Source organism: Pecten maximus, chromosome 8, assembly GCF_902652985.1.
Source record: "Pecten maximus chromosome 8, xPecMax1.1, whole genome shotgun sequence".
NCBI classification, from domain to species: domain Eukaryota; kingdom Metazoa; phylum Mollusca; class Bivalvia; order Pectinida; family Pectinidae; genus Pecten; species Pecten maximus.
The window spans coordinates 22510761-22799118 of NC_047022.1; the positions used below are offsets into that span (position 1 = coordinate 22510761).

The 288358-nt window shown below is 35.8% G+C and overlaps 12 protein-coding genes and 2 long non-coding RNA genes across 26 annotated transcripts; 6 read left to right on the plus strand and 8 right to left on the minus strand.

Moving 5' to 3' along the window:
- Positions 1-16410: 16410 nt before the first annotated feature.
- Positions 16411-40133, minus strand: LOC117332074. The gene is made up of 2 exons (XM_033890962.1): positions 39764-40133; positions 16411-18315 (listed from the first exon to the last, which is right to left on the minus strand). Exon 2 carries the CDS (start codon positions 18221-18223, stop codon positions 16751-16753), a length of 1473 nt encoding a protein of 490 aa, XP_033746853.1. The 5' UTR covers positions 18224-18315; positions 39764-40133; the 3' UTR covers positions 16411-16750.
- A 1124-nt stretch (positions 40134-41257) lies between these two features.
- LOC117332207 (uncharacterized transmembrane protein DDB_G0289901-like) lies at positions 41258-44626 on the minus strand. Its single transcript, XM_033891091.1, has 5 exons — positions 44513-44626; positions 43156-43356; positions 42728-42976; positions 42026-42311; positions 41258-41835 (listed from the first exon to the last, which is right to left on the minus strand). Exons 1-5 carry the CDS (start codon positions 44624-44626, stop codon positions 41258-41260), a joined length of 1428 nt encoding a protein of 475 aa, XP_033746982.1.
- A 1388-nt stretch (positions 44627-46014) lies between these two features.
- On the minus strand, positions 46015-61185 carry LOC117332801 (developmentally-regulated GTP-binding protein 1-like). Of its 2 annotated transcripts, XM_033891838.1 has the most exons (10): positions 61074-61185; positions 57353-57518; positions 54464-54594; positions 52510-52579; positions 52112-52281; positions 50904-51089; positions 50020-50132; positions 49271-49393; positions 48553-48648; positions 46015-46871 (listed from the first exon to the last, which is right to left on the minus strand). In XM_033891838.1, the coding sequence occupies exons 1-10, from the start codon at positions 61110-61112 to the stop codon at positions 46865-46867; spliced, it is 1101 nt and encodes a 366-aa protein (XP_033747729.1). In that variant the 5' UTR covers positions 61113-61185; the 3' UTR covers positions 46015-46864. The 2 variants fall into 2 exon arrangements, with proteins under 2 accessions (XP_033747729.1, XP_033747730.1); XM_033891839.1 differs by lacking the exon at positions 46015-46871 and having other exon boundaries at positions 48549-48648.
- Positions 61186-61415: 230 nt separating this feature from the next.
- Positions 61416-94147, plus strand: LOC117332802 (ataxin-2 homolog). 8 transcript variants are annotated; one of them, XM_033891840.1, is made up of 25 exons: positions 61416-61633; positions 67710-67851; positions 68665-68738; positions 68918-69063; positions 69550-69703; positions 71851-72085; positions 72900-72936; positions 74196-74381; positions 74806-74963; positions 75439-75625; positions 76009-76233; positions 76758-76874; positions 77255-77814; positions 78099-78233; positions 78942-79344; positions 80877-80882; positions 82719-82825; positions 83904-84052; positions 84298-84415; positions 84789-84897; positions 85063-85307; positions 85550-85712; positions 86099-86500; positions 88182-88421; positions 88769-94147. In XM_033891840.1, the coding sequence occupies exons 2-25, from the start codon at positions 67741-67743 to the stop codon at positions 88996-88998; spliced, it is 4497 nt and encodes a 1498-aa protein (XP_033747731.1). In that variant the 5' UTR covers positions 61416-61633; positions 67710-67740; the 3' UTR covers positions 88999-94147. The 8 variants fall into 8 exon arrangements, with proteins under 8 accessions (XP_033747731.1, XP_033747735.1, XP_033747736.1 ...); XM_033891844.1 differs by having other exon boundaries at positions 84310-84415; XM_033891845.1 differs by having other exon boundaries at positions 78957-79344.
- Positions 94148-97431: 3284 nt separating this feature from the next.
- Positions 97432-125226, minus strand: LOC117332805 (ankyrin repeat domain-containing protein 13D-like). Of its 2 annotated transcripts, XM_033891848.1 has the most exons (15): positions 125028-125226; positions 117737-117872; positions 117017-117141; positions 115532-115577; positions 114244-114297; positions 113684-113773; positions 113059-113242; positions 112483-112549; positions 110942-111100; positions 110265-110544; positions 109245-109412; positions 108152-108258; positions 104583-104594; positions 101215-101303; positions 97432-100672 (listed from the first exon to the last, which is right to left on the minus strand). In XM_033891848.1, exons 1-15 carry the CDS (start codon positions 125121-125123, stop codon positions 100438-100440), a joined length of 1848 nt encoding a protein of 615 aa, XP_033747739.1. In that variant the 5' UTR covers positions 125124-125226; the 3' UTR covers positions 97432-100437. The 2 variants fall into 2 exon arrangements, with proteins under 2 accessions (XP_033747739.1, XP_033747740.1); XM_033891849.1 differs by lacking the exon at positions 104583-104594 and having other exon boundaries at positions 125028-125224.
- Positions 125227-125537: 311 nt separating this feature from the next.
- Positions 125538-226410, plus strand: LOC117332806 (ARF GTPase-activating protein GIT2-like). 3 transcript variants are annotated; one of them, XM_033891850.1, is made up of 21 exons: positions 125538-125706; positions 155617-155750; positions 156122-156234; positions 157052-157151; positions 164704-164790; positions 167850-167980; positions 171924-172018; positions 183039-183084; positions 183360-183411; positions 183819-183891; positions 184074-184171; positions 184585-184702; positions 201727-201899; positions 205874-205942; positions 213870-214028; positions 216087-216404; positions 216699-216767; positions 217923-218032; positions 218507-218686; positions 218929-218992; positions 219452-226410. In XM_033891850.1, exons 1-21 carry the CDS (start codon positions 125649-125651, stop codon positions 219647-219649), a joined length of 2445 nt encoding a protein of 814 aa, XP_033747741.1. In that variant the 5' UTR covers positions 125538-125648; the 3' UTR covers positions 219650-226410. The 3 variants fall into 3 exon arrangements, with proteins under 3 accessions (XP_033747741.1, XP_033747743.1, XP_033747744.1); XM_033891852.1 differs by having other exon boundaries at positions 205874-205933; XM_033891853.1 differs by lacking the exon at positions 205874-205942.
- Positions 189750-193500, minus strand: LOC117332807. Its single transcript, XM_033891854.1, has 2 exons — positions 192537-193500; positions 189750-191379 (listed from the first exon to the last, which is right to left on the minus strand). The coding sequence occupies exons 1-2, from the start codon at positions 193218-193220 to the stop codon at positions 190651-190653; spliced, it is 1413 nt and encodes a 470-aa protein (XP_033747745.1). The 5' UTR covers positions 193221-193500; the 3' UTR covers positions 189750-190650.
- A 2072-nt stretch (positions 226411-228482) lies between the features above and the next one.
- Positions 228483-239602, minus strand: LOC117332808 (RING finger and transmembrane domain-containing protein 2-like). 2 transcript variants are annotated; one of them, XM_033891855.1, is made up of 10 exons: positions 239505-239602; positions 238400-239132; positions 238022-238107; positions 237726-237835; positions 237174-237318; positions 236309-236449; positions 235319-235384; positions 233843-233944; positions 228633-232979; positions 228483-228527 (listed from the first exon to the last, which is right to left on the minus strand). In XM_033891855.1, exons 2-9 carry the CDS (start codon positions 238974-238976, stop codon positions 232845-232847), a joined length of 1362 nt encoding a protein of 453 aa, XP_033747746.1. In that variant the 5' UTR covers positions 238977-239132; positions 239505-239602; the 3' UTR covers positions 228483-228527; positions 228633-232844. The 2 variants fall into 2 exon arrangements, with proteins under 2 accessions (XP_033747746.1, XP_033747747.1); XM_033891856.1 differs by lacking the exon at positions 228483-228527 and having other exon boundaries at positions 229284-229328; positions 229463-232979.
- A 13176-nt stretch (positions 239603-252778) lies between these two features.
- On the minus strand, positions 252779-255320 carry LOC117332208 (glycine-rich cell wall structural protein-like). Its single transcript, XM_033891092.1, has 5 exons — positions 255284-255320; positions 254757-254852; positions 254373-254384; positions 253308-253985; positions 252779-252792 (listed from the first exon to the last, which is right to left on the minus strand). The coding sequence occupies exons 1-5, from the start codon at positions 255318-255320 to the stop codon at positions 252779-252781; spliced, it is 837 nt and encodes a 278-aa protein (XP_033746983.1).
- Positions 255321-266277: 10957 nt separating this feature from the next.
- Positions 266278-268799, minus strand: LOC117333710 (glycine-rich cell wall structural protein 1-like). The gene is made up of 4 exons (XM_033893132.1): positions 268633-268799; positions 267787-267853; positions 266771-267235; positions 266278-266361 (listed from the first exon to the last, which is right to left on the minus strand). Exons 2-4 carry the CDS (start codon positions 267839-267841, stop codon positions 266354-266356), a joined length of 528 nt encoding a protein of 175 aa, XP_033749023.1. The 5' UTR covers positions 267842-267853; positions 268633-268799; the 3' UTR covers positions 266278-266353.
- Positions 268800-272649: 3850 nt separating this feature from the next.
- On the plus strand, positions 272650-274421 carry LOC117332810. Its single transcript, XR_004533788.1, has 3 exons — positions 272650-272743; positions 273815-273882; positions 274310-274421. It is a non-coding gene; the product is annotated as an uncharacterized LOC117332810 (long non-coding RNA).
- A 734-nt stretch (positions 274422-275155) lies between these two features.
- On the plus strand, positions 275156-275695 carry LOC117332209 (glycine-rich protein 23-like). The gene is made up of 2 exons (XM_033891093.1): positions 275156-275447; positions 275688-275695. The coding sequence occupies exons 1-2, from the start codon at positions 275156-275158 to the stop codon at positions 275693-275695; spliced, it is 300 nt and encodes a 99-aa protein (XP_033746984.1).
- An 8322-nt stretch (positions 275696-284017) lies between these two features.
- On the plus strand, positions 284018-285680 carry LOC117332811. The gene is made up of 3 exons (XR_004533789.1): positions 284018-284111; positions 285068-285135; positions 285569-285680. It is a non-coding gene; the product is annotated as an uncharacterized LOC117332811 (long non-coding RNA).
- Positions 285681-286040: 360 nt separating this feature from the next.
- On the plus strand, positions 286041-286890 carry LOC117332210 (glycine-rich cell wall structural protein-like). Its single transcript, XM_033891094.1, has 3 exons — positions 286041-286049; positions 286303-286650; positions 286883-286890. The coding sequence occupies exons 2-3, from the start codon at positions 286326-286328 to the stop codon at positions 286888-286890; spliced, it is 333 nt and encodes a 110-aa protein (XP_033746985.1). The 5' UTR covers positions 286041-286049; positions 286303-286325.
- Positions 286891-288358: the final 1468 nt, after the last annotated feature.

Genomic DNA, 288358 nt, shown 5'->3' on the forward strand with positions numbered 1-288358 from the left:
TATTGTCTAATAAGAGCATTTTTGATGTTTTAAATACCTCCCTATATGCCGTATTTGTGTGATATCATTCACGACCGCCATTTGCAATTCAAGGTCAAAATTAAAACAGCGTTTATACATATAATAACGTCAAAGCTGGTTAAACCAATGCTCCTATTTTGTGCTTTAGACACTTGTGAGCAAAACGACATGGCAAGTTTGTGTAATATATGGGATACAAATGAGTTAATTATGCCCCCCTGAAACATGCATTTTTCTTACGTTTTGTTGAAATTTACAAACAGCTTAACAAATTACATGTCAACAGCAAGTCCCACGGTTTGCCATGATACATACTAAAAGTTCATCATGTTACTTCTGGGACATTGCACCATAATAGGGATTTAAAGACCTGTAAAATATCAATGTTTTGACTGGATTTGCTGTTTAGATGCCCCTTAAATGTGTCTCCATACCTTAACCAATGCCTTGTTGGAAAGTTCTACTAGAATTTGCTAAGCTTAGAAACTTTCAATGATCAGTATTGTGCTGTTTTCGTGTAGCATCTGAGATTTATCATTACGATATCTCGTTACTTTCATTCTAATAGCTACAAATATCTGATTGAAGAACAATTATTGTATACATCTTGATCATATCAATACCGTAGTGTGTACTTTAACGATAGTGACGGTAATGTGTTTTTCCTACCAGGTACCAATTAAATTTTATGTTTATTTTGACGAATGAGTTTAGCGTTAATGACCTAACCAAGACAACCTTTCGTCTAACACAGCATTAAACACAGTGTTGATAGATGACTACGGATTACAAATTTGTAAAAAAAAAAAAGATATATATATATATATATCATATAATTGATCAGGAAAACTACATTCAATATCAATCTGAAACAGAAAAAAAGTCGTAGTAATTACAAAATGGGCGGTTTTATTTCCCGTCAAGTCACGTGTCCTTGACTGATCTTGATGTGCTGAAACAATAGAAGAATTACAATATTGGTTTTACCTTGGACTTCAATGTTCCATTCTGATGGTACGTTGAAGTTTGCCTGGGATTGCTGTTCTAGGTACACTTGGGGATCTATCAATTCGACTTGGGTGACCTGTTGTGTATTCTGGTCAACTAACGACTGATAGTTAGTATTAGACTCAATCTGCTGCTGATTGGACGTGGTTTCTGGTCTTTTCTGACCGCTGTTAGTATCGAAAGATAAATCCTGTTTCAACACAGCAGTATCCAGGCTCTCGACTTGAGTTGGGAGATAGCGTTGTCTCTGCGGTTCATATTGTTCGGAATTAGAGGTACTCTGTAGGTTATACTCACTAAGTTGTTTAGTGAAATCATAAGGCAAATATGGATTCCTTTGCCGTCCATTATTTTGATAAACTCCACTTTGTACTCCGTTTTGTTGGTTTTGATTTATTTTATTACCATTCAATTGAACTTGTCCTACCTGTTGTCTGCCATATTGCTGCTGTTGAAGAAGCAGAAGGAGTAGTTGCTGTTGTTGCTCTTTTTGCTGTTGTTGTTGTTTTTGCTGTTGTTGTTGTTTTTGCTGCTGTTGTTGTTTTTGCTGTTGTTGCTGTCTTTGATGTTGTTGTTGCTGTTGTTGTTTTTGCTGCTGTTGTTGTTTTTGCTGTTGTTGCTTTCTTTGATGTTGTTGTTGCTGTTGTTGCTTTCTTTGATGTTGTTGTTGCTGTTGTTTTTGCTGTTGTTGCTGTCTTTGATGTTGTTCTTGCTGTTGATGTTGTTTTTGCTGTTGTTGTTTTTGCTGTTGTTGCTGTCTTTGATGTTGTTCTTGCTGTTGATGTTGTTTTTGCTGTTGTTGTTGTGTTTGCTGCTGTTGTTGTTTTTGCTGTTGTTGCTGTCTTTGATGTTGTTCTTGCTGTTGTTGTTGTTTTTGCTGCTGTTGTTGTTTTTGCTGTTGTTGCTGTCTTTGATGTTGTTCTTGCTGTTGTTGTTGTTTTTGCTGTTGTTGTTGTTTTTGCTGCTGTTGTTGTTTTTGCTGTTGTTGCTGTCTTTGATGTTGTTTTTGCTGTTGTTGTTGCTTTTGCTGTTGTTGATGTCTTTGATGTTGTTCTTGCTGTTGTTGTTTTTGCTGCTGTTGTTGTTTTGCTGTTGTTGCTGTCTTTGATGTTGTTTTTGCTGCTGTTGTTGTTGTTCTTGCTGTTGTTGTTTTTGCTGCTGTTGTTGTTTTTGCTGTTGTTGCTGTCTTTGATGTTGTTTTTGCTGCTGTTGTTGTTTTTGCTGTTGTTGCTGTCTTTGATGTTGTTTTTGCTGCTGTTGTTGTTTTTGCTGCTGTTGTTGTTTTTGCTGTTGTTGCTGTCTTTGATGTTTTTCTTGCTGTTGATGTTGTTTTTGCTGTTGTTGTTTTTGCTGTTGTTGTTGTTTTTGCTGTTGTTGTTGCCTTTGATGTTGCTGTTGTTGCTGTTGTGTTCCTTTATTGTAGTAAGTCCAGTTGATATCTCCTGGCAGTAATTGCTGGCTCTGCGGTTTCCAGACTGCTGGTGGTTTAGCAGTGGTCGACCGAATCATTCCAGAAGGTAGGTTGGAATTAGCTTGATGCCGGCTAATAATCTTAGATAATTCGTATGCAGTCTTAATATTATTATGAAGTCTTTGGTCTTTGGTCACGGAAGGCATTTGATTATTGACACGAGCATCTGGTTTGTTAGCGAAAGATTTCATAGAATCACTAGATGTTTTAGGTAATTGTTTAACTCGCTCTACGTATTTCATTTCTATATTCACAGGTTTTTCCTGTTGATTTATAACAATATCATGATATTCTGAATTCTGGCTCTGCTGTTTCCAGACTGTTGGTGGTTTTGCAGTGGTCGACCGAATCATTCCAGAAGGTAGGTTGGAATTAGCTTGATGCCGGCTAATAATCTGAGATAATTCGTATGCAGTGTTAATATTATTATAAAGTCTTTGGTCTTTGGTCACGGAAGGCATTTGATTATTGACACGAGCATCTGGTTTGTTAGCGAAAGATTTCATAGAATCACTAGATGTTTTAGGTAATTGTTTAACTCGCTCTACGTATTTCATTTCTAGATTCACAGGTTTTTCCTGTTGATTTATAACAATATCACGATATTCTGAATTCTGGCTCTGCTGTTTCCAGACTGTTGGTGGTTTTGCAGTGGTCGACCGAATCATTTCAGAAGGTAGGTTGGAATTAGCTTGATGCCGGCTAATAATCTGAGATAATTCGTATGCAGTCTTAATATTATTATAAAGTCTTTGGTCTTTGGTCACGGAAGGCATTTGATTATCGACACGAGCATCTGGTTTGTTAGCGAAAGATTTCATAGAATCACTAGATGTTTTAGGTAATTGTTTAACTCGCTCTACGTATTTCATTTCCAGATTCACAGGTTTTTCCAGTTGATTTATAACAATATCATGATATTCTGAGTTGCCACTGTTCCCTCTGTAACCTTGCCAACCGTTGCCCTGAACGTTTTGTCCTTTGTTAGATGGCATGCTTTCACTTATAATTTCCGAAATACTATTACTTTTGCTAACTAGTGAATCCATGTTTGTCTCAAGGTCCAATACATCCAGATTGACCTTCGGTTCTATATCATTCACATGAACTAACGATGTTGATTGTTTCGGTTCTGACTGCATTTTTTCAGCCTTTTCCAGCATTAGTTGTTCTAAGGTATACGGATCCATGAATTCAACTGTTCTCTGTTTGATTACGAAATCACCATGAGTTTTCGCTGATTGAGAGGCATCTTTTATTCCAAAACTTTTGCTGCCTTTTGTATTCGGTTGATGGATTGAATTAGATATCTTTCCATCTTTCAATGATGTAGTATACCCACTTGTTGTTTTCAGAGGAGAACGTGAACTAGATACAACTCTTTGATTACTGAGACCACGTAAAACCTTTACAACATCTTTATTATCAAAACGAATATTTTGGCTTCCTGTTGGTTTTGGTTTTCTTTTTCTCGCGAGCTGTTCTTTGGTACGAAACACATTTGTTTTGAGCAGTTGTTTTGACGATTTGTTCGGAGATTTGGCCGATTTTAACTTACTTTGTGATGTTTTAAAATATTTCCCAAATCTATTTCCAGTTTTAAGAAAACTCAAACCTGGCGAAAATGTGGAGAGTTTTGTCGGAATCTGAAAGTTATTTAATCCTCTTCGAGGTGACCTTTGATTTGATACCTTTGTTGGGTAGTTCTTCAAACGCATAATCAGATCCCAAAACACTTTATCAGTATTGGACTTAGCCGTTGATAATTGATCGGTTTGTCTGGTAGATTGGTACATCATGGGAGTTTGAAATACTCCGGTATTCGATAGGCCATTGACACGATTCAATTTTGGGCTTTGGGTGCTCCCGTGCATACACGTACAGATGACGGCTATAACAGAAATTAGTTTATGTAACTTCAAGGTTATACACGATTGAAACAAATATAATTTAATTATAAAACACTATCAATTACTTGTCTCTATTGTTACAATTGTACATTTTAAAATATTTTTTTTAAGTATAAGGAAAGGTTTTTTACTGGTTTATTGTTTTCTAAGCTTTATCAATGTTCATATTCGTATAATACTTACTGATTGTTTTCAGTGCAGATGTTTTAATTTGTTACCTCAAATTAACTGAACTAGAAAGTATACATATATAAATCAATATTTAAAACCGATATTTCAAAACATTATGATTTATAAGACAATTTCGTAATGTTTAAAGATAACTCAAATGATAAAAAAAAACGTTCGATTACATTAGAGGGAAATACAAAATGATTAACTATAGAACAATAGTTTAATAGAATAATAATTAGGTAACAAAACAACAAATTATTAGTATATAATAACGTACCTTGATGGAGTAAAAACAAATGTACAAAGTAAGCTGTCATACCGGCCATGGTGTTTCGGCTTCAACTACATAATAAGTATAATGTTTCTCCACGAGCTCTCTATCACAGAATGTTATTCAGAAGACGGTAGCAGGGGTTTTAGTTAAGCTATACGGAGCTGCTGATATGGTGACGCCCTATCTAGTATATGTCGATACGTCATCCTGTCAAATCACATGTACATTTCAGGTACATAAATTAAGTCATAACATGCTTTGTTAATCTACATCGGGCGATCATTATTGGTGTCAATTGGGTGAGCTTTCAGTTTAAAACATAAGTAAATACATGTCATGTTTTCTTTCAATTTCATGTAAGAAAAACGACATAATTTGCACAGATTAAAAAAAAAATTAATCCAAATATGTTTAGAGATGTCAGTTTTATTCGGCATCGTTAGCTTTTCAATATTTTCAAAATATTGATTTTCATCCTGTTAGATATCTCCAAAGACCTCATTCTATTCGGAATCTGATTTTAACCAGTGAAATGAACTGTGAAAATTAGCTCAATGGGATCGTATTCCGTAACTTATTTTCCATGATAAGAAATAATCTCGGTGATCAGCTAACTTAACAATGTTGAAGACTCGGTCATTCTGATAAATAAACATAACGGCCATCATAATATGTTATTATTAATATTGATAACAAGTTGCAACATGAACGGTATCTTAACAGAACATTTCCATAAAGTGCGTGTTCGTGATGTAACGGCCTTTTTAAATAATAGCCTTAGTACTGATAATAATCTATAATTAACTTATTTTATTTTTTGCATCGATATGATTATGCAATCAATTAAATGTATTAGATGTATTAGATGTTTGTATCAAGATTTACGTTCCTACGTTTACCTATATATCATATGTTTATCAGAAAAAATCTAAAAAAAAAAAAAAAAAAGAAGAAGAAAAACAAACTCGATAACTCGATATACAATGTATAGCATTTTGACACGATAGATTGCCAAATCTTGGTCATCAAACCTTGACGAAGCTACCGAAAATACATAACAAGACATGTATTTGTTAATTAATGATTATAAAAGTGTAGCTTCTGTTTATACAATTCATTCATTGCCTCATTGACTGACATGATTTAGAAAATCTTATTCTACTCCATTCACGATAACTTCACGTTAATCTCACGGTAGCATCACAGCGGAATGTTAGTTTCTACATTTGTGTTATAGCTTTATAATCTTTTTAGCAATCGAGTTCATTTCTTATTCATATGAATATGCTACACGCGAGCAAATTGTATCGGTAGCCTTATATCAGCACTTTTCATGTTAGAAACCTTTTCACCTTATTATGATTTCCCTTATTGCAGTCTTTAATGTTGTTTTCTACTGTAACAACAACAGCGATATCTACATAATAACAAACTCAGACCCACAAAACGTGTTCCAGTAGAGTAAGCGTCTTCTGCTTCATCAACAGCATCCACCATACAAATCTAGGTCACAGCGACATCCGCCATACAAATCTAGGTCAAATCCGGCTTCAGTTAAAACGAGAACTACGGTGGTGACAACGGAACCACAAGGAATTCCAATAAGTATATAACTCGTCTTATCGTACATGGAAATAGAATATTTCGAAAAATGATCATGATATACAAACTGTAGACTACAAAACTTCCTCATGGTCTTCATCAACTTTCATTCCATGATTCGCTAAAATTTGAATGCGCCATAAACGTTCGACATTGATACCTCGACTTATTACTTAAAACAATCTGACAATTATGCCTGACATACATTTTGAGTTGATCAACTTCATGACAGAAATATCACCTGTGTGGAAACTAAAGATACTGCATAATGAAATGTCCTTCCTTGTATCGAAAACAAGTGAAGGAAATATTGAGGATAATGTTAATTTGATACACGAAACACTTCAATAAATAGCTTTACCTGAAATAATTGTATAAAAAGAAGTAACTAGTACTTTATAATATGAATGAATAATGTACAAAGTCCATACCATATAACGCTTTTAAAACTGCATCGTACAGCTGTGTCGTCCTTCAGCGTTTGTAGAATGTTGATACTGTAAAATTGGTAATATTCACAGTAGATTTAATTTCGCTATATTTGCGGTCATTAAACATTATGCGAAAATAAGTACCCAACTAATATTAATATATACACACAGATGTATAGAAATGAATGTATAAAAGACGTGGTTGCACGAAATGTATTAACTGCGAACTATTCCGACTGGGAAAACTATATAGTATTGTAAATGTGTTTACCTCCTGATGGAAGAATGTTTGATTTCTCGATTTGGATAGGTAACCTATTAGGAAGGGGTTATTTCCGCCATAGATGTACCTTTTTAGCACATCTTCCATAAATACCACCTACATAGAACAAATACGTTTGGGGGGATTTTTGCGACCGAATGACCTTCACGTATTTAGCGTAAATTTTCCTCTCGCGTAGATTTAAATCCCTATGCTCCCAAAGAAATATATATACATGTATATTTTTACATTTTGTTCACTTTACTGATTTGAGACGGATTATTGCCTAGCAAATTATCGTGAATAAAAAACAGGAGAAAATGTGTATTCATGAAAATATACCGGGAATTCCCAAAAAATAGTTTCTATCCAAATTAGTCCCACAATGCAATGGGCGATGTGTAAACAACGGCAATATGTGTAGTTTATGTGTAGTACGTTGTTGTAGCCTCGTTCTAAGCTCCGTTACAAATCTCGCGATAAAAATAAATGGATTTCCCGGTAAAGCGTCCAGTCCAATAGTCATTGCAATAAGCATCTTGGGTTGCCATTAATACATGTGTGGAACTAGCTATAGAACTCTAGGTTATTTGGGAGTATGCAGCTTTAACGCTTATATTATCACATTCAGAGATTTGATTTAGTAATCAATACATTGTAAGCCAAATAATGGTTATGGAATTGTATCAAACATCTGTTTCGTTTTTCTAGGACTCGTCGGTGATTCCAGGGACATCATACATCTTTTTCGTTCTTCTAGGTTCCTTCAGTGTTTCCAGGGACACCACACATCTATTCCGTTTTACTAGGACTCGTCAGTGATTCCAGGGATACCATACATCTGTTTTGTTATTCTAGGACTCGTCAGTGATTCCAGGGACACCACACATCTATTCCGTTTTACTAGGACTCGTCAGTGATTCCAGGGACACCATACATCTGTTTTGTTATTCTAGGACTCGTCGTTGATTCCAGGGACACCATACATCTGTTTTGCTATTCTAGGACTCGTCGTTGATTCCAGGGACACCATACATCTGTTTTGTTATTCTAGGACTCGTCAGTGATTCCAGGGACACCATACATCTGTTTTGTTATTCTAGGACTCGTCGGTGATTCCAGGGACACCATACATCTGTTTTGTTATTCTAGGACTCGTCAGTGAGTTTTGTGGACAAAAGTGGTGAAATAAATTAAAGGAAGTTGGAAGGTAAAAACGTTCACAAAACACATTTATATAATGAGCGGGTATAACCCGATCAAATGTTTGGATATTGGATATTTTTGAAGGTGGAATGCCTGTGTATATCCTGAACTGGTGTCACAACTAAAGAAATTAGAATAGGCATGTAGGATAACGACACATCTTGGTGACTATAGCTATACTAACAGAACTTATCAACAATATGTCTCAAAGGATTTCACACAAGCAAATAGTACCTATGTTTGCTTGCTTGTTTTCTGCTGGGTTTATCGCCCCGTTAACAGAGGTAGTAGCTGGTGACTACTCCACTGAACAACCTATGGGAGGCCCATTGCATGCCACCAGAGCAATAAGGGAATGGTGTCTCGACCAAATATATATGATATTGCATATGTGCTTTAAATTATTCAGAGATATAACAATGCCATCACGATCCAGCTTGAAGTGACTTATTTGCATGAAATATATGCGAACATGCATGAACCACCTTTAAAATATTTTGATAATGGTAGGTATGACTGATGTATCTTAATCGTGAAATTATGTCAAACGTTTAACTTACCTTTATGACAAACAGATGATTGCCTCAGCATACTGCATTATTAAATCAAATGATTTGACAGCGAACTTGAATAATGTTTGCATATATTTCACACAGCTTCAGCTTTGTACTGGAGACTAATCCTAGTTATTTGTTTTCGCTTGATACTAAGTACATTGTATCATGGTTTACCTAGTTGCACCTTCTGTGTTTTGTTTCCAATCACAACATTGTGCATGCAACATATAACAATAGGGATAATCAGATTTAATAACACGTCAAAACTTCAGTACGCAAACCAACGTTTACATCTTCGAATGATTAAACCCAGGCGTTAATTAAATTAATGTTAATCAATTGAGTGTTGCATTATTGCTGATTCATTAAACATGTGTTATGTGTTGTGATAGGATTGAAAGCATTTAACAAGGGAATGTTAACAAGATATAGATCCGACATGTATCTTATTACTGTCACATATAAGTCACTTGATAGCAATAACTATGACATTAATCTTAGCTTACACGTAGTTTAGCCTGAATCCCAATGATCATACCGCGCGATACTATACCACACTTCAATTCACTACTGTACTGCGTAGCATCCCACTGTATTCACACTGCCATCAATCTACCTCCTCGTAGTTTATTCCTATCTTTAACATTTGCAACCACAAACATTTTTTTCTGTACGTCTGTTAAATTACTGGGTGTTGAAATTGTTCTTAGCTTTCTGTTATAACAAAACATGGGTGTCCATTTTCTGTACGAGTTGGCGTCCCCAAAAAATGCATGTAGCCGTTGTCAAGACCGCATATTGCTAATGTACAAACATATTTACATGTCGTGCTGTGAACGAAGGCTTAAATCTAGCTGTCAATAAAGGTAGTTCTGCGCCAAAATTAGTACACGTACAGTATTCTTTTTGAAAGAAATCATTGCTGTTCTCTTTATGTTAGAAGACTAAGAGGTATACCCAGGGTAGAAGCGTGGCTATTGGCCTTTTTAAAGATTACAAATGGTACCAGTCCACAGTATATGCCAAATCTTAGGAATCTTAAAATTTCAACTTATAATTTCAGTCGATACTTCGCTGCTTCTGTGTCGCAGGTCAAGACAACAACACCGTAGGTCTACCAAGAAATAATTTCAATTCGTAGTTGTAAAAGCATCGTTGCCTGTGAATACTATTATCCTTTTCTTTGTGCTTTAGTTTGCTTATAATGCCAGTCTAATTTGATTTTTAGTTTTAGTTCTTAATGCTGCATTTTTTTTTTTTTTTTTTTTGGTTAAACTTTTTCCTGGCAATTCTTTCTGCTATATTCGCATATATGTATATATATATTTTTATTTAAGTTTTTGCCATATTGGCAAACATATATTCGACAACTTGTGATATTTTGTTGTGTTTTATTGATTTTAGTTCTGTTATATAAATGCTCGAAAGCATTGTTCTACTGAGCTTAGTTATTTCAAACACGACTCTAAATAAAAAGCATTGTATTTTCCATTTGAACATGCTGAAAAATATTTAAAAAAACTTTCATTGATGATGTTCGTAACCTCGCCACGAGGTCCCATTTCAGCAATATATTTGAGCAGCTTTTAGTATGATTTATAATGATATATCTCTAGATTAAAAGGCGTCTGTGTTTATTCATAGCCATTAGAAATTGGAATTGACAAGTAGTAATGTGTATTTTGGTAGTTTGAGGATGCACATATGTATGTAACTGTTGCGGGGAACTATTACATGAGTGGGTGGCTACGGTTATGTTGCTATGGTTATCTGGCTACGGTTATATGGCTATGTGGCTACGGTTATGTAGCCACGGCTATATGATTATGGTTATGTGGTTACGGTTATGTGGCTACGGTTATGTGACTAAGGCTATGAGGTTAAGGTTATGTGGCTACGGTTATGTAGCCACGGCTATATGAATATGGTTATGTGGCCACGGTTATGTGGCCACGGTTATGCGACTAAGGCTATGTGGTTAAGGTTATGTGGCTACGGTTATGGGGCTACTGTTATGTGACTAAGGCTATGTGGTTAAGGTTATGTGGCTACGGTTATAGGGCTACTGTTATGTGACTAAGGCTATGTGGTTAAGGCTATGTGGCTACGGTTATGTTGCTATGGTTATGTGGCTACGGTTATATGGCTATGTGGCTACGGTTATGTAGCCACGGCTATATGAATATGGTTATGTGGTTACGGTTATGTGGCTACGGTTATGTGACTAAGGCTATGTGGTTAAGGTTATGTGGCTACGGTTATGGGGCTACGGTTATATGGGTATGGTTATGTGGTTACGGTTATATGGCTACTGTTATGTGACTATGGTTATGCATGGGTGACAACATTTGTGATGAAAACAAAATTTATCGGTTCAAAAGCATAGATATAGGTGTTGGATTATAATGCATGACCACATTACAAGATCAATATGTGAGAATGATTGTATCTTTATAAGTCGTAATCTCATCACAGACTCATAGTCCGATGACATAACCACGGGTACTACCTGACCGAGTAACGAACATTTTCAAAGACAATTGTTAAAAGGATCCAATGTGTTGTAGTATGTGACAGCTAGATTGAAGACCTCGTCACAGCATGACATCAAGATATTTTTATTTTACCCATCGCGCGAGTACTTACCAATCTGCACCATGAGTATGGTGACAATACACAACACTTATTAATCTGTGTTTCTTTATTTTACTTATTGTCAAGTTGTCATCTTATCTTTGCTTATTCGAAAGTAAATACGACGTATTTGATTTTCTTTTTTTTCTTTATTTGTTTATTTATTTATTTATTTTTTATCTTTTTCCGAAAATTAGATTTCTTTTCCCCTTCAAATGTTAAGAAAACCCCGAGAACTTGTACAGTACTAGATAATAAATGTTAACGGTTTAGTCCCTCACATATATTTCTCATTGCTTCATATCTAGTCCCCTACCGGTAAAACTGGAGGAACTATAGGTTTCCTCTCCGCCCGTCCTGTTTGTACTAACGACAAAGAATCTCAACGCTCTAGCGACTTCATTCCTGAGGGCAGTTTTAACTTTACTTCACACAATGATAAAGGACCATATATGTCGGACAAACATGGGTTTTGGATCAAGAAGGTCACTGTTACTATTTTCAGCGGGGGCCGGTAGGGGAACATGTATTGCTTTAGAAATACTTAGTATGCTTGTTTATACCATGACCTCATTTCTGATTTCTCCAACACTACATTATCTCATGGTTATTTCACATGATACCACTTGAGAGACTTGATGGATGAGCAATACACTTTTACCGCTGATAGTGAAGAGTTCGATGATAAATAGGCGTCATTTTGACTTTATTACAATTAACTGATATATCAAAATAGATTTCAGAACCTTATTGTATACAACGCACAGGTTCTTTTTTCAGTACATAATTTAATATTTTACCCGTTTACACTAAAAAGTCTAACATTCCAAACTGCAGTGTATTACAAGGTCATACTGTAGTTAGCATTTAAGCCTTAATCGGTAATCATTAATTAGATACAATAAAGAATATAAAGATCATCAGTAGTCATTAATTTAATACGAATTTAATTCAAATTATCTGTAAGAATTCATTAATTCGATACCAATACTGTATTTGAAAATGAACAAAATTAGAACTGTTAGCAAATGACTAATTATTACCCTCGCTAACCCCATGACCCTGGCAACCAAATGACATCTATTGCTTTAGAAAATAGCACCAATGTGTTTGATATCACTCAAAACACTTGAATACCAATTTTCAGCTTAATGAGACAATACCTCAACTTTACCAAACAGAAGCCTCCATTTATAATGTCTCCATAGCTATATTTGTGGAAACACCCCATGTTTAAAATGATAGGCATTGATAAGGTACACCTCTGGAGCTAGTTTGAATAAAATTGATCTAAGGACTGATGAGATATTAGCAAGTGCACAAAATCTGTTTATACTAGGTTGGTTACCATTGCAACCGAAATTTGCCCAAACAAGAGGTCGATGGGGTCTGTATCGCTCACATGAATATTTCAATAATGACGGCAAATCACTCTTAAGTTAGATGACAATAAAAACATGTTGATGGTGACCAGTTACCATGGCAACTAAATTTCAAATGAAAACAACAGTGGCATGCAGATCTACGCATAATCTTATAAAAATCTGAAGTTAAGTTGAAATAAGTCAACACGTTTAGGAGGAGTTGTGCGTACTATAGAAACCTGTTAATGGTGACGGTATCAGTTACCATGGCATTAATGAAAATATGATCCTTGACATTCCTATGAAGTTTCGTTGAAATCAGTTCACAGGTTTCGGACGAGTTGTCCGGACAATAAAAACCTGTTAATAGTGGCCAGTTACCATGGCGAAAAAAATAACGGAAAAAAACAGCTGCTTATACATCTACACATGGTTCCTAACATTCCTGTGAAGTTTTGTGAAAATTGGTCCAAAATTTTAGGAGGAGTTGTCCGGGCTACATACACGTACAATGTACGTATATACAACTTTATAGAAAAACACCATAAGACATAATATTAATGTATTTATTAATAATGTTATCTAATTACGAAATTACGTTGAAAATTATGATCCGCATGTATGTTTGTGATTGTCACGTGTTGTTTAAAAACTAACAATTTCCTTAATACAAAAAACAAAAACAAAAATTTATGAGATGAGCCAAAGCCATTTTAATCAAAGTGATCGACGAGCTAAAGTTTAAAACGTATGTCGTTTCTTAATTTTTATTATCTAGTAATAAGGATTATTGCAAATAAAAACGATATTAAGTCATACATATGTATCTATGCGTTGCTAGCCCCGGTTAGATGACATACGTTTACAATGACACTCATTCTACGACAGTTAGGTGATAGAACGCTGTCGACAATGGTATCCGAACAACCAAATTTTTATAAACAGTAAACAAAGCTGTAGCCATGACTGATGAATAGATAGGCAATTTCATTTGAATATGCACTAGATACACTGCAAATTATAACTGCGTGGTATCCATGAGCAGCAAACGAGAAAATGTTTCTGTGTTTTTCGTAATTTGATTTGATTTTAAATTTATTGCAAGGAGTGATGACCACGTATTAACTTATCGCTAATTATTATGTCAACATTAATTTCATTGAAAGGCAACTTGTATATGTTGATGCTATAGTCGACATGACATTATAGTGTACAATGTTCAACTTCACATATAATGTACTATAACAATGATGACCATGCTGTGGCGAAAACCACATGTTTACGTTGATGTGAACATTCCATGAATAACAATTGGAGGTAAAGATGACTTTGGATTGTGGTCTCCCTAATTTATATAATTGGGGACTTGGATAAACATAGCTTACACCTTCAGAATCAACAGAAAACGAAATATCGTTTCTCAACTTTTGGCTATTCATTGTAATGAATATACATATATCTAGACTTATAAATATCCATTATGTTAACAATTAGTAAATCAAAAAATTGCATTTGATGACATAGTGCGTATGTCATGATAGTACGTTACAATAAGTATTTTAACCACTGTAGTAAAAAAATAACAATTTTACATTGGTATGGACATAATTAGTATGATTTTAACGGGTTGTCTCCCTTTAATGTAAATATTGGTGATACAAAACAAGTAAAAGCACAATGCTGTCATCTGATGGTGTTATTGTAATGTTAATCCATATTTTGTTGTTTTGATAGTATTGTATCTAAATAATAATAAATTTAATACACAAATACATGTAGGTCATTAGATCAGTGAAAAATAAATATGTATTAGCAACCAGATATTTCTTTATATTTTGAACTGTGTACCATGCAAATTATCGGAACTACCATTTATCTTATATGAAATAACTGAAAATTCCTCATCAAAAACTCTTGACATACCAAATAAAAACACCCGTCCATATACATACATGAAGACACTGGATATCGATTAAAGCGGTAATTTTGTTCAATGTCCATGAAGGTAACAGTTATGTGATTTGATGTACATACAATTCTAGACTATATTAAGTAAACTTAAATCTATTTGATTTTTAAATTACACTATAGCATTATCAAAATACAACGACTTAATTCATCAATCAGATATAATGATATAACGGTAGTATCTTCTTTATATATACTACATACTATATAGCATATGTGGCTGTGACGTCATGGGTTTAGTTCTTCATTTAAAATGTCAATGTTAACACTATGATACAGTATGATACATTCGTGGATACCTTCTTTTGTTCAAGAAGCTTATATAGTTACTTTCACGTGTGATACACCTATTTCACCTAAAGTAAACTATTACCTATGGTTCCACATTGAAAGTTAATGTTATACAGTGTATCATTATCATAAATACACAACAGGATGTTATCGACATGTAACAGCAACACAGAGGATTGCATTTCACATAGAATTCAGATCTACTCCTGGATATTCTAACATATCCCTGACTGTAATAGAGTTTAATTGGTATCCTTCCTGTTATATAAAACGCCTCCCGTTGTTTTTGTGTATTGCAACTGATATCAACATTTACAACGAATACCAAGAATTAAGTCCATGGGTTTGTAGCAATTACAACACTAATACCAAGAATTACAACCAATACCAAGAATAAAGTACATGGCTTTGTAGCAATTACAACTAATACCAAGAATTAAGTCCATGGCTTTGTAGCAATAACAACTAATACCAAGAATTAAATACATGGCTTTGTAGCAATTACAACTAATACCAAGAATTAAGTCCATGGCATTGTAGCAATTACAACTAATACCAAGAATTAAGTCTATGGCTTTGTAGCAATTACAACAAATACCAAGAATTAAGTCCAGGGCTTGTAGCATTTACAACTAATACAAAGAATTAAGTCCGTGGCTTTCTAGCAATTACAACTAATACCAAGAATTAAGTCCATGGATTTGTAGCAATTACAACTAATACCAAGAATTAAATCCATGACTTTTTAGCAATTACAACTAATACCAAGAATTAAGTCCATGGCTTTGTAGCAATTATAACTAATACCAAGAATTAAGTCCATGGCTTTGTAGCAATTACAACTAATACCAAGAATTAAGTCCATGGCTTTGTAGCAATTACAACTAATATCAAGAATTAAGTCCATGGCTTTGTAGCAATTACAACTAATACCAAGAATTAAGTCCATGGCTTTGTAGCAATTATAACTAATACCAAGAATTAAGTCCATGGCTTTGTAGCAATTACAACTAATACCAAGAATTAAGTCCATGGCTTTGTAGCAATTACAACTAATACCAAGAATTAAGTCCATGGCTTTGTAGCAATTACAACTAATACCAAGAATTAAGTCCATGGCTTTGTAGCAATTACAACTAATACCAAGAATTAAGTCCATGGTTTTGTAGCAATTACAACTAATACCAAGAATTAAATACATGGCTTTGTAGCAATTACAACTAATACCAAGAATTAAGTCCATGGCAATGTAGCAATTACAACCAATACCAAGAATTAAGTCCATGGCATTGTAGCAATTACAACCAATACCAAGAATTAAGTCCATGGCTTTGTAGCAATTACAACTAATACCAAGAATTAAGTCCATGGCTTTGTAGCAATTACAACTAATACCAAGAATTAAGTCCATGGCTTTGTAGCAATTACAACTAATACCAAGTATTAAGTCCATGGCTTTGTAGAAATTACAACTAATACCAAGAATTAAGTCCATGGCTTTGTAGCAATTACAACTAATACCGAGAATTAAGTCCATGGCTTGGAATCACACTATTGATTAACTACAGTATATCAGTCTACCGTTTCTGTCTATCGAGAGACAGTTCTGTCCCGCCTTTCTGTAACGTTGAGGGTTTGATCCTAGCGAATGATTCATACGCAGAGTGATCAACAACGTCGGCCTGTTGCATTGTTCGCTTTACCCAAGTCCGATCGTCAAGCGACAGACTGGTCTTACTTGTCCAGCGGTAAGGATTGCTACCGTACATTGCTGGTCTCTTGCTTTCTTTAGAGTGGGTGGTCGGCCCATATTTGTCTTTAGGCAAGTCTAATCCAGGTTCTGATACACCTCGTTTGAAATTAGTTTCTAAATCAGATTTTGCTTTGGAACGATCTTGCCGAATCACTGCGAGTTTACGTTGTCGAGAGTCGGCCGCCTCAATGAATACCTTCCGTTCCATTTTCTCTCTTTTTTCTTCCAGATTCTGTTTAACGATCATTGGGGTAAATGCACGCGCTGTTTGTTGCTCCCTGAGTTTTCGTAATCTTTTTTCTCTTTTCCGCGCATGATTTAGAACAGGTAATGTTCTCTTGTCGTCTAATATAGATTGATGACTACTTTTACTCATAAAGGATTTGCTTGTTCTCTTGGATGAGTAATCGGCTGTGGATGCAGAACCACTCTCCTCGTCTCTTGAGGTTTTTGGTGATGTGCTTTGCTGTATAGAAAGGGTATCTAGATACTCCAGTCTCTTTTTAATCAACATGGCAGCTTTTTCTGCTTTATTTTCCTGTGATGGAGCTGTTGTTGGGGCAACGACTCGTCCATGAATTCGTTCCCGCACATCCGGTGGTGAAAGTGTCGACCAAGACCGTTTCAGTTTGGCATATGGTCGTTCAGAATGCCGGCCAAAAAACCCGCCACCATAATGTACAACGTTCTTGGTCATTTTGAGGTAACCTAGCTTTGACAATGATGCACTCAGATCGGGGAGCTTGTCTATAGATCGCACAATAGCTTTCTTTACATCATCACTGTACGTTGTGCTATTTATAGGAGTTGATTGATCAGCACCTTTCATCTGGTTAAATATAGTATTGCCTATTCGTAGAGCTGTAGAATACGTCACACTAGGGTCTTTACCTCGTACATCAGTTAACTCATTTGAACCCAATAACACTCGAGATTCCAAACGCTGTTTTCGTTTTAGTTTCTGAAACTGTAACGCTTTCAAATTTTTTCCTTTTTCAATTTCACTGCTTTTATCCATTGTTTGACAGTTTTCATCATTGTTTGGAGATTTCATCTCATCCGGGTTCTTTATACTTCCTTTAGTACTCCCCACTTTAACTCGCACCAGGGCACCTCTGTTTTTATGCTGAAAGTCCCAAAGTGTCTCGCGTCTCTTAAGTCCTTCATCTCGTGGATTATCGATGATATATCTCCTCAACTTACCGATATGTGTCTTGGAATTATCTAGATTTCCAACATTGGCGATATTGAAAGCTTTTTCTATTTTCGGCAGAAGGGGTCCGTTTACCGTCGCCATTTTGCTTATTCAACTAGTGCTATTGCCTCAAGCACATGCTACCGGTAAATGTTATTGCAGTCGGCACACAAGGTCGTTCAATGGAAGGAAACCTGAAATAACAAGACAAGAATCATCTTTATATGTATGCATAATACAAATATTGATCGGGCAATTTTTCAACGAACCACACAAGTTGTAGACACCTTTTTTGTGTACTTATGGGAGCGGAAAGAATGAATAAAAATAACCTTCGCTGTAGTGTATTGTAACTCTTGTTCTGCATTGACATTTAATGTCAAAAGATTTCATTATCATATAACAATTAAGGTCCACAGAGTGTTAGGAACGGATTCTATATTTACTTCAAACTGTTGCATTTGATAGGGAATAGAAAAACTCATTTCTACAAGGGTGTGTAGTCTTACGCTGTTTCGTGCTAGCAAGTTTGAATAAATCTTTGTTCCCTTGAAAAAATTACATTAACGTTATAGGAATAAACCGGTTTGTCGGTATCAAAGCTAGGCATATTATCTTGTGTTGAAGGCAGTAATAAAACATATTTTATCGCTGTATAATGAACAGTTTCATGATTATTATGAAAAAAAATGTTTAAAAATTCCGGCCAACAAAGAGCAGTAATTGAGAAAAAAACAATGCAATCAAATGATAACGTATACAATTAAAACTGACATCCGTTTTGACTTCTGGCCTCCCGTGGGGATAAAGTTGTCATTACAAAAAGTGTGTATGGTAAGCTGGGAAGTTTTGTGGCCAGTTCAGCCCCCAGCATAGGGGAAATGCTGAGAGAGATTCTTATATCTATATCTCTTGTTTTTTCTTTATGATCGACTCTTGTCAATACTGATTTTAATGGTTTAACAAAAACTTCCTGGGACAACCAACGGGGTTTAAAAAAACGGTAACAACATTAAATGTTAAACAACATAAAAATCCAAAACCCAAAAAGGGGAATATAATAAAGCTTAAAAAATTCTTCCTGACAGTCATAACTTTGGAAGGAAATCACGTTACAATTGCACCGTAAATTGGGGTCATTTCGGTAGAAGACTCCAGCTACGTACCAAAAATGTTAACACAATGTATCCATCCAGAATATTCATGCTTGAAATATTAAACCACTTTAACATTATATACGCTTTATCGAACCTTATCGAAGCACAGGCATACTTATAATGACGGGCCTTTGGTTGGGAATATGCACCTAGTCCCTATGAATCGAAATACTTTAGCCTCTCATAACATTTTTCATTCATATACATGTTGACTTTCCCGAGATCTTGAGTATATCAATATATATATATATATTTATACAGTGATATGAATTTAAGTTCATTTCAAAATATGTCAAAGAACATATTTTAAAATGCATTCGCAATCGCTTTTGTGTGTTCTTCTTCAATAGACCGGTCTGCTCTACGAATTTATGATCTACTCTAGTATGGGGTCTTATATCGATCAAAATGCGTGTGAACTTTGACACCTATACTGTAATGTAAACATACTTGCCAATCAAATCCTCAGTACACTTCAAACAAGTGTCACTCTCTCACCGTGATACAAGTGACAGCACACCACTTACATTTATCATAGCCAGTGGTATTGCCTAGTATACCCCCCCCCCCCCCCTGTTCAAACTTTGTCCGAAATCTAAATGCTATATTTAGAAATCTAATCAACGTCCAATAAAATATCATACCATATTGATTGATTATGGTGATGAACTAACATAATATACTTTTGAACAATATAGTATTGCTATTAAGAGGTTTTTTAAAGTTAGTTTTCGTCCTTTGAAATTCAGATACATTGTATAATGACTGGCCATAACCAGCTGATGGGAATATTGTCTGCAATTGTCTGCTCTAATTAAATATAGCGAATATTTATATGCTTACAAGGTGGTTTTGCGAGAAATATAAAACCCACGAACTAGTGCCGACAAGAACAACCGTGAAATATTAGCTCTGTGCAATCTAACAGCTACACAGTATAACGTTATACTGGTAAACAATAAAAGGCATGATTTGATGAGAAAAGTCACAATGCTAACATATAACTGATTGAATACTAAATGCGTTTTTTTTCAAAGCAACATTTACAACGGTATTGACAAGAAATTGTTATCTGTTCTGATTTTCCATCTTCTTCTTCACTGATATAAACATGGCAGATATACAGTTATTTCTATTTGGTAAAGAGGACATTAAGCTAATCGTAATGCAGCTCACGCCTGAATACATATGCTCGACGCTTCTTTACCAAGGATAGTTAGCTTTCCTCAACTTTCAGATACAACAGAAAAGCGACACCTCATTTTATCAGTAACTGGGACATGAGAGAGGGAGGGACTGATTTCCTACAGAAGATCAGCGATACAAAGACAGCAGTTATGCTTGTTCATGTGCATGATCGACATAGAATCAACCACCTGATAATGGACAAGATTATGGGAGTATGTGACGTTTCATTTGAATATCGGATCCATTAAGACATATGTCAGGTTAGTGAGTGATTGGACGTTCCTCTTATTCATTTGCTTCGTCTATATATTTTGGTCTTAAATTCGTCCAGATTTTCGGAATTGACGAAACCCAAAGCTAATCGGGATTACGGTCTCTATTGCAAGATTGCCAAATATAACAAGTTTGGATGAGATAATTAATTTAGTAAATAACTTTTAAATCCATTCCTGAAAAGATTGAAAGAAAAGATGTTGAAATATAAACAAAATAATAATTCGAGTTTAACCTTGCTACCGAATTTAAGAAATATTCGCACGACAGAACACGACGATGCAGAAAAATGGCGAAGAGAAGTCTGACATGTAAAAGAAATCGCAATTCTAACTCAAAATCGTTCATAGAGATTGATATGAAGAAGAAAAAAGAAGGTATTTCGAAGTGAAACAAGTTATATCAACTCATGTTAGTCACGCTTGTTAGTATAGATAGAAGCGCGTGAGGAGGAAAGCGGAGTACCCGGAAAAAAACCCACGTGGTCGGGCAGGTGACCCCATACCTCTTCAGGCCCAATCGGGGAATCGAATCCCGGTCGTCTAGCAAGAGTGTTACCATTGTGTCACCCGACCACCATTTCTAGAAATATAATGACGAGTCATTTATTCACAGATGCTCGGATAATATTTCTGTGAAATTATATGAGATCGGGTAGTTTTTCGATCCCGGGTCAGTTTTTCACATTACAACTACATCTCCGATAAAAAGTGAACGATTTGGCAATCGTATGTATCTCTATTTTACTTATCAACAATGGACAAATTATTTTATCGTCATCAATTTGTTTTATTTGTTTTAAAACTGGATGAATATCTAAAAAAAAAACTTTTTTAAATCAGTTAAAGAATGATATAGTTTATATAGTGTGGCCATTTAAATGTTATCGAAATTGTATATACATATCACATCGATTAATACTACGTTTTATACAGTTACATGAGGCCAGTATTTGAATCTCTCCTGCTCGCTTAGAGTGTAATAAATATATAATTAATTAGACTGTGATTTTGTGGTCAGGGCCTTTTTTAAGCATTGCTATAAAATGGAGTTACATAGTTAGATCTCTCCTGCTCGCTTAGAGTGTAATGAATATACAAAAATGTATAATTAGACTGTGATTTTGTGGTCAGGGTGTCTATTTAAGCATTGCTATAAAATGGAGTTACATAGTTAAATCTCTTCTGCTCGCTTAGAGTGTAATGAATATACAAAAATGTATAATTAGACTGTGATTTTGTGGTCAGGGTGTCTATTTAAGCATTGCTATAAAATGGAGTTACATAGTTAAATCTCTTCTGCTCGCTTAGAGTGTAATGAATATACAAAAATGTATAATTAGACTGTGATTTTGTGGTCAGGGTGTCTATTTAAGCATTGCTATAAAATGGAGTTACATAATTAAATCTCTCCTGCTCGCTTAGAGTGTAAAAAATATATAATTGGACTGTGATTTTGTGGTCAAGGTGTCTATTTAACTATTGATATAAAATGGAGTTACATAGTTAAATCTCTCCTGCTCGCTTAGAGTGTAATGAATATACAAAAATGTATAATTAGACTGTGATTTTGTGGTCAGGGTGTCTATTTAAGCATTGCTATAAAATGGAGTTACATAATTAAATCTCTCCTGCTCGCTTAGAGTGTAAAAAATATATAATTGGACTGTGATTTTGTGGTCAAGGTGTCTATTTAACTATTGATATAAAATGGAGTTACATAGTTAAATCTCTCCTGCTCGCTTAGAGTGTAATGAATATACAAAAATGTATAATTAGACTGTGATTTTGTGGTCAGGGTGTCTATTTAAGCATTGCTATAAAATGGAGTTACATAATTAAATCTCTCCTGCTCGCTTAGAGTGTAAAAAATATATAATTGGACTGTGATTTTGTGGTCAGGGCGTCTATTTAACCATTGATATACATGGAGTTTATTATCCTGTGAAAACCATTTTATAATCTAACTCGTAATGCTTTATACAAATATCAATTAGAACAGGCACATCGATCTGTAGTTTATTTGAAATGAATACATACAGTCACCTGACTCGTAATTCACTAATAAAACTGTCAGTTAAAACAGACGGGCACTTATATATATTATCATATATTGGCATTTCACAAACAAAAGTACATTGTATTGAACAATAAATTATCAATACAAAGCCAAGCAATCATATACTAATACACGAGCACCATTACAGATTATATAATAAATTCTGTTTATGTTAAATATTCGAATGTAAATATCAGTTTAATAGCTATGACATAACACCTAACTCAAACCCTTACATAGAATTGAGAAGAGACGGGTGATAATTACAGGCGATCATTACTGAATAAAACACTGAGCATAAAATGGAGTGGTATATGATATAGCGATTATAAATAAATATTTACCATTGTATGGCACTGCCACTATATAACCCTACCAATTCAGTTGCGAGTTCACCAGCTTATGAACTGCCAACTGAAATTTGAATTTGAAAATTAAAAAAAAAAAATCGCACGACAAATAAAAAATCGCAGATGGTAAATATAAGCATTGAACGGCTTTCAGTTGGCATTCATAGTCAATATGAATGCCAACAGAAAGCCGTTCAATGCTTAGATAACCCCGAGAGCTGGCATATGACACCGTACTCAACAATGGGCATAAATTGAGTGGCATATTATGGTCATAAATGACCGCTTGGAGAATGGCATATAATAAGACATTATCATAACTGTGTGCATGTATAAACACTCGAGGAATAATATGATACTGCAATACAGGTTTAACATAGAAATGAATTGAGTACCACAAGAGGCAGCATATCAAATATAAAACCGTGGTCAAAATATATATGAGGAGTAATATGGTATAGAACACATACTATAAGGAATCAATATATACATAACTGATTAGTCATGACAAAAATAGATATCATACAGGATTCCTCACTGAGATAATAACCGAATCAGTATCACATGATTCCAGGAGACTTACCATTCAATGTCGTGCCACCATATGGAATAATAATACATAACTTATGTACTGGTACAGCCATGGGAATTAGCCTGCCAGTTTTATTATCCCAGCAGAGGTATTTGTCCTTCTGACCTTTACCCCGGCCCAGGCTGTAGGGATCATTCAGGCCGTGGTTGGGGTAAAACAATGTACATGTACTCCCAGTATGGAGTGCAGTGCAGTAAAGTGTTAATCAATTCCCTGGACAGGTACTAAAACTGGACTCAGGTAATTACAGGTGAGTTCTCTGAGTGCAAGTACATCCTGTCTGGTGATCAAACACATAGTCTCATCGTATATATATGATACCCGTGTGTCCGTGCTGTTAGCTATCGGGACATCGTGTACAGGGTAGGCTTCTATCAATGAGCAGGTGTAGTGTGTCATATTTGCCAAACATATGGCTAAAACGTCACGAGCTAATGACAAAACATATTTCTTCCTTTGATTATAATTCAATATAGAATCATAGTATTAAAATCTTTGGCAGGTAAATATGATTGAAACTTTTGATCCGTGTTGACTACCTAATGTCAGCATGGACACATCTAAGCAGGTTCATCACACAATGATAATATACTGTAAAGAAAATTAAACGATCCTCTGTCAACGAATCATTCATACACATAGCAGGCACATGTGGTTCGTTCAGAGCTTGCCAATATTGTGTATAAGAATACTGCAAACTAGCCAAAATGTACAGAGGAACCAGTATTCCACACTATCTACGACACACCGTTACCTACATAAGGGTTTACCCTATAGCGTCTACAGGGTACTAATGATATCACATACAGATCAGAAGGCATCGCCCCAAAGGGTGCCACAAATGACCAATAGCGCACAGGGGATTGACATATGTCATCAGTACCCTAACTTCGGGGATCGTCAACATCTAAACATGGTACACTCAGGATACCAGTAATGTTTAGTGGGTAGATACCTGTTATATACAGAGGTCACTAATACCTCATTATGGTACACTCAGGATACCAGTAATGTTAGTGGGTAGATACCTGTGATATGCAGAGGTCACTAATACCTCATTGTGGTACACTCAGGATACCAGTAATGTTTAGTGGGTAGATACTTGTTATATACAGAGGTCACTAACACCTCATTGTGGTACACTCAGGATACCAGTAATGTTTAGTGGGTAGATACTTGTTATATACAGAGGTCACTAATACCTCATTGTGGTACACTCAGGATACCAGTAATGTTTAGTGGGTAGATACCTGTTATATACAGAGGTCACTAATACCTCATTGTGGTACACTCAGGATACCAGTAATGTTTAGTGGGTAGATACCTGTTATATACAGAGGTCACTAATACCTCATTGTGGTACACTCAGGATACCAGTAATGTTTAGTGGTTAGATACCTGTTATATACAGAGGTCACTTTTACCTCATTGTATAGAGATCATCAACATCCAAACATGGTACTCCGGATACCAGTAATGTTTCGAGTGTGGGGTGGACAGATACCCGTTATGTAGTGGTCGCCAGCATCCCAGCAACGAACAAAGGATGACACTACTACACCTACAACGTACCCCTTATATCCCATAATGTATAGAGAGTACCACCAATACCTTACCGTAGGGCGGAGTTTAAATGTTCACTATGAGCTATAGAGGACACCACCTGACAATGTACTGTAGACGCCGATACTCTGTAAATTACCCTTGCAATCAATTATCTGAAAGATATTATACTCTCTAAAATATGAAAGTAGAACGAATATTTATCAATATACAGAAATCATCAATACCCTACCACTCGAAAAACAACGCATACATATCCTGAATGTGTAAAGAATATCAGTAAAGGCGCAATGATGGCCTTTTTCTAGTAAAGCACAGCTGAGAGCACCATGATTTGATGGAAAACCAGCAGAGAAAAACTTATTTCTGACTGAACATCGATAAAACGATAATAAGACCATGCGTTCCAGAAGGTAAGAGTCTTCTGTTTCAGTATCATGTAAATAAAGTAAGATAATAGAACAACTTACGACACTGGCACCCATAAACATATTTTGGTGCAATTCGTACTGAAAAATTCCCCAAAATATAACTGCGATTAATTAAGCTTCTGCTATCTGCTTTCTAAAGCAAACATCGCAGGTTGTGTAATTCGTTATTGCACTACTCTGTTTAATTTAAGGCCATGTTCTTAATTTTAGTGCGCTAAAATAAACACGTTTACAGTATTCATATATGTATAAAGCATATATGCACGCACCTAACACGTGGGCGTACTGTGCGGGTGCCAAATATTAAACCATGCCCTTGTTCTTGTAACTATTGACTGTACAATCAAATTACCCCGACCCGTGCCATTGTCTCGTCAGGTAGGTGTCGACAGTCTGTGTTTATACAGAACTGATCAGGCGTTTTATATAACTACTAGAGGATATATCGAGCCAATAAAGGTTTTAGGACACACGTGTGTAACAATTTTTAATTGATCATAATTAGAAAGATAGATTTTTTGTTTTAATTTTTAAACCGTTTTAGTGCATTACCCCCGCAATAAGATGTGGTATGAACCATTTCATTTAAGTTCAGCCACGTTATGAGTACATATTTATTGCGGCCGAAATTAACGTGTTGTGACATTGGCATATCGGTATTATTTTCGACATAATATACTGTAATTACTTGTTATTCACTCACGTTTCCTTTGTAAAGTCCTGTTCGGTGCATTGCACCAAACAACATTTTAAAGGTTCCTTTTAAACATACAAAACATACAAACAATCTTAGTGGGAGATGAAAACAGAAACACACCAACAAAGAAAAAAATAGTTTCATTTCAAAAGTCTCGTTAAATTCTGGCAATGCTTTGATTCCGACTTTACGATTGGTGCCGATTTTCATTTTTCTTATCTAATTTGACAAAAAATATATGTCATCCAGATCCGGAAGTATTAGCCATTATTGAACCACCTGTGGCACCGGTCACCTCCGGAAATACCACTAACTTTCCGATATATTTCTATATATTCCAATATATTTAATTGGTCATGTAGTAATAGGGGTAAATTGTAAAGACACAAGTACATTATTGTATAATACAAACGATCACATTCAGACATAGAACAGTTACATGACTTCAGTCGATAAACAGTGAACCTAGAGTGAACCGTCTACTGTCGAAGTAGTCTGGTTTAACAGCTATACACATTATGCGATAACAGTTTAATTATTATCATTTCAGGGCTGCCGTGCCGACCTCATTTACAAAACAATAGTTGCTAGTGTATCAAACCTACATTGTGCTTTTAATCGTAAACAATCGCTGAACATTAAACGACACGTACATTCGGGCATTGTCTGAACCACTGTATACAAACCTACCAGACAATGATATGTAGATTGCCTGGATCACTGGATTTCTATAAAACCTATGCAATGGACATTTAAACGAATAAATGATAAAAAAATGATATACATTATAATTGTATAATTAAAAAGATTTGTATATATGTATAACTGTTCCTGTTTACGTTGTCGTATATTTTTTATGTTATAAAAGAATACAAAAATGGTTTGTTGTTTTGACTATAAGAGATGACAACAATACTAGTAAACATATTGTATTATCAGATACACATTCTTTTGTATATAATCATACCCTTGACATGCTTGTAAATATTCTGATACGGGGTACTAACAATAAACAAAAGCAACTGCTCTTTTGTATAGTATGCAGCAACACGCATACCGTTGGAATGATAACTTACAACTTAAAAAAAACAGTCTTGTTGGTCCGTATTGAAAACCAGAGTACCAGAAGAAGACGCAGGGCAGGTGACCTTATATCTCTTTTACCTCCTGGAAATCGAACCCCAGCTGCCTTCTTGATAAGCTGAGTAGGATAACCAATGCGCGACCCGACATTCAGTTATTACAATACTAAATACACACAGTAATTACAATATTAAATACACACAGTAATTACAATACTAAATACACACAGTAATTGCAATACTAAATACACACAGTAATGACAATACTAAATACATCCAGTAATTACAATACTAAATACAGTAATTACAATACTAAATACACACAGTAATTACAATACCTAATATCAAGTACATCAAGTTTTTAATTCATATTTATATCATTGACGGGGTCAAAATTCAAACTGAATTAATTAAGAACATGGCCTTAATGTGATAGGGGAACAGAATAATATAGCTATTGATATCCGCTACACTGGAATTTAGTTAAACAAAATTAAAAATCAGTTAAAATAGATGTATACTGTTAAACGAATCTATGCAGAATGGTCGATAATTAAGAGGGAGTGAGTAGTTGGCTCTCTCCCCCAAAACCACTAGCGAAATGAAAAAACTGTGCTTTGGCACTGAACTGAAATATGCTGTCTAGACAATGAAAAACTGACAGAGTACAAAGGAAAGGCTCTACTGAAAACAAACCCCATCTAATTACAAGAATGGATATTTGCTTCATGGACATATCGTCCTGTTTGATTAAAGCCTACATAATTCGATGTTTAAATAAAACATTATGTAATAATTCAATCGTACAGGTCAAATAAAACTGGCCTTTAAGTATGATTGGAAAGTTAAATACAATCTCCCTCGACAAATAGAAATAATATTTCAACACATCTGTATTTGACAGCAATGTCTACAATAAGCAGCTTTATAATGTACAGCGTATATATTAAATAAAACATCTGATGTATATTTATAAACAGTAAAATTCATGGGAGAAACATATTGTATTTTATATTTACATAACAAGACCAACACACAAATAAATAAACCCTGTGTATTGTATTTGTCGATATACGCATACCATCGAGTGTGTCTTATTAGCGGTAGTTTGCTGACCTCATTATTTACATCAAAGGAAGCGCTACTTTGGTCTATTAAAAGTATCCGATGTGAAATTCATATACACTATATACTATTGATAAAATCAGTGATGTAATGAACACAAAATATCGTATTCTTAAAAAGTTCAAAAGAGCTTAATTCTTTTAACTTTTAGGATTGAAAAAAAAACAGGTAGGAAATAATCATAAACTTATCCTTCTGTTTTTCTGTGTTTGTTCTTGTTTTGTCTTTTAATGTATTGTTTGACTATTGTTGACACTTGTTATTCGTGTATTGATTTGATTTGTATCCAATATGGTATGACAATGGATGAATGTGTTGAACGTGTGTCTAATGTGTCTAATGCCATGTTTAATGTATAAATATGTTAGAGTGTTGAAGCCCCCCCCCCCCCCCCCCCCCCCCCCCCAAAAAAAAAACACCCCACCTTATCCTTCTGGAATATCTGTCATTCTCAAAGTACATTTTCAAAGACCATCAACTAAATCTCTGTTTTGATAAGTTGTCCTTCTTTTTGCGATATTGTTGTACATTAGCTGTTGGAAGTCTGATGCATTTGGTATAAGTATACCATTTCCGTGACTGATTGAGTGAAATACGGAAATTGTACACAACGAAATCATCAAAGTCACTGAAAGGATTAAACTAAGTTACAGTGAATATCAAAATTCTATATTCGATTTTAAAATGCCTGATATTCTTAAATGACTAATACAAAAAAGAAAAGTACCACAAAGAATGATATTGATGACTCAGCCATAGAAAGTCCAGATCGCATCAATCTGCTTTCATGATAATACAATTTTCTACCTGATAATAGGACAACCTACCAAATGGTAGCTGGTTTCTTACGCTTTTAGTTCTAACAAACATTTCAACCGGAAAGTTACTGAAGCATGAAAGCTAAGTCCAGTGAGATACATTCATTATACAATATAAAGTTAACCTCGTGACATTACAACATGCGAACATGTCAGTGTATGAGTAATAACTAACGCTAGCAGAAGGTGATTATAATGTATTGACGTCGGTTGACACTTTGAAGAATATACTAAAGGGAAAATATGCCAAACAAGAAATATCTTTAAAAAAGATAAACGGCATAGTTTTAATGCTGGTGGTTATAATTTAAAACTGCTGGTGAAATAAATTAACGAACTAATTAATAAATGCGCATTTTCAGCACGGATAACAAAATTATATCAGTTTGAATCATTTTTGGTGATAATAAAACTGCATTTGAATCAGGAATATGATTTTATTAATTTGTCATTTGAATAGATACATTCAATCTTAATTTTGTTTCGTCTTTAACTGCATTTCTGCATTTTGCATTTACCGCTACATTGACCAATCACATACTTCATCTTGACCAGTAACGCCACCTGTCGCGTCATATCCGGGGCCAAAGGAAAATTAAACGGCTATTACGAAAAACTAAACATGAAAGAGAGTGCAGAGACAGAAAATAGAAAATATGGAGATGTAAAAAGGTGTCAAATATGGAGATGTAAAAAGGTGTCAGAAAACGTTTAAAGCAAACTATGATGGATGGTTTCAATGCTTATTGATATGCCTTGTGGTTTCGTTATCACCTAGATTTGTATGGTGGATGTCGTTGAGGACGCTTACTCTTTCGTAGCTCCTAGTCTTTTTTCTTTGTACTTTTCTAGAGTCTCTATGTAAACATATATTTTTGTTCAAATTTCGCGGTTTTATCAATTTTATTTTGAAAGTATGGTTTCGCAATTATATCGATATTCTTTATTGCTTTTGAGTTCAAGCACCATCGACAACATAAGTATCATGAAAGTAACATATTTTTTATAACAGTTTCCAATATTTAAAAAAAAACTCATTTACTGTATCAGCGCATATATACTAATGTGTTTTACGTTTAGTTTAATTTGATCGAGATAATTGTTATCGTTATTCTTGTTTTAGAGAATAAATACATTGATAACCTAGATATTATAATATGTGGGGTGATTATACTCCTAATATTAACACGTATAATAGTCTATACCAAGTAGGCATACGTGCAAACATGTAGTCTTTTAGATTTGTATTTCAATCTTGATGTACTTTTAAATGTAAATCTAAATCGTGTATACTTGGTAAAATGGAACTCTATCTTCTGGTATTTAAAAGTTGAGCATACGGACGATAGCTGCCTGCCGCGGACTGGCTGTCCCGTTCACGAACAACAATAAAGCTATCTTATTTTCCTAAACAAGACCGGAGAACACCTATTGTTCCTTCTATAGCCCTAAGCCTCACTGATAGCTTAAAAGTATTCTGAAATTATTATTTGTATGCAATATTTTCCGTAGAAATTCAACTTGGAAAAAATAGTGATAACTGGATAACAAGTTTTATAAATTTGGAGTATTTGATCGTTTTCTTTGCCTGAAGTTTAACGTTGTCTTTTTATGATCTAGCTTGACAGTGTTCGTATAAATCGCGTCAAGATAACAAAGCTTTCAATACACTGATTATAAACCTCTTTGGTAAAAAATCAATAATTGATACTATAATAAGCGGTGTTATTTCGGCATGAAATTTTAAAGTGCGTTGTTGATAATTTCACGAAAGATGATAAAAACAACAAAAATTATGTTTTATGTTGCATACACACGATATCAAAAATTAATTTTGACTACATCTAACTGAAATATATTATATCCTGACACACACAAGAAGGCAACACTTACTTGGAATATATCAATCATGCTGTGTGCTCTTGGTCAAAGATGGGCAGGGAGAAAATACAAACCAAGCTCTCCAGTGCTACGTTAAAAAATATCTATAAATATTTATCTACCAACAGCCTACCACATAAGCCGACACGAAAATGGCATTATAAAGCTACCCCTCGAAACGAGTGTGTGACAAAGAGTAACGGTAAGGTAACAGGACGAATTCCAGATGTTAGAAAAAAATTAAATGCAAATTATCAACTTACATGTTCTTGGTAGTTCCCCTGCGATGACGATATAACAATAATAAGATCTGATTGGTTCCTTTATGTATATCATTTCGTCTAGATACGTATACACTGGTACCCTTCAACAGTAACTCTCTCGCGAGTCCCTGACTGCCGAATACTCCACGTGTAATGTAAAAGTTACAGTTAATGTATAAACTTTAAAAAGGCTTTACTTAGATGTCCACAAGATAAACTCTGACATTTGAATGAGTAAATTAGTAAAGCTTTGAATACAGGTGTATACCAACATGTACATAACATCTATATGTGTACCGCTCTTTCAATTGTTAAGAAAGGTTAATTTTCTCAATAAAACTTCTCTGTATATCAACATTTCTATAAGGAGGGCCGTTACTAACTAGGCACTTACATGTACCAGGCATATTGTACAATGGGGAACGTTAAGCCGTTTTGATAGACAGGAGACGCTAACAGGTATAATGACGTGTTATTGCATGGTAAGGGGTGTCTGTCGTATTCAGCGATATATATTCGACCTCAGTGACCTTGTGAATGTTGGATAGGTAGCATGTACAAACCGTTAATATAGGAGGGAAATTTACTGTACAATATAACATACAATACTTGTGTTGTTTAATCATGAAAAATACACAATGCAAGGTTTGCGTTGGAGGTGTTTTAATTGTGAAAATTATAATAGATATAAATAATGAAACCTTTCTCGTCCCAATAAATTAACAGTGTGTAAACTTTGCTTATTTTGGAAAAGACATTACTTAAACACATGAGCATGTACATCAAATAGTCATCAGGGATTCGAACCCAGGAACTGTAACCGTCCTACCAATATTGATTATCTTATTTCTTACCCGTCACTTTAAAATTGAAGAAATTTAAATAGTGATTTTTCACCTTTCATCAGTTAAATATGTTTACGTCACACTCAGAAATATTTAACCTTATTTCTGTTACAGTTCAAATGTTGTGATATTCGATATGGTATTATGACAACCCGGTTACGTCACATTTGTCAGTAAGAATGAGATTTTACATCATTAACACCGTTTCACGATTCACAGATCGACTTTATTCAAAGATATCTGAGTGAAATATTATATGCCCCTTAAAGGTACGGAGGACATTTAGATGACAAAGAAAGGTCACATTTCCTTTTAAAAAGTAGAGGTATGTATGTTATTTAAAACCGAATTGATTTGGCTGAATAGGTAATTTACTCTAGTGACAGCGCAGAGATTGCCGTATAAGTAGATGTCGTGCTGCGAAAGTTATGATGAATTAGATCAAATCTGAAAGTTTTCTCAAAGGTCATGTTTGCATTTATTCGATTGGTTCATTAGGAAAATGTTCTTGTAATTAGTTGTTAATTCATCATACAACACATTACGGAGGCGACATAAGGATGCGTTCTTTCCAATATAGATTAATTCATTAAATAGTTTGTCGTGGACATGCTAGACTGCCGCATGTTAAATATATAACAAAATACAAACAAGAATCGTAAGATTTCTACCATACACAAAATTGAATTTAAATGGTTGTGCACCTGATTTTTTAAAGGATATTGTAGAGATTAAACTAAATTCTTATAATTTCAGAAATGAAAAGACCCTCAAGATGCCTAAAGTCAAAACACCACTGGATATGGTAAGAAGTCATTCCGTTTTGAGGCCGCCCGGGTGTGGAACTGTGGCCAACCTGTACATGTGTTTTATTTTTGCTTCTTTATTTGTTTTTACTTTATTTACTTAGCAGCAGCATATTTTCCTAACCAAACTTTTAACAGTATGATTATAACCATAGCAATTCTATTTCAACCGCCTTCATTGTTTTTTTGTTTTAATTCACACTAATTAGTGTATATTATGTCAATGTTTACCCTTTGTTATATTAGCATTGTATGTACATTAGACTCTCATAGTGCTTTAACCTGATCCGTTAGTAATACGTGTGTGATATGCAGGTGTTCAATATTATTTTCATATTATGAAACTTATGAAATTTATATTAGAATCTTTTATAACACTATACTTATTCTGTGATAATTAACTAAATTGTACTTAATATGCTGCTTTGTTCGTTGTATCTTGTATGCTTGCTTGTAACTCGTTTGCTTTTATATGCCCTCTGTGATTTGTGTATTGCTACATTCTTAATGTAGCTGTTTGTATTTTAGTATCGTTTCTTCTGTGAGTCCTGTATGCTACATGTATATCTGAACTACATACTATTGCATTTCTTAGTACTATGTTTATACTTGTTATTTTATCTCATGTTTGTCGCAAGAATAGCGGTACAGCGCTAATGTTATTGTTTTAAATATGCAACGTTAAATAAAAATTCTTGTATCTTGTATCTTGGATATAACTGATTCCTCAATTGTTGTTTATCAAATAAAGTTTACAAATGTTTACATCGTTTAGATGAACTTAACAGGTAAAACACGGTTAAAGTATATAGATTCACAGAAAGACGTTTGAAAAAGTACAATGATAATAAAACCATATGCACTTGTATCATGAACAATTTATATATAGTCGTCACTGTATACGACGGGTTGGTATGAAAGCAACAAACTTATATACATGTATATTATATTCTACTGAAATCTATAAAAACTATTTCCTATAGTTAATGCCCATTTTTAGTCAGGAATCTGTCATTCAAATTTAGACTTGGTGGTTTATAGTCTTGTACATCACTAGACACGGAAACTAAATAAAAAAAAAAAAAAAAAGATGGTGCAATGGTATGTGTCTATGACGTTTGATAAAGATTCCGTTACGTCTGCCGTGTCAAATATTCAACCTTATAAATATTAAAATATCCAATGTTGCCTCTAAGGTAGGTGGACTGGAAACAAGCGAAGAAATCACTGGTGCATTAATGCAGGATATCACCGTACATAATGCACATGAAGTTTATACATTCTAAACACGGTTCATTAAAACGAATTTATAAATGATAAATCTTTCTTCTGCGGTCGCGTTTTATACGTTAATGACCGACAGTGCTGAATTAATTACGTAAACATTTTTGGTCATTAATTAGCCAAAACTGAGCAATTACGCGAGAAGTGATGGAAACGGCGCTTTTCTTATATAATAGTATAACATGAAATTAATCGCTTGTCCATCATGCAAATACCCTCATTACATAATCCTCAAATAAATGGAAGTTATTAAACATCAGAAACAGATGTTTAGGAGTTATAACCGCTTGAGAAATTGTTTTTAGATTAATCTAGTGACAATATTTAAAAAAAAAATGAACGAAAAGACATATATCTATGGTATATAGTCACACTGTTGATTTTGAGACATAAATATTTCAACCGAATCAGGGAAGCCATTCGAATGTTTACATACATTTTAAAGAATTACAGTTAAAACACCATTAGTATACATTAATACTTACCTTTGGTGCAACCGACAGCGTAATAGTCGTGGCTGTTGGGTGGAATAGTGAACGAGCAATTAAATTGTTATTTTATAGATTAAACAAAGTAAGAAATCACACCTGCAAAACCGATCGATATACATACATTTAAATTAATGTTTAGTCTCTTGTATACAAAATAGACCGCTTGTGTGTAACGTTATACGACAGAGGACCTTGACAAAAGAGGGGCATCCAGTGGAAAAAACATAAGGCATCACATGTATACACATCTACGTAAACATATATGTTAATGTCAATTCAATACAGCTGGAGGCAATTCAAATTTTCTGAAATTGAATATTTAGTTTTAAAAGGACAAGATCGTGAGTAATCATATTGAAGGAAACAAGACTGTGTATCATATATGTCCGGGCATCAGGTGTGATACATCCAGTTTGGAATCCAGTTTGTTACTTTTAAAGCATGAATAGTACTGATGAAGAAAACTAAAATAAATGTATCATGTATAGCTAGAAGGAAAAGTAATCATGTGATAAGAATGAAATTGTCACAACAACAACGTATTATTGGTGATAAAAACAGCAGCTATAAAGTAGAAAAAACACGTATACCATAGCAATTAAGAAAAACCCAAAATAAGGAAAAATTTCTTTATGCCCAACAAATAGATAAATAAATAATAAAAATAAATAACTAAAAACAACAAATAGAAATTAAAAGAAAAAAAATCCCGAAAGAGGAAGCGGTTCGTGCCCCTATTCTGGTATTTGGAGATATACATCAGTGCTACCTCGTGGCAATGTTCTGCCATGGCTTACTATCTATATAACAATAGCTATTCCTACATGTGAGGTCTTCACTTATTAGGAAATCTTGATAGGGGGTTGATCGTCCTCATAGTTGTTTACAATAGCGTGGTGTTTCTATAAATATATTTAGCAGTGTTGTTTTTCCTCAATGTCTACAGACTTACAATGGTAGGTATCTTTTTGTGCTGGTAGCCTTTACACCAGAGACTTGTATATGAGATATACAAGTCTCTGCATACACACTGTACACCTACCTACGTATCTCCAACCATTGAATAAACATTTAATATAAAATCTCAAACAACATTGTTCATTATCGAGAAATGTATCTGGAATTTAACGACAAATAAACAATTCAAATAAATAAACACCATTGCGGTGTGGCACCGTATTGTTCATGGGCTATTTACACAGAGACGCCTGATTGGTAAAGGTAGATTAGCGTAATTCAACCCGACAAACTGACACTTGTGTGACGTAGGACGTTAAAACAGACGCAACAATAACTTAACCTAGCGCGTAAATTCACGATGAGATTAGCAATTGACTGATAGGATTAAAGATTCTCAGTAAAACAATTGTGTAATGATAATCTGTAGTGGAAAGATGATTTCTGTTTACGGGTTTTAAGCAAGATAACGTGGAAAATAATTCTAAGATATTGCGAGTGCGGTAAGTCGAGAAAAGAAAGCATTGCTGCAGAAAAACTCAGTGAACCTAATCCAGCCCGAAAACGTCTTTTTGCATTAAAACAAAAACTTGAAATATTCTCATACAGGTAAAAGGTACAGACATAAACGACAAACAAATTCATCCAGTGCTTGCTGAAGGATTTTGACTAATTACTGCAATTAATGACTTAAATCCATACGATTGAATCCATGTATGAGTATATAATCCTGCTAATTTGTAAGCAATGCCATAAGTCAAATAGCTTCCGGTAATTTCTTAATCCGTATCACAACAATGAACAGGCTGTTGTGTTGTTATTTCTGCGAAACATCTCCGCCTACAATGTACGTCAACATTTCACAGCACAATATCCTGGTATGTACAGTAAAACGTTGTTTCATTCGCAGTTCGATAATTTGATTTTAGTCATGATACCAGAAACACAAGCTAGGTAAGCAGGAACCATTTATAATTATATCACACCATCACACCAGTTAATATACGTTAGGAATATTTGATGTTCACTGTTGACCATGAATATCTAATAGTATGATGCTGTTACCTAAATATTATCTTTAACCTATTCTAAACAGTATGACCTTTGACCTTTAACCTTGACTGGTGAGCATCAAACCATACCCAGGTGCAACTTCGCTAGCCAAGGGTGTTCAATACGATACTCTCCTATTCAGTGAATAGGAGAGTATCGTATTGAACATCCTTGGCTAGCGAAGTTGACCCAGGTGTAGAACTAAATGGTGCAGTGTAAATATGAACGAACTCTTAAGGTTAATGAAATATGTCATATGTAACTATTTTACTTTATACGAGATCAAGTACGACCTCTGACCTTTAATCTTTAATTTCATTTTGTGAACTGTTGCATGAACGTAATTTGTCTTAGGGTTTTTTGAGATATCTTGCACAAAGAATGTTTTTCCTTTAAAAGTGGTCGAGTACGTCCTTTGAACTTTAACCTTGAGTAACAACCACCGAAATTTAATCATGTGTGGAAATTAAGTTTATATTTTGTGGTGTGAATATGATCTAAATCTATCCATGATTAATGTGATATCCTTTTTTTTTTTATGTTTTTCAGAAGGATGGACGGAATCACGCACGTGTGGACACGCTAGGTCATTAATTTATACCCCTTTACTGCTCGGGGAAAACAGGACTACATGCATCAGTACATTTTTTCTCCACTATGATTGGCTTAAATGCCATTGTCGTAGTAATTTTATTACTTGTTATTTTCAATAACTATTTTAAAGAGGCTTGCCCGCAGAGAGATCAGAAAAATTGGCTAATAGAACAAGATTTTTTTACACATGACAGATTGTTGGAATTGTTGAGTTTTTCATTTTATTTTCCTTATAAAACGCTGAAAAGTGATATTTAAACCTCATTTTTAAATATTATTTATTTAATCGCAACCCGCAATAAGTCTAATTTGATTGACACATCAAAGAAACAAGCACGTGCACAGTGCAACACAGTGATAACTTCAAAGGCAGCGGCGATTTACAAAGAAGATTTGCCGTTATATTCCATACATTTCCCTCTCAGGTTGAGTTTTAAAACGTCTTTTAAATACATATTCTGTAATTGTTTTCAAGAAATAAAGTCGGAAAGCCTCTAATTTTGTCACATAGAAACGTGTACTTAAGTTTATTTAGTGATCGGAGATGTGCCGTTTACCGGTCCGTCTGCGGGTAAGCCTCTTTAACTGAAATAACATTAAAGCTCTATTGCTCTCCATGCTTCAATTTTTGATTAAAGCTAAATCCTTAAAATCTTAAAAATAAAAGAAGACTAACTAGAAAATTAATATATAATTCAATACAGAGAGAATTAGTTTCTATATAAAATGGTCGTGAAATAAACAGGTGTTGTCAATGTCAATCTGTTGGAGAGAAAAGCATTACAACTATTTCACCCAAACCATATTCACGAAAATAAGGAGACCAAAAGTTTACAAGCACTGTTAATTAAACACAGCTTAAGGCAAGGTTAATCAAGTACCATCATATCTTAATTACTTAATGATTTATCATTCTAATGAGATCAGTCGACTAATCTACATTACAAACGTCTAATGTGGAACCATCTTCTTAATCTTCTGTGTCATCATCTCTGTTATTGATTAATATGATAAATACTCAATTAATCGCTAATTAATACGTCATTGATTTAATAACTTAATTATGTATGCCATTATAAGTACGTGTTCTTGTATATAATATACAGTGACGTCCAATAACTGAACATTTTCTCATTTGATTCATTTTTATTAAGAGAAGTTTTCCTATTTGTTTGCACTTTTTCGGCATTATTTTTGACATCACTAGAGCATGGTAAAAGGCGCCTTTTCTCTTTTCCAGTATTTTACAGCTCATGACGAATTATTTCGTAAACAAATGTATTTTATAATTTCACATGACATTGAGCTGGAATGACACTATGAGTAATTCGAAGTTGAGGAAAGGTAATATTTTATCAGACAGAATCATGTATCATCATATAATTGTAACTCGCAACAAAATAAAAACTTAGCATGAAATTTAATTGTAAAAAAAAACTATTATCATAGAGTTCAATCAGGCATTGGGACTGACGTTAATTGAAAACAATATCGTCTCATGTATTGAAACAAATCAAATTGCATTTTCACATTTTTTTTATGTTATACTTCACATCACGATCCGATATCCACGTAAAGTCTTTTTTTAATCAAACAGATATGTATTGTTACGCCTGATAGATTACATAAAAAAGAGAGAATCTGACAAATATAAGAAAGCATTGTCTCTTTGTAGTTTATATCGTCCCCTGACAATACAATATGATTCATGTTTCACCAATGATTAAGAAAGCATTGTCTCTTTGCGGTTTATATCGTCCTCTGACAATACGATATGATTCATGTTTCACCAATGATCCTATCAGAAACAAAACAGGCTTTTAAAGTCACATTTTAATGCACTCAAAATGTTAAATTCCGTCCTTAATATGGTCGAGGTTGTGATCATTTTTAATATTCAAAGGATGAGCTCGCAACTATTGTGCTCTTGGCAAATAATGGCGTGTATATGACGCTTTAATACAAACTTGTTAATTTGCCGTGACTTGATTAACAATCGGTAATAGTGTTATAATCCTCACAGATGAATCACTTTAATAAAACCACATGAAACAAAAAACATGTCTTAGTCATTTAAGAGACGTGCATTCATTTTTTTCACTCAAACTATGTTTTTGAATTAAAACACATTTACCTTTAGTAAGGACCCATTTCGCCGTGTGAATTATTCCAATCCAGACGGTACCAGCCGAGGTTATCCGGTCCTATTTAGGTACAGCGAGTGTCTAGCTCTCTCGAATCCGCCTGTTAAAGGTCACCTTACCGGAATATTTTAGTCACGTTTCACCAGAAAACATCCGTATACATGTTTTATAATCGGATTTCTACAACTTCGTACAAAAAGTCCCAATTCGGCCTCGTCTGTCCCAAGATAGCCTTTTCGTGGCCACCCTTTGGTTTCCGGTAATCCCCTAACAATTGGTCCTGGCAGTTATTTTTTAATATCTTATACAATGTTTCCAATTAGTTATAGCAAGTCGAGCGTCTGTGCACATCAGTTCCCCTCATTTACACTATCGGGGCTTCCAAAGTTAATCAGATCGAAATGTTTACATTCGATCGTGTTGTTTGATCAATAACAGCTCAGACTCGAGTGGACATTTTACGTCTGAGTAGATCATAGTACTGTATTACATATTTACAGCCCAAACACCTTAAATACGTGGTGTAGATGTCAGAATAGATTAAACTCGCCGATAAATGAATGTATTTCTTCACACAAAACAGATAAAAACCCCATAGAACACCTTAAAATGTGGAATATAAAACTTATATTAAAACCTCTCCAGAAATCACGTTACTTCTAAATATTGTCCGAGAATAACAGGATGTATATTGCTGGATACAAAGTGCTTGATGGACGTATTGATGGCCGAAAGAAAAATGCCCAAATCTAATTAAAATCTAGAAGGTCATTCTCACTACGTTACACGTTCATGTAACGTAGTGAGAACATGTAACGTAGTGAGAATGACCATCTAGATTTTAATGTAACGTAGTGAGAATGACCATCTAGATTTTAATTAGATTGGAAAAATGCCGTACCAGTGTTTTTTTAATATGAACTAGATTTGTTTGCTGTTTTCCCGTCGCCTCGTCGGCCCATTTGACACCAGAAAATAAAAGTAAATAAAAGAGTATTATTAACAGGGAACTACCAGAATAAAAATACAGTGTATTTGTAATCGTGTTTGATTTGTGACATCATAATATCATGTCAATAATAACAGGACTACATCACGTTTGGATCAAGCGCTTGTCGGATATTATAAAAGGATATATATTAATTTCATTTTATAAATGCCTTGGTATTCTTCATAAAATTATTTATCATTAGTATTCCTTTTGAAGTAATAACAAACTCGTAACACATTTCACTACAGCTTACAAATCGTAGGCGCCGTTTACCGTATTGGGGATAATATGTCAGTCTTGATTGGTGGAAACCTTGGATTGGTTGCCTCTCCTTCCTTCAAATAGAAGGTTTCATCTTCTCTACCAATGTTTCCGACCCACCATCATTACATCCAATAGGTTTCCATTCTTTCACCAATATTTCCGACCCACCATCATTACTTCAAATAGATTTGCCCTCCTTCACCAATATTTCCAACCCTTCATCCTTACTTCAGATAGGTTTGCCCTCCTTCACCAATATTTCCGACCCACCATCATTACTTCCAATAGATTTGCCCTTCTTCACCAATATTTCCGACCCACCATCATTAGTTCCAAGAGGTTTGCCCTCCTTCACCAATATTTCTGACCCACCATCCTTACTTCCAATAGATTTGCCCTCCTTCACCAATATATCCGACCCTTCGTTCTTACTTTCAATAGATTTGCCCTCCTTTACCAATATTTCCGACCCACCATCATTACATCCAATAGGTTTGCCCTCCTTCACCAATATATCCGACCCACCATCATTACTTCCAATAGGTTTGCCCTCCTTCACCAATATATCCGACCCTTCGTTCTTACTTTCAATAGATTTGCCCTCCTTTACCAATATTTCCGACCCACCATCATTACATCCAATAGGTTTGCCCTCCTTCACCAATATATCCGACCCACCATCATTACTTCCAATAGGTTTGCCCTCCTTCACCAATATATCCGACCCTTCGTTCTTACTTTCAATAGATTTGCCCTCCTTTACCAATATTTCTGACCCACCATCATTAGTTCGATAGGTTTGCCCTCCTTCACCAATATTTCCGACCCACCATCATTAGTTCGATAGGTTTGCCCTCCTTCACCAATATTTCCGACCCACCATCATTAGTTCGATAGGTTTGCCCTCCTTCACCAATATTTCCGACCCACCATCATTAGTTCGATAGGTTTGCCCTCCTTCACCAATGTTTCCGACCCACCAATGTGTCCATCCTACCCTCCTGGCTTCCAAGCGAAGGTTTGCCCTCCTTCACCAATATTTCTGACCCACCATCCTTACTTCCAATAGGTTTGCCCTTCTCCACCAATATTTCCGACCCACCATCCTTACTTCCAATAGGTTTGCCCTCCTTCACCAATATTTCCGACCCACCATCATTACTTCCAATAGGTTTGCCCTCCTTCACCAATATTTCCGACCCACCATCATTACTTCCAATAGGTTTGCCCTTCTCCACCAATATTTCCGACCCACCATCATTACTTCCAATAGGTTTGCCCTCCTTCACCAATGTTTCCGACCCACCAATGTGTCCATCCTACCCTCCTGGCTTCCAAGCGAAGGTTTGCCCTCCTTCACCAATATTTCCGACCCACCATCCTTACTTCCAATAGGTTTGCCCTTCTCCACCAATATTTCCGACCCACCATCATTACTTCCAATAGGTTTGCCCTCCTTCACCAATGTTTCCGACCCACCATCCTTACTTCCAATAGGTTTGCCCTCCTTCACCAATGTTTCCGACCCACCAATGTGTCCATCCTACCCTCCTGGCTTCCAAGCGAAGGTTTGCCCTCCTTCACCAATATTTCCGACCCGCCATCATTAGTTCGATAGGTTTGCCCTCCTTCACCAATATTTCCGACCCACCATCCTTACTTCCAATAGGATTGCCCTTCTCCAATATTTCCGACCCACCAATGTGTCCATCCTACCCTCCTGGCTTCCAAGCGAAGGTTTGCCCTCCTTCACCAATATTTCTGACCCACCATCCTTACTTCCAATAGGTTTGCCCTTCTCCACCAATATTTCCGACCCACCATCCTTACTTCCAATAGGTTTGCCCTCCTTCACCAATATTTCCGACCCACCATCATTACTTCCAATAGGTTTGCCCTCCTTCACCAATATTTCCGACCCACCATCATTACTTCCAATAGGTTTGCCCTTCTCCACCAATATTTCCGACCCACCATCATTACTTCAAATAGATTTGCCCTCCTTCACCAATATTTCCGACCCTTCATCCTTACTTCAGATAGGTTTGCCCTCCTTCACCAATATTTCCGACCCACCATCCTTACTTCCAATAGGTTTGCCCTCCTTCACCAATGTTTCCGACCCACCAATGTGTCCATCCTACCCTCCTGGCTTCCAAGCGAAGGTTTGCCCTCCTTCACCAATATTTCCGACCCACCATCCTTACTTCCAATAGGTTTGCCCTTCTCCACCAATATTTCCGACCCACCATCATTACTTCCAATAGGTTTGCCCTCCTTCACCAATATTTCCGACCCACCATCCTTACTTCCAATAGGTTTGCCCTCCTTCACCAATGTTTCCGACCCACCAATGTGTCCATCCTACCCTCCTGGCTTCCAAGAGAAGGTTTCCCCTTCTACACCAATACTTCCATTCTGCTGTCATGTCTTCTAACAGAAGGTGTATCCACCCTCCCCGCCAATGTTTCCATCCCACTCTCTTACTTTCCACAGCTTCCCCTCTGACAACTGTTTTCGTCCTTCTTTCCTGTCTTCCAATCAGTTTCTCCTCCCCTTCCATATAAGCCTTGTTTATTTGCTCATCGCCAGTCGGCGTCCATTTCTACTAACATACTACTGTTCCCCACAACCAAAGCATTGATATCGATGATTCTTCATGGTGTTCACAAAAGAAATAATTTTAGCTTTCTTGTCATTCCCCCTTTAATAATCTCTAAAATGTGGTAATATTGTATCCGCATTTCATATAGATCTTCCAATACTCTTCTAATCATAATGGGTACTGACAAACTTTAAACAATCTGGAAGTAAATATCGAAGGAGGAACAAAACAGTTTGTTTTTAACAAAGACAAAATTAAATCAGTGTTTGGTCAGTGAAGTTTAAGAGCTGGCTTTAAAAGAATCTATCGTGGGGCTGGAGGAAGTTTTTCCACTCGGATATGATCGAGTGAAGAATTCAGCGATTCTGGTTTCAGAGTGGGAAATTGGGAAGGAAAGTAGATGACCATGCCTGGAGTGATGGTATCTGTAAGATTTTGCTAAGGTGACATCGTTGTTGACGATCTTACGAAGCATGGCCAAACATGCAATTACGCAAGTGGGCGCAATTTTAAATTGTCCAGCATTTCAGACTCTCTAGAGGTACGGTGATTGTATTTGTACTAAGAAGCACATACCGTGCAGTCCTGCCCTGTGTCGCTCTATATTGCCCGTCATGCTCGTTAGATCAACATACCTTCCGGAGTATATAGAAGACATCTCCCGGCTTTGGAATACGACTAGTGATATCGACCATTGGCTTCTTATTGCTGAATATGACGGAACTGCAGTTTGTTATTCCTCTTGTGCGTAAATACACGTCCTCTCCTAGTCCTAGTGGTACTTGCTCTCCCAGTTACCTGACAAAACGTGACGGTTCCAACCATTTAAGGAAAGTAAGGTCATCTGCAAAGTCATGATTAGTAGTATATTTAGATTACCCTTTTCCATGAATGTAGACTGGCTTCTTCATTGTCAAGTTCATAACCACTCATAGCCCTGTTGCTGACAATATGACCACTCATAGCCCTGTTGCTGACAATATGACCACTCATAGCCCTGTTGCTGACAATATGACACCAAATATTTTCAAAACAGACAATTTAACCCATTATCATGACACTTGGTCTCTTAGTTAATGACCAAAAGTTGTTCAAAGATTTTGACATATTTGACTCCTGTGACCTTGAAAGTAGGTAAAGGTAATTCATTCTTTGTAACGTTCATCTCGACATGCTACTAGCCCAATATCACCTCCCTGGGATGCTTAGTTAATGCGAATAAGTTCTTAAAAGATTTAAACATATTTGACATCTGTGACCTTGAAACTAGATCAAGGTCATTAATTTCAACAAACTATATAGGCCTTTATCCCAGCATACTACTGGCTCAATAGCATGACCCTGGGCCTCTGGGTTTTTGAGAAGTCATCAAAAGATTTAAACACATTTGACCTATGTGACCTTGAATGTAGGTCAACATCGTTCATTTTAGCAAATTTGGTAGCCCTTCACCCCAGCATGCTACACACCGAATATCAAGTCCCTGGGCATGTATACCAATTATACATGTACAGAATGAATAGAATCATCAACCTTTATCTCAACTTCTTCCATTGCTTGTGTCCTTTGTCCCATCCTTCAAATGTCTAGTTCCTATGACTAAGGAAGGCTGCAGCACACATTTGTCACACTTGTCTCCAATAATGAAGGTGCAAGATTGTGTCTATTGTTTTTGTTTCTCCTTTTCATCTCATCCATCCCTTATTTCTTTTCTTCCCTTTCCTCTATTTCTTCTTTACCTTTTACCCCTGCAAGTGTCTTCTAGATGTCAGTCATCAGATGACCATGGTAGTGCTGTGGACACTGCTGTGGACACTGATAAGTCATCATGCGATGATCAACACTAGTTTTTTTTTCAAAATGTCTCCCTGTCATTCTGGAGGCACTGTGGTCTAGTAGTACGACTCATGGCTACATTACTGAAGGGTCTTTAGTTCAAGTCCCAGCTGGGGGGTTGTGTTGTATCTATGAACATGACTCTTTACTCTCTTAGCTTCCAGTCGACTCAGGAGTATGTGTTAGGGCAGTGCAAGAAATGCTGTATGTAAGGTGTTAATGCCAAATGGCTAAGCTCCGGCTGTATGCTCCCCAGGGAGTTGAGAAAGACACTGGCTGGTTGGTAAAGGCACAATAACCATGGTTAATAATTTGTGAAGCCCTTTGAGACCACCATGTTGCTGTAGTATATAAAACTCCAAATTAATATTATAATTATTATTCTGTATAGGAAGTGTTTTAATAGGAAAATTTACATGGACATCCCCACATGGTATATCCTTACTTAGTAATTTGGACCAGATGCATCAATGTATAGAACCAGGTTGTTTTTTTTTAAAGAATCAAATCTTTTCTATAATACAAAAGATAAAATGAACACAATATAAAATTAATGCATTTTAATGGGGGCAATATTCACTTTTCAAAGCAACAGATCCTGTTTCTTCAAATTCATGTCAGTAAATTAAAGAACCAATACACCAAACATGTCCTTCTCATAAGGTGTGGTATATCCTCGCCTTTCACCGATATTTAACAAAAATCACATAAATCCAACTCATAATTTTAAAACAAATTTGCATAAGTCTCCCGTTCTACATAGGTATCTAGAGCGAATTCCCATGGTTCAATCCGGATATAAACATTTCTGCAACACCTTGATGAAAAAATCCGGGTGAATTTACAAATACCTATAGTTCTTCTATCTCTAAGAAAATATTCCTGTAAATTCACATGAATTCACAGATTTGATATGAACCTACTGCAAAAGTACGATTTTAGAGGTAATCTGATTTTAGCGTTTTTCATGCCGAAGTCATTCAGCTAACTTCTGATTGTGCTAATTACACTGTCTTTATACTATTTTCTTTCACCAGTATTGTTGTTGTACTAATTCCTCATAAATCTATTCTAATTCTATTAAGCATTGAAATTAGAGTGCCCTAAAATATGTACATTTACTATATTTCCATGTAGAAAAGAACCATTTTATATAGGAATTTTAGGATTTTTAAATAAATCCATTCTCTTCTTATTGTAGAAATTCCATTTGATTCACATAGGAGAGGTAACTTCAGTGTTGACAAAAGTACATAGCTAGGGTCAGTAATAACTATGACAACCATCACAAGTCCTTGGCGATCTTCATTCTCAAGGAAATTCCCATTAATGTTAACAGATGCTGAGTATTTCTCCATGAGAACCAGTCAATAACTTAGCAAACAGGAAGGCAGCTCATACTCTGAAAATAACAAATAAACAATTTAAACTAAAGTGGGGAAATTCCCAATGAACCAACGCCTATTCAGTGTAGTTTAGGAAAAAGTTCGTCTTCTAGGTTTCAGGAGGATACCACATGGTATGCAGGGCACTCTTAAAAAGAAGAAAAATCAAGGTATAAAAGATGAGCAGCAACTCCAGAGTCCAGGTTTGAAATTTGTAAATCTTCAATGTGATTGATTGCGTACCTTGAATTTGTATTCAATTTCAGTTTTTCCCCTATATTAAACAGCATTTAATTTTGCAGTGTTATTTTCATGCCTTCGTTTATAGAATTCGAGGAAAAATAGGCTGGTCCTGGTTTGTCATTTATACAAACTTCACATGACTTTTTACTTTTGCCATTTTACCTGATCAAGTATTCTACACTGGGATATTTGGCTGATATGACACCAAACATGAAAATGGCAAAACTTATAAATGTTAAATGTAAACTTTATTTAATTTACAACAATTGCGAAACATGTTAAACCAACTTATATTTATCATTCTTAATAGCCGGATGGAACTGCATGAGGAGTCACTGTGGGAAGAGGCAAGAGTACCCACAGAAAACCCACATTGTTCAGCAGGTGACCCACACCTTTTTCATGTCGGATCAGGAAATTGAACCCCTAAGTGAAAGACTTGTACACTGTGCCATCTGACTAACCTCAAATCCAATGTATCCATTTGCATGTAAACGGTTTTTAAAGTATTATTGTGTATGCAATGTACATATTATCGGTTTTTAAGTATTATTGTGTATATATGTGAATGTACATTTTATTTCTTTGGTGATAAGCAAGTATGTGTATTGTATCATTGTTTGCATTAATCTCAAAACAACTTGTGTTTGTAAAAATATTCAGAACTGGAAATCTTGTCTGCATTGGTCAACTCATGGTAATCCTACCTTGAAAAAGCATGAAAATGACACTGTCAAACTCTCATTATTATATTTCAAAATGTATGTACGTCATATGTACTGCAATAAGCTTAAGAGCCTAACACACAACCATTGACTAAATTTGGATGTGCAGATATCACAGAAACTGCAAAAACTATCATTTTTATTCCAGTATTGAATATGTTAATGATAACATTTTCATTGTATACCTTAACATGTCAAAATTCTATGAGTTCACAACAAGTGATATCTTGTAAATATCTTAGTTTAATTGTGTGTTTGTTTTTGTTTAACATCCAGCCAGGGTCATTTAAGGACATGTCAGGTTTTGGAGGTGGAGGATAGCCGGAGTACCCGAAGAAAAACTACTGCCCTACACTCAGTACCTTGCAACTGCCCCACGTAGGTTTCCAACTCGCTAAAGGACAGCCTCCCCTGATTTAAGATGCATGCATGAGGTGTATGTGTGTGTTTTGGAAGACAGTGGTATGTTTGTGTGTGTCTCCTTGTGATAGCACAGAGCTGATACCAATTTTATAGTAGTACCTCTCCGAAGTATACTAAAACACCCCGCAGAACACCCCACCCGGTCACATTATACTGACAACAGGCGAAAACCTAAAATGCTATCTACCTGCAGTATGGCTGAAATTGGCACCCCTCCTTTTGATTATTGAAGGATAAATAAACAGAGGAAGGAATGAGAGCGGCCAATATAATCTGCCAGGAATCAATAACACAATATCAAACTTACTTTTTCACAATTTGGACCACATCTTCGTCACTTAAAACATGATCCTTGCCAACTTTCTGGGGCTGATGTTTCACTGATGATCCCCAAACCAACGCACTGAAAAAACCAACATATATATAGAATATGGCCAGGTTCACAGGGACTTAGCACAATATGTCAACGCCATGGTCCATGTATTTGTATAATAAATACTTTGGGGATGGAAAACTGTGCCAAATATGAGTCTAATGTCTGTAAGGGTAAGCAGTGGTGTAACAGGTGATTTAGTCAGGCTGTTACACAGAGATTTGTATCATTCTAATCAATGGATGTAAATAGAAAAAGCAGTAAATTACTAGCATGGCTGTGAGAATTATGAAAATTCAGATTTTTACAAGAGACATGGTTTGACTTATTACAAGGCATGAGCTGATTACTAGGTAAATACAGTATTTGACTAAAGACTTTACAAGAATCTTGTTATTAAAAGGCAGAACTGAATTTTTATTTAAGTCAAGCATATTCTTCAAGTTTGAGATAACTAAGTTTGACTACATGTATTCCTATAATAAATTTCCAATGTGTGGATTCAAAAACTTTAAGATTTTTTTTCAATCTAAACAGCACGATCATCTTTTTCAAATTTCAGAATAATTCATAAATGATAATAAACTGGATGAAAGATAACAGAGTTACTTCCCTTCCCTGCCAGAACTAGTTGGCAGGGGAGATAACTTACTATTTGAATTCTTTTAGTAAACTTCTGTGGAGTTTGTTGGCGAAATCTTCTATTGAACTCTTGCCATCTTTTAAAACAACTGGTGAAGTGTAATCTGGAAGCTGTCCTTTAGGTTTTGTGTATCTGTGGGGAAAACAGAATAGACAAAGCTAAATTGTATGTGGATAATCATCAGGGGCGGGTTCGTTTGTGTGGACATAGCGGTTTGTCTGTTTTTAAATGTAATACTTTAGTCAAAGAGCTTGATATAATGTTAATAGAAGCCTTGAAAGTCTTTGTTAAGGCTCCTCTGAAAACAACAAGATCACCAGGTCCCTCCTTAACTCATAAACAAATAACTATGGTCCAACTGGCCCAACCAATTAACGAAAACGGCCCAGGTTTACATAGAAAGTATTCATGATGCTTTTTACCTGAATGTCGGAAACATTTAATTATCTTGGAAATATAAAGCATTTAATATAAAGCATTATAGATACTTTTCTACAACTGAAAAAAACCTTGAAAAAATGTGCCGGAATGATAAACAAATGTGCAGGAATTATCTGAACAATAACATTTATACTTTACATCAGCATACCAGTTCGAAGATAAGAAGAAAATAATTATCAATTTCTGCAAGTGGTGGGTTGCTAGTTGTCAGGAAATAACTCAATATTTTCCAATGTGAATAACTTTTTATGATGGTGATGTTACTGTTTTTGCTTGCTCAATAAGTTACCTCATGACAGTTTATAAAGTGTACTCACATTCGAACAAGGCCAAGGTAGTTCCACATCTTCTCCAGGAGGTCGTCAAAGTTCCACTTGTGATGTGCTGATATGGGCACGCAGTGAGGTATTTTGTAAATTATTTCTAACTCCTAACACAAAGAAACGCCATCAATAAATACAAAATCAATTTTAGAAAGGGATTTGTACATTTCTATATGCAAATACAAAAAGTAGTTGTACTAATTGTTTACTCTCATAAAATCAATATAGGTCAAGACTTTCATTAGTAAAAAAAAACAAAACAAAAAAACAGTTAAATTGCAAATTACGTAGGAATCTTCAGACAGTTTCACATCTCTTTTAATTCAAAGATAATAATAATAGAAGATAACATTCAGCTCTATCTAATCCAGGGTCCATTAAAGTTCAGCATGCCTATTATTTCAGTAAAAACTTTTTTCGGTATTTCATGAGATCAACAATCAACAAGCTCTTTATACACAAACAAGAGGCCCACAGGGCCTGTATCGCTCACATGGTTGGATTTGACCAAACATCAAAATATGTTCATGTTCAATTTGTTAATAGCTTTATTTGTTAATGTCTAACAACACTCTATATAGTTGTGGGGAATATCATTTTTTCCCAGAAAAACTGGATCATTACAATGGAATGTCATGATCCATTTATCATATTGACTACTTGATTCTGGTACAACTGGTGCCATTAAATGGGACACTCTATACAAGTGAAATGTCATTCAGTATCCACTATATTCTATGCAACTCGGAAGCCTTAAATGAGATTGTTACGGAGCATTCTGGTGAAGGTTGCGCTTTGTTTATCACAATGGCTGGTTCTGGCACAAATGAAATTAACACTACAAAGAGTTCTACAAAGTGACAACTTTATCTATTTACCTCGATGGATATCTGGTCTATCTTGTTGAGCAGGTATATACAGGGAATGTAAACCCGGTTCCCTTCTATCACATCAATGAGCTCCTCGGATGTGGAATCAACTCGGAGGACAATGTCAGCATTGTGGATCTTATATTCATTCAAAATCGTCTTTACTAAATCCAAGTCCAATTCTGATTGTGTCACCTGTAACAAATACTTCAAACTGAGTTTTTTTATCAAAATTCTTAAACCTTGACCCATATTCATGAAATCATTCTCATGCTCAAACGTGAAACCTGTGCTCAACCCCATTTTCTTTAAACTCGCTATAAAATAACAAACAGCAGTTTATAGAGAGAAACCCAAAAAATATCTCACTGGAAGTCCAACAGCTCCTTTAACCCTTTCACCCCTACTGACCATATTGGACTTAAACTTATGAAAGAATGGCAGAGTCCACGTTAGTTTCTTAGGGTTGAAAGGGTTAAATCATTGTAAAAATTTAAATTTCGATATCAGACTTATCACCTAAAGCATACAAGTCTGAGCACAAAATGAATATTTGAGCACGAGTATGATTTCATGAAAACAAGCACTGGTATTTATTTATTCAACTCGCTTTTCAACTCCAGATTGCCTATCCTCAGTAAACTATAACACAAATATTCATTTCTACAAATGCTTTGACATGAACTTTATTTCATTATCCGATTCAAATATTAACTTTTATTTAAGACATGCAATATAATAAACAACTGTAGAACAGCCAACACAGTAAAGTTCAATGTTTGCTGGAAGCAGACTAATAGAATCTTTTACCCCCTTGGGGGTGAGACAGGGGATCTCAACCCGAGGGGGAGATTCTTAAGCTGCGAAACACGAGGCTTGCCAAGTGTTTGGCAGCTTAATTATGTTACCTGGGGCTAACCTACCAATGTTTGCTGGAAGCAGACAAACTTATCTTGGCTTGCTGTGTGACTACCAATGTTTGCTGGAAGCAGACAAACTTATCTTGGCTTGCTGTGTGACCTACCAGTGTTTTCTGTAAGCAGACAAACTTATCTTGGCTTGCTGTTTGACCTACCAATGTTTGCTGGAAGCAGACAATTTTATCTTGGCCTGCTGTGTGACCTACCAGTGTTTTCTGTAAGCAGACAAACTTATCTTGGCCTGCTGTGTGACCTACGGAAGTAGACAAACTTATCTTGGCTTGCTCTGTGACCTACCAATGTTTGCATGTTGATTCCTCCCTTCTCCTTCCTTTTGAACCCAATTTGTGGTGGATCTTTGTTGAGCCGGATACCAAATCCTTCCAATTCCTTTTCTATAAGGTTTTTATGCTGTAGTGGTTTCAGCACATCAAGCACGATAAAAATTAATCCTGCTGTTCTTGCGACTGAAAAAAAAATAAAAAATAGAATTATGAATTCAATCTTCATCCCACATCGATGGCGATGACAGCAGTACTGTAACTCCAGGCTCCAAGAACTTAATATTTGAAAAGTAAAAAAATCTAAAAATTACAAATGATCAAAATCAACAAAATTAATGTAGAAAATGTTAAATATTGCATTGAGTGAAACTAAACCTTGCATTAAATAAGGTAAATTTTTCATGAACTTGCCTGCTATGACCTGTTTTCCTCTACCCTTGCCATCTTTAGCACCTTCAATAATACCAGGCAAATCCAGCAACTGAAAAAGAAAAATATTAATTCAAGATAATCCTGATATTTAATTTAAGGGTTTGGTTTGGTGTTTGGTATTGCTTTACGTCCTATCAACAGCTACAGTTTACTACAGTTTACTACAGCTTACTACAGTTTACTACAGTTTACTACAGCTTACTACAGTTTACTACAGTTTACTACAGCTTACTACAGTTTACTACAGTTTACTACAGTTTACTACAGCTTACTACAGTTTACTACAGTTTACTACAGTTTACTACAGCTTACTACAGTTTACTACAGCTTACTACAGTTTACTACAGCTTACTACAGTTTACTACAGCTTACTACAGCTTACTACAGTTTACTACAGCTTACTACAGCTTACTACAGTTTACTACAGTTTACTACAGCTTACTACAGCTTACTACAGCTTACTACAGTTTACTACAGCTTACTACAGCTTACTACAGTTTACTACAGTTTACTACAGCTTACTACAGTTTACTACAGTTTACTACAGCTTACTACAGCTTACAGCTTACTACAGCTTACTACAGTTTACTACAGCTTACTACAGCTTACAGCTTAACTACAGTTTACAGTTTACTACAGCTTACTACAGTTTACTACAGTTTACTACAGCTTACTACAGTTTACTACAGCTTACTACAGTTTACTACAGCTTACTACAGTTTACTACAGCTTACTACAGTTTACTACAGCTTACTACAGTTTACTACAGCTTACTTTCACACACCCCTTCTAATCAGTGCATGGATAATTAACTGATTTTGTGCTTGTAAGTTGAAGGATGGATTTAATGTAGTTGGAAAGCAGAAAACTATGCAGTGGAGTCTTTATTTCTTATACATATTGTTTATAAAGTGACATTACTATGATAATTATTCTCATAGTAATATTTTCAGAGCATGTATTTTAATTTTCTAATAAATGGTGCTTTCTTCTTGAGATTTTAACGAATGCTAACCAGATGGCTACACTTGTGCTGTAGCTATAGACATTTGTTGACTAATATACATCAGATGAATTGCATCACCATTTTAATCATAAGATCATAGCTGCACTTAAACATTGTGACGTTTTTAAGACATGTCAACTTTGTATCTATAGAATAATAGGACCTGTTACACTTTTAAACCATGTACACACTCGATCATCATGTGCTATTGGTAAATTAAGTCAGAATCTTGAAAACACTCAAACATCTAGTCAATATTGCATTTGAATAAAACATTCCAGTGACCTTAGAGTAGCGAAAACGCTAGAACCTTTGGATTACCACAATGTGTATGAATGAAACATTCCTCTGACTGAACGGGCTTGTATTTAGTTTTCAGAGTTTTCACCACAACAGCTACTGCAAAATGCACCAGAAGCAAACAACTTGTTTTCAGCCAGTATGCCTAATTATTTGGAGAAGAGTATCAGAAGACTTTATATAACCAAGTGTCTAACATTCTACTTTCTATAAATTTACAGAAGGAGGGAAGACAAGATAAAGAACAGAAAGACAGATGGACGGACACAATCGAAACTACAGTCTCCCATTAAGGGGACTTATTATCAGGAGCTTTCTGAGAAACTGAATGAAATGCAGCTTTGAAGTGGAAGTTTCCCCAGCTCTCCTAATTTTCAAAGTCACTGAACCATAAAATCTGGATTCTTCAAATGACAGGTGATAAGTTGCCCACTATCTCATCTATAAAATATATATACCAAGTTTGGTTAAAGTCGGAATCCGAATTTCTGAGTAAAAGGCCTAAACGCAAAACTTTAAAGTGAAATATTAAGTCATCACTGCTGCTGGAACAGTGACATTCTAGTTTACTTTTCTAGCTGTTTATCACAAGCAAAACAAAAACTGTTTTGGTGCAGGTGACCTTACCTGTACTTTTGCTCCTTTGTACCTGATGACCCCAGGTACTGTTGTAAGTGTGGTGAACTCATAGGCAGCCACTTCTGAATACACTCCAGCCAGGTTACTTAGTAGGGTGGACTTACCTACGGATGGGAACCCTGTAACATAATTATCGTACATTGTAAACCCATGGACGGGAACCCTGTAATATAATCATCGTACATTGTAAACCAATGGAAGGTAACCCTGTAATATAATCATCGTACATTGTAAACCCATGGACGGGAACCCTGTAATACAATCATCATACATTGTAAACCCACAGACATGAACCGTGTAATATAATCATCGTACATTGTAAACCCATGGACGGTAACCCTGTAATATAATCATCGTACATTGTAAACCCACGGACATGAACCCTGTAATATATCATCAACGTACATTGTAAACCCACGGACGAGAACCCTGTAATATAATCATCGTACATTGTAAACCCACAGACATGAACCCTGTAATATAATCATCGTACATTGTAAACCCACGGACGGGAACCCTGTAATATAATCATCATACATTGTAAACCCACGGACATGAACCCTGTAATATAATCATCATACATTGTAAACCCATGGACATGAACCCTGTAATATAATCATCGTACATTGTAAACCCATGGACGGGAACCCTGTAATACAATCATCGTACATTGTAAACCCACAGACATGAACCGTGTAATATAATCATCGTACATTGTAAACCCATGGACGGTAACCCTGTAATATAATCATCGTACATTGTAAACCCACGGACATGAACCCTGTAATATATCATCAACGTACATTGTAAACCCACGGACGAGAACCCTGTAATATAATCATCGTACATTGTAAACCCACAGACATGAACCCTGTAATATAATCATCGTACATTGTAAACCCACGGATGGGAACCCTGTAATATAATCATCATACATTGTAAACCCACGGACATGAACCCTGTAATATAATCATCGTACATTGTAAACCCACAGACGCGTACGGGAACCCTGTAATATAATCATCATACATTGTAAACCCATGGACATGAACCCTGTAATATAATCATCGTACATTGTAAACCCACGGACGGGAACCCTGTAACATAATCATCGTACATTGTAAACCCACGGACATGAACCCTGTAATATAATCACCGTACATTGTAAACCCACTGACATGAACCCTGTAATATAATCATCATACATTGTAAACCCATGGACGGTAACCCTGTAATATAATCATCATACATTGTAAACCCACGGACGGGAACCCTGTAATATAATCATCGTACATTGTAAACCCACGGACGGAAAACCTGTAACATAATCATCGTACATTGTAAACCCATGGACGGGAACCCTGTAATATAATCATTGTACATTGTAAACCCACGGACATGAACCCTGTAATATAATCATCATACATTGTAAACCCATGGACGGTAACCCTGTAATATAATCATCATACATTGTAAACCCACGGACGGGAACCCTGTAATATAATCATCGTACATTGTAAACCCACGGACGGAAAACCTGTAACATAATCATCGTACATTGTAAACCCATGGACGGGAACCCTGTAATATAATCATTGTACATTGTAAACCCACGGACATGAACCCTGTAATATAATCATCATACATTGTAAACCCACGGACATGAACCCTGTAATATAATCATCGTACATTGTAAACCCACGGACATGAACCCTGTAATATAATCACCGTACATTGTAAACCCACGGACATGAACCCTGTAATATAATCATCGTACATTGTAAACCCACGGACATGAACCCTGTAATATAATCACCGTACATTGTAAACCCACGGACATGAACCCTGTAATATAATCATCATACATTGTAAACCCACTGACATGAACCCTGTAATATAATCATCGTACATTGTAAACCCACGGACATGAACCCTGTAATATAATCATCGTACATTGTAAACCCACGGACGGGAACCCTGTAATATAATCATCGTACATTGTAAACCCACGGACATGAACCCTGTAATATAATCACCGTACATTGTAAACCCACGGACATGAACCCTGTAATATAATCATCGTACATTGTAAACCCACGGACATGAACCCTGTAATATATTATCATCGTACATTGAAGTTACAGAGTAGGCATACCAAGAGACAGGACGGCTGTGATGGCCATTTGCAGCTTTTTTTTTGTTTGATGTTTCAGACAAGTCCTTTACCATTTCCATAATTGTATGCATCATAACACTAAGAGTTATAATGGGAACACAAAATTTGAGTGAGTTCTATAGGAAATGCATTGGTCAATGATTCAAAATCTGAGCCCCCAAAACCACTGCACAAACCACATGCTTTTCCATAATGCTTTTTCAGCAGAACATGTACCATATTTATCCTGCAATAAGCCCTGTCTGGTAATAAGCTCACCCATCACTGCTTTTCCAAGTTGTTTTCAGCAAAATATGTACCTTATTTAACCTAAAATAAGCCCCAGTCTGGTAATTAGCTCATCCATTGCTATCTATTATAGTTCAGTAGAAATGCAATTTCTACAATTTCACAGCCCTGTAGTAAGCCCCTTCTATACTTTGAGTCATAGACTGTGTGTTTTTCCCAGGGCTTATTCCAGAATAAATATGGTATATGAGATATTCCCAAAGACAAGGTAATGTAAAAGAGTACAAGTCACCTTACTATCTCTGGCTGGTAGGAACTTTCCATTTACCCTAGCATGGAGAAGTAGGGAGTTCGCTAAAGACAGGTTACTAGTTTGAGATCCAGTGAGGCAGAAGATTTAATTTTGCTGCTTCCATTTAGATAAATACCTTTCGGTACCTTGAACCTTTGATGCCTAGGTAGGCTGACTTTACCTACAAATCCTATCCTGGCGTCTCCAGTCTTTGCCACGTCAAACCCTTCGCCTGCACCCCCACCGCCACCTTTAGGCTCAATTAGCTCTCGTCGGAGTTTGGCCAGTCGTGCCTTCAGCAAACCTAAATGGCCCATGGTAGCTTTATTTCTTTGGGTCCGATTCATCTGTAATAGAGAAATATCAATATGTATGTATCACCATGTGTGGTTTGTCTGTCCATCAAAATATTTCTTTAATCTTTTTTACCAGCCAACACTTCAGGGGAGAAAACTCCCTCTAAAAATCAGGCTCCAATATTAAATAACTCTGCCACAAAGTGCAGAGGACTAGTAAAAAGTATAGTTAGCTTAGTGTAGCAGCATAAGTCAGTTTACAGGCTTGTGGCTTTAACTACATTGACAGGAATTAATTAGCTATATCTGTTAAAGGCCCAATTGGACACCAAATGACAAAATTAGCTGTGTCAGAGTCAAAGTGTACAGTTTAGATAACGATCCTTTAGGTTACAACAATATCCATCGTAATGCAGAGTTATCTGCTCTTATAAGCAGGTATTGATTGTTATTTCAGATTGCCCGTTATAAAACCGTTCTAAGATAGATAGCCTACTCTGGGCTTGTACTATGCATTCGCATAATATCAAAATGCGAATACAAACCCTCATATGCAAAAAATAAATCAGGTAGAATAGCAAACTCTGTGAATACTGCTAGCATTCATACTGCCTAGCATGTTGTCAATCTATACCTAGGTATTTACACTGCAGTCCCTTTCGTATTTGAGGCTTTCATGTGTTTGAATATAATATGTATAAGTTGCAAGATCAGCTTAAAGCATTTTACAATCGTTTATTTTACTGCTAAAATGGTGATGCTTGATGCAGAAGTTGACAAGAGTCAAAAACATTCTATGGCAGTTGAGGCCAAGGCTGATGGGAATTGTCTATATAATACTGTTTCTATATGTTTACAAGTGAATAGTATGCATCATTGATGCATTATACAGCAGTTGGTTCGATATTGATCAGTTTTTTCAGTCATTAGGTGATGCAGTCTGTCATAAAGCAACCTGTCATTCAATGGTCTTCCAAGGAGTTTTTTTTTTTTTTTTTTTTTTTTAATCATCTCCCAGAAGTTAATTTTACCGGGAAATACCGTTAATCACTATTTTGCTATTTTGTGATGAAATGAGGCGATTAATTATCTATTTCACTTTTGTGCCTGCTACCACAAGCGCAGGTACTTTGTTCCATAGTTGATACATCTTCGGCTACGTCAAATGTTTTTGGTCCATTTTCTCATCTTCAATTCATTGTCACATGTCAACAGGATAGCATGCCTTGATATTTAACAATTCTTAATCAAGGGATTTTGACAGAAATTTAAAGTAAATCGAAGCTCATCCCCACTTCTAACTTTTCAAGTATTACATCTTGTTGATATAGCTGAGGGGGCCCCGGTGGCCGAGTGGTTAAGGTGTCCCGACACTTTATCACTAGCCCTCCACCACTGGGTTGCGAGTTTCGAAACCTACGTGGGACAGTTGCCAGGTACTGACCATAGGCCGGTGGTTTTTCTCCGGGTACTCCGGCTTTCCTCCACCTCCAAAACCTGGCACGTCCTTAAATGACCCTGGCTGTTAATAGGACGTTAAACAAAAACAAACCAAACCAAAGATATAGCCGAGTAGAGGGGCTTATATTTTTTTTCTGACTGTGCGCTAAGGAGTAGAATTTTTTGTAGTCTGTGAACATGAATTCTCTATGATATAGCATTTCCCTTTTGTCCAATATATAAGATAAGATAATTATATATATAATCCACATAATTTTTTATATGATGTACCTCATTACTAATTAAGGTATCTGCAGGCTGGGGGAGACTGCCAACTTGCGTGAAATATGCCAGTTGGAGTATTGATTTGTTATTTAAAATAGCAAAACTTGCTTAAACATTATATTTTGCAATATATCATTGAATGGTGCATCAATTAACAAGGTAAATAATATTTTACTAAAAAATGTTTACTGAAAGCTTTGTCTACATAGAAACTTATTGTTACTCTACCGGAAGATTTGCATCAATTTTTGGTACTTTCTAAACGTGCAAATATCTTTTTATTTCTGCATATCTTTGATGTTTCATGACTAAATTAATGAGACTTAATTTAATTAGATTTTTTTTTTTTTAAAGTTAACTTTAGAGTGATTTTGGCTATTTTCAGTAACAAAACTATACCTCAGTTGGCGTATAATAGGCGAGTTTGTATTTTTATACCTCAGTTGGCGTATAATAGGCGAGTTTGTATTTTAAACGCAAGTTATTGGTTTTCCCAAACTTGATCCAAGTATGATGTTATGTCGCTTACACATATGTAAAAGGAACGGGCTTGTATAAGTCAGTGTTAAATACGGTCTCTGACACTCAGCCGACGGAGCATGCTTCATTGGCTCAGGAGGTAGAGTTGTGGCTCATCATACAAGAGATGGCTTATCATGCCAGTCACCCATGTTCGATTCCTGTCAGCCACTCGGCTAGTCCGAGTTTTCTCTGGCCCTGTCACCATGTCTGGTGTAGGGCCAGAGCGCACTACTATATGAAAACGTGGAATTATCCGACACCGTTTGGTGTCGCTAAGAATCTGGTGTAAATACAATAAAATCGGGAGTGACATAACACCTACCATACATATATGGATAAAATTATTAAATGAGATATTTATTTACCCCAGAACACCCATTTAGTCCCATCTAGGTGTTTTATTCCGTCTGTATAGACCCTCGCTTTACGCTAATCAAAATTTCGTACTGTTGACCCGCCATTTTGTAAGTGACAGTACGACTAACCACCCGAATCGGAACGCAATGGACCGAAAAGACCACATATGATTTTTATTGTTTTTTTCTTCTTGCATAGTTTAAATTTAGAAAACTAAGCTTATTATTTCCCAAAACCTGTTATATTAAATTCAAAAATTCATTATTTATAAATTATAAGGGGTCAAATATATACAAATAAATGTTGTATTTTTTCGTTTTCGCTCCATCGCGCACTGATTAGGGTAATTAGGCCAACCGCGACCTACATAGTTAACAATATGGCATTGAGTCAAGTATGAAATTTTTACTAGTGTAAAGCGAGGGTCTATACGGACGGAATAAAACACCTAGATGGGACTAAATGGGTGTTCTGGGGTAAAAAATATCTCATTTATCCATATATGTAAGGTAGGTGTTATGTCACTCCCGATTTTATTGTATTTACACCAGATTCTTAGCGACACCAAACGGTGTCGGCTAATTCTACATTTTCATATAGTAGTGCGCTCTGGCCCTACACCTGACATGGTGACAGGGCCATAGAAAACTCGGGCTACCACTCGGCAGGAATGTGAACATTTTCCCTATTCTTTCGAATTCACACAATCATTTATGATTAGTGTTTACTTGCATTAATTGGTGTTAACATAATTTTCTTTACTGCATGAAAGTGTTCGATAGACGTTGTGTAGATGACAATATGACAAGGCGCCATGGTAAATATTTAATTAAGTAGAATATCTAAAAACAAAAATATAGGGTGAAGAATCCTTAACCTGTTGGGACCCTGTGAAAGGGTTTTAATGTTTCACGCAGGTAAACTAACTTAATCATCGATGTGACAGATTTTTCTGTTTCTGTTATGTATTCAATCTATTCAATTTAACCCACTGACAATTACCTCGGCCTCAATCTCTGCGATCCTTTCCAAGATACCCATCTTGTCTTCTTTCACCAAAAACGTGCAACTTCGGCGAGGAGTTGGCTCCCAAAATGACCCGGAAGTACTTCTCCATAAGAAAACCGGAAATAAATACATCAATGCAAGTTTTCGCAATTCTTTTAATTATTTCATTATTTGTCAACAAAAATTAAATCATCACTATTTCTTTGGTGACTACATATAATATTCTAATGACGCACACAAGGAATAAACATAGCCTAAAAACAGCAATATTTATGCAAATTTAGCAGCGACAAAGGTCAGACATGTGATGCGCATGCCAATATCCTGGCATTTTCAGCATTTTCCGATGTTGTGCTGCAGCCGTTCAAATTATACGTATTCACTGTTGTCTAGAAATATTTTCATAATGACCTTTCGCATAGTGTACAGAATTATTGTCGTGTCGTGAACATAGCTTTGTAAATACTGTATTATATAGCTTATATTCGATAGAGCTTTCGAGGACCAATAACGTTGTCTTTTCGTATCGACTTGTCTAGTAGGTGAAGGTAAAGGTGAGTCTGTCGTCCATGTTTTCATGTTTTGCTTCATTAGCATTGTCATACTCCACGATTTCATAGTCGTTATCCATTTTCGTGCATAAAGTTTCAGGTGAAAGTTAACATAATCCATAACTATACATATTAAGTGTTTGTAAATAACAATTGCATGTTCATTTTATTATGCATTTTTATCACTAAACATATAATTATCAAAGTTTGTATTTTTTGTACTGCAGCAAGATTTTATAAGAGATGGTAGCTAGCATGGTGTCCAAATTTAAACCGAAATCCAAAGGGCTGTGACTATATTATCTAAATAGAAGTGAACGTGAAAGTTACACTCAATGTTGTATAATGGACATGTAAATGTCAGTGTGTGATATTTGAAAATTATCATCCTTTATTTACATTTTAAATGGGTCATTGTGACCAACATTTTCTTTCCAACAATGCAAATGTGTTTACCCATTTTGTATGCTGTACATATCCAAAAAGGATGGTTGACAGCCATAACCAAGATCCAGATTGACATTGATTTACAAAATGCATAGTTGGCATATATTTGAATAAAAACACTTGACCCATATAATGTCTGATTATTATCCCTCCATATTGCAGCAGTTGTAATAATCAGTAAAATATTCTACTGTAATCTCTTCATTGTTGTGGGTCACTCACCTGTCACTTTTTACACTGCTGGGTCAAAAGTCTTTCTGCACAATCTAACTCTGCTATATAAATTCTTAATATCTACTGTATTTAAGCATTTTTTTCAAAGAATTTTCCTGAATTTGTCAATGGACCTGATTGTAAAAGTTTGTACGCTGAAAGATATTGGTTTCAAGTTCATTTTCATAATAATTCCATTGCCGTTTATATGAAAATTTAAAAGTTATTTACTGCATGAATTTTCGCAACATCATGGATGATGACAGGGCCACTGGTAATTTAATTTGTTGCTAATTTTAATTTCTTTTAACATATAGGGTATCGTACATCAGTATTTTACATGAGGAATTTCTATATAGTTCTTTATCAACACACCAATCTAAGTAAAATTAGACTTGTAATTTCCACTCCTCTAGTCTACCAGGGATCACCACGATTTCAAAATGATGGTTGGAGGAAAATTTTTTGACAATTTTTTCTGAACATGTACTTTTTTCGATGTTGTGCAGTATCGCGGTGCGACGTTTCGAGAAACATCATCAAGTAGGACATTAAGAATAGAGATTTAATTATGTTGTTTTATTTAGTTCTAAATAAATATGCATTTTAATTATTTGCTCACTCTATGCCATATATATCTTGTAAATTAAAACAAAATAACAGCTTATACCCATTACTTGAAAAAACTACAAACATACATTCCTCATTTTGACAATCATACAATTTATTTTCACAAAACCATTTCAATCTAAATTCCAACTCGCTTTTCTTTAATATAACATTGAATAAAAACAATCTCAAATAGCATCTTTTACTGTTATGAATATGATAAACATGAACATCAAGATCATAATGCATTTTCAAGTATTATAAGTTAAAACATTTCAATTATTGATTTAATAAATTGCACTATAATATTATCAGTGAATATCACTTCAATAAACTAACTTAATCATATTAAGTATATTATATCTATGATACAGCATCTACAAATCAAACTAAATAGCAACTTTTACTGAACATAATATAAGAATATATAAAGTATTTAAAGCAATGCACAAGCCACAATATAATATCAATTCAACACAGTCACTATAATTTTCTCCTCAGTCCTGAAAATAGCATGTTGTTCGGATTGTGTTCCAAAAAAGGAGCTGAGGCTCTTCTCTTCATGGTGACATTGTAGTGAAGTTTTCAAAAATGTATCCATGCTTCTCAAACATCGGCTTAGGTATTGATATTATCAGTCTGATTATCCCAGCTGAATATTAATTCTTGTGAAAAAAAAAGAATCTTGTTGGACCGTTGGTTTTTCCGATGTTGATGATGGTAACATTTTCTCTGATGTGCCGATCGCCTGAAACCATACAATCACATCTCCTGTTCGCATGGTCAGAACAGTACACCTACCATTAATTAATTATTACCATCGATGGGTAGGGTTGTAACGATACTTTCCCTCACGATACGATACACATCTCGATACAGGACCCACGATACGATATGTATCTCGATACAGGACCCACAATACGATATGTATCTCGATACATAAAATGATTTCACAAAATTACAAAACAATAAGATAATTTTTGCTTTCCAGAATTTAATGTTTAAATTTGTTTAGATCTTTAAATATGTTTGTTTACTGTTTCTTTCCCGTCAACTGTTTCGTATGGGAATCCAAATTGTCGCCAAACGGGCGACTTCAATGTTGCAGGTGGTGAGGCAAGTTTCCTCCTCTCGGCCATGTTGCTTTTTGTAGTAGGTTTAGAGAGCGCGCAAAGGGCGACAACTCGTTTATAGTAAGTAATTTAAGGTATCGCGATACTAAGTTTACGTATCGTGTATCGTATCTCGGTTATGTACGAAGACATTTATCGTAGTATCAATATATCGTTACAGCCCTATCGATAGGTGTGATCAAGAGATCAGTCGACTGTATCAAAACATTACGGTGAGGCACCTTACCAAGATCGCAATTCGTCAATTAGGCCTAGTTCACCTGTAAAAACGGGCCATAGGTAATGAGTATCGGACGCTATAGAAACAGATCAGTTTTCCGCTTGAAATCAATACAAAATAGGGGTGTTAGGTAACAATTACATGCGTGGCGAATCGAGTGAATTTGGTTGTGTAAGCGTGGCGGTACCCAGCTAAGGGTGGTGGGCCGCCACGTTAAAACAGGCAATGGTGATCACTGTCTACGATACTCTACGATATACTTCAATACAAGATCTAACGATGCCCCATAGGAGGTCATCTCAGCATGACCTTTGAGCTCAGCCAATCAATGCGCCGCCTATGAAATTGTCGGTGTGATTTCATTCTTCGGAAGTATAAATACTTACACGACGTTTCCTAGATATTCCGATAGTCAATAGCAACGGTAATTAACAACATGGCTTCACCCACTCCGGCTCACCAAGAAACCTGTAAACAAATTTATAATTTAACAAACGTATGCTGTCAATTTGGTTTTTCCTTCATTTTGCGAGAGATAGACAGTGAAAGCAACAGCGTCGTGAAAAAAATAAGTTTGAAAGGGAATATCATAATGTGTACCGTAACGATTTTCGAAGTCCAGCTGGCAACACAATCCGTCCTGTCGATGAGATATTGTTTAATTGTATTTGTTCTTCTTTCAATGTAACATCCAGAGAATTACCACAGTCGTACATACTAAGGGGACACAATCGAAGGCTCATATAAGTCTTTGTCATTGGTTGATTAATGACGTCATTGACCAGTTTTCATCGGCTTATATTTGAAGCTCAAAGGTCATGCTGAGATGATCTCCTTCGGGGTATCGCTAGATCTCGTATTGTAGAGGAGTGTAAATTACAAGTCTAATTTTAATTAGATTGTCAACACACTTAACATAAATAAAATACAACCATGAGTGAAGTGAGGGCGAGCGATTGAAAAATATTGAAAATACAAAGAAATTGTAAAAAAATTAAATTTTGCGGAAAAACTTCTGACCCGAAAGTGTTGATATTATTTTTCACAAGTCATACTGCTAATCTCAATGAGCCTTTTCAAGATTAGTCAATTTGACATCATTGCTGAAATGTAATGTGCAGGACGTTTTTTTACTAGACAACCCAGTTAACCTATTTTTAAGGGGGTTTCGGCCAAAAGTTTGACAAAAGCTATCAATAAAACATGTTTTTCATATACTGTACAAGGCCAGTAATAAGACACTGCTCAGCAATAAGCTCCCTCCCCTTTCTATGAAGTCTTTTGGAACCAGGCCTACATTCGGTAATAAGCCCCCCTATCTGATTTTATGTTCTTGTCCCGAAAATCTTCTATAAAGTTTATCTGGATGTGGGTAAAGTAAACAAAAGTTAAAATATAAAATTGTAATTTCATTACTGTAATTGTAAAGTATAAAGGTTAACATTACTATCAACTTCAGCTACATATACTGCATTTGCTTTTGCCCAATTAACCGACTATCAGATCAATAGACCTAGCGATAGGTGGTGATTGAAAAGCTCAAATACCTGGCTAGTTCATTCATTCATTAATTAGTGGCAAAGATGAATAGATCCGTTGGTGAACGGTGACAGTAATAGGTCAATTACCTAATATTCAGGTAAGTTGGGGTGGTGAACGTTGTGTACGCCATATCTAAACACAATAAACACAATATTGCAAGCCCTTAGACACCTCGAGTGAGTTTTGAAACTTGGAGGACACGCTTATGGCTTTTCGTAATTTGGTACAGAAATCTGAATTCTGAAACAAATCATCATGCCTTCTGTACAATGAAAACACACTGTCTTGGTCAGTTTAGATGATGCCAGTATCAAAATACGAAACTCATGACTAATAAAATCTATGCAAACTATTATATCATGTGATCAATAGAGTTTTAATTCCCTTCCACTGTGAATTTTTACTATGACTTAGATGAACTCTGTAATATGCACTTCCAATCAAAGTGAAATTATGCACTTTGTTACTGACTGGTATTATTGTTCATGCCTATCTATTTTATAGAAAAAAATGGAAAACTGGTTAAATGACTACTGTATGCAGAGTGTGCGAAAATCTGTTATATTCTGGTGATATGTGTACTGCATTGTAACTTCGCTGGTGCACTTCCATAATATATATGCACTCGTTTTTTCTAATTAAATGAAATGGTAAAAAACGTCGCTAAAAATACCAATGGTTCAGCATAGATTAAGATTAGGTTAATTTCGTCAACTTTTATAAAGTGTCAATATAAACGTGTTGACCCTAGCCAGAGAATTTTTTTGAGCAAGAGGGTTAATTTACTGGCTGTTGGCCACACAACAAATGAAACCCTTGACAGAGAGGAACTCTGCTAATAAGATGTTGTAATGGGTTACAAATAACACTTGTCACTCAGAATGTTCAGATTATTATTTTTTTTTTTTAGCTGATAAAAGGTCCCAATTCTAGTTGATGTCATTTCACATACCGTAGTTAGATTTCACTAATTTTTACCTTGCTCCTGAAATGTATTTTGTAATTTTTTGTTTGTCAAAATGAGACAAAAAGACTATCCCAATTGATTGAAAAAAAGTCCTGAAAGGATTGACTGGCATTTTATTCCCAGTTAATTAAAAAGTTCAGTAAAGAAAATAGCGCTAATTTTCAAATCCTCATTTTCACTTCAAGCGTTACTGAATTTAGTAATAGTGGATTCTTGAAGTACAATTAGCCTGATTAATATTTATAACTGATTCACTACAATAAAAATGAAGCCTTTTTGTTGCCCAAGATATACATTTTAAATAGGAATGATTAAGAATGCAGGCATGGGTCAAGACAGGATTTAGGGTGATATTTATCAGTACAGTTTTTACTATCTAAATGAAAAACTTTGGGCTTCAATGGTCTAAACAGGGCTTTTCAAGCTGATTTTCTACATAGTTAGCAAAGCAAATCTAATTCACCTAGTAAAACATTTATGACACTGTTTTTCGTTTTTTATTTAAAATAATCTGGTTGCATAAAAATAATTGTAAATGAGGTTATCCTGCCTAATTATTGCCAAAATAATTGTTGAAAAAACGCTTTCCTGGGGAAAATGAACCAGTCATTTTGAGATTGTTTGCTACCTTATAGCGGATTTTTAAGGCCAGGGGAATTCAGATCAATTTGGGAAATTTACCCATAAACAGTGAAGAAATGGGGGCTAGCTGATTTACCCTTGGCAGGACGCTTTAAACACTGAAATAATCACGAAATTCATATCAATGTTGTTGTTGCAACACCAATACATATTAAAAACAAACTACATGTACTTCCATTAAGTTTCAATATTTTGTATATCTACAACTTGATATATTGATCTTCATATTTATATTGCTAGTGTTAATCATGCATTTTCTAGTGTGCACACCATGCATACCTAATTATTCATAATTGCTCATTACAGAGAATTTGTACAGAGATCCTATACTATTACAATGGATCCCGATAGTTCCAGTGACAGTAACAGGGACACGCCCAAGGACCTGGGTGAAGTCATTACTCGCACAGACACCCCGGGACCCATGCCAACCTACCATTACCCTCGGGTAGGTACTCATTCAAGATTAGAAAAACTTAACAAATGTTGTGTTTGGCATTACAACATGAAATATTTGGAGCTATTATTACCACAAACATGGGTGTAAAAACAGCAATAAGCAAAATGCAAAGCATGCTACTAGTCTAGATAGAAAAAAGCTTGTCAAAAGAAATAAACCTTGACCTGTATTTGTTGATAAAATGCATTTTATTCATGTATCAAAATTTAAAAAGAAAGAACACAAATGTGATATACAGTATACTCAACAAAGTAACTGGTTCTTGAATACACTTGACAATTTTCGTTTAAGATTTTCAGCAAAGTTCATGTAAGGATAGATAGATGGAAGTATGATAATATACATTGAAGCATTATACAAAGATTTAGAACGAGTCAGAATTTTTTTTTTTTTTTAATTGAATAACTTAAAATTTAACAAAAGATTATTTTGATGAGATTTGTTGACTTTGTAAAAATTCTGTTATGGATTTAAAGTGGATCAGTAATGGTAAAAAAAGAAGACCCCAGAAAACCTATTATTTTGATGAGATTTGTTGACTTTGTAAAAATTCTGTTATGGATTTAAAGTGGATCAGTAATGGTAAAAAAAGAAGACCCCAGAAAACCTATTATTTTGATGAGAATTGTTGACTTTGTAAAAATTCTGTTATGGATTTAAAGTGGATCAGTAATGGTGGGAAAAAAATATCCCAGAAAACCTGCTTTTTGTAAGTTTAGTAATAAATATAATTAAAATAGGCATGTTAAGGTAGAATATCTTTTCCCTCCCTCATTAGTTGTATAAATCTTTTGTTTGCAGGACACACTTTTTGAACTTCAGTTTTGTCCTTTATCTAAGAAGAGGCCATCTTGTTTGTCAGAAGAATTCAACACGTATGTATTTCACTCTGAACATTTGCATGGCAAGAAAGAAAAAGTGGAGTCTGTATTTATAAGTTATGTTGCTTTGTATCTGTCATAAAATTATTCTTTATTCTTGTTTGAATCTATCAGTCATAAAATTATTCTTTTTTGAATCTATGGTATCATTATATTTTGGTTATCTTTGACAGCCTTGATGGATTATGGGACCCTGACAGGTGGTCAAGGTCGTTCGACACATCACGAAACAACTCGCCAATCACTGTGGGTGATCGTGACAAGAAACGTATGGAGATACAGATTGAGAGAGACTATCTGATGAGGAGACGACCATCCGGTTGGTTTACTAAATTAATCACCTTAAGAAGCTTTATCAATAACACAACTCAGCTAGGGTCTTTCAGACTCTTTATCATAATGAGAGTTGCATTATCAATTTGTTCCTAACTCAGGAAATTATATATATTTGTATTAAAAGTTTTTCAGATTCTTTTTCTGGGCTATGGACTTTTGGGCAATAATGAGCCTCCTTTTCCAATAGAAGTAACCTTGTGTTATGTATAATTCCATAGTTATTGCATTTCACTTCTGAAGGAAAGGTTTCATTGCAAATTGAAGAAAAAGAAATGAAAATGCTTTGTGAACATTTTAATAATGTTTATGCTACAGATGCATTTTACTTAAAATCTACATATTGCTCAGCCAAGAAAAAGTGAAAAATGGACTGAATTGTTGGTTTCTGAATGATATGAATTGGTTTTTGTATGTTTCAATATCAATTAATTCTGTTTTGGAATGACAGGGGTTGTGAATGTTTTGTTAGCAGATCCAAAGGAACGACTAAAAGAGGAAAAAGATGGGATTGTTTTGAGTCCACAGCGAAGAAGTTTTGGTACTGGCTGTCATGTGTCACAGCCAACTTTGACACGCCAGATCAGTTGTCCCTCTGACTTCAAGGACGGAAGTGATCGTGACAGGTAAAAAGACCCATCCCTTATTAACTGGTCTGTATATCTGATATTTCAGATGTGATCGCTCTAAAATGTTCTCATCCCAATTGTGATGAATTTTATGTACAGGTTCACAAACATCTCTTTGAATGTAACTTGTTGTCATCATCCTATATGCTTTCTTTAACTTCTGATTGTCATGAATATTGTTGCCATTACTGTTATAGCAAATTTCTGACTACTAAAATCACAAGTATGAATATTGTCTGAAATGTCATGCTTCCCAAAAAAAAAACCCAGGCAAATCCTCATCACTACATACACATTAGTGATGGAATTTATCTTATTTATTTAACTCAAATAACTTGATATTGACCCTTATTTAAAAATTGTAAATTCCTTAAATGAATTCCAGCATGTTGGATTACTATTATACTAGTGTATTTGATTAAAAGTGGTTCATTGTTAATTGGCATTTACTCTCAAACCATAGCTTAAGACACAGAAAGAAATTTCAAAGTAGTTAGGAGAAAAAATAGGAAAAAAAATATGGTATTTATTATGAAATTATCCACAATATATAGTACTTAAAATGCACCATAAAAAGATAATGTTACAAGATTTCTGCAGTCCATAATCAGCTGGATTACTGACTAATGTCTTCACTGTCCTAAATACCTACTCAACAAATAGTACAGAGTACTGTAAATCACTTATATTTCGCGAGTACTTAATTTCGCGAACTCACCTAATTTGACTTATTCGCGAATACATAATTTCGCGAATTCTGATCTCATAATGACTTTAAATTCGCGAATGACGTTAACAGATCGGCGATTTTTTCCATGTTGGTAGCCATTTTGTTTATGAGAGTCATGTGACAGTACAAGAAAAGTCATGTGATTCATTCATGTGATATCGGTGTCTGGCCGTACTGAATTGTATTTACCGTACCTGTATACATGCTAAATGGTGCCTGGAAGATGACGGGACTACAATAGGTTGTGAGTTAACGTACATGTACATTGTAATTAACGTACGTGTGTATACACTGATACCGATGAACAGTTCTCGGGACAGTCTATTGTGAATGATTTATACTCCAGGTGATTAGTTGCTCTGAATGTTTGAATTAAATAAATAATTTGTTTGATTTCAACTTTGTTATGGTAAATATCTTTTTGAGAATCAAGCGATGTGAAGTGCTATGTATACATGTAACCTTACATAACTTACAACAGCGTGGGTAATAACGTACGACGTATTCCGGGTGACCATCCGGGATCCTCGGGACCGTAATTTTTAAACTGAAATTAACTTCGTTTTACATGTAGTTAATGAAGTCGGAGTTCAACCACAATATCAGTGTTCAGTGGTTTTTTTTTGTGTGTGTGAAATTTTGGTGTTTTGTAATATAAAAACACACTCTGATATAAGTATATAATTTATCATTCTATCAGTATTTTAACGGCGATGTTTGCTCACCAACTAAAGATTACGGTAGATTCAAAATGGACGCCACTTAGTATTCTTGTCATCCTTATACAAATATTCGCGAGGGATTTGAATTCGCGTTTGACTCTCCTCGCGAATTAACGCGAAAGTAAATCCCACGTGAAATATAAGTGATTTACAGTATCTATAATTATTCTTATAAACTGATGGCAACATTGATCATCCATAGGTTTACTACATCTGATTATAAACCAATTATCGATTATGATTTTCAACCAATTGCACATCGGTAACTACAGAGCTCTCATTTCCAAATATGGCAATGAATTGCTGGTTGATTTTGAGATAATGAAGATATTTTCTTGTATGCTGGGAATTGTAAACCTAAGTTTTAAAATTTAAAAAAATCAAAGAATTATGCATACTTGTGTATTTCTATCACTGTTAAATATAGAAATTTAGACAAAATGTTGCTAAAAAATTTTGTCTGGTGTAAGGTTTGTTCAGTCCAAAGAAAGAAATATACGTTGTCACAAAAATAAATGCCTGGTACGTTCTTGTAGATTCCCTTGAAAAATCCAGCTTCAGATGCTTATATATTTATAATAAGATTTAAATTAGAACATGAATGATTGCAGATAATTCATTTCTGCAATATATGTATCAATGCTTTTAATTGTTCATAATTGTAAATACACTTTTATATTAAATTTGTGTAGAGGACCAAGGAGAATCGGAAGTGGACGAATTCAACTTGATCGTGACCGGGGAGAGGTGACACGTGAACGGGGAGGAGAGCGCGACTTTCGTGCCATCAGAGATAGATTTGACCGTGATGACAGAGATAGAGACCGGGACCGACGTTATGATCGTGAGTGGGAGAGAGAAGGTCGGGACAGCCGTGATCCTCGGGACCGGGGATTCAGGAGGGAATACGAAGATAGAGACAACCGGGTAAGATATAGATCATTATAGGTATTCAATTCTGATCATGTTTAACTACGTCTATGTGACGAAATGGTAACTATATATTATCAGTTTATATGTTGTTTTGCTTAAAAAAATAAGATATTCATCTTCGCGGAGCCCCACTCAATTTGCACTCTTCTCCTTCTAGAATATATCTTCCGGTCACTCGATTTGTAGCTCTTCTGCTTCTTGGAAGATCTTCTACCTCTTCCGTCTCAAAGCTGGAAGATGTATCTTCCAAGATGGCGGCGACCATGTTTTAAGTGTGCGAGTGATGAGTTTCACTAGAGAAGGATTTATGACGCATACATGCACGTGTTTGTATCATAGTGTCTGAGAAAATCTTTTTTTTTTATTTTGGGTTATATTCTCCCGGTTTACTCGATTTACATATAACGGAATGCGATCTTCTTTAGGATTCTCTTCTGAGAAGAGTGCAAATTGAGTGGAGCTCAGGGACCTGGTGTATATTATATGCCTTTGGCTGGAACAAGAATGTACTGAAGAACGGACTGGGTGTTCATAGAGCGTCAAACAAATTTTTGATAAACCAGACACTGTCTGTCAGGTTTTAAGGAACTCTGGATCCTACACTAAAGAAGGATCAAGGGGTGAAATAATTTAAGAATTTGATTCCCTGTTTCTATGGTTACTTTCATTTCTTGGGTGGCCATTAGGTCCATAGTCTTATTTATAATATATATCCTCTTCAACTTTTTAATGATGCTGTTGCTGCACCATGTTTTCTTTTTAGAACAAAATATATACCTATAACAGTTTATTTTCCTATTTTTTGCAGAGGGACTTTGGAAATCGGCATTTTTCCTCAAGAGATAGTAAGTTTGTAATCATTCTCCCCAAAAGTACAATTGTCGTTTACAGAAATGACTTGAATAGCTGATAAATTGGCTGTCAGCATGAAATGTTTTATAAATGTACCTACAAAACACAAAATTATTAGGGAGGGGGTGGGGGGCTATAGTTTTACGTTGTCATTTCATTCCTCTGTTCTGCGGCTCTTTATCTAGTCTGGGCTCTATCTACAACACTACTTGTCACTGTAACTTCATACTTGGGGCTTAGGTTTACCTAGGTGATGTGTTGTGTCATGTACCAAAAGTAAGTAAATCTTATTTACATTTTGACCTTTGACATATATCAAAGAAAAAGTTTGTCTGGGTTCTATCTCTTAAAATACCTCTCACTGGACCTTTATACTTGGGTCATGGGTTCAATTAGTTTAGGTGGTATATGTATCAAATGTAGGTTACTCTGACCTTTAACCTACATCAGATGACAGCTCTTCTTGTCACTGGAACTTCCCTACTAGAGGTGTACGAGGGCTGATTGATAAGTTGTGAGCCTCATATTGAAGGATTTGAATTTTGCCAGACATATTGGGTTTTTTTTGCAGCATTATCCCCTTCAGTATCTATACACTTTTGCCAGCGATGTTTAAGGGCATCAATGCCACTTTTATAGAACTGCTTTTCTTGGCTGTTCAGACAGTCATTCACTGCATGTTAGGGTTAGGGTTAGGATGATTGAAATAGCTGTTTTCGAATTTGGAAATAGATGAAAGTCTGATAGAGCGAGATCAGGTGAATAAGGCTGATGCTCAATCAATTTAAAACCACAATCGTGAATGGCAGCCATGGCAATGACAGACTCTTTCACCCTAACCCTAACTGATTTTGTCCATTTTGCAAAAGCTGCTTGTCTTGTTTACTTGGAGTGCTACCTCATTGATATAATTAAACTATTCAAACGAGACCAGTCCTTGGGTACACTGCCTCATATAGTCAGAGAATAGTAGGACTTAAAAAGATCATCAATACCACAAAATTCAATATGAAGGCAGTGAGTCTAGAGTAGTCACTGTAATTATCTGTGCATTCTTGACATTTCACAACGGTGGATGACTATAGTTCACTGAATTGTCTTCTTTCTTTTGTAAAGTATGTGCCCAGAGTATCTGATCGGAACAGGGGCCAATCTGGTCTTCAAAAGATCTCAATAATTTTTAAGTTTGAATTGTAAATATGCAATGATATTGACGTGTTTATCTGAGTTATAAGAGACCGTCATTTTACAGTGCGACGGAAAGACTACCATCATGAGGATGAGCCTGAATGGTTTACAGAAGGTCCTGTTAGTCAGCAGGATACCATTGAGCTCAGGGGATTTGAGCGGGAAAAAGAAAAGGAGACTCGGCACCAGATAAAGGAGATCGATGAAGAGGAAGATGCAGATGGAAGTGCCCATGAACAAAAGACTAGTGGTGGGTAGATAACCAGGGCCGCAGTTGATTATCACAGTCCAGATAATTTTGGTAATAGGACTAGAGTTGTATGTTTATGAAATAAGGACAGACCTATTGATCAGTTTTTGCTTTCAGGTGAACCATGACAGAATTTCAAGATCTGTATTAACATAGATCCATAGAAATGGTCAGATTTATGCTTAAAATTTTATGTTTAAAAAAGTGATGAACTGCATTTTGGAAAAGGCACATCGCCTGAATTGTGACACTCGAATGTTATAGGAAATGTTAAATGGAAGGCTTTTAATTGTTGCAGAATCTAATTTGATATAAAAAGATATATCATTGATAATCATTATCCAGGCCTGATCAACTTTATTGCAAAAAGGAAACAATTACTTTCACGGTTTTTGGAATAAATATGTTAATTTTTTTACCCCAGTGGCTGATGTGGCTGACAGAAATGGGAGCTTGGAAACAAATGAACCAAGTTCCCCTGAGGAGTCCAACCATTCTGACAGCATGCGAACTACCAGTCCTCATAGCAACATCTTTGACTTCAATGAGTTCTTCAAGATTGATAACCTGCCTGGTTTGAATGTATGTTTTGATTTTGTAACAAATTTTCTGAAAAAAAAAGAATAATAATGATTTGAAAATAAAACTGAGTTTAAATGAAGTTGGTATGCAAAGTAAGGTAAAAAGAGAGCATATGATTTTGATGTAAAATCAATGAAAAAAGAAAAAAATGTTTTAGTTGTTTTTGCATGTGTGTGACAAAGTACAAAAGTCCTTGATTCAATGTGTAGTAGTAAACAACAAATAATTTATAACTAAGAGTGGTTCATTGCTCATTAACTAAGAGTACAATATATTGCACTGTATAGAAAATTCCTCAACTGATGCAATATAACTCACCGTTGTTGACGTCATTTTTAGTCTTCAACTACTATCGACGCATCTACTGTAATGACTGGTGTTGGATATGACAAAAAATCATTACAATACCCACCCTCTACTTAGTTGTCCACAGCTGTTTCCCATATGTTTTTCTATGACTGATATTTCATTGTAGCAAGAGGGTCCTATTGCCAGTGCTGACATTCCTGTGGTACAGAGTAGATTCAGTCAGTGGTTTGGAGCAAAACCTGGTGGCAGTCTGAACGGTAGCAGGCACAACAGTCGACACAACAGTCGACACAATAGCAGGCACAATAGTAGACGCTCCTCCCTGAATGATGATTTCGGTTACATAGTTAACGGTAAGGACTTATTCTGGTTTCTTTTTTTTCCAAGATTAGATTTAGTATTTCAAGCTTGAGTGGTGTGGAAAAAAAACTGCTGAAAACATAAATTGCTTCAGTATCACTTTGAATTTTAAAGTTTATTTGAGTAAGATACATTGATCAGACTCCAGGATTTTGAAACAGTTTTAAACTTCATAGTTTGCTTAGCCAATCACATATGGCATCAATTTCTAAAACTTGGGACAATTTAAGACTTATATCATTTTGTGATCCTGGGGCCAGATTCCCAACAATCATCAGAGAATTTTCTACATGAAGCATACCACATTTTTTTCATAGAAAGGTACACTCAGTCACTCAACAATATCAACATAAAAAATATCTGCTTTTATTTACAGATCTCCTTGGTGGTACACGAAGCCCCAATATTTCCTCCCCTTCACCCGACCAACCAATTTTTGACCAGTCTGTGTTTTCACCAGCTAACAGCACCTTTGCAGATAAACCACAACATCATAGCATCGACTTTACTGGACTACAGAACAAGGATGCCATTGCTCCAATGCTGAGCACTATATTCCAGAATAACCATGAGAAACATCAAATAGGAAGCAGTAAGTTTGGTAAAATACTTTGATTAATTAACAATCTTGGTGTAATTTAAATGATATTAGATAACGCTGTTCTTAAATTTACAAAATTTATATTTTAGTTTGTCCTTTTATTAAACAACAAAATAAAATATATATCTTAAATAACACTTAACTTAGAAATACATTAACACTGTTTTAATTGCCTGTCACATTAGATACTTTGTCATGTTAAAGTTCCTTGTTTGTGCAAGAGGACTGCTGACTAAAGTTTCTGTATACCTTTATCACCCAATGACAAATTGCAGTGCTCTATCATTGCATAATTGTGACCTTGACATGGAGGTTAAAGGTTAAAGAGTTCAATAATTTTGGGACAATATAGTTGAAAACTTAACCATTATGTTCTGGTCAAAGGACAAATGAGTGTAAAATATTCAATGCCACAAAAGCAAATCTCTAGTTTTCTCGGATGCTAAAATCTAAAACTATTAAGGAACATCTATAAACATGATACATTGCAATATTGTGAGGATTGAAATTCGTCTCTTCTTCAGCGAGCAGTAACTTCAGCACCCAAGATGCAGAGATCCAGCTAAAGGCATTGCTATTTGGGAAAAAGGACTCAACTCCCAGTAGTGGTACCGCTAGTCCGGGCATGAATTCCCCTCTAAGTGAGCATCCTTATTTTGTAACAAAAATACCATACACTGCTTCAAAGTTCACATGTACTTGAATTGTCTCCTTGAAAAAATTGGTGACTGCGTTCCCAAAATGACTTTCAGACAATATCAAAGGGGACGTCCTGGCTTTCTAATAAGAGGTTGAAGCTATATCATAGAAGGTGATTCCAATATTTACAGATATTAGTTACTGCCAAATTGATGATACAGTCATTGTCTTTAGCTGAAGTTGAGTGTTATAAGTCCAAGGATTGTGATAATAGCTATTGCAGAGATTTTGAGTTAAAGGCTTATTACACATCAGCAAAACATATTGTTACACATATTAAAAACATATTGAAACCAACAATATCCTCTAATTTTGCTTTCAGATGTACCAGGACGAGCAAAGACTGTGGCAGAACTGGAGGCTGACATGAACCAGCGGTCTAGTCGGTTACCAGCTCGCTGCTTCACACCACCTCAGCAGCCAGTCCCACCCCCAGATAACGGAATGCCACAGAATTTCCAGCGGCAGCAGCCACCAACACCACAACATCAGATGCCGCCACAATACCAGTCACCGCCTGAACATCAGCATGCGCCACTGTACCAGTCACCTCCCCATCAGCCAATGGCGCCACATCACCAGCTACCCCACCAAATGAATCTGCAGGAAATGTCACCACAGGAGATGCAACAAATGCACCAACACATGCAGCAGCAGCAGCAACAGATGTCACATCCGATGCAGCCTCAGCCATTGACACCTCAGCAGATTCATGCCCATCTGGCACAACAGCAGCCACCGCCCCAGGTTTCCATCCATCAGAGTCCCCACTCTACACCTCGTGGAAGTCAGGATGAGGGTGATCTCACTGCATTCAACAAACTGTTGAGTCTGATGAAGGCTGGAGCAGCAGCTGCTGTGGAATCGCCTCCAAAGATGGTGGTGTGTATCTTGATCTCGGTTCTTCTTGCCTGGTATCACTTCAAAAGATATTATGCCATTTTGCAGGACTAGTCAATTACAATATCTGACCAATAATGTTTTAAACAACTGGATTGGTATAGAATGAAGATAATGTCATTTTCATCAAAGTGATAAAAGAATTTTGGATTAAGTGCCTTATAGTCAATATTTATCACTTGTACAAGGTTTAAAAAACATTTCTACATTTCAATTGGTATGTGTAATGTGTTAGTAAGAGTTGAAATGACCATTAAATGCTACAGGTTGGGAGACCAGGACAAGCGGTATCTCCACCGCCACACATGGCACAGCCTCCAACTCCGATGTCACACCCTCCCATGCCACCAATGACCAACTCCCAAGCTGCTGCTGCAGCTGCTCAGAATGAGTTTTTCCAGGTGAGAGTTATAATGTCTCCCTAGCAATAGTTGTTGGAAACAAGTTGCGTTTATGCTATTTGTCTGGATTTGCCACAGACAATAATAACTTATGATTTTTTCAAATGAGTCCAGAACACCATTTCCAAAACTTTCCTAATATAAGAGATATAGTGGGTACTCAAAATTTGAGTGAGTCACACAGGAAAAGAATGGGTGAAGGACTCAAATATCCAGTCCCAAAAATCATTAACTGTTCACCTTTTGGAGTGGGCATCTCCATATTTTGTTTTACATTTTGTTAGGAGAGAATTAATTGGTTTTCATTATACTAAAAATAGACTTTCAATTTCTGAACATTGAATTGCTTTTCCTTTAATATTAAGACTGACATGTCTGTAATATCCTAAAAATAATGGGCATACATTTGTAGTGAAGTAATGAATTTCAACCAAAATTTATTATGAATTTCATTGAAGTAGCGCTCCAGTTATGGGCCACTAACCACTGTTTTGAAAATATTTACAGGCAGTCTGTATCTCGTATACAAAATTTCAATTTTCATAAGCATATAGCCCATGGCCCCTTTTCAATTCCAGAAACTCTGTCACATGCTCTGCTAATGTTTGATTTTGTTCAATTGGTTGAGTTCATTTGGGGGGAAAATAATCTCAAATTGCAGACCTTACCAGAGATACTAATACACATACCATGTTTGTGATTATGAAGGCTGGTCACTTCCAGGCGTTGCAGAGGAACAAGGAACAGCAGCTTCAGATCCGACACCAGACTATGAACCAGATGAGGATACAACAAAAACCCATTGCACCTCAACAACTCCAGACTGCCCCCACTCAGATGTCCCAGCCACAGGGTAACCAGAATGGCAATGCCCCTCCAGTCAATGACCCCATCATCAATTTTATCAAGCAGAACCCCACCATCATCACCAAGCCAGCTTCACCAACCCCTCCTCCCCAGGGCACTCCCCAGCCACCGCAGAGTGTATCCTCCATGATGGGGATGATGCAGACCACATCCACACCACGAGCCCCGTCCCCATCGGCTGGGCTGATGGGACAGAACCTGCTATCACAGCCTCCCTCATCACCACGTATCGCTTCACCCATCAGTAAGTAGGCTTATTGTTGCATGCTGCACCATCCACTCACCCTTACTGCATGCTTTGGTCACAGGGAATCATGAGAGAGGGAGATTTCAAAATTGTCATCATCATAGTATAAGAAATAGAAAGACAAAGTAGGGCTGTTGAATAAAATTTGTCTTCTGAGTCAGAAGCATAAATACTTTCGCTAGTGTTTAATGTAGATAAACAGTCAAGGTAAAATGTTAAATAATAATTTCACTCCTGCAGTTTTATTCATAAAAATCTTGCTTTAAAGAAAATAAGCATATCTTCTGGACAATTACAATGAAACTTTCCTATTATGAACAGACTTGATACAAATTTCTGCTTATTACAAAGTAAGTAAAAAAATCTCCAAATTTGGTCCAAACTTATCTTAAAATCCTAAAAACAAATCCTCAAAACAAATTTGAGATACAATGAACTATTTCTGCTGGTCCGGTTGAATTTGTTGTAAATAAATTTTACTGTTTATTGTTCCAAAAGACTGGTTTTGTCTGAATGTCAATGCCTTACTTTACCAGAAATAATATTTCAAGCCAAAAATATTCTAGTCGCACGTTATGTCATTAAAGTTAGGTTTAAATGAATGGTATATTTGAAGATGTGGTGGTATTTTAGACACTGTAAAATGTGTGCGTATGTATGGTATGGTGTGCTGTTAGTCCTGGTGGTTATAGTAGCTTGGTAACCCTGCACTCATTCTCAACATACAACAGAGGTCTGGCATCACATAGTATAGAACAGTTTGCATGGGGGATATTCTGGAAAACCATGGCGACAAGGGCTGTTTTTCTTAATCTAGTCCAGAATGACCTTGAATGAAAGAATGAAACAGTGCGCCGGCTAAGAATGTCTAAAGAATCAGAAAAGTTCTTAACGACCATGGACTTGGTGAATAAAGGGAAACAGCCCTGGGGTCTATAGAGCAGGGATAGAAGTTTAGTATTTAATTAATATGCTTAGTGACAGTGAAGTACTGTGATTCATACAGAAGCCTAGCTGTTCATGCATAAATTTTGAGTTTGTAGCCTACTGTATATATGAACTAACTATTAAGTTCAAAATGATTTTGTTTAGAGTATTTGCTATTTTGTATGAAATCCAAGATTGCACACAACCTTTTTGACCCACCCAGTATTTTCTTTCAGTTTGATTAATGTGTTTTTGTTGAGCATTTGTAACAATTCAGTTTTGTTCAATGTATTTGCTGTGGTTTTAATTTTGTTAATTTTTTTTTCAATTTCCAAGTCACGAACTTCTGGTTCCTTGATTTATTCAGTTCTGTGTATTTTATTGTCAAATTACAATTTTCGATTAAGTTCGTCTGTTGTTGTTAAATAAAAGCTTGTTTTGATGTAGTTAAGATTCTAAGATTAATTTCTGTGCAAATTTTGTATAAATTCCACAAATACTAAATGTGTTGTGCCTTTGTGGTGTACATATATATGTATTACATTTTATTGTTGTATTTTGTGTGGTATAGTGGTTGTAATAATCTGCCCTCATTATTTCAGCATCATGTGAGTATGCTTTACATTTAGTTTGTTAATGCATGTGACCTGGAAACTCCAATTCCATTGTTGAAAGTTTTAATATTATTGTTGACGAACTATGTAACTAATAAATGTATCTCAATGTGATGCCGACACTTGACACAGTCGTCAGGTGAACATAGATAGCATCAGGATACTTCACAGGAAATACTGGAAAGTGGATTTTCATGTGATGTGCACTCTGTTTTTATTTGCTTCATGCTTAACTCTTTGTCAGTATAGAAATCACACGTGTTCTTAGTTAATTCTTTAATAATTACTGGACTACTGAACAGTACAGTTGGAAAAGATGTTGAAGTATTGTTATATACTTTAGATTGTAATGATTGAATCTAAATGATTTTACTAAGTTATAAAATAAAGAGTTCAAGAAAAACAATAACTTTTGCACATGTTTTAAGCTTCATTTTACTGTTAAAAAAATAATAACACAGAGCTGGAATTGTATAAGAGTGTCTTCAAAATTCAAGGGTTCTGCTGTCAATATGCCTATCCTTTGTAATATGTTTGAACAAAATTGAAGACTGGTAGTTAGCTGTTTGACTTAAGACAGGAAAACCTGACCAATCACAAGGCTGGTATCCCTTCTTCAAGGATTAATAAAGGAGATGTGTATCCTCCCAAATCAAAACCCACTGATTTTAATTTTATCCATTGGCATTGTTCCTTTTATCTTATCGAAGATATCACTGGTAGGCATGATTCCATAAGTCAGTTGTATTATCTCAAGGTGATTTTGATTTTGTCAGGAAAAAATCTAGGGGTAAAGAGAAGACAGTTATAATAAGAGCAGAGCTCTTGAATTTCGAAGATTGGAAAATATGTTCATTATAATGTTTCAAGCTGCCAGAGATTAAACTATTTTGTATGCTTGATACAGGTAGCTAGGTTATATTTAGCTGGGAGGGAATTGTTTAAGAATTGACACAGAACACATGCTGGTATACAACACATTGGCCTACTAACTGCATGGCTGATCCCTGAGCTTTATGTGACAAATCATGCAGCTTGTAACTGATATATATACTGGGGCATGTGGGGCAGACCTCTATAGTTCCCACTGTTGTAGAGGATCTACAAGTGTACACCTTTATATGTTGCTGCTAGCCTTCTCAATATAGATGCCTATGTATCAAATTAACCTCATCCATTCAAGCTTGTGTGACTGGTATATTTATTCATCTCAATTGTGAATGTTCCATATTATGTACAGAACGGTTCTAATACACATACTTCTTGTATCATTATGTTAGATAAATTCATATAACAGTTTATAAATTATTTGGTTTTACGAGGAGGTTTTCACGTTAAGGAATTGCAAAAAGTATGAAAGGATTTGACAGGATTTGCAAAGACTTTGTCAATCGAGGAATTATAAATGGTATGAATAGATGGGAATTTTAGACTGTCAATCGAGGAATTATAAATTGTATGAATAGACGGGAATTTTAGACAGATTTTAAGAAGAGATTCTTAAATCAAGGAATTCATTAAATAGAAAGGAATAGGAATAAAACAATAACCCAATCAAATCAAAGCTAAGGCAAAGAGCCAGCTGTAGGTTTACTGTCATTATTTTGAATATATCAATCAGTGGCATAGAATTCCCCAACAAAATTCAGCCCTACCAACCCACCTGATCTTTGTGTGAAGAAGCTTGCGTATGATAAAAAATTGTTGCAAATTGTAGAACAAAGAACAGTTAAAAATCTGGAAGAGTGACAAAGAAATGCTTAATATATTTTATTGCAGGAAATGAAGAAAAGTTGACAAAATATATATCTTGTGTTGGTGGTGTTTCAGTGTTTGGCCAGCAGCCTCCCATGCATCTGAGTGCACCATCCCCCATCAACCCCTCACAAATGGGTCAGTCCTCATCCATCACTGTTCCTGCGGGCACAACTCTCACAGTAAGTATCTAGTCTGAATCATGTCCCATGTTCAGTCATAACATTTGTCAATGTACCTTGTTTGATTGCTCTCTCCGAATTCATGTAGATTACCACATACTGTCAGAAATCATGTAGATTACCACATACTATCAGAAATCATGTAGATTACCACATACTATCAGAAATCATGTACATTACCACGTACTATCAGATATCATGTAGATTACCACATACTATCAGAAATCATGTAGATTACCATGTACTATCAGAAATCATGTAGATTACCATGTACTATCAGAAATCATGTAGATTACCATGTACTATCAGAAATCAGGTAGATTACCACATACTGTCAGAAATCAGGTAGATTACCACATACTATCAGAAATCATGTAGATTACCACGTACTATCAGAAATCATGTAGATTACCACATGCTATCAGAAATCATGTAGATTACCACGTACTATCAGAAATCATGTAGATTACCACGTACTATCAGAAATCATCTAGATTACCATGTACTATCAGAAATCATGTAGATTGCCACATACTTTCAGAAATCATGTAGATTACCACATACTGTCAGAAATCATGTAGTTTAACGCATGCTATCAGAAATCATGTAGATTACCACATACTATCAGAAATCAGGTAGATTACCACATACTGTCAGAAATCATGTAGATTACCACGTACTATCAGAAATCATGTAGATTACCACGTACTATCAGAAATCATGTAGATTACCACGTACTATCAGAAATCATGTAGATTACCACGTACTATCAGAAATCATGTAGATTACCACGTACTATCAGAAATCATGTAGATTACCACGTACTATCAGAAATCATGTAGATTACCATGTACTATCAGAAATCATGTAGATTACCATGTACTATCAGAAATCATGTAGATTACCACATACTATCAAGTGCAAGAGTGTAATCATAAGGCTGTGTAAAAGTCAAATAGCATTTTGTAAGTTTAATGTTTGCTTGAAATTTTTGATACATTGACTTGATAAACATATAATGACTTGACCCTTGTTATATATTGATCTGTGTACTGAGATGTATAAACTTGTGTTACAGTCGACAGCGACAATCCGGCCACCTGTTGTACCACGTGTACCAAGTCCACAAGAGCTGATTGCACACACTCAGGCAATCATGCAGACTGCACTTTTAAAGAAACAACTGGAAGATCAGCGAGAACGCTTCATTAGAAAACAACAAGACAGGTTAGTTGAAGACCTTAATATCAATTTATTTTTAAGTAAAAATATAAAAAATTTGTTAACTTAAGCAATCGCCTATTTAATACTATCAAATTGTACGACAAGTGATTCTGATTTTGTAGCTTTTGTTAGTGGGGAGGTAATCCTGCACTCTCCAATCAGAGTTACTAGTATATTTATATGATTAACAGAAATTTGATTATGAACACAATTGAAAATATGTGTTGAGGCGCTAGCGCATTGTGTAGTGTGTCTTACAGGGCCAAATCTCCCAACCCGATGGTATCCATGAAGCCTGCAGGATCTAATGTTACCCAGACACCTACCATGTCCTTAGCAACATCCCCGGCCTGCCAGACTCCAAAGGTATCTACATATGGGATAACATATATCATCGTCAATCAGACGGTGGGCGGTTCAATTCACCTGTGCTTGGTAGTTAGCTTTCAGTCTGCATTGTTCATTGTTACCTAATAATTATGGCATGGAAATATATCCTGGCAGAACAGGCTAGTTTTGTGAAGATTGTAGATATTATGATAGTGAGCACCACAAATCAGGATCGTTCTGGGAATGTTTTTATGAAATGTAATTGTACTAATTATTTATTGATAAAAAAATACTTTTCATTTCAAAATTGTCACTATCCTCTCTCTGCCGATTCAGCTTTTTTTCAAATTATAGTTTTGCCAAAATTAAAATGAAATTTAATTAAAATGATTGGTTTTGTATTTAACAGCCATCAGTGAGTGCAGCCTTCACTCCGACATCAGTGATGAAGAAAATGCATTCTGATAAAGCATCGGAAAAAGAGAAACAGCGGCAAGATAATGTTGAAGGCGAAAATGGTAAGTTAAACTTATTTGACAATTTTGAAATAATATATATTTCAGTGGCTTGTTAAAAAAGAAAACCTTGATAAATCCTGTTTAAAACAGAAACTTTTGTAAGATTGTCATTTATAATTACACAATTTCCTGGTTTTATATCGATGAATTATCTGCATGTTTCAGATAATGGTGGCCCAATAAAGCAGCTTATACCGCTGGACACCAGCCATAGTGCTGTAGATAATTTAGAATTAATTCAGAAAATGAACATTGAGCAACAAGCCAAAGAGAACATGCCAGCTACTATAATGACAAGTATGACAACCCACTGTCAGCCTTCGTCGATGCCTTCATCACAGTTCAGCAACCAGGACTTGAACATTTCTGGGATCAACTCGATTGCAGCGTCGCTGGCTGGTCACCAAGATGTAGGTATCACCCACCTTTGTAGCTAATTGTTTACACCATAAATCTTTAGATGATTTTGAACATTGATCCTTGTCGGCCAATTCTAAATTCTGCAAGATGAGATCTCAAATTTTTAATACAACTGAAAAATAAACACTTCACACAACTGATTTACAGTCTGGAAGCTTGACTGAAGAGCTGAGCAAGTTATAGTTTGATGCACTTTTGGGTTTTTAAGTCATTGTAACATCTTTATTTACAGTCGGTAATCTTGGCTGAACAATTGAGTCAGTTGTCATCGCCCACATCAGTCCAACAGAAGCAGCAGCAGGCACGTGCCCTGATAGGTCAAGGGGGATTCCAGAATTCTCCTGGTCAGCCCGTCGCGGGACCTGTAGCTACTCCAGGCCGACCTATTGTGAAAGGTAGGCACTATGCATGGCCTTGCACTGCAGCACTTCACCATTAGTGTTAGGAATATATAGGGTTTCTGTCAGGACTGTTCAGAACAATTGTGCTGTATGTATAATAATGTTGAAAATATTTTGTTCATTTACATAATTTATATCCTATTCAAAAGTACATATAATACTAACATGAGTGAAAGTATTCAGTATAAATACTGAAAACTTCACTCAATGTTTAACTTCGAACAGTTATGACACCTTGGACATTGCAAAAAATGAGATTGTGTGTTTGAAGTTTATTTGTTTTATGAGTGTCCACACTTTGGCTGCAAATAGTGTTGAGATATCTGTCTTGTAGCTGATCAATGATAGGGGACTTGCACAGCTTGTTTTCTTTTCCCCAGGCATCACCATCACCAGTTCTAGTGCTGCCAGCAGTGCAATGACTCCTCCTGTGGGGAGGCCCATGATTGGGGTTCCTCAGATGTCTACTCCCCAGCTTCAGAGCAAATCCGCTGAGGGCACTCCCATATCACTGCAGACCCCCTCACAACCCCATCTGCACCGGGCCATCACTGGAGTGGCCAATCCCACATCTGTCCCACAAGTACAGACCCCTGTAGTTCCCCAGCAGAAACAGTTCAGTGTGTCTCCTAGCCCCCTCACCAGGCCCATCCCCCCTATGGGGGCTCAGTATGGCATTCCAATCACAGGCCGGATACCAGTACAACAGGCCATGTCACCTAACCCTCTCCTCATGCAACAGATGATACAGAGTGGGATTTCACCCACAGCCGCAGCAAGAGGTACAGCGGGCACCTGTTTTACAGTAGTCAATATGTTAAATTTAGCTAGGGGCAAATTCATGTGTAGACAGAATATGTTTATTGTTCAGTAGAATCAACTGTAGGTAATAGTTACCATAACTGAATGTAATATAATATATATAAAGCTAGAATCATCCTATCCTGTTTAATGCACGTCACCTTTTTCATTCCCAATATAGTGCTTTTGCATTGCTAAATCTTTGTAGCTGGAGCATTGAATTGAGAACAATAGGCCTTGTGATTTTGCATTTTGCCTGTTAACATCAGTTAACTTCACAGAAAACTTTATTGTAGCTGTAGCATTCAATTGAGAGAAGAAAAAAAATGAACCTTGTGATTTTGCATTTTGCTATCAGGTATAGTCTGACCAGAATGACCTCTTGTGCAACTAGGAATATTCAAAGTAGGCAATCCTGTTTATGCATAGGTATATCAACCTATTAATTGATTTTTCAGTGCATTAAGTACATATAACGTATGTCTGCATGTTGTGGTAGAACTTGTCCATAATCATGTTAGTAGTAAAATCTGTTTAATTGGATATTGCATATTGTTTTCAAATTATTCACAAAATAAAAGCAATTTGGAGATACAGCAGCAAACAGTCGATCCCAGTTATTATAATATCCCAGTTATTATAATATCCCACTTATTGTAATATCCCAGTTATTATAATATCCCGCTTATTGTAATAATTTTTCCATGTACCAAATTTTCTCCATATAAGTTGAGTAAGTAAAAATATCCCGTTCATTGTGCTATGGTCCAACTTGAATCCTTGTTATTATAATATTTTTTTCTGGTCTGGATTATTTTTGTAAGCTGTAACTCAAGGTAAGTGACAGTGTTTTCCCCCTGGACAAGTCGATAGCATCCCAAATTATCACCAGAGGTCTCCTTGCCAGGGTCTGGCCGGAGATTTCACAGTACAATAGATCTAGAGGTCAAGCCACCCTACCTGTGCTGTGGTGACTCGGGTCGTAACTGACGGCTAGTAAACAAGGCTAATAAGTCATGTTAGAATATGGACTCTGTTTAATTGAGATGTTAGATTTAAAACAACATGGTTCTGGAAATGGTTCTTATGTAAAAGCAACTGTGGTGAATAATTTGTCGGACCAATTTATTTTGAATAAAAGATACTGAGTTAAATTTATATACAAAAACTTTTAATTTTGTGTACTGACATCAAAATAGGCTATATTCACTGAAATATGAGTTTTTGTTTGGACTTGTAAAACTGATGTTGCACGACTGCAGGTCATGTGACTGTCACATTATGAGCATCTCTTGGCATTTGGCAAATTGTTACTGACATTTGCATGAAGAAGGTAAAAAAAATAATGTTTTGATTTGAAAATATGATAAATGGTATATTCTTCCAATTAAATATTGATCATCACCTATATAACCAGAATTATCAATCAGTATGCTAATCAAAGTTCAACATGACATGTCATTTTGGTCAGACTATACTAATGTATTAAAATATGTTTCTGTTCATTGTGCAATCCTTTCCATTTAAAAGATTAAGTGTTTCTTTAACCTTTCCAGTAAAAAGATTTGATGTATTTCTTTAATCTTTCCAGTGAGAAGATTAAGTGACTTGCTTTAATCTTTCTTAGTTGAAAGATTGAGTGTATTAATTTAATCTTTGTAGTTAACGCGTTGAACCAGCTGAACCAGATAAATCACATGAACCACTTGGCCATGCAGCAGCAGCAACCGAGGATCATGGACCCTCGCCTGCAAGGGATGAGGGGGGTTTACCCTACAGTCCCAAACCTCACTCCTCGTAGCTCCGTCATTCCAACAAGTCTCGGTGTGCCTGTCCGCTCACCAATGGGAGTCAACGTGCCCATTGGAAGGGCTGTATCTCCACACCCGCCAACACAAAAACGTGAGTTTTGTAATTTGTCTAGCTATCCACCAGCTGGTGTTTGTCAGAAAGGAGGACTTATGAAATATTTTTTTGTTCATAGATTATATTTATGGAACATTGTATTTTCCATGTAAATTGTGATGGTTTTTGTCAGTCCAAGTGCCATCACCTGGCTTGCTAGATTTTAAAATTGGTGCTCACATCTCTTTTAAATTCAAATTATAAAGTAAGAAAATATATTTGGTGCTTTTTGGCGATTTTGCTTGTCAGGGAAAATCGCATGAGTGATGCCATGTTGTTTTGATAAGATGATTTAATCTTTTATCTGCCAATCTTACTAACTTCCTGTTTCCCCCCTGGTGCAGTTTTAAACGGACCTGTGTCTCCAGGAATTCCCATCCACACATCCATACCAACCAGTCTACTCAACGGAAACAACAACATTACCAAACAAGACCCAAACCTTGCCAAGTGGTTTGGTACAGATGTCCTCAAACAACAGATGACATCACTACCCCCTTTACCAGCTTCAGGTCAGAGGATGATGACCTTGGAGGAGATTGAACGTTGCCAGCAACAAGCAGTCATTAATTGAACACTTGTGACAATTGAAACTGTTTTTGACAGATAGACAATGCCAACATTCTCTGCTGTAAATATTCCTGTAGAATCTGATACGTTTTAGTGTCGTTTACATGTGGTTTGTATGATTAGTGATTATGTGTGGATAATTTTTTGTTTCTGTTTCATCATAACCACACTTTCAATTACTGTAAGAGATTCCAGTTTTTGGTCTCTGTGGCAAAAATAGACTTGAAAAAATTGTTTGATCTCGTGTATCCATATACTTAATTGCTAGGTAAGTCCTGGTGTTACCCAACATGTGGAGTTTTTGTCCTACCTCTATTGCAGATATCAACTTTGTGAGACTTTATGAAAAAAACTAATATTATTATATTAGGTTTGATCATAAAACAGACTACATCTGGATTTTATTTCAAGACTATAAATAATCTTTTAAAAATTATGTAATAATTTTGAACATCATATAACTTGTACCCTTATATTTCCTTAAATAAACACTGCTATTCCATGTAAATTTAATAGAAAGAAATAACATGCATATCTTTATCACATTATCTAGATATTGGGCTTTGTGAAAAGCTGCAACCATTTGTATTTTGTTTTTCATGTACACATCCCATGTGTGATGCCATTATAAATTCATTTAGTGATATAGCGATATCCAAATGTGCCAAGATTTTGACTGCTATATATATGAAAGGGTAGGCAGTTGTACAGATTGTATATATATGTATATGTGAAGGTAGGGATAGTGCTCGTTACAAATTGAAGTAGATTCCTGAATTACTGTCGTCATTGGCAGAATATCACTCCATGTAAAACTAATATTGATGTTAGAGGAGGGTTTGGTGTTAATATATTTGGCTGTTTTTGCTTAATGCTTTATTTTCCAATTGACCTGTTGTGTAATACACTGCCGCAAAGTAACGTTTTAGATTGCTTTCGAGCTGTTTCAGTATTAAGCAAACTTGTAAAATAACTCCATCATCGGCTTTGACAAGATTTATTGTAGTAGCAATTTAACATAGCATTCAAAATAAAAATGCATTAGAAATTTGTATTGTCGGGAACAAATTTGTTTTCTGTGTATCTAGAACCAATCATTCAGCTATTGCTTAAAGTAAGACAGCTGATCATATAAAGGTTTAAATACTAGTATTGAATGTATCAAGTTAACATACGTGTGGCCAGTTATTATATGTAACAATGACTGAGTAATTCATATTTCATATATTTACAGAAAAAAACTGTACAAACAATTTCAGGGAAACTATTTCTGAACTTTATTCAAGTAAGTACTATTTTCAGGGATTGAGAAGGGCAAGTCTAGATATGGGCCATTTACACGTTACAGATATTTATCTTCAACAAGTTTTTCAAATTTTCTCTGGGAGATTGAGAAATTCTATGTGCATGTAGCTAATGGCCCCTTCCCTTCCCTTCCCAAGAGGAATGGTTATATCAGTAAACTAAATGGATGATACAGTATCATCACGTAGCTGTTTTGGCTCGGAACTGGTGTGTTGATATGTAGCCCATTTGTGTATATAGACCTGTAAATAAAAGCTTCAGTTTGTATTGATGTCCATTTCATGTATATTTTTCATTAATATGACTTGACAAGTGAATACGTATTTAAATTTGAACGTTGATAGACAACAAAGGAACCTGATAAACATATTAATCCACTGTGTAGTTTTGTTCTATTTTTGTTTTCCTTTGAATGTGAATAGTTCTATTTGTGTGTGTAAATATATGAACATCTAAAAACCCATGTTGAAATGATATATGAAAAAAATGTTGCTCAGTGTTGTTTTTTATATATATATATATATATATATATATATATATAAACATTTTCCCTCTTTTCTATATTTTATTTATTTTTCCTTCAGTGATTGTAAATACGTTGATAATAGACACCTTTCTTGTAGCCGACTTGTATCTTCTCTGTAAACTTCACTGGATATGAAAATTCACCTTAAAATGTTTGCAACTAACACTTTTATTTAGATATATGGATATCTTCATTGAATTCGTATTTTTATCACAACTTGGAACACTTTGAAATTGTTTGTAAATAAAGCTGCAAATGTAACATCAGAAAGTGAACAGCATAAATGTTGCTATTGAATATATATGTTGTGCTATTCCGTGTAGTCTCCTAACTAGTCAAATGTTTCACTGTTCACTTGTTTGTTCCCGGACACCATCACTAGACAATATACTGTAGATCATTTTGCCTATAATCTTGGAGAAGCTTAATGTTGATGTTTATTTCTAGTTATAAGCAGCATAACAAATAATAAATATATATATAAATGATTATGAAACATGTGTAATTTACTTGTATGAATGATAGTGCTGTTTTGATTGTTGATATTTGATATTTTTTCTCGTTATTATTTTTGCGTGTTTTTTTTTGTACAGTAATATGCACAGCTCTGGGTCCAACCTAGATTTATTGGTGTCTCTGACGCTATTGTTACTCCTCCATTGTCTTATTGTTGTATAAAAATGGTGCAATGAAAACATGTTTTGATATGTCCATATAATAAAGTTTTATTTTTCTTAGATTTGAATGTAGCTGGCCCACTTATGCAGTTGAATGGTTTATGCATTTGAAGTGCAGATGTGTACTTTCCACTTCCAACAGAAACTACATACATGAACACACTGTAAAATCCATATATTTGAGTTAGTGACAGTGTGAAATGAAACCAATGTCTGTTGAGGTAAAAAAAAAAAAAGGGGGGGGGGGGGGGCGGTTGAAGTAAATTTAAGTCTTGTTGAAGATGGTTTTTTTTTCATTGCTAGGTTTTTTTAAAAAGATAGGAAAAAAACCTTTATTCATGATAGTTCTTAATCCAAAATTATTTTTTCATATCGGTAATATTTCAATAAGGTAAGAAAACATTGCCAACCAAAAAACTAATACATAACACATTTGAGGTATTGTTTGGGGTTTTGTATCATCATTAGATCCTATCTAGTTGGGAGTGGTTAGTACATATCCACACCTTGTTACCCTGATATTGCTGTTGAGTGGCCACCTCACCGCCTGGCTCACCTCACTGCTTATATTATTGTACAACACCGTGCTTCATACACCTATACTACCAGATATATACCCAGTCACATCAATCATGTTTTTGTTGGGGAAATCAAGATATAATGATTAATAACTTATGCATTCATTGTACATGTTCTGATCAATTAGGGCTAGATAGAAATTATCTGTAATTCTGTGTGTTTTTGTCCTTGAATGTTTTAATATTTTTCATCTTGTATCGTTTCTCCACAAAAGTAATTTTGTTGTTGTTGTTGTTGATTTGTCACTATATAACCAAATCACCACCCCTCCCCTTCACAGTTGTTCCCCTTCCAGACCTCGTACCCCCTCTGATTGTTATCCTGAGGGATTGTCCCCTGTACAGTTCCATTGGTGTGTATATCACGGTAACCATAGCTGACACGGCTATCAAAGTAAGGCTTGATGTGCTGTAATCATATTGTTTTGATTGGTAAATATATTTGATGGTTATTTTTGTAAAAAGTTGAAAGAAGAATAAAAAATGTTTTGACAGAGTACCGATATATATGTGGTGTGATAATTCACTTCTGCACAGTTTTTTTCTCTAATGTCCTAGTGCAGATTTACATGTGTAAAGTTCCATGTTCTTTTTCATTTATTGTGTGTAATTGGTGTTGATATGATTTTGATGTTTTTAATGCTTTGACTGGGCCGAGGATCACAGGGCTTTTGTAAGACATGTTATTAACTACTGCATTTTACTTATAAATAAGTTTTCAGAGGCTGTACAAGTATACAAATGTTCGACTTTGTTTGAAAATTATTCTGAAATAATTGTTTTCAAGGTCATATCCAGAATATTGGTAAACAGTGAATGTAAACCTTTAACCAGTGTTCTTAATTGACATCATTTGGTCGATTATTTATTACTATTTTACATTAAAGCCGCTAGACAAAATTGGTAGTGTGGCATATATCAAAGCTTGTTTATGACAACTCCGCCGATCCAGATCAAATAATTCATATTATATCCAAAATTTGCTATAGCATTTTAAAATAAAACAAGTTTAGACAAATTAGTCGTAGAAAAGTTTTGGTGTATTTTGCTTTCCTGGAATTTAACAATAACAAGATTTTTATTTAGTCTTTGACATTATGGTAGCTTTGTTTAGGCTTAAACTCTCGATAGCTACAGACAGGTGTTTACTAGTCCTGCTGCTGTTTCATCCTCTGCCCAGTCAGAGTTTTGTTCAATTTTGTGAAGTTCTTATTTAAAAGATGTTGAACATGTTTGATGTCATTGGACATGGTAGGTCGGCGGTCAGAGTTCCAAGTTGGGCTGTAGAATGATATTCCATTCTTCTTGGATTCGAAAGAACTGGGAGGCTTAAGAGAATGAGAGTTAATTTTCAGTTGTTTTTTTGTCCGAGTTTGGTGCATTAGTACAAGTTGTTGATTATTTGAGTGTACACAACTAAGTATTGTAACTGCTGTGAGAGTGTGGCCGTCTAAATGATGTGTACATAAAGAGGATTTAAATGTGTGTGATATACTGGTGATACAGATTTTATAGAGGTGTAAGAGATTAGTTATTAGGTTTGACATTACGTGTTGTGAAGACAGTCAAGTCTATATATATATAAAGTTTATCTTTTATCTTATAATAATAAAATATCTTTGCTACATTAATGGGGTAATCTTCGGTTATTTTGTGAAAATTGATATAAAACCTTTATTACCTTTGACACATCAGGGTTTTTTTGGCTTTGAAAGTTGGGACATTTCCATTATTTTGAACACCCCTCCCCCACCCCGGTAAATTTACTCCTTGTTTTACCCCAGACTGCTGGATCTGTTTTACAAAGCAGCTGTATCTTCACTCCTGAGTTTGTGTTTCAACAGGTCTGTTACCAGTAGTCTGGTGTAATTGGTCTGTTGAAATAGAATGTAATATCAACTTAAAATGTGGAAAAAAATAAAAATAAAATTAACTTTAAAAAGATGGGAAAGTATCATGAGGAGTGTCTTGCTATAGAAGATTCACTTGTTATATGGAAATAAACAGGATCAAGAATATTATCAACTTCTGTCTGATGAACAAGTGTGTCGCACTTAAAAAAAACCCCAAAAAACTGACAATATGATTTGCCACATTGAATTGGAAAGGATTTGATATGAATGTCAATTTGATTTAGATGTCTTTAAGAACGATGGTGGTGGGTCATACAATCTAGCAATAAATCGGACCAGAACAACAATTTTCAACTCATGTGGGGGAGTTTTATCTTGTATGAAAAAAAATTAAAAAATCTTTCAAAACATAGTTTCCAGTTTCCAGAAAGAAAATGAAAAAAATATCGAAGGAGCAGATTGCTGGAATTGAGTTGAACTGAACAGAAGTATAAACAGTATTCTAAATCTTTTGAACTTAGTTTACTTGAAAGTATGTGTAATTGTGATGTTTGAATGGCCGTCCCTAAGAGGAGGGTAGTGTAGGGCGTGTGTCAATCATGTGCTGGTGCATTAGTGCTAGCGGTTGAGGAGATGAGGATTTATAGAGATTATTATTACACGTTATATTGAGTTTCACTGTTGTAAGGAATAAGAATTGATGGCAAAATAAGTCAGTCTTGATCCTTTTGGACTTTCCTACAGTGCAACATACCGTAATATCAATGGTTTCCTTATCAAAGCTAGAGTTGATTTTGTCAAACTTGTCACTCAGTGCTTTATAAGAAGTCGAAAAAATAAATTGTGAAAAAAAATTGAATTTGTGTTATTGGTATTTTGTCATTGTTAAGAATTTGTGTGTCTTGATCTCGGACTGATGAACTAGGTGGCCAGGGTTGATTTCTGGTTAGACATGAAAAGTATGGGGGTCTTCAACTTGGCTAGCCAAGGGTGTTAAATATGATCCCCTCCTGTACATGTTCAATGAAGTAAAGTTATGTTTCTATCATGTAATTCGAGAGATTTATAGTTAACAAATGCAAAAAGTCATTTTTAGTTGGAACTTTGAGGCAAGAATAAACTATCTTAAGAGTGTTAGATGCACAAAATATTTTGACCTAATAAAGGTTACATAATGAGTTATTGATTATAGAAAGCAATATTAAAATGCAAGTGGGGCTACGTATTTAAAATTATGATGTAATGACCATATTATTAAATTACCAATTTCCATGAGTATATCAAAAACAACAATATTGTAAATATGCTGGAAATGTGTAGGCAATTAACTTAAAAGATTAATGAAACTTTTTCTTTAAAAAATCCAAGATGGCCACCTTAAGATTTCATTGGTTGAACATGTCACAAACTACTTGTCATCATTTAATATTGGTGTATTACTAGTTTAGGTTTATGTGTGTATTTATTTGTACAGTTAACAGCTAAGGCATTGAGGTATAATCTTTGTAAACTTTCAAAAGACAGATTACATATCCTAATACTGATGAGTCTCATCAGTTTGGGATCCAAGACCAAAAGTTATGTTCCAGACAGATGATCAAGAAAGGTTTTATACTACCAAGTAATTCTATTTCAAACTCTGTCTGATTTTGTTTGCTCTTGGTTGCTATGGAGCCAACAATAACTGTAAGGTTCTATGTAATAATCCTCAACTACTCTAAATCAAGCTCGGCCAAGGTAACTGAAGATGCAACCTTTCTTGACAAATTCAGATTTAGCCTGTCTAAAGAGATCCGGTTCTGCTTTTACTCTCTGAGCCAAACAGTTTGCTTAAGTCTGTTGAGCCATGATTTGCTCCGACATTACACTGTCCTTGTCCCTTTCTAATGATCTATGGTAGGTGAGTTCTCAAATCCCATTCAAACAGGCAGTCGCAATTCTAAGCAGAGCCTCTATAACATCAATGAAACAGTTTGATATAAACTGTGTGAAAAACATCCAGAGCTTTTAATGACATGATAGGATTCTACAATCCATCGCAATTCCGTTCTTTCAATGTTTGCTTGCATGTCTGAATGTTGACCCTGACCAGACTTCAGATATGAAGGCATGCTAGCATTGAGATCTGATGCCTTCCATCACGGCCAATGACTACATTTTCATCTGGTTCCAGCCATGTCAGTTTTTCCTTGGTGATATTGATACATCATTTTCACTTCCAGGAAATATCTGTGTTCAGTTTTACCCAAAACAGCAATAACGCATCGTGAGTGGTCTTCCTGTATACAAGAAGAAAGAAATGGGAAGCAGTGCAAGTGGATTTTGAGGAACTGATCTTTGGACCAACCTCTCACTCCAGCATGCTACATTGCTAGCCTATTTGACCCTTTTGACCTTAAATGTACAGTGTACATTCATTTGAACAATAAACATGGTAGCCATTCACCCCCTGTGACCTTGAGCATTCATTTGAACAAATTTGGTAACACATGACCCTGGCATGCTACAGGCCAAATATCAGGTCTCTGTGTCTTTTGTTTATAGTTAAATTGTTTAAATATTTAAGCCTATTTGCCCCCCTGTGACCTTGAAAAGGTCAAGGTCATTCGTTTGAAAAACTTGGTAGCCCTTCACTCAGGATGCTGTCATCAGTTTGGCCGAGAAATACCTTTTCATTTCTAGTTAGCAGAAAAAACTTAAGATGGTTTCATGTTCCAGAGACCTTTTCTTATATTTGACAAGTTTAAGAGAGATAAGTCCAAGCCCAGATGACAGCACATAGACTTTCAACTCAAAGTAAGGTGTGGGCTTGGCTTTTTTTACAGAACTGTAATAGTCATCAGTGGACTTGTTAGGGGTAGGTATATTTACAGAACTATTATATGCATCAATTTTCTTACTATGGACCTATTGCTGGATAAATAGGGTATCGACTTATTGCTGGATAAATATGGTAGCAAATTATTGCTGGATAAATATGGTATGGACCTATTGCTGGATAAATATGGTATGGACCTATTGCTAGATAAATATGGTATGGACTTATTGCTGGATAAATATGGTATAGACTTATTGCTGGATAAATATGGTATCAAATTATTGCTGGATAAATATGGTATGGACTTACTGCTGGATAAATATGGTATGGACCTATTGCTGGATAAATACGGTATGGACCTATTGCTAGATAAATATGTTATGGACCTATTGCTGGATAAATATGGTATGGATTTATTGCTAGATAAATATGGTATGGACTTATTGCTGGATAAATATGGTATGGACCTATTGCTGGATAAATATGGTATGGACTTATTGCTGGATAAATATGGTATGGACCTATTGCTGGATAAATATGGTATGGACCTATTGCTGGATAAATATGGTATGGACCTATTGCTGGATAAATATGGTATCAAATTATTGCTGGATAAATATGGTATGGACCTATTGCTCAATAAATATGCTACAACTGATACACAACAAAAGGATGACACCAGATATATAATAACAGTTTTATTGTAAATGTATACAGAGCCATTACTGGTAACACGTAAAAGTAAAGCGCACTATGCCTCCACAATACTCAAAATGGAATAATAACACAGGAACAAAATGACCTAGATTGTTTAAAAATCCTTTCTCTTTTTTCTTATTCACCATTACCCACCTTGTTCAAGAAATGACAAAACATAATAACTAACAGAGTTTTACTGAAGACAAATTACCGTACTTATGGTAATATTAAAGACATTAATTCCTCTCCTTTTTAATGATCAGAATTTAAACCCTCTGCATGCATGGTTCAAACTCTCTCGGGTAAAGACAAATATATGGACTGCCATCTGTACAGGATACGAATGTCAAGAAGAGTGACATGTTAGTATCCTATATATAAAATATTACCTTATACAGCTCTACCCCCACCCCTTAATTTCCTTGCATTATTCAAGTGAAGGATCAGTAGTGAATATATCCGACTTTGAAAGAAATCAACAATGAAATTGTTGATATTGTGACTGTCATAGACTAAAAAAAAAAAATATATATATATATATGAAACGCAGTTGAAAAAGAACTGAGTTCTTAATTAGAATTTCTTTCTCCAAATGTTGTTTGTTCCTTTTTGGTTTTCAAAATATGAAAATATTGAACACATAAAATTAATTCAATTGAATTGTCTCCCTTGAGGGTTATGTGTCAGAAAGACCATTGGTTATGGCAGTGTTTTACTTACAACTACACATTAACCTGAATGTCATATAAAGGTACCAGACAGATGGGACAAGACAGAACAGGGAAGCTCATGATAGAGGAGGAAGAAAGGGAAAGGTATAAAGCTGTTTTTAAATGGCAGTTGACAATTATGTTTTAACACATTTCCTTACAACAATATTTTGACAAATTCACATTTACTCATGAATAGATAAAATAAAAACAGTTTATAAAACTTAGCTTAGAGCACTATCAAATAATGAATTGATAGGATTATACAACACAAAATACCTTTACAGCCAACAATGGCTGTAGAGACAGCCGACAATGGCTGTAGAGCGACGGCCAACAATGGCTGTAGAGCGTGCCATTAGAAGCCATTCAAATTGATTTGCCTTCTGGTGAATTATTGCTCGATAGTCCATGGAAGTTGAAATTGTTTTAAAAAATTACAGAGAACTTCTAAACTAATGAAATTAACTGCAATTAGTACTGTCAAAATGTGTACTCAGTCTGGTCCTTAAAATTAACAAAGTTCAATTTAGCAATTGTTTCTTGTAAGAATCTTAATACATAAATATTTTAAATATTTGATTACACTTCAATGCCAGGCACCTAATTAATGTCCAACATTTAAATACCGCATTGTGTTGTTAAATGCTAATATGTACAAAATGGCTCCAAATTGCATCTTGCTTCAAGGACATTGAAGAATCTAAAGACATTCTTTAAACTAGCATACATTTAGATTTGTAAAAACCAAAAATATGATATGCGCCGATAGATATTACATTTAGTCAACAACATCAATATTATAATGTTCTTTGGAACCATGGTCTGCAGTATGTCTCCATTCGTGATTATTGCTCTTTTCATTGGAGCAAGTTTTGTTTTGCAATGAAAACATGTCCATTTGTTGATTGGGGACAAAATTTGTAAGTGAAACATAAATAATGAAGACATCCAATTACACCCACATTAAAGGTATTCTTTTTTCTTTTCTTTACTAAAAATCAGTAAACCTTGATACCAGAAAATGCCTGTTATTCACATTTTCAGAACTAATTATACCACAAGTGTATAACTTGTATTATTATTATTACATTGGAAGTTTTTAAATGATTCTTAAACCATGCATAAATCCCATGTGACCATTTTAAAAATAGCCGACTTCCTACATGATAATTTTTGATGAATTGTTGTTCTCTCTGAACTCGCCAGTTTTTCTTTGTGTATGTATGAGTTAGCTTTTTTACAACCATGAATGACCTAAACGGGATCAATGAAAGATTTCAAATTTTTATCCAATAACTACCTTTGAACAACCCCATATTTCCACAAAAGTGCTGCACTTTTAAGTAGTAACTAGTTACCTCCCTTTGTGTTTCAAGTTATCTTCTTTCATGACATTACTTTCTTTGGCCTTCACAAGTGAACTCCCTTTGAAGCTACAGGTGACCTCCCTTTGAAGCTACAGGTGACCTCCCTTTGAAGCTACAGGTGACCTCCCTTTTAAACTTGAAGCTACAGGTGACATTTTGAATCAACAGGTGACCTCCCTTTGAAGCTGCAGGTGACCACCCTTTGAAGCCACAGGTGACCTCCCTTTTAAGCTTGAAGCTACAGGTGACATTTTGAATCAACAGGTGACCTCCCTTTGAAGCTGCAGGTGACCTCCCTTTGAAGCTACAGATGACCTCCCTTTGAAGCCACAGGTGACCTCTATTTGAAGCTGCATGTGACCTCCATTTAAAGCTACATGTGACCTCCTTTTGAAGCTATAGGTTACATTTTGAATCAACAGGTGACCTCCATCTGAAGCCACATATGACCTCCATTTGAAGCTACAGACGTTCTCTCTTTTATCCATACTACTGTTACCACAACTGAACTACCTTGAAACACTTTGCATTATTTGCTTCAACATATCACAGTTCCGATTACACATGCAAAATGGACCTGGTTTGCGATATTACTGACTTGACAGGCCATTGTGGCTTAAAGGGTAGTCTCTGAAGACAATGATAGCATGAAGCCTTTTAAAACAGAGGCAAATTTAGTCTCTGAAGCATGCCAGCAATATCAACCATAGCCGTTACCTCAAAGGTCACTACGGCTCTTGTCATTTCATGTGCGACTTTCTCACAGTGTACAACATAGCAATTCATTTTCTCTGCAGATTCAAAAGTCATGTCCATACTTTTTGGTGAAACACTGCATGTGACTGTCACAGTATGTGTTGTAACTGTCGTAATGTATGATAAATAAATCCTACTGTAGAATGATACGTCACTTTTCTGTGAGCGACAGCTTGAGAATCATTTCTAGCTCCTCCTCTTCCTGTTTTCGACGGATTGCGTCCTCTTGCTGCTGTCGCTCAGAGAGCTCAAGGGCCATACGCATCTGTGTCTCATCATCACGGAGGATAGGGGGCGCTGCATGTTGCTGAGGCTGTGTCTGAAGGGGAGGGGCTCCGTCTACTGGGGAAGGACCACCTGATAAGGCTATGCTTTCTGCTATGGCTCTGGAAAAAGTAAGTACAGTTATGCGAATACTGTTCCTGGTACATTTTAACAAAATAAAAATTTAAGTGTAAAAGTAGAGAGCACAGGTCATGTGACCAAAGCTGACAGGAAATTATGTTCAGTTAGGATGTCCCCTTAGATAATGAGAGGTCACTAGTTCAAGACCTCATTGTGGGCAAGATATTTTTCATTACTCCTTCCTATCGCAGATCCGAAGTGTTAGGTAATTAATAGGAGATTGTGAGGCTTGCTTGTAGCCAAAGAATCTGGGTTATGGTTGTCTTTCAGGGCAAAGACTTTGTGAAGGAGGGAGTATAAAAGTAGAGAGTATAAAGTCAAATTACTAGTAATATCACACACTGGTGGGAATTTGCCTTTAGCTAACCTAGTGGCAGACAGTTTACTATGGGGTGCTAAGGGGGTGTTGAAATAATACATTTAAATTCAATTACATGGAGGGCGTCTCAATTTAACAGTGACCACACTAATATCCATTTCTAGCAGGTGTTAAATTAATCTTCCATATCACATTCATACTCACCTCTGAAGAAGCTGGTCAGCCTCCTCGGGTCCTACCGTACCTGGGGGTGGTGGACGTATATTGTTGAGAGCCTCCCAAAAGGTTAACTGCTGTAAACATAAAAATGACCATATCAATTGCTTTATAAAGCATTCTGAACATTTAGAATATTTAGAATAACACCAAGCCGATAAATCTCCTGGGATAAGATAACATGTCTACTCTGTATAGCATTTAAATTTCACAGGGCTAATATTTCATGATTGTCCATGTTGAACCTATTTCCATGTCACCATGCCTTGTTAACTTTCTGCAGTAAGCACTTCAATCTATACATTTCATTTCATATTTAAACATTTGCTGGGTACTGTAATATTTTTGATGATCACAAAATTAAATGACCCACAAATATTATCAACTTAATCAAAATACAGTAGTTATCAATCACACAGCTATCTATGATCTTTAGGGAAGTTATCGATATTAATGTTGTGCCTTCAGATTAATACATAGCATGGGAACTGCTTATCTGTGCTTTCAAATTAATATATAGCATGGGAACTGCTTTTTCATGCTTTCAAATTAATGGATAGCATAAGATGAGATAATTTGTGCTTTCAAATTCATGGTAAGCATGAGAAATGCTAAGTTGTATTTTCAAATTAATGGGTAGTAGTTTTCCCTTGGACTCAGAATGTTAACAGTACTTAACAGTGTAGGAACCATAAGGAAATGACATAATCATTTAACAGCAAAATAAGTAAATGACTATGTAACTATTAGCAATACATGTCCCTTTCCAGCCCCCACTAAAATAGTAACAGTGACCTTGACCTTGGCCCAAAACCCCTGAAACTCAAACTTGTCCGAGACATTATGGTCCATTATCATTGTGTGAAGTTTGACCAGAATCCCTAAAGGAATGAAGCGGCTAGAGCGCGGCCAAACTATGGCATTACATACACGTACCTGACGAAACCTGTAGTCCAACCCACCCACCCCCGCCCCCACTCCAGTTCCATCAGTAGGGGAATAATAACATCTTAAAGATGGATTTATTTACTGCACGTAAAAAACATTCTATCATACAGAGCACTAAAATAATAAACATATATGATAAAAATTATGTTTTGCATGGTCTTCATTTAACACAATACAATCTACCTTAACTTTCCTATGGATGGTACAATATGGCTTGTTAAAACACCAGAAAATGTTTTATTCATAATTATTTATCAACTAGAACTGTCGTCCAGAGGGCCAACTGATACCCCTCGCCCCTCTGGTGAAGATTTTCCAATAAAAACCTGTTTTTAGTGAACGGGTTAGCACGGCAACCTAATTTTGTGGGGGAAAACCTGCATGCATATGTACACATTATGAGTCCCTAACATTCCAGTGTATTTCAAATGAAATCAGTTGATAGCTATATAGGAATTGTCTGAGTTGTCTTGACAAAGTTTTCCACAAGATTATGGGTATTGAAACCTGGTAGCCATGGAAACCAAAAGTTCTGTAGAGAAATATCATGCATGCACATTTACACATGGTCCCTATCACTCCCGTGTAGTTTGACTTGAAGCAGTTCACAGGTTTATGAGGAGTTGACTGGACAAAATTCCCCCTCACCCAAAAAACAAAGTATAGTGACCTGGTTACCATGGTAACCACAAAATTACAACATGATATAGACTACGCACATCTACAATGTATAAGGGTTATTGCCATAAAGTTTCATTGAAATTCCCTCAGTAATTTAGGAAGAGTAGCTGGTACATCGTTGTGTCTACAGATGGACAGATGGACAGACGGACGAACAGACGGACAACCTGATTTTAGTTTACCCCCCCCACCTAACTTTGTTGCGGGGGTATAATTACTAATGATTATAATGATTTGATGAAGTAATGTTCTCATTCTACACAAATTAATACATAATAAATATTCAGCAGAACAAAATATAATTAATGTCAATTAAGAATTCATATTGCTCTGTTAATTTAACTTTCAATTCTAACAAGATATTGCTGAATGATACTTATACTCCTGATTGGTTCATTGTCCACTTTTTGTTCTGAACCCTCCCCACAATATTTTCAAAGTGTACATCATACTGGTTATGACTGCATACATTTTCAAGTTCAGCATGATCTTAAATTTGATGTTTAACATGGAATTTACCCCTTGGAACAATTCATTCATTTATACAATCACTATGTAAATGCTACTAAGAAAATTAAGAAAAAATATTGAGAAAATCAACCATTCTACAGTAAAAAGACAGAAAGGAGCAAATAAAATTAAGCTTTAAGAGGTTCATAGGACCTGTATCACTCCCCTATCTTCTTATATTGGTGACTTTCCTAACTACTTGACAGTGGGTACAAATAACCCCCTCTCTCTATCTCTCTTTGAAAAAAAAGAATGCTGAAGCTGTGGAGGAGACTTATTTGAAAGTACCACATCTAAGTTTTCATTTTCGGATATTGTCCAAAAACTACTACAGGAGACTGATTTTGTGAGTCAGGTTTACAGGAATAATTTTGGAAAAAAATCATCTTTAATTTCCATTATATATCAAGATTAGATAATTATATGACCTGTAGAAATGTCTTTTGTTGGCTATGGAATTACATTTCAGAAGATAAATATCATTGAAACCAATGATTTCCTAGCTCTATAGGAAGGCTCTTATGATGTACTATCAATGGGTACAAATCTGAACAAGCATACTTAGCATTGCTAAAGCAATACATGTCTCCTATGGGCCCCTGCTAAAAATAGTAACAGTGACCTTGACCTTGACACAAAACCCTGAAACTCGAACTCATGGTCCTATATCATTGTATAACATTTGATCAAAATCCTCCGAGGTATGAAGCAGCTATAGAGTGTTGACAAACTTTGGCATTATGTACGGTACATACCGGTTAGGTACAAGAAGGATGGAGGAGAAGAAATCTATAGCCCCCCCCCCCCACCCCCGAAACAAAATTATTTACTGACGCTAGTGTTTAAAAATTGTGAAATACTGAACAAATTAATTTCTTTGAACATATGCATATAATCCTCGAGATTTCATAATAAAGAATTAACCACTTTTGAAGATTTTGAAGAAAATGACAGAGCATTTATTGTTCTGGCCAGATGAACTTGAAATGAAATGAAGCTGCTGACGAATAAATAACAAACAATAACGAGTTATTAACATGCAATAACAATGGTATACAGGTGTGGTTTATACAGGTAGAAACAAAATCATAGTGCACAAGCATTAAATTATTCTCAGAATTTTTTTTTTCTGACTTGTATATGTAATGAAAGACATTTAATACCAGGTAAATGACACAGAATATGAATAATGAATATCAACAATACATGTATATTACCGGTTTTGACACCTACAAGGCAAATAGACGTCAATGTATGGTATTATTTACAAATTATCTGGTACAATCAAATCAAATAGCATTATTTAGCAATAAATTCATTTTTGAGGATTCTACCAAATGTTTACCCAATATCGTTAATGGAAACCTCAGTAATGAAATTTAACAGATAAATATATTACGGGATATCGTGCTAGCTTATGTTGGTTTAGGGCATAGTTATTTTTGTCAATTTTGATAATGTTTGTCCATTCTTTGTAACAATTTTGCATCAGTATTTAATGATTTTGATTCAATAATACAGCACTTACAGGAGTACATTTCCAGTATCTGTGTATGATTATACTTTAAAATATGTGGTAATTTGTTTAACATCTTAAGACATGTTATGGCAATTATTTTATTGACAATGTCATTTTTTTTATTTGGTCAAGTTTCATTTCAAATGCGTAAAACAGAACAAAAGTTATGGATCAAATCAGAGACTGTGATGTTATGGTGAGAGTATGAACTACATCAGGGGTTATATCTGGTACACAAGGGTTTTTATTTTAAAAGTGGTCAAATATTATCTTTGATCTTCACAGATGACCACACAAATCTAATCAGGTGTTCTTATTGATGGTGTGATAATATGGTGTGGATATGTACTAAATCTATCCAAGGGTTCAAGAAATATCTTGTGCACAAGGTTATTAAGATCAAATTTTACAACTTTATTTTAACTAGGAGGCATCAATTTCTATACAAACTAGTTTACACATTAGCAAATAAAAATCACATGTTTATAAAATATATATATCATATATATACATGTATATAAAAATCTGAAATCTTCCATTCTGTATAAGGTAAAATATTCAAATTCAAATAATGTAATTGCTAAAATAATGTGCTCAAATGGGAAAAAGCGAATACTGGGAAAAAGAATTTACATATTTTGCTAAGATACGAGAACAGCTAACAAATGACTAAAACAAGATGTTCAAGCCACAGGTAAAATAGGAAAAATTCACAAAAATTCATATTAACTACCAATTAATAATCATTTGAACAAATTATTATTAAATCATTTTAAATCATTTTATTAAAATGATTTAACTCCCATAAAAATAACTTAAAAGATATCAGGAAAGGCACAAACCATCAAAGATAATAGTCAAAACAACAAATCATAGGGAATACACAACCTCTTAACATTACTGAACATGTGTAAAAATTAACAGGGTTTTTGCAGGTGAGAACAATATATGTTTGACTGAAGCCAAAGTGATTCAAGTATCAAAATGTATAAAACATGGACATGTGATAAGAAAAAAACATTTGTATTGTTCAATCAAAATTCTGCTTTAAAAATTGTAACTATGTATACCATGATTATAAAGAACTGCTAACTTTTAAAAGACTGGCCAGGGGTAAGATTAAAATACTGAGATCAATAAAAGGCAATAACTTACATAGTTACCATGGTTTTAAAGCCTACCATGATATGAGATTAGGACAAACTTGGACCACTATATCACAGTAACATTGCCACCTCAAAGTAGTTCACAAATTATTATCTGTGGCTATTTGGCCTTTAGAAACAAGCATAACATCAATTCAATTCCCCAGGAAGCCTAGAGCCAGAGCTGCCATTTTGGAGCTAATAGCTTACATCTGACATTTCTGTACTCCCCTTACCTGGTTAGAGATCTATTGTGATGACCTACAATGTACCTTACCTGGTTAGAGACCTATTGTGATGACCTACAATGTACCTTACCTGGTTAGAGACCTATTGTGATGACCTACAATGTACCTTACCTGGTTAGAGACCTATTGTGATGACCTACAATGTACCTTACCTGGTTAGAGACCTATTGTGATGACCTACAATGTACCTTACCTGGTTAGAGAGCTATTGTGATGACCTACAATGTACCTTACCTGGTTAGAGAGCTATTGTGATGACCTACAATGTACCTTACCTGGTTAGAGAGCTATTGTGATGACCTACAATGTACCTTACCTGGTTAGAGATCTATTGTGATAAACTACAATGTACCTTACCTGGTTAGAGATCTATTGTGATGACCTACAATGTACCTTACCTGGTTAGAGACCTATTGTGATGACCTACAATGTACCTTACCTGGTTAGAGATCTATTGTGATGACCTACAATGTACCTTACCTGGTTAGAGACCTATTGTGATGACCTACAATGTACCTTACCTGGTTAGAGACCTATTGTGATGACCTACAATGTACCTTACCTGGTTAGAGACCTATTGTGATGACCTACAATGTACCTTACCTGGTTAGAGACCTATTGTGATGACCTACAATGTACCTTACCTGGTTAGAGACCTATTGTGATGACCTACAATGTACCTTACCTGGTTAGAGACCTATTGTGATGACCTACAATGTACCTTACCTGGTTAGAGACCTATTGTGATGACCTACAATGTACCTTACCTGGTTAGAGACCTATTGTGATGACCTACAATGTACCTTACCTGGTTAGAGACCTATTGTGATGACCTACAATGTACCTTACCTGGTTAGAGATCTATTATGATAAACTACAATGTACCTTACCTGGTTAGAGATCTATTGTGATGACCTACAATGTACCTTACCAGACTAGAGATATATTGTGATGACCTACAATGTACCTTACCTGGTTAGAGAGCTATTGTGATGACCTACAATGTACCTTACCTGGTTAGAGAGCTATTGTGATGACCTACAATGTACCTTACCTGGTTAGAGATCTATTGTGATAAACTACAATGTACCTTACCTGGTTAGAGATCTATTGTGATGACCTACAATGTACCTTACCTGGTTAGAGACCTATTGTGATGACCTACAATGTACCTTACCTGGTTAGAGATCTATTGTGATGACCTACAATGTACCTTACCTGGTTAGAGACCTATTGTGATGACCTACAATGTACCTTACCTGGTTAGAGACCTATTGTGATGACCTACAATGTACCTTACCTGGTTAGAGACCTATTGTGATGACCTACAATGTACCTTACCTGGTTAGAGACCTATTGTGATGACCTACAATGTACCTTACCTGGTTAGAGACCTATTGTGATGACCTACAATGTACCTTACCTGGTTAGAGATCTATTATGATAAACTACAATGTACCTTACCTGGTTAGAGATCTATTGTGATGACCTACAATGTACCTTACCAGACTAGAGATCTATTGTGATGACCTACAATGTACCTTACCTGACTAGAGACCTATTGTGATGACCTGCAATGTACCTTACCTGGTTAGAGACCTATTGTGATGACCTACAATGTACCTTACCTGGTTAGAGACCTATTGTGATGACCTACAATGTACCTTACCTGGTTAGAGACCTATTGTGATGACCTACAATGTACCTTACCTGGTTAGAGACCTATTGTGATAAACTACAATGTACCTTACCTGGTTAGAGACCTATTGTGATGACCTACAATGTACCTTACCTGACTAGAGATCTATTGTGATGACCTACAATGTACCTTACCTGGTTAGAGATCTATTATGATAAAGTACGACGTATCTTACCTGGTCGTTTTCTGTGCTTCCTGCTTGCATCAAACTCTGCTGTATGGCAAACTGAAGAAGTTCGTCATCCTCATCTTGTAGACGGCCATGGTGACCACCACTGTCTCCTGAACAAAACAATGACAAGAGATTAGAAATGGTTCATTAGCTGAAAGGTTAGTAACACAGTTTAAATGTGCACTGAACTAAAATGTTCAACTAAAATTTTTTAAGTTAATTTCAATTAATTTATTAATTGATTATTAGTTATCTACTGTTATTCGATACTACTATGATTCCACACTTCTGTCATCCAAAATAGGATAAAATCACCCACTCTGTAATCAGAGATAATCACTTTGGGAGATATTTAAACTGGAGAGTTGTTAAATTTCCAGGGACTAATATTTCGTGGTTGTCCAAGTCAGACCTAGTTCACGGGTATGAAATTTTGTGCAACCATGCCTTGTAACCATTCTGCAGTAAACACTTCTGTTTTACAAATTTCCCTAGTATTGAATGTTGCACTTTATTTAATTAAGTGAATACAGAAAAATTAAATCTCCTGTGAATATCACCAACTACACAATAATCAACTCAGCTATCAATTATTCGGGGTGATTTTCACCTCAAAGCCATCCTGTCAGATAAGATTTTCCACTGTAAGAATAAAATCTATATACAGTACCAAACCAGAGATATGTAGGTGTGGACATACTTACCTAATCTTGTATAACCACTCGGAGGATCGAACCAGTGACATATAGGATATACTTACCTAATCTTGTATAACCACACGGAGGATCGAACCAGTGATATATAGGATATACTTACCTAATCTTGTATAACCACTCGGAGGATCGAACCAGTGATATATAGGATATACTTACCTAATCTTGTATAACCACTCGGAGGATCGAACCAGTGATATATAGGATATACTTACCTAATCTTGTATGACCACTCGGAGGATCGAACCAGTGATATATAGGATATACTTACCTAATCTTGTATGACCACTCGGAGGATCGAACCAGTGATATATAGGATATACTTACCTAATCTTGTATGACCACTCGGAGGATCGAACCAGTGATATATAGGATATACTTACCTAATCTTGTATAACCACTCGGAGGATCAAAACATGTTTCATCTACAACACATTTACACTTGGATTCGTCCCCATTCCTGAGAGGCGTGACCCCTTCAATAGGCTGATCCATTCCAGAGATGTTACCGAATGTAATCCTTGCATTGAGCACATGGAACAGTGGAATCTCTGCCATTAAAATAATATCAACACTATTTTATTTTATTTTCTCCATGTTATCTTCATAACATGTGTATTCAACTTTGGCAGTAAAAATGATTGTATTTGTATGAAGTCATTGATGGTAGCTTTTGTGTAGTACACACTGAAAAACCACACCTGGACATGGTAACTTGACACCCAACCAAGTCACATTATACTTACAAGCTTACCATTCTGACATTCCTGATGTATGATATCTTAGTTATCATACTTATCCTGTAAAAACTCAGGCGAGCCAACACAGAATACAATTAACTCAAAGTAGGGGAGGAGTTTATTGCGAGACAAATAGCATTTGTTAATATACAATAGATACAGGTAGCTTATTACTTCACTATTATAGAAGATTAATATCCATCTCATGTTTCTACAGTGTTGTGTTGGGACTTCATAAATATTCAAAAACTGTAAGTTTATTATTTTCAAGGGCTTTTATTGTGGAGATAAGATAAAATCACAAAAATTAGATACCCAGAAAAAATTATTTTAACAGAAAGTGACTGATTAAGCATTTATCTTTAATTATTTATCTTTTATTCATTTGTTTTAGTGTTTAAATATAATAAATCAGGAGATATATAGTGTACTGTGGGTTTGTTTCTTTGTTTATAGGGATATAACTCGTTGAACCTCTATATAAAGGACACCTCTATATAAAGGACACTTTTGCCTTGTCCCTTAGGTGTCCTTTATACACAGGTTACACCATAAATATTTTTTTCATTTCTGATGTTTGCACTCTGGTTCAAGCATATGGTAAAATACTGGAAACTGGATTCATCAAAAAACTCCTTTAGGGTGTTAGACATGTTGACTTACCGATTTTGATGGGAAATCCTGCGGGTAACTGTAACGTTATGAAGTCTCTTAGTTTTCTAAAGTGTGCATTACTAGAAGACATAAGGTCTATGATGGGCACGACCTGTTCCTGGAGAGACAACGGGTAGTTCTCACATAACCACAGTGTGGCTTTAAACTTCTGAGTCTTTGTTGTCTGATCGATAGGACGACCAATATCACGGTCGTTTAAGTCTACAAAGGAGTTAAAGTATTCCTCCGGTGTGATAGCACTTGGGTTATACATCACTGACGACACATCCTGAAACAGACACTTCAAAATTAAAGTTGGAAAGAAATAAACCAAATAAATCAGGAAACATCTTAATGTTAAAAACATATTTATCAAGAAATATAATGACTCCGAAAAAGAACCTCAAAATTTTTTCTAAAAAACTTAAACTTATATTGAGGCAGTGGATGGACAGACAGATGGTTGGAATACAGGACAGACAAGTTTTGGACAAGGAACATTTTTGAAAATTAGGATGACAGTTAAGGGATGAAAGATGAAATTTGACAGATACCCTGAACAGTTAGGGAGTATGGTAAAAAATATGTTCTTTTTAATTGGCATCAGGTTATCAAAATGGCTTTTCCAATGGGACGCTGTATGATCTTCAGGTATAATATGCTTAATACAAAGGAACTTTGCTTACTCCATTTGATGCTCCTTGTTTCTTGTTCTGTTCCTCAGCCACCCCCAAGAATGACTCAAGAGGTGTCTTGTTATTTTTCTTGGATTTCTGTTTGTCATGTTCTGACAGATGTTCAACACGTGTCTTTGTCACCAATTCAACATTAGAGGCTCCAAAAACCTTGTAGTAAACAAACACAACATTTTTAGCTCTTGCTTCATTCAGACTTACTAGATTCAATCATACACTTAACAGAAAATTTCACCAAATTTATCAGGAAAAAATAAGCTTCTTTTATATTGATATAAACAGCTACCAATAATATACAATGCAGATACACCTGAGGCGGTTGTTGTCGTTAGCATTGTCTTGGGGATACGCCTGTAGTACATAACAACTAGGACTAGAGGAGCATTATGATTTAATCGTGTACTAATAAAAATGGTCAAGATGAACCAAATCACCAGTCATCATCTAAACAGTATAGTCTGATTACCATAAGAAAACAAGTAGAGCTAGAAAGCTGGAGTTTTGCATCGTATTTACATGGGGCCCTGAATGAATTGTTTTCGCATTTGACAAATCTGCATAATACAAGAGGCCCAGAGGGTCTGCATCGCTCACCTGGATATTTCAGTAATTATGGCAAAATACTTATAAATTTAAGTTATATTTAAAGTATTTTCCTACTTTTGAAATGCTTCTCCCAACAATGGTTTAAACTACCGGTGGACTAAATCCTGTCATTCTTGAAAGAGAAAAAGTATCTTAATGTTTTTTTTTTGTTTATTTCTTTCTCCCAACCTATATACAACATATAACACCGCCCAATCGTTCTCCAGACCAAATTTCTAGCAGAGGACTAGTAGCATTTAAAAAGTTTACCCTTTGGCCCAAAAAAATAAAAAGAATTGGTCATAATAATATTATTACAAAGGGCAATTACTCTTTAAGTTACTGTCAAATAATTCCCATTTTCGAACTCGTCCTGAGATCTTGTCGATATATGGCAGCATACAAAGTTTCATCAAACTTGGTTGATAATTACTCCAGTTATCGTGTTAACAATGTCTAATAATAATATTATTACAAAGGGCAATAACTCTGTAAATTATTGTCGGATGATTTTTATTTTCTAACTCCTCTGAGATCTTGTCAATATATGCCCCATAAGTACAGAAGTGTAGTGACAGGACAGATGCAAGTCAGTACCAATGACAGTAAAGTGAAATGATGTAGTAATGGCTTCAATCAGTATTACAAAATGTAGAACTTATTTCATTAGTTATATTATTGAAAATTCTTTATTCTATGTATTAATATTAACACTGCTTCAAAGGGTACAAAACATCACCCGATCAATATCATCCTCAGATCCTGACCGGTCAAAATGGATCACTTCTCTAAACCAAACCCTCTCTAAACAGGCCAAATATTTATGTACCGTGCATGATCAGTTTGAGAAGTTTGACTGTTTATGAATGTTTCTGTGCTAAGAACAAATCAGAAATAGAGTAAGTGTGACAACCAAATCGATAGTTTGTATTAGAACTATCACTTACCTTGGCTTCGTAGCCATTGACAGTCTCGCTTCTATCACTACGCCAGCCCAGAATACCAGATTTGTTTCTGTAATACAGTAAAAGTCTCATTGCAGGCTACACCACATAGAACCTAATAACAAGTACAACTTACAATTAACGAGCTTAGGTAATGTGGCCCAGCAAATTCAGTTCCAGTTTAATGTTTCAGTTATAGTCAAGAGTGTTCTTTCCCAAGTTTTTTTTCTCTCTAGCAAATGCAGAAGATACATTTCAAGTGTTTCTCTGTACATGTAAGCCATATAGGTCTCAAGTTACCGTACAAGGCTCTTACAATTTATTAACTACATGCTTCAGATATTTTAAGACTAATTTAACTTTCTCTTTTTTTATTCAGTTAACAGCATTGAATGCCAATATGTAATTTCAAACAATACAAATGACAAGAAATTATTGTGTTATTGCACAATTTTGCCAAGTGCAGGCAAAAATTAGAGGAATTTTTGTATCATTGATTCTACCTGTAAAAGACTCAGGAAATGAAGCATTTTACTCAACAATCAAAATGATATGCTGACTCTGCTGTTCAGATGTTACCTTTCAAAAGAAATTTTATCTGTGTCTACGTAGGTGGTGACCAGGGGGTTGGTGAGGCGAGCCGCTACTGAGTCGTCGGAGGGATTCATCACTGATATATCAAAGTTTGGGGGAAGGATCTGCATCGTTTCAGAGAAAATCTCTCTTCTGTCATGGTCTACCTCCATTACAGTCGCACTGTTTGCTGAAATATGGAATCAAATCATCATCCTTTTTATGATATCATCTTAACTGCCCCGCTATGGGCATGACACGCACACCTATGAACACTTTGTTCAACTCTACTTCAGCTAACCAAGGGGAGATAAATGTGAAGGATAGATAAGTCTTGAGGAGCAGGGGGGATTTTTCTTAGAAAAAAGTATAAACCCTTACAGATAACCGTACTAAGCCAGGGTGGAAAAGGCTAAAAACTCATGTTATAGTAGTGTGTTTTTATTGGTTGGTACCACAATTCTGATTAATAAGGTTTGACTTTCCCCTTAAAAAATCCAAAATCCACTTGTTATCTGCAATTATATATGCACATTTCAAAAAAGACTATTTTATTTCAAAACTTCATAATCATTATCAAACTTTACAAATTAAGGGGAGATAATCACACTAGGGGAGATAACCGTATTACCTGTGCCTTTAAATATGTAGCTTCTACTGCCTCTCTCCCAGGACATGTTGTCGAACCCTAACAATGTTGTGTCTATCCTCACATTTGAACCTGTAACATTAATACTCAGTCAGACATGTTGGTAGGTAGAAATATATTCTATGCAGTGTACACTCATTTGTTCCAGTACTGGTTTATACAGAATTTGTTATTCTGTTTATCTGTATTGTATTCTCTATTATCTAGTATACTGTATCTACCCTACATTAAGCCCAGGAGGCTAACATATTAACTTTTACTTAAAGTCAGGGATTTGCTTACCGCAAAACAGATAGTATTTTTTTTATAAACTGTAATTTTTGGCTTTTTACTCTGTGTGGACCTATATATATTGCCTGATAAATACAATTATTAATGACCAAATCAAATTTCACTTTATCTATGAAATATCAGAAAGCACAGCAATTGATTTTAATCATTAATATATTCAAAATGCCTTTTTATCTCCGTAATTTCAGTATGATGAAATAAGGTGACTGACAGTTAAATGTTTGTAAGAGATGAGAAGCTGTACAACTTACCACTTTTCCACACCCGGTATGTATCACTGGGGCACATCCGAGATACCAAAGGCACTGAAGACAGAAACCACAATCATTTTAATCAGAACCTCCTCAAATCTACATGGAAACATTATTCCTTCAGGATTGCATGGGCTGACTATTTCTGTTTTTCAATCTGCCATTACAAACTTAATCTGTTTTTTGCTAAATCTGTGATTTGTTCAGGGTTACGTGTAAAAATAATTTACAGATGCTTAAAATATTGCAATACAATATAAAGAAAAGTACATATAATGGCATAACAGATGATATAAATCCCTTGATAGCAAGAGCTAATGACTGATAATGTTGATATAGGTCACAGTGACCTCAATTTGGACTCTTTGCGAGGGAAATGCTGTCCATAGTTATTTCATTTTCTTAGTAATCACATGCACACATAATAAATGTTAGTCCATTCTATCAAAGTTTGGGTTTTGATGCATAACAGTGTAAAAATTATCACTATGATATAGTATATATGTTTAACAGTTGCATAGTCACATACTAGTTTCACAGTTTAAAAAGGGGGAGGGGGGGTCTACCAATGTGGATTACATGTTATTTCTTTGTTATTGTTGTTGTGGTTTTCTTTATTACAAAAACCCCAGTAAATTTTAAACTGAGTGGACTTTATGGTGTTGATGTCAATCTGCGGGAAATTACTATACTGGGATTGTTTGTTTGCTGTGTTTATCACCCCGTGACCAGCCGGGGTCATTTTGAGGTGGGGTCTCCTTTTAGTAGTTTGTGACTACCTCACTGAACAACATATGGGAGGCCCATCGCATGGCACCCAGCGAAATTAGGGTAATTAATCTTGCCCATGGACAAAACCATGACAGCACAGACCAGCCTATTTGTCAGCTTCCCGAGAGACACAAACTGACACTGTACTGGGATGATAGTTGTTTGAATAATTTCTCTTAATGTGTATTCAGAAAAGTGTGTAATTCATTTGTTACTGTTTTCTCTCTCTTTTTTTTTTATCTTGAAAATTAATTCAATTCAAAACTACAGCCTAATGTCAGATAAATTCAAAGTACTTTTCATTATCGTAGTATATACCAGGTAACCTGGTAATACAAGGACCTGTGACCCAACATTTCCCATTACTGTCTACGTCCAGAATACTGTAGACAATCATGTTAGAGTCTGGATCAATAACTGTGTAGTCTAACATGCTGGTGTTTGGTACCTGATCTAATGACATAATCTGATTTGAGTACTTAGTAACAACTGATGGCAGTATAGCATGTCAACTAACCCCAACTGGTGAATTCCCACTTCATCTCCACATAGAAGTCTGATGACTGTAAACAAAGTAAGATCAATTAGTAAACTTCATATGTACTGTATCTATCCTGTTATACACCCAGGAGACAGACACATAAAACATTCTACTCAAAGTAGAGGGTGGGTTTTATTGAGGACAAAGAAAAGACTACCATTTGTTTGCATTCTTATTAAACCATAACATCGACAATGGTGGCGTTATTGCCAATCATAGACATTTTGCTGGATAAATATGGTAGGTCTATGTTGATTAATTTGTCATTATACCACTTCAATGAGTACATGTGAAAACAAAAATTCTGTATTGATATTTCAGTTTGGAGAATTTGAATATCTATATGAAAATAACCCTCTTCATTTTTGCAGAATTATCAATTCTAAAATAACTAACTAAAAGTGGTTGAAAAATAATCCCTCCCCAATCTTTAATACTAGAGATTAACAATAGTGGGCGGGGCTTACTTGAGGAAAAATACGGTAATGTCTACATGTTTGTGACACAATCAATCAACAATACTTTATTTTAGTGTCAAACATCAGAAAATCCATAAACAATAAATGAATTTTTTAAAATATTACAACTGTGAGCTTGACCCAAAATGCCTGAAATTTGAACCTTTCTGAGAAATTATGGAGAGAATTAAGATCCTTACATTGTATTAAAGTGAAATAACTTTTATATTAATATGACTATATTAACTTTAAATTACCAGTATAGCATAAGGTGCTGTAAAGCAGAGTAAAATAAAGTGGGTCGAAACCAAAATACGATAAACAATTTCCTTACTCCATCAACACTTCTCTTTAGTAAAGTGATGCAATATTTTGATTTTTCTTCTAACAGCATCTCCCAATTTGAATTATTCTATTGTTCTAAAATGTACATTACAAAGAAAATGGGCAGTCTAAAGGTAAATTCACGGTAGGCAAGAGTTTATCTTACAATGAATGGTCATCTATTTATTACATAGCTACTATTTATGAGAATATGAGCAAAAAACTTTAAGTTTTCATTTCAATATAGGACGGTTCAGATGGGACATTTCCATCTACCCAGACAATCATGCGACATCACATATTTATTATGACGTCAAAACAGTGTTATTACACATGTCTTACGATATTTATAACATGGCCATATGAAATGGAAGAATGGGCCAGTAATATGATAAAATGTTTTCCATTGTTTTGTTTTAGTTCAGTTCTATTTATTTGATATGGTAAATGTGAAGCTTTGACATGCCATGGTCACAAGCGAAAATAAAAAAGAAAAAAAAAGTTGAGTAAAAATGTTGATATTAATGTCCCACACAAATCTCCCTTATTTTAGGCAAAACTCCCTTAAAATAATCATCAATCTCCCTTATTGGTCTCCTGAAAATATGGCATGCATATTTAAGTCTACGTCAATCTGATAACGCACTTTAAGTCTAGATCAATCTGATAAAGTAGATACCTCCTTGAGTTTCTGTAAGAGTTCAGGAACACCGACAGTCCTCTTGCTGTACCGTTGGTAGTCTCTGTGTTTGAGGACCAACTGGACTAGTTCTGGGTCGCCTGTACTCACGGCCTCGTGTAGCACTGTCAATAATTATAAAATATCTATCATCACTTGTAAATTAATACAACATTCTCCAAGGCATATAACTTCTTTTCAAGCTATTACAAGGCTTTGTGGGACTCTATGGGGCCACGATTGCCGAGTGGTTAAGGTGTCCTGAAACTTTATCACTAGCCCTCCACCTCTGGGTTGCGAGTTCGAAACCTACGTGGGGCAGTTGCCAGGTACTGACTGTAGGCCGGTGGTTTTTTTGTCCGGGTACTCTGGCTTTCCTCCACCTCCAAAACCTGGCATGTCCTTAAATGACCCTGGCTGTTAATAGGACGTTAAACAAAAACAAACCAAACCAAATTGTGGGACTTTCTAACGGAAACATTTTCATACTTTAAAGGAGAAACTGGCAGTTTACTCCTAAAATGTCCCTTCCCAAGCCACAAATTTTCTTCACAAAATGAAACAAGATGGCCCCATCCTAAACCAGATTTAGAGAGATGGATTCAAACCTATACCCTGTAGTTCCCTCCATTTTACCAGTGAGGTACACAATATATGTTCTTTGATAAAATGGCTTTATAATACTAATAATGAGATGATGACCACCATTTCTATGCGTACCTGACCAGTTGCCTTTGTTCTCCATCATGGTGGAGGCTCCATACCGCACCAATACTCGTGTACTCTCAATATGGCCTAGCGTGACAGCAAGATGTAGAGCTGTCCTTCCTCGAGGATCTAGCTTCTCCAGCTGATGCTGAAATACAAGTGTGGCAACATTAAACAATATTTTTTTCATGATTTCGGGAGGAAAGTGAAAATAAAAGTATTACTGAATAATTAAATATATCCAGAAGTCAAATCTTAATAACAAATAGGGTTCACGACATAACAGTTGGTTAGAGTACTGGCCATCCTCAGGTGAAGATCCAAGGTGCATGCTTCGATGCCCTATATTATCCTTTGGAGTTTGTGTTTCTTGGAAAGCTAAGAAACAGACCAGTCAATGCTGTTGCACTTGTGTTCTTTGGCAATTCACTTTACCCTTATTCCTCTGGGTGGAATGCAATGGGCCTCCCATATGTTGTTCAGTGAGATAGTCACCAGCTACTACAAGGAGACCCTGCCTCGAAAAGACCCTGGCTGTTCAACGGGTGATAAACCCAAAAATCAAAATGCTGTGCAAATCACACAGAGATCTTTTACCCATTATATAAGTGATATCAGTATTAAAATGCAGTGTATATTTGTATACATGTATGTATCTGTAAACTGATTTAGTACTGCTGTATATTTATCTTGCTAAGTGTTTTTAATGCCATTATAATGAAGTTTCCCATTGTGCTGCAAGTGCAAAAACACATATTGCGAGTTTTTTCCAGCTTACAAGTCGATATGTCACAAATTTGAAAGTGTTTTTGGCAGACACTTGTCACTAATCTTACAAATTCACTTGTTATGGTCCCTGTACAGATCAATTTTATTTTTTTCTTTGAGCTAACTGTACGATACCCTTGTGTATTAGAATCTTATGCCTTATTTCTATGTAAATGTCAAAGGTGGTCACCATTCACATCATAAAAAACAGAAAACTATCCCTATCAACTTTCACATAATTAGTTCTTGCCTCCAGATGCCCATCCTAATTTGACTTTATTGGACAGACTAGTGTCCAACTTGACCAAGAAAATACTTGCCTAAAAATAGGCCTGCCTATTTGGTGGAATGACTTTGTGTATATCATAATCAAGGGGATACTAACAAAGCGGAGAGTGTTTAGCATGAGAAGCTGTTTCTGTCTCTTCTCACATCTTTCTACTGATTTAACACTTTTCCATAGATATCTTCGGATGCTGTCTATTCCATGTTTGTTTTCCCTTTTTTCTGGCAGAATCTGCTGTTATGATACCAGAACATGTTTCCCCACTGCGGGATTCAAGAGCTATATAATTTTGAGAGGCTTCTTTGCGTGTTAGGCTTTTGATCGGCCTGACAAGTTCATTCAGAGTAGAATTTCCATAAATATCTGTGCAATTATACATTTTTAAGATGCAACATGACATGGAATTTAGCTAGGTATATAGATAATCTCTTAAATTTGTACTTTGTTTAATTTAATATTTTTATCAGAAAATTGTCATTTACTTCAGGGGTGACTACTGTTACACAGATTTTTTTTTGCAACAGTGAGTTTACTGTATAATGGATATAAATATATACCTGGTATGTATCGTTACTGTGGCTTTATACAAATACCTGGTAACAGTTATTGATTAGAGCGGTTAACAACTCTTGTGGTGTGTCCAAAACAACAATTTTATCCTGTCAGACTTGACAAACACACATTTTTATCTATCTGTTAATATCACAAAAATAGAAGCCATGTCAATTACATTAGTAAATATTGTTGTGTAATCAATTTGATAGCATCAATAGCAAATCCCTCCCTGTCTATAACATTACAAGCCAGGCAAGCACTTGAGATGTGCAGAACTGGGGCAGACCATGGAATATCGGATGTTAACATTTCAGGGACACATATAGTTCTGTACACTTTAATAGAGTATATGATTCAGATGTAGTAGACTGTAGAAGAGTTCTGAGAGTGCGTTGAATTTCCTGTACAGGAATGACACAGACAATACATGTGTTTATATATAGATCCACAAATTTGTTTACAAATTCATCAGTGCACTAATTAGATTGTAATCAAAGTGTTACAAAAAAGTACTGTTTTTGATCAAATAAACCCCAAGGTATCTTTAATCTAAATTAGCTAGAGTAATATTGTAAGAGTCAGTGTATCTTCACGAATGATTTTTATTTCATGTATTTCAGAACTTTTCTAAAGGCTGATTTTAAAAAATGATTTAAAAGTAAAATTTATAAACTTTTTAGGATTTTTGTTCTTTTTAACAATACACCATTTCCAAGTCATATAATAATTTTGGGACTGAAATTCCAATGATTTTTTTTTAAGATTGGAATTTCAAAGTCTGTTTTGGTAAGAACATTCAATTTTGTAATGGAAATAGAACTGTTTAAACCTGACACCAGTCTGACACACTGAGATATATATAGCAACTGAGAAAAACAAAGGGGGGGGGGGGGGGGGGGGGGGGGGTATATACAATATACATTGTATATGGTATATGTCATGTATTTTACCAGGTAGCTTGACAAAATTTACACAAAGAATACTTCAAACCAAATATGGGCCAAATCATTTCATTCTTACAGAAGAAGTATTTGAAGAGTTTGCTGAATTTCTTTTATTGGCCCTGATCCACAATTTATAAAAAAAAAATTGTTCCCTTTCACCCACAGATGCTTTGAACCAAATTTGGTCAAAATCCACTGTGTCGTTATGACAATATTCATGATTTTTAGGAAAAGCTGACAGATTGACAATGGATGCTGCACCATGCCATAATAAGCTTACCAGCCCTTCAGGCCAGGTTAGCTGAAAATCCAATATGGGTGTCCAGTGACAATTGTCTTTATTTGATCAGTCTCAAAAATAAATATGCACTTGTAACTAGTGAACATGGGGAAACTATGTATGTTTTAAATCCGAGAAAGATTCATGCAGTTTTTCAAGAAAAATAAAGATAAGAAGATATATATATATTCATCTACCAAAGTTAGCAGATTATATCTTTGCACTGAACTCAGAAAGACCTTTCCAGCAGTGCAAAGTGCATTTGAATCTTGCTTATAAATGTAAGAAAAGTAATCGGGTGTAAAGAGTTGAACTTTGGCTATATAACTAGTAAACCACTAGTGTCAGACGCCACAGTAGCCCTTGTCATATATAGCAGCCAACCATCTTCCAGGGCATCAGTTTGTGCAGAATTGAAATTGCTATTTGAATTGGGAAGGAGACTAAATTTTTTACCCGAAATTTAAAGGTTAATAAATTATGAGTAAAACTTCTGGCAGTCATTATTGTATAATGAAAATGAAACAGCGGTCATGATAAATTAAATCAATTTTGTAATAGAACAGGGAAAATACATTCCTGTCAAGAGCCCTAACGGGAATGGTCTTCAGTGTGATGATCCTCCTTTCCTACCTCCTGAGTCAAGGAAGCATGCTCCTTCTGACAGCTGAGGGACAGAGGCCGAATTTAACGAATGTACAAGTCACACAGACCAGCTTCTTTTACACTACTCCCCGTTTTTTCTTGAGATTAACCTTAATCCCAACTGGAGACTCTTGATATCATCACAATGGGATTTGAGGTTGGTGCCAGAAGAACAGAGTAAAACACATTCCTGTAGAGACCCCAGACAGAAATCGAAAATTGGTCTCTGCAGCGATAATCTCCAGCTTTACCTCCTGAAGCATTCTGTCTGCTGAGCGACACAAGACCGTATTTACACTATGTGCAAGCCACACCCACCTATTTCAATGTCCCTGCTAGTGATATAACCTGGGATCTCTGGTTTACTAGTCTGATGCTCAACCAATGGAGCCAAAGACAAGTTCTATCCAGCGGTATATTAATATTGCGACTAGTATTAAATCTGTCCTTTCGATAGTTTTCTTCTTTTTTTCTGTTCCATCGATATGGTATTCAAGATATATATATTTAAGCATTGAACTGTTACCAAATGGTTTGTATACAGTCGATATGAATACAATTTGGGTGACAGATAAATAGAATGTTGCCTGTTAGGTTAGGGCAACATTAAATATTTATCTGTCACTCAAATTGTATTCATATCGACTGTATACTACCATTTGGTAACAGTTCAATGCTTATATTTACATTCATAATTTTTTTGTATTTACTGTATGCTTAAGACGCATTTAAATTTGCCGCTTCCCCTATCACTGACGTCATCAGTATGAAATACCGGAACAGCTGAAACTTCCAGAAGGATTAATATAGTCCCTCAGGTAGTTATTAATAGCAAACACATACAATGGTTTTGAACAAATTTGGCTTTATTGTCTATTTCATATACGTTTGTAGATATCGTCAAATTATTCACAATTGCATAATTTCTGATAGTTTAAAATCCAAGCCGTTTTTCGGCGCAATGCTATACGGTTAACATTTAGAAGTGATGCGGCTTTGAACGGGTATTGCACAGGACAGACTTGATTCCTAGCATTCGAAATCTCTCCAGGCCAAAAGTAACTGGCGGCCATTGTTTTGACCAGAAACACCTGGGGCTGTATTCCTAGTTCCTACTCTGACCGAATCACTGTAAATTGTAGTATACAGTCTCATGAATACAATTTGGTTTACTAACGACATATAGGCAAATGCAACACAAAATGTAAATATATATATACGACAGTGCATTTCTTCTAATCAATCCAAAACTGAACATCCACAACTATCAACCCATTTTCTTTGTTCCATATAAAGTCTAAAAAATTTTCATGTACAACTTGGGATCAGGGGAGCCTATAATATCAGAAAAAGCCATGACAAATTTAATTTCACCAGTCAAAATTCAAGATGACTGCGGAGTGCCTCTCAAGCCATTTTGTTTTACAATCATCTCACCATATTGCGATATGTAATTTCCAATTAGCCTAAAAAAAAAGTTAAGCTTATTAATGTGTAGTTTTAAGGTAAAAGTTTGTCTGAAGGGATCAAGGTCTATAATGTACATTTTTTAGAAATTGAAAATGTGAAAGAGCATTATAAATCTCATTCATGGAAATTAAAAGAAGTTGCTAAGTACATATATATATATGGATGCCTATGCACAAGTTTTCTAACATCCTACAGGTCTACATAGCTAGCAATTGCAACCAGAATTATCGATCGTTATTAGGATTTAAAGGTGATATAATTACAATGCTTGTCACAGACTGCAGATCTATAGAATTAGTTGGGTGTGGTGGACTTATGATATGTCAACAAGGCTAAAGTATCATTATTACAAGGAAAACACACAATAGATCTTAACTATATATCATGCCAGGGAAATTGGTATCCCGCTCTCTGTTTCAATTGTCAAAACATTTTCAAAGATAGTCCTTTTATCAACAAATACACATACCTTTAGAATATATCATATTCATTTTGCTGCTTTCAATGAGCTAATGATTACGGTATTTACATTTTATCAAGGTATGCATATTTTAATCTACCTATGAACAAGACAATTATTCACAAATTGACTGATGATGTACCATGACTTTAATTAAGCTCTCTTGTAACCTTGACAAATTGAGCTAAAATATATCTATATGATGATGTGTTTGAATATTTTGTTCATGCTATTTTTAGTGACAAGAATAAATGAAAATAGTATGACATGAATTCATACCCATGACCACTGAACTTCTAACCAGTATAAGCAGACTGACCATGACCAGAGCTATATACCAAGTCTCACCACCAGAATATATAGGAACATGTAATAACTGGACACAGATCTAAGCTAATAATTTCTAGAGAATTCTGTGAATCTCTGACACAAGACCACCAAAATTTCCATTATAAAAACTCATTGAGATCCTGGACTATCTATAAACGGATAATGTTCGCCCTATAGTATTTACACACATGATATTTTGCTAATGATCATAAACAAGTAGCCCTGGTTTCCTCTGGCTCTGACACAATATCTGGTGTAGGACCAGAGTGCACTACTATATGAAAACGTGGAATTCTCCGACACCATTTGGTGTCGCTAAGAATTTGGTGCACATGCAATAGACTCGGATGTACATGTGACATCACACCTATACCTTACATATATGGACAAATGAGATATATATTTACCCCAGAACACTCATTTAGTCCCATCTAGGTGTTTTGTTCCGTCCGTATCGTATAGACCCTCGCTTTACTCTTGTCAAAATGACCCGCCATTTGGTAAGTGACAGTACAACTAACCATCCGAATCGGAACGAAAAGACCACATATCATTTATTGTGTTTTTCTTCTTAAATAGTTTAAATTAAGAAAACTAAGCTTATTATTTTCCAAAACCTGTTATATTTAATTAAAAAAATCGTTATTTATAAAGTATAAGTGGTACGTAAAATATATAGAAATAAATGTTGTATTTTTTCCTTTTCGCTCCATTCGCGCACTCAAAGATTAGGGTAATTAGGCTGCATGCGACCTACATAGTTAGCAATATGGTGTCAAGTCAAGTATGAAATTTTGACTAGCGTAAAGCGAGGGTCTATACGGACGGAATAAAACACCTGGATTGGACTAAATGGGTGTTCTGGGGTAAATTTGTCCATATGTAAGGTAGGTGTTATATGTCACACCCGATTTTATTGCATTTGACCAAATTCTTAGCGACACTGTTTGGTGTTGGAGAATTCCACGTTTTCATATAGTAGTGCGCTCTGGCCCTTCACCAGACATGGTGTCGGGGCCAGAGGAAACTCGGGCTAGACATAGTGTCAGGACCGGAGGAATCTCGGGCTAGACATAGTGTCAGGACCGGAGGAAACTCGGGCTAGACATAGTGTCAGGACCGGAGGAATCTCGGGCTAGACATAATGTCAGGACCGGAGGAATCTCGGGGCTAGACATAGTGTCAGGACCGGAGGAATCTCGGGCTAGACATAATGTCAGGACCGGAGGAATCTCGGGCTAGACATAGTGTCAGGACCGGAGGAATCTCGGGCTAGACATAGTGTCAGGACCGGAGGAATCTCGGGCTAAACAAGTTGCATCATCACCTATTCCAACATCAATATTCCCTAAAAGTGCAATTGTAACGAAAAAAAAATCAAACAAAATATTATGCACATGATGTCACCATTGTGTCGACTCTGGTATGAGCAAGTCATGATCATACTGATGTGTATTGCGTACACGATACAATACACAACATGTCCAGGATCAAACACTTAGTGGAGTCCATGTCAAATAAAATCTGATTCGAAATCGATAATTTTGGAAGGTAACTTTACTTACAACATCACGAGCGAGTTCTCTATCCAAGTCCTGGTACTTGTTATCCCAAACAAGCCAATGAAGGGGATATTCTTCTTGCAATCCCTTGGACGTCATTTTCTCGACTGTTTTAAAACCTACAACATTTTGACACTAGGAAACGAGATCTGCGTCTGACTCATTTGTTGATGGGAGCCTCTTCCGTGTGTTGTAATCTGATAGTCGTAAAATATGCTATACATGTTATCTAATATCTCGTTACATAGAGTACATGTATCAATATTATATTTGCATGCAAAAATTTATAAGAAAATGGTGTAAAAATAGCAAAAATACTAAACAAATATTTTACGACATGAAATAAGATACGAAACTAAAAATAGGTCAGGTACCAATGTAAAATAGTATCTCAATTTTATAGTAAAATTTACGTTGGAAAGGTATGAATCAATCATACTATTTTCATGAGGTGATTTATATGTTATTTAGTTAAAATCACAAACACTTTTAGTAAATACGAAAATAAATATCAACTCTGAAAGGCTGAAAAAAACTACTTTAGCTGAGCGGAAGAGGGAGAGACGAAAATAACATTTATTTTGTCGTTTTCCTGAGGACTATTGTATCCACACAATAGTTTTCATGTCCAGAGGGAAAGTTCGGTCGGTGACAGAGGTTTGCGCAGATTGCAGCGCCTCTGGTGAGTATAGATTTTCCATTTCTATTCCATCATATTCGACTACTGGTACTGTCTCAGTTTCAGTACCAACTTTTGTTCGCATCACTTTTTAGTGGTGGAGATTTCGATAGCTGAACATGCGGTTTTATTGACTTGCAGCTAACACTAACGATTATAATTAGCCACTGGCAACTTTCCGTATCTGTTATTCTTTCAATGTTAATAGTTATTCAACTGTTAACATTTTATTTGAGGGTATGGATTTTAACAAAGGTAAACCAGGTATGAGTAGATCAATGATTTATCATGCTTGTTTATACAATAATATGTATATCATATGTTTAGCTACTTTCAGCACATGCTTACTGATTTCCTTGTACTTGTTAGTTGAGAAATTATAGCATTGAAATGGCCTGTGTTTATTTTTAATGTGAACACTTTGTTTCTGGGATATAGTTTGGATTAATAGAAAGTAACTGAAAGTGTGCCATCCCAAATGAGTCTATCACTTTAGGAATTAGTTACACATACTCCTTGCACAATGGCATTTAAATCATGATAGCATTTCGAATGGGGAGACCAGAGATGTTACATGTATTTAAAAATGTTAGTAGTGAATACTATTATATGTGTGTAGCAGGCCGGGTTTTAAATTGTGAATACTGCAGTACACATAGTTGTATGGTCGCCTTCTAGCTTCAGGCTAGGGGGAATTTCCCTTTAGCTCAGTCGGTAGAGCGGCGGACCAGTAAGCCGAGGGTCGCGGGTTCGATCCCGGCTTGCTGCACACTACTACTCCTTGAACTTTTACATTGGTGCCGCAGACCACTCCAAGTGAAAGCAAGAGGCTTCCTTGGAGATAGAACCTGGGTTTGTGTGTTTGAGGGCGAACACGTTTGAAGGAAGGAGTAGTGTATCAGGCCGGGTTTTAATTGTGAATACTGTACATAGTTGTATGGTCGCCTTCTAGCTTCAGTCTAGGGGGAATTTCCCTTTAGCTCAATCGGTAGAGCGGCGGAACAGTAAGCCGAAGGTCGCGGGTTCGATACCGGCTTGCTGCACACTACTACTCCTTGAACTGTTACACTGGTGCCGTGAGCCTTCTTCTGGTAATCCCTTGTGTGGGTTTTTGTTACTTGTAATTGAATTTGTAGGCCTTGTATTGTTGAGTGTTCTGTTTAAATTCCTGTCGTGTAAATAAATATCTTAAGTTGAATCTATCAGCTTGTTGATTGTCTTTTGCCATGTCATGCTGGAGATACATACCGTTGTTTATAGAGTTGTGTAGCACACGCGGAACCCAGTCGTAGGACCTGAGAAAACATATCCACTATACGAAAACTGTTGCATGTGTAAGAGGAGTGGGAAATGCACTGCCAGACCGGGGTTCAAACCCGGGACCTCCAAACACTAGCCGGATGCTACCTGGTCGCTGATGATATACCTGGTCCAGTCCTGCTATACTCTTCCCTTCCTTTTAAAGTCTTTGAGCCCGAAGACCTAACAACTCGCAACCAAGTTTTGGGTTGGGTATCCCCTTGTGAAGCATTCACCTCCCCTGACACAAGGTTTGGTGACAGGCACTAAATGTAAGAGGAATAGAAAAATGCTCGACCAGACTGGGGTTCGAAACTGGGACCTCCAGCACTAGCTGGATGCTCTACCAATCGAGCTACCTGGTTGCCAATGATCGACCCAGTCCAGTTCCACTACATATGTATACAAATTCTAGTTGTTTTGTTCCCAGGTCACTGGTAAGGTTTACATACTTAAGAGATTTGATGCTTTTATGAGATGTTTTGGTGCCATATTTTAATTTATGAAAATTAAAAACAGACCTTTATTTAGCCAGTTATATATATGGTTTCTGTCAATCACAAGTCCAGAACCAGCTGCTATTGCTTTTAACTTTAATGTCATATGTTTGAAGTTGTTATCGATCTTTACTCTGAGTTTGGAATTAAGCTGTCGTGTAGTGTTACATGCAGTAGCCTATTGATTTGCTAAGGTAAATCATGACTTAAAATTGGTACTGAAATATATCAATTTGTATCTCAAATGTTGACACCAATATATATGTACCTAATTGGAGGGTTGTTCTGGATTAGGAATATAATTTCACTGCCATAATGACTATAACCAGAACAACTGATGTCTATAGCACAAGTCAATGTAATGCAAAGTCAGTTAAAAAAAAATGAAGCATACACAGGGCATCCACTAGACCCTTGTAGGTACCTGGTATGTTTTTAACTCCCCAAAATGAGATCTGATTCTTTTGATTAACTGTCGATTTGACTATGTTTTGACCTTCGAGATTTCTGGATACCCTGATAGATATTCTGCTATCAAACATTTGTAGTTAAGTTACAAAAACTGGCCTTTAACAATGCAACCCTACTCTGGATTTAAAATTTGAAGGATCAACGCATCATCTGACACCCATGTTTGCAAAACCCACATGGGGCAGTTGCCTGGTACTGACTGTAGGCCAGTGGTTTTTCTCCAGGTACACCAGCTTTCTTCCACCTTCAAAACCTGGCACATCCTTAAATGACCCTGGCCATTAATAAGACATTAAACAAAATTAACCAAACCAAATGAATGACAGCACTATTGTCCAATCACACTATTCACAGTACTGGTATGATGATAATGATCAAACCTCCATCTTTGTTTGGAAGAGATTTATATAAAGGTTCTTAGAACTTCAAGCTGGTACTAGTGAACCCAGAGGAATCAAATGTCATCTCATAATAGTGAACATTAGAGATCCCACAAACTTCAAAGGAATTACAACTCTAACCAAAAATGAGAATTTCATGTATAAAAAGTGGCAAAACTTCTTGAAAAATGTCAACATTGCATATCAGGCAAAAACCTGGGACAGTTGTTTGTGATAATATACGTAGTGTCCAATGACACGATCCTACCTGCAGGTACACACTTCTACACCAAAAGAGGGAGTGATTACAAGAATTAAGAATGCAGGAAACACTTAAGGGGTCCTTAGTTAGAAGTTGAATCACAAAAACTATTGTTCAGAATATTTACCTGTGTTTTAGTTGCTGTTTGTCATTTTATCTTTCCATATCTCCAACTGTCATCTTTGGCAAGTTTTGTTGGTGTACTTATATTTATTTATCTGTATGCAAGAATGTGTGACCAGGAAGTAACAAGTCACAATTTACATGATATAATCTCATTTGAACAGTTTCCGTCATATCTTTATAAAATTGTTAGAGTTATCAAATACCCATGTCTGATGTTGATGACAGTTTCCGCCATGAATTACAAAGAAAACAATTTTTTGTACAAAGTTGCATGTGAACAAATTAGCAACAATATATTGGCTATTGCCATTTTTTCTGAGTGAAAACAGCATGAGTAAGACATTGTTTTATAATTATTGTATTATTCTGACTATGAATTTAAGATCGAAGGAGACATGATGTCATTGGTCTTCCATTCTGTCCTTCCACATCATCATTTCCAGACTGTGAATAACTCAAGTTCAAATTAAATTCGTCATCAAAAGTGCTTGATTGGAATTTTCTTTCAGGTCAATAGATCAAAGGTCAAGGTCACTGTCACTATAAATAGAAAATTGGTTTCTGGACAATTATTCCAGTTCAAAACTTCACACACTACTTCCTTACGGTAATGCTTACTTGGTTTTTTTTTACGGGTCAAAAGGGACTAATGATCAAATGGGGTGTGCTTGCTTGAGATTACTTTTTTTAGGTGCTGTGAATTTCTTCTAAAAGCGAAATTTTGCGATGACCGCTTAAGGTTGCTGTTTCACCTTTAGTGGTTATCGCCAAATTTCGCTAGAACAAATTCATTCGGAACTCTCGGAGGAATCAAAATGTTGCTTGTTTCAATGATAAATCCTGATGAGTTCAGGATGGGACCAGAAATAGTTTTCCTCAAAAAATGCTAACAACACTAGACAATCTTGTCATCTTCCGTGAAATATGTGTTTGTGATTAAAAGTGATATGATTCACACTATATGTTTGAAGACATTTTGTTGAATTTAAATAAATTATAGAAAAACAGCTTGAATCGTACACAATGATCTGTTTTATCACTGAGTATCCAAACTATTTTCTGTGCAAAATAATTTGCTTGCTTCCTAGTTTGTACGAGGGGAGGTAACTCGTATACACTCCAGTTGCTGCGACATTGGAAAGTCACATCAAGCTCTTGGGTTGATAAAAATGGCCCTCGGCCGTTGAATACTGTTTTTAGTCTCAGATTATCCAATTGGAAATCGATAATTGAAATCTGCAATTGTTTTTACGTCTGATACTTAAAATGAAAGAATAATTCCGATTGGTTCATCATTTCCGAGAAATAGGCCACACAAAAATTGCCATGCTGGTTGAATTGGTTGAAGTGATTATGAGGCGAAACCTAACATTACCTTGTGTCCGCAATAGAGATTCCGATAGCAATAAAGAGGTTGCATGTTTTAAATCATTCGATAGTGAAATGCTTGCACAAAGTATATCACATGAACGTGCGATTCAACAAGTCACCGGAACAGATACAGTAGATCAATTCATCGGCTGGGAACAAATTTCCGCGACGAGTTTCTTCTAACGAAAGTTGTCAGTTCTCTTATGTTTATCAGGATACGGATAAGTTATTACACAGAGAGAAAAAAAGCAGTAAATTGAGTACAATTTAAAAACTTCTGAACCAAAATAAACTGGGAGAGTAATTCACAGGAATCTTATATATAGAGAATCGCGATGTGGTTTATCAAGAAATATGACGAATATCACGGATTAATCGATCTTGGAATTAAACTTATCATAGTATGCCAATTCAAGTGAGGTTTAAAAACGCAACTCTTCACTGTTCATCACAACTTTAACGCAACCACAGCCTTATTAAAGTAAATACGATTCCTTAATATGACATAGGATAATCATCAGTAAAACATTCAGGAAGACACTTGAAAACAATAAAAATGTCTTCTTATTACATGCTATTTTATATTTATAATTTGCTTTTCTTCCGTATTTCAATTCCTCATGCATGCGCACAGCACCTGTAAATGTCCTTGACACTTTGATTTTTAATGAAAATGTCCAAGGCCAAGGTTTACTGCCACTATAAATAATATATTAAGGTTCATCAGGTCGCCTTGTAGTAGCTGATGGCTACCCCAACAGACATATAGGAGACTGTCTTATATCCATGGTCATATCTTGTTTTCTCTAGGTTCTCTATAGTTTCCTATCACAGTAGTTTAAAAACCCTTGCATGCCATACATCCTTCAAAATTAAAAGGAATTATTTTACAATTTCTGTCAAATGAATAAAATTGGAGCTGTTGTGAGATCTAGAAGATTGATCAAAATAGAATTATTTTGATCTTGGTCATTTGTATTTTAATGTTTCATGTAAAGTGCATTTTTTTCTCGGATACTACAGACTCTGGTCTATAAATAGATGTTTTTGATCATGGTTGATGAAGACTTGAGGATTAGTAAACTATACAAGCAGCTATAAATTAGCTAACATCCAATAGAAACCAGCATCTGTTTCCACTTAACCAGGAGAGTGCATGCATGGTAATTAGGCAACCGTATACACTTCCATTGAATGTATTTGATTCAACTACAGGTTAAACTGCTCTTTTGATACTGAACTGTACCTGATAACCCAATTTTGAGAAGTTCAATACATTGTGAAAGGCTGAAAACTCTCCTGATATCTTCCTGATAGTTAAAAATTTGAATGTTATTGAAAAATACCAAGTACACATTTTGTCAAACACATAATAAAACATTCTCCTTGTATAGGCCAATGGACCAGACTTGAATTAAGTATGTACAATTTGCTATATATAGTGGATTATTAGAGAAAATAAAAAGCAGATTGGCTCAGCTCCATTATCACAAATTAAAAAACCAACAAATATTAACATGGTCATTGTATTGGTAAACCCGCCTGTTCTACTGTAGCAACTGAATATTAATAAATAAATGGTTGTTTCCATGGCAGCCTATTAAAATAATGAATCATGCCGAGATTGCAATTTGTCATAAGTTTTTAATAATCCATGAATTACTATTTTATAGGGCATTTTGAAAAAAAGTGAGTCAGATGATTGTGTTCCTTGTTAGGATATGCAGGGATCAACCTTTCAGGATACATCTCTACAGAAATGATAACAAACAATCATTGGATGGTAAAATTCAGCTAAATTGTATTTGAATCTGAGTACATCGAGATCCTACTTCCTGTCAGAACATATGTTGTAATAGTTCCTATATTTAATTCTCAGTCTGTAAATCCTGCTCGGTGTGTTATTTCTGTATGTGATGACTTATATCCTCAGTGTTAACGATTGTGCTACTGTTCACAAGCAACCACCTGATGGGAATGTTAATATAACACGGGTTCTTGAACTTGTCCAAAAACCATCTCCCCTTCCCTCTCTCAGCTTCACTGGTAAAACCTAGCACAGCAGTTGGTAATCCTACGAAGCAATAAGTCAAACAATATCCTCAAGTGTTTTTGCAGTTGTCGCTGTTTCTGAGTAGATATATACTGAGTACAGCATTTTCAGGATTGTATCCATGTGTTGTCTGAAGTCGTAGTTGGAAGTCTGAAATAGTTGTACAGTAAAATGTTATATTTTTGTGTTATAGGTACTTAGGTTAGAATTTTATTCCAAAATGTCTTGTTACTACTGTATTTTGTTTAGTACATATATTATCCACAACATTTACTGATTGTAAATGGCAGCCATCCTATTGCATCATACCAGAGTACTGCTTTTACAATTGTGTATGTAATAGATACATAATGGGTATGAGTGATGTATCGGATGTATCACACGAGTGCGTAGCACGAGTGTGATATATGCGATACGTCACGAGTACCCATTTTGTATCTGTTTTATCCAATGACAGCTGAGGTTTTTTCACCCACGTGCCTAGGGGTGGAGCTATAAAATTGATCAGAACCTGTCACTGTGATATGTTTCCCGCCAATTTCTGACACGTTTTGTTTTCTGTCACAGTAGCCCATTCATTTCTAGTGAGACTGTCAACCATGACGGATCAGGTACTGATCACTGATGTCAATGTTTTCACTGACCTCGACGATATAACATTATCACAGGCCGTAGACAAGTATGAGTATGAACTGGAAGATAGTGACACGGTACAATGTAGCTACTGAAATTGGAATATTTGATACCAAGGAATTAACTCAACCAATTGGTGTAAATAAACTGAATGGTAATGTGAAAAACATGTGAATAGAAATGCTGCAGGATTCGAGGGAAATTACACAAACGGTAACCGCTGCGGAAAGAGGACTTGCGCTACTTCCCTTTACCAACCAGGTAAGTCTAAAATCATATCGTTTGAACAAATTGTGAAATGAAATATTTTTCGTAAATTTCGACGTTCACAATGTCACAAAATCCTTTCAAAATCTGTGAAATTAAATACATCGATGAATCGGTTAATCGGTAGGCCTATTTTTAGCCACGCGTCCTGTTATCATTTTCATCACTATTTTGTTTATGATAGGATTTTTGTGCAACGAAAGTATATTGTTACATTTGGCATAATCTGTATAACCATTTTTTTTAAATGCCTGAAATTTTATAATATGTATCATGTAGGATCCTAATGTATGCGTTTTTTTACGGATCTGTTAAAATATAATATATATTCTACTTAATAAAATATTAACAGGGTTTTATATTCTGTTTGGTCAGGTTTTGATGAACAACTCATTATGGACAGAACGGTACATCGCAGCAGGGCTGTACGTGCCTACAAGGTGAAGAAAGAAGACAGAACATTTTTAAACGGCACTCGTATTTCATTAAATTTTGTTTGAAATGCATTTCCTGTCTTTGTTCGATCATTTGTCACGCCTACATTTGAAATTGGCCCCGCCTCAAGACTGAGGCATGGACCAATCAGAAATGCCATGTGATATTTCAGATATCACATATGTGATATTTGAAATATCACATAGTATGCAATATATCGACAACAAAAGATCAAAGAAAAACCGAGGCGTCATTGGATAAATATATGTGTGTACAGGATAAATCTTGGTCTTGATTTTACAAATTCTCTTCCCAAAAATGAGACAAAAAGGCCTCATTTCACACCTGTGAAGAAAAACACTTTTGGATATAAAATCACTAGCAGATACAGTAAATATAGATATATGTTGAATAAGGAATAATTGAATAAAAATATTTTGTTAAAAAAAAGAAAAATATCAACACACTTCATTTGTAAAAACCAGTAGATCGAAACTTGAGACCAGTTTCCACTATATGTCTGAACACTATATATTGTATCTGTGCATATGAAATAGATTGAATAGAAATTATCTCTATATTTTTTATTTAGCTAATGGCTTAAAAAGAAGGAAATCCCCTAGTGTAAACTTGATTACAAAATATTTTGATATGTACATTTAGTCCATTAAATATGTACATATAGAGTGTAAGCAGGGAACTAGACAGTGAGTTGTGCCAGCAATACGTTTACTGTGCGTGCTGTAAGCTGCTGGGAATACAGAAAGATATTTAAGCAGCTTATCTATACATCATGATGTATAACTGTTCATTGATTTATTATGCTATCACATAACGATCCTAAGAAAAAAAATGAATCTGCCAAAATGATGTCGCAGTCTTGATAAAGTATTTAGTACCTCTTGATCTGATGATCTGCAACATTTAGGGTTCATGAACGCATGTGTATACATGGTGATATGATGTTGGATAAAACCTGTGTCTCCCAGTGTTCAATAAAACATACATTCTTGGTGTATTACATAGCAGAATCAAATGTTTGTTTGCTGGGTTTATTGCCCCATGAACAGCCATGGTATTTTGAAGTAGAGTATTTATGTAGTAGCTGGTGGCTACCTCATCGAGCAACATGATACATGAGACACATCAAATGCTATGAAGAGCAATTGAGATAAAACGTCTTGTAAAAGGATATGACCACAACAGAACAGGACTATCCATTATACCATGTTCTATTATCATAGGTTCCCTATTCTCGTGGCAACTAAAACAAAATGCACCAGTGTTTTTTGTTAATTCCATTCATAGACAATTGGTTAAGCTGTGTTAAACAATTATTGATGTAATCATTAATCACATTGTATTTCAACTATATATTAACAACATTTAGGAAAACAGTCCCATTCCATGAACATTATCAAATTTTACTTGATTTATACTGTATAATCTTACAAAACTGGCCCGCTAATCTGTCTGATGTGTGAAGTGATGTTGTTTGACTTATAACAGGAACAAAATTACATTAATGATAGTAAGACTTGGGAACAGTATCAATAGTACATTATCCAATACAAATAAGTTGCGGATTCAAAGAGTAAAATTGGACAGATCGCTTAAAGTAGGCGCGGCTTCAAGGCCTTTCAAGGACATTGACTTGTTGTGCATGTGTACATATGTGTTAGGCTGTGTACAGGGGCTCACATAGGGAGAGTTCCAACTTGCAGTATTTGCATAAATTACAATATCTGTATGATTGAATGCTAAATAAAACAATTGTTTATACCAATGGTTTGTTAGGTACTAGGAAGCTTCTTTCAGGATAGAAAATACATATTGTTGCTCACTCGAAACAAGTTAAAAAATCTCGGCCGAGTAAAATCATTAGACACAAACACATCCGTCGTAAATCTGATACGTAATAACGGCGGCCTGAACAATGGCACATTTACAAGTAAGTAAAATGATAGTATTTCATTTAATTCAATGTTAATTGATCGTTAAACGTTCTTCATTTCGGGATAACTATGATGGTTATTGCACGAAGCCGCTCGGGCAATGCGTAGCTACAGTAGGCCCCAAAACAGTACCGTACACGTTTCATTTGTGACACAAAAGTTAAACATTTGTACAGTATAATCTTTGCATGGTTATATTTTTTTTTATCTGAATGAGAAACTATCGCTATATTATTATAATAAATGGTCTCTTAAATACATCAAAAGCAGTCTACATAGCCTGTTGCGTTTACGAAAGCACTACTGTAAGAATAGGCGATATATGTTGGTAAAATTAGGTCAGAACATCAACATGTCTGCTTTTAAATATGCTCAGTCGTATTATCTACCAAACATAGTTGATACCTGCAAAATTATCCATCACTAATTGGGACACCTGTGGATTGTTTTGACTGGATATGAATGCTTTTCACGTCACTCAGCACGATCTGGCAACCGATCCTTTCAACTATACCGCAAGCGACACCTCGCGTAGCATGCTTACCTAGCGTGAGGTCGCAGGTTTTCAGGTAATACCTTGATTGGCAATACTTAAGAGATGTCCAGTCACAATTAAATAATCATAATGCTAAGTTAACACTAGTTATATGTGAAAATACACGGACGATTTCTTAGTTTGCCATACACAGCAAAAATACAAATATCGCATGTTATTTATACATGGCCGGGGGCCTACATTTGCAATCAGCTGTCTCGTGCGTGGTGTATTTTGCAATGTAACAAAAACTAAATTAACGCTAAAATATGTGGCATATATTAAATCACAGACGCATTCTAATGATCACGCATACAATCTAATAACCTAAACGTGCTTGTTGATCAAATTTAAATCTTTGCATTTTTTCTGGGTCGGTCATCGGGGCCGGGTCGTCTCGAGCTTTCAATGGAGTTTGCCGGAAAAAATGTTACTTTACGTTCTTCATTTGACAAGTTCGAACTATCCGAAATGGTATCTGTTATAATCAGCCAGAGTTCGAACTATTACTAGCTAAAAAAATACTGTTTTTCTAGAAAAAAATGTGTGTTCGAACTATCCGCGTGTTCGAATTAATCAGAGGTTTACCGTACTGTTTGTGTCATACATTAATCCACACACGTCAATGTAGTGAGTACTTTATTTGTCCACAGATCGGATTCAACAGCAGTAATTAGGAGAGATGGAACCCCTCACATACCCTTATATACAAGTGTTTGTTTTATATACTTGTGCACTTTCATCAACTTAATTGGTATAATTATAAGATTTTCTCTTAATTAGATCAGATAAAAATGAAACTTTAGATGTTATTTTTCTAAACTGGGGCATGTTTTTCCTGCAGAATTATGTAATTGCTTCCTGGGACCTGAATACTATGAGAGAATCAATATTTTTAAATGTGTATAAATTGCGGTGAACCACAGCTATGATGTTTTACTATAAAGTTCACTTAATGAAGTCTATATGCAGCCTGAGATATGATCACTTATCAGTTTATCAGGGTTCTGAGGTGGAATTAATTTCACCATCTTGATAGGAGAGTTTACCAGAGACCTGTGTAGGGCTATAAACTTGTTGTCTGTGTCAGTGATAAGAAGACCTGTATATGTTTGTAAGATATGTTCCTGTTACAGATATATGTTAGCATCAACAAGACATGTGTGTTTTGGCAAGTGTTTGGCACTGGCATCACCATCTTCAGTATATTGTATATAGATCGTAGTTATTAGTTTTGTACAGGTGTCAGCACCCTACACCTGTCAATTAACATTGATAGAATTACAAGTTTGACTCGTTACATGTAACTTACTGTTTTGGTATTTTATAGCAGTTGTAAAGCTTTGCAAATATATTGTGTTTGGCTATGTTTGTCATTCCCTAAACCTTTTGCTGTCTAATGTAGATTTTAATTCCATTTTGTGAAAAGAAGTTAGTCTTTACCACAGCGACATATGACCTTAGACGGAACAGCCATTTTGTCTAGTTAAAATAGGCACATTCTGGATATCATGAAATAATTGTTTCCCTGGTTACTTTACATTTGGGATATAAATGTAGTTAAACTTCAACAAATAGAAAATAGAAAGCTATATATATGGTCTGCTGTAATCAGAATTCACAGCACAATAGATTGACCAATAAGTCTGATCTTCTAGATTTGTATGCTAGGTTATTAGGCAATGCACTAATTAAAATACCTCCTATATCATATTGTTAAGCCTTGTCAGTGGGTAATCACAGCAAGACTGATGTCCTGCTGTGAGTGACATGAATGTGTTAATTACCAGGCATTAATTATCTAGGTCGAGCACCAGTTGTCATAGCAACATCATCATAATGGTTTATAAAATCTGTACTTTATATAGATATCTCATTTTGTAAACCTAAAATTTCTGCTTCTGTTTCACCTTAGAAATAAAACCAGGTAAAGATGGGCAACAAGTTTCTTATATTGGTTTAGATTTGGACAAGTCTCAGCTGGTGACCTATTGCGATCACCTTTTGTCTGGCATTGTTCATCATCCAGCGTCATAAACAGTTGACATTTTCGACTTCTTATAAATAACCAAGAGGCCCAGGGTCATGATATTGGGTCAGTAGCATGCTGAGAGCAAATGCTACCAACTTTGTTCAAATGTCACAGGTCAAATTTATTAAAATCTTGAATTTATTCTTCTCCATAACCAAGAGACCCAGGGTCATGATATTGGGCAAGTAGCATGCTGGGTTGAAGGGCTTCAAAGTTGATCAAATGAAAGACCTTGACCTACTTTCAAGGTCACATAGGTCAAATGTGTTAGAATCTACAACTTCTTAATAACCAAGAGGCCCATAGCCATGATACCAAAGATGTGCAGATGAATTGCCTAGAAGTACTTTCATGATCACAGAGGTAAAATTTTAGGTGTGTCATTAAGGGTCATGATATAAGGACAGTGGCATGATTTGATAAGAAACTGGAAAGGTTGTTCAATATCATGATTTCGATTTACCTTCAAGGTCACATGGTCAACTGTATTAAATTGATTCAAAAACAAAAACATCAACTATCAGTATGTATTTTAGAACTCATGGTTTCACACAACATTTTTGGGAATGTATATTTTATTCATGTTTGTACAATTAAATAAAAAGTAGCTTTGAAATATGAAGCACTAATAGACCAGATGTGACAGAAATATAGGAAATTCACACTAAAATCACCACCATTTTATAATTAGATAGACATATGGTATGTAAACCCAAGTGAATGGTGCACATTTCCGCAGCTGTGTTAAAGGTTGTTCGAAGGAAACACATTTCATGTCTACTAATTAAATTGAAATACAGAGTAAGGCTGATAAAAATAGTAAAATTAATGATAAGACACTGTAAGGTAGCACTGAACTTCTGATAACGTAATGAAAAAAAACAAAAAACTTTCTATATACTAGATACAGGAGTGTTTTTCCTGCCTATATATTTGGGGTCGATATTAAACCCCATTTCTACTTGAAACAGGTTGAATTTTTTGCCAATCAAGGAACCAATATCCCAATTTTTAGCTCACCTGCCTGAACAGCAAGCTTAGTGAGCTTATGTTGTGGTGTGGTGTCCGTTGTCCGGCATACTTTTTTCCCTTTAAAATTTTTTTCCCTTTCTCAATAACTGTGAAGCACAGAGATCTGATATTGGTACTGTGGCATGCTGGGGTGAAGGTCTACCAAGTTTATTCAAATGAATAACCTTGACCTGCATTCAAGGTCTCAGGTAAGATATGCTAAAATCTAAACAACGTCTTCTCAACAATCAACAGGCCCAGAAAGTTGATTTTGGGTCTGTAGCATGCTGGGATGGAGGGCTACCAAGCTTGTTCAAATGAATGACCTTGACCTACATCCAATTTGCAATGTCACAGGAGTCAAAAAAGCTAAAATCTTTAAACAATTTCTTTTCAATAACCAAGAGGCTCAGGGAGATGATATTATGTTTGTAGAATGCTTGGGTAAAGGGCTATCAAATTTGTAAATGGATGACCTTGACCAACATTCAAGGTTACAAGGGTCAAATGGGCTAAAATCTTTAAACAATGATTTCTTGATAACCAAGAGTCTCCGAGACCTGATATTGGGCGAATAGTATTGTGGAATGAAGGACTACAAAATTTATTTACATGAATAAACAGAGCCTACTCTGATATTTGAATAAACATGGTAATCAGCTTAGTATCTGCACAGATGACCCAGATCAACTTCAAAGATGCTCTAGAAGCAGATGAGCAATGTGCCCATTGTGCCTCTTGTATTTTTTGAAGATTGAAAGCTTAAGTCTGGAACAAAACTTGTTTGATGATAAAGCTCATTGTCCTAATGCATACCAGGTACACATATAAACCGAAGACAGGTTTTGCCTAGAACTATGAATTGCTGAAAAGATGGTGCTTGTGTAAAGGTTAGCTTTTTTTCAGATTTTCAACATATGCCACAAAACATTTTTCAATTTCTTCCTTTCTGCATACAAAACTTTCCAATTTCACCCATGTAGAAATTTCTTTAATTGATAAAACAAAAACAAAAAAAAACAACACTAGGTGCAATATTATGCTATAATTATTTTCTCACTATTCTGAACTTTTGAAGCATGGATGATTTCAACCCTTTTGAATATATTGGAATGTGTATATATATATAGACCTAGGGCTTTTTGGTTATCTAAAAAATAAATGGATGGAGATGGTATCTGATCCAAAGTACTTACACAGGGGAAACATTCTCAGCATCACTCCTGGAGGGGCGTCTTCTTTATAAAGGTATATCACCAAAGAGAACAACATAATATAATGTGCTCACTAAATAAATGTTTTTTGTTTAAAATATGGTAACATAGTAAAACAAGAGCTATCTTCAGTGTAGAAAGTTGTATCAGTGCAACATATACTATAGTAACCCATTAAAATGTAAAGTATGTGCCAAATAATGGATAACTATTCTATAGTTTATCGTAAAATGTTTGAGTGTATTGTAAAATGTATAAATGTATTAGTGTATCATAAATCATTAATGTATGAGTTTATCGTAAAATGTATGAGTGTGTCGTAAAATGTATGAGTTTATCGTAAAATGTATGAGTGTGTTGTAAAATGTATAAATGTATGAGTGTATCATAAAATGTATGAGTTTATCGTAAAATGTAGGAGTGTGTCGTAAAATGTATGAGTTTATCGTAAAATGTATGAGTGTATTGTAAAATGTATAAATGTATGAGTGTATTGTAAAATGTATGAGTGTATCATAAAATGTATGAGTGTATCATAAAATGTATGAGTGTATTGTAAAATATTTGAGTGTATCGTAAAATGTTTGAGTGTATTGTAAAATGTATGAGTGTATCATAAAATGTATGAGTGTATTGTAAAATGTTTGAGTGTATCGTAAAATGTATAAATGTATCATAAAATAAATGAATGTATCATGTTAACACTTAACCTTGGATAGCTCTCATCCCATAAAACCATTAACCATTTAATAGATATAAGAAGTGTGTAACCTATTTCCGAAATGGTAAAATTAAAGATGAATCATTATGTACTCGTGAGTGTTGCTATGTAGTGTCGGCCTGTTACTGGAGAAGTACAGTGATAACTAGCAGTGGAACTATATATATAGCTAGCTGTTGCTGGTCTCTGAAAAATGGATCCTTGATCATGAGGAGCCAGAATTTTTCAGTCTCTCAATTTTGTACAGACAGAAAATCAGAATCAGAATCTACCGGTTAACATTACCAGTAAAGTACTGATCTGTGTATGCTGTCTACATATTACTGTATAGCATGTGTATAAATTTCTGTTGTTTCGTGGTTAAGATACATACAACAAATATTGTTGTGGGGCATTATTGTTATATTTAAAAATTGTTGCATGGCCAAGGGTTAACCAGAAAAGTTTATACCCAGGAAATGCTTTGAAAACTCAAGCTCCAAACCACGAAAGAAAGTACACATGAGCATTTTATGTTATACAATCTGTTTAATTTAAAGTCGTAGGGTCTACAATAATCGTGTATGAATATGATGCCCATATTTTCGGGTAAAAGACTCACTGGTGGCCGAATTAATGAATCGAAAGTTAACTTACAGTAATTTATTTTCTTTGACTTAATCGTAATTGACCAGATATATATTTTTAGCCGAATACAAATTGAAGCTAATTATTTATACATGGATGATATCCCAGAAAGCAATTACCAAATTGCTAACCAAAAATTTATAGCTAATTATAAACATGTTCAGAGGTGACCACTAAAATTTGCTTTATACAAATATGATCAGAGCTTGCCATGAAACGATGGATGTTCATCAGAAACAAATGATTATATGATAAAATCTTCAGCTGACAAATACATACGATACAGTGTTTGATGATTTCTTAATGAAAAATACCAAGGTGTTCTGGAAACTGTGATTTCTCCTAAACTCACATGTACACATCAAAATGCTAGCTACAAATTTAAAAGGTAGTTCAATGTTTTGACCCATATCCTGTCTGTAAAGGTTTTTTTTTGCTGTGTGGTTTGTGTCAAATGTATTTAGACAGAAAATCAGATAAGCATACGAGAGTGAGGGAGCTCATCAACAAGGAAATTGTCAAATAATTTTTGGTTCTCTATTGCCTGCTACGGCCACAACCTGGCCACAACCTCGTGGCTCCTGTTGACATCTTGCCTCATGCTCACCAGGTACGTTTTTGCAGCTATTGGGTCAGTACAATCTCGCATAAATGCGGGTGAGGTTTCATTCATTTTTTTGTCGTATCGTGTCTAGTAGCCGAAGTATATGTGTCTATTTTTGGCGAATACTGAAAGTACACTTGGTCAGTTGACATGTTAGTTTCATGTCCCCATATTAAGTTCATAAAGAAGGTTTGGCTTACATGCCCCTCCTCCTCCCCCATGTGCATGTATGAAGTGCTAGAGAAAGGTAAAGGATGAGGCTGGGTTTTTGTTTGGCTTATAACATCACAGCATCTGTCTGTTAAGGTTTGAGTTTCTGATAAATTAGGCAAAGTGAACATTTCACAAATTATTTGGGGTGCACATGTACATGTGCAATCCCAAATCCAGGACAATGTGTAAGTGCATTTAAAATGTTTTTTTTTTATACAGGACATTAAAGAAAGAAACATGGCTCTCTGAAAAAAAAAAAAAAAATCATAAAACTAGCATAAATACACATGTTGTTGATACTATGTCTAAGTTGTATATATATTTATGTTTTCTGTTTCCCATTCACATCTGTTACATGGTCTGTGTAAGGTTTATATCTGATAAGGGGCTGGAGACTGGTAGACATCTAAGACCTCTGTAGATGAATTTTAGATGTTAACATTTCAAGTAGGAGTAAATCATTCTGCCAATGTCTATATAAAGACCAGGTAGGCGGAAAAATGGTCGCTATAGACAGGTTGTATTTATTGACAGATATTTTGGCAGTTATATATAGCCTGTCTATATATACAGACAAGGGAGGCAGAAAAATGGTTGCTATAGACAGGTTGCCTTTATTGACAGATAGTTTGGCAGTTATATATAGCCTGTCTATATATATATACAGATTGGGGAGGCAGAAAAATGGTCACTATAGACAGGTTGCCTTTATTGACAGGTCAATATTTTGGCAGCTATATAATCTGTTTACATATAGACTGCTCAAGGGGAGGCAGAAAATTTGACAGGTCAATATTTTCATGCCAGCCAGCTGATTTGGAATCTCATCGTATTATAAGTCACTCGATATTGCATGTATAAATATTCATGTATATATGTATTACATGTTCAATTAAACCAGTCATGCATAATTCTCATCTCAGTTGCATGTACTTCATCTTTACACATATACAGTGCAACTTCCGAAAACCAAACCTTCTAAAAACCGAACACCTCTGAATACCGAACAAATTGTCATTGTATGGAATTGTTCCTTCTTTATTATAATACATTGGAACTTTTTTAACGCGAACTCGGAAAACTCGAATACCCCGCTGAACTCGAAGTACTTCGTCAGTCCCGGCCGAATTCTCTCTTTATCCTAGAAAAAAAAAAAAAGGAAAACTCGAATTCGGAAAACTCGGAAAACTCGAAAAACTCGGATAATACGAAGTGAAAATTTGGTCCCAGCAATAAAAATCCTTCTTGGAATGTTCGAATAACTCAAAGTATCATGTTTGTGTCCAACAATGATCGGTTGTAAACGGCGACATTTTTTCAGCATCGAAATTCCGTTTGTATCGGCACTACAATTCTACTGATTATTAAACGCGAGTATAAGTGTTTCATTATTCATGAAAGAAATTGTTGTTGGAATCTGATAACAATAACTGTCGGTGATGAAAAGTACTGTTTTACTTACATCAGGTAATTTCCTAAGGCGGTCGCCGATAATAGTACACCAAAAAAGACAACTCGCTTAATTTGAACACTCTGATAACTCGAAGTTTTCTCGTGGTCCCTGTCGAGTTCGAGTTAACGAAGTTCCACTGTATTAAAAAACTTCCAAATACCGATCCCTCTGAATTCCGAACACTGGACCGATTTTGTGTCTGGTTCCTGTTAAAATGTAACAAAAATTACTTCTGAAAACCGGCCTTACCTGAGCGATCATGACGCGAGGTCAGGCCAGTCAACCATGAAACCTGTGACGGGTATTGTGTGAAGCTTAATTGTCTCGGGACATACGTATACATGTAGGTAATTTGTACAGGTATCCAATATATACCCCAAGGGGGCATTATGATGGTAGGCTAGTGTACATGTATAATCAACACAAAAAAAAAAAAAAAAAAATGCCACATTTCATTGAAGCTAGAAGCCCGATCGCGAGTTTCGCATCTAATTTAATTGAGGCCCAAAGGAGGTTGTACAGGGTTTATAATACATATCAATGAAGTACAACTGAGATGAGAATTATGCATGTAAGCCGTATGTATTGCGGCTGTACAGCAGATAATTAAAATGTGTGTGTGTTTTACAAACTTTCTAATTATTCCTATGTGCTGTTAATTATACATGTATTATTAAAGATGATCATCATGCACAGTGACAGTGTCTACACTGCATTGCACGGAAACGAATAAAATGGCAATTATGATGTAGAAATATATCTAATTAACATCAACAAAGTGAAAAACATGAAAAGTATGCGTCCTAAAAATGATCGCTTACCGACAGAATATCGACACACTAGGATTGGGGATGTCATTTATTATTCATCCATTTCAAATCTAAAAGGTAAACACAGAAGCCCATACTTTTGAAGGTGCACATTGTAATAGCATGGCATAGGAAACTTTTAGTATTGTATAAATATACAACAATCTATACTTGTTTTCAGTTGATCATAACTATTAACTACTCTTTGCGAGATAGGAACATCTTCAAAGGAAGTACACAGTGTAAAGATAAGATCATTTATTAGCTCACCTGCCCGAAGGGCAAGTGAGCTTATGCCGTGGCGCGGCGTCCGTCGTCCGTCCGGCCGTCCGTCCGGCGTCAACTTTCCATTCAAGCAACTTCTTCTCAATAACCAAAAGGCCTAGAGACCTAATATTGGGCCTGTAGCATGCTGGGGTGAAGGGCTACCAAGTTTGTTCAAATGAATGACCTTGACCTTCATTCAAGGTCACAGGAGTCAAAAAGGCTAAAATCTTCAAACGACTTCTTCTCAACAACCAACAGTCCCAGGGAGTTGATATTGGGTCTGTAGCATGCTGGGGTAAAGGGCTACCAAGTTTGTTCAAATGAATGACCTTGACTTTCATTCAAGGTCACAGGAGTCAAAAAGGCTAAAAAAAAATTAGACGACTTCTTCTAAATAGCCAAAAGACCCAGGGACTTGATATTGGGTCTGTAGCATGCTGGGGTGAAGGGTTCCCAAGTTTGTTCAAATGAATGACCTTGACTTTCATTCAAGGTCACAGGAGTCAAAAAGGCTAAAATCTTTAAACGACTTCTTCTCAATAACCAAGAGTCCCAGGGACTTGATATTGGGTCTGTAGCATGCTGGGGTGAAGGGCTACCAAGTTTGTTCAAATGAATGACCTTGACTTTCATTCAAGGTCACAGGAGTCAAAAAGGCTAAAATCTTTAAACGACTTCTTCTCAATAACCAAGAGTCCCAGGGAGTTGATATTGGGTCTGTAGCATGCTCGGGTGAAGGGCTACCAAGTTTGTTCAAATGAATGACCTTGACTTTCATTCAAGGTCACAGGGGTCAAAAAGGCTAAAATCTTTAAACGACTTCTTCTCAATAACCAATGCAAGAGTCCCAGGGAGTTGATATTGGGTCTGTAGCATGCTGGGGTGAAGGGCTACCAAGTTTGTTCAAATGAATGACCTTGACCGTCATTCAAGGTCACAGGAGTCAAAAAGGCTAAAATCTTTAAACGACTTCTTCTCAATAACCAAGAGTCCCAGAGGCCTAATATTTGGCCTGTAGCATGCTGTGGTGAAGGGCTCCCAAGTTTGTTCAAATGAATGACCTTGACTTTCATTCAAGGTCACAGGAGTCAAAAAGGCTAAAATCTTTAAACGACTTCTTCTCAATAACCAAGAGTCCCAGAGGCCTAATATTTGGCCTGTAGCATGCTGGGGTGAAGGGCTCCCAAGTTTGTTCAAATGAATGACCTTGACTTTCATTCAAGGTCACAGGAGTCAAAAAGGCTAAAATCTTTAAACGACTTCTTCTCAATAACCAAGAGTCCCAGGGAGTTGATATTGGGTCTGTAGCATGCTGCGGTAAAGGGCTACCAATTTTGTTCAAATGAATGACCTTGACCTTCATTCAAGGTCACAGGGGTCAAAAAGGCTAAAATATTTAAACAACTTCTTCTCAATAACCAAGAGTCCCAGGGAGTTGATATTGGGTCTGTAGCATGCTGGGGTGAAGGGCTACCAAGTTTGTTCAAATGAATGACCTTGACTTTCATTCAAGGTCACAGGAGTCAAAAAGGCTAAAATCTTTAAACAACTTCTTCTCAATAACCAAGAGTCCCAGAGACCTAATATTTGGCCTGTAGCATGCTGGGGTGAAGGGCTACCAAGTTTGTTCAAATGAATGACCTTGACCTTCATTCAAGGTCACAGGGGTCAAAAAGGCTAAAATCTTTAAACGACTTCTTCTCAATAACCAAGAGTCCCAGAGAGTTGATATTGGGTCTGTAGCATGCTGGGGTAAAGGGCTACCAAGTTTGTTCAAATGAATGACCTTGACCTTCATTCAAGGTCACAGGGGTCAAAAAGGCTAAAATCTTTAAACAACAACTTCTCAATAACCAAGAGTCCCAGGGAGTTGATATTGGGTCTGTAGCATGCTGGGGTGAAGGGCTACCAAGTTTGTTCAAATGAATGACCTTGACCTTCATTCAAGGTCACGTCGATCAAGTATGCTTAAATCTTTAAATGACTTTTAGTGAAAAGCCAAAGTGCAGAGAGACATTATATTGGTCCTGTAGCATGCTTTCAAATAACTGCAGGATCCATATATGAAAAGATCACTGCATTGCAGGTGAGCGATTTGGGCCCATTGGGCCCTTGTTAAAATTTGTCTTACAATTGGTTATACTGCTGTGTTTGTCAGTTTTAAATAGGTGGTGTGTTAAGGACATTTCAGTGTTTTTCCACTGCAATGTATCTTGGTAACCAGGTTGTGATAGGTCAGTGTGATGACACTATAAATGTAGTGTTTGACTGGCCATTCATCTTTGGACAGCTGGAATTTATTGGAGATCATGGACAGTCATACATAATAGCAAATACAGTCAAACTTCGTTAACTCAAACTCGGATAACTCAAGGACCCCATTTAACTTGAAGTTTTATTCCGGTCCCGGCCAAAATCCTTCTTTTTCTTAGTAATATAAACTCGGATAATTCAAACTCGAATAATTTGAAAAACTCGGTTAATTCGAAGTAAAATGTTGGTCCCGATATTATAAAACCTATGTAAAATCAGTGATTTTTCAGCCTATTTTGGGAAAAAATTACTTTCCTGGAAATTGGGAAAATCTAACGCGGAAAATGATATTTTTGGGAAAAATTGTAAATTTGAATTACAAATAAATTATTATATACATTAAAACAATAAACAAACAATCAAATGGAGATCATTTTGGTTTTAAGCTCACCTGCCCGAAGGGCAAGTGAGCTTATGCCGTGGCGCGGCGTCCGCCGGCCGTCCGGCCGGCGTCAACTTTTCCATTCAAGCAACTTCTTCTCAATAACCAAAAGGCCCAGAGACCTAATATTGGGCCTGTAGCATGCTGGGGTGAAGGGCTACCAAGTTTGTTCAAATGAATAAAGTTGACCTTCATTCAAGGTCACAGGGGTCAAAAAGGCTAAAATCTTTAAACGACTTCTTCTCAATAACCAAGAGTCCCAGGGAGTTGATATTGGGTCTGTAGCATGCTGGAGTGAAGGGCTACCAAGTTTGTTCAAATGAATGACCTTGACCTTCATTCAAGGTCACAGGAGTCAAAAAGGCTAAAATCTTTAAACGACTTCTTCTCAATAACCAAGAGTCCCAGGGAGTTGATATTGGGTCTGTAGCATGCTGGGGTGAAGGGCTACCAAGTTTGTTCAAATGAATGACCTTGACCTTCATTCAAGGTCACAGGAGTCAAAAAGGCTAAAATATTTAAACGACTTCTTCTCAATAACCAAGAGTCCCAGGGAGTTGATATTGGGTCTGTAGCATGCTGGGGTTAAGGGCTACCAAGTTTGTTCAAATGAATGACCTTGACCTTCATTCAAGGTCACAGGAGTCAAAAAGGCTAAAATCTTTAAACAACTTCTTCTCAATAACCAAGAGTCCCAGGGAGTTGATATTGGGTCTGTAGCATGCTGGGGTGAAGGGCTACCAAGTTTGTTCAAATGAATGACCTTGACCTTCATTCAAGGTCACAGGAGTCAAAAAGGCTAAAATCTTTAAACGACTTCTTGTCAATAACCAAGAGTCCCAGAGACCTAATATTTGGCCTGTAGCATGCTGGGGTGAAGGGCTACCAAGTTTGTTCAAATGAATGACCTTGACCTTCATTCAAGGTCACAGGAGTCAAAAGGGCTAAAATCTTTAAATGGCTTCTTCTCAATAACCAAGAGTCCAAGAGACCTAATATTTGGCCTGTAGCATGCTGGGGTGAAGGGCTCCCAAGTTTGTTCAAATGAATGGCCTTGACCTTCATTCAAGGTCACAGGAGTCAAAAAGGCTAAAATCTTTAAACAACTCCTTCTGAATAACCAAGAGTCCCAGGGAGTTGATATTGGGTCTGTAGCATGCTGGGGTGAAGGGCTACCAAGTTTGTTCAAATGAATGACCTTGACCTTCATTCAAGGTCACAGGAGTCAAAAGGGCTAAAATCTTTAAACGACTTCTTCTCAATAACCAAGAGTCCCAGGGAGTTGATATTGGGTCTGTAGAATGCTAGGGTAAAGGGCTACCAAGTTTGCTCAAATGAATGGCCTTGACCTTCATTCAAGGTCACAGGAGTCAAAAAGGCTAAAATCTTTAAATGACTTCTTCTCAATAACCAAGAGTCCCAGGGAGTTGTTATTGGGTCTGTAGAATACTGGGGTAAAGGACTATCAAGTTTATTCAAATGAATGACCTTGACCTTCATTCAAGGTCACAGGAGTCAAAAAGGCTAAAATCTTTAAACGACTTCTTCTCAATAACCAAGAGTCCCAGAGACCGAATTTTTGGCCTGTAGCATGCTGGGGTGAAGGGCTACCAACTTTGTTCAAATGAATGACCCTGACTCACATTCAAGGTCACGTCGATCAAGTATGCTTAAATCTTTAAATGACTTTTAGTGAATAGCTTAAGTGCCGAGAGACATTATATTGGTCATGTAGCATGCTTTCAAATAACTGCAGGATCCATATATGAAAAGATCACTGCATTGCAGGTGAGCGATTTGGGCCCATTGGGCCCTTGTATTTTTTCTATTTTGTTGTGACAGTGTTCACAAGGGTATTTGTCTGTCTTTTTTGTTTTTGAACAAGAGGATCAGAGATCCGAGGTCCTCTGCGGACAAGTGTTCTGGTCCCTCAAAATTAATTCTCATCAAAAGGCGTCGATCTGATTTTGGTTTTCCTTTAAGTAGACCTATCTTGACTTGACAGTAGGTGTCCGGCTCGGCGACTGAAGGTGGCGGAGATACCGACGTAGCAGGCTTTGTCCTGATAATCGGAAGTGGACTGGCATGTACTTATAATGGGTTCTGATAATGCCGTCTGTGTTGGTGTTTTGGGTTTAAATAGTTCAGTCAGGGTTTTGGAGCCCTTGCTGTCGGATAATCGTATTTTCTTTGCGTAGTACTTGCCATTATGTGAGGCCGCCATTTTATGGCGATTCGTGATCACCCAAGCGTTTGTACATTACTTGTATACTAATGGCAAAAACAGCATCCGGGTCAAAATATCCGGAATTGAAATAGGTAATTATTTGGGAATTTCGGCGGGACAATTGGGATTTTTTTTAATGAAATCTCATTGGGAATGGGATCGGTACCCGACCCTATTTAAATAGGCTGAAAAATCACTGAAAATGTACCAGTTATCCCGAAGTTGAATACATTATTTTCATTTTTAAACAAAAATATGTCAACAAAATACTCATGTCGTACGTCTCGGTAAATTGTTCACAATTTGGGGAACGGGAAATATCTCTTTTTCACTTAGGTTTGTTATTACCGGGTAGATTACATTAAACATACCTGACTATTGTTACTGTAAAACCCATCTTTATTAAGATCCGACAGTATGAATGTTGACAAACAGCACTTACATAAGCCCTTTGATGATGAGAGTAGTACGCGCGACACTGTCAAGTTGTTCGGGTCACCATGTGCGATCAGGCAGAACTTACCTGACACACCTGAAATCACATTCATGGCCGGGTAACATGTGGATTATTTCCAGGACTGCATTTCTGATCGATCTATGATAAGTGATTTAAGTTCATGGTTTTAAAACTGTCAGATGATATTTATGTGACTCAACTCTGTGATTGTTGTAAAAGATCAATTTGTATTTCCGGCTGCTACTCCACTTGTCAACACGTAGCCTGTGCCGATACATTTGTGTATGTATTATTAGTTATATTAGTTTTTTTATGATGTCAATAATATCATTTATGTACCATGATAGAAATGATTTAAATAGATATTAAAGTGCTGAAATTGTGTGCTAATCTTCTCATCTTTCATTCACTTAGAAATGACATGTCGGACACGATTGACTCCCAATCACAGGTATACACGCCTACTTGATTTCCAAATGATACGACAGTATTGCATGAAATATAATGTATTTATTAGAAATATCATTTTTAGTATAAATAATAAATAAAATTTTGTTATGATTATTATTTGAAATCAAACAGGCGAGCTTCTGTTAAAGATGCTACACCTCCGACAGAGTGTAATAAATTGTTATTATTTTGACAATAAATGAAATTTAGTCGATACATAAATGCCTATTTAAGACCTACAAAAAAAAAAAAATATTTATAACGTCAAAAATTGTCGGAATGAAGCCAAGAAGATTCGAACTTTTGAACATTATAATCTACTTTGCTTACACTTGACCTTGATCGCAGTGCATTCTGGGAAGGGATTTACATACAGAAGAAAACAAATATGGTGGACTTATTTTTATTCAGCTGGAACAACTATGTATATTGCCTGTTGCCTAAATTAACTACAACTTTTAATTGCGAGGTTTTAATGCAAATAGCAAAAAAAACTAAATAAACATTTCAATATTATCTGTTGCGAAAAATCACGATCCTGTGCCTGTTGTCGCACACGAACCGAAATGCTTTCTTAGCTTTACCCCTTCGGTCCCTTTTCGCTGGATTGATACAGGTGTGATTTATCAACAGGTTTAAGCTGGTGAACTATAACAAGAGAGGAGTGGATCATTACATATCACAAAAGAAATCCTAACCATCGATTCAATCTCATCATATGCTTAGAGTTTTCAGTAAAGATGACAAAAGACCGAACATTACACTACGCACATGTATGTGTGTACGTTACACACTTGCCTCTCCAACAAAAACTCAACTGTGTCATTTCTATTCCATTGTCGTTTATAATTCCACCGGTCTGTGTAGTCTCTGATTGAAATCCTTCCCTTTCTTCGTTCTCTTTTCATAATCTAATTTATGCTTCCTTCTTTCTGGAGATGTTAGGCTAACACATGTTGCCTTCCTCGCTTCGCCATGTGGTTCCTACTTTCTGTTTTCAGCGCATGCGCAATCAGTATTTCATTCAATATGGAGGCGGAGCGAAATGGAATTTCTTCGGGACGCAATTAATTATTTTATTTTTTTTAATTTTAAAGATAAATAAGAAGATGAAACTTTCCGAGGATGGTAATGATGTCAAGTGTGTAACTTTTATTCCTGAAGAAAAATACATATGAGTCTATTCGTGTTTTTAATTGATAAAAAATACTATCTGTCAAAGGTGTAGCACCTTTAAGGGATTTTTCTAAAAGATATAACCAGTGGAACAAACGGAAGTTCTGTGTTTAAAAAATGTTGGCATTTACCACTGATCGTTGTAAGACTCAAAAACAATGCTTCAAGTTATTCGATCGTTTCAAGAAGGATTTTGATTGTTAGGACCAAATTTTCACTTCGTATTATATATAATCCAAGTTTTTGGAGTTTTCCGAATTCGAGTTTTCCGAGTTTTTTTTTACTAGGATAAAGAGCAAATTCGGTTGGGACTGACGAAGTACTTCGACTTAGCGGGGTATCCAAGTTTGAGCTAACAAAGTTCCACTGTATATACCAACACGTCTAACTGTTGGTGAAACTCGGTTAACTCGAAGACTCGGAGAACTCAAAGTTTTTTCACGATCCTGACGACTTCAAGTTAACGAGGTTTGACTGTACTTTTGTATATTTTGTTGATACATATACTAATTGGTGTATCTTCCTAAAGTAGTGATATGGTGGCCCTGATTAAATTTTTTTTTTAAATCTGTTATCTTCTCGGCTATATTTTTGCAAAACCAGAACTTACAAACTGAACAAATTGATTTTATGATACACACCTGCCTTGTATATGAAAATGCTGAATTGCTGTAACAGAATTTAGTAATGAAAAATTCATACAGTAAGTTTAGTTGTATGAGAATCTATACCATCATGATCTCCCACTGAAAATTTGATATTGTAAAATGATGTCCAATCTTTGTGCTAATTGATGGACAGTCCCAGGTGTGTACATGTAGGAGGGTTATATATTATGGCCCCCAGGGCTGCTTGATCCCTGTGTGCATGTTTGTTATCTGATGAATTCTACACACCATGTATACAGTAGCAGTGCCCATCAGTATAATGAGATGATATAGGGTGTTATATACTGAGCCTAACAAGCTGTGTGATTATAGTAACACTGATGTCAAATGATGTCGAGGAGGGGGGCAAATCATGTGAAGGTGGTTATGGGTTTAGATTGGGAGAGGTAGAGGTTGAGGAGGGGGGATATATAAGTATGTATAAAGGTGCCAGGCGGGGGGGTTTGTGTGGTGGGAATGGTAGGAGGTTTTGGGTTACAGCTATAGATATACATTTGATAGAAGAAGGGGTTTAATGTAAAAATAGATTCAGATATAGGGAATAGTAATTAATGATGGGTATATATTAGGTAGTGGATCAGAGCATAAGTGGATGGAGTGGAGGTTTAGTAATTATTTTATAAGGTTAATATATATATTAGGTAATAGGGATATTTCAATATTAAATTGCCTTTTTTGGCATACCAATTTTGTATCAGATGCTGATTGGTCAACTCCATTTAATATTAAATCACACTCTGCGATAGTGATAAAAATTAATGCGAGTATTCTGTGACATGATAAAGCCACATATTCAAAGATGCAGTAAAGAATGAAGTGTAGTAAGGGGCGATAACTCTGTTGATATTATTCATTATTCATCGATTAGAATACTTCAAGTGCATTTGTTTCTAAGCTGATCATGAACTTAGGTTGGTTTGTTTGCTGGTTTTATCACCACACATATAGTTCAGTCATGCAGGATCATTTTGAGGCTGGGTCTCCTTGTAGTAGTTGATGACTACCTCATTGAACAACACACTAGAGGCCCTGATTTTGACATGATATGCATGACATTTCTTAATCTTTGATGGTATATGTCACTATTTATCGATTAGAATACTGCAGGTACATCTGTTACTAGGCTGAACTTAGGTTATTTTGTTTGCTTGTTTTATCACCACATGTATATGGTTCAGTCAGGATCATTTTGGGGCTGGGTCTCCTTGTAGTAGTTGGTGACTACCTCATTGAAGAACACACCAGAGGCCCTGAACTTATGCTTGAATATATATAGATGCCAGTTGATATCTCATAATCAATTAATGTGTCATTCCAGAAAACTGTAGAATTGTGAGAATTATTACACTGGTAACCCCAAAACCTTCAATTTCCTCGCACCAGTATTAATTTTTAAACAGAATATTGAGGGTTTTAAATGTGGCGAGAGTACATTAAGTGCAAGTGAGAAAATTAAGTTAAAATGAGGAAATTAAGTGCAAGTGAAGGTATTAATGCTAAAGGAAGGGAATTTTACATCAATTGTTCATCAATTGCAAGGTCATGGGATGTGCAACTGACCCTTTATTTTCCGATCGGTCAACCAAGATGACTGCCACAGACTTACTTGCCTCTGACTGGTAAAAAAAAATACATATTGTTTGATTTAGATTAAAACTGGTATATAGAGGTATTAGGGGACTGCAAATTCCACTGCATGGGTATCCTTGTCATATCAACCATACCAAGGCTTCTGATTGGTCGAAGTTTAGATATTGGATTTGGATGAAAAATGGTAAATATAGGGGAATTTGAATTCAACCACATGGGATTCATATCTCAACCACATGGAGACATCCAATTGGTCAAATTTTAGATGTAAATTCATCCTCATGGGTTTTGATGCCACAGAACCACGGTGAGGCTTCTTATTGGTCAAAATATTGACATTGAGCAATTTTGATGAAAACCGGGACTCGTGCATAGAACCTCTGAACTCAAGATGGATATTCTTATATCATCTTGAGTCTTTATTTTTATCCGTCTTTCATGTTCAAACAGAGTTATCGCCCCTCACTACACATTTTTCTTTCTGTGACACTCCTTTAGGTGTCTCCCCACTAGTACATTGTAGTGAATATTATCGATTAAGACGACATTTAAATGGCATGTAGCAATCAGTGCTCCAGTTATAATAACAAATTGTAATAAAACAGTTATGGCACTTTGTTTCTATCTATATGATGATTTATAAAGAGAGGGCCACGGTGGCCGAGTGGTTAGAGTTTCCCGACACTTTATCACTAGCCCTCCACCTCTGGGTTGTGAGTTCGAAACCAACGTGGGGCAGTTGCCTGGTACTGACCGTAGGTCTGGTTTTTCTCCGGGTACTCTGACTTTCCTCCACCTCTTTTATATGTTGATTGATGTAACATGTACTGGCTGTCAATCAGCTGTATATTATTTCCGAAAAACCGACAACATGGTAATTATTGTCAGATAAAGTTATATATCCTAAGTGTTGAGAAATAACCTCGAGCTCCACCAACAGCAAACAGGGGATATGTATCTTACAGGTGGTGACATACTGAGGTGGAGGACAAACAATGATGTGGTCAAGTTACCAGAAACAATGTATAAACAAGTTACATGGAAAAAAGGATTATAAATACATAACTAATTTACCTGTAATACCCTCTGTCAAAGGGAGGTAATTCATGCATTTGTTAACAAAATTAGTGAATTTACATGTATATTTACATACTAATTTGTGATACAGATTAAAAAAAATGGAAGTGATTAATGGACTTAATAATAATACATGATTTAAGGGTGTATAAATAAACAAATGGAGGTAATTTTTCACATGCTTATTCTTTTCACTTTGAACATGTGAATTGTAGCTGAAAATGTAACATACAAATTAATGATTTTAGCTGTAGTTATGTTTTACAATGCGACCAGGCAGCTTTAAATCCAGTGTTGTCAGAATTTGTATTAAGACAATTTTTTTGGTCTTTTACTAGATCCGACATGGGCCTCCATCAACCGTGGAATATTCATTTGTGACGAATGCTGCAGTGTTCACCGTTCCCTTGGACGTCACATCTCACAGGTCAAATCCCTCACCAAAGGCCAATGGAGCACCACTCTCCTGGCTGTAAGTATGATCTTTATATGACTTCCATTTTTAAGGTCAGGTTAGCAGGAGAACAAAGTTTAGTCATATTTTGTCAGTACATTAAATAATTAAGAGAAAATATTAAACACACTTGGAACAAGGTGAAAGAATAGTAGGCAACACGATCTGTGTAAATCTTTTGTAAGTAAAATCAAAATACAGTAGATGACTCTGAAAATAACATTCTAATTAAAGAAATTAACAATTAAAAAGTAAGATATCTTGTGCTGTTTAGGTATTTTTTCTGTGTTGTAGTGGTTTGCTATAATCCCTGTGCTATCTAAACTTAAAGTTTAACCATGGTATAGGTCTGGGTGTGTAAAACTTAAGAAAATATGTTCTTTACACAGATGGTTCAGCACCTGGCCAGTCACGGAGCCAACAGTATCTGGGAGCATTCATTACTCGATCCATCACAGAGTAAACACGGAAAGAAAAAACCAACACCTCGCGATCAAGTACAGTAAGTTTATAAGACACAGACTATTACTGCTGATTCAATAGGTGTTGAACCTACAATCTCGCTGTCAGCACTTGTAAATGAACAAGTAGACCAGTTATAATTTTACCGGATTAGACCTGAGTTAAGTTCTGATGTTTGTCATTTTGATGATCAACAAGTACTTTCATATACGGCAGTGATTTTGTAAGAATGAACTTTTCAGACTGTACATCATTTTACCCTCAAATCTGCTTAATTAGCCCCACTTGTCGTCATTTGTCAGAAGAAAATTTGATAATTGATTATATCAATTTGATGAATATCACATTCAATTCACACCTGCTTAATGAACGTCATTTGTCAGAAGAAAATTTGGTAAATAAATGATATTGATTTGATAAATATCACATTTTATTAGTTATTATTCCATAGTCCATACTCTCAGTGTACCTGATAAAATTACGTAAGTTACATGACTTACAGACCATGGCTGCTATTCTGTCGCCAAAAAAATAATTTCTTGAGTGATGAAATCTTATGAGATTTTCACTAATCAAATGATTAGGCTGATAATATAGTTAATTAATCACCTTTGGAACAACTTGACCCAGATGTAATTGTCCCTGTAAGCATCAGGATGACCAGAATACTAATTGTCTCCATTCAGTTAAAATCCTTTGTACATTATGTGAAAGAATGCTTATAGCTGTGAAAGTGACACTTACTATCAGTTATCATGAATTAAAAGAAAGAAAAAAATCAGTAAGAAAACTGGTTTTAAGTAAAAAAAACAACATATTTATAAATGCTAACTTCAAGTGCTTTTATATCATTTCAGTCCGATAAAAGCCGAGTTCATCCGATCAAAATATCAATTTGTACAGTTCATCAACAAACAGAAAGATGGGGAGGTCAACTCTATCGACGATCTTAGCAAGGTAATCATGTCTAATCTAGAAATGTAAGTTATAGCAGTCTGGCAATGGTAACTAATTTATAAGAGGAGGCCGAGTAAGTTATACCAGTCTGACAATGGTAACTAATTTATAAGAGGAGGCCGAGTAATCTATAGCAGTCTGGCAATGGTAACTAATTTATAAGAGGAGGCTGACATAGTTATAGCAGTCTGACAATGGTAACTAATTTATAAGAGGAGGCCCAGTAAGTTATACCAGTCTGGCAATGGTAGCTAATTTATAAGAGGAGGCCGAGTAAGTTATAGCAGTCTGACAATGGTAACTAATTTATAAGAGGAGGCCGAGTAAGTTATAGCAGTCTGACAATGGTAACTAATTTATAAGAGGAGGCAGAGTAAGTTATAGCAGTCTGACAATGGTAACTAATTTATAAGAGGAGGCCGAGTAAGTTATAGTAGTCTGGCAATGGTAACTAATTTATAAGAGGAGGCTGACATAGTTATAGCAGTCTGACAATGGTAACTAATTTATAAGAGGAGGCCAAGTAAGTTATAGCAGTCTGACAATGGTAACTAATTTATAAGAGGAGGCCAAGTAAGTTATAGTAGTCTGACAATGGTAACTTATTTATAAGAGGAGGCCGAGTAAGTTATAGCAGTCTGACAATGGTAACTAATTTATAAGAGGTGGCCGAGTAAGTTATAGCAGTCTGACAATGGTAACTAATTTATAAGAGGAGGCTGAGTAAGTTATAGCAGTCTCACAATGGTAACTAATTTATAAGAGGAGGCTGACATAGTTATAGCAGTCTGACAATGGTAACTAATTTATAAGAGGAGGCCGAGTAAGTTATAGCAGTCTGACAGTGGTAACTAATTTATAAGAGGAGGCCGAGTAAATTATAGCAGTCTGACAATGGTAACTAATTTATAAGAGGAGGCCGAGTAAGTTATAACAGTCTGACAATGGTAACTAATTTATAAGAGGAGGCCGAGTAAGTTATAGCAGTCTGACAGTGGTAACTAATTTATAAGAGGAGGCCGAGTAAATTATACCAGTCTGACAATGGTAACTAATTTATAAGAGGAGGCCGAGTAAGTTATAACAGTCTGACAATGGTAACTAATTTATAAGAGGAGGCCGAGTAAGTTATAGCAGTCTGGCAATGGTAACTATAATTTATAAGAGGAGGCTGACATAGTTATAGCAGTCTGACAATGGTAACTAATTTATAAGAGGAGGCTGAATAAGTTATAGCAGTCTGGCAATGGTAACTAATTTATAAGAGGAGGCCGAGTAAGTTATAGCAGTCTGACAATGGTAACTAATTTATAAGAGGAGGCTGAATAAGTTATAGCAGTCTGACAATGGTAACTAATTTATAAGAGGAGGCCGAGTAAGTTATAGCAGTCTGGCAATGGTAACTAATTGATAAGAGGAGGCTGAATAAGTTATAGCAGTCTGACAATGGTAACTAATTTATAAGAGGAGGCTGAATAAGTTATAGCAGTCTGACAATGGTAACTAATTTATAAGAGGAGGCCGAGTAAGTTATAGCAGTCTGACAATGGTAACTAATTTATAAGAGGAGGCTGACATAGTTATAGCAGTCTGACAATGGTAACTAATTTATAAGAGGAGGCCGAGTAAGTTATAGCAGTCTGACAATGGTAACTAATTTATAAGAGGAGGCTGACATAGTTATAACAGTCTGACAATGGTAACTAATTTATAAGAGGAGGCCGAGTAAGTTATAGCAGTCTGACAATGGTAACTAATTTATAAGAGGAGGCTGACATAGTTATAGCAGTCTGACAATGGTAACTAATTTATAAGAGGAGGCTGAATAAGTTATAGCAGTCTGACAATGGTAACTAATTTATAAGAGGAGGCTGACATAGTTATAGCAGTCTGACAATGGTAACTAATTTATAAGAGGAGGCCGAGTAAGTTATAGCAGTCTGACAATGGTAACTAATTTATAAGAGGAGGCTGACATAGTTATAGCAGTCTGACAATGGTAACTAATTTATAAGAGGAGGCTGAATAAGTTATAGCAGTCTGACAATGGTAACTAATTTATAAGAGGAGGCCGAGTAAGTTATAGCAGTCTGGCAATGGTAACTATAATTTATAAGAGGAGGCTGACATAGTTATAGCAGTCTGACAATGGTAACTAATTTATAAGAGGAGGCTGAATAAGTTATAGCAGTCTGACAATGGTAACTAATTTATAAGAGGAGGCCGCGTAAGTTATAGCAGTCTGACAATGGTAACTAATTTATAAGAGGAGGCTGACATAGTTATAGCAGTCTGACAATGGTAACTAATTTATAAGAGGAGGCTGAATAAGTTATAGCAGTCTGACAATGGTAACTAATTTATAAGAGGAGGCTGAATAAGTTATAGCAGTCTGACAATGGTAACTAATTTATAAGAGGAGGCTGAATAAGTTATAGCAGTCTGACAATGGTAACTAATTTATAAGAGGAGGCCGAGTAAGTTATACCAGTCTGACAATGGTAACTAATTTATAAGAGGAGGCCGAGTAAGTTATAGCAGTCTGACAATGGTAACTAATTTATAAGAGGAGGCCGAGTAAGTTATAGCAGTCTGACAATGGTAACTAATTTATAAGAGGAGGCCGAGTAAGTTATAGCAGTCTGACAATGGTAACTAATTTATAAGAGGAGGCCGAGTAAGTTATAGCAGTCTGACAATGGTAACTAATTTATAAGAGGAGGCCGAGTAAGTTATAGCAGTCTGACAATGGTAACTAATTTATAAGAGGAGGCCGAGTAAGTTATAGCAGTCTGACAATGGTAAGTAATTTATAAGAGGAGGCCGAGTAAATTATAGCAGTCTGACAATGGTAACTAATTTATAAGAGGAGGCCGAGTAAGTTATAGCAGTCTGGCAATGGTAACTAATTTATAAGAGGAGGCCGAGTAAGTTATAGTAGTCTGGCAATGGTAACTAATTTATAAGAGGAGGCCAAGTAAGTTATAGCAGTCTGACAATGGTAACTAATTTATAAGAGGAGGCCGAGTAAATTATAGCAGTCTGACAATGGTAACTAATTTATAAGAGGAGGCTGACATAGTTATAGCAGTCTGACAATGGTAACTAATTTATAAGAGGAGGCCGAGTAAGTTATAGCAGTCTGACAATGGTAACTAATTTATAAGAGGAGGCTGGCATAGTTATAGCAGTCTGGCAATGGTAACTAATTTATAAGAGGAGGCCGAGTAAGTTATAGCAGTCTGACAATGGTAACTAATTTATAAGAGGAGGCCGAGTAAGTTATAGCAGTCTGACAATGGTAACTAATTTATAAGAGGAGGCCGAGTAAGTTATAGCAGTCTGATAATGGTAACTAATCTATAAGAGGAGGCCGACATAGTTATAGCAGTCTGACAATGGTAACTAATTTATAAGAGGAGGCCAAGTAAGTTATAGCAGTCTGACAATGGTAACTAATTTATAAGAGGAGGCCGAGTAAGTTATAGCAGTCTGACAATGGTAACTAATTTATAAGAGGAGGCCGAGTAAGTTATAGCAGTCTGACAATGGTAACTAATTTATAAGAGGAGGCCGAGTAAATTATAGCAGTCTGACAATGGTAACTAATTTATAAGAGGAGGCCGAGTAAGTTATAGCAGTCTGGCAATGGTAACTAATTTATAAGAGGAGGCCAAGTAAGTTATAGCAGTCTGACAATGGTAACTAATTTATAAGAGGAGGCTGACATAGTTATAGCAGTCTGACAATGGTAACTAATTTATAAGAGGAGGCTGACATAGTTATAGCGGTCTGACAATGGTAACTAATTTATAAGAGGAGGCCGAGTAAGTTATAGCAGTCTGACAATGGTAACTAATTTATAAGAGGAGGCTGACATAGTTATAGCAGTCTGACAATGGTAACTAATTTATAAGAGGAGGCTGACATAGTTATAGCGGTCTGACAATGGTAACTAATTTATAAGAGGAGGCCGAGTAAGTTATAACAGTCTGACAATGGTAACTAATTTATAAGAGGAGGCTGACATAGTTATAGCAGTCTGACAATGGTAACTAATTTATAAGAGGAGGCCGAGTAAGTTATAGCAGTCTGACAATGGTAACTAATTTATAAGAGGAGGCCAAGTAAGTTATAGCAGTCTGACAATGGTAACTAATTTATAAGAGGAGGCCGAGTAAGTTATAGCAGTCTGACAATGGTAACTAATTTATAAGAGGAGGCTGACATAGTTATAGCAGTCTGACAATGGTAACTAATTTATAAGAGGAGGCCGAGTAAGTTATAGCAGTCTGACAATGGTAACTAATTTATAAGAGGAGGCCAAGTAAGTTATAGCAGTCTGACAATGGTAACTAATTTATAAGAGGAGGCCAAGTAAGTTATAGCAGTCTGACAATGGTAACTAATTTATAAGAGGAGGCTGAGTAAGTTATAGCAGTCTGACAATGGTAACTAATTTATAAGAGGAGGCCGAGTAAGTTATAGCAGTCTGACAATGGTAACTAATTTATAAGAGGAGGCCAAGTAAGTTATAGCAGTCTGACAATGGTAACTAATTTATAAGAGGAGGCCGAGTAAGTTATAGCAGTCTGACAATGGTAACTAATTTATAAGAGGAGGCCGAGTAAGTTATAGCAGTCTGACAATGGTAACTAATTTATAAGAGGAGGCCGAGTAAGTTGTAGCAGTCTGACAATGGTAACTAATTTATAAGAGGTGGCCGAGTAAGTTATAGCAGTCTGACAATGGTAACTAATTTATAAGAGGAGGCCGAGTAAGTTATAACAGTCTGACAATGGTAACTAATTTATAAGAGGAGGCCGAGTAAGTTATAGCAGTCTGACAATGGTAACTAATTTATAAGAGGAGGCCGAGTAAGTTATAGCAGTCTGACAATGGTAACTAATTTATAAGAGGAGGCCGACATAGTTATAGCAGTCTGACAATGGTAACTAATTTATAAGAGGAGGCTGACATAGTTATACCAGTCTGACAATGGTAACTAATTTATAAGAGGAGGCCGAGTAAGTTATAGCAGTCTGACAATGGTAACTAATTTATAAGAGGAGGCCGACATAGTTATAGCAGTCTGACAATGGTAACTAATTTATAAGAGGAGGCCGAGTAAGTTATAGCAGTCTGACAGTGGTAACTAATTTATAAGAGGAGGCCGAGTAAGTTATAGCAGTCTGACAATGGTAACTAATTTATAAGAGGAGGCTGACATAGTTATAGCAGTCTGACAATGGTAACTAATTTATAAGAGGAGGCTGACATAGTTATAGCAGTCTGACAATGGTAACTAATTTATAAGAGGAGGCCGAGTAAGTTATAGCAGTCTGACAATGGTAACTAATTTATAAGAGGAGGCCGAGTAAGTTATAGCAGTCTGACAATGGTAACTAATTTATAAGAGGAGGCTGACATAGTTATAGCAGTCTGACAATGGTAACTAATTTATAAGAGGAGGCTGAGTAAGTTATAACAGTCTGACAATGGTAACTAATTTATAAGAGGAGGCTGACATAGTTATACCAGTCTGGCAATGGTAACTAATTTATAAGAGGAGGCTGACATCGTTATAGCAGTCTGACAATGGTAACTAATTTATAAGAGGAGGCCGAGTAAGTTATAGTAGTCTGACAATGGTAACTAATTTATAAGAGGAGGCCGAGTAAGTTATAGCAGTCTGACAATGGTAACTAATTTATAAGAGGAGGCCGAGTAAGTTATAACAGTCTGACAATGGTAACTAATTTATAAGAGGAGGCCGAGTAAGTTATAGCAGTCTGACAATGGTAACTAATTTATAAGAGGAGGCCGAGTAAGTTATAGTAGTCTGACAATGGTAACTAATTTATAAGAGGAGGCCGAGTAAGTTATAACAGTCTGACAATGGTAACTAATTTATAAGAGGAGGCCGAGTAAGTTATAACAGTCTGACAATGGTAACTAATTTATAAGAGGAGGCCGAGTAAGTTATAACAGTCTGACAATGGTAACTAATTTATAAGAGGAGGCCGAGTAAATTATAGCAGTCTGACAATGGTAACTAATTTATAAGAGGAGGCCGAGTAAGTTATAGTAGTCTGACAATGGTAACTAATTTATAAGAGGAGGCCGAGTAAGTTATAGCAGTCTGGCAATGGTAACTAATTTATAAGAGGAGGCAGAGTAAATTATAGCAGTCTGACAATGGTAACTAATTTATAAGAGGAGGCTGACATAGTTATAGCAGTCTGACAATGGTAACTAATTTATAAGAGGAGGCCGAGTAAATTATAGCAGTCTGACAATGGTAACTAATTTATAAGAGGAGGCTGACATAGTTATAGCAGTCTGACAATGGTAACTAATTTATAAGAGGAGGCCGAGTAAGTTATAGCAGTCTGACAATGGTAACTAATTTATAAGAGGAGGCCGAGTAAGTTATAGCAGTCTGACAATGGTAACTAATTTATAAGAGGAGGCCGAGTAAGTTATAGCAGTCTGACAATGGTAACTAATTTATAAGAGGAGGTCGAGTAAGTTATAGCAGTCTGACAATGGTAACTAATTTATAAGAGGAGGCTGACATAGTTATAGCAGTCTGACAATGGTAACTAATTTATAAGAGGAGGCCGAGTAAGTTATAGCAGTCTGACAATGGTAACTAATTTATAAGAGGAGGCTGACATAGTTATAGCAGTCTGACAATGGTAACTAATTTATAAGAGGAGGCTGACATAGTTATAGCGGTCTGACAATGGTAACTAATTTATAAGAGGAGGCCGAGTAAGTTATAACAGTCTGACAATGGTAACTAATTTATAAGAGGAGGCTGACATAGTTATAGCAGTCTGACAATGGTAACTAATTTATAAGAGGAGGCCGAGTAAGTTATAGCAGTCTGACAATGGTAACTAATTTATAAGAGGAGGCCGAGTAAATTATAGCAGTCTGACAATGGTAACTAATTTATAAGAGGAGGCCGAGTAAGTTATAGCAGTCTGACAATGGTAACTAATTTATAAGAGGAGGCTGAGTAAGTTATAGCAGTCTGACAATGGTAACTAATTTATAAGAGGAGGCCGAGTAAGTTATAGTAGTCTGGCAATGGTAACTAATTTATAAGAGGAGGTCGACATAGTTATACCAGTCTGACAATGGTAACTAATTTATAAGAGGAGGCCGAGTAAGTTATAGCAGTCTGACAATGGTAACTAATTTATAAGAGGAGGCCGAGTAAGTTATAGCAGTCTGACAATGGTAACTAATTTATAAGAGGAGGCCGAGTAAGTTATACCAGTCTGGCAATGGTAACTAATTTATAAGAGGAGGCTGACATAGTTATAGCGGTCTGACAATGGTAACTAATTTATAAGAGGAGGCTGAGATAGCTCATGTCGTACCATCCTGTGCTGAAATGGTTGTGTCCTCAAGCAAGACATTTGTTACCTTAATCACTCCCGGAAGCATGTGACAGAACCTCCCTTGTGTTGTTCAGTGAGGTAGTCACCAGCTTCTGTTTACAAAAAAAATGTATAAATCATTGTTTTGTCTGTTACAGCAACTTCATTCATGCGTACGAACAAACAACCTGGAGACCTGCCTCAGACTTCTATCTAAAGGAGCCGACCCGAACTACTTCCATCCGGTAAGTGTTCCATTGTTTTAGTGTACCGACCCGAACTACTTCCATCCGGAAAGTGTTCCATTGTCACAGTGTGCCGACCCGGTAAGTGTTCCATTGTCACAGTGTGCCGACCCGGTAAGTATTCCATTGTCACAATGTACCTACCTGAACTACTTCCATCCGGTAAGTATTCCATTGTCACAGTGTACGACCCGGTAAGTGTTCCATTGTCACAGTGTGCCGACCCGGTAAGTGTTCCATTGTCACAGTGTGCCGACCCGGTAAGTATTCCATTGTCACAGTGTACCTACCTGAACTACTTCCATCCGGTAAGTATTCCATTTTCACAGTGTACCGACCCAAACTACTTCCATCAGGTAAGTGTCCATTGTCACAGTGTACCGACCCGGTAAGTGTTCCATTGTCACAGTGTGCCGACCCGAACTACTTCCATCAGGTAAGTATTCCATTGTCACAGTGTGCCGACCTGGTAAGTGTTCCATTGTCACAGTGTGCCGACCCGAACTACTTCCATCAGGTAAGTATTCCATTGTCACAGTGTACCGACCCGGTAAGTGTTCCATTGTCACAGTGTGCCGACCCGAACTACTTCCATCCGTAAGTGTTCCATTGTCACAGTGTACCGACCCGAACTACTTCCATCCGGTAAGTATTCCATTGTCACAGTGTGCCGACCCAAACTACTTCCATCCGGTAAGTATTCCATTGTCACAGTGTACCGACCCGAACTACTTCCATCCGGTAAGTATTCCATTGTCACAGTGTACCGACCCGAACTACTTCCATCCGGTAAGTATTCCATTGTCACAGTGTGCCGACCCGAACTACTTCCATCCGGTAAGTATTCCATTGTCACAGTGTGCCGACCCGAACTACTTCCATCCGGTAAGTATTCCATTGTCACAGTGTGCCGACCCGGTAAGTGTTCCATTGTCACAGTGTACCGACCCGGTAAGTGTTCCATTGTCACAGTGTGCCGACCCGAACTACTTCCATCCGGTAAGTATTCCATTGTCACAGTGTGCCGACCCGGTAAGTGTTCCATTGTCACAGTGTGCCGACCCGGTAAGTGTTCCATTGTCACAGTGTGCCGACCCGAACTACTTCCATCTGGTAAGTGTTCCATTGTCACAGTGTGCCGACCCCGTAAGTGTTCCATTGTCACAGTGTGCCGACCTGGTAAGTGTTCCATTGTCACAGTGTGCCGACCCGAACTACTTCCATCCGGTAAGTGTTCCATTGTCACAGTGTACCGACCTGAACTACTTCCACGCGGTAAGTGTTCCATTGTCACAGTGTACCGACGCAAACTACTTCCATCCGGTAAGTGTTCCATTGTCACAGTGTACCGACCCGGTAAGTGTTCCATTGTCACAGTGTACCGACCCGAACTACTTCCATCTGGTAAGTGTTCCATTGTCACAGTGTACCGACCCGAACTACTTCCATCTGGTAAGTGTTCCATTGTCACAGTGTGCCGCCCCGAACTACTTCCATCCGGTAAGTGTTCCATTGTCACAGTGTACCGACCCGAACTACTTCCACGCGGTAAGTGTTCCATTGTCACAGTGTGCCGACCCGAACTACTTCCACGCGGTAAGTGTTCCATTGTCACAGTGTGCCGACCCGGTAAGTGTTCCATTGTCACAGTGTGCCGACCCGGTAAGTGTTCCATTGTCACAGTGTGCCCACCCAAACTACTTCCATCCGGTAAGTGTTCCATTGTCACAGTGTACCGACCCGAACTGCTTCCATCAGGTAAGTGTTCCATTGTCACAGTGTACCGACCCGGTAAGTATTCCATTGTCACAGTGTACCGACCCGAACTACTTCCATCCGGTAAGTGTTCCATTGTCACAGTGTAAGGACAAGAGGCAATGAGAGGGGTATGGAACTTTGTTCAACTTAGCTCGGTTGAGTTGAGGAATCACAGTTTGTGATCCGATTGGAAAACCAATAAATGATTTCCTGAAATTCAACCAGGATTAACTCCCTTGGAATAATGTGTCTTGTCCATAACACCTGTACTGTCGTTCTTATACATCTAAATTAAGTATACCTACTGAATGTTTCTTTGCTTTAATGACTAGTGTTTTTCTGACTTGCACCATGGTTAATCATAGATAAAGATATATATATATAATTATGGTGGAGTTATAAGTATACACTGGAACTTCGTTAACTCCAACAACCGTCATTAACTTGAACTCATCAGGATCATGAGAAAAAATTGGGTTATCCGAGTGTTCAAATTAAGCGAGTTGTCATTTATGGTTAATATTTGTCAGCATTACATCATCATTATAACTTCGCTCTGTCACTCATAAGTTTAATGTAAAGACTGGTCAATACATGTCCATGTATATATGCAGTATTTAGTTCTGACACTCGTTGTGTGGTGTAGTTTTGCCAATACACAGTCACGATAGAGTTTCTTTCACTTTGTCACTACAATAACGATATTATGTACATGTCATATGTTTGCAAAAGGAATAACTATAAAATGGAATTCAACCGAATAACAATTTATTGATGTGAGTTTACTTTCACGGCTAATACTTTGCAGTGGCCCCAGTTGGATTTAGTTGGCAGACATTGTACAGCCTCGCTGTGTAAGAGTTCTGCAGTATAACACACTTTTTTGCATTTGTTTGTATATATTTATATCAGCTGGGTATTCTTGCTATATTTGATGACAGCCAGTTTAGCGAAATTATATCCCTCACGAGTATTACCAACTCCACTACTAATGAGTTACTGCAGCTTCTTAGTTTTGTGGAAATCGGTTTTGATAAGTCCTTATAATTATCTAGTATCATTGTGGGGAGTTTCACAAACTTTTAACCTTTAATCTGCTTTGATTTGTAACTACAGCAATGCTGTCCTAAATGACTTCATCGTGTTCCTAGGAGTAGGACATGGAATTATGCTAAGCTTCAGTAACTGAAATGTTTGTAAATTTTGTTGCACAAGAAATGAAATAACCAACAGTTATTGTATTAAGTTATCATTAAAAAAATCATAACTTGTTCATGTGATTTCTTTCTTTTGTTTAACAGGAGAAGGGAAATTGTCCTCTACATGTTGCCGCCCAGAGTGGGCAGCCTCTCCAGGGAGAGCTACTAGTCATATATGGGGCGGACCCAGGGGCATATGATGCCAATGGCAAGACTCCAATAGATCATGCAAGGTACATACAACATCCTGCTAAATGTTTAAGTTACTGTAAAATCATGTATTTTGTGGGGCTCTATTTATATATAATTAGTGGCTTTTCATATGAACACTGATTTGTGAGCATTTTAAAGTTGTGAAGATGTGAAAACCATTATTTAACATGTTTGTTTACATTGTAAAATATAAGCCTTTAAGTTCATGCAAATGACACCAGTAGGAAAATGTGCTTCAAGTAAGTCATGAAGGTTACATTTCAGTAAGGTTGACAGGTGAAATTGATGACATGTTTTGTAGGAGTCTATGTTGACCCTGATGTGGTGGACTATTAATAACCACTACTTGTCCATATCTGATAAAATTCTGTATGAGAAAGGGTATACAATAATACAAAGAGCAGTTGGGAGAGATCCTTTCAGACACTTGTCTGTTTGTTTTCCACAAAATAAGTTCATAAAGAATGAAGTGTAGTAAGGGACGATAACTCGTTATCGTTCCTTACGGAACGTAATGATAGTATGAGCTAATTCGCCTATTTTGCCGGCTATTGTAGCGATTTGGGAGCGGAAAAAATGGCACATACAATTTTGATGGTCTTTTGAACCATTGTAAAACTCGGCTCGATCTAGGTCTGGATGTATTTGGTATCCCTGTGGAAATTCGTATTTATGAGATATTTTGGGTCAAACATGCCAAAATCGTCACTTTGACCGGTAGCTTCTGTTTAACCGGTCCTTAAAAATCAGCGTTTCAATCCAAAAATCTGAAACTCCAAACATAACAAGAAGAGATAGTTCTGAAGAAAAGCGTGTCTTTAGTTTTTCTATATCTTTCATAGAAAGGCCACAATAGGGTTTTGAAAAAGGGTCGTATTTTATCGAGAGGTGGCGGATGTTACGTCACAAGTGTTACGTCACAAGAATGTGTGGAATGTAGTGTATTGAAGGACGGAGCGTAAAGTACATGCGGCTAATTCAGACCACTTTCTGGAGCTAACTGAAAAGCGACTCTATACATTTTGATAAAACTTTCCACACTTATAAGACTCGGTGTGATCTACATGTATGTCCAGGCATATCCCGTACATCTAGGAATAATCTAGTTATGGAGATATTTTGAGTACAAACACGCCAAAATCGACCCTTTGACTGCTGGTTTCTGCACAACTCGGCCTAGAGAATTAACGCATAAAGCCATCTTATTGAAACTCCACACATCACAAGTACATGTAATTCCGAAGAAAACAGTATCTTTAGTTTTTCTATATCTATCAGAGAACGGTCACAATACGGTTTTAAACATAGGTACTATGTACCGCGAGGTCACACATTTCGGAGAGTCTATTACATGTACGGACGTACGTCACAAGTGACGTTACTACGTCTGTTCTGCTTGTCTGGGTGAACTTGTAGCGCTCGGTGAGCTGGTTGTATTTTGCTGTCACTGCCTATATTTCTTACAATTTTACAATATCAGAAAATACAAACGACACAATTCTCAGCACATTTTTTTTTTTTTTTTTTTTACATATTTTTCACAAATATCTCCATCCCAAAGACAGGATTAATCTTGTTTTGACATATATGGTACATTAAGTTTATCATGTCCGTGATGCAACAGTTTCCGCTAAGGGCACACGGGTACGTATAATCGAAAGACAGTAAGCCAGACATTTACACTGCACTGGGGAAGAATTCCCGCCTTTTTACACCCAGAATCCTACGTCATTCTATTTTCAGTAACAGTGTGTATTTGTGATTTTCTAAATCTCAACACACTATTTATCCTCGTATGGTATATAAAGTACCCGTTTCATGTGTTATTTACTCGGGAAAACAGCTACAAACCAGGGAAACATATTCTCCACAGGGACTTGAATCAGGTGAAACACCGGCTGATTGGCCGATCGAGTTGCACCAGTCGTTAACACATTTTTGGATGTAGATTTGACCTCTAACCCTGACCCAGATGTAAATAATCTACACTTTGGTTATATATGAATATTGACAGCTATCTCCATAAAATATATCGAAGTTAATTGTGATCTCTGTCCCAATATCATGTTCAGACCAGAAGTGATGTTTAAGGTTGTGTGTACACTTGTGGAAGTTATTGTCAGTATGAACAACACATTAGGAGCCTTGATTTTGACATCATATGATATGCATGACATTTTTTTTACCTTTGATGGTATATGTCACTATTTATCGATTAGAATACCGCAAATACATCTGTTACTAAGATGAACTTAGGTTTGTTTGTTTGCTTGTTTTATCACCACGTGTATATATATTGCAATCAGGATCGTTTTGAGGCTGGGTCTCCTTAAAATAGTGGATGACTACAACGTATGCTTGGATAGATGCCAATTGCTGTCTCATAAAACTGAAGAATTGTGAAAATTATTACAGTGGTAACCCCCAAACCTTCAATTTCCTCGCGCCAGTATTAATATCTAAACGTAATTGAGAGTTTTAAATGTCCCGCGAATACATTAAGTGCAAGTGAGGATACAAATGTATTAAGTGAAAATGAGGAAATGAAGTGCAAATGAAGGTATTAATGCTAAAGGAAGGGAAATAAAGGTTTTGGGGGTTACCAGTGTTATAAGATAACCAATACTTTATTAAATCCCCCACTTAAAAAAAACTTGACACAGGTGTTCTTCAAGATTATGGGGTGTGCAACTGCATGACGCTTTATTTTCTGATCGGTCTACCAAGATGGCCGCCACAGACTTACTTGCCTCTGACTAGTGAAAATTTAGATATTGTTTGATTTCGATTACAATTGGTATTTGATATATAAGGGTATTAGGGGACTGCATATTCCATTGCATGGGTATCATTGCCATATCAAGGCTTCTGAATGGTCGAAGTTTAGAAATTGGATTTGGATGCAAAATGGTAAATAGGGGAATTCGAATTCAACCACATGGGATTCATTGCCATAGGAACCACATGGGGGAATTCAGGTGGTAAAATTTTAGATGCAAATTCAACCTCACGGGTTCTCTTGCCATAGAACCACGCTGAGGCTTCTTATTGGTCGAAATATTGACATTGAATTATTTTAATGTAAACCATGACTCGTGCATGGAACCTCTGAACTCAAGACGGACATTTCTATATCATCTTCAGCATTTATTTTTATCTGTCTTTCGTGCTCAACCAGAGTTATCGTCCCTCACTACACTTCATTCTTTCTGTGACACTCCTTTAGGTGTCACCCCACTAGTAAATTGAAAACAAGTCTACTTTTAAACAAATCAATGGTATGTATGTGTCATTGACTCCTTATCTTGTTTCTTAAGGATGCAGAGATAAAAAGACTTCTCTCATAGAATGGTATATTAATGCCTATATGGTGTGGTACACATGTCTGTCTCGTCCTGTTGTAATATAGCAAACTAATCTCAGGAATTGCTGATGCAATCCTCACCAAACTGCTTCAAGCCGTCGAGTGGCAGCAGGGTTGTTATCCATGTCACGTCTCATCCCATCCCATCCCGTTACTTCGCACCACATCACATCCCATCCCGTTACTTCGCACCACATCACATCCCATCCCATTACTTCACACCATGTCACGTCCCATCCCGTCCCATCCCGTGCCATCCCATCCCATCGCGTTACTTCGCGCCACGTCACGTCCCATCCCGTCCCATCCCTATGCAATCTAACTAGCTAATCTCAGGAACTGCTGATGCAATCCTCACCAAACTGTGTTTTGGGGTGTCATGTGGTAGCAGGGGCATTTTATGTTTTACAGACATTTTCTAGTTTTCTCCTAGATTAGTATATTGGTGCTGTCTTTCTATCCTAGATTGGTATATTGGTGCCGTTTTTCTCTCTTAGATTGGTATATCGGTGCCGTTTTTCTCTCATAGATTGGTGCCGTTTTTCTCTCATAGATTCGTATATTGGTGCCGTTGATAACATATTGTCTTTAATTTACAGGTCGGAAGGACATAAAGATTTAGCTGATAGACTAATAGAATGCCAGTATGAACTAACTGATCGTCTCGCTTATTACCTCTGTAAACGCAAACCAGGTAAGCTGACTGTGTTCATGTGAACTTTCAGGGAAGTCTAAATAATGATATGTATATATATTGATATACAAAAAAATATATAGTAATTTACATGGATGCTTAAGTGAAAGGTAACCAGATCAATGTAATTGTATTCAGCAGAGAAAAACAAAGCAAAAACGTCATGTTTGAAGGTAATTCTGTTAAATCAAATACATTGACAAAAATCTAAAAAAAATATAGATGTAGATAGATAAATCAAATTGGTGTGAAGACGTGCGAGATAGCGCTGAGACATTTTTGCTTATTTCAAAAATGTAAAGTGGTTTTATCGATGTAAATACTACTCTGAGACTTTGCAAACGTGTTACTCGAAGTTCATACCTAAATGGGGGACACTTTAACTAGTTGGAGGAGGAGAATTGGTAGTTTCTGTGGTGGAAAGGTCTGCGGCAGTGCGAGTTAAATATAGCGCGTCAAATCTCGTCTGTGATGGTCTAAGAGGAGTACCTGTGATTTATTTTGTGGTGGTGATTATTATGGCTGTCTTGATCGCTGGGGACATTGAAAGTAATCCGGTGTCATGTGGGATTTGTATCCCCCATAGGATAAGTACCCGGATACTAAAACAGGCCATAGGATTAGTATCCGGGTACAATATATGGCCATAGGATAAGTATCCGGATACAATAAATGGCCATAGGATAAGTATCCCCCCCCATAGGAATTGTATCCCCCCCCCTAAATTTATCATACGGTAACAATGTAAGAATTTTGGAAATGTTTTTTTTACCGTTTAACTGCTTTAAAAGGTTGGACAATAAAGTATTATCAGATAATTTCATTTTTTTTTTCTCTTTCACTATTCAATAAAATTGATGAATTATTTCAAAACTGTTAAAAATCATTTGAATTGTTGATCAACCCTGATATAGTCACTGAAGCAGTAATAATTGAAACTTATACTGAATATAAAGTCTGCCCTGTACGTGTCACCTGGGGAAAGGTAAACCTGTTAGATGGCCCCAGGGAATATCTGTCATAGTTGACAGTGTTGTTTTACCAGGTAATCATTATTACCTATCACCTGTTCACCTATGTAGATGTTGGAGTGGGGTAAAAGAATATATCATTAAGTCATTCTTAAAAAGAACCTAAAACAACCAACATGAACTTTGAATTCATCAACCAAATCACAGATTTTCTTCAGGGTCCCACTAGAAGAGGAAATGAATCATGATCTATGTGCTGTATAAAGATGTGAGATTTTAAATCACTCAAGTGATCATTACTTTAAATTTTGAGTTTCATTTCTAGTGAATTAAAGAATTGACTTGTTATTATGTATTTAGGACATTTTCAAATGACACAAATATATGTTCTATCCAAAATTGTTAAAAATGTTCATATTCTGAAGAATTGCATATAGATGCAATATGAAATAGTGATAAAGATATATGTTATCAAGTTTTTCTTTTTCTTTAAGTATTACTTCGTTCGTTAGGATCGTACTCAACAATTTCATCAGAATCAAAGTTAAACATACATTGCACACTTTATTTGTTACATTGTGCTGACTGTTGAATTTATCTAGAAAAAAATACTTGAAAAGTCGGTGATAGGAACAGAAATCATCAAAAACTGCATTAACAGCTGATTTCTGTCTTCTTCAACTGGAATAGTTTATTGTTTTCAATCAGACAATCATCAGATAGAACAAAGATTTTATCAACATATATGTGAATGAATAAGTGTGTCTGAATACATACAGTTAATAATAATTTTAATAATATTCAACCTAATCAATATTTTATTAGAATTTGTATCACCCCAACTTTATGTCATTTAGGCTGATTTCTATAGCCACAGGATTTGTATCCCCCTACTTTATGTCATTGAAACTTACTTTTATAGCCATAGGATTGGTATCCCCCCTACGTTATGTCATTTATTCTGATTTCTAGCCATAGGATTTCTATCCCTACTTTATGACATTTAGGCTGATTTCTATAGCCATAGGATTTGTATCCCCCCCTACTTTATGTCATATTGGTTCATTTCTATAGCCGTAGGATTTGTATCCCCCCTACTTTATGTCAGTTAAGCTGATTTCTATAGCCATAGGATTTGTATCCCCCCAACTTTATGTCATTTAAGTTGATTTCTATAGCCATAGGATTTGTATCCCCCCTACTTTATGTCATTGAAACTGATTTTTATAGCCATAGGATTTGTATCCCCCCTACTTTATGTCATTTAATCTGATTTCTAGCCATAGGATTTGTATCCCCCCTACTTTATGTCATTTTGGCTGATTTTTATAGCCATAGGATTTGTATCCCCCCTACTTTATGTCATTGAAACTGATTTCTATAGCCATAGGAATTGTATCCCCCCTACTTTATGTCATTTAATCTTATTTCTATAGCCGTAGGATTTGTATCCCCCCCCCCCTACTTTATGTCATTTAATCTGTTTTCTATAGCCGTAGGAATTGTATCCCCCCTAATTTATGTCATTTAAGCTTATTTTTATAGCCATAGGATTTGTATCCCCCCTACTTTATGTCATTTAAGCTGATTTCTATAGCCGTAGGAATTGTATCCCCCAGCTTTATGTCATTTAGGTTGATTTCTATAGCCGTAGGAATTGTATCCCTCCTAATTTTTGTCATTTAAGCTTATTTTTATAGCCATAGGATTTGTATCCCCCCTACTTTATGTCATTATAAGGCTTATTTCTATAGCTGTAGGAATTGTATCCCCCCTACTTTATGTCAGTTAAGCTTATTTCTATAGCCATAGGATTTGTATCCCCCCTACTTTATGTCATTTATTCTGATTTCTAGCCATAGGATTTGTATCCCTACTTTATGTCATTTAGGCTGATTTCTATAGCCATAGGATTTGTATCCCCCCCCCCCCCCCCCCCCCCCCCCCCTACTTTATGTCATTTAAGTTGATTTCTATAGCCATAGGAATTGTATCCCCCCTACTTTATGTCATTTAAGCTGATTTCTATAGCCGTAGGATTTGTATCCCCCCCCCCCCCCCCCCCCTACTTTATGTCATTTAATCTGTTTTCTATAGCCGTAGGAATTGTATCCCCCCCTAATTTATGTCATTTAAGCTTATTTTTATAGCCATAGGATTTATATCCCCCCTACTTTATGTCATTTAAGCTGATTTCTATAGCCGTAGGAATTGTATCCCCCCAGCTTTATGTCATTTAGGTTGATTTCTATAGCCGTAGGAATTGTATCCCTCCTAATTTTTGTCATTTAAGCATATTTTTATAGCCATAGGATTTGTATCCCCCCAACTTTATGTCATTTAAGTTGATTTCTATAGCCATAGGATTTGTATCCCCCCTACTTTATGTCATTGAAACTGATTTTTATAGCCATAGGATTTGTATCCCCCCTACTTTATGTCATTTAATCTTATTTCTATAGCCGTAGGATTTGTATCCCCCCCCCCCCCTACTTTATGTCATTTAATCTGTTTTCTATAGCCGTAGGAATTGTATCCCCCCTAATTTATGTCATTTAAGCTTATTTTTATAGCCATAGGATTTGTATCCCCCCTACTTTATGTCATTTAAGCTGATTTCTATAGCCGTAGGAATTGTATCCCCCCAGCTTTATGTCATTTAGGTTGATTTCTATAGCCGTAGGAATTGTATCCCTCCTAATTTTTGTCATTTAAGCTTATTTTTATAGCCATAGGATTTGTATCCCCCCTACTTTATGTCATTATAAGGCTTATTTCTATAGCTGTAGGAATTGTATCCCCCCTACTTTATGTCAGTTAAGCTTATTTCTATAGCCATAGGATTTGTATCCCCCCTACTTTATGTCATTTATTCTGATTTCTAGCCATAGGATTTGTATCCCTACTTTGTCATTTAGGCTGATTTCTATAGCCATAGGATTTGTATCCCCCCCCCCCCCCCCCCCCCCCCCCCCCCCCCTACTTTATGTCATTTAAGTTGATTTCTATAGCCATAGGAATTGTATCCCCCCTACTTTATGTCATTTAAGCTGATTTCTATAGCCGTAGGATTTGTATCCCCCCCCCCCCCTACTTTATGTCATTTAATCTGTTTTCTATAGCCGTAGGAATTGTATCCCCCCCTAATTTATGTCATTTAAGCTTATTTTTATAGCCATAGGATTTGTATCCCCCCTACTTTATGTCATTTATTCTGATTTCTAGCCATAGGATTTGTATCCCTACTTTATGTCATTTAGGCTGATTTCTATAGCCATAGGATTGTATCCCCCCCCCCCCCCCCCCCCCCTACTTTATGTCATTTAAGTTGATTTCTATAGCCATAGGAATTGTATCCCCCCTACTTTATGTCATTTAAGCTGATTTCTATAGCCATAGGATTTGTTTCCCCCCTACTTTATGCCATTTAAGTTGATTTCTATAGCCGTAGGATTTGTATCCCCAAACTTTGTCAGTTAAGCTGATTTCTATAGCCATAGAATTTGTATCCCCCCCCCGCACTTTATGTCATTTAGGCTGATTTCTATAGCCGTAGGAATTGTATCCCCCCTACTTTGTTCGCGGATATATAATTTTGCGAATTCTGACCTCTAAATGACTTTAAATTCACGAATGACGTTAACAGGTTGGCGATATTTCCATGTTGGTAGCCATTTTGTCATGAGAGTCATGTGACGGTACAAGATCTCCAATTTAAACAAGAGGCCCATGGGGCCTGTATCGCTCACCTGGTTGGAATTGACCAAAAGTCAAAATAATGTTTATGTTCAATTTGTTAATGCACATACTCTCTAAGGGACTGAAAGACCCTACAGATTATTTTTACAACATAAGTTTAAAGAAACTAATTCCCTTAGGGTGGGGAAAGACCCTTGGGCCTATTTTTACATAAGAATTTTGTTTATCCCTTAATGTCCAGCAATGCTATACATAGTTATATGGGATGGAGGGTTACAGTAACCATTTATGCAAAATCTGTTCCCCTTTCACCAAGGATGTTTCTGACCAAATTGGGTTAAAATCCATTTGAAACTTTATGACTAGTAGCGATATAAAGGACTAATCTCTATTTCCCCTATTTGGCCCCACCCTTCAAGCCCCTTGGGGGTCAGAGTCAATATTTATATAAACTCTCTTTCCCCCTTCCCACAAAGATGTTCCTGACCAATTTAGTTAAAATCAATTTGTAACTTAATGATTAATAGCGATTTAAAGGATTAACCCCTATCTTCCCTATCGGACCCAACTCTTCAGTCCCCTGGGGGTTCAGAGTAAAAAATTATACAAACTCGGTTCCCCTTCTCCCATGGATATTCCTGACCACATTTGGTTAAAATCCATTTAAAACTTTATGACTAGTAGCGATTAAAAGACTTATCTCTATTTCCCCTATTTGGCCCCGCCTCTCAGGCCCCTGGGGGTTCAGATTAAACATTTATTATACCCCCGCTACGAAGTTAGGGGGGGTATACTGGAATCAGGTCTGTCCGTCCGTCCGTCGTCTGTAGACGCATTTTGGCCGGACAACTCCTCCTAAACCGATGGGCCGATTTCAATGAAACATCACACAAATATAAATGATCATGCGTAGATGTGCATGCCACTTTATTGTTCTCAAAATTATGGTTGCTATGGCAACTGGTCACTATAAACAGGTTTTCCGATATAGCCATAACACTTTAAGTTTGTCCAGACAACTCCTCCTAAACCGATAGGCCAATTTCAATGAAACTTCACACAAATATAGAGGACCATATGTTAATGTGCATGCCAATTTATTTTCTTTCAAAATTATGGTTGTTATGGCAACTGGTCACTATAAACAGGTTTTTTTTCCGATAAGAACCATAACTTTAAGTGTGTCCGGACAACTCCTCCTAAACTAAATGGCCAATTTCAATGAAACTTCACACTAATATAGAGGACCATGTGTAGATGTGCATGCCAATTTATTTTTCTCAAAATTATGGTTGCTATGGCAACTGGTCACTATAAACAGGTTTTCCGATATAAGAACCATATCTTTAAGTTTGTCCAGACAACTCCTCCTAAACCGATAGGCCAATTTCAATGAAACTTCACACAAATATAGAGGACCATATGTTAATGTGCATGCCACTTTCTTTTCTTTCAAAATTATGGTTGTTATGGCAACTGGTCACTATAAACAGGTTTTTTTTCCGATAAGAACCATAACTTTAAGTGTGTCCGGACAACTCCTCCTAAACTAAATGGCCAATTTCAATGAAACTTCACACTAATATAGAGGACCATGTGTAGATGTGCATGCCAATTTATTTTTCTCAAAATTATGGTTGCTATGGCAACTGGTCACTATAAACATGTTTTCTGATAAGAACCATAACTTTAAGTTTGTCCGGACAACTCCTCCTAAACTGATCGCAGATTTCAATGAAACTTCACACAAATATAGAGGACCATATGTTAATGTGCATGCCACTTTCTTTTCTTTCAAAATTATGGTTGTTATGGCAACTGGTCACTATAAACAGGTTTTTTTTCCGATAAGAACCATAACTTTAAGTGTGTCCGGACAACTCCTCCTAAACTAAATGACCAATTTCAATGAAACTTCACACTAATATAGAGGACCATGTGTAGATGTGCATGCCAATTTATTTTTCTCAAAATTATGGTTGCTATGGCAACTGGTCACTATAAACAGGTTTTCCGATATAAGAGCCATAACTTTAAGTTTGTCCAGACAACTCCTCCTAAACCGATAGGCCAATTTCAATGATATAAACATGCTCCTCTATATTTGTGTGAAGTTTCTGCATGCCACATTTTTTTTTTTAATTATGGTTGCTATGGCAACTGGTCACTATATTACTGGGTTATCTTAATAAGCCTCTAATTAACAGTTCCAATTCACCATTGACTTGCGCAGATTGCGGGGGTATTAGTCAGCCATCCTGGCGACAGTTCTAGTTAAAATTCTGTTTCCCTTCTTCCAAGGATGTTCCTGACCAAATTTGGTTCAAATTCATTTATAACTTGATGACTAGTAGCGATTTAAAGGATTAACCCTATTTTCCCTATTTGCCCCACCCCTCAGGCCCCTGGGGGTTCATAGTAAAAATTTATACAAACTCTGTTCCCCTTCCCACAAGGATGTTCCTGACAGAATCTGGTTAAAATCCATTAAAAACTTTATGACTAGTAGCAATTTAAAGACTAATCTCTATTTCCCCTATTTGGCCCCGCCCCTCAGGCCCCTGGGGGGCCAGACCAACCGTTTATACAAAATTGGTTCCCCTTCACCCAAGGATGTTTCAGACCAAAAATGGATCAAATCCCTTTATTCCTACAGAACAAGAAGGATTTCAAAGAATTTGCTATATTTCCCCTATTGGGCCCCGCCCCTTAGACCCCTGGGAGGCCAGACCCACCGTTTATACAAAATTGGTTCCCCTTCACCCAAAGATGCTTCAGACCAAACATGGATCAAATCCTGTTATTCCTGCAGAAGAAGAAGGATTTTAAAGAATATGCTATAGTCCCATATTGTTACTTCGATAGAACATGAGTATGCTGATGTAAAAATCCATGTCTTTCTGGAAATTGGAAAAAATGGTATGTATATATATATTTACCTTTGATAAATCAAAGCCATTATTAAATATTCATTGATATCACACAGTACTAGGTAATAACTTATAATTATAGATTATATATAATAATAATTAATACTAAAGAAATATGGACAATATAATAATGGTAATAAATGTTTAAATAAAAAAAACACCTAAATCTCTATGAGCTATTTTCTTTAAACCAAACCAAATCCTAATATTTATAAGTTTAAGACTTTAAAAAAAAAAATGCTTGTCATAACACACATCATCCACAATAAATTCACACCTGTCAAGTCCATGGCCATCCTGCTGATTGTGTGTACATCACACCCTGACCCCATGCATGACTGCTCACCACCCCCTCCCTAATTGTCTTTGATGACAATCATTATATACACCTAGGTGTAAGAGTCACCAGGTATGCAGAGAGGAACACATATATAAAAGTGAACAGGGAACCACTGCAAATTGTTTATATCATATTTGCTGTCACTTAAATTGACATGTCATGATTAAATAGATAAGTCTGTATAATAAAACATACACCCCTGCAGTCCATTCTCCAAATATCTTAAAAACTCCTTTAATCCTCCAATTATCAAAAAAAGAGTTCATTAATACTTTCTAGTATATAAATTCATTGTATTGAACACCCGTATACAGATAAGGTTTCGTATGAATATGGGGGGATACTTTTCCTATGGGGGGGATACAAATCCTATGGCCAGTTTTAGTATCCGGATACAAATCCTATGGGGGATACTTATCTTGTATGACACCGGGACCAGGGAGAGACGAAAACGATACTGGTAGAGTTAGTAGAAATCAGACACAATCGGAATTAAATTTCGCAAGTGACAAGGGAGGTAACAAGGGACACGAGGGAGATGAACTGAGTTTGCACGACGTTATGAGAACACTTCAGGCAATGGAGGTAAATTTGAACACTTCTATGGAAAACATCCGCCATGATTTTGTTGATTTCCAACAGAAGGTAGCGATGTGTATGGAGGAAGTTTACGATGCATCAAGTGCTATTCCGATTAACCGAGGAAAATACCAAATTAAAAGAGAAAGTGAACAAACTGGAGGATCAAGCGAAGCGGAATAATTTACTTTTTCTGAATATTCCTGAGCAAGAAAAGGAGGACTGGAACACCACAGAGGTATCTGTTCGAGACTATCTTGCTAATACTTTGAAACTTGAAGCTCAAGATGACAACGTAATCGCGATTGACAAGGCCCGGAGAATTGGTATGAAAAGCACAAATGGTTCGTCCCGAATGATAAGTGTTGAGTTCGGATGACTCAAACATAAACAGTTAGTATTGGACACTATTCGTAAACATAAGAGATCAAGAGATAAGGTTGACAATGTATCAGCTGAAAATATTTATCCCCAAACACCCCCTATTGTGGTGAAAGAAGATTTCTGTGAGGCAGTTGGTGATATAAGGAAGAATTTGTACAATTTCCTCCTAAAAGCTAAAGATACTGTTGAAAACCCAGAGAAGTGTTATATACATATGATAAACTTATTATTAATAAGCGCTCCTTCTCTTTTGACCTGAGTAAGCAAGAACTGTTTGGTTTACAATAACCGATTGATTGTGTGTCACAGTTTTGTGATAGGTATGGAATGAAAGTCAACCTTGACAAAACAAAGATTATTGTCTTTAGAAGAGGTGGAATTATTAAGAAAAATGAGAAATGGATATTTAAGGGTGAACCTATTGAAACTGTAAGTTTTCATAAATATTTGGGTACTTTTTTCACCCCAAAGTTATCATGGAATATGTGCAGAAGTAACTGGCTAACCAAGCTGGGAAAGCTCTGTATGCCCTTCAGAAATTTATTAACTACAGTATATTAGATATTAAGATCTTTTTTTCTATTTCATCATATGATAGCTCCAATTTTGTGCTATGGAGCTGAGGTGTGGGGTTTTGAAGAAGTTGATGTCATAGAATCAGTACATCTTAAGTTTTGTAGATTTATCTTAGGTGTGAAGTTCAGTACAAACAGAAACACATTACATGGTGAGCTAGGAAGGTGTCCTATGCATGTTACATTTATTATGAGATGTATTAAGTATTGGTTGAAGATATTGAGTATGGGTTCTCATAGGTACCCCCGTGCCTGTTATGAAATGTTAGTAAATCTGGATGCGGCAGGCAGAGTTACATTTACTACAAGAATAAAACGCCTCTTATGTAACTTTTTTTCTGAGGCTTGGTTGTATCAAGGTGTTTCAGATGCTGCTATTTTTATACAGCATATGTTAAGCGTAGACTAATTGGTGTTTTCCTGCAATCCTGGTATAATAATGTGTCTACTAAAGACAGTCTAAGTATGTATGGTAGCATTAAGCCACTTTTTTGTATGGAATTATATCTAAACCATATTGTAAATAAGAACCTGCGTAGTACTGTTACTCGTTTAAGGTGCGGTAACCACCACCTAGCAATTGAAACTGGCAGATGAAAGGGTCAGTGTAGATCTGAGAGAGTTGGTGTCTTTTGTCTCAATATGTACAAAAGATCTGTGGTCGAAGACGAGAATTATTTTCTTGTTGAATGTTCTTGATATGAAAATCTTCGAAGAGAGCTGTATCAGAGTATAATTTTTGAACAGTGACACAGCCAGTTTATTTTGCACTCTTATGGACTGACCTACAGTATGCAATGAGGTTAGGTATGTTTTTGAGAGATGCCTTTAAGGCCAGAGAAGACTATCAGAATAAACAAAGTCAAGTTTTAATTTGTTTGTATTTTATATTATAAGATACTATACATGTTTTGTAGTTATATTTATATATACTGGTAATTTAGTCAATTAGGACAACTTTAATCTATGAACTATATATGTACAATTGTAGGTCATATCAGAAATTTATGGTAATAGTAGTGAAAGTGTATACTGTTATATATGCTACTACATGTATTTTCTTATACCTGTCTATCAGTATTTGTGTCACAAAAGGTGATACTAAATACATTATACATTTTTGTCATTGTAGTCTTTTGGCCATCATGTTCTTGATCTTTATGATAAATATTATGTTGATATATTACTGATTTGCATATTGATTTACACATCTTATATTGTATATCAAACTTTTCTTGAAATGTTTTCTTAAATTTGTAAATATTATATTTCGGAACAAATATTATATACATGTTTTCTATGATGTACTGTGGGCTGGAGGCCTTAAATGCTGAATAAAACAACCAAGTTGAAATCAAATTGAAAACTATATTCATAATGCAAACAAATAAAGAATTATCATTTTAACATTTGTATGACAAAATTTCTGAACATTCAAAGACAATTCAATACTGTAGATATTTGAGCATATATGGATGTGAATGTTTCATAAAAGATTTCACAGCATTGCTTGTGTTAATAAGTTGTTGGCTTATTTTGTAGACCACAGAAATGGCTGTCATTTCATTATCCCAGAAATGGCCGATAAGTAAGTCACTTTTTGTGTATTGAATGCTTGTGTATAGAAAACAATCAAACATAGTCATTTGGTCAACTAACTGGATCTAATTTTAACAGAGATCTAATGTACTGGCTAATTTGAAATCATACAGAAATCAATTTTACTGGCTTAATTATGAATAAGTACGATTTGTATGTTTTAATACTTAAATTTTGTTTATTTTAATACTTAAATTTTGTTTATTTTAATACTTAAATTTTGTTTATTTTAATACTTAAATTTTGTTTACTTTCTGTTTACAGTAGTTTAGATATGTCAGAATTAGCCAAACAAGCAAAGAAAAAGTTACAAGCAGTAAGTATGAAACGTTTTTGATGACGTATTTGCAGAAAAATCATGATCTCAATGACACTTTCACTTTTGATATTCAAATGTTTTTGCTCATGCATCAGAAAATTTTTGTGAAGTGATTTTGTATATAAAAAAATAACTCTTTGCAAGATACAATTTAAAAAAAAATCCAAATCAAGACTAAGTAGCTCAACTATGGACAGACATTTCTTAAATGATTTGCATCGTTTGACATACCTGGTCAAGACCGATTGGCCAGGTATGAAATATAAAGTTATATAAGAATACTTGTTTGATATATAATTTGGGTTCCATTTAAAGTTTTTGTTCAATTTTGAAGTGCAGATAACAATATTGCAGTCACTTAACGTCTAATGAGAGACTAATAAGTATTACATCTTTCTTTTCAGTTACCGAATCATTTATTTGAAGAATTAGCTATGGATGTGTATGATGAAGTTGATCGTCGTGAAAATGACGAACGTAAGTTTAAATGTCACTTTTCTACATGATAACTCGTGTACAATTCTGGTACGTCTTCTTTATGTTCTAAGACTGATCACATTAATATATTGTATGTGATTTCTGCACAAAATCATCAGCAGCTCATGATTTATGTTAAAACAATACAACCATCATTATCTTTTGTTACTTCAATTTGTCAGACTGGACAGCAACACATGAGAATGCATCCATAGTCAGTGATCGCCAGGGCGTGCCCTTTCTTCCCCTCAATCCGGATTTCTCTGCTACCAGAAACCAGGTATGTACTGCAAAAGGAGGACAGTTACATATTTTCTGCAGATTCACAGTATGAAACATAGTCTTTCACATAATTTGTGATATCTCAACAAAATTATTATTACTTTTGATATATAAAACATGGACTTTTCATATTGTTTAAATATTGAATGATAATAAAAATATGAATTAACATTTTTGATATCTCATTGATAAATTTCAAATTTTTGAGGTCCTGTATGGTATCAAAATTCATCAAATATAATGATTGTTTCTTATGTGATAAAAGTACTGGTTACTATGGACTATGATATTTCTGCCCTAAGATCTTCCCCATGATGAATTTGGGATGCTATTTAAGATTTTACTTACTTTGAATATATATTATAAAAGGGTTTGATACTAAAGTCTGAGAATTATTTCTGGTGTTGACAGGGTCGTCAGAAGCTTGCCAGATTCAATGGACGAGAATTTGCTACGTTAGTGATAGATATTTTAAATGATGCCAAACGAAGACAAACTGGAGTTATGTCCCCTGTACAAACACCTAAAGGTAAGCAATGTTACGTTGGTTTTCTTTGTCTCCCAATGGATATGTTTGATAGAATTGAATTTATAAATATTTACTTAGCCTATCAATTCAGAATCATAGGATGGAGTAAGTGGATACTGGACAAAAGTTCACTTAGACGATCAAGGTTCAATACTCTGACTGTATGTGAAAGGTATTGGGAACAACCATGTATGTTTTCTCTGCTTACTCAAGTTTCTTCCTAAATGATGTCATCAAGTACCCTGGATATTTGCTAACAAAATAATACAGAAAAATACATAATAATCACTTTGTTTTTGTGTTTGTTAGTGTGTCTGTCTGTCTGTCTGTCTGTCTGTCTGTCTGTCTGAAATTAGCACAAAACTTCCATGAACTCCTCCACAGTTTTAGCTCATATTAACACCACAGCTTCATATCCAAGTTATACACTTGTAACATTGGATGGGTCAATGGTCAAAGGTCATACTTCATATTTGAAAAACAGTACATAAAATATTATGTAGTCAAGGGTGTGTTAGAGCGCTGTCCATGTAACCAGAGGGTGACAATCCAAGGTGTATGGTTTGAAGCTCCCTACCTGTGTCGGTTTGTGTTTCTCAGGAAGCTAAGGGCCGGTCTGTACAGTCAGTGTTGTGTCCTTAGGTAAGACACTTTACCCTAATCGCTCTGGGTGGCATACAACAGACCTCCCGTATGTTGTTCATTGAGGTAGTCACCAACTGCTACAAGGAGACCCAGTCACCCTTTCTCAAAATGACCCTGGCTGGTCATAGGGCAATAAACACAGCAAGCAAACAAAATATCTAGTCATAATAGTCATAATTATAGTCACATAAACCATACCTGATTGGAAAAGGAGGGGGGGGGGGGGGGGGGGGGGGGGAGGTATTTATCAATGTGAGCGCTCAGTCACTTTGCTTTTAATATTTAAGTTCAAATGTTATGACCAAGGAAAATGTGCATCTTATCTGTATCCATAAAATCAGCAAATTGAGGCTGACCAGAATAATACCCAATGAAGTTTTAAACTTTTATACTGTTTGCAAACAGCACATTGTATACATCAAAATTAGAAATCTTGGTCAACAAGGGAAACAACTCTGTTTGTATTGTGGTCTTCATATTATTGATCTTAAAGGGAAATAACTTTTGTTTCTTTTAGATAAATTAAATAAACTCTGATAAGATATGTTTAATTTCTTAGCTGGTTTTATGAAATAGATGGACAATATTTAAGAAGGATTAAAATTCAGATATGTTTAACATGTTAAATGCTAATCTGATGAAAAATTTGAATGAGTTGGGAAGAATGAGGTATATATTACAAATATATATACACACCAATTGGTATTATTGGTTAAATATATGTAACAGAAAGCATGAATCTTATGTTTAACCGATGGAGTGGCTAGTATTTACCGCTGGTTACATACCCCCCTGCCAGGGAAGAACATGTCCTCGAGTTCCCAGGGGTTACAGTGATACTTGTGAAAGTAACCAAAACCTAATGATATTTTACGAGTTACTGCCGTGCTTGTCTCACCGTTGACGATTCTGCTCGTGTATTACCTTGCGCGATCACCTCTACCTTAGGTACATTGCGTCGTCTGTACGTGGTTGTCTAACTGTTAGGGCCTACAGATCTAATTTTAGTACAAGGGGCGGGGCCTAAATGAGCGCGACAACACACAATGGCGGCCATGAAACAAAACCTTTTGGGGAGAACATATATGAATGGCCAAACTACGGATAATTGTGCAAAGTCACGGATCGTTAAGCTGTATACAGAAGGCCTAAGTTTCCAGGAAATCAGTAAAAGAACTGGATTAACTAAAGGTGGGTGCCATAAGATCGTAAAAAACGTCATCGCGAGAGGAACAGTAGAAACTCCACATGTAAACAAACAAGCAACGAAAGTGACAGACGAGGTTCTTCGCTACATAGAGTAAGAGAAAATTAAAAAACCCAGCACATACAGTAAAGAAATAAGACAGCATTTACTACGAGATAATATATGCACAAATGAAAATGTACCTTCTGCGAGTCGTATCAGGCACGTAATTAAGAATGAACTGGGAATGACACGTAAGGTGATGCAGAGTGTACCAGCGGAAACTCGTACTGCTGCATACGAAAACCGATTAGACGCCTTCATCGCACATGTAATGAATTTTAAACCAGAACAGCTTCATTTCTTCGATGAGGCATCGGTTATAAGAACAGCCGGAAATAGAAGGTATGGCCACGCTTTTAAAGGGAGTCCTGCGGTTGAGATTCAGCGATATGCTTCGAACGCAACATATACTGTAAATCTTTCGTGTGGTTATTTTGGTGTCGACTATTTCGACATCTTAAATGGAGCTTCGAATGCCATGGAGATGCTCACCTTTTTAGGTCATCTGACCCGAAGGGTCAGGATGACCTATAGCCATCATGCTTCGTCCGTCGTCGTCCGCCGTGCGCCGTGCGCCGTCCGCCGTCCGCCGTCCGTAAACTTTTCACATTTCAATCTTCTTAAGTTCCACCAGTGGGATTAAGCTGAAACTTGCCTGAAATGATCCTGAGATGGTCCTGACCAAGTGTTGTTATTTTTCGGGTCAGTCCGAAATCCAAGATGGCCGCCATAGCCGCCATCTTGAAAACACATTTTAAACTTCTTCTCAAGTTCCACCAGTGCTGTTGGGCTGAAACTTGCCAGAAATGATCCTGAGATGATCCCGACCAAGTGTTGTTATTTTTCGGGTCAGTCCAAAATCCAAGATGGCCGCCATAGCCGCCATCTTGAAAAACACATTTTAAACTTCTTCCCAAGTTCCAGCAGTGCTATTGAGCTGAAACTGGCCTGAAATGATCCTGATATGATCCCGACCAAGTGTTATTATTTTTCGGGTCGGTCCGAAATCCAAGATGGCCCCCATAGCCGCCATTTTGAAAACACATTTTAAACTTCTTCTCAAGTTCCACCAGTGCTGTTGGGCTGAAACTTGCCTGAAATGTTCCTGAGATGATCACGACCAAGTGTTGTTGTTTTTTAGATTGGTCTGAAATGCAAGATGGCCGCCATATCCGCCATCTTAAAAAACACATTTTAAACTTCTTCTCCAGTTCCACTGGTGCCATTGAGCTTGAAATTGGTGAGGATGTTAAGGAAGGAGTGCCAACAAAGTGTTGCTATTTTTTCGGCCTTGTAAAAACTTTGGCATGGCAGCAATGGCGGCCATTTTGTAACATGATTGCGCAATCATGGTTTTCCTGAACAACACCTATTTCAAACTTCTTCTCAAATTCCACTGGTGGGATTCAGCTCTAACTTACCAGAAATGATCCTTAGATGGTCCAGACCAAGTGTTATTATTTATTGGGTCGGTCAGATATCCAAGATGGCCACCATGGCCAACAGTGCCACTATATACTTGCTACAGAGAATGCATACTACAATAATATAAGGGTTTTAATTTAGAGTCAGATGACCGTTAAGGCCCCTGGGCCTCTTGTTTGATGAACTGATGCAGGAGACTAACCAGCTGGGAAACCCAGTGCTAGCCTATGGTGATTGTGTAATAATGGACAACTGCGGATTCCATCATAACCGTCTTGGTGAACAACTGTTGAGAAACCTGCTTAATGCCAGAAACATCACCTTATTATTTCAGCCACCATACAGTCCTGAACTCAATATTTGTGAATATGTCTTTCATTTGATGAGGAATAATTTGAGGGAAAATGCAGAGTTTACTTATGCCTTCACCGAGTTAGCCATAGTAAATGCATTAAACAGAATTGAGGATTCAACTATGCCAAACTTAATAGAGAACTGTGGATATGTGTGACTTTATTACTGTGGAGTACATGTAAATATTATAGGCCCAAGTTGTTGCATGTATTGTATAGACTTTGATTTTTAATGCACTTTTAGGTTGTAGGTAATAAAAACAATTTAGTAAACTGATTACTATCCAGAACCAATGCTTACTGAACTATATGATGAATGATAAGATACTAGTATTTTCTGAAATACAGGCCTAGTATACACATGGCATACATGTATGTAGATTGGTTGTCACTGTGGTTCTGCTTATATGAATACTAAAACATTATTTTTTTAAACTGATTTGACAGGTACATGTACAGTAGATACAGTTTGTGTTTGAGAACAGGTACATTTGTATATATAGGCCTACAGATATCAAAAAAGAAATAGAGATCTACAAGTCTGACCTATTTGTACTTAGTAAATGCTGGGGGGTATCGTGGACAAGTTGAACAAAATGTATTGTACATGTACATGTGATGAAATGGTTTATATTTTAGCATAAACAAAATGTCTCATTTTTGCCTTAATGAGTTAATAGCGAAGGAGCAAATTAAAATACTTCAACATAAACACTCGATTTCCAGCACTTGTACATGTTTTACTTTACCGTATACAGTATAGTAATATACTGCCTAGCTACACCAATCCATTCAAATTTAGCTTTTGATTTAACTTTAACTCACTATTCTATTTCTCCAATTAACATTTGATCTTTAAATTAATGTGACAGATGTCCGACTCTCTGCCTCCATTTCATTAATATCATAAATAATAGTAATATCATTCAATTCTGTTCCATGAGAAGTACAGAGGGCACTTTGGTGCATGACCTGAAGTTCATGTTAGGTCATCATTAAAAGATGTTTTTTGTAGCCCCCCCCCCCCCCCCGACTCAATTTTGTTTCAGTAGGTTGGTAGACATTTCTTTTTGGAAAGGTCGGATTTCTGTATCAAACAGTAAATTAAAGTGATTTTGCAGCGAAATTAAAAATGTTATTGGAAGTTACAAAAAAAGTTTGAGTATAGGTGCCATTTTAAGTGAGTTGGTCGGGAAACTGCAAACAGTTTTTTAATGATGCCCCGACTGGTATGAAGATCATAATTTAACTCCACCACTCGTTGCATCCATATTTATAGTTTAAATACAACCCTTTATATTATTATAAGCCGTGTGCTTTTCAAAGATATCAGTGACTGGTCTAATGCAGTGTATATAGATTCCAAGAAATTAAACAATGACAAGAGCCCCAATAGGCCTGAATCGCTCACCTGTCATTCAAACACATTTTAAATTGTGATTTAAAAAGTGGGTCAAGGTCAAATTTATTTGACAACTATATGTCCTTGGACTGTGGACTTCTTCCAAGGAATTCGAAGGTTCATGTATAACACATCACCTATTGCAATTCTATGCTTTTTGGATGTTGTTTGATAATTTGACACCAGTGACCTTGAAAATAGGTCAAGGTCATTTACTTTCTCCAACTTTGTAGAGCTTCAGGCTACTTATAAGTACAGGCAACAAATCATGATCCTACACCTACTCAGGCTACTGGTTCTTCAGAAGTCATTTGAATAGTTGACAGACTGATGACGGACGCTGTGCCACTATCCTTAAATAAATACCATAGTTAACCGACTCAAAACGCCGTTATAAATAATGCAAAACAAATTGCCGCGCCATGGCATAAGATCACTTGCCATTTGGGCTGGTGAGATTGAAATGAAAGCCTTGAATGATGATTCAACATCATTTCAATATTGAAGCCCCTCATAGATTCATACATAAGAGAAAATCTTTTCATTACAGTGAATCATTTTTAAATTTAATCAGTGTTGAACATCACTTGAATGTAACCAATTTGGTACATATTATCAACCAAAATATCAACAGATAAAATCAACTTTCAAAGTTAATGAATATTTCTGATGTGAACTGTTTATACCTTGTTTTACAGTCAGTTGTAAAATGTCTTCAACAACACGCATTTATTTAACTATGAAAAAGTTTTGCTGTATTACTGATACAAGTTAAAATTATAAGAATCAAAACAATTGAACCATGTCCCGAGTATTACATATCCGACCAGGATGTTGAACACAAGTGGGGAATAACAGGTTTTTGTTCAGTTCATCAAGATAAATGTACATGCACAGGTGAGGATGGAGGTGATGTTCCTCCCTCGGGCAGTGGAGGCAATGGACTTGGTGCACGTGGGTTTTCTTTGGGTAATGGAGGGAATATTTCCAATTCTGGTGGGGGTGTTGACACAGTACTGCTGCTCCCGTAGGGACGAGGACACCACATGTTATTTATATAACCATGATATGGTGTAGAAAACTGCGGAGATCCACCATATACATCATACATAGCACTGCTGTATGGACTTACTGGAGTGTTCAAACTTATTGGAGAATATGGATATATGGCCGGCCACATCGAATGTATAGGCTGTGAACCTACTGTCGTTGGCTGTTGAGGTGTACACTGCCATTGATGGGGGGTGCCTGCTTGAGATGGGAGCTGCAGCTGCGGAGTGGTACCTTCTGTGGAGACATCTTTTACCTCAAATTTTGATGATACTTGCATTTTGCCTTTAGCTATTAAATCGTCAAGTTCTTCAGCAGACATGCTGTGCAAATTTGGCGGTATTTTGCCATTTGTGGCAATTTTAAGAAATCGAACATCTTTAAGCAATTTCTGCAAGCCTTCCTTTCCGATATACTTCTTTTTCAACTGCAGTTGAGGTCGAACTTGCCGGACAAAATTTGTTGTATTGGTCTCGAGGAAAGTTTTCAGGCTCTTTATTCTGTCCTCATTGCTATGTAGTTCTTTCTCCAAATTACCAATTTCTTTTTCCATCTGGAATTTAAATAAAGGAATGATAAGAATTAAGATATAGATTTAAATGAGGGGTTGCTTATTAGTCCCCTACCAGCAAAGCCATGTGGGACTATTAGTTCACCTGCCGTCTTACGGTCTTTGTTAAAGTTATTACTTAATATTTAAATATTGTCAGTCCATCACCAAAGCAATATACCAGCATGTCAAATTGTCTGACAACCTCGGGTTGGGAAAACTTCTTTCATAGCACCCCTCCCTTTTTTGGGTCGATACGTATTAGACATGTGCCTACTGGCACTTACATTTATAGCAAAATCTTAACCTTAAAAAAAAAAAATTGATTACTTCTCAACTCGGTCTATCTTCATGTGATAATATTGATACCAATCAGTCAAATCAAAAACATATTTTATTATATTTATTTGAAAGTGTCACATGTACACAGATTAATTCCAGCCATTGCCCATTACAAGCTTACAAGACATTTTATGTCATTAAATATATTGACAACTTGTGTACATGTACATGTTGTTATCCTAATTACATATATATGTATATATAATTAGCCCCTCCCCCAGCCAAGTGTCGTAACGCTAATTAAAATGAATGTTAACTGTCGTGTGAATTGCTTGTGTCAAATCAGAGATGGAGAGGTAGAGACCGAGGCTTGATCTGCTGATCAATAGTTGACAATTTCAAGATTTCAATTAAACAATGACTTTGACCACTAATTAATGACATTAATTACATAATTTAATTATTTAATATATATATATATCCTTGCTATGGCCAAATTAAATTTAGTATATTGCTAAATGTACATGTTTTTTTTCCCCAATTCCCCTTCAATATTTTGAAAATCAGAATAGCTGCTTCATTTCGATTCATTTTGTTTAAATCTAGATATTAGAAATCAGATATTTTTTCAAATACATGTAAATAATCCAAATAATTACCCAACATTTCAATTTCTTAGTTCCAATATAAACACTGGTTAATATATTATGTCGAGGAACTGGATGCAAATCGGCTTTCTCTAGATTATTATTTTTTAAATGTGCATTGGTTCAGAGACATATAGGCCTATATGGTTTAGGTCACTTTTTTTACGTTTAACTTTTAGCCGAGACAAAAATCAATGCAATCACGCTAAAAATATATCAGATATACACTACCTCCATAATGGCTTGTTTGTATTCCTTGTGTTTGTGGAGGTTACCGCAATGCTTGAAACCCTCACAAATATCGTATGGACACGACTCCCCTCCCCTGTTGCCGTGTGCCTTGTGGCCTCGTCGATGACATCTATCACACATTGTTTTCGTAAGTACCCCTCCATGGGCTGGTAATGGTGTCAGTGGTTCTATTGGAGGTGTCCGCATGTCTTTCAGTTCATTTTTTTTGTGAACAAGTAAAATAGTGAACGTCTCTCTCTCGTCCTCTAATTTGCCGATTTCAGAGTCGATAAATGGTTTTTTGGCAGGTGTGCATTCTCCATCAGATGGGTCCATGCCCGATATGGCGGCCATGTCAGTCTCCGTCGCCGGGTTATCATCATGCATGCGATCGTTAATTTTCTTTGAAAAATGCAACTTTTTAGGCTGTTTCACTTTGGGACTCCGAGTGTCAATTTCATCTTTCATTTTTAGTTTAGTTTCGGGGGTCTGTAGATTCAGAATTTTGCTGATAAGCATGCGTTTGTACACATCCGGAATATCCATACCTCTAACCTCCCATGGCCGGAGGAATTTCAAAGTCTGCATACTCGTAACGGCTAATCTAAAGAGTTCTTTTTTATAAGGCAATAGTCCCGGGTCAATAGAGCTGATAAATGTATCAGCAGTCTTGTCCGGATCCATGTCGACGGTTTTTGATGAAGTAAACCAAGATCTTGCGCCGATTGTCGCCACTCTGACAACCAGAAGTTACCCGCCAATACTCGGAACTCATCGGACAACTACCCACGCACGCCTCGAGCTCCGGGAGCTCCGGGTCGGGGTTCCGGACGCAGTGCTATAATTAGACAACTGCGTCAATATTACGTCACTGTTAGTTAGTCAGGCAATGTACCTGAGGTAGTTGTGAACCGCGCAAGCTAATACGCAAACAGAATCGTCAACGGTGAGACAAGCACGACAGTAACATTCCTTCATGGTTGCCAATGTAACAGAATGAAACATTCAGGATATTTCAATGAAGTGGAAATTTTGGAGACATGACCCAAGAAAATCAGTTACCAGTCTCACCGCTTATCTTTGATTTAACAACAAACTTCGAAAAAGAATGACAGAGATTCAGACTGCATTGATTGCCAACAACTTTAGAAGTCGCTAATAAAAGAATATCAAAATTGAAGCATCTTGTGCACAAGATATTAACAAGAAGTGACTACAGTGTCTGAGGTCAAATCAGAACTGTACAAGAAAATACTGGCCACTTTCTTGATAAAGGAAAACAAGGTCACATCAGCAGTACCTAAGAATATACCTATTTGGACAAAACATGTATAAGTTTTTAATCTGTATGAACTTCAATATAATAATAGTCATTTTACACACATCACCTGCCAGTGCTTTGACGCCAAATCTTTTGAGCCTACACAAGTATGAGGTTTTGTATAGCATCAAACATCTACAGATGACTTGAAGATATCTTCCTGCAAAAGAGAATTATGCATACACATATATAGCTAGCAGTTTGAAGAAAGGCAGAAATCCGGAGTCCTCCTTTTCTCAACCAATCAGAGGTCACAAAATGGTAGTTAAATTTGTATTTGTTTTCTTAAACAGGAAACCAAAAACACAGTAGTGTTTGTAGACGAAAAATACACAAAAATACCAGATCTTGAAATCGGATGATATAAACTTTTATGTAACTCAAGTATTTGTAGTAGGACTGTAGATTGCCTAATAAGCTCAGACACTACACAGGAACCTATTATCTAATTGCGTTATAAGTATAGACCTTTTACAGGAGACTGTTTTCAAATTGCCTTACAAGTAACTGTTATATTTCTACTGTACATAAAATGGTACAAGAAATTAAGTTTTTGAAAGTTGAATATATATGAAGTTTAATTTCAATCTTTATAGTGCTTTTTGGAGGCTATAGCCACCACTGCACCTACAGGGTTTGTATATCTGTACTTCAGCTACAGTGTTAGGTCGAAGAGATCCATCCAATTACAATCTGAAGTTTGTACATTTATCTGCAAAATCTGCACGGGTGAAATTGACATTAAGGAATGTCTCTTACTTTCCTATGATAAAATAATGGTGGATGACAGAGGGTGGAGGGGATGGTAGTGGTCAGAGAAAATAAGATGGAACAATACTCTAAGGTTTTGTTGTGATTACTGCATATTGAGATGAACTATTCATGGTGAAATAACCTTAGATCACTCGTACCGTTACAAGGTTAAGACAGATCACTCGTACCGTTACAAGGTTAAGACAGATCACTAGTACCGTTACAAGGTTAAGACAGATCACTAGTACTGTTACAAGGTTAAGACAGATCACTAGTACTGTTACAAGGTTAAGACAGATCACTAGGTACTGTTACAAGGTTAAGACAGATCACTAGGTACTGTTACAAGGTTAAGACAGATCACTAGTACCGTTACAAGGTTAAGACAGATCACTAGTACTGTTACAAGGTTAAGACAGATCACTAGTACTGTTACAAGGTTAAGACAGATCACTAGTACTGTTACAAGGTTAAGACAGATCACTAGTACTGTTACAAGGTAAAGACGGATCACTAGTACTGTTACAAGGTTAAGACAGATCACTAGTACCGTTACAAGGTTAAGACAGCTCACTAGTACCGTTACAAGGTTAAGACAGATCACTAGTACTGTTACAAGGTTAAGACAGATCACTAAGTACCGTTACAAGGTTAAGACAGATCACTAGTACTGTTACAAGGTTAAGACGGATCACTAGTACCGTTACAAGGTTAAGACGGATCACTAGTACCGTTACAAGGTTAAGACGGATCACTAGTACCGTTACAAGGTTAAGACAGATCACTAGTACCGTTACAAGGTTAAGACGGATCACTAGTACTGTTACAAGGTTAAGACAGATCACTAGTACCGTTACAAGGTTAAGACAGATCACTAGTACTGTTACAAGGTTAAGACAGATCACTAGTACAGTTACAAGGTTAAGACAGATCACTAGTACTGTTACAAGGTTAAGACAGATCACTAGTACCGTTACAAGGTTAAGACAGATCACTAGTACTGTTACAAGGTTAAGACGGATCATAAGTACTGTTACAAGGTTAAGACAGATCACTAGTACCGTTACAAGGTTAAGACAGATCACTAGTACTGTTACAAGGTTAAGACAGATCACTAGTACTGTTACAAGATTAAGACAGATCACTAGTACTGTTACAGGGTTAAGACAGATCACTAGTACTGTTACAAGGTTAAGACAGATCACTAGTACCGTTACAAGGTTAAGACAATGTTTTGCTGGCTGTCTGGCTAGGTAACGGTGAGCTCCCTCCTCTTCCTCTGTATCTCACCAATGGGCACGCTACGTATACTTTGAATTTTAGATTGTTCAGTCGTGTGAAAGAGGGGAGATAGTTCCTAGAGTAGCTGTAGAGGATCATTCATAATAAAGGATCATGGAGTTGTCCAGATGATATTTCAATATGCACAAACAATATTTGATGTAGATATATATTTTCCACTGAATGTCCTTTTGAGAATGCTACCAAAAACACACACTCCTTTTATAGCATTATGAATTCAGTTGGATTAAAAAATATCTAACCTTTCTTCAACTGCTTCAGACACAGGAAAAGAGTTCTTTCCTTTTTATTAGGTCATCTGACCCAAAGGGTCAGGATGACCTATAGCCATCGTGCTTCGTCCATCATCGTCCGCCCTGTGCCGTCCGTAAACTTTTCACATTTCAAACTTCTTCTCAAGTTCCACAGGGATTGAGCTGACACTTACTACAAGTGTTGTTATTTTTTGGGTCGGTCTGAAATCCAAGATGGCTGCCATCTTGAAAACACATTTTAAACTTCTTCTCAAGTTCCATCACTGCTATTGAGCTGAAACTTGCATGAAAGGATCCTGCGATGATCCTGACCAAGTGTTGTTATTTCTTAGGCCGATTAAAAATCCAAGATAGCCACCATAGCCGCCATCTTGAAAAACACATTTTAAACTTCTTCTAAAGTTCCATCGGTGCTGTTGAGCTGAAACTTGCCTGAAATGATCCTGATATGATCCCGACCAAGTGTTGTTATTTTTCGGGCCGATCCGAAATCCAAGATGCCCGTCAAAACCGCCATCTTGAAAAACACATTTCAAACTTCTTCTCAAGTTCCACCAGTGCTATTGAGCTGAAACTTGCCTGAAATGATCCCGACCAAGCGTTGTTATTTTTTTGGATCAGTCTAAAATCCAAGATGGCCGCCATGGCAGCCATCTTGAAAAAACACATTTTAAACTTCTTCTCCAGTTCCACTGGTGCCATTGAGCTGGAAATTTGTGTGGATGTTAAGGAAGGAAAGCCAACAAAGTGTTGTTATTTTTTGACCTCATAAAAACTTTGACATGGCAGCAATATGGCGGCAATTTTGTAACATGATTGTGCAATCATGGTTTTCCTGAAAAACACCTATTTCAAACTTCTTCTCAAGTTTCAACAGTGGGATTCAGCACTAAGTTACCAGAAAAGACCCTGAGATGATTCTGACCAAGTGTTGTTATTTTTTGGATGTGTCTGAAATCCAAGATGGTCGTCATGGCCGCCATCTTGGAAAACACATTTTAAACTTTTTCTCCAGTTCCACTGGTGCAATTGAGCTGAAAATTGGTGAGGATGTTAAGGAAGGCGAGCCAACACAGTGTTGTTATTTTTTGGCCTCGTAAAAACTTTGACATGGCAGCAATGGCAGATTTGTAACATGATTGTGCCATCATGGTTTTCCTGAACAACACCTATTTCAAACTTCTCAAATTCCACCAGTGGGATTCAGCTCTAACTTACCAGAAATGATCCTGAGATGGTCCTGATACCAAGTGTTGTTATTTATCGGGTGGTCCAGAAATCCAAGTTCTCCAGTTCCACTGGTGCCATTGAGCTGGAAATTGGTGAGGATGTTAAGGAAGGAGGGCCAACAAAGTGTTGTTCTTTTTCGGCCTCGTATAAACGTTGACATGACGTTTTGAAACATGATTGTGCAGAAATCCAAGATGGCCACCATGGCCAACAGTGCCACTATATACTTGCTACAATGAATACATACTACAATAGTAAAAGGGTCTTTAATTTAGAGTCAGATGACCATTAAGGCCCTTGGGCCTTTTGTTTAAATTGTATCACTTTCTATGTAATCACCCAACATGCTGTGCAGGCAACACATCCACTTCTGTGGAATTCTTGTTTTAAACCAAAACAGAAAACACACAATTGTCCTCTCGCAAGAGGGCTATCATTCGCCATACTTCATTCATGCATACTGGTATCATACATATCATTTTCACCATTCGCCTATTTCTCTTTTGAATAAAATATGTATCTAAGCATATAACAACATTAAAAAGATATTGTCCTCTCACCCATTTATTTTCACACACTTACAACGATTAAATGTTCTGCACACATGATATGTGTTGATAATTTAATTAAAACTGAATTTCAAAGAAAATAAATAGAGTAAAAATCATCATGTAACCTCAAATGAGGGATGGAGCGTTATTTTGTCAGACATCTATAGGACTGTCATGATATATCCTGGGCTATGACATGACGTCATGAATTGTTGAACCGTGCAACAAAATAGCTGGCCCCGTTTCATTAAGATCTCCACATTTTTACTTTAAAACCTGCAAAATAGCTAGCTTATCAGATAGTATTTGATGAAATGTATCTTACATAATGTTTTCATTTTATATGAGATTTTATAAAACTTGTCTTGAAGTTTTAATTTTTGCTTGCCAAGGCTCATAAAAACTTACTCATTTGATAAAAAATTCTGATGTGAAATGAAAACTGATTTAAGATCCTATAAGCCTGATATCTGATATTACAATAGGAATAGCTGCTGTAGATGTAAATGTTTTACATATATAGACTTACATATGTGTATACTGTAAATTCTAGCACATTAGCATAACGGTGAATTGACACATCTTGCCAAGGAAATAGTATTTTATAAAGAAAAAGTGTCATAAAGTAAATATTATATTGTAGTGCAATGATGCATGATTCCACAGTGAAAAGTGCTGAAATAAGATGCTTGCTAAATATGTATGTTTACAGAATCCATGTGTGTTCATATTATAGCTGTTATCACTACAGCTGTAATGAGTCTGGGATAGGCTTAAAGTGTGTAAAAAGTAAAAACTTATCACCCATGTTCCAGACGATGATGCTGTGAGTCGGCTGGTGTTTAGCGCTATCATCTGTCCTGTTATCTCAGAGATGTTTTACAAACCACTCTGATTCTTGTGATTTCAAACTGAAACTCTGTGGATTGACCAGATGTAAGATCTAATGATTAAGTGTAGTACAATTTTAACTCTCCAGGCAAAATTACAAAATTAATATTTTATCATATTGAGATAGAGAGGAGGCAAAATAGAAATCTTAATTACATATTATTGTATTTGAGCATGCATGCCCAGAGGATTGATCTTCCTCTAGTATCCCCACACGTGCATGTTCTGTTATTGAAATAGATTAAAAGACATGAATTTAACTTTCCCCTAGATTAACTAAGAAGATTTAACATGATAATAACATCTGTCTTTAATTGACAGCAGGCTTGTTTCTGTACATCTTAACCTCCAATATTGCCCAAATATCCCTGTTGTGACTGCATCATGAAGTCCATCAATGTTTCATTTTGATAAAATTTTACTTTTGAGATAGTAATATTTATTATATGTTGGCTTCGTCTGAAATTGCATTAATTATTTTTGGTATTTTTATGCCCCCCATTTATGAAAGGGGGAGGGGGGAATTTAATGTAGACTGGTACCCATGTCTGTCCTGTCCCGTCAGTGTCCCGTCCTGTCCTGATGCGATGTAACTAGCTAATCTTTGAAACTGCTGATGTGATCCTCACCAAACTCAGTATTTGGTTGTCAAGTGGCAGTGGGGACACTTATGTAGTACAGACATTTTCTAATTTGCTACATTTTCATTACATAAGGTTGATTTTTGGACATTTTCATACATATCTTAAAAATGTTCCCTCATAAAAAAAAATCTGTTTACCATCTTTCGATCTTTGATCTTACGCATCCATGCAACTGCACTAAATAGATTCATATGATTTTAAGAAAAAAAACAGGTATATATAAATAAAAATGTATCTTCAATCCTGTTAGGTGTTTTATCAGTCAGACATGATTGACTATCTACTTGAGGTAAGCTAAGCACATTAGCCAGGTGTAAATTTGATGGAAAACGAATGACTTTTATATCAATAGTTGTATAGAAACTGTTTCTCTGCCAAGTAAGCTGAGCATTAGGGTATGGAAGAATTTTATGTCGGCAGGGAAGAGAAGAAATAATCTTCTTCGCGAACATGTTTGAGGAGTGGGGGAACAAAACCTACAATGTTACATCACCATGGTCGCGGCCCGCAGAGATGATATCGCCTTTATTGGAATGCATGTGTTGATAATTTTGATATCATATTGCACTAGTTACTTGTTTGAAAGTGGTAATTTAAAATCTACTAGACTATGAGACATACGGAGCATAGCATGTTTCTTCAGAGCACAGATTTCTAGAGGTAAATACTAATACATTTCCTACTTTTCATTGGTTAGCTTCATTTAATTTACCTTGTAACTCAACGTTTGATTTATTGGCATAATCTCTTAGACCTATAACTACGTGTAATAATTTGTTCACCATTTCTCAGATCTGTCAAGATTGCACTGTTAAATCTTAAGCAATAATTAATGGTTGTCAAAGATTTAAGTACAGTGTACAATGTACAACATGTTTCTGACAAAAATTTTGATCAGACATTAGATAAATATGAACTAGATATATATATTTGATATCAGTTTTTTGATGGTGAATAATTTGCTTGTATTCGGTGTATATTAAAAGTAGATCACCATTGCGTGTTGAAATTGCCATCACTTTTTGAAATTCTTGGTACTTCAGGTGTCACTGCCTTGGTTCTTATATTGAAAGAGTGACATTACCCATATTTGATGTGGATTTACCTTGTACACTTTCAAGGGCCTTTTAAATCTACATTTTTTTTCATATCTTGTCTCATTTTATCAATTCTGAGGTAGAGTTACTGTCTTGTCTACATGTTGGAATTCTCTGCTTGTTTTGGAGAAGAATTTCAAATTCATACAGGAAGTTATAAACTGTTGTAATCAGAAAGGGAGGTCACCCACCTTCTTTATCTAACATGTCTGGACGGTGGCCAGGAGTGGGCCAGACAACTGATACAAATAATCAGAAAATTAAATGGGATTCATTTCTCATCACAAAAATAGAAGGATTCAGATGTGTACAATTTGAATATATTCAGTGTTTTCACTAAAATTAAAGTTGATTTGAAAAAAGGCAAATATATTTCATTTACACTCATGATTAAAACACATAACTAATTAGCAGTTCTGTATTGTTTTATTGATTTTTTGTGTTGCAAAACAGCTGAAAACAATTTATCTCATGGTAAAACAGTAATACTACATGTATGTAGATTTGGGATGGTGTTTATAATGTTATGCAAGCCACAGACACTACTTGTGTGGTTTTGAGTTACGATGTACTGTAATGGGCCAAGGCATCGCCTGTCAGGCGGTGATCCATATCTACAGGTCAGAGGTATCTGTGGAGCAAACAGCTGGCTCAAAAAGAAGAATGAGATAAAAAAAAAAAAGACATCAATTTAGATTAAAATGCATGGAGAAATGATACATGGAGTTAAAATGTTCATGGTAGGATTCCCAACCTCCTTGTTAACTAGTGGTAATGAAAAATCATTCCAGGTTGGTTTCTGTCTGCTAGTGAAATAGGATTATTCATTGTTGTGAAGCAGCTGTCTGACTTTAGGTCCTTGTGAAAATGTTCAAATGTCAGTTTGAAGAATTGAACTTTATTTACTGGTGATAGACTGACTCATCTATTGGTCTGTACAGGTAGATGTAGTTTGATACACAGTTAAAGCTTCACAAGAAAAGGAAAAAATGTTTATCTGTGATCCAGGAGATTTGAATTTTGTTTGTATGCAATTTGAGGCCATCACAGTTATTAACTGTGACAAATGAAGCTGGAAAGAAAAACAAACAAAGATTTTGCACTTGATATTTGAAGAGATATTCAGGTGAGCTACTTATCCTTTCAGAAGGAGGTGCTAGTCCTCTGTCTCAGCGCAGACCTCCTAAAATCAACAGTATCGCCAGTGACGAGGAACCAATCTATGATATTGTCGCATCTGATGAGGACTACAGCAGTATTGACAATCTGAGTATCAAGAGCACAGGGATGCGGGATGACCGCAAGGATTGGGTAGAGCAGGTGAGTTTGTGTACAGTTGATGGAGAGAATATCTTGGGAGTTATGTTTGTATACAGTTGATGGAGAGATTATCTTGGGAGTTATGTTTGTGTACAGTTGATAGAGAGATTATCTTAGGAGTTATGATTGTGTACAGTTGGTGGAAGGATTATCTTGGGAGTTATGTTTGTGTACAGTTGATGGAGAGATTATCTTGGGAGTTATGTTTGTGTACAGTTGATGGAGAGAGAGAGATTATCTTGGGAGTTATGTTTGTGTACAGTTGATGGAGAGATTATCTTGGGAGTTATGTTTGTGTACAGTTGACGGAGAGATTATCTTGGGAGTTATGTTTGTATACAGTTGATGGAGAGATTATCTTGGGAGTTATGTTTGTGTACAGTTGATAGAGAGATTATCTTGGGAGTTATGTTTGTATACAGTTGATGGAGAGATTATCTTAGGAGTTATGTTTGTGTACAGTTGATGGAGAGAGAGAGATTATCTTGGGAGTTATGTTTGTGTACAGTTGATGGAGAGATTATCTTGGGAGTTATGTTTGTGTACAGTTGATGGAGAGATTATCTTGGGAGTTATGTTTGTGTACAGTTGATGGAGAGATTATCTTGGGAGGTATGTTTGTGTACAGTTGATGGAGAGATTATCTTGGGAGTTATGTTTGTGTACAGTTGATGGAGAGATTATCTTGGGAGTTATGTTTGTGTACAGTTTATGGAGAGATTATCTTGGGAGTTATGTTTGTGTACAGTTGATGGAGAGATTATCTTGGGAGTTATGTTTGTACAGTTGATAGAGAGATTATCTTGGGAGTTATGTTTGTGTACAGTTGATGGAGAGATTATCTTGGGAGTTATGTTTGTGTACAGTTGATGGAGAGATTATCTTGGGAGTTATGTTTGTACAGTTGATGGAGAGATTATCTTGGGAGTTATGTTTGTGTACAGTTGATGGAGATATTATCTTGGGAGTTATGTTTGTGTACAATTGATGGAGAGATTATCTTAGGAGTTATGTTTGTGTACAGTTGATGGAGAGATTATCTTGGGAGTTATGTTTGTGTACAGTTGGTGGAGAGATTATCTTGGGAGTTATGTTTGTATACAGTTGATGGAGAGATTATCTTGGGAGTTATGTTTGTACAGTTGATGGAGAGATTATCTTGGGAGTTATGTTTGTGTACAGTTGATGGAGATATTATCTTGGGAGTTATGTTTGTGTACAGTTGATGGAGAGATTATCTTGGGAGTTATTATTGTGTACACTTGATGAAGAGATTATCTTGGGAGTTATGTTTGTGTACAGTTGATGGAGAGATTATTTTGGGAGTTATGTTTGTGTACAGTTGATAGAGAGATTATCTTGGGAGTTATGTTTGTGTACAGTTGATGGAGAGATTATCTTGGGAGTTATGTTTGTGTACAGTTGATGGAGATATTATCTTGGGAGTTATGTTTGTACAGTTGATGGAGATATTATCTTGGGAGTTGTGTTTGTGTACAGTTGATGGAGAGATTATTTTGGGAGTTATGTTTGTGTACAGTTGATGGAGCGATTATCTTGGGAGTTATGTTTGTGTACAGTTGATGGAGAGATTATCTTGGGAGTTATGTTTGTGTACAGTTGATGGAGAGATTATCTTGGGATTTATGTTTGTGTACAGTTGATAGAGAGATTATCTTGGGAGTTATGTTTGTGTACAGTTGATGGAGATATTATCTTGGGAGTTATGTTTGTGTACAATTGATGGAGAGATTATCTTAGGAGATGTTTGTGTACAGTTGATGGAGAGATTATCTTGGGAGTTATGTTTGTGTACAGTTGATGGAGAGATTATCTTGGGAGTTATGTTTGTGTACAGTTGATGGAGAGATTATCTTAGGTGTTATGTTTGTGTACAGTTGATGGAGAGATTATCTTGGGAGTTATGTTTGTGTACAGTTGATGGAGAGATTATCTTGGGAGTTATGTTTGTACAGTTGATGGAGATATTATCTTGGGAGTTGTGTTTGTGTACAATTGATGGAGAGATTATCTTAGGAGTTATGTTTGTGTACAGTTGATGGAGAGATTATCTTGGGAGTTATGTTTGTGTACAGTTGATGGAGAGATTATCTTGGGAGTTATGTTTGTGTACAGTTGATGGAGAGAGAGAGATTATCTTGGGAGTTATGTTTGTGTACAGTTGATGGAGAGATTATCTTGGGAGTTATGTTTGTGTACAGTTGATGGAGAGATTATCTTGGGAGTTATGTTTGTGTACAGTTGATAGAGAGATTATCTTGGGAGTTATGTTTGTGTACAGTTGATGGAGAGATTATCTTGGGAGTTATGTTTGTGTACAGTTGATGGAGAGATTATCTTGGGAGTTATGTTTGTACAGTTGATGGAGATATTATCTTGGGAGTTATGTATGTGTACAGTTAATGGAGAAATTCTTTTGGGTTTGTGTACAGTCGATAAAAAAAATCTCTGGAGAGTATTGTTATTTTCTACCAAATCTTTTGTTTTGGGTATTACATATTATTTTACACCTGTTATTCAGGAATTTATCACTGTTTTTTCATGAATGAATTAGATACCCATATTTAACTATCAGTTAATAGATATCCATTTTTAACTATGAGAATTATATTTATTGTATACATTTATGTCATTAATTGTCTGTTTTAATTGGAATGTACATCCCTCCACTACTTGATTTTAACAGCTACTATTACATTGCCCTATTGTTTGATTTCCTTCAATGTTACTTTGGATATTGAGATTTATTTGGAGTGACCTTATCGTTTTACATTTATGGTAGAACTACGACTTGAATTAATCTGGTACATAGAGTTTTGAAAAGCCTTCAATTTACATTTGGCTTTGAAAAGAATTTGATAACACAACATAGTCTGTGGCCCTGAAAGCCCTTGAATTTTGCCTTGAAAATCCTTAAATTTACATTTTGTCTTGAAAATTAAGCCTTGAATAATATGATCTGTGTCCTTGAATAGTGCCTGAACATGTCATCCAGTGTTCCATATTGATTTACCTTCAATTCAAATTTGAAAGGCAACTCAGTTCTTTATCTTCTAAATTCTTAGTCTTTGGCTAGCAGTGTCAATTTAAATGCAACAGGCCTATAGGTCAAAAACAATTGCATTTTGTGTCTCAACCAGAAAGACCTGGCTTTTTAGTGCTGATATATATATTGCACTTGAAAAGTGTTAAGCATCATGCATTTCAAGATTGGTTAATGTAAGATGTCTTATTCTTCGAAAAGTATTCTGTGGAGATGCTAATCAATTAGAGCCTCGTGAGATTGAGTTTGGTTTGATGTGATCTGTACCCACCCTGTTTATATTAAACCTGACATTAGCCCACTTTTATCCTCTTTTGATTTAACATATTTCCTAATTAATGAACCCAGAAGAAGAAACTTTGATACGTCAGACAACACTTGTATGATTTTTGTGCATTCCAAACCTGATAGCTCCCAGATTAAATCTTTGTTAAATAACTCCAGGAATTTCATTTTCCCGCCATTTTAGGGTCATGGGATGTTATTACCTTGCTATGACCATACCATCTTGCCACCTCCCTGATTGGGTGTTGTCACTCGTGTAATTTAATTTTCTTAACACACTTTATTCAAATATGTCATAAAGTTCAAGTATGATAATGTTTGTAGGAACATTAGTGTTACTATTTTTAGAGATTCAGCATCTGTCAAACTTATGTTGGAGAAGACAGCAAAAGAATTTGTATTTCAGGATTCCAAGGTCAAGGTCAACATAACAATTTAATAGAAAATTGTAAAATAATGAAGTGATATTTTATGTTTGATATGTTGGAGAAATTCTATGTGTTTGAAAATGTTCTTTAATATGTTAAATATTCTATACTCCATATAAATTTTGTATGTAAATTGAGATGAATTGAGTTGATACCATCATTATAATACGACTGTGAACGTTTGTTTGGTGACACAGGAAAGGGGGTCTTTGCGTACAGTTGACTCGACCCCCAAATCAATCATGGCTACAGCGGAGGTGAGGCGTGTATGTCTGTATTTTCATACTCAGCATGGAACATCTTCAAGGCACTGCTCATCAATTTTGTCAGATAATAATATCAAACAGGAGAACTTATTAGATACATGTAATTCAATAATTCACATCAGTTTGTGAAACGAAAAAATATATATACTACTATGAACAGAATTTATTTTTTCTAGAACAGATAGGTACATTGTGTGAATCATGATTGATTGATTTCTCACAAAAATATACTGTTATACAGTCTTCTGATTAACTTTTTAATTTGCTTGAAAAATAAAATAAAATTTTATTTAAGGATTCAAATTTTGGCAAAATATAGAAAGTTTTGTTTAAGTTTGTTTTAATAAATGTTTTCAAGATAAATTTTATTTATTGGATCAACTTATTTATAAATAATATCAGGTAGTTCTTTTGAAATTTAAGTGTTCGACAAGGCCTCCACCTAACGCCAAGATAATGTACAGCTATTTCTTTGTTGGCATTGTAATAATCTGCGATTTTATTTTTATGGTATACATATTAGAGTAGAAAAAATAAAACATTTATCTACCTGCAACTGATATAATTTACAATGGTAAGTCTTTTTCTATGGGAAAAGTTGAATTGAGCACATGGATACTGTTTTGGCTGATTTGATATTAACTAACATTGACAGATGATAGATATCTCTGTTGAAGGAATGAACAAATAAAAAGTGGAACTAAAATATGTGATAATGATTTACAAATATCAAAAAAGTAATGGTATGGATAACATCAAGCGCATCGTACAAAAAAATGTGATTAAATTTCTATTTCTCCTGTCTATTGGATATCTTTGAATTTGATCTGCTTTTAAGGTAAACCCTGACTGTTTCTAGTTTGAGATTATACAGAATTTCTGAGCAGTGGTACTGTTACATAGTCACAGCATCATATAGCCTACCGCAGTACATATATTATAGTAGTGGATTCAAATCATTCATTCCATTGGCCAGTCCAAACAGCCAACAAATTAAGTACTTACAGGGACTAGATATCCGACTCCTTTATGTAAGAACTTTCCTGATTGGCTCTTTGAAATGGTCATCATTGCATTTTAGTGGTTAGGGATATGATAATATTTGATACTTCAAAGCCTAAACTTATGCAAAACTTATAACTGACAGCTGACAGATACATATTTTAAACTGCTTTCTCTGTTTGAGAAATAGGAATTTTAAAAATGAAACGAGGAAAAATGTTATCTTGATTATTATCAAAATTAGGATAACAATCTTCTCAAAATAAATTCTGGAAGCATGCACATATGTAACTATAAGACCATGACAAGTGTAATCTTCCGTGCAATGAGTGGAATATGTGTGATTTAATCCAACATGAAGAGAATCCAAGGAAATCCACATAATATTTATGCATATACATTTAGTTCATTCATTTTTGAGTGGGATATAAACTAGAATATATATCATGTGTACTCCTGCTGCAACAAGTCCTAGTTTTCCTGTATCTTCAATAGACATGGATATTTACTTGATTACAGGTGTGCATTATGTGAATCGACACTATTTAGTGTATCGTCCCAATTTTATGACACTCGTTTATAATTACATTAATTTGAACAGAGTTGGAGCTAACATGTTCTGATACTTATACTTTATAACTAATAGCATGTTTTCCTAAAAATCAACTGATTATTAGCTCACCTGGTCCGAAGGACCAAGGTGAGCTTATGCCATACCGTTGCGTCCGTCGTCCGTCGTCCGTCCGTCCGTCCGTCTGTCGTCCGTCGTCCGTCGTCCGTCCGTCCGTCAACAATTGACTTCTTCTTCATAACCACACATCAGAATTTGACCAAATTTGGTCAGAAGCATCCCTATGGGTAGGGGACTCAAAATTGTACAAATGATGGGGCTGACCCCCTGGGGGTCTCTGGGGCGGGGCCAAAAGGGGTCATTTTTGCGCTATTGATATAAACGACTTCTTCTCTGAAACCAAGCAATGGCTATCACTCATATTTGCCTGGTAGCATCACTATGGGGTGGGGATTCAAAATTGTACAAATGATGGGGCTGACCCCCCAGGGGCCTGAGGGGCGGGGCCAAATGTGGTCAATCTGGCTATATTGATACAAACGACTTCTTCTCTGAAACCAAGTAATGGCTATCGCTCATATTTGCCTGGTAGCATCATTATGGGGTGGGGATTCAAGATTGTACAAATGATGGGGCTGACCCCCCAGGGGCCTGAGGGGTGGGGCCGAATGTGGTCAATTTGGCTATATTGATATAAACGACTTCTTCTCTGAAACCGAGCAATGCCTGTCACTCATATTTGCCTGGTAGCATCACTATGGGGTTGGGATTCAAAATTGTGCAAATGATGGGAATGACCCCCCAGGGGCCTGAGGGGCGGGGCCAAATGTGGTCAATCGGGCTATATTCATATAATTGACTTCTTCTCTGGAACCAAACAATGGATATCTTTCATATTTTACTGGTAGCATCACCTTGGGGTAGGAATTTGAAATTGTACAAATGACGGGGCTGACTCCCTGGGGTCTGAGGGGCGGGGCCAAAAGGGGTCAGTTTTACAGAATTGATATAAATGACTTCTGCTCTGAAACTAAGCGATGGATATTGCTTATATTTGCCTGGTAGCATCACTATGGGGTGGGGATTAAAAATTGTACAAATGATGGGGCTGACCCTCCAGGGGCCTGAGGGGCGGGGCCAAATGTGGTCAATTGGGCTATATTGATATTAGCGACTTCTTCTCTGAAACCAAGCAATGGATATTGCTCATATTTGCCTGGTAGCATCACTATTGGGTTGGCATTCAAAATTGTACAAATGGTGAGGCTGACCCCCCGGGGGCCTGTGGGGCGGGGCCAAGAGGGGTCAATTTGGCTGAATTGATATGAACAACTTCTCCTCTGAAACTAAGCAAGGGATATCGCTCATATTTGCCTGGTAGCATCCTTTTGGGTAGGGATTCATAATTTTATAAAGGAAGGAACTGACCCCCACTCCCTCCGGGGTGCAGAGGGTGGGGTCAAAAGGGCTCAATTGGTTTAAACAACTTCTTTTCTGAAACTAAGCAATGGATATCACTCACATTTGTGTGGTAGCATCCCTATGGGGTTGTGCCAAAAGTTAATTTTATTTCATGGATTAATGCATTTTTTGACATAAAATCCTCACCTACCCATATAAAATGCCTATGATATATTGACATAGCAATACCAGTGACAAATATACTTAATCATCATTCTTGTTTCATATCTCATGAAATCCAGGTGAGCGATACAGGCCCTCTTGTAATTATTAATAACTACTAATTATGATAACTTTTGTCAGACCAATTACTTGTGTTCCTGTTGTATTTACATGTGATTATATAAGTATGGAGACTTTGGAGTTGTCATGCAACGTAGAAAAATTAAAAAATAAAATTACAGAAAATCTCAAGATGCAATTCAGAATAATATAATAATACTACCTGACTGAGACTTGTTGGCAAATGACAAGTTTCGAAACTTTGGTACTGAAACAAGTTGAATTTTGAGTCTTGGTATTGTATGCAAAAGTACCTTTTCATTGCAGAATTCCTAGGTATTGCATAACTTGTCATACCCTTAGCAAGGAGGGTTGAGAATTAAACATGCGGCCCAGACCCACTGCATGACTTGTTAAAGGCGATATCTGGGATCTTACCTTTTCTCCTCCTTCTAAACTATTTCTTGTTAATGTTCCTTTTGAAACTGCTTTTGGCCGTGATATGAGTGTTTACCTTGTGATGAAGGTAATACTAGGTTCTGTCCCCTTTAGTTTAGTGTTAACCTTGTGATGAAGGTAATACTAGGTTCTGTCCCCATTAGTTTAGTGTTTATTTGTGATGAAGGTAATACTAGGTTCTGTCCCCATTAGTTTAGTGTTTACCTTGTGATGAAGGTAATACTAGGTTCTGTCCCCATTAGTTGAGTGTTTACCCTGTGATGAAGGTAATACTAGGTTCTGTCCCCATTAGTTTAGTGTTTACCCTGTGATGAAGGTAATACTAGGTTCTGTCCCCTTTAGTTTAGTGTTAACCTTGTGATGAAGGTAATACTAGGTTCTGTCCCCATTAGTTTAGTGTTTACCCTGTGATGAAGGTAATACTAGGTTCTGTCCCCATTAGTTTAGTGTTTACCCTGTGATGAAGGTAATACTAGGTTATGTCCCCATTAGTTTTGTGTTTACCCTGTGATGAAGGTAATACTAGGTTCTGTCCCCATTAGTTTAGTGTTTACCTTGTGATGAAGGTAATACTAGGTTCTGTCCCCATTAGTTTAGTGTTTACCCTGTGATGAAGGTAATACTAGGTTCTGTCCCCATTAGTTTAGTGTTTACCCTGTGATGAAGGTAATACTAGGTTCTGTCCCCATTAGTTTAGTGTTTACCCTGTGATGAAGGTAATACTAGGTTCTGTCCCCATTAGTTTAGTGTTTACCCTGTGATAGAGGTAATACTAGGTTCTGTCCCCATTAGTTTAGTGTTTACCTTGTGATGAAGGTAATACTAGGTTCTGTCCCCATTAGTTTAGTGTTTACCCTGTGATGAAGGTAATACTAGGTTCTGTCCCCATTAGTTTAGTGTTTACCCTGTGATGAAGGTAATACTAGGTTCTGTCCCCATTTGTTGAGTGTTTACCCTGTGATGAAGGTAATACTAGGTTATATGTCCCCATTTGTTTAGTGTTTACCCTGTGATGAAGGTAATACTAGGTTATATGTCCCCATTTGTTTAGTGTTTACCCTGTGATGAAGGTAATACTAAGTTCTGTCCCCATTAGGTTAGTGTTTACCTAGTGATGAAGGTAATACTAGGTTCTGTCCCCATTAGTTTAGTGTTTACCCTGTGATGAAGGTAATACTAGGTTCTGTCCCCATTAGTCGAGTGTTTACCCTGTGATGAAGGTAATGCTAGGTTCTGTCCCCATTAGTTTAGTGTTTACCTTGTGATGAAGGTAATACTAGGTTCTGTCCCCATTTGATAGCTCACCTGCCCAACTTTTTCATTCAAACAACTTCTTCGCAATAACCAAAAGGCCCAGGGACTTGATATTGGGCATGTTGCATGCTGGGGTGAAGGGCTACAAAGTTTGTTCAAATAAATGACCTTGGCCTTCATTCAAGGTCACATGGGTCAAATAGGCTATAATCTTCAAACGACTTCTTCTCAATAACCAAGAGGCCCAGGGACTTGATATCGGGCCTGTAGCATGCTGGGGTGAAGGGCTACAAAGTTTGTTCAAATAAATGACTTTGACCTTCATTCAAGGTCACATGGGTCAAATAGGCTATAATCTTCAAACGACTTCTTCTCAATAAGCAAGAGGCCCAGGGACTTGATACTAAACCTGTAGCATGCTGGGGTGAAGGGCTACAAAGTTTGTTCAAATAAATGACCTTGACCTTCATTCCAGGTCACATTGGTCAAATAGGCTATAATTTTCAAACGACTTCTTCTCAATAACCAAGAGGCCCAGGGACTTGATATTGGGCCTGTAGCATGCTGGGGTGAAGGGCTACACAGTTTGTTCAATTAAATGACCTTGACTTTCATTCAAGGTCACATGGGTCAAATAGGCTATAATCTTCAAACGACTTCTTCTCAATAACCAAGAGGCCCAGGGACTTGATATTGGGCCTGTAGCATGCTGGGGTGAAGGGCTACACAGTTTGTTCAAATAAATGACCTTGACCTTCGGAATTCATTCAAGGTCACATGGGTCAAATAGGCTATAATCTTCAAACGACTTCTTCTCAATAACCAAGAGGCCCAGGGACTTGATATTGGACCTGTAGCATGCTGGGGTGAAGGGCTACAAAGTTTGTTCAAATAAATGACCTTGACCTTCATTCAAGGTCATATGAGTCAAATAGGCTATAATCTTCAAACGACTTCTTCTCAATAACCAAGAGGCCCAGGGACTTGATATTGGGCCTGTAGCATGCTGGGGTGAAGGGCTACCAATTTTGTTCAAATAAATGACCGTGACCTACATTCAAGGTCACGGGGTGAAATCGGCTTAAATCTGTAAACAATAATTTTGCGATAGCCAAGAGCCTCCAAGACCTGATATTAGGCCAATAGAATGCTGGAATGAAGGACTAGAAAATTTTTAATATGAATAAAACTAGCTTACAATGATATTTGAATAAAGAGGTAATCAACATAGTATCCTTAGAAATGACCTCAATCAACTTCAAAGTTGCTGTAGAGCCAGGTGAGCGATACAGGCCCATTAGGCCTCTTGTTTAGTGTTTACCTAGTGATGAAGGTAATACTAGGTTCTGTCCCCATTAGTTTAGTGTTTACCCTGTGATGAAGGTAATACTAGGTTCTGTCCCCATTAGTTTAGTGTTTACCTTGTGATGAAGGTAATACCAGGTTCTACCCTCAACCCAAGACAAACTATTTCTTTAAAATTGGTACCGTCTGATCTGTGCTTGATGTTCAGCTTAAAGTTTGCAGTAAGAAGTAGCTCATTTGATGTCAATATAAGGTCACCTGGTGAGATGTGATGCTCACTTTGGTGACAGGTTGTATGCATGTGCAGAGAAACTTAGAGAGCTATGTTATATGCATGTCCGGATGACTAGCAGTCATTTTCATTGCCTCAAAATATGTTTTTCTTTGTTCAGAACAGAGAGATTACTTGAAAGATCTGGTCATTGTTTGGTTGCAATATGTGTAACTGATGGAAAAGCCTGACGTGCTCTCTGATTGGTTGTTGGTATTGTCAATGCATTAGATGGAACAGCCTGACCTGGTCTCTGATTGGTTGTTACCATTGGTTATTGGCATGTGTAGCTGTATTAGATTGGACAGACTTGGCCTGATCAACTCGTCAGCTGAAAGGCCGTAATAGCGGATGTAAACCCATAAATAAAAAGCCTGATCATGGACAATGTTTATTGATCAGATGTACAGTATATGTTGATAATGCAGTGACTTGTAATTAATGAGCATGTAGAGCTAATGGAAGCAGTAATTAAATAAAATAAAGATATTTGGTTTTATAATTGATACAAAACTCCTCTTAAATTTACAAAAAGAAAATGACTTTTTAATTTCTACCACTTTGTTGTCAAATAAGTTATCTTGGTACCATTTTTCACATGTATCAGAATGATACATTCTATGAAATTTAAATATCATACGGAAAGTCTCCGAATGTGAATTTCTATAAAATTTAAATTTTACATGGAAAGTCTCAGAATGGGACTTTCTATAAAATCTGAATCTCACATGGAAAGTCTTGGGATATTACTTACTGTAAATTTAAACATACTTTCTGAAATATGAAAAGATTTTGTTATAATGATTGCTGAAGATTATAACCGGGATATAATTACATAAAAAATATTCCTGCATGCATCAATATTGCATAACTGACCTAACACACTAAAACTGTCTATATTTTAAAATTATTTCCCTTCATAGGAAAATAATTTATTTATTGTGCTAGCTTAAATCTAATTGATTACATGTACATACACGTAGGATTGAATTACTGAAGTTTATTAAGACTTAACTTTAGTTTTGGATATTTCATAATAAAAGTGCCTTATTCGACTATATTCTTCAGTGTTTGACTGAGTGTGACAGATATAGGCTTTGTTTATCTATAAAAATACTGACATTTTATATTTATGGTTAAAGTGTAATATTTTGTTTTGAGTTGTTTTACTTTTCCTGCAATGATTTAACTCAAACAGTTGTTTCAAGATTTCTTGGTAATTACATAACCAATGTTTCGTTTAAGGATTGAATTGTGTGCATGACCCCTGTCTGACCTTTCTAAGATCACATGACCATGTTCATGAAAGGCGTTTGATCAGCTGATTCCTTATTGACAAAGAGATTGATCACATGACCACTGATCTATTTGTACTATTACAGACTCTACAGCCTAACCCGGAGCCGATTGTAGAAGGACCGGTGTCGACAGATGATTTTCTTCAGATGAAAAAGAGAGCCACATCTCTCGAGTCTCAAGTAGGACAACTCATACAAAATAATAAGGACCTTCGACGGGAACGGGACGACCTTACGATTCTGGTTAGTACAATTGTCATATTATTGATGATAAATATATACAGTCAAACCTGCCTTAGCAACCACCCGAATTAAGCAACCTCTTCTCATATACCACAATATTTTTTTCTCTCAACATAATTTACTATACTTGTGACCCGAATTAAGCCACCACCTGTTTTTTCCACCTCTGGGTTGCGAGTTCGAAACCTACATGGGGCAGTTGCCAGGTACTGACCTTAGGCCGGTGTTTTTTCTCCGGGTACTCCGGCTTTCCTCCACCTCCTAAACCTGGCACGTCCTTAAATGACCTTGGCTGTTAATAGGACGTTAAACAAAAACAAACCAAACCAAACCACCTGTCAGACATGACTAACAACCATCATTTCTGTGTCCCAAATACTGAAAAGTGACTTTTTTCAGCACTTTCTAAATTTAAAAATGAAAGCAAAATGTCATATAATCGAGAAGAAACCGAACGAATCAATGCTACTGGTCTGCTTTTAAAGATTAAAAAAATACTTCAGAAATGCATGGAATATCTAAATCAATCTCAAAAAATGTCTTCTATTCCTATTTTTGCCCTGATAACACCCAAGAACGAACAAAACTAGATTCTACTTTATTTCTGAAAAAGGAAAGAGAATGGGGTAGAAAAGATATTCTAGCCATTCAGATGATTTTCAAGAAGTTTTGATAGATTAAAATGCAAAAAATTTGCAGGAGAATTATTAGAAAGAATGCGTAAACAGTAAACTGCCTGTCAAACTGAGATTTATATTATTTTTGAGACATTAGGACAGATATTTGCCAGTGAAAATTGCCTCTGTTATGATGTAGGAAATGCAGTAGCGTGACTAATAAGCAGGAAGGATGTCGGGACCAGGAATTCAGGAATGCAAAAATAAATTTTTTGAAAATGTTTTTTCCAGGCACTGGAAATAATCAGATTAGACATTCAAACTATTTTATGTTTTTTTTTTTCTCAATTTCCATTGAGTGGTCTACTAATACAGATTCCTTAATATTTATCATCTTAATTTATTTGATGACTAAGGAAATTGTATTTTCATACTTGCAGTTGTATCTTATAAAATTTATTACATAATGCATTTGATTTTTCTTAACTTTACGCATAAGCTATATTTTGAACTAGTGGATGGCTAAAATGAATATTGCACGGTTACATGCGAGCTAATTGAACACCGTGTGACGTTTCGGAATTAAGTCCTACCCTTTTATGCATCTAAACCATTCAGATGTCAACACTGTCAGACGACATTCATGGCAACTTCTAGACCAACAGGAAAGTCGAGATTTCAGTGATTCTAAGTGTGTTTTAGTGATTATGTAACAAAACAAGTATATCATGGGTAAAAACAAGTATATCATTGGTGTTTGTGCAATAGTCCAGAATATTTGACCTCAGTACTGGTTATCGACCGACGTTCTATTGCACTTGGCCTAACCCCATTTTAGTTTCACTCGCATAATTGTAATGAAGACATATTGACGATAATAATTACCTACCGATTTTCAAAACAAATGCAAAAATAATATATCACATTTCTTTTATAACATTCAAGGCAAAAGAAAGTTTCATACTGTTTTTTCATTGCACATCATATAGTTTTATCATTGAAAACAGACAATGTTTTTGTAAGTAGATATCAAAGATCTATGGGTACAAAGATGCTATTTAATTACTTATATTCAATACAGCTAGGAATCATGTCAAACAATTAATTGTATACCAATACAAAATTATCAGTAGCAGGTATTTGAAATATCATTTGAAAAAGTAGCAGGTATTTGAAATATCATTTGAAAAAGTAGCAGGTATTTGAAATATCATTTGAAAAACTGTTATGAACAAATGAGGCAACTTAAATCTCACTGCATGGAGATCAACAGCTATGGATTCTCCTTCGCTCAAAAGGCTGGGTAGAGGGAGGCTGGATAGCTCAGTCTGTAGAATTTGAAACAATTGCAACCTGAGATGAATATCCAAGGTGTGTTGTGCAATCCCTTTCATGCCAATATTGTTCTTCATCTTATAAAAATGTTTGTTGCTCGAAACAGGTACAAAGGTTGACCAGGGAGATTTCCATACTGCGGGATCATACCCAGCAGATTCAGCAAGCCCAGCATAGCATACAAAATGGCTACGATGGGCGGGACAAAGCAGGCCAGGACCGATACGAATCCACAGCACAGGGTCAGTATGATTCTGGGGGCTCAGGAGGCGATGATCCTTTTGACTGTGGTCCAGCCAGAAGAAATGAAGGGTACGATTCAGGAAGTCATGATCGCCCCGATAGTTTACAGGATAGTCCCCGACCCAGCACTCGACCGCAGTCCATGTTTGAACCACGAGACCAGCAACGTCTCTCACAGAAGGTAAGAAAGGGAAACTTGGCGCAGGATATTTCTGTTGTTAAATTCATGTTAATTGTCCCAAACTATGTCGGGTAAGAATGCATTTTGATTTTGTGAAATATACATTTGTATGTCAATATGACAAAGTAGATGTGTATCAAATTTTGTTTTCAATGCGAAAAATATACATACTGTAGCAGAAATAATTACTTATTTCATTTCATGTGTAATAAAATTTTTTTAAAAGTGCAGCTTTTAAAAAACAGTTGTTAAAAAGTTCCATGCATATTTAAATTTTTTTTATGTGACTTTCAGAGCCAATCGAAGGACTCGTTACAGTCGGCCCAGTCACTAGCTAACATACATGTTCAGGAGGAAGTTCAGGTTGGTAGTTTATATAAGGATATCATTAAGATTGTGACGTAGACGTGTTATTTCGCCCTCTCTGATGTCCATTTAAGATTGTGATGTAGACGTGTGTGATTTCTCCCTCTCTGATGTCCATTTAAGATTGTGACGTAGACATGTGTGATTTCTCCCTCTCTGATGTCCATTTAAGATTGTGACGTAGACATGTGTGATTTCTCCCTCTCTAAAGTCCATTTAAGATTGTGACGTAGACATGTGTGATTTCTCCTTCTCTGATATCCATTTAAGATTGTGACGTAGACATGTGTGATTTCTCCCTCTCTGATGTCCATTTAAGATTGTGACGTAGACATGTGTGATTTCTCCCTCTCTGATGTCCATTTAAGATTGTGACTTGGACGTGTTTGATTTCTCCCTCTCTGATGTCCATTTAAGATTGTGACGTAGACATGTGTGATTTCTCCCTCTCTAAAGTCCATTTAAGATTGTGACTTGGACGTGTTTGATTTCTCCCTCTCTGATGTCCATTTAAGATTGTGACGTAGACGTGTGTGATTTCTCCCTCTCTGATGTCCATTTAAGATTGTGACGTAGACGTGTTATTTCTCCCTCTCTGAAGTCCATTTAAGGTTGTGACGTAGACACGTGTGATTTCGCCCTCTCTGATGTCCATTTAAGATTGTGACGTAGACACGTGTTATTTCTCCCTCTCTGATGTCCATTTAAGATTGTGACGTAGACGTGTGTGATTTCTCCCTCTCTGATGTCCATTTAAGATTGTGACGTAGATGTGTGATTTCTCCCTCTCTGAAGTCCAAATCAACCAGCATATTGTAGACATTCATATTTAATCTCATGCTAATTATGCTTGTGCTTGTTACACCTCTTAATTTAAATACTATTTCTACAGAAAATAATGTACTAACCTGTTATAAATGTGGAAATTGAATAAGTTTGCAGTATCATGGGAGTCATGAGAGGAGCCTCTGTGGAGAGAAGAGGAACCTGGGCTTTGAGCCAATTACCAGCTCATCCCAATATCTTTATAAATCAATAGCAGTTGTAATACCTTGATAATTATTGCATTCATGACTAAACTGTTGGTAGGTAAACTATCTGTTATAGAGAAATGTATCACTCCATATGTTAACCTTTGACCTTTATTTACAGGTCGTGGCCTCTGACTCGTCAGAAGAACTACAGAAGCCTGTTGGACCAGACCTGTCTCACTATGACTGCCCAAGCTCTCTACCCTTGGAACCAAGTGCAATAAACCACAGGTATATTGGTTGATGAAGAGTTGTCTCAACTAACTGTGGAATAAAGTTGTCTCCCCTTTCTACTGAGCACATTATACAGACTTTGTAAAGCCTCAAGGATGGTTATTGAAGGGTCAAGTTTGATATAACAAATCAACATATAACACATTTATATTATTATCACTCCTAGTAAAATAGGGGGGCTTATTACCTCACAATGACATGTTAACCAACTCTTGATGGCTGTTAGTTTCATCAGGTTTAAAAAGTTTATAGCAATTCAATTTTACAAGAGATCTAAGATGTATCTTTTAAAACTACAAACAAACAAGAACATAGCTATTGATTTTCTTCAGATTATAAGCTACCACAAACAAGACAAACGTTTGCAGTGCTCAAACATTACTATTTTAACTGTTGTATGGTTGTAACTGATACTCTGGAATAAAAAACCAATGAGATGTTGTGATATCATGCATTGTGATAATGTTGCAGTCAAGAGCCAACGCTGGATGCTAATGCTAATCAGGAGTGTGAACAGGGAGCGAGCAGTCGAGATGAAGGTGTGGAGGAGGACGGCCTTCCCACACAGGAGGAGGTCATGAAGAAAACAGAAAAGATCACCAAAAATATTCAGGAGCTCTACCTTTCAGGGCAGGAAGGCAAACATGACAGGTACGATTCAAAATCTTGGAATGTCGATAAATAAATATTGATATTAAAAAGTAGGTTTAAACATAAAATGTTGTCACTTTCATATTTTAGACATTTGGGCTGCCTGCTAAAATAATTCGACAGTTTTGAAGCTTGTCAGAATTCTTAGACTTTTATAAATCTACAATGAAAATGCATACAATGTTGAGATTTTCCGAATTTCTGAACTTTGATGATAAACATAGGCTATTTCTTGTTTGCAGCTTTGGACCATGTGCGGACAGGATCCATTCAGCGGTGTTAGATATGGCATCCTTGTTTCCACAGGTATGTATCACTTCTGTATCAGTCACTCTAAGTGGCATTTCTAATGCGATGAGAAATGTATTATCTGATAATCCAAAGTCAGGAAATTCACAAATCAACTAAATAAATCACTAAACCTTCAACACTGAAGTTAGGGGACAGAGGGTGGGGGTCTCTTTTCATGAATAAGGATGAATATATGTTTGTCTGAGATAAAACTCTGTAATCTTTTAAACAATTTCCGAAAAAATTGCTCTTGACAAGTACCTTAAATAGTTTTAAATGCAATAGCAATTTATTTCTCTTTTCAAAGTTATTTCCCTTTTTTTTGTACCCTTTAACTTGCAATTCAAGTGTGATCAGACTTTTCCTAGAAAATGTTCTGTCCCCAGTTAGGAGAAGAATATGTTTTTGTCCTGTTTGATAATTGTATTTTCTTCAGTTTCGACACCTTCGTTACAATTTTGTAATATTTTACAGAGACCACAGTCAGAAAGTGTTAAATGTGCATTACACATGTTGACAACAAGCGCACGGAGATTACGGGAGGAATGTCTGAATGGACATCCAGGCGACATGGACCCAGAACTGGAGATTCCACTCAAAACACAGCAAGTCATGCAGTGTGCATTCGATATCGCCCGTGCAGCCAAACAGCTAGTGACACTATTCCAGTGACTTTTCCTCCACATGGTGTTCATTGCTGACAACTCCCCATGCTGTTCTTTCTTATTCTGATACTCACTTCCTAGTGTTTACATCGAACTGTCCACAACGGAATCTCAGGGCCCGCCAGATTAGGGCTCGCTTTCTATGATATATATCATACATGCTAGATTGAGAAATCTCAACAGTTCATAGTCCGGGATATTTGTGTGGAGCAGAAATTTTGGATATTATACCAGTTCATTCTTCATCAAAAATGGACTTAATTCAAAGGATTTGCCATCTAACAGCTGTCCATTTGAATTCCTTTGATAGCCATTTTGGCTCCTTTTCTAAACATCAGTTTTCAATTTTCCTGGAATGGTAGTGAACATCAGCCCTATACATTAGGGTATATAATATATGTATACAAAGGTTGTGTAATGGTTACTAGAGAGAGGCTGTATATCTTCCTATGTTCAATTTTTGGGTAAGGAGCTCTCTTAGCTAACTCAAATATGCAGTGAAAAAGACATGATTTCAAAATGTCTAAAATTGCACATTGATTGCGTTTGTTCTGAAATGATCAATTCAAATCACAGAAATCATTTTCAGTAATTAAATTTTTAAAAAAAAATATTTGGAAAAAAAAAAATTTAAATGAAAGATCTTTTGTTCCAAATTGTTGCCCTTTTTGGATTTTGGACATTTTGTGATACGTTGAAAAGTGGATCATTTTAATAAGATAAGTTGTAAGATGTTTTGTTTCAAGCCATTAGAAATTCATATATGATAACTATGTATTTTGTTTGTGACAGAGCCTTGTTTTAATGTTTATTTCACTTTTAGACACCTTGTTGCATTATTAATAGGTTTCGGAGAGTTATTCAAGGGAGATAACTACCAGAGAACCAGTAGAAACCAGATCCATTTTATACTTGAAGTTTTACTGAATAACTATGTAACCTAGTCATTTGTACATATTAATACACACTGTTTATTTATTGTGGTTTTGTCACTCTGGAGTCTGGGTAAGTTTATCAGGACTTCAAAGATCATTAATATTCATATTTTGAATTCTAATTAACATACAGAGAGTGTAAGTTTTGAAATTATCTTGAGGAATGAAATATAGGAAAGATATGTATTCAGATATTCTGGAGTCAAGTTTTAGTGATAGAGAATATTTTGAATGATGTCATATCACAATTCAAAGCTGATGTAATTTATTTTGATGTCATTAGCAGTTTTAAGGTTAACATAGCATAGTGACTTTGTCACTGAAATAATTAATCTATCTAGAATTCATATACATTTTAGTCCCAATTTCACATTTTATAGCAAATGTTGAATTCGTCAAAAAAAATCAAAATTTCATACATATACCATCCACATTGATTTAGATATTCAAACATTTATATGCATAAGACCATATTTCAATGTGCATTAAGCATTTGTCAAAACATGCGTATGTAAATACTTGTCATATATATGTCATTATCACTATACTCATAGACCAAGTTTTATTGTATTGTCATACTATACTAATGACAAAGATCCAGCAGCTAGTCTATACTACTGTTCATGTGGTTTCTGTCTGTCCTGCTGTCCATATGATACTTTTCTGTCTGTCCTGCTGTCCATACAATACATTTTTGTCTGTCCTACTGTCTATAGACTGTTCATGTTTTTTTCCTGTCCTAGGCCACACATTGATACATGTATCTATCCATCTCTCAACTGTTGAATTGTTCTTTCCTCTTTCAACTGTTGAATTGTTCATAATCTGTCAACTGTTGAATTGTTCATAATCTGTCAACTGTTGAATTGTTCTTTCCTCTTTCAACTGTTGAATTGTTCATAATCTGTCAACTGTTGAATTGTTCATTCATCTGTCAACTGCAGTTCATTCATGTGTCAACTGTTGAATTGTTCATTCATCTATCCATCTATCAGCTGTTGAATTGTTCATTCATCTATCCACCTGTCAGCTGTTGAATTGTTCATTCATCTATCCACATGTCAGCTATTGAATTGTTCATTCATCTATCCACATGTCAGCTATTGAATTGTTCATTCATCTATCCACCTGTCAGCTGTTGAATTGTTCATTCATCTATCCACCTGTCAGCTGTTGAATTGTTCATTCATCTATCCATCTGTCAAGTGTTGAATTGTTCATTCATCTATCCACCTGTCAGCTGTTGAATTGTTCATTCATCTATCCACCTGTCAGCTGTTGAATTGTTCATTCATCTATCCACCTGTCAGCTGTTGAATTGTTCATTCATCTATCCATCTGTTCACCAAATGAAAATTAACGGTGAATCGGATCCAAAACCATCATTCGATTCTGTGAGAATTAGGTCTCTATTTGTGTTTTTTTTTCTTTATCGTTAGTATTAAATTATTGGAGATGTGTGATTACTATTTAAAAATACAAAATTAATTGTACATCTTATTTTGACATATATGCAAAATCATAATATGTTCTGTAGACTAAAGTGATTTGTTGTGTAAAGTTCTTTTAACCAATTCTGTATGTATTGCTATGATTTTATGTTAAGCCAAAGACTCCAGATTTTATCCTATCGACCCTACTGCGTATATGCTCAAATGTGGCCTATGTTATTGACTGCTGCGGAGGCTTTCCTCAAACAAGGAAAATCAAGCATGTGCATGCGTCTTGAGTGATACATTGTCATTAATCATACTCATATACTATAATATTGCAATATATGTGAATAAAATCTGTATTTAGTGTGTCAAGTATATTATTGTTAATGTAAATAGTAAACAGTGTTATGTAGTCATTGTACAGTATTAGATATCATTACGGTGTTAATCCTACTCTGTATATAGTATAACATGGTGCTTTATAACCTATAACACAAAGCACTAAATGTTGTGTATGTGAATGTTACACACAGGGGCTTGTAGCATGAAACGAGGAAATAACACCCTTTGGTACAGGTCTTTTATACACAGGCTGTGTATATCAGCAATACGCACAGGGGCTTATAATATGTGGCTGTGTATATCAGCAATACGCATGGGGGCTTGTAATATGAAACTATGAAGTAAAGACACTAAGTTGTGAAATCTTATTATTTAGATTAAATTTAGCTCAGTGTATCTTTACTAGGGCTTGTAGCACGAAAGTAAGGAATACATACGGAGATAAATATATATGGAATATTTCGCATAGGAATATTTTGGGTATAATGGTTTTCAAGTTATAAACCCATGAGAAATATGCAAAGGGCTTGTAAACAAGTAAAATGGAAAAATTACTAGGCTACAAACCCCTGTGTCATTGGCAATGTATTTACTCACAGGGGCTTGTATACGACTGAAATGGAAATATTTACCAGGCTACAAACACCTGTGGTATTAGCACACAGAGGCTTGTATACAATAGGGTTTTTCAGGCTACAAACCCCTGTGACATTAGCAGTTTACCGGGTATCTAGAAATTGTATATGGGAGTTAAATTTAGCTATGCTGCTTCAGCCGTGCTGTAGTTTCATATTTTATACCAATGTTTATCATTTATATAAAAACACATTTATGCATGAATTTTAAACTGTTTCATTCTTGCTTTCCTCTTTCGTCCAACCTTTTACAAGTTGCTGCGAGACCTTTCAATAATAGTTAATTAGTTTTAACTGCTACAGGGGATATTTATTATGTCTTATTCAGTAGCCAAGTTACAAATACAACATATTCTTATACTTCAAGTTCTCAATATCTCAATTGATCACCATAATAAAAGACCACCTTTAACCTATATTGATTACTGACTATGTATCAGAAGTATTCTTAGTGAGAATGTTTTGTATATCTGTACCAGTTCACTATGCTTGGTGTCATGGTGATAGGTTGGATGGAAGGGGAAAACATCAATGTTTTTATGCTCAATGCCTCTGATATTGCCTTAGATTATGTCCCTTCTCCATCCACACTTAGAGCTATTGTAGACCAAGGTCAATGAACCCTAGAGCTATTGTAGACCAAGGTCAATGGACAGCAGGGTTCTAAACTTTAGGGATCTTGTGTTTAGCCGTCATCCATTGAACTGTCAGTCTTTCATTTATTGTCAGAACAAGTCCCCAGTTGTGTATATGATATCCAATAATCCAGGGAATCAACCTGACAAGAAAAAGAGTCCTGCAACTTTTTTGAGACATATTTGTTTGTCTCTCAAATAAGCCTTTTAGTTTGCTTGATGTAAGAGTGTGCAGCACTTAAATTCATACCCTCCTCCTTCCATATGAACTAGTTAGGAAGATTTTGATAACTTACCAAAGGAATGTCCTTGTATGAAATTAAAAACTAAGTGATTTGCTTTAAATATAAATCATACAATTTTTTTAAACAATCTGTCAAAAATGTATTTTACCGTTAACTTATTTCTTGACATCAATTTATTTTCAAAATGGCCATTATATATGGTAATGCAGAATTAGTAATATCAGCATCAAAACACGTATATTCGTATAACTGTGTGTACAGAATTTGTTTTCCCTATATGCTTTGTATGGATTTCTTCTGACCAATTGTTTGGGAGATATTTTGCAATAATAGTCATTTTTTTTAAATTCACATGTCCAGTACTATCTTGTGTGATTTTTATGGGCAGTGGCAATATATCGGATGAAAATGCAAATGCTTCCAGTTTTTCTTTTGTAATCGAGAAGATGTCATTGTAATAAACTTGAGTTTCACTGTGTTAGAACTACTACACATACTTATAGATATTAGCTGTAATAAATAGACTGTATACTTAACCTGTAGAGTATGTAGAACATTTTATTTACATTGTATATAACAGTGTAAGTCTGAACCTCAATAATTACTTGTGATAAGACCATGCTTGGTATTAAGACCACCCTTCTGTTATTTTCAAACTGATTTCACTTTCCTTTGAAAGAGCTGGTTCATACAAAATAAAGGCAAATTAAATCAAATTCAGCATATCGCAAATGCAAATATTTTAACCCAAGTTTCATTTATTGTATCATTATCATTGATAAAAAACATGTTGTATAAGATATTTTTTCGTGTGTATATCCTCCGTGTTTTGGCTATGACTTGTAACCCAGAATGGGACAACTCATCAATAAGATAAGCGAGATAAGTATTGATTACAATTCAGATGTATGAAGGGGATTAATTACCATGCTGTAATTTAAAATTTTAGTTTCTACACCCAAATGTCCCCCCAGATACCCTCAATCACCACCCATTTTTTTATTGCTTTTTCTATCATACTAACAGCTAATGTACATTTCCTTTGAAATGTTCAGAACAAAATTTTCCAGCAACACCTTGTTGTTACTTCACCCTCTCCGTTCTCTACCAGTAAATCAAAATGTTACATTGTACAGGTATCAAGTGTTATATTTTACAGGTATCAAATGTTAATTTATATAGCTTAATAGCATTATGGTGATTTTACTAGGTTTCGCATGCTGGTTATGCTACAACATATAGAATCTATGTTTTTGGATGTTTGATATACATACATACCCTGGTAACTTCCTCTGTTAGCAGTGAGCTTGCAAATGATGTGCAGTTAATTACATACATTGTAATAGGTTTTTTTCTTTCCAAAAATATTCAATTCATCCTGAAGCTAGTAGCCCCGAATTAAAAGCAAGTTTATTTTTTCTTTTAAGATATGTAAATACGGAGCCAACACAGAGAAAAAAGTTTGCAATACAATGAGAGTAAATGATTTTCATTATGGAGTAATGGCACCTACTTACATCTGATGTGACTTTTGGTTGAAACAATGTTTCATTTTCTAATACATGGTTATACAAAATATCATTAGGGATCTGTCAACAACAGCAGACTCTTATATTAAGCTATTTCCAAAGTGAAGTGTGAACAATTTTATTTATATTTTTTGTTTAAACTGGGTTAATTTAAATGAAATCAGATCCTGGTTGTGTTCTCTTAAATCCTACAAAACACACAGTATACAAGAGTGTGTTATTGTGATGTAGGTATAACCTGACATCTCTCGTGCTGTATTCAATTGACACACTAGTACTGTATTCTATATATATATTAAACATTATAAAGACTGAACTGGTGTACATACACTGGTCTAATGAAGCTTACATAGGTTGTGTACTGTAGTTATTCCACAAATGATATCGACAAACATTTTGTAAAAAAAAATATGTAGAATATTAAAGGCAAGTTTCTTCAGCATACATTTTTTTTAATTGTCTTATGAAATGAATACAGAGGAACTTTACTAATTAAAAGATCTTTTGTCATGTTTGTTTGAATTTTATGCTGGCTACTTAAAATGATACTTTTGGAGTCACAACAACAAAGATTAATTGATGTATTTTGTTTCAACAATATGGATGTATGCTATGCAAATCATGTCATTTATGTAATGTACATCTTTATTTAAAGATATGTTCAAAGCATGTTAGCAATTCTTTTATACACTATATATATAGCACACACAATTAGGACAACAAAAAATACGATAATAATTGATGTTTTTAATCATACACCAAGTTTGAGAGTTTGATACAAGAGACCATCATTATAGGCGTTGTATAGTCCTGCATGCATGATTAACCATATCTGTCGTAGTGAGTTAGGGAATTGCTCATGTGCCATTGCTACTTGTCCGAGGTAGATTTTTATCTGTAACCCATTAATTACCATTGTTTTACCATAAGTACCCAGTCTAGTATACTACTCCCAGTAACGATTGGTATAACTGACATTATTTTGTACAATAAAACAAGAATGCTCATAAGTCTGAATTGTTCATCATTTTTGTACATTAAAAAGCACTTCATCATTGAAACAATGATCGTGTTTAACCGTTTTGAAATTAAAGAGGAATGTTCAATGGGTCAATTTGTTCTTTGAAATATAATAGGAACAATTTGAGGCCAAGTGGAACCTACAAATGAAATTTGGGGAAAGAATCATCAGGTATTGTTTGAGAAGTTAGTGAAACCACAGGCATCTGGTTAGTATTAATAGATGAAAAAATAAGCCCCTACTACTATATCAGCAAGTATGTGAATTTTATAAGGACTGAACTGAAATTCAAAGTGAATCGAAGCTCATCCCCCACTTCTGACGTTTCAAGTGTTACATGTACACCTTGGTGATACGGTAGGAGTTATAGCTAATATTTTTTTCTATAAATACTAACGAGAAGCAGACACCTGTTGTGAAACCAAGCTCTCAAAATCTAACAGGAGACCTATAGTGAATGTCCTGTTATAGCAATAAGAATGAGAGATGGCAAAACTTTGAAATAATGACAAGATTTTAAAATCTTCAACATCAAAGAAGTCCATGTTTCATTTAGGACCAACTGTAGACTGTACCCTCCACAGTATTAGTAGTCCTGTTTCTGTATCCCCTTCCATTCCGTGATAATTTGAATCGTTTACAGAAAGACAGACGAATGACTTAACATAAAACTCTTCTGGTATTCAATGCTTAATGAATGAAAAACAAAGATATAAAGATTTTTTTTTTTTAAACTGGAAACTTTTATTTGTTACTCGTATCAGCTCACATCATTTTAGCAAACTAAATCATAAGCTATAGACAAACATGGGTTCAATGTATCATTGTATGACAATCAATATTTCACAGTAAAAGATCATTACAAGAAATTTATTTAAAACAGAAACCAATTGATCCCCATCAACCTAAAACATGCATATGCAATCAAAATTCAATAACTTGATAATCTTTGAAAATGTACATAGTCCAACCTTTCTCACAATTTGGCCTCTTTCATCATTAATCCAGTTACCTTTGTTCAAAGAACATAATTTGGCTATACTTTCAGTATCTGGGCCCAGTTGTTCAAACAGTGATTAGCTTAATAACTTAATCACTTCATTAGTGAATATCTCATTTCTCCTTTACTTCAAAACCTGTGTGTGTATATTTCTTAAAAAGTCAGGTAGGAAGAGACTGAAAAGTGCTAGAGTTTTCATAAAATTTGGTCAAGTTAGTTTTACCAGAATTGATTCTATGAGGATTTTAAAAATTGTTGTAAAATTATGATTAGCCTTAACACTGAACAACTGGGCCCTGGTCATCTCCATAATGTTCTTTTATTATTGTTGTTGAACAAACCTTGTTACTAATAGCTTGTCATCTTAGTTTCTAGGAAAAGTGTTTGAAATGTGAGATAGCAAGGCAGTTAGGACAGTTTAATACCGGTAATTCAAATCCATCTTCACTCTCTTTGAACATTTTACCATAAACATAAATACACATTTACTCAATATGTGTGAACCAACAAATAAACTTTATTTGCACCATAATAAATAAATATATTTGACACAACCGCAACCATGCTTTGGACCTCAATTCCATATCTAAACTAAATGGAGGGACTGGAGTTTTAACAAGGGAGATAAAACAATGAAAGGTGAGAGGCAATCTGATTAACGTTCAGGTGTAATACACGTAGTAAACATAGCCATGTAACAGCTGACTTTAATCAGACTGGATGAGAGGATAAGTAGGATGCCTACCAGTATCGGCTATTAAGAATTCAAGTTTGTGTCGGGGACATACAGGTATTGATTTCTTGAAAAATCACTGGACTGTTAGCAGTCGTTGATATGTGCCATCTTCACCCAGAGGGATAAATTAGAATCTCAAAACATCACAACCAGTAGGATTGAACATAGATTTGGTAAAAGTCACAGATAACCATCAGACTTCCATGTGTGTGGGAGAACATACAAATGCATAGCAACATCAGAGACTCGAGACACCTTGTCAGTATGGCACATGTGTATGACACCTTGTCAGAATGGCACATGTGTATGACACCTTGTCAGAATGGCACATGTGTACGACACCTTGTCAGAATGGCACATGTGTACGACACCTTGTCAGTTTGGCACACGTGTACGACACCTTGTCAGTTTGGCACATATGTACGACACCTTGTTGGTATGGCACGTGTACGACACCTTGTCAGTGTGTACGACACCTTGTCGGTATGGCACATGTGTACGACACCTTGTCGGTATGGCACATGTGTACGACACCTTGTCGGTTTGGCACATGTGTACGACACCTTGTCGGTATGGCACATGTGTACGACACCTTGTCGGTTTGGCACATGTGTACGACAACTTGTCAGTATGGCACATGTGTACGACACCTTGTCGGTGTGGCACATGTGTACGACACCTCGTCAGTATGGCACATGTGTACGACACCTCGTCAGTATGGCACATGTGTACGACACCTGGTCAGTATGGCACATGTGAACGACACCACGTCAGTATGGCACATGTGTACGACACCTCGTCAGTATGGCACATGTGTACGACACCTCGTCAGTATGGCACACGTGTACGACAACTTGTCAGTATGGCACACGTGTACGACACCTTGTCAGTATGGCACACGTGTACGACAACTTGTCAGTATGGCACATGTGTACGACACCTTGTCAGTATGGCACATGTGTACGACACCTTGTCAGTATGGCACATGTGTACGACACCTTGTCAGTATGGCACATGTGTACGACAACTTGTCAGTATGGCACATGTGTACGACACCTTGTCAGTATGGCACATGTGTACGACACCTTGTCGGTATGGCACATGTGTACGACAACTTGTCGGTATGGCACATGTGTACGACACCTTGTCGGTATGGCACATGTGTACGACACCTTGTCGGTATGGCACATGTGTACGACACTGTCAGTATGGCACACGTGTACGACACCTTGTCAGTATGGCACATGTGTACGACACCTTGTCAGTATGGCACACGTGTACGACACCTTGTCAGTGTGTACGACACCTTGTCAGTATGGCACATGTGTACGACACCTTGTCGGTATGGCACATGTGTACGACACCTTGTCGGTTTGGCACAGGTGTACGACACCTTGTCGGTATGGCACACGTGTACGACACCTTGTCGGTTTGGCACAGGTGTACGACACCTTGTCGGTATGGCACACGTGTAAGGTGTCAGTATGGCACATGTGTAAGGTGTCAGTATGGCACATGTGTAAAGACTGTACAAAAGTAAGGTGTGTATAAGACCTTATGGCAGAAATGTAAGATGTGTAAACGATTTTACAGCAGAAATGCAAGATGTTTAAACGATCTTTCGGTAATAATTGAAGATGTGCAAATGTTCTTAAGGCAACAATTGATCGTAATAAGATGTGCAAACAATTTTGCGACAGTAAAGTAAGATATATAAATGCCTTGGATACTTTGCTTAGGAGTAAGGTAAAAGAACAAACACAATAACATTTGACCTAAAGACCATTTAAGGTCATGAGAAAGGATGAGATTATAAGGATCAAAGTCTTAACAAAACCTGCACAGGGAATTGTAGCAGAGGGACCAACAAGCAAAACCAAGCCAATAACTGATAAGGCATTTGTAAACCACAAGAAAGACTTCAGTCCTCATCTAACTCATCAGAGGCAGATTATGTGGTGGACTCTCGACTTTAACTCTGCATTGTCATTTACTACATATGCTAGGGCGAGAAAAAACAAGTCCATGAGAGTTCAATGATTCAAAGGGTGTATATGAATTTTCATGATGTTTTAAATTTGCCTTCAAAGGATTATCTAATACTAGTAAATTATATGGTCAAGTATAGTCATTGTTTGTTAAATATAAACAAGTATGCCATAAAAACCAACAATGTGTAGCCAACATTAAGAATACTTTAATTAGCGCTATAGTGAGAAAATGATTATGTATTGGTGTCCGATATTCAGGCAAATCTGACAGACAATTAATAAAATCAAGAAGCTCACATGACTTCTTTACATTTGTATTAAATATATACCTTACTCCCATCCTCATCCTGCATACCTTTAGTTACCATGGTACCAGGATCTCCTATACAGCATACAGGAGAGGCTTGCTTCTTCCTTATTAATTACTTCATGATGTTTAGTTTAAATCAATTTTTTTTTTAATTGAACAGCTTAATGTTATCAGGGGCAGCCTAGTTTACCTAAGTGTACATGATTACTGGTAGTGTTCATCCATTACTGTAAATCAAACACAATAATTAAACTAGTCCGAGAATATGAATAAGATTTGGTCAATTTGTAGACAATTACTACATGGCATTTACATATAAGGAATTTTAATCTGGCAGAACTTTAATACAGTTATATTAACCTGGATTTTGTCATGGTTAATACCTCTTTGTCCAGACACATATCCACCTCATTAAAGGTCCATAGTTGTTAACAAGTTAACTGAATCAAGTGTAACTAAGAATGATAAAAGGAAGTAAAAAGTTGTGAAAAGTTATAATTTTGGTCTGTACATGTACATAAAATTAGGCACTAAAAAAGCCGTGGATTTTTTTTTAGAGTTATTGGTGTTGTTTTTTTAGAGTTATTGGCGTTGTTTTTTTAGAGTTATTGGCGTTGTTTTTTTTAGAGTTATTGGTGTTGTTAAGAGGTGTTGACAGTATTCACAATTCGAACAGGAGCAATGTTTGTAATCAAGAGATTCTACACTTTGGTGAATATTTTTTTCTGTGTTATTAATAAAAAATCCCCCCTGGAATAAAGCAAGAATTTCTAATCTTGGAAATACTGTATTTTGTAAAAAAAACTAAATAAAACTTAAATTTAAAAAAAAATATGAATTGACAATAACCAAATCAGAACTTGACCTGCATATGAATCTTCTGTATCAATGAGCAGAGCAGAAACACAATAATGATGGCGATAGGTAGCACTATAATTAATGCCCTTAAAACATAAAAATCCAGAAGAATAATTCCTACAACAAAACTGACAAATCCATAACATATCAATAATATAAATAAAGAATGTTTATATAACTTATGCACATTACATATCAACAAACAGCCCACAACATGTTTTACAAATTGTTTACATCCAACACTTATCACTATCAAAATTTATCACAGCTAGAACCACTCAAATCTCTACTTCACATGATATTTAAATGATATTCTTGCCAATATGAAAACTATAAATCTCCACAATGTACTAGAAAGCTGTCTCTGTAATGGGTATTGTGTGAAGGTCAATCATAGATTCTCACAGCAGTTTCAAAGTCACAATTTCTAAGGTAATCTTAATTTACTCATTAGTTCAACTTGTACTATACGACTGCAAACGTTTCTTGTTAGGTAACATTGATATCAATTACACTACAGGTCCAAACATCTTGAAATTGCAAATTCAACACTGCACAAATTAGTAATTTCAAATAGAAATCTAAAACTAATGATCATAAAAAAGTAAAGTGAATGAGGTGTATAAGAGTGTTAATGATCCCCCACCAGAAAGGAAGTAAAAAATAATCATGTCATGGATCTTTTCTAATTTGGCAGAAAAGATATTCACAGTTGTCAAAAGTCTTCAATATCTTTGAAAATGTTCATAAAATACAATTATCAGAAAAAGAAATCAAGAGGCCCAATGGGCCTGAATCACTTGCTTGCTTCTAAAGCAACTTTAAAGTTGACCTAGCACAAAGGTTGTTTAATATGCAGATACTAAGCTGATCAACACTTTATTCAAATATCAAAGCAGGCTAATTTTATCCATTGAAATAAATTTTGTAATCCTTCATTGCAGCTTTGGCCCAATATCAGGTATCTGTCTCTTGGTTATCAGGAAAACATTATTAAAAGATTTTCAAACATTTGAGCCCTGTGACCATGAATGTAGGTCAAGGTCATATCAACAAAGTTGCATAATATTGGTAGTACTTTACCCCGATATGCTACAGGCCCAATATCAGGTCTCTGAGCCTTGAATTAAGGTCAAGGTCATCTTTCAAACTTGGTAGCCCTTAAGCCTAGCATGCTACAGGCCCACTATCAGGTCTCTGGGCCTCTCAGTTATGGTGAAGTTGTTTAAAGGGAAAAGTTGATGACCTACAGACAACGGATGAAAGCCGCACCACAGCATAAGCTCACTTGCCCTTCGAGCAGGTGAGCTGAAAAATAAAAAGAAGGAAACATTATGATTTCTACTTTATACTCTAACTACTCACAAGTTTTCTAACATGTACACATAAATCAGGACCTTTCAAACAGACAATATCACTTGTGTACTATTTACAGCAGCATGTCATTCACACTTGCAAAATTTCACTTGTTTTTCCCAAATGCTGTGAGAACCTTGTATCATGACACCAATTCTTCAAGTTATATATGTTCAGTACCACTGGACGTGAATACTGGTTGAGCCGTCCTTCCACAGGGAGTTGTCCGTGTGTATCTGTGCTCTACACATTGGACATGTCTTTTCTCTGTCAAACCATACCGACACACAATCCTCGCAGAAAATGTGCTACAAAGTAGAAAATGAAAAGAAATCCATATCAATTCATAAAATAAATACATATCAAATATATTCAAAACAAAGAACACTTATCCTCCATTGAGTAATGCTAATAAATTAAGAAAGTGAGAAGGGAGCCTGTATATATATCAATGATTACTGAAAAAGATCCTGTCAGTTCATGTACAGATGACATAATCTTTATTCATGATTTTATCAAGAATAGAGGCACAATGGGCCTGTGTCACTTAATTGCTTCTAATACAACTTTGAAGCTGATTTAGATCATTTATGCAGCTACTAATTAGACGATTACCACTTCATTCAAATATCAGAGTAAGCTAGGTTTATTCATTTCAATCAATTTTGTAGCCCTTCATTCCAGCATGCTATTGACCCTATGTCAGGTCTGTGTATCATGATCATTGAGAAATTGTTGCTTAAAGATTTTAACACATTTGACCATTAGGACCTTGAATGTAGGTTAAGGTCATTCATTTGAACAAACTTGGTAGCCCTTCACCCCAGCATGCTACAGGCCCAATATCAGGTCTCTGAGCCTCTTGGGTACTGAGAAGAAGTTGCTTAAAGGAAAAGTTGATGCTGGACAGCCAAATAACAGATGGATGACTACAACATAAGCTCACTTAAAAATATGTATCCAACAGTAATGTCCAACATGAACCACTAACAGATGTAATTTACAGTACCATGTACAACACTTTTTTCCAGCATCCACCCTGGGATAGAGTTTTTTTTACTTTACTATTAACACCTGTCTGAAACTGAAACTTAAGTTTAGGTTGTGATCGAGATATATATACTCGTCGGTAAATTACAAAGATCCTAATCTTATTTTACGATCATCTTACCTTACAATTCAGCATAACAGGATCTTTATAATCGTCCTGGCAAATGGGACAACCTTCACCTCTTGTTTTTAAATCGGAATTGTTTGGTTTAATACCATATGTCTGTAAGTGACACAAAAACAAGTCAGCCAGAGTAACTACATGTCAAGTACATCATCTGTTAATACTTCTATACATTTGTACAGGCATTAGAAATTTGACAGTTACTGATATAAATAAAGTTGAAATTTCATAGTACTGTAAATCACTTATATTTCGCGTGGGATTTATTTTCGCGTTAATTCGCGAGGAGAGTCAAACGCGAATTCAAATCCCTCGCGAATATTTGTATAAGAATGACAAGAATACTAAGTTGCGTCCATTTTGAATCTACCGTAATCAAATATCGCCGTAAAGTAATGATAGGATGATAGATTATATACTTATATCAGAGTGTGTTTTTATATCACAAAACACCAAAATTTCACACACACATAACCCCACTGAACACTGATATTGTGGTTGAACTCGGACTACATTAACTTCTAGACGACGTTTTAAAAGTAGTTGATTTAAGTACAATAGGTACGGTCCCACGGATCCCGGATGGTCACCCGGAATACGTCGTACTTTATTACCCACCCTGTTGTAAGTTATGTAAGGTTACATGTATACATAGCACTTTACATCGCTTGATTCTCGAAAAGATATTTACCATAACAGAGTTGAAATCAAACAGATTATTTATTTAATTTAAACATTCAGAGCAAATAATCGCCTGGAGCATAAATCATTCGCAATAGACTGTCCCGAGAACTGTTCATCGGTATCACTATATACACACGTACGTTAATTACTGTGTACGTTAACTCACAACCTATTAATTAGCCCCGTCATCTTCCAGGCATTGTTAATGAGCCGTGGGTTTTGTTCAATGTCTGATAGCGCCATTTAGCATGTAACGGTTTTGTATACGGTAAATACAATTCAGTATGGCCAGACACCGATATCACATGATTGAATCACATGACTTTTCTTGTACCATCACATAAACAAAATGGCTACCAACATGGAAATATCGCCGATCTGTCAACGTCATTCGCGAATTTAAAGTCATTTTGAGATCAGAATGCACGAAATTATGTATTCGCGAATAAGTCAAATTAGATGAGTTCGCGAAATTAAGTACTCGCAAAATATAAGTGATTTACACTATTACTATGTCACTTGCGTTTGATATTTAAAGTGCTTCTGAATCATCTTTGTATATCTTTTATCGAATTTGAAAATAATACATATACAAGTATAATGTTCTTGACAATATATCAAAATGTTTTACACACTTTTCATTCTTTTAAATAATGGTATATCACATTCAGATCTGCAGTCAAGACCTTATATTAAGCTTAAAGCATATACATGTTTTTAAATGTCAGCCAAATCATGATCATATCATGATCTGTGAGGTAAAAATTAATTACATCGAAGTATACTTACCTTTTCTCGTAAAAGTTTCAGAAAAGCACCTTTTACGTCTCTCATTTTAAAAAACAACTGATATGCCTGGAAAAGTGAATGGTGACTTTCAAAAAATGGAACAAAAAAATACAGAATTATGTTTCCTATTTTTTAGCATATGTAAGCAACTAAAATAATTCTTTTAAAATAAGATATGCTGTAATTGACTTAATCCATAAATCATTTTTCTGTTTTACTTGCTTTCAAATTGAAATCTCAAATTTTGCTGGTCAATTTAGTTTTCTTTTAAACAAGAATTACAGAATGCAATGTCCCTCAAAACTGTACATGTTGAATTATGTGTCTGTATCCATAACATCAATGAATATTCATTACTAAAGATCTCTCATATGTTCTTCCCCTACACTTTTTTTTCAAGGTCATAACTTTTAAAAAGAGTCAAGTGTAACCAGAATGTATCTGTATAATTATTGATTTGAAGATTCAAAGTTTTGAAGGCAAAATAAAAAGCTAAAAAACTTCAATGTATGCTAAAAATATTGATATAATACATCAAGGGTTTTGTTTGAAAACTCTCGACAGTGATGTCAATGTAGTCCTAGCCAAACTTAGTTCCCCGATATCTGACAGTGTACATATCCCCTCCAACCTTACTGGATACCAGGGCCCAGTTGTTCAAAGGGTGATGAGGTTAATTGCAGTTTAACAACAATTTTAAAATTCCTAAAACATTATTTCTGGTAAAACTGACCAGACAAAATTTTATCAGACAACATTGACATTAATCTCTTCCTGTCTGCCCATTTTAAGGAATACACACATGTACACTAAGGTTTTGAAGTAAAGGGGAAATGAGATTTTCACTAATCAAGTGATTGAGCTATTCACCTTTTGAACAATTGGGCCAAGGAGTCTAACATTTACTGTATGAAATATATATATTTCCCTAGCCTTAAATACACAATTGATACACCATTACACACATTGACACAATAAATACAAACAAACCTTGCATAAGAAGTATAAGCAGAGAAGGCCAGCAGCGAAAGCCCAGTTAAGTCCATCTGACAGGAAGTGGTACCATGGAATTATGGGTATAACCATTCGATATAACTGCATCACATGTTCCACAAACATGTAGTATTTTCCCTGTAGATAAACATAATATCTTTCTTTGATGGTTCAGGAGAAACAAACAGTTCCAAGGCTTTTTGGAAATTTCATGTGATATTGACAAATTGGTTAGAGTGAGAACATTTCATTTAAAAGAGATATAAATGAAAGCAGTCTTGAGATTTTCCATTTACTCCTCCCTAGTATTAAAGTTTGGTATTGAAGTTTGGAGAGGCCTTATTCGTTAACCCCTTTTAACTTAATAACTTATAACTGGTAATTCTGCAAAATATAGAATGCAGCTTATTTGTTCTCATGGGCTTATATTTACAAATAAACAGAAAGCAATATCTGTCTGTAAACTCATTATACAAGTGATAGTGAATACTGAACATATTTAGCATTATGTATCTTATATTTAGGTGTTTTTAGCTAAATTATAAGGTATTAATTGTCTTTTCTGTAGGTTTCTACCTCACGTATGGTCTTTTCTGTAGTTTTCTACCTCACGTATTGTCTTTTCTGTAGGTTTCTACCTCACATATTGTCTTTTCTGTAGGTTTCTACCTCACATATTGAGAATACATCAGTTCAGCCTTGAATATAACTGCTTAACTTCAGTAATGTACTGAATCTGAGAGCACTAAATTATGTACACTTACAGTTCTCCTAGCAAGTTTCCAGAAAAACAAATACTCAGCTGGTCTGATAGTAATAGTACAAGTCCATATTTATATCAGACAATAACTAGAACACTTACCCTGTTCTTTGGTTTGATAGGTGCCATGGAGAAGAAGGCTTTAATAATCACAGTCACATATTTAAGGACAAAGTCATTAACACATACTGCCCAGAAAAACATCCAAATATCTCCCTCCCATTTCACCGGCAGTTGGAACATCAACCTGGAGTACAGAAAATGGTAGTAGTATTACACTAAATTCAGCAACAAGTTCATGGCAGAAATTAGAAACATTTCAGTACTTTTTACCATAAATGGTTGTAAACGGGTTAGTACTTATATGGAACAGATCTTACTTTGATAGTCAATCAGTTTTTAAAACTAGCATTGATCTATTAAACTTGTAGAATAAATCATTATGAAGATCTATCATTTTACCAGCAATGCAGATTTTGTCCACTTTATTGAGAGGGATGAATACTTCTTGTCACAAAAACTTTCCATATTCATATTAAAATTTGCACTGAAAATCATTGACAAGTCAATGAGGCGAAACCTACAAACCTAGCAATAGATGGAGCCATACAGGTGGTTTAGACTTGTACCACTAACTAAAATAATCAAACTTACACATTCCAGAGCTGTTGCTCCTGAAATACATAGTACACACAACCTATGTTTGCAGTGAGAAACATGACAATCCAGAAATAGGACAGCAGTACATTGTGAAGCATGGCATCCTGTTTGAAAAAAAAAAAGATTTTACTAAAATGCATAAATAATTTAGGTACAAAATGAAGTTTTTAAGCAGAATTATCTGATGTAGATAATAACTTGGTCAGGTAAAAAAAGAATAAAACTTGGACAACAATCTTCTTTTTAGTGCTGGAACACCTAGAATAATAGCTACATGAACATCAACTCACCCGCAAAGATGACTCATGCACAATTTTCTTGAAAAACATGTTCGCGTAGAAGAAAGTTCCTCCGAGTCCAATAAAAACCAGCATACCTGCAATTTTAACATCATAATATACAGATATATATAGTAAATTTAAATAACACAAATTATAATATATTATTTAAATCTAATCAGTTATATAAGTACATGTACATATACAAGTATAAATTATTTATATTGTACACTTTCTTTTTCAACATAATAATTGCCTCATTCTCCTAATATCAAAGAATCCTTTAACAGACAATTCCGGTTATAAAATTTCATGATTTTTTTACAACCAGTATTTCAAGTTAACAGAGGTTTCGATTTATTTTTTCAAACAATCTACATGTAGTCTTACCTAATAGATGATCGGAGACAACTCTGATGACTAGAATGACAATGAAAAGTAAGGAGTTGAGAAGGAATATGCTCCAGTCCATGCTGTCCATACCATGGACTACATGTGGGTGCCCTTGGCCGTTATTCTGGGGGCCGGTGTTTTGATTTTCATCGTGACCACCTAGCGCTGGCAACTGAAAATGTTCTGGTGCCATCTGTTGTAGACTCTGAAGGTTAATACTGCCAACATTGGCAGAGGTAGGATCAAACACGGAACCAAAATCTATCACAAACGACTGGTCAGATGGCCTCTGTCCGTTGTTGTCCTCACCACCCACTGGCACTGTTTGTGGTGTAGTGACTGGTGTTTGGGGAGCATTGTTCCGTTGTGGAGTCTCCCTAGGGTGTAAGGCTCCATGTGGTAAAGTTCGTGTAAAAGGATTTGCATGACGTAGGTGCTGGGCCAGTGTGGGCCCAGTCTGACGTGTGCCACCACCAGCATTTCTTGTCTCAATACTTTGAGAAGGGAGCTGCCAAACAATCGTTTGACTACCGTTATTGCCTCCTGTTGGAATCTGTGGCATTTCTTCAGACATCTTCAAACTTATATTAAAAATATATATAAGCTATAAATATTCTCGGTGTAAATCTTCATACGTGTGATAGGCCTATATAATATATCTAATTTTAGGTGTAATATTACCATAACTTCCAGTTCATACGCACTTTCAGGTTACTAGGTAAAATGATACCTGAAAAAAAAACAGAAACGAAAATAGCAAGGAACAAAACATTCTAACACTAAAAATATGGGTATTGATACGCTTATGGAACGTTGCAATTGCCAGTTGAGTATCATTATGACTGTTTATGATAGACGATCATACATTTAAACTATGACAACTTTACCAGCTGCTATATAATTGATGTTATTTATTGAATGAAATATACAAGACTGTACAGCAGTGTTTACATTTTATTTTGTTTTCGCAAACCAGGTGAATTTTACAATGAACAAATGAACGGCCTTTGTGAGTTCTAGATCTGTCACTCTGTTTAGTTTTAACTTAGAAGCAAATTACATTATTGTATTGATATCATTTATATATCACAAAATAGCATACCCATGGAAAGTGAAGTAGACTCATCAGTCTATACGACCTATTTCCTCACAGATATTTCCTCATCTTCACTAATCTCTTTCCTGTGACGAGTTCACAACAAATCCCGAACCCGTAAAGAAACGACGAGTTTGATTCGCGATTCGATCAAGACAGGAACCAATGAAAACGGTTGTTATAAATGTTACTATTCTTTCGTTTTAGCGGTCCAAACGGTTGGTCCAGTTCGGCCTGTGTTATTCGTTTATTAAATAAAGACGGACCTGGCGATTTTATACTGTTTTCAGACGAGCCGTGACAAAGACTTCCAAAGCCTGCATAAACATGTGCAGGTCAAGTAATATGTTTGAAATATTACATTTAAAAACTGACTAATCGGTTTGTCCGCCTAAATGAACAGGCCCCTGGCTTTAGCATCAAGTAGGCCTATTAAAGAAAAATATATATGAAAAAATATTAATGTTTGCTTAGGAATATCTTTCAAACATTATCGCTTTTTGAAACCGTCGGATAGTAAACTTATCAGTCGTTCTGAACCGGCTTGGGTTAAGTACTGTAACAAGTTAGGTTAATAGTGAAAAAAATACAGGTGAGCTGATATATAACTACAAGTCTCTGTATCGATATAGCAGTGGCGTAGGAAGCGGGGGGGCAGGGGGGGCAATTGCCCCCCCACTTTTTTCAGTGGGGGGGCAAACATATCTTTTTGCCCCCCCACTTTTTGACATCCAAAATCTAAAAAAGGGGAAAAAACACGAATTGATATATTCATTTCGATAAATATCTGTATATTTTCGAACCGATAATGTTTTCTTGAAGGCAACGATAAAAACTGTATCTTGTACATCCGGAACATTCCGACTTTTATACTAGTATATCAATCCTCAGACCAATCGGAACCCCTCGTCATTTTCCTACGTTCGCAGACGGAGGCGAGGTGTTCCGATTGATCCTCAGACCTGTGTGTCGGTCGTCTGCAATAGCCTGGTAAGTCAATATTTATATCTTAATACGAAATTTTGCTTAACTTCATCACATAGATTCAATAAGTTGATGATAATGTGTGAAGTTAATTGAGTTCATAATGAGAACAAGACAGAAACACAACATGAATAGGAATGCGCGGTTTTAACGTGAATAGAGTGATACTAATTACCGACAGGTACGAGGAAATACAAAAAAAAATTCAGCTCGCGCCTACGGCGCTCGCTTTATCACTAAATTACTGCCCCCCTTTCGATTGCAGATCCACAGGGGGGCTTCGCCACCCTGGGACCCGCTGGGCGGCCCCCAGACCTCTCGCAAAAAGGAAAAAAAAAATCGCCTCGCGCCTACGGCGCTCGCATGATCACTTAATTACTGGACCCCCCTTTCGAAAACTCCTGGATCCGCACCTGATCCCGAATTATTAGAATGTGCTATATTCATTTTTCGCGGAGGGCTAAGACCCCCTTGAACCCCCTATCAGGGCGCTGCCCTGGACCCGCTGGGCGGCCCCTCAGACCCCTCGTAAAAAAAAAAAAAAAAGGGCAAAAAAAATCGGCTCGCGCCGACGGCGCTCGCATTATTACTAAATTACTGGTCCACCCGCCCTTTCGAAAATCCTGGCCGGGCCTGGTGATTCATGTTTTGCCATAAATAATATATCCTGATTTGCGTTAATAACTTAATTTGTACTACATAAATTATCAAAATTATCATGGGATGTTGAAATGATAATTATTGCCTAATTTTGCGGAGATGGCATACGATTTGTTTAGTGCGTAAAATTTAAGGTTAAAAAAAATTTTGCCCCCCCACTTTTTCACGACTTCCTACGCCACTGTATAGTCACAGCAGTGAAAAAATGAAAGGTACCGTGGTAAAGAGAATTATTCAATCTTCATTTTGCTACATGACATTTCAAATCTGCCTATTGTACAGTGATACAAATAGCCAGACCACCAGTGGGAAGGACTGGCCTAGTGGCATCACTTATCGCCTGTATGAAAGTGCTGTAGTCTAGATTCTACTGAATTTTTATTTTCATACAAATATTTTTTTTTCACACCAAATCTTTATCAGATCACCCCTATTCATTAATTCCACAATAACAGAAGAAAAAGAAAGAAAGAAAGAAAAAATGTCTACGGTACAAAAAAAAAAAAAAGGAGAGGTAGGCTGAGGTGTCAAAGTTATAAGAGAGAGGTGACATTTGGTACCAAAAATATATGTGACCATATAAACATGGAAGGGGTAAGTTGATCTGGCGGTGTGCATGAGATCCAGTATAGGCTTAGCCTAGGCCTGTTGTCTAATCTATTTATTTACATATCTTTATGTAATTGTACATATTACTTGATAATAAAATATTTTGAAATGAAAGTGTACAGGAGGTCCTCGGGGGAGAGGAGTTTCTCGAGCGACAACTCACAAAACTTGGCCGGGGTCCCCAGGGGAGAGGAGTTTCTCGAGTGACAGCTCACAAAACTTGGCCGGGTCCCCAGGGGAGAGGAGTTTCTCGAGTGACAGCTCACAAAACTTGGCCGGGGTCCCCAGGGGAGAGGAGTTTCTCGAGCGACAACTCACAAAACTTGGCCGGGGTCCCCAGGGGAGGGGAGTTTCTTGAGCGATACGTAGCATAGTATACTCACAAAACTTGGCCGGGGTCCCCAGGGGAGGGGAGTTTCTTGAGCGATACGTAGCATAGTATACTCACAAAACTTGGCCGGGGTCCCCAGGGGAGAGGAGTTTCTCGAGCGACAACTCACAAAACTTGGCCGGGGTCCCCAGGGGAGAGGAGTTTCTCGGGCGACAACTCACAAAACTTGGCCGGGGTCCCCAGGGGAGAGGAGTTTCTCGAGCGACAACTCACAAAACTTGGCCGGGGTCCCCAGGGGAGAGGAGTTTCTCGAGCGACAACTCACAAAACTTGGCCGGGGTCCCCAGGGGAGAGGAGTTTCACGAGCGATAAATAGCATGGTATACTCACAAAACTTGGCCGGGGTCCACAGGGGAGAGGAGTTTCACGAGCGATAAATAGCATGGTATACTCACAAAACTTGGCCGGGGTCCCCAGGGGAGAGGAGTTTCTCGAGCGATACGTAACATGGTATACTCGCAAAACTTGGCCGGGGTCCCCAGGGGAGAGGAGTTTCTCGGGCGATAACTCACAAAACTTGGCCGCGGTTCCCAGGGGAGAGGAGTTTCTCGGGCGATAACTCACAAAACTTGGCCGGGGTCCCCAGGGGAGAGGCCACCCTTTCATTATCAACATTCGAGAGTACACTCATCCCACATACACTATTTGCCGATTTATTCTCACTTCTGGTAAATATACTACCCGGAATATACCACTCATGCAGATAGACAAAACGATGGGTTGAGAGTAAAATGAATAAATCTGAGGTCCTGGGTTCGAGGGCTTATAACGTATAAGGATGTTACATGTACACCACATTTTTGTATCGAAATAAATTTCGAATACCACCATGGTTTATAAGATCAACGCAAGAAATAGTTTTATATAATTGATACACTGTAGATGTGTGTAGAAATGCTGTATGGTGAAAACGGAAACGTCTAACATAGTAACCTTCAAACAAACAATTTCCATGTAATGTAGACTGACGCACATATCGACCGATTGTATTTATTTTCATTATCTATTATATGTAAAGTGCAAAGGTAGATCTATATGTATACCACCGAGAAAAAAAAAGGTTATCACCAGTCATGTACGAAGACCGTGCAACCGCGGCTTGCCACTATCAAACGTTATTACCGACCGAGTTGGTCTGTGTGTACATTTAAGTTCTTTTGTAACATGTTACACTTTTGTGTGGTACACGTTCGAGTATTTGTGCGGTTACACGTTCGAGTATTTGTGCGGTTACACGTTCGAGTACTTTTACTGTGAACCGCGTTACACTTTTGTGCAGTTAAATGTTCAAGTACTTTTACTGTGAACCGCGTTACACTTTGTGCGTTTACACGTTCGAGTACTTTTACTGTGAACCGCGTTACACTTTTGTGCGGTTACACGTTCGAGTACTTTTACTGTGGACCGCATTACACTTTTGTGCGGTTACACGTTCGAGTACTTTTACTGTGAACCGCGTTACACTTTTGTGCGGTTACACGTTCGAGTACCTTTAACTGTGGACCGCGTTACACTTTTGTGCGGTTACACGTTCGAGTACTTTTACTGTGAACCGCGTTACACTTTTCCATACAGATACAATTTTGACTACTTTTACTTTCAAAAGTGTGCCGCGTTCTGCCGTTCACATTTATGTGTATACTTATAAAATGGGAAAATAAATAATAAACAAAAAATGAGAGTAAAACATCAGCTTGTACGATATCGGCTGGGCACATTTAAGACATTTTCAAGCTAAATATGGTTATCTTTAACACTTTTTAAACTGTTAAGAATGTAACGTGTTAGACTTTTATAAGCGGATACAATTTTACTGGGTGATTTGGACTATTTTTATTATACAGATTTAAACGCTTTCGTAGTTGAAAGTGTATCGCGTCAAACACTTAATTGATACTTATTTATCTACCTTTATCCATAAACATAAATAACACATATGTAAGTCTTTATTAACTGTTAAAACAGCTCTTAAATACAAGTGTGCCTTGGCTGTTCAATTTTGACATCAAAATTCCAATGTTACCATGAAAACGATGTAGGGCTAATATAACACGGTGAATTTTTATAGCAAAAGTAGTACAATGTAATCAGAATATTACACACAGGTTACTACATTAACGGTTGTTCTGTACTGCTTTCTAAAAACAAACTAAATCAACATTTTCTCGTAATATTCGAGGTCAAATTTAAGTTTCATACTTTTTGTTTCATTAAACACTATGTAAAGTAATATCAATCAAAACAGGCGAGGCTTTTGTGAGAGCATTTGCGTTTCTAAATTTCTTATGATTTTTAAAACTATTGTTAGTTTGCCGGCAGGCGAATAGGTGTATTAAGGCACACGCACAAAGTATTATGTACACAAGTGTATCCGCTGTTCATTTTTAATTTCTGTTGTAATCTGCCTGTCGATTTTATAATTCACACAAATATTTCATGTTGCTAAGCTAGTACAACACACATGTTCTGACGCAATCAGGGCCATGCTAACGTTTGTGAAATGACCTAGCCAGATCCATAAAGAATTTCCAATAACATGTTTATTTCCATAAGAGCATACTTATAAGTAGAAACGCGTACCTCTAACTGTATCATCGACCACAGGGACATATGTCTATAGTCTTTATATTAAATAGCCAGAAATACCTTAAGTCTTTATATAAGTATTCCTGACTATTTTTTTTTAAGATATACATGTATGTCCCTGGCTGTGCATCGACCCACAGGGGCATATCTAGTCTTATATTAAAAAATAGCCAGAAATACCTATATATTAAGACTACCAGACAAGCCCCTGTGATCGACCACGGACATCATTGCTAATATATTTCGCAGAGAGCAAATTTAAGAGTTTCTGCATAGCCCTACATAAGTGTTAAATATTAAAAGTTTCCGGTCGGTACTATACCTATAGGCCCTCGTAACAGAACCTATACAACGTCAGCAAAATTGATATCTGTCCGAACAGGTATTTCACAACACTTTGTAATCCTTCAATGACGTCACCATTGTGTATAAAAGCCCGAGGTCGGCCATAGTTACTCAGTTCACTACTACAACTCGGAATACATACACGCTCTCTTCATCAGAGTGTGTGGTACAATGGGGGTGATCTCATGCCGCTTACTTCGAACAACCAACTGAGCGAAGAAGTAAGATGCTAACCCAGGCGGGTCCGCCCCGTGTTTCAACATGGCCGCGGGCCCGGGATTGATCTCGCACCTCACCACCCGGCTGGGTGGAGCATACACCAAACACTAACACGAGACGTCTGGAGCCTGGAACACTCGGGTTGAAAGGGGGCGGTGGCTGTCTCGGAGCGGCAACGCAGTCACATATATAGTGTGCTAGTAAACCGAGACAAAAACCCTCCCGGACGACCCCCCAGGGGTGCTATGTCTGGGGCGTGGTCATGTATTAGTTCACGCTTCATAATGGTATACCTGGGGCAGATAACACTAATACAACTAGATCTGAAACCTTCGAGACAAGGAGAGACATTATATATCTGGTACGTATTACTATACTGAATCAAGGACGTCCCTGGCGGAATACAACAGAAATTAATATTTCAATTCATCTTACCAGATCCTTCAGTATTGAACTATTGATCGAGGGCTCGGATCTGATCAAATAATTGAAGGATTTATTATATTGCAGAATCTATAGAGACCCTTAATTTTCACCGCACTCAAAATATAAATATTCAATGATAGATGAAATTGACGTTACTTGTATCATTTAACTGATCTATAATTATAAAGGAGTTCCTGATTGTCAAATGCTTATCCAGGTATAGACCCATGTCTTTTAATATGGACCTAAGCGGTTTCATCACGAAAGGTAGACGTCGTCTGCTAGGCTAATACATGTCAATACAAGTACATTATGGATTATAATTGGGGCTTGGTAACCCGCCCTTTCTAATAGCTTTCACTAACGCGGTCAGAACTGATTTATAAAGCTATTTGTAAAACACTTTTGTAATGTTTAACTACATAATGTATTGTCAATACTAAGTAGGCTCTTTATACTAAACAGTAAACACAGCTTTTGTACGGGACCCATGCCACTTACCGTATACTTCTGTAACCTACAGGGAAGAAAATCATTTGTCACGTCCGCGTGTCAATTACGACAAAACCTGTTGGCTGCTTTTGCCAGTAATAAATTGACCAATTCAGGGCCAGTAATATAGAATATGATATCATATTTTAATAAAGCTCTTAATGGACCTTTCGGCTTCGCGCACATAGAATTAGCTGTTGGACGCCAGAAAAATATACCAAGAGATCGAGGCTTTCTAAGAAATGTGGAGTTGCTGAATCTTCTGTAACTGTCCTCTGTATATTTTCTAAGTACAATGTAATTGATGAGTAGTCACGCAACACATTTTAACTTGTTGACCTCAATTCTGTCTTCTGATAATCTTAGTAAACAGTCTCGTGAACAGAGGAGAATGGGTTCAATAATTCTGTGAAATTACGAGTGTAGTTATAGTTTTATGCCATGTTACTTTGCCTTCAAGCTGCTTTGTAGTTACAAATGTACAAACGTGCAAATAAAGTATTGAATTGTATACCTTGTGCATGTCCATTTTAAAGCCAGAGTCAAAAGTGTTTGGTCCTGATCCCGGACTGAATAGTTATTAATTATCAACTATGGCAAGATTGTCTCTCCGTGATTTGATGGGTTTCTATTTATAGTTCTGAGTTTATGCACGTGTAATAATCTATCGGTGTACCTTTCATAGCTGTGAATTATCCACGTGCTGGTATGCAAGAAAAACGAGACAAGCTGACGTGTTCAAGAACGGAAAGTGTCTTGTGTTTCAAGATAAATCACAGCAATGACACGTTTCCAAAATGATTATATACCAGGTAAATTACAACCGCCAAATATACTATCGAGCACGTAGAATTTTTAATAGTACAAGCAAATACCGTTCACCAGTTTGCAGTAGGGTCATTATAAATTCCAAAACACCTCCCCATAACATTTATGAACCTGCATATATAGAAACCCAGTGTTGTCTTTTTTCGGCATCAGTCGATATATATGACCGAGATCGTGATTTTGGAACAATCATTGCTTATCGAATCAGTTTTAATACCACTGATTTGGGAAGCAGGGATGTTTCTATTTAGAAATGGAAAATTCACCACAGGAGAATCGAAACGTCATGGTTATCATATGGCTTAGTGGTAAGCTGCCCATGCTGGTTACGTAGTAAAACATAAGTAGTCGCAATTGAAAACGAGGTGAATCATAACTGTGTCTCAAAAGAAAGAGAGAGAAATGAGATAAAACGAAGATAGCTGTGAAATACTGGTATTCATGTTTTCTTTTTCCGTATATTTATTAGAACTCAAAATAATACTGATAATTTATGTTAAATTGAAACTAAAATTAGCGTGAAAAGTATTCCTCAAAATAGAGTATGACCAAAGTCAACAAGTCAAAATATTCCCTGGGTCGGTGTTAGTTGTGTTCCTGTTGAAGTGGAATTGCAGTGTTATATTGTTTTTTTATTATCCAGACATTTGAACCTAGAGGTGACTGCCAGGGTTGGGGCCCTGGGTTCAGCATCTATACAAATATGTCCTCATACAAGAGGTCTCTTGATAACGCCGGCCCAGAGGATAGGTTTTTTAGGCCAATATTTTATTTTTCATATTATTTAATAGGTATTAATTAGACGGACGTCAAAACTTCGATAAACCAAATTTATATATGGGGTAGGGTCCTCTCTCTTCTCCACTTATCATCGATAGGGTAGGCGTAAATGCTACTAAACAGTGTCAGGTTAGGACTCATTCGGACTGTGGGAGTCGTCTCAAAATTACCCATAAGTTCTCCAACCGACTCCCTTCTCTTCTTTCCCACTCTCTCCCTTCACTCCATACTGTACCCACTCTACTCAATTTCCTATCTGTTCTCGTCAGCTGAAAGGCCGTAAGGCCGTAATAGCGGACGTAAAACCCATAAATAAATAGAGGTCTCTCATTCATTCATTCATTCCATTTGATTGATTTATTCATTCATTCCATTTTGTTTCTTTTCATTTCATTCATTTTGTTATTCGTTCATTCAGTGTAAGCCTGCTACACCACACACACCCTCATACACACATACACACACAATATATATATATACATGTATATACATGTATACACTCAGATGTCACATATACATACAACACTCTATATCGCACTCAGTATAACATTCATTTATTTCTTATACTCTATAAAAATAAAATAAAATAAGAGAGGTGGGAATGGTTTGTGGGGAGTCCAATCATGTTGAGACATTTGGGGAATTGAGTAGATCAATGTACATAATAACATAGACCATAAATAACTGTACTACTGAATAGATAGAAAAACAAAATGTTCTCATTGCTCTACAAGAGCATTATAAAAACTTCCCATTTTTAGTAAATATTCCCCAGTAAATTCTTTCTTTTAGCTATATAAAATTCCATTTTCAACGTTTTAATGAATTTAAATTTGCAAGCTGTAAATATAGGAATAATATCATTACTTCTACAGCAATATATGTGGTATTCAATTATTAAAGGAAATGATTCAAGATATCACTAAAGTTTAAGTTACCAAAAATTACATCTGTACTCAGTAGAACGCCTAGGTCATCATAGTCAGAGAACCATGAATTAAATTCTTCTATCACAGCATTAGAGTAAAAACAAAAGTATAAGATATGCTCTATTGGTTCCTCTCCTCTTTTACAAAATGTACAACTATTGTTCTGTCATTTTCATTTTAAAAAGTTTGGAGTTTGCCATCAGGATACGATGATTTATCTTGAATTGAAAGGCTTGTAACTTGGTTTCTAGTGTACAACAAAAGGCAATATTGTAAATATCTTCAAACACAAATTCTTCAAGTAACAAACAACTTTTCCACTTTTCCTGACTTTTGACTGGTTTATATTTTTTACTGTTAACTAAGAGTCTGTAGATGAATTGTTTGTCTTTCACATTTAACATTTTCTGGATAATATCAGTATGTATTGGTGTAATTATTTCACCATTCAATGATGCATTTCTATATTCATTTTTGAACTATTTATTCATTTTTTGAAAAAAAGTGCATGGTATTCAATGAAATTGAAATGTGGTAAATAATTAAGATCCGCCCATGTTTTTGGAAATCCATTTACAAATAAATCTTTTACTGTGTGAAGACCATAATTTCTCCACAAAATGCAATGGTTTGCTTTCCTGAGAGGTACAAGATAAGTTACTGCCAAGAATTCTGCAAGAGCATTTGGTTGATGCTTCAGTTCAGCTAAGGAAAAAATAACAGACTGCCAAAATTTGTTTTTCATTTTTTTGCTATTTCTCTCAGCTTTCCAGCATCTAAATATAAGAGTATGTCCGGATCTATCTCAAATATATGTTTTAAAATGGATTTCCATCCACTGTCTGTATTTGTGTGATATCTCTTAATCCATCTAAGTTTCATATATTTGCTAAAAGCTAACATATGTGTCATATTCAATCCGCCTTCATCATATAATGTAACTACAGTGTCTCTTTTTACTTTTTCTGTATTTGAATTCCAAATAAACCTAAAAGAGACTTTATTAATTCTGTTTAAAAAGTCTCTAGACGGGTTTGGCAGAACACTAAATAAGTGAACAAACTTTGGTATAACTAGAGTTTTTAAAAGTGTTATTCTGCCAATAATAGTCAAATCACGTGCTGTCCAGGATCGTAACAGTTTTTCAACTTGTTTCAAAGTAAAGTATATTCATAGTTAAATCTTCCATTTCATCTAAATTTAAAGAGAAAGTAATTCCAAGGAGTTTGAAATTTTCTGTTGACCAGGTTAGATTTAGATCTGGACAAATGACTTCATCAGAGAACGTTTTATTACCAATCCAATATAACCTTGATTTTGATAAATTTTCTCTTAATCCTGATATTATTGTAAAATCTTCACTGCTTCCTGTAGTGATTCTCTAACAGAAGATAAGCACCATCAGCGTATTGTCCAAGTAACACATTTTAATCAATAATTGTGAGGGCCCCAATCCTCTGATTGGACTTTAACCTTAGCGAAAGTAGTTCAACTCATATCACAAAGATGTATGGTGATATCGGGTCGCCTTGACGGCAGCCTCTTTCCAGTTTGAAGAAAAATCTGATAGATTACCATTGTTAATAACACAGTTACCATTGTTAATAACACAGCTTTTACAAACTGATGAGCCAAAATTGAAACTTTGTAACGCTTTGTCTAAAAAATCCCACTGAATCAAACGCCTTTTCAAAATCAAGACGGTATAATAAACCTGCTTGTTTCATCTAAAAACTGCAGAACATCGTATAAAAGAATATGTAATCCTACATCGCCACTGAATTAGACAACATGGATCTGACCCGAGATAGAGATAATCATAGTTATAAAGACTCTTCTAATCCTTTGATAATCCTTGTTTATATTATTATGGTTACCTGTGGTAAATGGAACAGTATGGTTACCTGTGGTAAATGGAACAGTATGGTTACCCGTGGTAAATGGAACAGTATGGTTACCTGTGGTAAATGGAACAGTATGGTTACCTGTGGTAAATGGAACAGTATGGTTACCTGTGGTAAATGGAACAGTATGGTTACCCGTGGTAAATGGAACAGTATGGTTACCTGTGGTAAATGGAACAGTATGGTTACCTGTGGTAAATGGAACAGTATGGTTACCCGTTGTAAATTGAACAGTATGGTTACCTGTGGTAAATGGAACAGTATGGTTACCTGTGGTAAATGGAACAGTATGGTTACCTGTGGTAAATGGAACAGTATGGTTACCCGTGGTAAATGGAACAGTATGGTTACCTGTGGTAAATGGAACAGTATGGTTACCTGTGGTAAATGGAACAGTATGGTTACCCGTGGTAAATGGAACAGTATGGTTACCTGTGGTAAATGGAACAGTATGGTTACCTGTGGTAAATGGAACAGTATGGTTACCCGTGGTAAATGGAACAGTATGGTTACCTGTGGTAAATGGAACAGTATGGTTACCCGTTGTAAATGGAACAGTATGGTTACCTGTGGTAAATGGAACAGTATGGTTACCCGTGGTAAATGGAACAGTATGGTTACCCGTGGTAAATGGAACAGTATGGTTACCTGTGGTAAATGGAACAGTATGGTTACCCGTGGTAAATGGAACAGTATGGTTACCCGTGGTAAATGAAACAGTTTGGTTACCCGTGGTAAATGGAACAGTATGGTTACCTGAGGTAAATGGAACAGTATGGTTACCCGTGGTAAATGGAACAGTATGGTTACCCGTGGTAAATGGAACAGTATGGTTACCCGTTGTAAATTGAACAGTATGGTTACCCGTGGTAAATGGAACAGTATGGCTACCTGGTGAATGTGTTATTTTAGGTTTAGTATTAACAATATATGTCTTGGCTAGATAACGATGATATATAGAGGATATCTAACAGTGTCTTCAGTAATACCAAATATATTTCACGAGTGGGGCTAATATTTTGATATTGTTCACGAGTGGTGCGCACTCGTGAAAAATATCAAAATATTAGTCCATCTCGTGAAATATATTTGGTATTACTGAAGACACTGTTAGATATTCTGTTTATTACATTTTTATCAACGAAAAACCTACCCCGTATGCTAACTAGGCCTACAGCGAAAGTTTGCATACAAAAAAAGTATTTCCCCCTGTCCAGGTGCTGACATATATGTCGGGCTTTCTGATTGGTCAATTATTTTGGTATTTTCTAGTCATTAATTTGATTGGTCAAATCAGCAAGTGATATTTTTCACTAGTGGAAAATATCACTTTTATAGAATGAATAATTTTTGATATTTCACTGGTAAAAATGTAATAAAAATAAATTCGTCTCATTTGTATAATGTTCTATGTCATAGATATTCCATTTAAGAGGTGTATGGATCTATTCTGGCTTCACGTGATTTATTTTAAGAAGTGCCATAGAAGCAACTTGATTCAGAAATGTAGACAAACTCCGATATCCCACAGGTATGCTAAATGTGACTAAACCCGGACTTGACCTATATTTGCATGGTGGGTATGATCGATAGAGCAGAAGACGCTTATCCTTTCGGAACATTCAATTATCTCCATTGAAATCTGTATTTTGTTCGCATTTAACCCTCTTTTTGTCTTTTGTGAAATAGGAGTAATTTTAAGTTTTTATCTGCATGTCCGTATTCGTTGTTGTTTTTGCTTCAGTGAAATCATAACATTATTGTTTATGCATTGAATCAGAAAAAAATGTGTAATGCTCTTTGTTATTGTTGCTGTGGTATAGAGTTTACACTTTGTATTTTGTTTGCTGCAGTTTTTTTTTTTTTTTACAAATCCATGTTAACGACTCGTACATCTTAATGCATCTGACAGCGAGTAAATATTCTTGTTTAGTAAAATACACGCAGAGCGCTAATGCACGTCAAAATCCCAACTCAAAGTTGACATGAAGGAAGCAAAATATAAGAGAATCGCATCGTAAAGCATACAAATAAAAAGATAAAACAATGGTTTAAATGCAACTATGATCTATTTTATTTCTCCATTTGATTGTATGTAATTCTTGTTGTACACAGGGGGGAATTCGGCTAGTATCTGCCACCTGTAGAAGAAAGGGTATCACCGTTATATATAAACAACGTATTTTCATGTTCATAAATGCAACAAGCCCGATATACGAATGAAAAGTGCTGTGAAGCACTTGTAAATATTATTTTTGTTACATTTTTAATGCTTTCAAATTCATGTAAAGACAACATATCATAAACTCTTTTACGCCATCCGGATATTTGATTATATATGGTAAACTAAACCAATTTCCAAGGGTAATAACTCTGAAAATGAATATTGATCATTATCGAAAGAGGCATCGTGCATACTAAGTAAATAAACTGTTATCAAATCACTATACCTTGAAGAGGTTTCGCACTTATGATACTGCACATATGACAGTAATTGCAAATCGATATTTTACGTTCAACATAAGATCTGCCTATACAGAAAAGATGATAATTTCGAGGTACATTCTAATTGTGCATAAAAGAGCACTTGTCATATTGCTACCCGCGTATAAACATATAATACATTGCAATGAAATACAGTGGAAAAATAACTTACCCATTCCTCCGCCCATGCCTCCTTTTCCGCCCATCATACCGCCCATGCCTCCCATACCAGGCATACCGCCCATACCTCCTCCCATGCCTCCTTTACCGCCCATCATACCGCCCATGCCGCCCATTCCTCCTTTTCCTCCCATCATACCGCCCATACCGCCCATTCCCATACCAGGCATACCGCCCATACCTCCTCCCATGCCTCCTTTACCGCCCATCATACCGCCCATACCGCCCATTCCCATACCAGGCATACCGCCCATTCCCATACCGCCCATTCCTTTTCCGCCCATACCGCCCATTCCCATACCGCCCATTCCTTTTCCGCCCATACCTGGCATACCGCCCATTCCCATACCGCCCATTCCTTTTCCGCCCATTCCCATACCAGACATACCGCCCATTCCCATACCTTTTCCGCCCATTCCCATACCAGGCATACCGCCCATTCCCATACCGCCCATTCCTTTTCCGCCCATTCCCATACCAGGCATACCGCCCATACCCATACCGCCCATTCCTTTTCCGCCCATGCCGCCCATTCCCATACCAGGCATACCGCCCATTCCCATACCGCCCATTCCTTTTCCGCCCATACCGCCCATTCCCATACCGCCCATTCCCATACCAGGCATACCGCCCATTCCACCCATTCCTCCGCCCATTCCTCCATAGGCAGCTGAAAGTAACAAATTAATAGATACAATAAAAAAAAAGAGTTGCATTTTCACATTTCATTTGGGCATTATAAACTTACCAAGAACCTACCTAACCATGAATTTATCTCTACATTTTGGTCTCCGCCAATAATTTTCGGGATTTATACTAAAACGGAATAGGGGATAGGGGATATGACGCCAACAGAACACTGACTATGGCTGAGACGAAACCTAACGATTGTTGGTGGTAAACCAGTCACTAAATAAATAACTAATATATCATACAACGAATGAGTCAATACACCAATGTTTACACACCCTTTTCTGATAATTTGATTCGATAGTTACTCTTAATCAAATAGGGTTTGTGATTTTCAACTTTTATTTAATTGCCAATGGCTACTTACCGCGCTTGTAACCTGGAAATAAAAGGAAAAGTATCAGCCAACGTGCTTTAACGTTACAATCTATCTTCATCTAGAAGGTAATGTCATGTTACACAATGGAATGATTGCATATGAATATAACAATTATCAAATATATTCATTTTGCTTTAACACTTTCCCCATTAACGTTATATGATTCAATGAAGTTTCTATTCTTATGCTGATAGTTTAGACCGATTTGTGCATTTGTGTTAACCAACATGTTGTAAAACAGATTACACCTTGATTTTATCTCATTATGTGACGTACGTACGTTTTTCGAAAATCTTTTAATTTTTATTGAGCGGACCGCAATACTCTACTGGAAAAATTATCTGCATACATGTATATGGAATTGATACTTACGTCCACCGTTGTTCATTCCATTGCCATTGTTCATTCCGTAACCATTGTTCATTCCGTAACCATTGTTCATTCCATAACCATTGTTCATTCCATATCCTAATATCAATTGAAAATATATTTTAACAAATATTGTATACACATTTCGTATGTTATGCTTAATATTTTAGCAGTAAAATGATGTAAATTGTATTGAACTTAAAAAAACAAAAACAATTGTACATCGAGGTATTTTATAGATTCCTTGGTAACTATTGGCGGGGCTTGTTCATTATAATTGATATGTTTATTATATTGACTCTTTTTATTTATTATGATAGATTTCTATATACATTCTTTATCGAATCAGTTCTAAAGATATTTTAACCGTGTTTATAGAAACCCGAAACCTTTTTCATACTTCTTTCATTTCAGTGATATAAAAATGGACATGACGGACTGAAGATGCATTGAAACCAGTACAGGGAGCATCAGACCAACCAAAAAGACATACCATGATACATACTATCAACCATATCTAATCCACTTACCAGCAGCGTTGGCAGCGACAACAATGGCGGACGCCATGCATACGAACAGAAAAGTCATCTTGAAGGTCTACGAGATAAAAAAAATCATATTTCAATTTGATTTGGGAACATCAATATGCAATATATATGGTAAAAATGTAAAAATAATAATTAAACACTACAAACATTACGTATATGTATCTACGAAAGAAATCCGTATCTCAGCAAAACTGCATAGATAATTCAGATAATTATATTGATAAGACCATGATAGCAATTGGATCAGTATCATTTCGACTCTTCTAATCACTCCATATATTATTGAACCGGTCTCTTCCCAAATGTACATTTCATAATAATACTTGTAGGTAGATAGTAAAGTTTGAAGAATGTTTCGTGTTGAAAACTGTAATCTCTTACTTCTAAACATTAGGTTTTTTTAAAAAGAGATTTGAATAGAAATGGATCCGGTATAAAATAGGAATATCTTCACGCCGTACACTGGCAAATATAACATTTTGATACATGTCAGCTTGATTTTTTTGAATGAATTCAGTACCACTCAGGAAACATGATATAAAGCAATGCATTTGATAAATATTATATCGAGTTATGAAAATATCTTGCAGTGCTATTTCTGTACCGTCAAGCGTGAATGAAAAAAACAGCCTCTATGATATATTGAAAACAGAAAATCATATAAAACTATGCATTCTAGAATATCAACACTAGCTGCCGAATGGCTTTTGTTGTTTGTTTTACATTTCCACAATACAGTATTTGCTCTGAAGTCAAAGTTATCAACTAAAATTACTAAAAATCAATTAGAGCAGGACATGGCCATATGAACGATTTCCACCTGGAAAATTAAGGTTTCCGTGATCAATCATAGCGCTATGTTAATTTCAAATCAAGAGGGAAATTTCCGAACGGTTTCGCCTGACGAGACTTGTAACTATAAGCCCGTTTGGTAGACACGATTAAAATGCATCACTAGCCGAAAGGTGGTGATAAAGAAAATATAACTTTCTGTTTGGCTTTTACTACATAATTTTACAATTATTAGTTGCACTTCTTTTATATACCACTCTATCACAGCAACGTAGTTGTCTAAAAGCGGTTCAAGTAGTATTATCCGTGGTTATTGGGCCTTTAGCGACCAGCCAATGTCTTTCTCAACTCCCTGGGGAGCATACCGCCGGAGCTGCCATTTTGGCGCTAACAGTTTACATACAACATTAATTGCACTACCCTACCACGTATTCATTGACTGCTGAATCGACTGGAACACAATGGAGTTAAGTATCTTGCTCAAGGATACAACACAGCGTCCGTGTCGGCACTCGAACTAGCGACCGTTCAGTGCCTCCGTATAAATAACTATACTATAGATGTTCTAATTTTGGCGCACTTAAATTTTAGCGCATCACTAAAGGATCATTTAATTGTTTCTACAAACAATTAAAGTTTACCCAAAATCTAAACGAATCCAAACTTCTTACTTGTAGCAATCCTGATGGAAACTCTTGGCGTGTATATATATTAGACAGATTAGTGTAATAATGAATAGGAGTACCTTTATCATTTGCTTTTAATATTGTATAAGAAAGTGTAATGAGCGCAATAACAATTAAACTTCCAGTGCGAAAACCGCGAAAATAGATTTACTGCTAAAGTGTATACGGTAATTTCCTAGATATGTTCCATATCAGTATTAACGTTTAAAACGTGCATTCAGCTCCGTAATTATTTGAAATGTGACTATTAATGCTAATGAGGATCTAATAAAAAAAACATCCTTATTTACCATTATAGAGGACTTCATATGAAAACTGATATAATATATTTCCCGACAGATAGAAAAGTGTAAATAGAATGCTCTAAAGATAGATATTGACGATCTGAGACACAGGACTTACCTTAGAGTGATGAGCTGAGGGGCTGCTGCTGGGCTGTTGGTCGGCTGTGGGGATGTATGGCACAATTTGGGGAGGAACCCCAGAGTCTTATATACATTTTCTTACGGAAATCTCGACACCATTCACGCAGACCGCAATCATGTAAGAACGAAACAAATACACGGGTCACTGACGTGATACCTTTGATGAAAAGGTAATAAAGTTTTTAATTAGTCCCAACAAACATTGTATAAGACATGTACGAACAATAAAGGAAATGTCATGGAGAGGTGTTGACTATGGAAGAAGGGTTAGAGTCACTGGTAAGGTGTGTAGATGATGAGGTCACGGGCAGGGTTCCTAGGTAACTGATCGGTCGGTCACTCATAAATTACATTGATACTAACAGCTAGTAACGGGCTCTCTTTTTTTTATCCTTATAACATATGTCCTCATTTTTATTTCTAAATGTTTCTGACTCTGAAATTTTAACACATTTCTCATAAAACAAATTGAACAATAAATGTATAAAACATTTGAAAGAACATTCGTAGATTATTGATATTGTATTAATGTCTCTTTACAATGTTTCCAAAAACCGACCCTTCTCAAAACTGACCACCTCTTGATAACGACCGATTTACAGAATCGATCCTTCTTTATTATAGTAATAAAAAAAACTTCACAATATCAATCCCTCTGGATTCCGAATACCGAACCGAATTTTGTGACCAGAATGGTTGAAATAGACCCCAAATTAATTCTGTAAACTGACCGTGAAATCAACGCTTGTGACGATTGTTTTGTCTTTGTGCAAACGCGTATAGTAGGTAAATTGGTACATAACACCTACGACAAAAGGAGCATTATGATCTAATTGTGTACTAATCAAAACGAACAAGACGAAATCATGTAAATGTCATTGGACATAGCAATGCCTTGCTGACATAATGGATTTTGAAGTCTCTCAATGCTTGCGAAGAAGATATAAGACACATATATTTAATTTGAACAAGTAAGCCGGTAAGCATGTATCGAAGCTATTAGAGAACGTTAAACAGAAGACAAACCAGCGAATAGGACGTTTTTATTGTTATTACTAACAAATAAGTGTATGCCGGATAATACATAACAACAAAACAAAATGGTACACTGATGTACAAATGTATCCATGTTTTCCTTACGACACCGAACTTCAGTTGACTGATGTGTTCAGGATGGTACTCAGCTTATGCTAGGCATCAAATATTTTATTTTCTCGGCTATAGTTGATATGTCAAAAGAGGTTAATATTGTACAGGTGTCTGGAGCGTTTTAATATGAATTTTGAGATAGGTGCAGTGTGCCGTAAATTATGTCGACAAGTTTGGCAAGTTGCATTGTCAAAATACGGTGGTTTTATTTTGGTTGTGTTCAAATTTGGCGTTTCCATCACACCGGTGCCAATTTTTGGCAACACTGGTTCCCGTTGCATTTTATATACTACAAAATATGATATAGAACTGCATCGTACAATTGGATTTTCCTCCTCGTCATTAGTGGCCAAACGTATAGAAGCCATTAGGGAAGTAAGGTAAACAGTGAAATTAGGGAAAGACAGGCGTAATAACTCCAGGATTCTATCAGTTTGGATTTGGGTATTGGATCTTGGCATTAACGTGTGAGTTTACATTCAGAACATGTGTCACTATCCATACGAACTTATCGAAAGATACGTGTACGTATAATGATATCATTAAGAGACTACTAACTCATTTGTCCTAGTTACTTTGTCGTTGTAAGGACCAATATCAAAATGTCGTGTTTTCTGATAAAATTCATCAACAGCAACAGATAAAACAACAGAGAAAATAATAGAGAACATTTATTATTGCAATTGTTTTTGGACTCATGTTTCAGAGAATGTGCCCGATGATTCCGTTATTATCAGCTCAGATTGAAAACATGATATTACCTTAATTTTCACTAGATTTACATAGCGACTGCCTTTGAAGCAAATGCCGCTTACCCTTACGGAACATATAATATCACCCTCGTACTTTTTAAAGAGTTTTTTTGTTTAAATATATTTTGTACATACTCTGCCTTCGTTTTTGAATTACGGGTTCGTTTTTGTTCTTCACATTTTGTTGTTGTTTGGTGTTGCGTCATTAAAAAATTTTTTTTGAAATAGTTGTATTTAAGATAAATTCATCTGAATAATATGTTAATCTTCTGCCTTATTAACAAACTTAAAATGCTGATAAGAAAATAATCGTCATGCATTTCAGGAGTTTCTATATACCGTTTTCACAATTTATTTCAGTGATAATTACTTTCAGTATTTGATTGCAATTACCTTATAGAATATAGAAAAACGTATATTTATAGTTGTTTATGAAGTTATTCTAGTAAAAAGAAAACTGGCAAACTTAATAGCTGGTCAACATAACCGAGGCCATTCAGATACCACTTTACAATGCGAATACTTTGATAATTGGATAGTGGGGAAAATGTCATAACTACTTTTCCGGTTCAAGATGTCAAAAGGATATGCATGAAATTATACGACTTTTCGATAATTTTTTAACATAATATAACCCTTTACATTTGGCCAAGTTAACCAGACTTAGGAAACATGTAACACGCCACTATTACTCATATTACTCGCTATGTATAATATGTTAGATGTGTCCTACATATCCAATACATGTCCTTCTTGGTGATAGCAAGATTGTATGGAGATGAAAGCAACACTAACACACATCACTCAGGTTTTTGTACAGTCAGCAGAAATGTACACGTACAGTTTTTGATATGTTCTACTTAATAATTGTAGATAAAGATATATAGACATAAAATATCTTTAATATCAGACAAACTTCTTTTTCACCAGGAATTGGGTTAAAATCCTTAGTAATATGTATATAGAAAGCTATAGATATGTATAGAGGGATATTTATTAAAAGATGTGATACAAATAAACAGATATTTTCTGATATATCGGAATATTCAAACAAAACAGTCCATGAACAAATTAAAGTGGAACGCGTAAATAAATAACTTAAAAAAAGAAAAAAAAAAAACAACAACAACCAAACAAAAACAAAAACACCTTCAAACCATGGTTGTGAAACATCTCTTACTAAACATAAGCAACCAGGTCGATGTGACAATTCGGTGATTATTAATTGTCAATACCTTGGTGTACCTACGTGTAATTAGATCTTCAACTCAAACGTCATCCTCTGCATTTTAAAAGTATATATCTGATGTACTTGTCACTTGTCTGGTGAAGATGTTAGAATATATATGGTGCTTTGTAACTATTATATTTACTATCTTATTATTATCATTATTATCAACAAACGAAGACAAAAACAGATAAAATATACATTCTAGAAAGCCCTCGCACCGCATGTCTAGATCGTCAAAATAAAAAAGGGGTTGAAATAATAATAATCAAAAGATAACATCATTGAATGTAGGTAAACAGGACATAAGAGTCTATAGAACAGATCGATGTCTTTCAAATAACACAATAGTGCCTTCGAATTCACGGAGCTGAAACGAGACTCGAAAGCGGTTATCACGAAACGGAACATTATGTTAGAAAAGGTTCCACTGTCATGGACACATTCCACATGTAGCTTATGAAACATCAACACTCTGGTTGTCTCATCAATTCTCTTTAATATCTTATTTTAAGCAGTTATTATACCAACCCAAATGTGTGTATCGTGCATCTTAAAATAATACATTGACGTTAGATTGGAAATAGTTTCTGTTACCGAAGATGAATGACTCTCAAAATGGCAGGGAATTTAGGTTTTTCATCTGGCATCATTTATTTGCTGTTTTCCTCTATTAATGAAAAGTAATACACATGAAACATTTCAGTGTACTGTAATTATCGTCCATTCAGCAGTATACTATTTAGGCGTCATTATTAGTGGCCTGATATAAAATGTTATCTATAGTTATATTAAAGTGTAAACATACGTTTCAAATAGCGGTATCTCTCTCACATACAAACTAAATCTCGGTTTACATTTTTGTGTGAAATTCTTAACAATCTACCTTGAATTTATAATGGCTTAAGATGTTTTTCTTTGATAATTACGTAAATACACAACCATCAACTAATTAGCACTAATCATATAGCAGTAGTTTGAAAAAAAAGACCTAACAAATACGGATAGATAGTTAGCCCAGCAGGATAAGATTCAATGTAGTTGTAAAAAGGAAGTAGAGGACACACAGGAAAGCAGACACCTTTACTTGTTTTAATGTCAAATCAATGGAGCATGTCAGTATATCTCTATGTAAATATCTTGACTACATGTCTGAAAAAATGATTTGCCACTAACACAAACGTCATATAACGGATTTTTTTTGGTTCGGGTAAGTAGGTAAGGCATCAATCCAAACACAACTTTACGATCTAATGTTGTTGATGTATTAAATTTGTTTACAAACAGACTATATTTACCACGTTTGATTTCGATTATGACTAATTGACTTGATATCTGGCTAACCAGATAGCTAATCGCGTCCCAAACTGTGTGTAATAAGAACACAAATGATTGGATACCAGTAGACAATACTCACATAGACGTAGACAATACTCATATAGACGTAGACAATACTCATATAGATGTAGACAATACTCATATAGACGCCACTCCATGAATAAGATTTAATAAAAGCGCTTTATAATATAAAGTCTTAAAAAAACGGCCATTTGAAGTAGCAGCTTCGGCATAAATAAGAAGTTGATGTTAATTCTAGACACACACATCAGTAGCCCAGTTTTCCCAGTGTTATGGAAGACTTCGTGATGTATCTTGATATCAGTATGTCGTAATGCTGCTTACTACCACCAAACCAAATAAAGAAATATTGTTTTGTAACACGAATCTTGTATATTTCTGTTAACATGTTATATAGGATCAGACATGAGGGACTTATTCTCCTAGTACTTTTTCAATGGTCTCCACGAAAATCTGTAAATAAATGTTTAATTTATATCTTTATTTCGTTTTATCGAATGTGGATTAGAATTATGGTTTCGCTATTATACCGACATTTCCTGACCCCCCACCCCCCTTAATTTTTTTTAAAGGAGTCCCAAATACATATAGTAATGCCTAACACAGTATGAACAGGTACGGTATGTAAGTATGTATGTATTACCTCCCTTCAATCAGATATAAGAATTGACTCTTTCTAGATAACACTCTGGGTAATATTCATGGTTGTTCCGTTTCATAACCGGTTCTCGCTTTAATAAAAGTGACATGGAAAAAGATTTCATTCATGTTTGAATGTCGTCGGCGGAGAATGCAGAATCCACCTATCCTTCCAGAACATATCAACTTATTTTCATTTATCTTACAATTCGCATATGTAGCTATGTTTTGTTAATATTGTGTTCTCGTTTTGTGCTGTTTGAGTTTAAGTTGTTTGTACTGCGAAGTATGTATTTTGTAATATATAATTAATGAAGTATATTGTTAAAGGTTGATGGCCGACGTCATAATCTCATTTGGAAATATTCTATTTACTTTTCTGTCTACGATATAAAGTCAGGTGCTTGTTGATATCTATTTCCTTATGCGATATGGAGTCAGATGTTTGTTTATATCTATTTCCTGATGTGATATAAAGTCAGATGTTTGTTGATATCTATTTCCTTATGCGATATAAAGTCAGATGTTTGTTGATATTCTATTTCCTTATGTGATATAAAGTTAAATACTTGTTGATATCCTATTTCCTTATGCGATATAAAGTCAGATGCTTGTTGATATTCTATTCCTTATGTGATATAAAGTCAGATGTTTGTTGATATCCTATTTCCTTATGTGATGTTAAGTCAGATGTTTGTTGACATTCTATTTCCTTGTAAGATATAAAGTCAGATGTTTGTTGATATTTATTTCCTTATGTGATATAAAGTCAGATGTTTGTTGATATCTATTTCCTTATGTGATATTAAGTCAGATGTTTGTTGATATCTATTTCCTTATGTGATATGAAGTTATATGCTTGTTGATATCTATTTCCTTATGTGATATGAAGTCAGATACTTGTTGATATCTATTTCCTTATGCGATATAAAGTCAGATGTTTGTTTATATTCTATTTCCTTATGCGATATAAAGTCAGGTGCTTGTTGATATCTATTTCCTTATGTGATATAAAGTCAGGTGCTTGTTGATATCTATTTCCTTATGTGATATAAAGTCAGATGTTTGTTGATATCTATTTCCTTATGCGATATGAAGTCAGATGTTTGTTGATATTCTATTACCTTATGTGATATAAAGTCAGATGTTTGTTGATATCTATTTCCTTATGTGATATAAAGTAAGATGTTTGTTGATATTCTATTTCCTTATGCGATATAAAGTCAGATGTTTGTTGACATTCTATTTACTTATGTGATATAAAGTCAGATGTTTGTTGACATTCTATTTCCTTATGCGATATAAAGTCAGATGTTTGTTGACATTCTATTTCCTTATGTGATATAAAGTCAGATGTTTGTTGATATCTATTTCCTTATGCGATATAAAGTCAGATGTTTGTTGACATTCTATTTCCTTATGCGATATAAAGTCAGATGTTTGTTGATATCTATTTCCTTATGCGATATAAAGTCAGGTGCTTGTTGATATCTATTTCCTTATGTGATATAAAGTCAGATGTTTGTTGATATCTATTTCCTTATGCGATATGAAGTCAGATGTTTGTTGATATTCTATTACCTTATGCGATATGAAGTGAGATACTTGTTGATATCTATTTCCTTATGTGATATAAAGTCAGATGTTTGTTGATATCTATTTCCTTATGCGATATAAAGTCAGATGTTTGTTGACATTCTATTTCCTTATGCGATATAAAGTCAGATGTTTGTTGATATCTATTTCCTTATGCGATATAAAGTCAGGTGCTTGTTGATATCTATTTCCTTATGTGATATAAAGTCAGATGTTTGTTGATATCTATTTCCTTATGCGATATGAAGTCAGATGTTTGTTGATATTCTATTACCTTATGTGATATAAAGTCAGATGTTTGTTGATATCTATTTCCTTATGTGATATAAAGTAAGCTGTTTGTTGATATTCTATTTCCTTATGCGATATAAAGTCAGATGTTTGTTGACATTCTATTTACTTATGTGATATAAAGTCAGATGTTTGTTGATATCTATTTCCTTATGCGATATGAAGTCAGATGTTTGTTGATATCTATTTCCTTATGTGATATAAAGTCAGATGTTTGTTGATATCTATTTCCTTATGCGATATAAAGTCAGATGTTTGTTGACATTCTATTTCCTTATGCGATATAAAGTCAGATGTTTGTTGATATCTATTTCCTTATGCGATATAAAGTCAGATGTTTGTTGATATTCTATTTCCTTATGTGATATAAAGTTAAATACTTGTTGATATCCTATTTCCTTATGCGATATAAAGTCAGATGCTTGTTGATATTCTATTTCCTTATGTGATATAAAGTCAGATGTTTGTTGATATCCTATTTCCTTATGTGATATTAAGTCAGATGTTTGTTGACATTCTATTTCCTTGTAAGATATAAAGTCAGATGTTTGTTGATATTTATTTCCTTATGTGATATAAAGTCAGATGTTTGTTGATATCTATTTCCTTATGTGATATAAAGTCAGATGTTTGTTGATATCTATTTCCTTATGTGATATTAAGTCAGATGTTTGTTGACATTCTATTTACTTATGAGATATAAAGTCAGATGCTTGTTGACATTCTATTTCCTTATGTGATATGAAGTCAGATGTTTGTTGATATCTATTTCCTTATGCGATATAAAGTCAGATGTTTGTTGATATTCTATTTCCTTATGTGATATAAAGTTAAATACTTGTTGATATCCTATTTCCTTATGCGATATAAAGTCAGATGCTTGTTGATATTCTATTCCTTATGTGATATAAAGTCAGATGTTTGTTGATATCCTATTTCCTTATGTGATGTTAAGTCAGATGTTTGTTGACATTCTATTTCCTTGTAAGATATAAAGTCAGATGTTTGTTGATATTTATTTCCTTATGTGATATAAAGTCAGATGTTTGTTGATATCTATTTCCTTATGTGATATTAAGTCAGATGTTTGTTGACATTCTATTTACTTATGAGATATAAAGTAAGATGTTTGTTGATATTCTATTTCCTTATGTGATATAAAGTCAGATGTTTGTTGATATTCTATTTACTTATGAGATATGAAGTAAGATGTTTGTTGATATCTATTTACTTATGAGATATAAAGTCAGATGCTTGTTGACATTCTATTTCCTTATGTGATATGAAGTCAGATGTTTGTTGATATCTATTTCCTTGTAAGATATAAAGTCAGATGTTTGTTGATATTCTATTTCCTTATGCGATATAAAGCCAGGTGCTTGTTGATATTCTATTTCCTTATGTGATATGAAATCATATGTTTGTTTATATATATTTACTTATGTGATATAAAGTCATATGTTTGTTGATATCTATTTCCTTATACGATATAAAGTCAGATGCTTGTTGATATCTATTTCCTTATGCGATATGAAGTCAGATGTTTGTTGATATCTATTTCCTTATGCGATATGAAGTCAGATGTTTGTTGATATCTATTTCCTTATGCGATATGAAGTCAGATGTTTGTTGATATCTATTTCCTTATGTGATATAAAGTCAGATGTTTGTTGATATCTATTTCCTTATGCGATATAAAGTCAGATGTTTGTTGATATCTATTTCATTATGTGATATAAAGTCAGATGTTTGTTGATATCTATTTACTTATGCGATATGAAGTTAAATACTTGTTTATATCTATTTCCTTATGCGATATAAAGTCAGATGTTTGTTGATATGCCCAGTTGATCCATTGTCACTGTCAAAACTCCCATTTGAGATTGTGGTTATTACCCGAATTTGACGTAGGAGTATTTTGAAAGTTTCGTCTTCATTGAATTGAATTATGATTTCGTTATTATGTCGACATTCTTTGATCAGGGTTATTTGTTATGGTGGTAATTAAATTGGCCTTCAGCCTTGGTATTTGTAATATTTCTTATAACAAAGACAACAGTTGAATGCAATAGTCAATTTTTAATAGTAGTGTAACATATACATGTCATTTGGAGAAAGCAGAATCAGCCGGAGATTTAGTATCCTGAAACATAATGGTTGTACATGGATTAGTAATTAGAAATACTATACACATAAACGTCAGAACTATCCCTAGATATTTGAGATAAAGAAATACTAATTGTAGACAGCCCTTATCAATACATGAGGTTGAGGAAGCCCAATGTTTTATGCATTCGGTAGCTAGGTAAAGTATATCAAAATGTAATGTTGTATTCGAAATACTTCACGATTTCTTTTAATATGATAAATACTTGAGTGATATCGAAGTCTTGCCAGCATGCAATTTTGCTACATATATCTATTTTTAATGTGGAATGAACTTTTCAAAGATGTAGGGATAACTGCTTCTTGAATGCATGCTTAGTGAAATATGTACACGAAAATTTTAACTCTTTGTGAAATAAGACCATATATAAAAATGACATATTTACCTTTTCCTCCAAATCCACCTTGGCCGCCCATTCCTCCGCCCATTCCTCCGCCCATTCCTCCAAAACCTCCATTACCACCGCCCATTCCTCCGAAGCCACCTTTTCCACCGCCCATTCCTCCGAAGCCACCCTGGCCTCCCATTCCACCGCCGTTCATTCCACCGCCGTTCATTCCTCCGCCGTTCATTCCTCCGAATCCTCCTTGGCCTCCCATTCCACCTCCCATTCCTCCGAAGCCACCTTTTCCTCCTCCCATTCCTCCGAAGCCACCCTGGCCTCCCATTCCGCCGCCCATTCCTCCGAATCCACCCATTCCTCCGAATCCACCTTTACCCCCGCCCATTCCTCCGCCCATACCTCCGGCTCCGCCTCCGTTCATTCCTCCGCCCATACCTCCGGCTCCGCCTCCGTTCATTCCTCCTCCCATTCCAGTACCGCCCATACTTCCGGCACCGCCTCCATACCCTGTGAAATACAGATAAACAGATGTATTAATCAATAGATGTTACATATTAATTATGATACTTTTTAATGATGTGGCGTAAGTGGTATGGTCAATGCTTTACATCAGAACAGATTGATTTTTCATATTCATATTGCTTTAGCACAAGAAACATCTTTATTTGAAAACATTTACGACCAACTTTGTTTGCAAGAGTTTTTCTTGTGTTATATGTCCAACTACGTTCCCATAGCAGTGCAAATTCCTTTTCGACAAGGGATCGAGGGATATTACTAGTCAGACTCGATTACATGCCCTAGTGCCATTTCTCTCCGCTAGGCTGCGCTGATGAAGATAAATATCAGATCGCAGCCAAGCGGAAAGTAGAAACACCTCGACTGACTACCCAGTATATGTTACAAGTTTGTACTTCCATATTGAATTCGTATATATAGAGCTTCGCGTCATACCTATGCTTAATTTAAGAAAGAAGAAAGAAACGGATTCATCACGACTGTTCAGGACATATATGTTCAGGACAGTACAGTTTAGGACACAGATGTTTAGGACAAACCTGCAGCACTGACGGCGGCAACAAGACAAACGGCAAGACAGATGTAGGTGTTCATCTTGAGGATGATCTGTGGACAAATAAATCAATAAACTCAATACATTTGATGGTTTTATTCTATTTTAGCATACTTAAAGTTTAGCATAAAGCCGAATTTATTAACAGATTAGCACAATGATGAATTACGCTCACAGTACTAGCTGTTGAAAACTATATACCGAAATATCGCAATCATAATTTATCGGGAAATGTTTTCAGCGCAAATTGCGCGAAAATAAGGTAACCGCTAAAATATGTTCACTTACAGTACTGTAAGAAGTTCAAGAAACCTAACAATTGTATCTTCCAGATAGCTATTGTTTTTTGTAGACAGAACTATCTAGACTCTACAGTTTAAGCTTTTTGTGAAGTTTAGCACTACATGTTGCCTAGAGGCTGATTTATAATTGTTTTCCATACATATACTGTACTGGAATTTGAAATGGTGAATCATAAAAATGGCGACATTAAGTAAAACGTTTAACAAATTTAGTTACGTCACTTCGTTTTGCTGCATTCTATATATTGTTTAGAATAAATGTCATGTTGCTGTAGGAAATACGTGTGAAATCTTGAAGAATATACTAGCTTATGCTAAAGCTTAATATAGATACTGTATAAATCGTCATTTCGTTCTTGATGTAACCACTATACTACTAGCATACGCCTAAATCTCATGTGTATGAACACATCAGAACAAATATGAACTTAAAAGATGATACTAAAGAATATCAGGGTATCTGAGGAGACTAAGTTGTCATTAGCCCTTACTAAGTTATACATATAGGAACACCGAAGAAGTAAGCTTACCTGGTAGATCAGGAGAGGATATCAGCTGGTGGTTGAAGGTTCTAGGAAGCTGTGGTGATTTCTAACCTGTTAGATAGCCACTATTTATACAGTTTGTAACGGAAATCTGGTCACCACAAATATGTAAGAGAAACACATCATCGATTGATAACATAATTTACATCCTTTTAAAATCGTCGCATTTTGTTTTAACTTCTTTAATGTCGACATTGGAATCTGTTAAGATGTCTATATTACATGTTAACTGCACGTGTAAACACAGCACGTACCTGAGAATGTGCACTGCGCTTTGAAGATGTCGATTGCATTGGCTTGTTTTCTGTACGTGCTAGTTTAGTGTTATCGAGGATAAACACAATGTAGGGCTGACTTTGAATTCACAGTGTTAAAGAATAAAGGAGGCACGTGTTTTGCAAATTTTAAAGTGATTATTTTTAGGTTGTTGATTTTTGTTGTTGTTGTTGTCGTAAAAGTTCAATAATACGTTCAATTTTTTGTATTATTTTAGTATTTTTCATTTCTTTACACTTATAATATACTCCAGGGACGGATAGCATTTTGTTACTATTCTCAACTTAGATCTTTTCATTGCAAGACATCATTTTGATATTTAAATTCAATTTATGCATGGTTATCTATTAGTTTCCAAACTATCCAAAACACTACTCTCAAATTTACTATTATGTCTAAAAGAATATTTTTTGTTTATTAAAAACAACAAAGATTACAGACATAACAATGGAACCATAATTCGTGGATAAGGCTATATAATCAGGGGATATACTTAATTTCAAATAATTTTCGTCCGTGTGTCTTCTGCTTGGGACACATTGAAAGACAATAGTTCTCGAAAGCCTGTTAAATAATGTACATGTAGTTGAATCGGTGATATAGAATTTGTATTTATAAAAATTACCCAAGTTTCAATTCAGTTGTATTTTACGTAAAACCTATTTCTGATATAAAAAAAACTTCAGATCTATCGAATTGTTTTAATTTGGAATAACATTTACAAGTTATTGTATAAAAGATATTTTAAAAGTATGACTCTTGTGATATAGTTGAAGAAACGTGACTCGGTATTATAATAGGTTTAGTAGGGGTAGAGTCGTAGGTAAAGTAGTAGGTAAAGTAGTAGATAAAGTATTAGGTAAAGCAGTAGGTAAAGTAGCAGATAAAGTAGAAGATAAAATGGTAGGTAAAGTATTAGGTAAAGTAGTAGGTAAAATAATAGGTAAAGTAGAGGTAGAGTAGTAGGTAAAGTAGTAGGTAAAGTAAAGGTAACTTAGTAGGTAAAGTAGTAGGTAAAGTAATAGGTAAAGTAGAGGTAGAGTAGTAGGTAATGTAGCAGGTAAAGTAGTAGGTAAAGTAGAAGTAAAGTAGTAGGTAAATATGGTAGGTAAAGTAGAGGTAAAAGTAGTAGGTAGAGTAGTAGGTAAAGTAGTAGGTAAAGTAGTAGGTAAAGTAGAGGTAAAGTAGTAGGTAAAGTAGAGGTAAAGTAGTAGGTAAAGTAGAGGTAAAGTAGAGGTAAAGTAGAGGTAAAGTAGTAGGTAAAGTAGAGGTAGAGTAGTAGGTAAAGTAGTAGGTAAAGTAGTAGGTAAAGTAGAAGTAAAGTAGTAGGTAAAGTAGTAGGTAAAGTAGTAGGTAAAGTAGTAGGTAAATAATAGGTAAAGTAGTAGGTAAAGTAGTAGGTAAAATAATAGGTAAAGTAGTAGGTAAAATAATAGGTAAAGTAGTAGGTAAAGTAGTAGGTAAAGTAGTAGGTAAAGTAAAGGTAACTTAGTAGGTAAAGTAGTAGGTAAAGTAATAGGTAAAGTAGAGGTAGAGTAGTAGGTAATGTAGCAGGTAAAGTAGTAGGTAAAGTAGTAGGTAAAGTAAAGGTAACTTAGTAGGTAAAGTAGTAGGTAAAGTAATAGGTAAAGTAGAGGTAGAGTAGTAGGTAATGTAGCAGGTAAAGTAGTAGGTAAAGTAGAAGTAAAGTAGTAGGTAAAGTGGTAGGTAAAGTAGAGGTAAAGTAGTAGGTAAAGTAATAGGTAAAGTAGAGGTAGAGTAGTAGGTAATGTAGCAGGTAAAGTAGTAGGTAAAGTAGAAGTAAATTAGTAGGTAAAGTAGAGGTAAAGTAGCAGGTAAAGTAGTAGGTAAAGTAGAGGTAAAGTAGAGGTAAAGTAGTAGGTAAAGTAATAGGTAAAGTAGAGGTAGAGTAGTAGGTAATGTAGTAGGTAAAGTAGTAGGTAAAGTAGAAGTAAAGTAGTAGGTAAAGTAGAGGTAAAGTAGCAGGTAAAGTAGTAGGTAAAGTAGTAGGTAAAGTAGTAGGTAAAGTAGTAGGTTAAGTAGTAGGTAAAGTAGTAGAGGTAAAGTAGTAGGTAAAGTAGTAGGTAAAGTAGAGGTAAAGTAGAGGTAAAGTAGTAGGTAAAGAAGAAGGTAAAGTAGTAGAGGTAAATTAGAAGATAAAGTAGTAGGTAAAGTAGAAGTAAAGTAGTAGGTAAAGTAGAGGTAAAGTAGCAGGTAAAGTAGTAGGTAAAGTAGTAGGTAAAGTAGTAGGTAAAGTAGTAGGTTAAGTAGCAGGTAAAGTAGTAGAGGTAAATTAGAAGATAAAGTAGTAGGTAAAGTAGAGGTAAAGTAGAGATAAAGTAGTAGGTAAAGTAGAGTTAAAGTAGTAATTAAGTAGTAGGTAGAGTAGTAGGTAAAGTAGTAGGTAAAGTAGTAGGTAAAGTAGTAGGTAAAGTAGTAGGTAAAGTAGTAGGTAAAGTAGAGTTAAAGTAGTAATTAAGTAGTAGGTAGCTCTTTTTTATTATAATAGATCCATTTATGTATCATTATAGCAGAATATACTATTTTGCCTGTTAATGTTCTTAAGATGCCATGAAAATGTAATAAAACTAGTTATACCTGAATGCTATCTCTTTGAGATGATGGATGACTATAACATACACATATATATACATTTATAAGAAACTTTGATGTTATTACAAGCATTTCACGTCCGGTAGTGACATTAGAAACAGAAGACAACAAAACAGGGAGAACAGACAGATAAGAAGGAAAATTCACAAAAAATGTTTTTTATGCTTTCTTTATACCAGGGACATACATTGTTTGTACGTCCCTGTTTATACCATGTAAAATATATGATGTGCTGATTAATTTAGGAGATTGCTGAGTTTGCATATGTATACTTGTATTATGGAAAGGACATTGGTTAGTTGTGATAACTTTCGTCCGACGAACCATTGTTTAAAGTTTATGCAATAAAATTGATTTAAATTTTTTATTTAAATTATAAATATGAACAAATTATGCGAGAGGACATTTGGACTTTTGTCAAAAAGAAAAAAAAGGAAAAAAAGATATTGAATACTGAATACGGTATTTAATTCATGCGACACATTAAACTAAAAGCTAACCTATTAATTTATCATGATTGTGCTCAAAACTCATGAATACATTTGATTTGAAATTTTATCCAGCAGTTAATATAGTCATATCAATTGAAGATGCTACTTCACCGACAAATAACTATGATCACGTGAAAAAAAGAAAAGGTTGTTATATATTTTATACAATGTCACAAGTGACATGCTTTCTACTGTTACCACCATCCTACAATTAAATCTTCTTTTATCTTTTAATCAGCAATTCATTGTACTCAGAATTTTTTTTGCTATGCTTCTATATTTTGTAAGTAAGTACGGGTTATTCTTATAAGTAGTCATTATAACTATATTTTGCCGTTTTGTTGTATCAATTAGGTAAAATTATTCACGCTGTGTTCCATTCTATTTGTTTAGAATAAGATGTAATAGACGGTCATTAATGTCAAAACGAGGTAACGATGGCCACATTAGGGAAACTAATGGGTTTAACGACCGTCTTGTACATGTGGCTGCTGTTAGATAAAAGTTTGAGCTAGGCCATTTATAGAAACTGTGACTATTTAGTGTTCAATACAGGGAAATGTGGATGTTTTACAGTTGTGCATGATCTGACCTTGCTATTTCAATGACCCTGCATTTACAGACTTCCGTCTCGCACTGTATAAATAGAAGTTGTATCCATTCATTCACCGCACCACGTCTCCAGTTACTCACCCTTTGTCTTCTCGTCCAGTCCGGTGAGTGTTTATATTGGTCTTCGTTCGTTGTCTTACTACAACGTATAGATGATGTTTAATAAGCAAAAAGCTGATAGAATATTATTATTGCAATTATATGGAATCATGGACAGGGTATGGCAGCCATATATTGCCGCTTTGTCCATATTCGATTTATCTTGTGTCCAGAATATTTTATAGACAGAATAAACATAAACAGAAAGAACTGATTCAAGATTGGTTTTCGTATGCACGTAAAATTGTATATTTAAACGTTGTTAAATCGAATTTTACGGCACCCGTGAAAATAATTTTTCATGACCAAAATCCGTTATATATATATATACAAATGTATATTTTTTCCATCTGGACTATGTTCCGACTCCGCCTTCTAACTAAGCCTTTATCAACACACAATCACAGATATTGTACATGTTACAAAAACGTTGATAGACCATATAAATGTACATTTTTATACTTAATGAAAGTAATGTATTATCTTGGCGTGTTTTAATATGTTTTTTTTTCTTAATATGACGCGACATGCTTCTGAACATTATTTATAGTTTAGCACAGAAATTCATGCAGTTTTATGACACATTTAAGAGTAGTTTATTATTTAATGAAACAATCCAAATATCTTGAGACAACGAAGGAAAGTAACCATGGAAATGATATGTTCTGCAGTAGTTGGGTTGAACATCTTGCACATTGTAGTGGATTTTTTTTGAACTATATTTTAACATTTTTTGAAGACAGTGCTTTCGTCTATATCTGGTTAACTATGTATGTACTACGTAAACATGAAATACTAATTGAATTAACCTGAATTTTACGCTTCAGTGATTTGTTCAAGATAATTATAATGGTGACAGACGTTCGAATTCAGAAATATTTTTCATTTTTTGTTTTGTTTCATTATGTGAAATACTAACATGTGGAGCTAAATTGATGGTGCTTTCAGAAATTAGCATGATATCCATGCAGTACTCGATTAGGTATTGTGTATTATGATTAAACTAGAAGAAACGTCCTGATATTTTTTTATTGATATCAACATCAATATCATATGAAGTGCCGTCTCCATTTCAGAAGAAACCCCACAATGAACACCTACATCTGTCTGGCTTCATGCCTTTTGGTGGCCGTAAGCGCTGCAGGTAAATCGTGCAATACAGCAAACCGAACCTAATATCATCTTTTTAACATTATTTGAAACATATTCTTATATCAATGAATTACTAGTAACTCACTTTGAAGAATTCATGGATTATCTTTAAGACTTAGCGATTGTAAATGTCAATGCACAAATATTTTTGACAGTACAAATAACATATATGACTGTGTTGCTCGAACTGTACGGCGGAGAGTTCTCATCTAGAATTGGCTATGTACCCATGTATACTATACTTATCTGTAAGTTTACCAACACTCCGTATCCTGAGCTGATTGTCAAAACGGAAGTGATTTTGGGATCTTTTGTTTTTCTCGGGTTTGTGGTTAAGAATTATGTACAGACATTATGTATACCTACATGACATATAAGTTTATTGTACCTGTGTAATCTAATACGTGTATCTTTGACAGGTTATGGAAGTGGATCCGGAAATGGATTTGGTAATGGCGGCGGAAATGGATTCGGAAACGGAAACGGTTACGGAAACGGCAATGGCGCCGGAAATGGAGGATCTGGATTTGGACGTGAGTGTGAATTGAATAGATTGCAGAAGTGAATAATATGTTTTGTGAAGAATAACATATCGTAAGATCGATAAACTAGTATATATATTTAAAGATATGTTTATGTTAGTGAATGCTTCAGCCGATATTATAAGTAACAGAATTTGCATATCACACTTGAAGCTACCTGGGTATCTAACAAGATGTATGGTATCTATATTATATTATATTTATTGTATTAATATATATTAATCTATATTTTGTTTATGAGAATTTAGATTTACCCTGATCGGATTGAATTTTGAAGTTGAATTGAAGTTTAAAACAAGTTTTTTGTACAAATTATCAAAAAATATCAACGCTAATTTTGTTCTTTTATTTCAGGATATAGAAGAGCAGGTGGGTATCAACGATTTTCATGTCGTTTGTTTCCTTTTGTCGATTGAAATTAGGTTTTCCCTATATGTAATTATAGATATGATATCATTATGTGTCAAAATCAAGAACCTTCTGATCGAAGTTTGTACTTAGAATTAACAAATGACTCCACTGAAATGAAGGTTATAGTAGCATATTACTGTTGAAACTATTGTTCAATGATACATACGATATCAGCTCATTTATCTACTATCAATATAAATGTTTACCCTAGGATACGGAGGTGGTGCCGGAAGTATGGGCGGAGGATTTGGTGGCTCTGGAATGGGAGGAAAAGGTGGATTCGGAGGAATGAACGGCGGCGGATTCGGAGGAATGAACGGCGGTGGAATGGGAGGAATAAACGGCGGTGGAATGGGAGGAATGAACGGCGGTGGAATGGGAGGAATGAACGGCGGTGGAATGGGAGGCAAAGGAGGATTCGGAGGGATGAACGGCGGTGGATTCGGAGGAATGAACGGAGGCGGATTCGGAGGAATGAACGGCGGTGGAATGGGAAGCAAAGGAGGATTCGGAGGAATGAACGGCGGTGGATTCGGAGGAATGAACGGAGGCGGATTCGGAGGAATGGGCGGTGGAATGGGAGGTGGAATGGGCGGTGGAAAAGGTAGTTACATAATTGTCGGTTTTTTATTATCCACGTTTGGCGTTTCTACCGGTTCTATTATATGAAATAGTTATGATATTATTTAATTATACTATTTTTAATAATACTTCGATATTATATTATTCATGATGATCAATTGCAGCTTTACGTGCTTTGATTATTTTGTAAATGATAAAACGCACATATTATACTTGACTTGTGTATTGAATTCTAACCAGGTATGCCTTGTTTTACTTCCAGGATATTAGATGACCTGCTTGTCCCTTTGCTATTTTACATAATCATAATGTAGATACAAATAAAATATTTAAATATTCCATTTTCTTGTTTGTATATGTTTATTTTTATCGAACATAGAGGAATCTTTATTACCGTATGTTCGAGTACAACAAATTAAAAATACAGTGAAACGTATCATGAACAACTTGATAATTCGATGTCCCTATGCAATTTAGCTCCTAGTACAATAGGCGAGGATTGCTCTAGAGTGTTCTCTGACGTTTTTTATTGACGGTAATTCCATTTCCATCTTAACTTCCATCTCAATGTCGCTGCTTATCTGACTTGGAGAAGTTGAAATTATCAGGGAAGAAAACGCATTGTCATTCTTTGACCTTTTCCTCGCGAGCGATTTAACATTGGTGTTGACTTGTTCAGTTTCTTTGTCCCAGGATATTGTGGGCGAGGATGGTGATGGACAATCATGTAAAGCCAGCAAGTAAATGCTTTCTTTTCTTTTAAATAAAAAGTGTCGTTTTGTGAGTTGTTATTCATAAGTATCCCTGCTTCAACGGATTCAAAATAAAATTCCCCGGTTCACCCTCCAGTCAGTTCCTTTATCAATTTACCCCTTCTGCATATTCTATTCGCAATTTTGAGTATTGTGTTTTGATAACTGCCAGGACTAATATTACATAAAATGGTCAAGTGTATTCTGCCAAACTTTGGTTAGCAAATCAGCATAAAGAATGGCAAGATATAACTTTAAGAAAGAGACAATGAAGTTGCGACGAAAATATCTCAATTATTGAATATGACTATTTAGAAAATTTTATTGGAAAATAGTCCTGTCTTCACTTCTGAATTGACCGTGAACGCCCCTTTTGTAAATTGATATGCATTCTATGACAATACTTAACCGTAAGCATTTGTGGAGGAGAGCATTAGAGAGTAATCTGGGTTTTATAACGCCCTTTTCAATCCTGACAGGTAAGAACACCTCAGACTTATGTCTCTTGTTTGGATAAGTTAGATATATAGTAACTAAGATTAACGAGTTTAAAAAGATAATGGATCATATTATTATAACCCCTTCTCTGTCATGGGGTATCAATTAATTGATTCGAATAATGGCTACATAGGCTCATCAGCTTGATTTGTTGCGAAGACATTTTCTAATCAATTGATCAATTGGCCAGGCTATTGAAACCAAAGAAATGAGACCAGACCAGACCAGACCAGACTATGTTTTAAAGTATGCCTTTAAATATCTTTTAAAAGCAGATTTTTGCATGATACAGTATATGCTAATATAGGTGTTTAGTCCTTCTAGGACTCTTTAGTTATTATCAAAAGTGGCAATCCAGATGGCGAATCAGGAAAATCGAAATCGGCCGCGAAAAAATCTTTAAAATATAGCAAAAAGAATAAATTAGAGTTAATGTATTAACTTGGCATGATAGTCAATTGCATATTTATCGATATTTATAAAGGAAAATGTTTGGCTATTCTGAAGAAGGAAAATACACAAAGAATCATTTTGATTTTTAACAGATGTATATGATATTCATTAAAGTTCTTTTCACAACAATAATTCATCAAAATCATGGATTTACAAACATCATGTATGGGGTTCCTGGTTCTCGGGATTGAACAGATGCATGTTTCTCTCATATCTCGCCATGTTGGATAGAGTTTGCCCATGTAAGAAAGCTATGTAAGATAAATCTATCTTTCATAGCATTTCACGCGCGCGGAGTAATCTGCGTTCAAGGGGGACAACTCTTACAAAGTCTACATCCGACAGTCCTTAGATTTATTATATCGTCGGTGTCGGTTTTGAAACGTTGGATTTAACTATACAAATACATACATTCTGAGATAAATATATATCATATCAGCAATAAACCAATAGGGCTACACGGTTAAACGATTAGACATTTCATATGAGCGAAAATATAACTCCGTTACTGTACTGACTATGCCTACAGGCCTGTTGTAACAGTTACAGTACTGTACAGTACAGACTTATCCGAAGGGTTCTGATGTTAATATCGCCTTACAAGCTGCCTTGTCGCTACGTAGTAAGATCGTCAGAAAATTCGGACTAAGTACAGACGGGCTTACCCTACAGGTTTGTCATTTGCCATTAAAAACATGCAAACACACACAATCACATGGCAATGATAGGAAGTTGAATAAAAGCCATAAATAAAAAAAAGTTTTTAAAAAAGAAAATGTCGAACATCACAACCGATGAAATGGTTCCGTTTGCGTCAGCATAGGGGCCTACTCAGTAATTAACCTGCGTATTTGGAAATTGGAAATTGGCTCTTAAATGAACAAACATTCGGTAAAAAGAAATATTTATTTTAATTGTAACACAGAAAAGATTGAATACTCGTATCGAGTCACTGTTCGCTGGTTCACACATGAAATCACCGTGAATTTAAAATTACCACCCACGAAACATCGCCCCGTCATGGCGATCGAGATCGACATCACTCCCAATAGCTTTGAACTATGAATGGAATTCCAATAACAGTCGTGACGTCATGCAGTGACGTAGTATTTCATAAAAAATGTGACTTGGCAATAAAAAGTACAGTGTGTTCCGTGAAATGATCAAATATGTCGAGGTGCAAATCAAATCATATGCAAAATTGGAAAACTCATTTCAGCGTTGGATTTTTCAAAGTATTGTTGATAGAAATTCTTTTGCTCGGATGTTGACAATTTGATCACGGCCACGTCAAAAGTCGGTCAAGTTACGGCAATTTTTATCGGCGAATTCATTCGTACATCACCTAACCACAAAAGGAATGAAATTTGTGTGCAAAGTATTTTTAGTAAAAATGTCAAATTAAACCATTAAAAAAAATGAAGAAAATGGATGGCTGAGGGAACCTTTCAACAGAAATTTGGTAGTGATTTGAGGTTTGGTTTGTTTTTGTTTAACGTCCTATGAACAGCCAGGGTCATTTTAAGGACGTGCCAAGTTTTGGAGGTGGAGGAAAGCCGGAGTACCCGGAGAAAAACCATCGGCCTACAGTCAGTACCTGGTAACTGCCCCGAACTCGCAACCCAGAGGTGGAGGGCTAGTGATAATGTGTCGGGACACCTTAACCACTCGGCCACCGCGGCCCCTTATTGATATGAGAGAAACAGACTCTTTCATTATGTGTGTATGTAGGATAGGGATATTCCTCCCTCGGGGTCACAAAATGTAGTAAAGCCCTCGGCAAGCCTCGGGTTTCACCACATTTTGTGCCCCCTCGGGTGGAATATCCCTATCCTACATATACACATATGAAAGAGTCTTATAATATGTTGCTGAATCTGTTAAGACTTGACATCTAAATGATTTATTTTGACAGGGTTTATTTTACTCTATAGATATATTTTCGTCTTGTCTATAACTAGGTTATTGGCCATATCCTTTCCGCATTAATTGCTTTTTATAATTCCAATATATTGATAAGTACGATCTAGAATAGAATTTTTGTTAAAAATTCTAATATATGCTATTGATGACCTCAGACATTTTAGAACAGATAAGGGAATATTTTTCACAAAAGGGATTAATTAAAATGGACAAAACATTTACTGATGTTTGTTCTAAGGAAACACAAGTTATTGACACATTATTCAAGAATTAAAAGATTAGTAATAGATGAGGAAAGCATCGTCTATGGACGGGAAAATGTACACAAATCTTTTTAAAGTGCTAATTCGACCTTATTTAGAATCAACTGAAAGTGTTTGGAGTCCATAAAAAATAGGATATTGAAAGGACAGAGAGCGTTCAAAGAAGCAGACTATTATAAACTTCCAACTCTAGCATGTAGGCGCGTGCGCGGAGATATGATCAACATGTTCAAGTTGGTAAATGGGCTCTATGATCCGAATTTAGTGGATTGTTCGATATTGCCACCACAAGGGGAAAACTCGGGGACAAAGTATAAACAAGGTTAAACAACATTGTCACTTTAATATTAGTAATCATTATTTTACTCAACGAATAATTCATAACTGAAATAGTCTCCTTTCAGATGTTATTTCATCTCGTAATGTCATTTAACTTTGACAACAAACTTTCTGGAAATATCTGAAAATTGACCATTCAGCCTTTTTTTATAAAGGCTTAATTTATGTTTTCCAAACTGAATTTCATATAGTTCGTGGAAATATACATCGTATATTGATGCCGAGTCCATTTATTTCCTATCAAATCCCATTGATATATTTTAAATGATATATCCGTCTACAATGTTCAACAGTTTCGTCCACCTAGGACTCAAGCGTGTTGCTAGGGGTTCTAAAATGTGGCCTTCTGTAAGAGTTTCTATAAGAATAATGTTCAGCCATTTTGGAAGAAAGCGGATTTACACAATATTCAATAAATATTGATATTGAACAATTTTTAAACAACATCAAATACGTGAAAAAAATCTGAAATTTTGTCGCTAATAATAAAAACATGAGATGTGGCATATCGGAAAACTAGTTGTATACAATTACACACAAGGTTCGACTGTCACCACATAAACATGCCATGCCACATTACGTGTGTTTCTTAATCTAGGCTTTGGATAATCCTTAAATAGAGTAATTTTAAGTGGTAGGTTCGACAGAGATCACAGACTTCCAAATGAGTACAACAAGCAGGAGCCAGCAAGAGAACAATACAAACAGTCTATTCTATATTATCTCACTTTGATGAAAAGTTATCTTACAGTACTGTGAGTTTTCTATGTGTATATATACTGAATTTTTCCATAAACAATATTCCTCTCTCCTACTTAGGAGAAACGTTCTTTGTTTGGAAATACATGTATATAATTATGTATATGTTTTTATTAGCTGCTAATTTTCTTTCTTCATAGGGGAAAGAACAAAAAGATCCTGAGGGGATACTGTCCTTTATTGATAGGAAGATAAGCCAAGACATCTGAAGCTATAATACACACTACCTATAGAAATCTGGACATGTTAATCAATATCAGACTTCTACGCCAGAAACACTCTGTGAATTCGAGACCAGTAACAATTTTTTTATTGAACATACCGATCTGTATTCGACCTAAAAACTGTAAAATCTACATGATGTCCAAATTTAAATAGCATAATTTTGTACAAGAGTATTCGAATTAAAAACTGTGAAACGATTCTAATAACATATTTCCATTTGATCTGCATCACCACTCTATAACATTACCAAAAAAAAAGGTTCAGGTGATCATTCTCACATAATTCCCTTTGGTGTGGCGATATGACGTCGTTTTTTCTAACGTCACTGTATTGGGTGTTTTATTTACCCCAAGGAAAGAAACTGATTAATTAAAGTAACTCACAACAAAAGTGAACACCATCACATTGGAAAATATTGATTAAAATGTTGAAAACAAATGTATTATTTTGTATTTACACAAACTATATGTTTTGCCGCGAACGGTCGCGCTACGTCAAACAGCGCGAAATTGACTTTGGACACAACGTGAAATTGACATCGGAATGCGCAAAACTGTTACAGGTTGAACATAAGAAAAATGTTAAACGGAAATATAAGTATTAAACTGCCGCCTTTGTAAGGCTATCGTTCTATAATTCACACATGATTGTAGACCAATCAATCACACAAGCTTTACTAATTTGTCTGCAGTCATGTGATAATTATGGGACAATAATTCTCTAAGGCAGTTAAATGCTGAAATATTCCTAACTTGGTTCTACTTAAAATGTGATGTTACAAATGTAGGTATTAATTAGCAAATGGAATAACAAACTAAGCACACAAACAAATTGATGAGAAAATAATTGAATAAAACCCACATCTGCATTATTTTTTTTATTTCATACATATCTCATTATCAAAATAAAATGATGAAGTGGGAATTAAAAAGTTATTACAACTTATGAAACGCCCTCTCCCGACATAAATTAAACAAGTGCGATCATTGATTGCGAAAGCTCACCCGCGGTAGCAATCACACTATGCATTCATTTTTTATGTATGTATAAGCATGTCATTTTGAAATTGTACATCGCATAATATCGCTTCTAGACCTCTAATGGATTATAAACCAAATAAGAAGGGTGTGGCTTTCCAAATTTAGCCCCAAAATCTTTAAAGAGGGTTTTTGTGCAAAAACAATTAAGTCAACTAAATGGTAAAATGCCAAAAAAATCACAATTTTTTTTTCTGCATGAATTTGCCATAACATCACTCCTGGACCTCGTAACCGGTGAGCTAATAAAACAAATACATCATACCATGAACCTAGACGTAAGCATGTATATTTGGCATATTGGCCGGTACGGATTCGTCACAGAGCGGTATAAACAATATGTAACATTTGAAGTGTACTATAAGTACCCATAAGTTTATGTCTGTATCATCGTTACGAGATGAATGTTCAGTTATATTTAAATGCTTTGATAACATTGCTACTGAATGTATACATGGATTTTTGGTTTCAATTCTTCACGTCAGCTGCTTAGAGGTCCTTGATTAGACCAATGTTGATGTGCTGACTCATAGCAACTTCATTTGACACCAATGTTCTTTATATAATAGAGTTCGATACAGAAATATACTTTACACGTGAATAAATTGGTAGTTTGTAAATACAAAAATAAGACAATGATAGTGCTAGTCCTTCTGGTGTACCTGGGACGCCAGGCCTTATAATCCTTGAAAGTTCACAACGGCGTCAATAAAAACAACAGAGAATACCAACATAATAGCGAAACCGTAAATCTGACTCGATAAAACGGGGACAAAATGCTAACAAACGTTAAAATGTACAAAAGTAACGACAATGTGTTCCGTTAAGGTAGGCGTCTTCAGCTTCATCGAAAACTACATAGTCCGGGTAAAGCGACATTCTCAAAATGAGAACTAGGGAACAACGGTTGTTCATATTTTGCCCCCGTTTTATTTCGAGTTTGAATGATAGATCTGTTTTCATGTCATTATTCCCTTCTTGTGTTTGTATATATAACAAGTATACAGATTTGTATCATACATAAACATATTTGATTTATCGTGTTTAAGAGTGTTATAACATTTATTACATATATATCATTTTATTTGAATCTATTTAATGTAGTTGAATTGATATAAAATGAGTATTTATTCATTTGCTATATGTGTATCATTTCGATGATTATTTTAAGTAAATTTACCTAATTGTAATCTATGTGTGATATTACGCAAGTGGGTGTATTTAGGAGTAAATATTAACTATTGTTTTATATAAATACTTATTCCTGAAAAAACACGATTCAACAATTTTGATATACTAGTTGAAACATTGCCCAAATGTGATGATAGTAGTAGATACAGGAATCGAGTTTGATTTTATTCATTTTTAATAACCTGGCATAAATTTGGAATATAGCGCTAGGCTAAAGTAAAGTATGATTATATACATAATTGTAGAAATGTTAATATAAATAGAGATGATAGATTATATATCATTTCAGTAAAGTATGATTATATACATAATTGTAGAAATGTTAATATAAATAGGGATGATTGATTATATATCATTTCAGTAAAGTATGATCATATTGTGTTTTATGTATCATTTGATGTTTTTAAATTGATCATAAACAGATAATAAAATAGTTACACGATTTTCTTTGCAAATTAAAATTGTATGTAAAATAACTCATTGTTATTAAATATTGTGATGATTGGAAGCATTTCAATATACATGGTGAAATGATATAAACGTTTTTTTTTATTTGACTAAACATTCTAGCAACAGCCAAGGTTATATGTGGACGGTTGCCATGGAGATAACAACTGATGAAACCAAATTACAAGAATTGAGAATGCCTGAAAGAAATGATAGATAGAGGCTCTAAAATTGATAATGTATCGTAATGCAAAATGAGTGGTATTTGAAAACAATAAAATATACAGTTATTCTCTATTAAGATTTTTTGCGTTGTTATTTTGAAGTTTATACAGTTTAATTAAGCGATATCACATTTTTATTACCACTTTTTTTTGTAAAAATTAATAAGGCTAGTTATGAAAATATTCTACACGGTTTCAAATTAAGTTGTTCATTTAGTTTCAATAATAGTACAAATAATCATATCAATATGAGTAGGATGTAAGAAATGGACATTAATCTTCAAAAAGAGGTTACAATAGACACAGCAGGGACATTAATGGGTTTAACGACCGTCTTGTACATGTGACTGCTGTTAGATAAAAGTTAAAGCTATATCATTTAAAGAAACTGTGACTATTAAGTGTTCAATACAGGGAAATGTGGGTGTTTTACAGATGTGCACGATCTAACCTTGCTATTTCAATGACCCTGCATTTACAGACTTCCGTCTCGCACTGTATAAATAGAAGTTGTATCCATTCATTCACCGCACCACGTCTCCAGTTACTCACCCTTTGTCTTCTCGTCCAGTCCGGTGAGTGTTTATATTGGTCTTCGTTCGTTGTCTTACTACAACATATAAATGATGTTTAATTAACAAAAAGCTTATTAGAATATTATTATTGCAATTATATGGAATCATCGACAGGGTATGGCAGCCATATATTGCCGCTTTGTCCATATTCGATTTATCTTGTGTCCATAATATTTTATATATATATATTTTTAATTTTTCCATCTGGACTATGTTCCGATCCCGCCTTCTAACTAGGCCTATGTCAACACACAATCACAGATATTGTACATGTTACAAAAACGGTGATAGATTCGTTTTAAGAACAAATCAGACCACATAAATGTACATTTTTTATACTTGATGAAAGTAATCTATTATCTTGGCGTGTTTTAATATGTTTTTTTTTCTTAATATGACGCGACATGCTTCTGAACATTATTTATAGTTTAGCACAGAAATTCATGCAGTTTTATGACACATTTCAGAGTAGTTTATTATTTAATGAAACAATCAAAATATCTTGAGACAACGAAGGAAAGTAACCATGGAAATTATATGTTCTGCAGTAGTTGGGATTGAACGGTCTGCACATTGTAGTGGATTTTTTTTATTTGAACTATATTTTACCATTTTTTGAAGACAGTGCTTTCGTCTATATCTGGTTTACTATGTATGTACTACGTAAACATGAAATACTAATTGAATTAACCTGAATTTTACGCTTCAGTGATTTGTTCAAGATAATTATAATGGTGACAGACGTTCGGATTCAGAAATATTTTTCATTTTTTGTTTTGTTTCATTATGTGAAATACTAACATGTGGAGCTAAATTGATGGTGCTTTCAGAAATGAGCATGATATCCAGTACTCGATTAGGTATTGTTGTTTATTATGATTTAACTAGAAGAAACGTCCTGATATTTTTATTGATATCAACATCTTATATCATATGAAGTGCGGTCTCCATTTCAGAAGAAACCCCACAATGAACACCTACATCTGTCTGGCTTCATGCCTTTTGGTGGCCGTAAGCGCTGCAGGTAAATCGTGCAATACAGAAAACCGAACCTAATATCAATCTTTTTAACATTATTTGAAACATATTCTTATATCAATGTATTACTAGTAACTCACTTTGAAGAATTCATGAATTATCATTAAGACTTAGCGATTGTAAATGTCAATGCACAAATATTTTTGACAGTACAAATAACATATATGACTGTGTTGCTCGAACTGTACGGCGGAGAGTTCTCATCTAGAATTGGCTATGGACCCATGTATACTATACTATACTTATCTGTAAGTTTACCAATACTCCGTATCATGAGCTGATTGTGAAAACGGAAGTGATTTTGGGATCTTTTGTTTTTCTCGGGTTTGTGGTTAAGAATTATCTACAGATATTATGTATACCTACATGACATATAAGTTTATTGTACATGTGTAATCTAATACGTGTATCTTTGACAGGTTATGGAAGTGGATCCGGAAATGGATTTGGTAATGGCGGCGGAAATGGATTCGGAAACGGAAACGGTTACGGAAACGGTAATGGCGCCGGAAATGGAGGATTTGGATTTGGACGTGAGTGTGAATTGAATAGATTGCAGAAGTGAATAATATGTTTTGTGAATAATAACATATCGTAAGATTGATAAACTAGTATATATATTTAAAGATATGTTTATGTTAGTGAATGCTTCAGCCGATATTATAAGTAACATAATTTGCATATCACACTTGAAGCTACTTGGGTATCTAACAAGACATTTCCTTGACATTTTTAAGGGTTTTTGAGATTAATCTATATTTGGTTTTTGAGAATTTAGATTTACCCTGATCGGATTGAATTTTGAAGTTGAATTGAAGTTTAAAAAAAAGGTTTTGGTGCAAATTATCAAAAAATATCAACGCTAATTTTGTTCTTTTATTTCAGGATATAGAAGAGCAGGTGGGTATCAACGATTTTCATGTCGTTTGTTTCCTTTTGTCGATTGAAATGAGTTTTTCCCTATATGTAATTATAGATATGATATTATTATGTGTCAAAATCAAGAACCTTCTGATCGAAGTGTGTACTTAGAATTAACAAATGACTCCACTGAAATGAAGGTTATAGTAGTATATTACTGTTGAAACTATTGTTCAATGATACATACGATATCAGCTCATTTATCTACTATCAATATAAATGTTTACCCTAGGATACGGAGGTGGTGCCGGAAGTATGGGCGGAGGATTTGGTGGCTCTGGAATGGGAGGAAAAGGTGGATTCGGAGGAATGAACGGCGGTGGATTCGGAGGAATGAACGGCGGTGGAATGGGAGGAATGAACGGCGGTGGAATGGGAGGCAAAGGAGGATTCGGAGGAATGAACGGCGGTGGATTCGGAGGAATGAACGGAGGCGGATTCGGAGGAATGAACGGCGGTGGAATGGGAGGCAAAGGAGGATTCGGAGGAATGAACGGCGGTGGATTCGGAGGAATGAACGGAGGCGGATTCGGAGGAATGAACGGCGGTGGAATGGGAGGTGGAATGGGCGGTGGAAAAGGTAGTTACATAATTGTCGGTTTTTTTATTATCCACGTTGGGCGTTTCTCCCGGTTCTATTATGAAATAGTTGTGATATTATTTAATTATACTATTTTTAATAATACTTCGATATTATATTATTCATGATGATCAATTATCGTGCTTTGAACATTTTGTAAATGATAAAACGCACATATTATATTTGACTTGTGTATTGAATTCTAACCAGGTATGCCTTGTTTTACTTCCAGGATATTAGATGACCTGCTTGTCCCTTTGCTATTTTACATAATCATAATGTAGATACAAATAAAACATTTAAATATTCCATTTTCTTGTTTGTATATATTTATTCTTATCGAACATAGATGAATCTTAATTTCTGTATGTTCGAGTACAACAAATTAAAAATACAGTGAAACGTATCAAGAACAACTTCAACTCCCTGTGTAATTTAACTCCTAGTACAAAAGGCGAGGATTGCTCTAGAGTGTTCTCTGACGTTTTTTATTGACGGTAATTCCATTTCCATCTTAACTTCCATCTCAATGTCGCTACTTATCTGACTTGGAGAAGTTGAAATTATTAAGGAAGATCCTTTTTCGATGGGAGACGAAAAAAACGCATTGTCATTCTTTGACCTCTTCTTCGCGAGCGATTTAACATTGGTGTTGACTTGTTCAGTTTCTTTGGACCAGGATATTGTGGGCGAGGATGGTGATGGACAATCATGTAAAGCCAGGAAGTAAATGCTTTGTTTTCTTTTAAAAAAAAGGTGTCGTTTTGTTAGCTGTAATTCATAAGTACCCCTGCTTCAACGGATTCAAAAGGAAATCCACCGGTTCACCATCCAGTCAGTTCCTTTTTCAACTTACCCCTTCTGCATAATCTATTCACAATTTTGAGTATTGTGTTATGATAACTGCCAGGACTAATATTACATAAAATGGTCAAGTCTATTCTGCCAAACTTTGGTTAGTAAATAAGCATAAAGAATGGCAAGATATAACTTTAAGAAAGATACAATGAAGTTGCGACGAAAATATCTCAATTATTGAATATATCTATTTAGAAACTTTTATTAGAAAATAGTTCTGTCTTCACTTCAAAATTAACCGTGAACGCCCCTTTTGTAAATTGATATGCATTCTATGACAATACTTAACCGTAAGCATTTGTGGAGGAGAGCATTAGAGAGTAATCTGGGTTTTATAACGCCCCCTTAAATCCTGACCGGTAAGAACACCTCAGACTTATGTCTCTTGTTTGGATAAGTTAGATATATAGTAACAAGATTAACGAGTTTAAAAGGATACTGGATCATATCATTGAAATAAGATTCCCTACATTGTTTAGCTTTGGTGCGTTACATTGCGTATCTAACATGGCAATGTGGCATTGTTTTACTGTGCAAAGTTAAACGTGAATATGTCAGGATTAGTTGGTGTGGCAGTTTGTATCAAGCTGAATAGCTTGCTGGCAACTGTACAACCCCTTCTCTGTCATGGGTATCAATTAATCTGATTCGGATAATGGCTACATAGGCTCATCATCTAATCAATTGATCAATAGACCAGGCTATTGAGACCAAAGAAATGAGACCAGACCAGACCAGACCAGACCAAACCAGACCAGACCAGACTATGTTTTAAAGTATGCCTTTAAATGTCTTTTCAAAAGCAGATTTAGGCATGATACAGTATATGCTAATATAGGTGTTTAGTCCT

Bases quoted from the DNA above. Each gene is read 5' to 3' on its own strand.
- LOC117332806 (XM_033891850.1), top strand. From the start codon at position 125,649: ATGTCCAGAGGGAAAGTTCGGTCGGTGACAGAGGTTTGCGCAGATTGC. The intron at 157,152-164,703 runs GTAATCATGTCT...TGTCTGTTACAG, and splicing joins CTATCGACGATCTTAGCAAG to CAACTTCATTCATGCGTACG. The intron at 167,981-171,923 runs GTACATACAACA...TTTAATTTACAG, and splicing joins ACTCCAATAGATCATGCAAG to GTCGGAAGGACATAAAGATT.
- LOC117332805 (XM_033891848.1), bottom strand. From the start codon at position 125,123: ATGACGTCCAAGGGATTGCAAGAAGAATATCCCCTTCATTGGCTTGTT. The intron at 117,873-125,027 runs GTAAGTAAAGTT...CTTGTATTTCAG, and splicing joins GAGAACTCGCTCGTGATGTT to CATCAGCTGGAGAAGCTAGA. The intron at 113,243-113,683 runs GTAATACGGTTA...TCCATATTTCAG, and splicing joins CTACATATTTAAAGGCACAG to CAAACAGTGCGACTGTAATG.
- LOC117332802 (XM_033891840.1), top strand. From the start codon at position 67,741: ATGGATCCCGATAGTTCCAGTGACAGTAACAGGGACACGCCCAAGGAC. The intron at 85,308-85,549 runs GTAGGTATCACC...CTTTATTTACAG, and splicing joins CGCTGGCTGGTCACCAAGAT to TCGGTAATCTTGGCTGAACA. The intron at 86,501-88,181 runs GTACAGCGGGCA...TAATCTTTGTAG, and splicing joins ACCCACAGCCGCAGCAAGAG to TTAACGCGTTGAACCAGCTG.
- LOC117332801 (XM_033891838.1), bottom strand. From the start codon at position 61,112: ATGGGTATCTTGGAAAGGATCGCAGAGATTGAGGCCGAG. The intron at 51,090-52,111 runs GTAGGTCACAGA...TATTTGTTACAG, and splicing joins GAATCAACATGCAAACATTG to GTGACACAATCAGAATTGGA. The intron at 50,133-50,903 runs GTAAATAGATAA...TCTTTGTGTTAG, and splicing joins TAGACCAGATATCCATCGAG to GAGTTAGAAATAATTTACAA.
- LOC117332207 (XM_033891091.1), bottom strand. From the start codon at position 44,626: ATGAGTGGTCATATTGTCAGCAACAGGGCTATGAGTGGTCATATTGTC. The intron at 42,977-43,155 runs GTGGGTCGGAAA...TTGGTGGAGAAG, and splicing joins AGGGTAGGATGGACACATTG to GGCAAACCTATTGGAAGTAA. The intron at 41,836-42,025 runs GTAGGATGGACA...ATATTGGTGAAG, and splicing joins TTCGCTTGGAAGCCAGGAGG to GAGGGCAAACCTATCGAACT.
- LOC117333710 (XM_033893132.1), bottom strand. From the start codon at position 267,841: ATGAACACCTACATCTGTCTTGCCGTTTGTCTTGTTGCCGCCGTCAGT. The intron at 267,236-267,786 runs GTTTGTCCTAAA...TGTATTTCACAG, and splicing joins TGCCGCCGTCAGTGCTGCAG to GGTATGGAGGCGGTGCCGGA.
- LOC117332074 (XM_033890962.1), bottom strand. From the start codon at position 18,223: ATGGCGACGGTAAACGGACCCCTTCTGCCGAAAATAGAAAAAGCTTTC.
- LOC117332209 (XM_033891093.1), top strand. From the start codon at position 275,156: ATGAACGGCGGTGGAATGGGAGGAATAAACGGCGGTGGAATGGGAGGA.
- LOC117332808 (XM_033891855.1), bottom strand. From the start codon at position 238,976: ATGTCTGAAGAAATGCCACAGATTCCAACAGGAGGCAATAACGGTAGT. The intron at 236,450-237,173 runs GTAAGTGTTCTA...GTTTATCTACAG, and splicing joins CTATCAAACCAAAGAACAGG to GGAAAATACTACATGTTTGT. The intron at 232,980-233,842 runs GTAAGATGATCG...TCTACTTTGTAG, and splicing joins CTGTTATGCTGAATTGTAAG to CACATTTTCTGCGAGGATTG.
- LOC117332208 (XM_033891092.1), bottom strand. From the start codon at position 255,320: ATGGCGTCCGCCATTGTTGTCGCTGCCAACGCTGCTG. The intron at 254,853-255,283 runs GTAAGTGGATTA...AATTGATATTAG, and splicing joins TGTCGCTGCCAACGCTGCTG to GATATGGAATGAACAATGGT.
- LOC117332807 (XM_033891854.1), bottom strand. From the start codon at position 193,220: ATGGATCCGGACAAGACTGCTGATACATTTATCAGCTCTATTGACCCG. The intron at 191,380-192,536 runs GTAGTGTATATC...TTTAAATTCCAG, and splicing joins ACAAACAAGCCATTATGGAG to ATGGAAAAAGAAATTGGTAA.
- LOC117332210 (XM_033891094.1), top strand. From the start codon at position 286,326: ATGGGCGGAGGATTTGGTGGCTCTGGAATGGGAGGAAAAGGTGGATTC.